Source organism: Bufo bufo, chromosome 4 (assembly GCF_905171765.1).
Source record: "Bufo bufo chromosome 4, aBufBuf1.1, whole genome shotgun sequence".
NCBI classification, from domain to species: Eukaryota; Metazoa; Chordata; class Amphibia; order Anura; family Bufonidae; genus Bufo; species Bufo bufo.
The window spans coordinates 284248020-284506478 of NC_053392.1; the positions used below are offsets into that span (position 1 = coordinate 284248020).

The window sequence follows — 258459 nt, forward strand, 5'->3', positions numbered from 1 at the left end:
ATCTCCACTACAAACAGGAAAAAGAGGCTATAATTTGCACGAGCTCAACAAAACTGGACTGTTGAAGACTGGAAAAATGTTGCCTGGTCGGATGAGTCTCGATTTCTGTTGAGACATTCAAATGGTAGAGTCCGAATTTGGCGTAAACAGAATGAGAACATGTATCCATCCTCTGATGGCTACCTCCAGCAGGATAATGCACCATGTCACAAAGCTCAAATCATTTCAAATTGGTTTCTTGAACATGACAATGAGTTCACTGTACTAAAATGGCCCCCACAGTCACCAGATCTCAACCCAATAGAGCATCTTTGGGATGTGGTGGAACGGGAGCTTCGTGCCCTGGATGTGCATCCCTCAAATCTCCATCAACTGCAAGATGCTATCCTATCAATATGGGCCAACATTTCTAAAGAATGCTATCAGCACCTTGTTTAATCAATGCCACGTAGAATTAAGGCAGTACTGAAGGCAAAAGGGGGTCCAACACCGTATTAGTATGGTGTTCCTAATAATTCTTTAGGTGAGTGTATATTTACCTATTGTCCACTATGTGAGGGCAGCCCGTCTCCAGTCTGTACTGCGCGGTGCTGTACATTTAGAGAGAGCTGCTAAGGGACATTTCTGGGCAGTGTTCTATTATAAATGTACAAGTTCTCTAAATAAAGTATATTAGAAAAATGTTCCCCATTACTGTCCCTACTGAATGGTGGAGCTGACAGCTCCCTGCTTTACCATTGCATTCCACTCTGCATCCTCAGGACATACCTCAGCTATCCAGGGACAGCCACCGAACTCCGGGACGGTTGGGAGGCACGGACATGACTGGCAGGTGCAGAGGGGACTTGGGGACCCTTGTTCTCGCAAATCTGGTGGGGACCAGTGGCTGGACAACCAGCACATGATCCAATATTCATCATCAACCCTGTTGACGGACGTTAAATAATTTTTGAGATAATCCATTTAATGGAGTTTTCCAGTATAAAATTATTTTTTATCAAGTGCCGGCAGCATGCCTTCTTGCAGATTCATACTGGCTGCTCCACGTTGCCCTCGCTGTCTCCATCTTCCAGTCCTCATGCTGTTTACATCCAGCTGGCTATGGGCATAGTCACATGCACAGCTCCAACCAATGACTGGCTCCTGGCATACAGGATGTCACATCTAAGGCTACTTTCACACTGCTGTTTTGGCTTTCCGTTTCTGAGATCCGTTCAGGGCTCTCAAAAGCGCCAAAACAGATCAGATTTGCCCTAATGCATTCTGAATAGAAAAGGATCCGCTCATAATGCATCAGTTTGCCTCCGTTCAGTCTCCATTCCGCTCTGGAGGCGGACACCAAAACGCTGCTTGCAGCCTTTTGCTGTCCGCCATGTGGTGCGGAGCAAGACGGATCCATCCTGACACACAATGTAAGTCAATAGAGACGGACCCGTTTTCTCTTACACAATAGAAAACGGATCCGTCCCCCATTGACTTTCAATGATGTTCATGAAGGATCCGTTATGGCTATAGAAGACATAATACAACCGGATCCGTTCATGACGGATGCATGCGGTTGTTTTATTGTAACAGAAGCGTTTTTGCAGATCCATGACGGATCCGCACAAAACTCTAATGTGAAAGTAGCCTAAGGCCCTAAGCCATTGGATGTGACCATGCTCATAGCCAGATATAAACAGCGGGGATCGGAGGACCAGAGCGGTGTGGAGAAATAAATCTTATGTTTCAGGTGCAGGCTGTGCTGGCACTTGAAAAAAAAAAAAAAAAAAAAAAAAAAAAGGAATTTTATTTTATTTTTTTACTGGAAAACCCCTTTAAAGTGGGCTTAACACAGCATTAGATTGCCCACCCCCTTTTCTACAAGCCCCGCCTCTCTAGTTTCTGACTGGCCTTTACAACGTGTGAAGAGCTCGCCCAGGTCGCCATCTCTGTGTACCTGGTTCATACTTCATACTGACAGGGCCGCTTAGGCGGGAACCGCACACGTGACCACGAGCCCCGCCTCCCTGAGGTCTGATAAGTCGCTGCGTAGTACGCTGCATGACGTCACGGGAGGATAGCGCTCCTACCTGTGTGGACTGGAGGAAAATGTCTGACTGGGAGGAAGAGGACGACGCTGGAGGTGCAGTGAGTGTGCGGAGAGCCCCCGACATCAGGCCATGGGCGCCCCAGTCCCAGTATCCCAGTGAAAGGCGTGAGCCGACATGGAGGAGGCAAGAGGAAGACGGTGGCCAGGCCCAACGATGGAACAGACCGGCGGCCCGGGGGGAAATGGAGTTCAGGAGAAGGGAGAGTGGGCACGACGCTAAACCGATGTGCTTCCGCCTGGACAGCTCGGTGGTCGGGCAGGTGATAGGTAAGGACTGTGCCAGGGAACTGGTGGGTACCACTGTGCAAGCATATGCCAACCTCCACACACTGGAGTGAATGGGCCCTGGTAGTCTCCATGATGGGCTGCGGTCAGGTGTATCATTGGCTTCACCCGCCTGCCATCAGCATTTTTGGGGGATAGTGCACTGATCCATCCATATATGTGGGGCGACCCATGCTTCCATATTGTTTGCAGGTCCTTGTGACCATTCTGCAAATTATAGGGCATTTCCTATTTCACTGTACTGCGGTCGGCAATGATGGGAGTGGGAATAATGCGAACGGAAGGCATCCCTAGTCTACAGACCGATATATGGGCACAGTCATGTGCTGAAGGTCCGTTCTGCAAGATTAGGGGTAGTGTTGAGCGAACTTGTGTTTTAAGTTCGGTGTCGAAAGCAGATCTTTGATAACCCGAACTTTAGACTCCGAACTTAAAACACAAGTTCGCTCAACACTGATTAGGGGGTGTTCTGGGGAATACCCTGACCATCCATGTGTGACGATTGGGGTCTCACCCCCACCAATCACTTGATTCACATGAAGAGCAGCTTTGCCCCTCAATGTCACACGTGTCAGAAAAAGACTCCAAAGATATGGGGCTGATGTACTAAGGCCTCTTTAACACGGGCGTCCCGGATTTGCTCCGGATGCGTTGCGGGAAACCTGTGCGAGTGCGCCTGCAATTTCAGTCAGTTTTGATTGCGTTCAGTTTTTATCGTGCAGATGCAATGCGTTTTGCACGTGCAAGATAAACTGTGGTACCCAAACCTGGACTTCACAGTATTTCGGGTTTGGGTTAGGTGTTCTGTAGATTGTATTATTTTCCCTTATAACATGGTTATAAGGGATAATAGCATTCTTAATACAGAATGCATAGTAAAATGTGGATTGAGGGGTTAAATAATGAACTCCCCTCATCCTGTTTGCGCAGCTGGCATCATCTTCTTTCAGGACCTGCCAAAGTACCGCTGATGATGTAATCGTGCTCACCACGTGGTGACGTCAGAGCAGGTCCTGCTGAATGAAGATAAAAGGATCTTCTATCTTCAGTCAGCAGGACCTGCGCTGACGTGAGCGTGATTACGTCATCAAAGGTCCTTTTGCAGGTCCTGAAAGAAGACTATGCCGGCTGCGCGATCAAGAGGATGAGGTGAGTTAATTATTTATTTTTTTAACCCCTCAATCTACTTTTTACTAAGCATTCTGTATTAAGAATGCTATTATTTTCCCTTATAACCATATGATAAGGGGAAATAATACAGTGAATTTACTTTAATGGGGTCACGGGTTGCTCATCCCTCGTCTCCTAGCAACCATGCGTTAAAATTGCACCGCATCTGCACTTGCTTGCGGATGCTTGTGATTTTCATGCAGCCCCATTCATTTCTATGGGGCCTGCGTTGCGTGAAAAACGCACAATATAGAACATGCTGCGATTTTCACGCAACGCACAAGTGATGCCTGAAAATCACCGCTCATGTGCACAGCCCCATTGAAGTGAATGGGTCCGGATTCAGTGCGGGTGCAATGCGTTCACCTCACGCATTGCACCCGTGCGGAAAACTCGCCTGTGTAAAAGGGGCCTAAGGCTGGCTTTTTACGTTGGTCTTAAATTCCCCCTGTGTAAAACTGGCCTTGTGACTAAATATTGTCTCATGGCCGGTTAAAGGGGTTGTCCATGTTCAGAGCTGAACCCGGACATATCCCCATCTTTCCCACTCGGCCCCCCTGACATTTCATGCTCTGATGCTCTCCCTTGCCCTGCGCTGTATCGGGCAGGGCAAGGGCTTTTTTGTATATATTTTTTACACTGCTAGGCAGAGGCTTCCACTTAGCAGTGTTCCTCGTGACGTCACCGGCACTAATGGGTGGGCTTTATGCTGCCTTAGGCTACTTTCACTCTCGCGTTTGGTGCGGATCCGTCTTGTATCTGCACAGACTGATCCGCACCGATAATGCAAAGGCTTGTATCCGTTCAGAACGGATCCGTTTGCATTATTCATTTAAAAAAAAGTCTACGTCAAAACGGATCAGTCTTGACTTACATTGTAAGTCAGGGCAGATCCGTTTGGCTCCGCATCGCCAGGCGGACACCAAAACGCTGCAAGCTGCGTTTTAGTGACCGTCTAAAAATCGCAATGGAGACCAAACGCAGACAAACTGATGCATTCTGAACGGATCCTTTTCCATTCAGAATGCATTGGGGCTGAACTGATCCGTTTTGGGCCGCTTGTGAGAGCCCTGGAACAGATCTCACAAGCGGACCCAGAAACGCAGGTGTGAAAGTAGCCTTAGCTGTTTTCCAGGCTAGGACAGCACTAAAGGCCGCCCATCAGAGTCGAGAAGCCTCCGCCTAGCAGAGACCCGGTACATCACCTGATCTGATGAAAAAGTCCTTACCCTGTGCGATTTAGCGCAAGGCAAGGGAGAGCTGCTCCGATGCTCATATCAGAGGGGTTTCCTGGGTGAAAAAGGGGATATGTGCGGTTTCAGAGCCAACCTCTTAAAATAATTGCAAGTCCCTTTTTTTTTATTTATTATTTCCGTAAGATTTTGTTAATTAGGCCAATCTAAGTCCTGTTTCACGCTGCCCCCATTAGTTTCGGCAGAGAACAGCCTGCCAGAGCTAGCTGGATCCTCATGGCCGGAGGCTACCAGAATGCCTGCCAACCCCATTGACTAGGATGAGGTCCGGCAGAGGTTCGGCTGCTACAAAGAAAATTTGCTGGGTAGCCTGTGGATCTCCGCTAGACCCCATTATACTCAATGGGGCAGGTGTGCATTCCGGCAAAGCGGGTCCAGATGGCTCTGGCAGGCTGTTCTCTGCTGGAACTAATGCCAACAGTGTGAAACAGGCCTCGTGCTCATGGAGAAATATTGTTGTCTGTTAAAGGGGTTGTCCGGGCTTTTAATATTGATGACCTATCCTCAACAAGGGGTTGTCCCTCAAAAAATATTCGACTGTTTTCAAACCAGCACCTGGATCTGAGTTCTTCTGTAATTGCATGTAATAAAAAATTTGGTATACATAAAATTCAATAAAATGTATATGCATAGCGCCACTGTGATGGGGAGCGCCGAGACACGCCCCCTGAGCTGTGATGGGGAGCGCCGAGACACGCCCCCTGAGCTGTGATGGGGAGCGCTGAGACACGCCCCCTGAGCTGTGATGGGGAGCGCCGAGACACGCCCCCTGAGCTGCCAGCTTGATATAAGGCTACATTGACACGTCCGTGGTGTGTTGCGGACCCGCAAATTGCGGGTCCGCAACACACCAGCCCGGCACCCCCATTGAAATGCCTATTCTTGTCCGCAAGCTGCGGACAAGAATAGGACATGCTCTATCTTTTTGCGGAGCTGCGGACCCAAAATCGGGGCCGCACTCCACAATTGTGGCTGCAGACGGCACACTGTGTGCTGTCCGCATCCATTCCGTCCCCATAGAGAATGAATGGGTCCGCACCCATTCCGCAAAATTGCGGAAAGGATGCAGACCCATTTTGCGGACGTGTGAATGGAGCCTAAATCTAAGTTTACTTAACACTGGCGTTTTGGCTTTCTGTTTGTGAGATCGTTCAGGGCTCTCACAAGCGGTCTAAAACGGATCAGTTTTGTCCTAATGTATTCTGAATGGAAAAGGATCCGCTCAGAATGCATCAGTTCAGTCTCTATTCCCTTTTGGAGGCGGACACCAAAACGCTGCCTGCAGCGTTTTGGTATCAGTCTGACGAAACTGAGCCAAACAGATCCGTTCTGACACACAATGTAAGTCACGGGGGACGGATCAGTTTTCTATGACACAATCTGGCACAATAGAAAACGGATCCGTCCTCCATTGACTTTCAATGGTGTTCAAGACAGATCCGTCTTGGCTATGTTAAAGATAATACAAACTGATCCGTTCTGAACAGATGCAGACGGTTGTATTATCTGAACGGATCTGTCCATGACATATATGCACAAAACGCGAGTGTGAAAGTAGCCTAACAGAGCAATGAATGTGGAGATCTCTGGATCCATGTGAGGTACAGGGATGGTTCTAGCTTTGTTAGAAAGAGGATGTCATGTACTATATCAGAGCTCGACAAATCCCAGGTCGCCATGGCATTCAGGAATTTTGTCCTGGCGCCTGGATATTTGCCCTCACATGGCTGCCCCCCAGTAATCCGGGGCACTCCGCCGCCTCTACGTGGACCTCTCGGACGGTCTGGCAGGGAAGGAGTTACCCGGTGTGACGAGCGGGGTGGAGAGGGTGGCATCGGGGGAGCGGAGGAGGTAGGTAGGATGCAGTGGGTCCGCATCATGTGGGCGTTCCTTCTCCCTGGCTGTAGCGCTGTCCAATGGCAGCGCAGGGAGAAGGAACGCCCAGGAGAGAAGCTGATTTCTCCTCCCCATTGCTCCGATAGTAATTGGCATATGGAGCAGGAGACAGTAATGGGGCATGGCGGGCGAACGGCGCGGCGCCCAGGAATAATAGTAAGTGCTGGGACAACCCCAATACCAATTTTAGTTGTGGCCGGGAAATTGCTTTCATGAGGGGGACATGTCACAACTGAAGCCAGCGAGGGACTTCACACAACCATTATGCCCGGCACTGGAAGTAGCAGTGACAGAAGCCTGGGCCCTTGAACGGAGCTGTAATAAATACCTATTTATGTTAAAAGGACCCGGTTACATTGAACATGGTGTTTGAGCTGCAGGCCTCATGTTATAGAGCAGGAGGAGCTGAGCAGATTGATATATAGTTTTATGGGAAAAGATTTGGTGTCAGTTGGAAATCAGAGTGTTGGTCACATGACACAGCTGAGGATCAGAAGGGAGTGGATAACTGACAAATACAGTTCAGTTTACCTCACGTACCGTTCTAACAGGTCAGAGGATAAACATTTTCGTGCGAGTGCTACTTTAACTTTTATATTGGCCAATTAAGTTTTCAAGAAATTTCTTTTTCAGGGCGTGGAGGTGCAAAGATAAGGGAGCTAGAAGAGGTGTCTAGTTCAAGAATAAAGGTAAGTGAAATCGATATTGTATTTTTACACAGATTTCTGTAGGAATTGTACACGTGATCTCCCACCTGTCTGACCAGGAGCGAGGATGTGTCATACCGACAAACGATCGCTGTGATCAATCATTGCTCTCTGTGGTAATGTCAGTAAGTATGATAGGTGACCACTAATGGTTGGCTGCGGCAGGGGGTTTAACTAATGTTTTTTTCTTCTATGGTATAGTTTTTCTTGTTTTTTGTTCTTCTTTTTCTTCTTGGTCAGTCCATTAGGGTACGGCCACACATAGGGGAATTTCTGCTGTGGTAATTCCACTGTTGCAGTCTGAAGTTTGTCTGGCTCCCACCAATGTATCTTAAATGTTGAAATCTACTATGGATATGTAATTGACATGTTGCAGATTTAAAATTCACAAAACGGGTCAATTTACAATACAGATTTTTTTTTATTCGCTGTATGTAGATGAGGGTTCATCAAATCCCATCCACTTTTCTGGTACTGTAAAACGCTGTGGGTTTGCCACACACAAATCTGGAGCGTATCTGTCCTGTGTGAACACACCATCAAGAATACACTGCCCTTACACTTTTGCACAAAAAGAACTACAAAAGTGTGTGTGAAAAAGCTTGTCACGTGTACTTATGTTTAGATTGTGAAGGAAGAATACGATTCCGTAATAAAAATATTTGGAAACGACGAGCAACAAAGTAAAGCCAAATCATTGATCGATGAAATTGTAGGACGATGTGAGAGACCAGAGAGTGGTGAGTAAATTGTATTCTGCAGGTACGAGGTTAACCAGTTACCAACAGTGGTGATGCAAGTTTTGGTATTTGGATTCATTTTGAAAGATACATTTTTTTTATTAGGTCTCTTTTTTTTTTTCCTATTGATGTAAAATTTAGATTTGATTGTGGGTTCCTTTAAAGTCAATGGGAAGCAAAGAAACCTCACTCAAACTCAGCTGAAACCAGCCTCACATTAGAAATCTGTCATACAAATGACCTATTTTCAACTACTGATTCTACTACTGATCTGCTACAGTTTCTTCAGAGTCTCTATATTACAGCCGGTTCAGACCTGAGCGCTCTGTATGCGCGATTCTCCGGGCATCTCACATACGCGGCTCCGGAAGTATTCGAACGCCCATTGTCGCGCGTTCCCGGAAGTCTATGTACGGGAACGCGTGACACTACGCACTACTGTACTTGGGGCGTAGGGCGTTTTCGTACGCGCTGTAAAACGCTCAGGTGAGAACCATGCCCATAGGGAAGCATTGGTTCTTGCCTGTTGAGCGCAGCCTTTGTACTCTTTTCAGTCTCTGCCTCCCACTCCATTAATCCTGGTACAGACTGCAGGGACTGAGGAGACCCTGCACATGCTGCGCTGATGCAGTGCTTCAGATTAATGCAGGAGCCCAGCACTGATTTTAGCTCAGAACGATGCTCCTTTGTTTAAGGCATCGGGAGTGCAGCGCTCCTGGAAATTTATCATTCAGATGCCATGAGCACAATTGGGGTTTAAATTCCGTGATCGGCATTGTTGCAACAACACTGATCATGGACTCGGATGTCTGTTGTGTAAAACGGCAAACACTCGATGGCTATGGATCCCGCTCTGCTTCTGAGGGAGTGCCACCTTACATCCACAGTTAAGATACAGGAGGGCTTGATTAGGTTGTGCAAATATTAACTGCTCTTTAATTTTAAAGCACAGGACAAAACTGATACATGGCAATTCAGGGCCACGGGTTGTGGTAAATCACAAGCTTGCTTTTGCTGGCCTTTTACCATACGAATAAAAGTGTATAATTTGAATTAGGAGGATCACTTGAATTGTTTTGCCTGCAATTTTTTAAATGGCTTTTTATATCTTCAACATGCATGTTTTGTGTTTACTTTACAAAAATTTCTTATGGATACAGGATGGGGCTGCAAGGACAGTTACACATTCAGCTCCTCTGAAGTTAAGGATCAAGGAAAACAAGTAATAAACTGGACTTTACTCCGGGAAAATAAGGATAAATATGAAGCAATGAAATGGGCAGGTTTGTGACTTTTGGTGTAACTTTGCATTCTTTTTTCTTTTTTTTTAACCTGTGAATGTGTTACAGTGGATCTGTCAATATTCTGTACAACCTTTTTTAGGGTAGCATAGTTTTGGAACAGGTCGCTCTCCTTTTAGCTCAAACATTACAGAAATTGTGCCATTTAACTAATGGGAACTTTCAATAGTTACAGCGGATTCATAATCTTGTATTCATGAGAGGATCTCTCTCCCTCACTCTTCTCAGCAGTGACTGATGGGCTTCTGTATCATTTGAAACTTGCCATTAGCCAAACGGCACAGTATTTTTGGTACTGTTTGGGATGAAAGGAGAGCGGATCTGTTCCTTGCGATGGTGTTCTTTCTCTTGAATACATTGGGGGACATGGCACCATGGGTATATGCCCAGCTACCACTAGGAGGCACTAGATATAAAAAAAAAAAGGTTGGCTCCGCCCAGGTGGGCTGTACCCTCTCCACAGCACTAGGCTATTCAGTTTTTAGTCTAGTGCCGTAGGAGGCAGACATGACCTGCTCTTTTTCCGCAGGTGTTGCTGCTTTTTTTTATTTTTATTCTTTTTTATTTTTTCTCTTTTCTGCAGGTCTCTGACTGCTGCAGGATGGGGCTCCATTGTGGATTTCCACTTTAGTTGCCCCCGTACTCGTGTACCATCGCTGGTCACCCAGTCCCCTATTACTGCAACCGCAGTGGCATGCCGGCATTCCCACGGTCCCCGTGTTGAGTCTGCCGATGGGGTTACCCTGCGGCGCCCGAAGACGTCTGACTGTGAGTATCTTCCCCTGTCCCTTTCCGTGGCCTGGGGGTGGCTTTCCTTAGCTGGGGTTCTGGGTGCCTTCTACCCCCCTGTTTCCCGGGGGGGGGGGTGATGGGAAAAGAGAGCCCCCTGGGGCTCTCCTTCTCCCCGGCCCTCCAGGCTCCCTTCCCAGCTACTTTTAGTCCCCGACTTTTGCTGGGGCTAGGCCGCATTTTCTCCCGGCCTGTCCAAGGGCGCCGGGTGCTTCCTTTGCCTCGTTTCTCCAATCCCCGGTCGTCGTTCCTCTTCCTCTCCCTCCTCACCTTTTATATTTTTTTGCCGGGAGGGCCCCTGGTCGGCCGCGATAAGCCCTGGCTGCCGCATAACTCGAGGCCCCGGCTTCTGGGCCAGCTAGGCTGCGCTTGTCCTGCCCCCTCCTTGGTTTCCCGAGCTTCCTCATTGGCCCCTCCCAGCTTCTGGGAAGGGCTACCCTCTCTTCCTATCATGGCCAGGCACAGGCTTTTCTGTTGGGGGGCGGAGCCTCTTCCTGGAATAGGATGCCTCTATCTTGTTATCTCTCCTGCAACCTCCCTGGTCCCCTCTGCAGCTGCTGCAGCGCCTCTTCGGGAGTCAGCACCTGGGGTTTGGTAAGACAGCCTCTGGCTGGCGTTTTTCTTCCCTTCCCAGCCTCCCCCCTCGGCTTCCCTGAGTCCCCTCCAGTGATTGTGTTTCTCTGGCAGTCGGACAACTCAGTATTATGTTGCATATAAATCTTCCCCCATGAGGTAACTGACCTAGTTATGTCTGCTCTGGGGTGATATCCGTGCATGGGTCATAAAGACACCACTTACGCGATTTTCCTGTCTGTTTGTCGCCCTGACTTAATTCTGTGTCTGTCATGTTGCCCTGACCCACTTCTGTGTCGGTCTCTTCTGACTGGGCCTCTTCCCTGTCCCAGGCCATAGGGAATCCTGTCCAAATCTATGGCAGAGTAGCTGCACCGATTGCCTGCCACCTCTGCCCTCCCAGTGACCCTTCTGCGGATGGGGCGCTCTTTACTAGGTCCCGCAGGCGACCTCTGGTTGTCACAACCATGTCCCGCTCCTCCTCGACATCCTCGGGTCACTCCCAGGACAAGTCTGAGGCTGGTGACAACCCTTCCCTCTCATTCCATCCTCTGCCGCGGGGGACACCTCTGCTCCGATTTTCTCTCGGTAACAGAGCATCAGGCGGTCTTCCACCAGACAGATTCCCTCTGAGTGGTTAATGACAAATGTCTGCTGAGGAACCTCCCCTCTCCAGGGTTGGTATCCCCTCTAGTGGATCTTCGGATGGCGCTCCCCTGGCTGCACAAGGTAAGCAACCCACCACGTGGTTAGCATGCCGGCACACCTACGTAGTGTCCCAGGTACGTACGCCTCCCCCTTAACAGGGGGGTACTTGTACCACTGCCAAATGCTGTACCCAGCACTGCAGCTATTTCTCCGTACCAGGGGCTATATTCTACACACCCTCCTAGTCGGAGACTGTTCCCGCCAGGCGCTGTAGCCAAAACAGCCATTCTGGTGCTAGCGTGCAACACGCAACAATATATACAGAGGGAGCCCTGGTTCACCAGAGTGAGTGCCTGTAGCCTTTACAGTACACTATGCAGCCGTATCCCGGCAGCTACGTTATTCCCTTCATAGGTAGAGTACCTGTACCATCTTCAGATGCTGTAGTTAGTACACCTGTCTGGTTCTCTGGTGCTCCATCTCCAGGGGTGGTAGTTATTACACCTGTCTGGTTCTATGGTGCTCCATCTCCAGGGGCTGTAGCCATTACACTTGTTCTAATGTGCACCAAGCAGCCATATGGCTCCCTTCATAGGTAGAGTATCTGTACCATCTTCAGATGCTGTAGTCAGTACACCTGTCTAGTTCTCTGGTGCTCCATCTCCAGAGGCTGTACAATTATCTTATGCTGGGTAGTGTGCACCAAGCTGCCACATTGCTACCTTTAGAGGTAGAGTACCTGTACCATCTCCAGATTTGCTGTAGCAGTTAATCCTCTAGTGCTTTTATTATTTTTTTTCCCCCACCTTGGGTGGAGCTGGGTGTTCCCTTGGTCCTTCTTGCAGGCCTTGTTTCCCAGACACCTGTCCTTGGGATCTTTACGGTCTCTCTTTTTATTTGGAACCTTTTCATGCTAGGGTCTCTCCTGGTCCTGTTGGGTCACATGGTTCTTCTGCACCTGTGCATCCTTCTTCTTGCATGAGGTTTCTATTCCACCATCGAGGACTGCTTTAGGACGTCCCATGGTGCTGTGTCCCCCCAATGCATTCAAGAGAAAACTGTATTTTTGTACTCTACGTAAAATCATTTTCTTGTAGGATGCATTGGGGGACACAGATCCCACCCTCTGTTTTTACTTACTCTCCCTGTCACCGGGCTGCCTTTTCCCAGTCCAGGATATGTTGGTACTTCGCTTTTGTTTCTCTCTCCTCCTGCTTTTGGTACAAACTGAATAGCCTAGTGCTGTGGAGAGGGTACAGCCCACCTGGGCGGAGCCAATTTTTTTTTTTAGATCTAGTGTCCAGGGCTCCAGACTAAAAAAAAATATCAAGGAGCCATTGGCTCCTAACCTGAAAAATTTAAAAGCCAAATTTTACATTTTTAGTCGCCAAATTTAAAATACATATAATTACGGTATACTAGACCATAATAGAACAGTCCTAACCTAATTTATGTCGGGACAAGGTGACAAAAAAAATGGCAAATTGCAAGTTTTTTTTTTTTTTTTTCTGATATGGCTTTCACCGCATAGGAGATATTTTTTTAAAAAATATTTTAATAGTTTGCACTTTTTCGGGTGTGGCGATATGTCATTTTTTTTTATTGTTTATATATTTTATATGTAAAATTGGCCATGGGGGTGATTTAAACTTAATATTTTGGTGTTTGATTTTTAAACTTTTTATTTAATAACTATTTCCCCCCTTAGGGGCTATTACCTGGGATCTATCAGGGTGAATAGGGACTTGCACTGTCCCTGCTGCTCTGTGCATAGTACACACAGCAGCAGGGAGCGGACTATGGCAGACAGGGCTTCAGTAGCATCCTGGCTGCCATGGTAACCAATCTGAGCCCCAGGATTACACTGCTGGGGCTCCGATCGGAACTGCCACTAATGATTATAATACTTGAGGAAGGGGGGGGGGGGTCTGCAGTGCAGAACCAATGATTCTACTTTATGATACTGGGGTTGGGGGGGGTTGCGGTGCACTGCACAACCAATAAATATAGTTTATGCTGAATACAAATGCAGGCTGTGCTGCGGGTGCCGGACATATCCCATACCCGGCACCGAGCCTCTATGACTGTGCGCTGCGATCCGCCGCTATTAACCCCTCAGGTGCCGCACCTGACTGGTTAATAGCGGCGGATCGCAGCGCAGTCAGAGGCTGGGTGCCGGGTATGGGATATGTCCGGCACCCGCAGCGCAGCCTGCGTTTCTATTAAGGATAAATGATATTCATTGGTGGCACAGTGGCCTTAGCCCCTCCCCTCCTCCCTTCTATCAGCCCATTGGTAGCAGCGGTGCAGGGGGGAGGGACTGCCTCCTTCTCCCCTGTGCTGCTGAGGAGAACATGGCACGCGCTGACAGCAGCGCGTGCCATGTCAGTTTGTTAAAGCGGCAAAACAGCAGAGGGTCTAGGCGCAAATGGCGACAAGACTACAAAGTCTTGTCACCATTTAGCAAGTCGAAGTCGCGACCATTTTGGTCGCCATCTGGAGCCCTGGTGCCTCCTAGTGGTAGTTGGGCATATACCCATGGTGCTGTGTCCCCCAATGCATCCTACAAGAGATTTTACAGTGAGTACAAAAATCCAGTTTTTTGGACTGCATAGAATTCTGACTGATACAATGAACTCTGTACTGTTAATGACTGCCCATACATCTTTTTACAGCGGTGCAGGTCTGGCCCACCACAGGTGTCCTATGCTGGGTGGAGAGGGTGTCTGGTGATGGTTGGGCACCTGCTTTAATGGCTTAGATCCTGGTTGATTAACCACTTAGATGCCGCTATCAATAATGACCAAGACATCTAAGAGGTGACAAAGGGAGCCCCATCTCTCTAAAACCAATTGGCACTCCCTGCGAATGTAGGGTGCCAATGCCTTTACAGGAGAGCTGGGGGTCTGATAAAGCCCCCCCTCATCAGTCTACCTTTTTTAAATGCCCCTGGTAAAGCCTAATTGCCTGTCAGTTTCCTACTAACAGTATAATACTCTGTCTAATACATAATTAGTACAGAGTATTATGTAAGCAATAAGGGGGCTATAACGTATTGGGTTTATAATAAATATTACATTTTTATAAAAGAGATAAGATTCCAAATTAACCACTTAAGGACCACAGGTTTATACCTCCTTAGTGACCAGGCCCTTTTTTTTACAAATCGGCACTTCACAACTTTAACGGTTTATTGCTCGGTCATGCAACTTGGCACCCAAATGAATTTTACCTCCTTTTCTTCTCACAAATACAGCTTTCTTTTGGTGGTATTTGATTGCTACTGAGATTTTTCGTTTTTCTGTTAATTAAAATAGACCGCAATTTTCTCAAAAGTGTATTTTTAACTTTCTCTGCTTAAATTGTTCAAATATAATTACATTTCTTTACAAGTTTGTGTCAGAATTTATTGTGCTACATGTCTTTGATAAAAAAAAATCCAATAAGTGTATATTTATTGGTTTGCGCAAAAGTTATAGCGTTTACAAACTGTGGTACAAAAATGTGAATTTCCGCATTTTTAAACCGCTCTGACTTTCTGAGCACCTGCCATGTTTCTTGAGGTGCTAGAATGCCAGGATAGTATAAATACCCCACAAATAACCCTATTTTAGAAAGAAGACACCCCAAAGTATTCGCGGAGGGGCATGGTGAGTTTATTTATGATTAAATTTTTTTTCACAAGTTAGCGGAAAATGACACTTTCTGAGGGAAAAAAATAAAAATAAAGTTTCCATTTCTGCTAACTTCTGGCAAAAAAAATAAAAAATCTCCCACGGGCTCACTATGCCCCTCAGTGAATACCTTGGGGTGTCTACTTTCTGAAATGGTCATTTGTGGGGTGTGTTTACTATTCTGGCATTTTGGGCAGGGCTAAATTGTGAGCAACCCTGTAAAGCCTAAAGGTACTCGTTGGACTTTCGGCCCCTTTACGCACCTAGGCTGCAAAAGTGTCACACGTGGTATTGCCGTACTCAGGAGAAGTAGGGCAATGTGTTTTGGGGTGTATTTTTACATATACCCATGCTGGGTGAGAGAAATATCTCTGTAAATTGACAACTTTGTATAAAAAAAATTAAAAGGTTGTCATTTACAGAGATATTTCTCACACACCGTATGGGTATATGTAAAAATACACCCCAAAACACATTGCCCTACTTCTCCTGAGTACGGCGATAACACGTGTGACACTTTTTTGCAGCCTAGGTGCACAAAGGGGCCCAAATTCCAATGAGTACCTTTAGGATTTCACAGGGCATTTTTAGGCATTTGGACTTCTTCGCACGCTTTTGGGCCCCTAAAATGCCAGGGCAGTATAAATACCCCACATGTGACCCCATTTTGGAAAGAAGACACCCCAAGGTATTCCGTGAGGGGCATGGCGAGTTCATAGAAGATTTTTCTTTTTGGCACAAGTTAGCGGAAATTCATATTTTTTTTGTTTTTTTCTCACAAAATCTCCCTTTCCGCTAACTTGTGACAAAAAGTTCAATCTTTCATGGACTCAATATGCCCCTCAGCGAATACCTTGGGGTGTCTTCTTTCCAAAATGGGGTCATTTGTGGGGTGTTTGTACTGCCCTCGCATTTGAGGGTCTCCGCAATCATTACATGTATGGTCAGCATTAGGAGTTTCTGCTATTCTCCTTAGGCCTCATGCACACGACCGTTGTTTGGGTCCGCATCCGAGCCGCCGTTTTCAATGGGGCCGCAAAAGATGCGGACAGCACTTTGTGTGCTGTCCGCATCCGTGGCTCCGTTCCACGGCCCCGCTAAAAAAGAAAATATAACATGTCCTATTCTTGTCCGCGCTTTGCAGACAAGAATGGGCATTTATATTGCTGTGCCCGTTCTGCAAATTGCGGAAGTCAACACGGGCGCCTTCCGTTTTTTGAAGGATCCGCGGTTTGCGGACCGCAAAAAAACTGCACGGTCGTGTGCATGAGGCCTTATATTGAGCATACGGGTAATGAGCCTCTGGGCTGAAAAAAAAAAATCAATGGCACAGATTTCTTTATTCGCATCAATCTGGATGAAAACACCTCTGCCAAAAAATGTGCAAAAAAAAAAAAAAGCTGCGATCGCTAATAAAGATCCGAAAAGCTCAAAAGTGATCTTTATAGCGCCGCAGCGATTTTACGGTGTTTTTGCCGGGATCAGAAAAAAAATGTCACTGCGGTGGGGCGGACTGAACGCAAGAGTGCGCACAAGATCAGGCCTGATCGGGCGAACACTGTTTTTTGTAGAGCCTAAGGTGACCCTAATGTACTGATATAGATCTGATTGCGATCAGTCTTGATCACTTACAGATACTATATAGTACTAGTGCTGATTAGCGACAGCGATGACACTAATCAGCGACTGTGGTGGGCTGGGCGCTAACTACCTAACAAGTAGCTAACTGGCGGTGATAAGGGACCCTTAGGCCCCATTCACACATCCGCAATTCTGTTCCGCATTTTGCTTAACGGAATTGCGGACCCATTTATTTCTATGGGGACAGACTTTTGTCCCGCTCGGATCCGGAATTGCGGATCTGCACTTCTGGGTCCGCACTTCCGTTCCGCAAAAATATAGAACATGTCCTATTTTTGTCCACAATTGCGGACAAGAAAAGGCATTTTCTATATAGTTCTGGCAATGTGCGGATCCGCAAAATGCGGAAAGCACATTGCCGGTGTCCGTGTTTTGTGGATCCGCAAAACACACGGACGTCTGAATGGAGCCTTACAGGGGGGGTGATCAGGGGTTAATAAGTGACAGGGGGGGGGGGTGTAGTGTGGTGCTTGGTGCTACTTTCAGAGCTGCCTGTGTCCTCTGGTGGTCGATCCAAGCAAAAGGGACCACCAGAGGACCAGGTAGCAGGTATATCAGATGCTGTTAGCTAAACAGCGTCTAATATACCTTTCTGATGTTAAAAAAATCGCATCTACAGCCTGCCAGCGAATGATCGCCGCTGGCAGGCTGTAGATCAACTTGTTTACTTCGCGATCCTTTGAGCGCGCGTTCACAGGAAATCTCTGCTCACGCGAAATGACGCCAAAAAATGAGCCTGAGACTACCGCCGCCCGGACGCCTATCGGCATTACGTGGGCGCCGAGTGGTTAAAAATGGAAATTCCACCTTTTTTCCCTGAAAGTTTTAAAATGTAAAAAAAAATTAATTCCTGCTACATATTTGGTATCCTCACATCCATAATAAGCTGAACTATATAACCATGTCATTTATCCCACACGGTGAACACCATAAAAAAAGCCTGACTTGCCATTTTTTTTACTGCCACCCAAAACATGGAATGAAAAGCAATCAAAATGTCTTTTGTACCCCAAAATGTGCCTCAGAAATCAAGCCCTCTCAACTCCAAAAAGACCATGGAGCTCATAAGTACCCATAAAAAATATTTTATTACATATACAATATATAACTTAAATCATGGCGTTAAAAAAAGGAGGAAGTGACAGAAAAAAGTACCATCCCGGCTCTACATAGACCGCACTAGTTGTTGAATACAATATAGAGAAGATGCTAAGTAAAACAAGATCACGGTGAATCAGCAGTAACAGGAACAGTAGTTACCATCACAATGACCAATAACACATATGTACACACAGGCCCCAAGATGATAAAGGACACTATCCCAAACAGAACAATGTAATAAAGCCGACTCGCCAAACAACCGGACTGTAAGGACCAGGATGGCGCTACACCAATGCGCGTTACAAAGTGAACATTGTACAATTTAGAATGTAAACAGCCAAAGGTTGAATTGCTATTTATTTCCATCCCTTCCCCCACAGTAAGAGATAATAAAACTCAATAAATGAATTGAGTCGTGTGTACCCCAAAATGGTGGCATAAAAAAAAAATACAACTTGTCCCACAAAAACAAGTCCTCATTCAGCCTCCGCTGAAATGTAAGTTATTGCTAATGGAGCCAAAATGGAACAAAAAATTGTCACCAAGGCCTGAAGCAGGGTTGGTAACAAAGGGGTTAAAGGTATAACAGTTTGCATCAACCAACTTACAAATAAGGGTGCATTCACACGACCGTAAGGTGTCACAGCTCCATTCATTTTCAGCACAGGGTGGAAGAACCTGGCACAGATGTAGAAATGGCAGACAGTCAAACCCACACTGAGGCTCATTTTCTAGCTCTGCTAAATGTTGACTTAATTTTTTCCTTTTAGATATGCCTCCAATTCAGAAGGCTTTCTACAAAGAAGCATCAAGTGTTTCATCAATGTCTGAAGAGGAGGTAACAAGTTGGAGGTAAAAGTACATGTGTGTAGATTGACTTGTTTTTTCATGCCATTTAAGGGAGTAGAGTTATGCCCAATATAAGGTTTTTACTCTTCATCTAGCTTGTACTGAAGTGACATACACCTTAAAGGGGTTATCCAGTGATAGGTCATTATTATCAGATTGGCAGGGGTCTGAGTCCTGGCACCACTACCGATCAGCTGTTATGGGGAGCCGCTGCACTAACTGGAGCTTGGGTGCGTGCACAGCATTGTACATCATATAGCTGCTGTGCTTGATATGGCAGTCGAGCCGCATTCACTTCTATGGGGCTGAGCTGCAACTAGGCCATGTGATCAATGTATGGCGACGTCCATGGCCTAGGAAGAGGCCACTGCGTCGGGGTTCCTGACTGTTGGATCCCCACCTATCTGATATTGATGATCTATACTGGGGATAGGTCATCAGTATTTATTACCGGATAACCCCTTTTAAGTAGTGTAGGCTGTTTAACAAAATAGGCACATCTCAGGTGCTCTGTGTGCCGGAAAGTCAAGTCTTCACCCACTGAGTGCAGGCTGGTTAGCACTTTTCTGTCCCGCTACGTGCCAGAAAGTCTGACGGCTATGAGTTGGTGTAGATTTGAGCTATAATTTATACCAGTTCTAGTAAACTCGTCACATTCCCTTCCACTAAGCCCAGCTCATTCCACGGAAGCATGGCATGAAATACATAAAAAAAAAAAAAAAAAACATTTTCATGCAAGTGGTGTTTGCATGAAAATGTGCAAGTTTTTGAGGCCACTTTTCGGGTGTTCAGTGACCATTCTAAACATATGGGTTCATTACATGACCAAGGCATAAACCACATCAAGCAGGCTTTTTCTGTTGGGCTAAAGTTGCTGGCATTTTCCCCTCCCCTCCATGACTGCACCTTACTTGGAGATTATCCTCCTCCTCCAGCCAGGCAGGGACAGGAAGGTTCAAAAGGGCCCGCCTCCTCACTTATCTTCAGTGTCTTCCTGTCCCTGCCAGGCGGAAGATAGGACACGTTCGTGCTCCGGTCGGGAGCTATCGCGGAGTAGCGGGTGCATTGCGCCAGCCACGGTCTTACCTTGGGCAAGTAAGGCCGTTCCATGGAGCCTGCCGCGGTCCTCTCTATTCAAAACTCGCGCGCGCCAGCGCATAGTGACTATCCGCGGCATCCGGACACTCAAAGGAGTTCTTCCGGTTTGTAGGCTGCCTGCTGCCCGAGATTCTCGGCTCCGGCGGGTGACGTCATCTGGGGGCCTAATTGTTGTAGCCGGAGGTTGCCGGGCCGGATGACGTCGGAGGTCCTGGGGAGACTTCCGGCCTACATAGTGTTTTAAAAACTGGCGCCCTGGTCAAGTCGGATGTCGGCCTCTGACCAGAGAGTTTGCAAGTTTCCTGCAGCCTCAGATATCCGCACTTGTGGATCAGGAGGAAGCCATGGACCAACCTGTAGCTGTGAGTGACATCCAGGTTGTGAGTATGGAATACTGCTTGCACTGTTACTAAGTCTTTCTCATCTTTTTCCCTTTTTCTGGTTGGAAGAGTGACAAAGATAGCGCTGTAAAACCTAAAATATCGCCAAAATCTAAAATTCCCAGATGTCTCGTATGTTCGGCCAAACTCTCCGATAATTACGCTAAAAAACTGTGTGGAAAATGCATTGATAGCATTGTTAGGGAAGAAGTCCCGTCCCTAAAACAGGAATTGCAGTGCCTGATTAACCACCTCAGCCCCCAGTGCTTAAACACCCTGAAAGACCAGGCCACTTTTTACACTTCTGACCTACACTACTTTCACCGTTTATTGCTCGGTCATGCAACTTACCACCCAAATGAATTTTACCTCCTTTTCTTCTCACTAATAGAGCTTTCATTTGGTGGTATTTCATTGCTGCTGACATTTTTACTTTTTTTGTTATTAATCGAAATTTACAGATTTTTTTGCAAAAAAATGACATTTTTCACTTTCAGTTGTAAAATTTTGCAAAAAAAACGACATCCATATATAAATTTTGCTCTAAATTTATTGTTCTACATGTCTTTGATAAAAAAAAATGTTTGGGTAAAAGTTATAGCGTTTACAAACTATGGTACAAAAATGTGAATTTCCGCTTTTTGAAGCAGCTCTGACTTTCTGAGCACCTGTCATGTTTCCTGAGGTTCTACAATGCCCAGACAGTACAAACACCCCACAAATGACCCCATTTCGGAAAGTACACACCCTAAGGTATTCGCTGATGGGCATAGTGAGTTCATAGAACTTTTTATTTTTTGTCACAAGTTAGCGGAAAATGATGATTTTTTTTTTATTTTTTTTTCTTACAAAGTCTCATATTCCACTAACTTGTGACAAAAAATAAAAACTTCTATGAACTCACTATGCCCATCACGAAATACCTTGGGGTCTCTTCTTTCCAAAATGGGGTCACTTGTGGGGTGGTTATACTGCCCTGGCATTCTAGGGGCCCAATTGTGTGGTAAGGAGTTTGAAATCAAATTCTGTAAAAAATGACCTGTGAAATCCGAAAGGTGCTCTTTGGAATATGGGCCCCTTTGCCCACCTAGGCTGCAAAAAAGTGTCACACATCTGGTATCTCTGTATTCAGGAGAAGTTGAGGAATGTGTTTTGGGGTGTCTTTTTACATATACCCATGCTGGGTGAGATAAATATCTTGGTCAAATGCCAACTTTGTATAAAAAAAATGGGAAAAGTTGTCTTTTGCCAAGATATTTCTCACCCAGCATGGGTATATGTAAAATGACACCCCAAAACACATTCCCCAACTTCTCCTGAGTACGGAGATACCAGATGTGTGACACTTTTTTGCAGCCTAGGTGGGCAAAGGGGCCCATATTCCAAAGAGCACCTTTCGGATTTCACAGGTCATTTTTTACAGAATTTGATTTCAAACTCCTTACCACACATTTGGGCCCCTAGAATGCCCGGGCAGTATAACTACCCCACAAGTGACCCCATTTTGGAAAGAAGAGACCCCAAGGTATTCGCTGATGGGCATAGTGAGTTCATGGAAGTTTTTATTTTTTGTCACAAGTTAGTGGAATATGAGACTTTGTATGAAAAAAAAAAAAAAAAAAAAGCATTTTCCACTAACTTGTGACAAAAAATAAAAAATTCTAGGAACTCGCCATGCCCCTCACGGAATACCTTGGGGTGTCTTCTTTCCAAAATGGGGTCACTTGTGGGGTAGTTATACTGCCCTGGCATTTTCCAGGGGCCCTAATGTGTGGTAAGTAGGTAAATGACCTGTGAAATCCTAAAGGTGCTCTTTGGAATATGGGCCCCTTTGCCCACCTAGGCTGCAAAAAAGTGTCACACATGGGGTATCGCCGTATTCAGGAGAAGTTGGGGAATGTGTTTTGGGGTGTCATTTTACATATACCCTTGCTGGGTGAGAGAAATATCTTGGCAAAGGACAACTTTTCCCATTTTTTTATACAAAGTTGGCATTTGACCAAGATATTTCTCTCACCCAGCATGGGTATATGTAAAATGACACCCCAAAACACATTCCCCAACTTCTCCTGAGTACGGCGATACCAGATGTGTGACACTTTTTTGCAGCCTAGATGCGCAAAGGTGCCAAAATTCCTTTTAGGAGGGCATTTTTAGACATTTGGATACCAGACTTCTTCTCACGCTTTGGGGCCCCTAGAATGCCAGGGCAGTATAAATACCCCACATGTGACCCCATTTTGGAAAGAAGACACCCCAAGGTATTCAATGAGGGGCATGGCGAGTTCATCGAAATTTTTTTTTTTTTGGCACAAGTTAGCGGAAATTGATATTTTTTATTTTTTTCTCACAAAGTCTCCCGTTCCGCTAACTTGGGACAAAAATTTCAATCTTTCATGGACTCAATATGCCCCTCACGGAATACCTGGGGGTGTCTTCTTTCCGAAATGGGGTCACATGTGGGGTATTTATACTGCCCTGGCATTCTAGCGGCCCTAAAGCGTGAGAAGAAGTCTGGAATATAAATGTCTAAAAAATTTTACGCATTTGTATTCCGTGAGGGGTATGGGGAGTTCATGTGAGATTTTATTTTTTGACACAAGTTAGTGGAATATGAGACTTTGTAAGAAAAAAAAATAATTCCGCTAACTTGGGCCAAAAAAATGTCTGAATGGAGCCTTACAGAGGGGTGATCAATGACAGGGGGGGTGGATCAATGACAGGGGGGGTGGATCAATGACAGGGGGGGTGGATCAATGACAGGGGGGGTGGATCAATGACAGGGGGGGTGGATCAATGACAGGGGGGTGATCAGGGAGTCTATATGGGGTGATAACCACAGTCATTGATCACGCCCGTGTAAGGCTTTATTCAGACGTCCGTATGCGTTTTGCGGATCCGATCCATCTATCAGTGGATCCGTAAAAATCATGCGGACGTCTGAATGGAGCTTTACAGGGGGGTAATCAATGACAGGGGGGTGATCAGGGAGTCTATATGGGGTGATCACCACAGTCATTGATCACGCCCCTGTAAGGCTTCATTCAGACGTCCGGATGCGTTTTGCGGATCCGATCCATCTATCAGTGCATCCGTAAAAATCATGCGGACATCTGAATGGAGCTTTACAGGGGTGTGATCAATGACAGGGGTGTAATCAATGACAGGGGGGTGATCAGGGAGTCTATATGGGGTGATCACCACAGTCATTGATCATGCCCCTGTAAGGCTTCATTCAGACGTCCGGATGCGTTTTGCGGATCCGATCCATCTATCAGTGGATCCGTAAAAATCATGCGGACGTCTGAATGGAGCTTTACAGGGGGTTGATCAATGACAGGGGGGTAATCAATGACAGGGGGGTGATCAGGGAGTCTATATGGGGTGATCAGGGGCTAATAAGGGGTTAATAAGTGACGGGGGGGGGGGTGTAGTGTAGTGTAGTGGTGCTTGGTTCTACTTTACTGAGCTACCTGTGTCCTCTGGTGGTCGATCCAAACAAAGGGGACCACCAGAGGACCAGGTAGCAGGTATATTAGACGCTGTTATCAAAACAGCGTCTAATATACCTGTTAGGGGATAAAAAAAACACATCTCCAGCCTGCCAGCGAACGATCGCCGCTGGCAGGCTGGAGATCAACTCTCTTACCTTCCGTTCCTGTGAGCGCGCGCGCGTTCACAGGAAATCTCGCGTCTCGCGAGAGGACGCGCCGGCGCGTCCAGGAGGAATGAATCAACCACCTCCAGGACGCGTCTGTGCGTACAGCGGTCCGGAGGTGGTTAAGCAGGAAATAAAAACCGCTTTTTCAGATTTTGCTGCAGTCGCCAGCTTTCCATCAACATCAAAACAGGAGCCCAGGAAAAAATCCCCCATAAAAACCTCTTCATCCTCCTCTGATATTTCTTCAGATAGCGATGAGGATAGTAACAACTCTGACTCCGATGGCGATTTTAAAAATTATCTGTTTTCATCTGACGATATAAACGATCTATTGAAAGCGGTCAGGGATACCATGGAAATTAAGGAAGAAAAAGTACATAGGTCCGCCCAGGATAGAATGTTTTCAGTGTTAGAAACTAAAAAGAAAAGGGTATTTCCTGTACACAAAAATCTGCAGTCTCTTATCCTAAGGGAGTGGAAAAATCCGGACAGGAAGTTTTTTTTACCCCCAACAATTAGGAAAAGGCTTCCTTTTGACGAAGAAGAGTTGTCCCCGTTCTTGAGTTGTCCTAAGATTGATGTTTCACTCTCCAAACTAGCTAAAGGTTCTTCTTTGCCATTCGAAGATACAGGATCATTGCGTGATCCTATGGACAAAAAAGTGGATGCTAATCTTAAAAGAACCTGGGATGCGGTCGCGGCTTTGTTCAAACCCAATATCGCGGCCAGGTCCGTTGCTAGGTCCCTAAAAAGTTGGTTGGAACAACTAGATGTTCTCTTAAAATCCAATACTCCATATGAAAACTTTGCAGACTCCTTCCCTCTCTTATTAAAGGCCGTAGATTTTCTGTCAGACACAACAGCGGATTCTGTCAGGCTGGCCGCAAGAGCTACGGCTTTAGCCAATAACTCTAGAAGGGCACTTTGGCTAAAAGCTTGGTCCGGAGACACAGGTTCCAAAGCAAAACTATGTAACATCCCGTTTTATGGTAATCTTCTCTTTGGTCAGGACTTAGATAAAATTTTAGAAAAAGCTTCTGATTCCAAAAAGAACTTCCCAGAGGATAAAAAGAGGAAAGCTCCCTTTTTTTCGTCCCCAAAAAAAGGTTAGTTTTCAAAATAAAAGGAGTAAAACGGAAAACTGGAGATCAGGAAGACAGAAAGGGAAGGGTTTTATGTTCTCTCCCCGTTCCGAGGAATCTTCCAAAAAATGACGCCAGAGCCCCAGTGGGGGGAAGACTGGGAAAATTTGTGGATTGCTGGGAAAAATACTCATGCAGCCACTGGTTACTAAATACCCTCCACAAAGGATACAGTATTCCCTTTGTCAAAAGTCCCCCCTCTTTATTTGTTCAGACTCCAATTCAGAGCTCGGAACATCTCCAGTTTTGCATGGAACAAGAAATCGAACTGCTAGTTCAGATGAACGTCTTGGTTCCGGTACCAACAAACCAAGTCGGTCTGGGCTGTTATTCCAGAGTGGTGTTAGTAAAAAAAAAACAAACGGGAAAATGCGTCTCATCATAAATATGAAAGCCCTGAACAGGTCCATAAAGTACGAAAAATTCAGGATGGAATCTATAAGAACCACGGTCAAAGTTCTACAAGAAGGGGTGTTTCTAGCATCCATAGATTTAAAAGATGCGTATTTTCACGTACCCATTCATCCAGGGTCACAACCGTTCTTGAGAATAGCGGTATGGGTCCAAGGGCATCTAAAACATTTCCAGTTTCAAGCTCTACCCTTTGGGATAACGACGGCCCCCAGGCTTTTTACAAAAATTATGCTAGAGGCAATAACCCCTCTGAGGAGGGAAAAGATAATGATAGTCCCATACCTGGACAACCTTTTAATAGTGGGGGACTCCCAGAAAGACCTAGAGATCAATCTATCCAAAACGATACAGACTGGAGGAATTGGGTTGGATTTTAAATCGGGAAAAGTCCCACTTAGTTCCCACACAAAGAATAGTTTTTTTGGGAATTCTCATAGACTCGGTGAGCCAAAAATGCTTTTTACCAGCAGAAAAGATCACAAAGATCCAATCCCAAGTAAAACTATTCAGGCAACAAAAATCCCACACCATAAGACAAACGATGGCCCTGATGGGATCCTTTACAGCTTGTATCCCGGCAGTGAAGTGGGCGCAAATACATTCCCGTCCTCTTCAGACGTTCATGCTAAAAATATGGAACCGAAGACAAGATTCTCTAGACAATCTAATAACAATTCCGGATCCCATTCGGTCCTCACTAAAATGGTGGGAATCAAATTTAAATCTACAGAGGGGAGTTCCTTGGATAGTGAGAGATCAGTTGATCCTCACCACGGATGCCAGTCTATGGGGCTGGGGAGCACATCTCCAATCAGTGTCAGCCCAAGGGGAGTGGTCACAATCCCAGAAGAGGTACTCGTCAAACCACCGGGAACTTCTGGGGGTGTGGGAGGCTCTGAGTTACTTCTCAGAAAAATTAAAAAGGTCCAACGTACAAATAAGGTCAGACAACAAGACGGTGGTTGCATATATAAACCACCAGGGAGGAACAAAAAGCAAACAACTTCAAGTCCTAGCCAACAAAATTTTCTTATGGGCGGAGGAGAATCTCCTCCCCCTATCAGCGATTTTTCTAAAAGGGACGCAAAACATCCAAGCGGATTTCCTCAGCCGCAGGAAATTAGATCCGGGGGAGTGGAGTTTAACCCCTTAAGGACTCAGCCCTATTTCACCTTAAGGACTTGGCCATTTTTTGCAAATCTGACCAGTGTCCCTTTAAGTGCTGATAACTTTAAAACGCTTTGACTTATCCAGGCCGTTCTGAGATTGTTTTTTCGTCACATATTGTACTTCATGACACTGGTAAAATGAAGTCAAAAAAACTTTTTTTTTTGCTCAAAATACCTAATTTACCCAAAAATTTGAAAAATTTGAAAATTTCAAAGTTTCAGTTTCTCTACTTCTGTAATACATAGTAATACCCCCAAAAATTGTGATGACTTTACATTCCCCATATGTCTACTTCATGTTTGAATTGTTTTGGGAATGATATTTTATTTTTTGGGGATGTTATAAGGCTTAGAAGTTTAGAAGCAAATCTTGAAATTTTTCAGAAATTTACAAAAACTCAATTTTTAGGGACCAGTTCAGGTCTGAAGTCACTTTGCGAGGCTTACATAATAGAAACCACCCAAAAATGACCTCATCTAAGAAACTACACCCCTCAAGGTATTCAAAACTGATTTTACAAACTTCGTTAACCCTTTAGGTGTTGCACAAGAGTTATTGGCAAATGGGGATGAAATTGGAGAATTTCATTTTTTTGCCTAATTTTCCATTTTAACCCATTTTTTCCACTAACAAAGCAAGGGTTAACAGCCAAACAAGACTGTATCTTTATTGCCCTGACTCTGCCGTTTACAGAAACACCCCATATGTGGCCGTAAACTACTGTACGGCCACACAGCGGGGCGTAGAGTGAAAGGTGCGCCGTTTGGTTTTTGGAAGACAGATTTTGCTGGACTGGTTTTTTGACACCATGTCCCATTTGAAGCCCCCCTGATGCACCCCTAGAGTAGAAACTCCATAAAAGTGACCCCATCTAAGAAACTACACCCCTCAAGGTATTCAAAACTGATTTTACAAACTTTGTTAACCCTTTAGGTGTTGCACAAGATTTAATGGAAAATAGAGATACAATTTCAAAATTTCACTTTTTTGGCAGATTTTCCATTTTAATATTTTTTTTCCAGTTACAAAGCAAGGGTTAACAGCCAAACAAAACTCATTATTTATGGCCCTGATTCTGTAGTTTACAGAAACACCCCATATGTGGTCGTAAACCGCTGTACGGGCACACGGCAGGGCGCAGAAGGAAAGGAATGCCATACGGTTTTTGGAAGGCAGGTTTTGCTGGACTGTTTTTGTCCCATTTGAAGCCCCCCTGATGCACCCCTAGAGTAGAAACTCCAGAAAAGTGACCCCATTTTAGAAACTACGGGATAGGGTGGCAGTATTGTTGGTACTAGTTTAGGGTACATATGATTTTTGGTCGCTCTATATTACACTTTTTGTGCGGCAAGGTAACAAGAATTAGCTTTTTTGGCACCGTTTTTTTTTTTTGTTATTTACAACATTCATCTGACAGGTTAGATCATGTGGTAATTTCATAGAGCAGGTTGTCACGGACGCGGCGATACCTAATATGTATACAATTTTTTTAATTTATGTAAGTTTTACCCAATGATTTCATTTTTAAAACAAAAAAAAAGTTTTTGTGTCTCCATAGTCTAAGAGCCATAATTTTTTCAGTTTTTGGGCGATTATCTTAAGTAGGGTCTCATTTTTTGCGGGATGAGATGATGGTTTGATTGGCACTATTTTGGGGTGCATATGACTTTTTGATCGCTTGCTATTACACTTTTTGTGACGTAAGATGACAAAAAATTGCTTTTTTTACACTGTTTTTATTTTTTTACGGTGGTCACCTGAGGGGTTAGTTCATGTGATATTTTTATAGAGCCGGTCGATACGGACGCGGCGATACCTAATATGTATACTTTTTTTTAATTTATGTAAGTTCTACACAATGATTTCATTTTTGAAACCAAAAAAATCATGTTTTAGTGTTTCCATAGTCTAAGAGCCATAATTTTTTCAGTTTTTGGGCGATTATCTTAAGTAGGGTCTCATTTTTTGCGGGATGAGATGACGATTTGATTGTTACAATTTTGGCGTACATGCGACTTTTTTGATCACTTTTATTACCTTTTTTGGGAAGTAAGGTGGGCAAAATTTCAATTTCATCATAGTTTTTTATTTTTTATTTTTATGGCGTTCACCGTTCGGGTAAAGTAACATGACAGTTTTATAGATCAGGTCGTTACGGACGCGGCGATACCAAACATGTGTAGGGAATTAAATTTTTTTCATTTTTAATCAGTGATAAATGTGTTTTTTGATTTTTACTTTTTTTTTCACTTTTTTTACTTTTTTTTTGACCCAGACCCACTTGGTTCTTGAAGATCCAGTGGGTCTGATGTCTGTATAATACAGTACTGTACTCTATATAGGGTACTGCACTGTATTTTACTTACACTGAACAGATCTATGCCTTCAGCACAGATCTGTTCAGCACCATGGACAGCAGGACGCCTGAGAGGCGTCCTGTTGCCATGGGAACCTTCCCCGTCTGCTCAGAACTTCGCAGACGGGGAAGGGTGAGGAGGGGATCTGTCGGGGGGCTGTCTGGGGGCTCTCTCCCTCTCCATCGGGGGGCTGCAAAGGCACAGCAGCCCCACGATCGGAGAGGGAGGGAGCTCCCTGAGCTGTTAACCTTTTCCATACAGCGGTCCGTACGGACCGCTGTATGGAAAGGGTTAAACGGCTGACATCGCATCACCGATGTCAGCCGTTTATACCAGGGTGCCAGCACTTGCTGGCACCCTGGTATACCCACTCTACACCAACGATTATTCAATAGGAGGCGGGCGGGGGATCGCGATCCCGCCTGCCGCACCTCCCGCACCGCCCCCACCGCCCGCAACCCCCCCCCCCTGCACCTCCCACCGGGCTAAAATCGTTCAGAGGTGCAGGGGGGGTGATAAATATATATTTTTGCCACAGTAAAGTTTCTGATCGCCGCGGTCAGGGACCGCAGCGATCAGAAACTGCAGAAAGCGCAACAAACCGCAGGTCTGAATTGACCTGCGGTTTGTTGCGATCGCCGACATGGGGGGGTCACAGGACCCCCCCGCGCATTTAGCCGAGGTGCCTGCTCAATGATTTGAGCAGGCACCGGGTTCCGATCACTGCCAGCCGCACGGCAGTGATCGGAACAACACATGACGTACCGGTACGTCATGGGTCCTTAAGGACTCGGGAAACATGCCGTACCGGTACGTCATGCGTCCTTAAGGGGTTAAAAGAGGAAATTTTCCAAACCTTAACACAAAGGTGGGGTCTTCCCCAAATAGACCTCTTTGCAAACAAAATAAATGCAAAATTACCAACTTATTTTTCCCTAGATCCATGGGATCCGAGAAGTGCAGGAACAGATGCACTAGCTCTTCCTTGGAATTTCCAACTGGCATACTGTTTCCCACCTCTGCCTCTGATTCCAAGGGTTCTCAGGAAAATAAAAGAAGAGAGGGCCGAGGTAATCCTAATTGTTCCCTACTGGCCAAGGAGATCCTGGTTTCCTCTCCTGGCAAAGATGTCCAAGGAGGATCCATGGATTCTACCCTGGTCGGAAGACCTCCTCTGTCAAGGGCCAGTTTTCCACCCAAAGACGCAAAGTCTGCATCTCTCTGCTTGGATCCTGAAAGGGCAGTCTTAAAATCTAAGGGTTTATCGGACAGAGTAATTAATACCATGCTAGCTGGCAAAAAAGATGTCACTAATAAAATTTACCGCAAAATCTCGAATAGATATGTTTCCTGGTGTTCAGAAAATACTCCTGACTCCGTGGGAAGTATTCTGTCTATTCTAGATTTTCTTCAAGAAGGTTTTAATAAAGGGTTAAAACCTAGTACTCTTAGAGTCCAAATTTCAGCTTTAAGTGTCTATTTAGACGAGAAAAATAGCTCTTAATCCGTGGATCATTCGCTTCATGAAGGGAACCGTCAGACTCGGACCCCGGAGTAGACCTCTGGTCGCTCCATGGGATTTAAACTCTGTCCTCTCCGGTCTCACTAAACCCCCCTTTGAGCCCTTGGAGTCAGCCAATATCCGATATCTGACCCTTAAAACAGTATTTCTAGTGGCCATTACCTCTGCACGTAGGGTTAATGAAATACAAGCTTTCTCGGTTAAAAAACCCTTCATGACGATCCGGGACGACAGAATAATTCTAAGGTTCGACAATTCCTTCCTACCTAAGGTTGTCTCGGGGTTCCATAGGATGGAGGAGGTGGTTCTTCCTTCATTCTGTGAAAGTCCCAGATCTAAAAAAGAAGAGGCTTTTCACACTTTGGACGTCAGAAGGTGTGTTCTAAAGTATATATCTGAAACTAAAAACTGGAGAAAATCTAATAACCTATTTGTCCAATTTTTAGGAGGTAGGAAAGGATTAAAAGCGTCCAAACCATCTATTTCACGCTGGTTAAAATCAGCTATCTCAGAAGCCTACATAGCAATAGGGGAACGACCCCCGGTAAATATCAAGGCTCATTCTACAAGGGCAGTTTCGACCTCATGGGCGGAAGAAGCATCCGCTTCCTTGGATCAGATCTGTAGGGCAGCAACCTGGTCGAATCCTCATACCTTTGTAAAACACTATAGGATAGATATGGATTCTAAAAGAGACCTATCCTACGGTAGGAAAGTTTTACAAGCAGTTGTCCCTCCCTAATTTACTAATCTGGTAGTTCTCCAAGGTGCTGTCATGGAGGGGAGGGGAAAAGTTGAATTAGTCTTACCGGTAATTCCTTTTTCGCGAATCCTCCATGACGGCACCGCTTATATTCCCCCCCCCCCCCCCCCCCCCCCAAAAAAAAAAAAAAAGGGACTAGTTATAAAATTAAATAATTAGTCTAGAGTTATATGTATGAAATTTAATATGTATAACAGAGTGGATAAATAATTGGTGAAGGTCACGAATGAGTGTGTAAGTTTAGGGCCTGTCAAGTCCAGAAGACACTGAAGATAAGTGAGGAGGCGGGCCCTTTTGAACCTTCCTGTCCCTGCCTGGCTGGAGGAGGAGGATAATCTCCAAGTAAGGTGCCGTCATGGAGGATTCGCGAAAAAGGAATTACCGGTAAGACTAATTCAACTTTCCACTGGTGTTTTTTTAACCCCTTATTGACCACCCGCTTTTTTTGGGCGTTGTTTTAGAGGTAGCAGAGTACTACTGTGAGCACTGATCCTCTACAATCGAACTGTAACTAACAGCTCCAATTCTCACAGCAGCCCTTTGCCTTACAGCGGGGATCAGAAGTAGCCGTGACCTCAGCATGATCAAAGGGGATCTGCCGCTGATTTGGGTTCCAGTCATCTAATCTGAGGTTGGGCATGCCCTCTGCAGTCAGCCCTGGGGACCTAGGAAGGAAGTTCAGTAATCTTGCTGTTAGGCCACACTAATGTTCCCCTAATCACAGCCTGTGCCACAGAGACAAAGAGCATGATATGTTAGTACATGTACTGTGTAGCAAACTTAACAACATGTATGACGCTGCAAAAACCAGACAGCCAGCTATCTTAGTTTTAGGACATCTGTCAGCAGATTTGTACCTATGAAACTGGCTGACCTGTTACATGCGCACTTGGCAACTGAAGACATCTCTGCTGGTGCCATGTTCATATGTGCCCACATTGCTGAGATAAATTCAGTTTTATCATATGCAAATGTGGCTCAGCTCTCACTGCAACTGCAGCACCCTCTCCACTTTGACATGACCAGACATTGTTTTTTCGATACACCTCCCCAATGGTACTAAACAGGAGGGTACCCCGCCTCCCAGGGACAGGAAACAACGTGTAGAACAAATGTTTAAAAGTCTCCTCCCCTTTACCGTGTCCAGTTGTTTCCTGTCCCTTGGAATGAAGTGGAGAAGCGGCAGGGGTTCCCTCCTGCTTAAATTACAGCTCAGCCTTTTGGTAGGTTATCCTTGACCTGGGTCGGGAGGGCTGATGCAGAGTTTTTTTATAAGCACCTTTTGGTATTGTGGGTGTTGGGGTTCACCTTTTGTTCATGGTGGATGTTTCCAAGTTTAAAGCAAGCTCCTTTTCTTAGGGCACAGCGACTTAACGGATGCCTACTACCATGTCCTCATACACATAAATCATGAGATATCTGCGATTCGCAGTATTCCTGAAGAATCGCCTGGTGCATCTGCAATTTCAATTTTGGATGACTTTCTCATCGCAGCAGAACCCCCCCCCCCCCCCCCCTTTTGATTTTGATTTGGAAAGCACACTTGACTAGAGCAATGTCGACCTCCTGGGCAGAAGGGGCCTCTGCTTCATTGGCCCAGATATGTCAGGCTGCCCCCTGGTCCAGTCCATCTACATTCCTTAATCCCTTAGTTACTAATGACAGCAGTTCGTCATCGTAACTGACTTGAGTGGGCAAATGCTCACATTCGATGACGTCTGGCACGTTGGAGAGGCGTTCTGTTCACGGATGAGTCCTGGTTTTCACTGTTCAGGGCAGATGGCAGACAGCATGTGTGGCGTCGTATGGGTGAGCAGTTTGCTGACGTCAACGTTGTGGATTGAGTGGCCCATGGTAAGGGCAGGCGTATATTATGGACAACGAACACAGGTGCATTTTATTGATGGCATTTTGAATGCACAGATACTGTGACGAGATCCTGAGGCCCATTGTTGTGCCATTCATCCACGACCGTCACCTCATGTTGCGGTTGTGAGGCTGGTTGGATGTACTGCCAAATTCTCTGAAACGCCTTTGGAGACGGCTTATGGTAGAGAAATGAGCATTCATTGCATGAGCAACAGCTCTGGTGGACATTCCTGCAGTCAGCATGCCAATTGTACGCTCCGTCAAACGTTGTGACATCTGTGGCATTGTGCTGTGTGATCAAACTGCACATTTCAGTGTGGGCAGTCTAAGGCACACCTTTGCAATATTCATGCTGTCTAATCAGCACCTTGATATGCCACACCTGTGAGGTGGGATGGATTATCTCAGCAAAGGAGAAATGCCCAGTAACACAGATTTAGACAGATTTGTGAACAATATTTGAGTAATGGGTCTTTTGTGTATGTAGAAATTGTTTCCGATCTTTGAGTTCAGATCATGCAAAATGGGAGCAAAACCGAAAGTGTTGTGTTTATATTTTTGTTCAATATGAGACAAAGATAAATCATTTCAGAACATTTTCCACCATTAATGTGACCTGTAAGGCTACTTTCACACTAGCGTTCGGAGCGGGTCCGTCTGATGTTTCATCAGACGGATCCGCTCCTATAATGCAGACGTTTGCATCCGTTCAGAACGGATCCGTCTGCATTATAACTTAGAAAAATTTCTAAGTGTGAAAGTAGCCTGAACGGATCCGTCCAGACTTTACATTGAAAGTCAATGGGGGCAGATCCGTTTGAAGATTGAGCCATATAGTGTCATCTTCAAACGGATCCGTCCCCATTGACTTACATTGTAAGTCTGGACGGATCCGCTTGCCTCCGCACGGCCAGGCGGACACCCGAACGCTGCAAGCAGCGTTCAGGTGTCCGCTCGCTGAGCGGAGGCTGAACGCTGGCAGACTGATGCATTCTCAGCGGATCCGCCTCCACTGAGAATGCATTAGGGCTGGACGGCTGCGTTCAGGGCCGCTTGTGAGCCCCTTCAAACGGAGCTCACGAGCGGACACCCGAACGCAGGTGTGAAAGTAGCCTAAACTGTACCACTCAATTGAAAAACAAACATATTTTAGGTGGAGGGAAGAAATAAAAAAAACTAAAATAACGTGGTTGCATAAGTGTGCACACCGTCTTAAAACTGGGGATGTAGCGGTGTTCAGAATTAGGCAATCACATTCAAAATCATGTTAAATAGGCGTCAGCATACACCTGCCATCATTTAAATTGCCTCTGATTAACCCCAAATAAAGTTCAGCTGCTCTAGTTGGTCTTTCCTGAAATTTTCTTAGTCGCATCCCACAGCAAAAGCCATGGTCCACAGAGAGCTTCCAAACCATCAGAGGAATCTCATTGTTAAAAGGTATCAGTCAGGACAAGTGTACAAAAGAGTTTCCAAGGCATTAGATATACCATGGAACACAGTGAAGACAGTCCTCATTAAGTGGAGAAAATATGGCACAACAGTGACCTTACCAAGAACTGGACGTCCCTCTATAATTGATGAAAAGACTAGAAGAAAACTGGTCTGGGAGGCTACCAAGAGGCCTACAGCAACATTAAAGGAGCTGCAGGAATATCTGGCAAATACTGGTTGTGTTGTACATGTGACAACAATCTCCTGTATTCTTCATATGTCTGGGCTATGGGGTAGAGTGGCAAGACGAAAGCCCTTTCTTACGAAGAAAAACATCCAAGCCAGGCTACATTCTGCAAAAACGCATCTGAAGTCTCCCAAAAGCATGTGGAAAAATGGTCTGATGAAACCAAGGTTGAACTTTTTGGCCATCATTCCAAAAGATATGTTTGGCGCAAAAACAACACTGCACATCGCGTCTGCGATCAGGGAAAATCGTGTGAGTAGTTACACAATTGCAGTTTAGTTTTTATCGCGCAGGTGCAATGCTTTTTGCACGCGTGTGATAAAAAACTGACTGTGGTACCCAGACCCGAACCCGGACTTCTTCCCTCAATTTCAGGTTTGGGTTATGTGTTCTGTAGATTTTATTATTTTCCCTTATATGGTTATAAGGGAAAATAATAGCATTCTTAATACAGAATGCTTACTAAAATGTGGCTTTAGGGGTTAAAAATAAAAAATAAATTAACTCATTGCCTCATCCTGTTGTTCGCGCAGCCGGCATCATCAACTTCTTCCAGGACCTGCAAAAGGACCTTTGATGACGTAATCGCGCTCACCACGTGGTGAGCATGGTGATGTCAGCACAGGTCCTGCTGAATAAAGATAGAAATCTTCTATCTTCATTCAGCAGGACTTTCGCCGACGTCTCCGCGTTCACCCCGTGGTGAGCGCCATTACATCATCAAAGATCCTTTTGCAGGTCCTGAAGGAAGAGGAAAGATGATGATGCCGGCTGCGCGAACAACATTTTAGTAAGCATTCTGTATTAAGAATGCTATTATTTCTCGTGCATGGCATTGGGGGACACAGCACCATGGGTATATGCCCAGCTGCCACTAGGAGGCTGACACTAGAAACAAAAAAGTGTTGGCTCCACCCAGGTGGGCTTATACCACTCCTGCAGGGGGCACATGTTTTTTCCTGGGCCTGGCCCTTTAAGACGGCGGTGATCGGAACCTCCCCGCACTGCTTCCGGACGTCACCGCGGGCGTCCTTTTCCAGCCGCATGTTACTAATCGAGGCCCAAACCTTTTTCGGCCGTCTAGGCCGCAGGTCGCGTTGGGCGGAGCTCTGTCTCCGCTTTATCCTTGCTTCCCGGGCTTTTCTCCTTTCACCCTCCCCTCTGTGGGTGGAGCCCTGGGAGGCGCTTGTTTCTCACCCAATCCTGTATCAGTGCAGGCTGCTGGGGGGTGTTCTTTTTCTGACAGGCTCCTTCCTTCCTGCAGTCTCTGCTGTTCGCCATCTTGCACCTTCCCTGCGATCGGTTCTCTGTCTGGACACAGCACCATTGGGTCTGGTAGGCAGCCTTTGGCTGACTTTTTTTTTCTTTGCAGGCTCCACCTTCGCCCTCATGTCTTCCTCTGGTCGGGACCCCACTCCCCCTGCCGCCATTTCCACTCATTATGCCTGTTCCATGTGTAATAGGAAGTTCCCATGCAGCCAGTCTACCTCTCTCTGCGTGCAGTGCCTCAACCCCAGGCCCGCCCAGTCCGCCCCTGCGGCCCCCTCTTTGTCGGTTCTTCCGGAGTGGGCTGCTACCCTGTCCTAAGCCATAGGTAACCTTGCCAGCCTCTCCCAATCCCTGGCGCAGTCCTTGGACCGTCTGCCTGCTCAGATTGCGGCCGCCTCTGGCAGGGACTCCCCCGCTGGGGACGTCCGTTCTCGCACGCAGTCCCGCAAGCTACCTCGTACGGTCTCGGCTGGTTCCTGCTCTTCCTCAGCTTCCTCGGATCATTCCCCGGATAAGTCTGAGACAGGCGATTTCTTCTTCAGCCGCTTCCGCCGCTCCTGGGGACTCCTCCGCTTCTGATTCTGAATAAGAGCGGTGCTCGGCGATGTCTGCGGCCATACAGGATCTCATCAAAGTCGTCCGGGATGCGCTCCATGTGCAGGACGTTCCTTCTTCCTCCTCCCTGGAGTTGGTGTCCTTCCGCCGTTCTAGACGGTCCACTGTGGTCTTCCCGAATCACGAGGTTCTTGACGCACTTCTGGCTAAGAAGTGGCGTCACCCTGATCGGCACCTTCACCTTACCAAGGCCTCTGATGTCCCTTATCCTTTTTCTGAGGAATCCGTCAATCTCTGGACAGTTCCTCCTCAAATAGACCCTCAGGTTGCTCGCCTGGCGAAAGCTACTACCCTTTCCCTGGCTGACGCGGCTTCCTTGTCGGACCCCGCTGACAAACGGGTCGACTCTTTGGCCAAGTCTGTTTTTGTGGCAGCGGGTGCCGCCATCCGTCCTGCGTTTGCCGCCTCCTGGGTAGCTAAGGCCTGCGCTATCTGGGCAAAACAGCTTGTCCGAGCCTTACCTCCAGACTCGGTCCAGGGGGAACTGGCAGTGCTTGCCTCTCAAATTACCAGGCGTCCAAGTTTCTTTGCGATGCCTCTATGGAATCGGCCCGCCGCTCCGGCCGTGCGGCCGCTAACTCTGTGGCCATCCGCCGCACCATCTGGCTTCGTTCTTGGGCGGCGGATTCCGCCTCCAAGAAGGCTCTAATTTCCCTTCCCTTTCTCGGTGGGAAGTGTTTGGAGGAGCTCATCTCTGAGGCCACTGGCGGTTAGTTCTCCTCTTCCCCAGAACCAGTCTCGCCGCCGTCGCTTCCCTGGGTCGGCGTTCCTTTCGGGCCCCTCCCGTCCGATCGGACAAGAAGTCCACCAGGCCTTCCTTTAAGGCCAAGCCCTCCTGGCATGCCAAGCCCAAACCTGCTCACCCCCAGTCCACTAAGCCTCCTTCCGCATGACTCGGTCAAGGTGGGAGGGCGCCTCCTCGCCTTTTAGAATGTCTGGCAGGCAAGTGTGGAAGACGCCTGGGTTCTGCAGGTGGTTTCCGGTCATCCGCCGGGACGGTTCTTCCTGACGTCTCCCGCCGGGGCAGAAGATTTTTTTTTCAGGCCATTCGTTCCCTTCGCTCTCTAGGGGTCATCGTTTTGGTTCCGGAGTCAGAACGCTTTCGGGGTTTCTATTCGAATCTGTTCACGGTTCGCTCTGTCCAATCCTGGACCTGAAGGCGCTAAATCACTTCGTCCGGGTCCGCCATTTTCGCATGGAATCCCTCCGGTCGGTTATCGCCTCCTTGGAGGCGGACGAGTTCCTGTCGTCCATCGACATTCAGGACGCCTATCTGCACGTCCCCATTGCCCTTTCCCATCAAAAGTTCCTTCTCTTCGGGGTGGGTTCTCTTCATTTTCAATTTGTAGCCCTGCCCTTCGGCCTGGCCTCCACTCTGAGGGTCTTCACCAAGGTGCTAGCACCTCTCGTGGCCCTTCTGCGTGCAAGGGGGGTCGCCTTGGTGCCTTACCTGGACGACCTTCTGATTCGGGCCCAGTCATTGGAGGACAACCTGTCCAGCCTGCGCATCACCCTCTCGGCTCTTGCCCAGTTCGGGTGGCTCATCAACCACTCCAAGTCCTCTCTCGTCCCATGCCGGAGGATGCTCTTTCTGGGCATGATCTTCGACACTCTCCTCGGGCGGGTGTTCCTTCCCCCAGAGAAAATTGCCTCTCTTCAGGCGGGGGTGACTCTTCTCCGCGGCCCGTCCTCTCTGACCATCAGGATGTGTATGCGCGTCCTGGGGAGGATGGTGGCCTCATTCGAAGCCATTCCCAATTCCACTCCCGGGACCTTCAGATGTTCATCCTATCCAGGTGGGACAAGTCCCCGGCAGGCCTCGATCGCCGGACTAGTCTCCCTCCCAGCTTCGCCAGGATCTCTCCTGGTGGCTGCTTCCTCGGACGGTGTCTCTGGGCCGGTCCTTCCTTCATTCCCCCCAGTTGGCGGGTGATCACGACGGACGCCAGCTTCTCGGGTTGGGGGGGGGCGGTCTTCGAGACTCTCACTGTCCAGGGTCTTTGGTCTGCTCAGGAGTCCTCCCTGCAGATCAATGTTCTTGAGCTCAGGGCAATTTTCCTGGCACTGTCTCACTGGACCCCACGTCTCCGCGGTCTCCCGATCCGGGTTCAGACAGACAATTCCACCGCCGTGGCTTATCTGAACCACCAAGGGGACACCAGGAGTGTGATGGCCCTGCAGGAAGCCTCCCATATCCTGCGGTGGGTGGAGAAGCACGTTCCCGTCCTCTCCGCTGTACACATTCCCGGGGGTCGACAATTGGGCGGCAGACTTCCTCAGTCGTCAGCTCGTCGACCCGGGCGAATGGTCTCTCCACCCAGAAGTGTTCCTCCTACTTTGTCACCGATGGGGAACTCCGGACGTGGATCTCTTCGCGTCACGCCTCAACCACAGGCTCCCGTGCTATGTCGCGCGGTCCAGGGACCCTCAGGCTCTCGCGGTCGACGCCCTAGTTCTGCTTTGGTCTCAGTTCGACCTTCTGTACCTGTTTCCCCCCATTCCTCTCCTGCCCCGAGTGCTCAAGCGTCTCAAGGCAGCCCTTGTTCCGGCAATCCTGGTGGCTCCGGATTGGCCCCGCAGAGCGTGGTACACAGATCTGGTGTTTCTGCTCGCCGACGTTCCGTGGCGACTTCCTCCGCGCCACGATCTCCTTTCTCAGGGCCCTCTGTTCCACCCCGAATTTACCGCAGCTTCGTTTGACGGCGTGGCTGTTGAGACCGCGGTCCTGAAGTCCCGTGGCCTCTCGGATTCGGTCATCCAGACGATGCTTCACGCTCGCAAACCCGTCGGCCCGCATTTACTACCGGACCTGGAGAGCATTTACTACCGACCTGGTGCGAGTCCGGGCGTTTTCGCTCTGTTTCTCTGTCCCTAACATTCTGGTTTTCCTTCAGGCCGGTTTTGAGAAGGGTCTTCGCCTGGCTTCTCTCAGGGGGCAGATTTTGGCCCTCTCGGTCCTCTTCCAGCGTCCTGTGGCCTCGCGGGCTCAGGTTAGGACTTTTCTACAGGGTGTTGCTCGCCGAGCCCCTCCCTTTCGTTTTCCGGTGGAGCTGTGGGACCTGAATCTCGTCCTCGATACCCTTCAGTCTTCACCCTTTGAGCCCTTGGCAGAGATCTCTCTGTCGTTTCTCGTTTAAGGTGGCCTTCCTCGTGGCCGTCACCTCCATCCGCCGGGTCTCCGAACTGGCGCCGCTTTCTTGCCGTTCGCATTTCCTGGTGTTCCATCAGGACATGGTGGTTTTGCGCCCCGTTCCCTCTTTTCTACCGAAGGTGGTCTCGTTTCATATTGAGGAGATCGTCCTTCCTTCTGCCATAATCCTTCTCTCTAGGGAGAAATCCCTCCATTGCCTTGATGTTGTTCGGGCTCTTCGCCTGTATCTTCGCCTCACGGAACCCTTCCGTCGTTCGAACTCTCTTTTTGTGATCCCGGCGGGCCCTCGTAAGGGTTTGCCAGCCTCCAAGGCCACCATCTCTCGCTGGGTTCGGTCGGCCGTCAAGGAGGCCTATATCGCGAAGGGCCGTGCTCCCCCTTCCAGGTTGACCGCTCATTCGACTAGGGCAGTTGGGGCTTCCTGGGTGGTGCGTCATCAGGCATCAGCTTCCCAGGTCTGCCGGGCTGCCACCTGGGCGTCAGTTCACACTTTCTCTAAGTTTTACCATATTCATTCCCTGGCTTCTGCTGACGCCAGCCTGGGGCGCAAGGTTCTACAAGCAGCTGTGCTTTAGATTGGCGGCATGGCGTTTCTTCTTCCCTCCCTCGGGGACTGCTTTTGGCACAAGAAAAATTGATTTTTTTTTGTACTCGCCGTAAAATCCTTTTCTCGTAGTAGGCATTGGGGGACACAGATCCCTCCCTTCTTGAGTTTCTTCTTGTTTGTGGTCCCGGCGTTTGCCTCAGTGGTCGTCGGGTTTCCCCCAATTGAAGACTTGTTGGCTTTCAGTTTTCTTTTTGGTTCAGGTGTGACGTTCCTACTGCTTTTGTACCGACTGATCTCTCTCGGCTCTGCCAGAGGGGTATAGCCCACCTGGGTGGAGCCAACACTTTTTTTTGTTTCTAGAGTCAGCTGGGCATATACCCATGGTGCGTTGTCCCCCAATGCCTACTACGAGAAAAGGATTTTACGGTGAGTACAAAAAATTAATTTTTTTCCCTTTATAACCAGATAAGGGAAAATAATACAGTAAATTGACTTTTAGCAATTTACTTACAACATCTCCTAGCAACCATGCGTGAAAATCGCACCGCATCCGCACTTGCTTGCGGATGTTTGCGATTTTTCACACAGACCCATTCATTTCTATGGGGCCTGCGTTGCGTGAAAATAGAATATAGAAATGCTGCGATTTTCACGCAGTGCACAAGTGATGAGTGAATATCAATTAAGTGCGGGTGCAATGCGTTCACCTTACGCATTGCACCCGCACGGAATTCTCGCCCGTGTGATAGGGGCCTAACACTGATCTCCGTAGCGGACCGTCTGCTCGCTCTACTTGATGGGAGATAGATCTGAAAAAAAGAGAAAAAGTTAAATCTCAATATATGTATATTGAAACACTATGGGCAAATCTCAAGTGACTATGGAAGCGCAATGATGACATCAAAACTAAGTAGAGATTCTAAAATGTATAAATAGCCACAATAAAAAGATATTAAAAGTAGATGCAAGCGCATCTAATAGTTATAATATAAAGACACGGGTTCTAAAGAAAGCACATAGAATGGTTATGATAATAAAATAAAGTAGAAACACATGAGGTCTGATGTAGTGCACATTATAATCACCATGGGAAAACATTAAGTTTAGACGCAAGCGCACTAAACACTCACAAAGATAAATAGACACCAAGTGCCGACGCAAGCGCACATAATAGTTGTAAAAATAAAAAAACAAATAAGACACTAAGTCCTCACGCAGGCGCACATTATAGTTATAAATCAAAAAGATATAAGTCCTGACGCAAGCGCATTCTATAGCCGAAAATTAAAAAGAAACTAAGTCCTATGCAAGCACATATAACAGTCAAAAAGATTCTAAGTTCCGACGCAAGCGCATATACGAGTTATAATAGAAAAAACACTAAGTCCCGACGCAAGCGCATATAATAGTCAAAAATGATACTAAGTTCCGACGCAAGCGCATATAAGAGTCGGAGTAGAGAAAAAAACACTAAGTTCCGACGCATGCGCACTTAATAGTTTCTAAAAATAAACTAAGTATCGAACGCAAGCGCATCAGCAACAATGTGACTGGCTGACAAACAGACCATTGTGATTAACGAAACCGCATTAGGATTGGTTCATATGCACGACTTTCAACATGAGGTATAACCCCATAGGACAATTTTGAGCGGAAACCCGCCTTTTGGATATATAAGTTCTTACAAACGGAACACTCGTGTTGCTAGTAGCTCCTTACCCCCCTGAAGAAGCCGCATCTCGCGGTGAAACATGTCGGGGGAGCTGCACCAATAATTTTTAAAGATTATGCAGGGCAAAAGAAATCATTAATTGAACGGCGATCTGCAGACGCCGTTACACAAGCACTTTACAGGGGCAGACATAGCGCCATAGGAAGGGTATTTAAACCAAAGAGCGATAGCTTTAAAAGTGTCTGATGTCGGCTGACATTACAGACATGCATCTCTCAAACTGTCGCTAGAGATAATTAACGTCTTGGCTTACATATTAACTAGGCAGTGGACGCTAAGTTCATAAGTCCCCCACTAGTAATTGCCCAGCATATGGTATTTTTTAAATATATGTTTTTGTGACTAATCTGTTTATTAAAAGAGAAATAAAAGTTATATTTTAAAAGGAAAATTTGTGAAAAGACCAGAAACAGGAAATATAGTCTCAGACTATTGAAATCGTATCCTTGACCTCCTGGGTCCAGTGGATCACTTGAAATAATATAGGACCGTCCCCTTAACACTGACCTCCCCAGCAGCCTGCCCCTAGGGGGGCCAGAGGTCTGGTTTTAGTACAGACAGTGGCTTTCAAGCTCCCTGTCCGCTGTCCGGCACAGGGGGAAAGTCACCCTCCCTCCCACCCCTGCAGCTGAGAGAAGTTGATTTTTATCTTCATTTTTTTTTCAATCCCCGTCGGCTGAGGAGTGGGGGTCGAGGCTTAGCAGGATCGGGGGCAGGGTTTTTAAGTCCATCTTTTGAGCGGGGCTGAATGGCCACCCTAAGCTTGCCCCCTTAACTGTGACCTCCGCAGCACTCCACTACCTTAACAGTGTCATCCACAGCGCCCTGCCCCTTTAAAGCTGACCTACAGCAGTGAAGAAAAATGGCTGGGTTGTTATGGAAACCTGGAGTAAACCTTGTGTGTATGTGGAGACTAAGGGCCTGTGAGCTTCTGTTGGCTGATAAGGGTCATGTGACCATATGTATGGCAGTTGGGATATGAGAACGATCTGCAGGCTTCTATTGGCTAATGTAGGTCATGTCATGTGCCATATTTGCATTTTTTAGGAATATTTTATGAACAGTACATCCTAGAGAGCGGAGACCTGGTCTAAAACCTTCCCGGACACCTGATGTACAGACATCTCCACTGCGCCTGTTCCTCGGAGCACTATGATGTCATCGGCGCAGGCGCAGTGGAGATGTCTGAGCAGGGAAGCGGTCAGACATTTACTGCGCATGCGCCAAACAGACGCGCACGGGGAGGATCGCGTTCAGCAGGAGATGGGCGGGCTGGAGGGACGCGCTGGGCGGCGGCAGTTTATGAAGGTAGACGGAGCCTCTAGGTGCTAATGACGCCCCCATAGCACCTAGAGGCTCATTAGCATATAGATATAAGTTCTTATTTTAGCGAAACGGCTGCCCCAAAACCTATCATATTAGGATGGTTTGTTAGAGCAGAAACTAGCGGATCGCTAGTGTCTGACAGCTAAATATGTGATACCAAGTGATAGAAACCCTTTAACCACCTCAGCCCCCAGTGCTTAAACACCCTGAAAGACCAGGCCACTTTTTACACTTCTGACCTACACTACTTTCACCGTTTATTGCTCGGTCATGCAACTTACCACCCAAATGAATTTTACCTCCTTTTCTTCTCACTAATAGAGCTTTCATTTGGTGGTATTTCATTGCTGCTGACATTTTTACTTTTTTTGTTATTAATCGAAATTTAACGATTTTTTTGCAAAAAAATGACATTTTCCACTTTCAGTTGTAAAATTTTGCAAAAAAAACGAGATCCATATATAAATTTTGCTCTAAATTTATTGTTCTACATGTCTTTGATAAAAAAAAAATGTTTTGGTAAAAAAAAAAATGGTTTGGGTAAAAGTTATAGCGTTTACAAACTATGGTACAAAAATGTGAATTTCCGCTTTTTGAAGCAGCTCTGACTTTCTGAGCACCTGTCATGTTTCCTGAGGTTCTACAATGCCCAGACAGTACAAACACCCCACAAATGACCCCATTTCGGAAAGTACACACCCTAAGGTATTCGCTGATGGGCATAGTGAGTTCATAGAACTTTTTATTTTTTGTCACAAGTTAGCGGAACTCAGGAGAAGGTGGGGAATGTGTTTTGGGGTGTCATTTTATATATACCCATGCTGGGTGAGAGAAATATCTTGGCAAAAGACAACTTTTCCCATTTTTTTTTTTATACAAAGTTGGCATTTGACCAAGATATTTATCTCACCCAGCATGGGTATATGTAAAAAGACACCCCAAAACACATTCCTCAACTTCTCCTGAATACAGAGATACCAGATGTGTGACACTTTTTTGCAGCCTAGGTGGGCAAAGGGGCCCAAATTCCTTTTAGGAGGGCATTTTTAGACATTTGGATACCAGACTTCTTCTCACGCTTTGGGGCCCCTAAAATGCCAGGGCAGTATAAATACCCCACATGTGACCCCATTTTGGAAAGAAGACACCCCAAGGTATTCAATGAGGGGCATGGCGAGTTCATAGAAAAAAATTTTTTTTGGCACAAGTTAGCGGAAATTGATTTTTTTTGATTTTGTTCTCCCAAAGTCTCCCTTTCCGCTAACTTGGGACAAAAATTTCAATCTTTCATGGACTCAATATGCCCCTCAGCGAATACCTTGGGGTGTCTTCTTTCCAAAATGGTGTTATTTGTGGGGTGTTTGTACTGCCCTGGCATTTGAGGGTCTCCACAATCATTACATGTATGCCCAGCATTAGGAGTTTCTGCTATTCTCCTTATATTGAGCATACAGGTAATGAGATTTTTTTTTTTCCGTTCAGCCTCTGGGCTGAAAGAAAAAAATGAACGGCACAGATTTCTTCATTCGCATCGATCAATGTGGATGAAAAAATCTCTGCCAAAAAAAGAAAAAGGAGGGGAAAGGCGTCTGCCAGGACATAGGAGCTCCGCCCAACATCCATACCCACTTAGCTCGTATGCCCTGGCAAACCCGATTTCTCCATTCACATCAATCGATGTGGATGAATAAATCATTGCCGGGATTTTTTTTTTTATATATACAAAGTGTTTGCCAAAGTATATGAACACCGCCACCTCCTCAGCTCATATGCCTCGGCAAACGTATCTTTTACTGCAGATGAGAAATCTCGTCTTGCAGCGCCGCATACACCGACTTGCGTGTAATCTGACAGCAGCGCAATGCTTCTGTCCGAATGCACATCAGTGCTGCAGCTAGTCGATCGGTTGGTCCACCTGAAAGGTAAAAAAAAAAAAAAAAAAAAGAAAAAACCAGACCGCAACGCAATAACTTTATTAACTTTAGAACAGAACATATTAACTTTTTTTAAACTTTAAACTTTTTTACTTACCGGTAATTTTTTTTTAAAGTTTTTTTTACCTTTTATAGAACAAACCTCTCCTTCCCCATGGGACAATGTGCAAAGCGCAAATCGCCCAAAGATGTGGCGAAGTACGTTATGCACTTTATCCCAGGTGAAAGGAGAGGTTTGCAGCAGCTGTGAGTAAAAGGGCCCTAATAGCCCTGTGTGCCTGTCCTGTGAGATGCAATCCCTATGCTAAGTGTACCTGTGTGTGGTACTTCCGGAAACACTCTCCATAGCATAGGGCAGGGTGGTCAGGACAGAAATAGCGGGTGTCACGCCTTATTCCACTCCTGCTACAGACACGACATCTTTTTCGGGGTGACGGTTGGGTTGAGGTACCAGGAACGACACTGGGGAAATGTCGCTCGTGTAGATGGCTAACTACACTGGTGGATGGGGCCACGGAACCTCCTGGGTAAAGGAGGTTCTCGATGATCTCTTCCTGGAATTTGAGGAAGGATCGTGTTCTCCCAGCCTTACTGTAGAGAACAAAACTATTATACAGCGCCAATTGAATTAAATATACAGACACCTTCTTATACCAGCGTCTGGTTCTGCGGGAAACTAAATAGGGAGCCAACATCTGGTCATTGAAGTCCACCCCTCCCATGAGCGCATTATAGTCGTGGACTGAGAGGGGCTTTTCAATGACACGGGTTGCCCTTTCAATTTGGATTGTCGTGTCTGCGTGAATGGAGGAGAGCATGTAAACGTCACGCTTGTCTCTCCATTTCACCGCGAGCAGTTCTTCGTTACACAAGGCAGCCCTCTCCCCCTTGCAAGACGGGTGGTTACAAGCCGTTGGGGGAAGCCCACGCGACTAGTTCGCGCGGTGCCACAGGCGCAAATCCGTTCTAGAAACAAATGCCTAAAGAGGGCCACACTTGTGTAGAAATTGTCCACATAAAGATGGTACCCCTTGCCGAATAAGGGTGACACCAAGTCCCAGACTGTCTTCCCACTGCTCCCCAGGTAGTCAGGGCAACCGACCGGCTCCAGGGTCTGATCTTTTCCCTCATAGATCCGAAATTTGTGGGTATAGCCTGTGGCCCTTTCACAGAGCTTATACAATTTGACCCCATACCGGGCGCGCTTGCTTGGGATGTATTGTTTGAAGCCAAGGCGCCCGGTAAAATGTATTCGGGACTCGTCTACGCAGATGTTTTGCTCGGGGGTATACAAATCTGCAAATTTCTGGTTGAAATGGTCTATGAGGGGCCGAATTTTGTGGAGCCGGTCAAAAGCTGGGTGGCCTCTGGGACGGGAGGTGGTGTTGTCGCTAAAATGCAGGAAACGGAGGATGGCCTCAAATCGTGCCCTGGACATAGCAGCAGAGAACATGGGCATGTGATGAATCGGGTGCGTGGACCAATATGACCGCAATTCATGCTTTTTTGTCAGGCCCATGTTGAGGAGAAGGCCCAAAAAATTTTTAATTTCGGAAACTTGGACTGGTTTCCACCGGAAAGGCTGGGCATAAAAGCTTCCCGGGTTGGCGGATATAAATTGTGTGGCATACCGGTTTGTCTCTGCCACGACTAAGTCCAAGAGCTCCGCAGTCAAGAACAGCTCAAAAAATCCCAGGGCCGAACCGATTTGAGCCGTCTCAACCCGAACTCCAGACTGGGCGGTGAAAGGGGGAACTACAGGTGCGGCTGAAGTTGGTGACTGCCAATCAGGGTTTGCCAGCACCTCAGGGATTCTAGGGGCTCTACGGGCCTGTCTGCGCGGTGGCTGCGACGGGGTAACTAGTGCACGTGCCACCGTACCAGCTTCAACTGCCCTTCTGGTGCTCGCTACGTCACCATGTTGTACGGCAGTGCTGGTACTAGGTCCAGGGAGGGCTGCGCTGCTGGTGTATGCCTCACCATGTGATCCGGCAGCGACAGCCCCACTCTGCTGCTCTTGAAGCAGATCCTGCATAACCTGTGGTCTAGCGACATGGGGCCGGGTACGCCTGGTGCTGCCAGGGACCTCAACCTCCTCGTCCGAACTTTGGGTCAGAGAGCCACTGCTTTCTACAGGTTCATATTCTGACCCGCTAGATTCGTCAGATGAGGGTTCCCACTCCTCATCCGACTGGGTCAGAATCCTGTAGGCCTCTTCAGAAGAATACCCCCTGTTTGACATTTTGGACTACTAAATTTAGGGGTATTCCCTGAGACTACCCAAGAAAAAAAGCAAACCTGTCTTACAAAGGGGAGGCTAGCGAAGTACCAGAGGCCGCTGCGGTTGATAAAAAATATCAAAACTGATTTTTTTTTATCGCCGCAGTGCGTGTAAAATGAATGTGCAGTGATCAAAAAATATATATTTTTTGTCACTGCGGTGGGGCGGGCGTGGGTGAACGCACGTGTGGGCGACCGATCAGGCCTGCAAACACTGCGTTTTGGGTGGAGGGCGAACTAAAGTGACACTAATACTATTATAGATCTGACCGTGATCAGTTTTGATCACTTACAGATACTATAAAAGTACAAATGCTGATTAGCGATACGCTAAACAGCGAATAAAAGTGACTGCGGTGGGGTGGGCGCTAACTGACGCTAACTACCTAACCAAGGGGCCTAAACTATCCCTAAAACCTAACAGTCAATACCAGTGAAAAAAAAAAAGTGACAGTTTACACTGATCACTTTTTTTCCTTTCACTAGTGATTGACAGGGGCGATCAAAGGGGTGATCAAAGGGTTAATTGGGGTGCAGGGGGGTGATCTGGGGCTAAGGTGTAGTGTTGGTGTACTCACAGTTCAGTCTGCTCCTCTGCTGGATCCAACCGACGAAAAGGACCAGCACAGGAGCAGACAAGCCATATAACAGATCATATTTACTAATATGATCTGTTATATGACTTTTGGATTTTTGGAAAATCGCCAGCCTGCCAGCCAATGATCGTTGCTGGCAGGCTGGTGACGAACTTGTTCTTTGAATTTTGCCGGCCCGCGATGCGCATGCGCGGGCCGGCTTGGAGCGAAATCTCGCGAGATGACGCGTATATGCGTGACTGTGCGTAGCGCTGCCACCTCCGGAACGCGAATCTGCGTACAGCGGTCCGGAGGTGGTTTAACACCCTTAAAGACCAGGCCACTTTTTACACTTCTGACCTACCCTACTATCACCGTTTATTGCTCGGTCATGCAACTTACCACCCAAATGAATTTTACCTCCTTTTCTTCTCACTAATAGAGCTTTCATTTGGTGGTATTTCATTGCTGCTGACATTTTTACTTTTTTTGTTATTAATCGAAATTTACAGATTTTTTTGCAAAAAAATCACTTTTCACTTTCAGTTGTAAAATTTTGCAAAAAAAACGACATCCATATATAAATTTTTCTCTACATTTATTGTTCTACATGTCTTTGATAAAAAAAAAATGTTTGGGTAAAAAAAAAATGGTTTGGGTAAGTTATAGCGTTTACAAACTATGGTACAAAAATGTGAATTTCCGCTTTTTGAAGCAGCTCTGACTTTCTGAGCACCTGTCATGTTTCCTGAGGTTCTACAATGCCCAGACAGTACAAACACCCCACAAATGACCCCATTTCGGAAAGTAGACACCCTAAGGTATTCGCTGATGGGCATAGTGAGTTCATAAAACTTTTTATTTTTTGTCACAAGTTAGTGGAAAATGATGATTGATTTTTTTTTTTTTTTTTCTTACAAAGTCTCATATTCCACTAACTTGTGACAAAAAATAAAAACTTCTATGAACTCACTATGCCCATCAGCGAATATTTTGGGGTGTCTTCTTTCCAAAATGGGGTCACTTGTGGGGTAGTTATACTGCCCTGGCATTTTCCAGGGGCCCTAATGTGTGGTAAGTAGGTAAATGACCTCTGAAATCCGAAAGGTGCTCTTTGGAATGTGGGCCCCTTTGCCCACCTAGGCTGCAAAAAAGTGTCACACGTGTTATCGCCGTATTCAGGAGAAGTTGGGCAATGTGTTTTGGGGTGTCTTTTTACATATACTCATGCTGGGTGAGAGAAATATCTCGGCAAAAGACAACTTTTCCCATTTTTTTATACAAAGTTGGCATTTGACCAAGATATTTATCTCACCCAGCATGGGTATATGTAAAATGACACCTCAAAACACATTGCCCAACTTCTCCTGAGTACGGCGATACCACATGTGTGACACTTTTTTGCAGCCTAGATGCGCAAAGGGGCCCACATTCATTTTATGAGGGCATTTTTAGACATTTATATTCCAGACTTCTTCTCACGCTTTAGGGCCCCTAGAATGCCAGGGCAGTATAAATACCCCACATGTGACCCCATTTTGGAAAGAAGACACCCCAAGGTATTCAATGAGGGGCATGGCGAGTTCATAGAAATTTTTTTTTTTTTGGCACAAGTTAGCGGAAATTGATATATTATTTATTTTTTTCTCTCAAAGTCTCCCTTTCCGCTAACTTGGGACAAAAATTTCAATCTTTCATGGACTCAATATGCCCCTCACGGAATACCTTGGGGTGTCTTCTTTCCGAAATGGGGTCACATGTGGGGTATTTATACTGCCCTGGCATTCTAGGGGCCCTAAAGCGTGAGAAGAAGTCTGGAATATAAATGTCTAAAAAATTTTACGCATTTGGATTCCGTGAGGGGTATGGTGAGTTCATGTGAGATTTTATTTTTTGACACAAGTTAGTGGAATATGAGACTTTGTAAGAAAAAAATAATAATTTCCGCTAACTTGGGCCAAAAAAATGTCTGAATGGAGCCTTACAGGGGGGTGATCAGGGAGTCTATATGGGGTGATCACCCCCCTGTAAGGCTCCATTCAGATGTCCGTATGTGTTTTGCGGATCCGATCCATGTATCAGTGGATCCGTAAAAATCATACGGATATCTGAATGCAGCCTTACAGGGGGGTGATCAATGACAGGGGGGTGATCAATGACAGGGGGGTGATCAATGACAGGGGGGTGATCAATGACAGGGGGGTGATCAATGACAGGGGGGTGATCAGGGAGTCTATATGGGGTGATCAGGGGTTCATAAGGGGTTAATAAGTGACAGGGGGGGTGTAGTGTAGTGGTGTTTGGTGCTACTTTACTGAGCTACCTGTGTCCTCTGGTGGTCGATCCAAACAAAGGGGACCACCAGAGGACCAGGTAGCAGGTATATTAGACGCTGTTATCCAAACAGCGTCCAATATACCTTTTTAGGCGTTAAAAAAATCACATCTCCCGCCTGCCAGCGAACGATCGCCGCTGGCCAGCTGGAGATCCACTCTCTTACCTTCCGTTCCTGTGAGCGAGAGCGCCTGTGTGCGCGCGTTCACAGGAAATCTTGCGTCTCGCGAGATGACGCGTAGATGCGTGACTCTGCGCAGGGCTGCCGCCTCCGGAACGCGATCCTGCGTTAGGCGGTCCGGAGGCGGTTAATGGATGTGCTCTGATTTTTTTTTTTTTTTTTTTTTTTTCCAGCAAGCGGTTCTATCACTAGGGCAAAAATGATAGGGGATAAGGGGCACCCTGTCTTGTGCCGGAACTGGAATTAGTGATGTGTGAGGAGGACTATGACAGTGGGAATAACTGAGACATGGCTGGATAATAGCTATGACTGGGCAGTTAATGTACAAGGTTACAGTCTCTTTAGAAAGGATCATCAAAACCGGAGAGGGGTAGGGGTTTGACTTTTTATGTAAAGTCTTGTCTAAAGCCCACAGTCCGAGAAGATATAAGTGAGGGACATGAACACGTGGAGTCACTGTGGGTAGAGATACATGGAGCTAAAAACAACAATAAATTACTAATAGGAGTTTACTATAAACCACCTAATATACCAGAGTCCACAGAAAATCTACTACTAAATGAGATAGATGAGGCAGCAAATCATAATGAGGTGGTTATTATGGGGGACTTCAACTACCCAGATATAGACTGGGAAACTGAAACTTGTATATCTCATAAAGGAAACGGGTTCTCCCAACTGGTTCAGGACCCGACTAGAGGGACGGACATACTGGACTTAGTATTAACTAATAGGCCTGACAGAACAACAGACGTGCAGGTTGGGGGACACTTGGGAAATAGTGACCACAAAGTAATAACCTTCCAATTATCATTCAAAAGAGCGTTTCTACAGGGAGGAACAAAAATGCCAAACTTCAAAAAAGCAAAATTTAGCCAACTAAGAGAGGCCATAGGCTTAATTAACTGGGACAAAGTCTCAAAAATTAAAAATACAGCCACAAAATGGGATATCTTTAAAAGCATCCTAAAATCTCAATGTGAGAGGTACGTACCGTATGGGAATAAAAGGTTAATGAACAACAAAAAAAAACTGGATAAACAGAACTGTAAAGAAAGCAATAAATGACAAAAATAAAGCGTATAAATCACTAGAACAGGAGGGTAGCACGGAAGCACTGAAACTAAGGAAAAAAAATAGAACATGTAAAAAAGAAAAGCGGCCAAACTAGAGACCGAGAGATTACCGTATATACTCGAGTATAAGACGAGTTTTTTGGCACATATTTTTGTGCTCAAAAAGCCTCCTCGTCTTATACTCGAGTCTAGGTCTTAGCTCCGGTAATACAGGCAGTGCGGGGGGCGGCGCTCACTCACTGACGCCACGTGCCTGCGCCGCCAAGTGGGAGCAGGCACGTGACGTCAGTGAGTGAGCGCCGCTCCCCGCACTGCCTGTATTACCGGAGCAAAGACAAAGTAAGATATCCACAGTTAAAGGTTACTGATTAGTTTAAATATACTGCTGTGAGCGTCGGGGAGGGGGATCTGTGGATGGCAGTGCCATCCACAGATCCCCCTACAGTGCCATCCACAGATCCCCCCCCTCCCCTAAACAGTGCCATCATGGCACTGTTTAGGGGAGGGGGGATCTGTGGATGGCACGGTTTAGGGGGGAGATCTGTGGATGGCTCCCTGTATTATTATTTTTTTTTAATTCTGTTTATTTGGAGCAGATTCACAAGGGTCATGAACCCGCATATCATACATTATACATGCTTTCCCCCCCCTGGCTTCTGGAGGAAGTCAGGGAGTCACATACAGTAACATAAGGAACATGAGTTTACTATACATGAATCTGACTGCATTTTTTATTTTAATTTAAAAGTAGTAGGAACAGAAATAATAAAGAAAAGGAAGGAAGGAGGGGGAAAGGAGAGAGATATAGGGGGGAGGGGAGGCAGGACTATACTGCCAGGGGTCCCAGAGTATTGCCTAGAGATGCTCTAAGATACCATGAGGTGTACTGAAAGGGTTTAACCAATTCTCTCATTTCTACCATATTAAAGTGTGCAATAACAAAAGTGCGGCACTTATTAAAGAATTTGGAAGCTGAGCCTTCTTTGTGCCTAGATGCTTCAATCCTTTCATATCCCAGGAGAACTTTCAATTCAGAGATCACCGCAGGAATGTCTGGCATGGCATCCGTGAGCCATCTCTGGAGCAAGACCCTTTTGGCTACTAACAAGACCGAGTGTAATAAAATCGGTATTAGTTGGGTTCTCCAGACGGATATAATGGAAAACCAAGGTCTGGGGTTCCATAGGTAACTCCACCAACCAGTTAGTCTTGATATACTCTATCACAGCGGCCCAAAATTTGACTACCTCAGGACATGTCCAAATGCCATGCCAGAAATCCGTAGCAGCCAATTTACAATTAGGGGTGCACCGAAATTCCGGCAGCCGAAAATATCGGCCGAAAATGTACCTAATCCATTTCGGTCGATATTGTTACATATCGGCCGAAAATATGGGGTGTGGGATTTGTCGCTCACCATCTGCGGGCGGGCGGTTTACTTTAAGTCACTGTATCTTTATTTTACCTTACAATCGTGACGCTCCAGTAACAACTCTGCAGACAGAGCAGAGGGCGGCGTAACGTCACTTACTCACGTGACGCGCCTGCTCCGCCTCCTTCATTCATAAAGTGGGCGGAGCAGGTGCGTCACATGAGTAAGTGACGTTACGCCGCCCTGCCTGCACAGTTACTGGAGCGTCACGATTGTAAGGTAAAATAAAGATGCAGAGAGTGATTAGTCTGCTGTGAGCAGCAGGGCCGGCGCTGTTATGGGTAGGGGGATCGGTCTATGGCACTGCTATGGGGAGGGGGGATCTGTGCACTGTTATGCCCATAACAGTGCACATATCCCCCCCTCCATAACAGTGCCACCCACAGATCCCCCCCTCCATAACAGAGCCACCCACAGATCCCCCCCCCCTCCATAACAGAGCCACCCACAGATCCCCCCCTCCATAACAAAGCCACCCACAGATCCCCCTCTCCATAACAGAGCCACCCACAGATCCCCCCCTCTCCATAACAGCGCCACCCACAGATCCCCCTCTCCATAACAGCGCCACCCACAGATCCCCCTCTCCATAACAGCGCCACCCACAGATCCCCCCCCCCCCTCCATAACAGCGCCACCCACAGATCCCCCTCTCCATAACAGCGCCACCCACAGATCCCCCTCTCCATAACAGAGCCACCCACAGATCCCCCTCTCCATAACAGAGCCACCCACAGATCCCCCTCTCCATAACAGAGCCACCCACAGATCCCCCCCTCCATAACAGCGCCACCCACAGATCCCCCCCCTCCATAACAGCGCCACCCACAGATCCCCCTCTCCATAACAGAGCCACCCACAGATCCCCCCCCTCCATAACAGAGCCACCCACAGATCCCCCTCCTCCATAACAGAGCCACCCACAGATCCCCCCCCTCCATAACAGAGCCACCCACAGATCCCCCTCTCCATAACAGCGCCACCCACAGATCCCCCTCTCCATAACAGCGCCACCCACAGATCCCCCTCTCCATAACAGCGCCACCCACAGATCCCCCTCTCCATATATAATATGATTTATTAAATTCATGAAAAAGAATTATTAATAAAATCATAAAAAAAAAAGAATTTTAAAAGTATTTGGGCAAAAAGGCAGTTTCGGTTTTCGGTCAAGGGCATCCAGAATTTTCATTTCGGTGCACCCCTAAGGACAATGTGTGATACGGTCTGGAAACTGGGGAGAGGCTGGAAAGTTAAAACCATAGATTGCCCGATGCATCATTCTAAAAAACGTTTCACGCCAAGTTTCACCTATCACGCACTGACGTACCTTACTCCAACCTTCCAGGATCTTTACCCCAATCTCATCATCCATAGTGATGCGCTCCCACTTCTTAAAAAGAGTGGAAACCTTGGCTTTCGTGAAATTTCCTGAAAAGGCCCTATACAACCTAGAGAGAGACTGTTTGGGGGAGAAGTTAAGGATCTCGTCGAAGGAGTTTTTGGTCACCTCCCTCGATAGATCACGCAATCTATGTGAGCAGAAACCCACAATCTGCATTATTTGCAAGAAATGGGAATCCGGTAGGGCATATTTTTCCTTCAGTTCTTTTGGAGTTAGCCAACGTTTTTCCCCTTGATGCATCAGATGTTCCGCCCTAGTCAAACCCCCTAGATATCCATAGCTCAGAAGGTCTCAAACTAGTTCCTGACGGAAATTCTGGATGACCCCATAGCGGCATCCATTTAGAGATTGCATGAGGCAGATTTACTGTCTTCCTAACCGCCTTCCAAGTTGCTATCGTATCTCTCAATAAAAGCGAGGATTTAATTTCCCCAGGTAATGCGGCCAGGTTAGAGTGGAGGCACGACACCAGATTCCATGGAGCTACCAAGTTTTGCTCCACTTCCCTATTAGAGAAAAGATCAGTATCGTGCACCCAATCCGAAACATGACGCATAAGACATGCCAGATTGTAACCCCGTACATTCGGGAATTTCACTCCTCCTTCTGGTTTCCATAAACTAAGCTTCGAAAGAGAGATACGGGGGCGTCTGCCTGACCACAAGAACGTGGTAAAAGCCTTGTTTAGAGCAGTGACATCGGTATGTTTCAGTAGAATCGGAAGCGTTTGGAGGGGGTATAGCAACTTAGAAAAACTCATCATCTTAATGAGCTGGCACCTTCCCAGCAGAGATAAGGGAAGTGAATGCCATTTCTGTAGTTCAGAAATTATTTTCGCTATGAGGGGAGGATAGTTTAGTGAGTACAATGACCCCGGAAGCTTGACAATTTTAACCCCTAAGTACGTGACATGTTTCTTAACAGCAGCTAAAGAGAGACCTATATCCCGCCAAAACTGCGGTGGGTTAGTGGCGTGTAGCTCTAGAATTTCACTTTTAGACGAATTTATTTTATATCCTGAGAAGGACCCAAAAAAACTCAAACTCCATTAGGGGGCCTAAGTGTCGCTGTGGAGTGTCCATGAAAATCAAAAGATCATCCGCATATAGAGTTAGTTTGACCTCTTTCTTGCCTATGGTAATACCCGTATAGAAGTCAGAATCCTCTAAAAATCTAGCTAAGGGCTCGATGGCTAGGTCAAAGAGGAGGGGGGAAAGCGGACAACCCTGTCTAGTCCCTCTCTGGAAGGGGAACACCCGAGACAGAAAACCTCCCGTATGGATGCGTGCTGCTGGGCTAGAATAGAGACCCTTCAAAAAGGTACGGATATCCCCCAAAATCTTGAATTTATCGAGCACCGTCCCCAGCCAGTCCCAACGCAATGAGTCAAAAGCTTTTTCCGCATCTAAAGCCAGCAAAATAGGGGTCCCGACTGGCTGAGGGCGGCGCCGAACCCAATCCAAGGTTGCCAACACCTTCCTAATATTTGCCACCCCCGACCTTCCTTTAATGAAACCCACCTGGGAGGGCCCTATCAGGGTAGGCATTAATAGGCTCAGTCTGTCAGCCAATATTTTAGTCAATATCTTGAGATCCTGATTAATGAGCGAGATCGGGCGGTACGAACCTGGATCTTGTGGGTCCTTATTTGGTTTAAGTATCAATTTAATGTGGGCAACATTAACATGAGCAGGGAAACTACCTGTGTGTAAAAGGTGGTTAAAATAGTCCGTCAGCGTGGGGGCAAGATTTTCTTGTAGCACTTTGTAAAATTCTCCTGAGAATCCGTCAGGGCCTGGAGCCTTTCCGTTATGTAGGGAACGTATTATATGTAGCACTTCCTCAGCCGTTATTTCCGCATTTATAGATCCCTGCTGTTCCTCCGTCAGGGAAGGTAGTTTGACGTCTGACAGAAATCTCCTGCCCTTTTCAGGGTCTTCTGGGGTGTCGCTGTAGAGACGCTCATAATATTTTCCTAGCAAATCATTTATCAACTTAGGATTTGTTTGGACCAATCCCCCCTCCCCTTTCAGGGCTGTGATGACTGTAGGAGCCCTCCTGCCCCGTGCTAAGTTGGCCAACATTTTGCCTCACTTATTCCCAAATCTGAACAGATCCGTCTGGAATTCTGACCTATACATTGCCTCCCTTTTATCTACCCAAACTTCAAAGGTATTTCTAGCTGCAATCCAGGCCTCCTTGTACTGAGTGGTAGCCACCCGGAGGAATTGAGTATATGCCTGTCTGAGGGCCGAGCTAGCCTCCTGATATTGTTTAGCGACCACCTTTCGTAAATTACTAACATAACTGAGAATTCGACCCCTCAGGACCGCTTTAGCAGCCTCCCAATGGGTCGAAACATCTGATGCATTTCGGGGATTGTCACCCTGAAACTCCCACCACCAACCTTGTAGTGTATCTTTGAAATTGTCGTCCTTGGCAAGAAAAGAAGGAAAGCGCCATATAAAATCAGTTCCTCTAGGGTAGGTATCCTGCAAGGAAATGGAGATAGGTGAGTGATCGTAAATAAGTAAGTAATGAATTTCAGCGGAAACCACCCTAGATGACATATGCAAGGGGAGGAAAAGATAGTCAATACGAGACCATACATTATGTGCGTGCGAAAAATGCGTATACTCCCTGTCATCAGGATGCAGGGAGCGCCAGGTATCATATAAACCTGTAGAGGTTAGTAAGGGAGGTATAACCTTGTCAGAGAGTCTTTGCGATCTGACCATCCCCTCCTCCCTCTTCCGGTCTTCCAGAACAGATGCGACTGAGTTAAAATCACCACCCACAATTCTGTTGTGAGTTCCATCCGCTCCCTGTATTTAATGCAGAGTGTCTGTGTGTATATAATGCACACACTCTGCATTAAATACAGGGAGTCACCCTCTTGCAGATGTGTGTGTATATAATGTAGAGTGTGTGCATTATATACACATACACTCTGCATTATAGCTGCATTTCCCACCCATGTCTTATACTCCCATTTTTTGGGGGTAAAATTAGGGGCTCGGCTTATACTCGGGTCGGCTTATACTCGAGTATATACGGGTAATTGCCAAAGAGTAAAACTAACCCTAAAATGTTCTTCAATTATATAAATTTTAAAAAGTATAAATCTGAAGGTGTCGGCCCTTTTAAAGAGTAATGAGGGGGGAGTCGCAGAGAGCGACGAGGAGAAAGCAAAGCTGTTAAATATTTTTTTTTCTCCAATGTATTCACTGAGGAAAATAAACTGTCAGATGAAATGCTGAATGTAAAAATAAATTCCCCATTAAGTGTCCTGTCTGACCCAGGAAGAAGTACAACAGCGACTTAAAAAGATTAAAATAGACAAATCGCCAGGTCTAGATGGCATACACCCCCGTATCCTAAGGGAATTAAGTAATGTCTCAGCCAGACCCTTATTTCTGATATTTGCAGACTCTATACTGACAGGGAATGTCCCACAGGATTGGCGCATAGCAAATGTGGTGCCAATATTCAAAGAGGGTCCAAAAACAGAGCCTGGAAACTTTAGGCCGGTAAGTTTAACATCTGTTGTGGGTAAACTGTTTGAAGGTTTTCTGAGAGATGCTATCTTAGAGCATCTTAACGGAAATAAGCAAATAACGCCATATCAGCATGCCTTCATGAGGGATCGGTCATGCCAAACTAATTTATTCAGTTTCTATGAGGAGGTAAGTTCTAGACTTGACAGTGGTGAATCAATGGATGTCGTATATCTGGACTTCTCCAAAGCATTTGACACTGTACCACATGAAAGGTTAGTATATAAAATGAGAATGCTCGGACTGGGAGAAAATGTCTGTATGTGGGTAAATAACTGGCTCAATGATAGAAAACAGAGGGTGGTTATTAACGGTACACACTCAGATTGGGTCACTGTCACTAGTGGGGTACCTCAGGGGTCAGTATTGGGCCCTATTCTCCAATATATTTATTAATGATCTTGTAGAAGGCTTGCATAGTAAAGTATAAATTTTCGCAGTTGACACTAAACTGTGTAAATGAATAATGTAAGTCACCAGTACATACTAAATGGTAAAACACTTGGTTACACTGACATGGAAAAGGATCTAGGAATTTTAGTGAACAGCAAACTAAGCTGCAAAAAAGTGTCAGGCAGCTGCTGCCAAGGCCAATAAGATAATGGGTTGCATCAGAAGGGGCATAGATGCCAGTGATAACAACATAGTCCTACCACTTTACAAATCGCTAGTCAGACCACACATGGAGTACTGTGTACAGTTCTGGGCTCCTGTGAACAAGGCAGACATAGCAGAGCTGGAGAGGGTCCAGAGGAGGGCAACTAAAGTAATAACTGGAATGGGGGGGACTACAGTACCCTGACCGATTATCAAAATTAGGGTTATTCACTTTAGAAAAAAAGACAGAGGGGAGATCTAATTACTATGTATAAATATATCAGGGGTCAGTACAGAGATCTATCCCATCATCTATTTATCCCCAGGACTGTGACTGTGACGAGGGGACATCCTCTGCGTCTGGAGGAAAGAAGGTTTGTACACAAACATAGAAAAGGGTTCTTTACGGTACGAGCAGTGAGACTATGGAACTCTCTGCCTGAGGAGGTGGTGATGGTGAGTACAATGAAGGAATTCAAGAGGGGCCTGGATGTATTTCTGGAGTGTAATAATATTACAGGCTATAGCTACTAGAGATGGGTCGTTGATCCAGGGAGTTATTCTGATTGCCTGATTGGAGTCGGGAAGGATTTTTTTTTCCCCCTAAAGTGGGGAAAATTGGCTTCTACCTCACAGGGTTTTTTGTTTTTTTTTTGTTTTGTTTTTTTGCCTTCCTCTGGATCAACTTGCAGGATGACAGGTCGAACTGGATGGACAAATGTCTTTTTTCAGCCTTATGTACTATGTTACTTATTGAGAACCTGTCAGACATCATTCCAGTGATGTATACTGATGCTGAGGGTTGGGAGTACAGAAGCTTGATTGCATCCAGTGTACTCGATCGAATGCCTTCTCCGCATCCAGTGATATCAGCAGAGAAGGCATCCAACTAGTCTCCACCACATGAATAAGATCAATTATTCTCCTGGTTCCGTCTGAAGTTTGACCAGATTTAATGAAGCCGACTTGGTCTTTGTTAATAAGGTTTGCGACAAAGCCAGAGATTCTATTACAGCGGAAAGAAGCCAGCAGCACACCAAGGAGTTAAAAAATATGTGCGGTTTATTCACCCAATGTCGGGTAGCAGCGACGTTTCAACCGCATGTTGCGGTCTTTCTCAAGCTATGTGCACATGTGTTACCATCACACAATTTATAGGTGTCAATTAAACATACAATAAAATCAATCAAACAAAGAAGTGAACAAAATTCATGATATTAACATTTAAAGCATATACAAAATCTCATTGTCAGTGTCCAAAGTACATCGGTAAAATTAATCTGCAGTGTTCTATAATCAATTACATGATATATTGTGAACATACATAGTGCAGTATAATTGCTCATTGCATAATACAGGTTCGCCCAATTACATTGTGTAAATTAAAAACTCACACATCAGCTGATAAACTGCACACATGGAGCATCGCGGTCTCAGCAGCGTCCCCATTCTGCCTCTGCGCGGGAGCACTAAATATCGTGATCCTTCAAGCGCAGAGTAGCAAAACAGAGCCCATGTCAAAGATGGCCCGATCTGATCACGCTCAGATGTGCGCATGTCCATTCCGTAGAGGCCTCCCACTTCTAGTCATGTGATCATTATCACATGACTCCGACGGAACCAGGTAAACAACAGGTTGGAAAAACTGAACAAGTAACTGTGGGTCAGGATCGCATAGGTACCCAAGTTCACCAATAGTGTGCGGGCCTCGCACACATGGGAACCTAGGATCAAACGTCCTGTCAACCCTCTGGTCTTGCCGCAAAACCGCTATATCAGTGCACATTGCGGGAAGGGATGGTGTCCCACAGCTAAGACCAACCGAGCCAACAGTACGGTCATTGCCGTGATCGGGCGGCGTCACCGCGGCGAACCGTCCCCGTCTCCCATAAATCGCCACATCAATTCATCAAGTGCACTTAGTGGTTGAAGCAGACCCTACTTTAATCCTTTATGCAGGGAAAACAACAACCTCTTATTAAAATATCAAAGGTAATCACTATGTGGGTAAACCTATAACTGCCATATATCAAGCGCCACATAAGTAGCAAAATTCAGATCGCGCCATCCTGCTGGTGTGTTGTACAATAGTGCGAAATATGGGTAGCTGGCAGGACCCAGAATGCCTCAGTCATTGTGCAGGATGTCAGTCATGATTGTGATTAATAGCCAAATCTATAAAAAATACAAAGAAAGACTATATTAAAATCACTTCAACTTTATTTTTTTGTACACATGTTCACTATACCCAATATAGGGACTACGGACAACACCGTACACTGGGAGAGACACCACTAGTCCACTCTAAAGTCAACATTCAGGTCATTAGGCCTCAGGGTTTTCAAAGTAAAAATCAGTGGGAGGAAGAAATAGGGATCTATTTCGAAACGCGTCTGGTATCGATGGGATATTCATAGAGTCCGAAATTTTAAGCATGGCCATGCAATATTGAAAGAGACCAAGGAAATTATTCTCTGATATGAACGAAAGCAAACCGACTGGTGGTCGATTTTGTTAACGGCTGGCTACTGATAATCCATGATCACAAGATTGAAGCTTCACTGCGATTTTAGCCGCGATTGACAGTCTGTATTATACGAAAGAGACAGAAAAAGTAACAGCTCATCTCGCGATAATTGAAGCGATCTTACGGCGATCCGATTTTTATGAATTCAGTAAGCAACTACACTCTGCCGTTTGCATTGGATTAAACAGACACCGAGGTAAGCGCTCTTATATGTGGGACTCTACAGAGCTGCGCAATAGTGAGTATTCGACTCATTTCACTAGGACACTGTTTGCTATTGATTTTTCCTATTAGGTATTATTTGCACAAGTACGGGACATTATTAATTCCCTTCAATCACCTGGATTGTATGGACTTTATACATGAGATAATCCACCCATTACCTCATCCATCCCACTATTACGTGTATGTATATGTTTTTATGTATTCTATGTTTTAATAAATTGCACAACTTTACTGTATTGACTCTTTGTGTGAACCCATATGTTTGTCGGTCCAATATTATTTAAATTTTACTGTTTTTGAAGGGGTGATTCAATTTTAGACATTGGCACCAATCCGTGTATTTAGTGAGTGAGCTGTCCCATTACTATTCATTCAGTGTTCATGTTTTAGTTGATGTAATTGATATAGCTCATATCGTAAATCCTGGAGTTATTTATATGTTACGGGCGATAGTTTAATTTTGTGTGAATGTTCCAGGTCTGCTATGGCTTTACTTAGTTTTTCTGTCTGGAGAAGTCTATTTCTTGTTATGAGCAGCAATTTTTATCAGCTGCCCCCTTATAAGCGTGAGACTTCTTCTCACGCTTTAGGGCCCCTAGAATGCCAGGGCAGTATAAATACCCCACATGTGACCCCATTTCGGAAAAAAGACACCCCAAGGTATTCCGTGAGGGGCATATTGAGTCCATGAAAGATTGAAATTTTTGTCCGAAGTTAGCGGAAAGGGAGACCTTGTGAGAAAAAAAATAAATCAATTTCCGCTAACTTGTGCCAAAAAAAAAAGATTCTATGAACTCGCCATGCCCCTCATTGAATACCTTGGGGTGTCTTCTTTCCAAAATGGGGTCACATGTGGGGTAGTTGTACTGCCCTGGCATTTTAGGGGCCCTAAAGCGTGAGAAGAAGTCTGGAATCCAAATGTTTAAAAATGCCTTCATAAAAGGAATGTGGGCCCCTTTGCGCATCTAGGCTGCAAAAAAGTGTCACACATCTGGTATTGCCGTACTCAGGAGAAGTTGGGCAATGTGTTTTGGGGTGTCATTTTACATATATCCATGCTGGGTGAGATAAATATCTTGGTCAAATGCCAACTTTGTATAAAAAATTGGAAAAGTTGTCTTTTGCCGAGATATCTCTCACCCAGCATGGGTATATGTAAAGACACCCCAAAACACATTGCCCAACTTCTCCTGAATACGGCGATACCACATGTGTGACAGTTTTTTGCAGCCTAGGTGGGCAAAGGGGCCCACATTCCAAAGAGCACCTTTAGGATTTCACAGGTCATTTACCTACTTACCACACATTAGGGCCCCTAGAATGCCAGGGCAGTATAACTACCCCACAAGTGACCCCATTTTGGAAAGAAGACACCCCAAGGTATTCCGTGAGGGGCATTGCGAGTTCCTAGAATTTTTTATTTTTTGTCACAAGTTAGCGGAAAATTATGATTTATTTTTATTTTTTTCTTACAAAGTCTCATATTCCACTAACTTGTGACAAAAAATAAAAACTTCCATGAACTCACTATGCCCATCACGAAATACCTTGGGGTGTCTTCTTTCCAAAATGTAGTCACTTGTGGGGTAGTTATACTGCCCTGGCATTTTAGGGGCCCGAATGCGTTGAAGTGGTTTGAAATCAAAATCTGTAAAAAAATGACCTGTGAAATCCTAAAGGTGCTCTTTGGAATGTGGGCCCCTTTGCCCACCTAGGCTGCAAAAAAGGGTCACATCTGGTATCGCCGTACTCAGGAGAAGTTGGGCAATGTGTTTTGGGGTGTCTTTTTACATATACCCATGCTGGGTGAGAGAAATATCTTGGCAAAAGACAACTTTTCCCATTTTTTTTTTTTTTATACAAAGTTGGCATTTGACCGAGATATTTATCTCACCCAGCATGGGTATATGTAAAATGACACCCCAAAACACATTGCCCAACTTCTCCTGAGTACGGCAATACCAGATGTGTGACACTTTTTTGCAGCCTAGGTGGGCAAAGGGGCCCACATTCCAAAGAGCACCTTTCTGATTTCGCCGGCCATTTTTTTACAGATTTTGATTTCAAACTACTTCTCACGCATTCAGGCCCCTAAAATGCCAGGGCAGTATAACTACCCCACAAGTGACCCCATTTTGGAAAGACACCCCAAGGTATTTCGTGATGGGCATAGTGAGTTCATGGAAATTTTTTTATTTTTTGTCACAAGTTAGTGGAATATGAGACTTTTTGTAAGAAAAAAATAAATAATAAAAAAATCATCATTTTCTGCTAACTTGTGACAAAAAATAAAAAGTTCTATGAACTCACTATGCCCATCAGCGAATACCTTAGGGTGTGTACTTTCCGAAATGGGGTCATTTGTGGGGTGTTTGTACTGTCTGGGCATTGTAGAACCTCAGGAAACATGACAGGTGCTCAGAAAGTCAGAGCTGCTTCAAAAAGCGGAAATTCGCATTTTTGTACCATAGTTTGATAAAAAAAAAAAAATGGTTTGGGTAAAAGTTATAGCATTTACAAAGACATGTAGAACAATAAATTTAGAGAAAAATTTATATATGGATGTCTTTTTTTTTTGCAAAACTTTACAACTGAAAGTGAAAAATGTCATTTTTTTTTTGCAAAAAATCGTTAAATTTGGATTAATAACAAAAAAGTTAAAATGTCAGCAGCAATGAAATACCACCAAATGAAAGCTCTATTAGTGAGAAGAAAAGGAGGTAAAATTCATTTGGGTGGTAAGTTGCATGACCGAGCAATAAACGGTGAAAGTAGTGTAGTGCAGAAGTGTAAAAAGTGGCCTGGTCATTAAGGGTGTTTAAGCTAGGGGGGCTGAGGTGGTTAAAGGGCTCTATATTGACAGGGAGTGTTTCACAGGATTGGCGCATAGCAAATGTGCTGCCAATATTCAAAAAGAGGTCAAAACAGAGCCTAGAAACTATAGGACGGGAATTCGCCGTGGGATAACTGTTTAAAGGTTTTCTAAGAAATGCTATCTTGGAGTACCTCATTGATCAGTTTCTATGAGGAGATAAGTTCTAGATTTGACCAGGGCGAGTCAATGGATGTCGTATGTCTTGACTTCACCAAAGCATTTGATACTGTGCCACATAAAAGGTTAGTATCTAAAATGAGAATGCTCGGACTGGGAGAAAATGTATGTGGGTAAGTAACTGGCTGAGTGATAGAAAACAGAGGGTGGTTATTAATGGTACACACTCAGAATTGGGTTACTGTCACTAGTGGGGTACCTCAGGGGTCAGTATTGGGCCCTATTCTCCAATATATTTAATAATCCTCTTGTAGAAGGCTTGCACAGTAAAGAGGACAGTATACTGCTGCAGATGGATTTGGATACATGGTAAAACTGGGTAACACTGACATGGAAAAGGACCTACTGTAGGAATTTTTGTGAACAGAAAACTGTAGAAACCAGTGTCGGGCAGCTGCTGCTGGTAAGGCCAATAAGAAACTGCTGCATCAAAAGGAACATGAATGCATGTGATGAGAACATAGTCCTGCCACTTTACAAATCACTAATCGGACCACACATGGAGTGCTGTGTACAGTTCTGGGCTCCTGTGAACAAGGAAGACATAGCAGTGCTGAAGAGGGTTCAGAGAAGGGCAACTAAAGTAATAACTGGAATGGGTAGACTACAGTACCCAGAAAAAGTATCAACATTAGGGTTATTCACTTTAGAAAAAAACACGACTGAGGGCAGATCTAATTATTTATAAATACACTGAGCAAAGATATAAACACAACACTTTCGGTTTTGCTCCCATTTTGCATGAGCTGAACTCAAAGATCTGAAACATTTTCTACATGCACAAAAGACCCATTACTCTCAAATATTCACCAATCTGCCTAAATATGTGTTCGTGAGCACTTCTCCTTTGCCGAGATAATCCATCCCACCTCACAGGTGTGGCATATCAAGGTGCTGATTAGACAGGATGAATATTGCACAGGTGTGCCTTAGACTCCCCACAATAAAAGGCCACTGAAATATGCAGTTTGATCACACAGTACAATGCCACAGATGTTGCAATGTTTGAGGGAGCGTACAATTGGCATGCTGACTGCAGGAATGTCTACCAGAGCTGTTGCCCATGCAATGAATGTTCATTTCTCTACCATAAGCTGTCTCCAAAGGAGTTTCAGAGAATTTGGCAGTACATCCAACCGGCCTCACAACCGCAGACCACGTGTAACCACACCAGCCCAGGACCTCCACATCCAGCATGTTCACCTCCATGATTGTCTGAGACCAGCCACCCGGATAGCTGCAGCAACAGTCGGTTTGCATAACCAAAGAATTTCTGCACAAACTGTCAGAAACCTTCTCAGGGAAGCTCATCTGCATGCTCGTCTTCCTCATCAGGGTCTGGACCTGATTGCAGTTCGTCGTCGTAACTGACTTGAGTGGGCAAATACTCACATTTGATGGCGTCTGGCACTTTGGAGAGGCATTCTGTTCACAGATGAGTCACGGTTTTCACTGTTCAGGACAGATGGCAGACAGCGTGTGCGGCGTCGTGTGGGTGAGCGGTTTGCTGACGTCAACGTTGTGGATCGAGTGGCCCATGGTGGTGGTGGGGTTATGGTATGGACAGGCGTATGTTATGGACAACGAACACAGATGCATTTTATTGATGGCAATTTGAATGCACAGAGATACCATGAGGAGATCCTGAGGCCCATTATTGTGCCATTCATCCACGACCTTCACCTCATGTTGCAGCATGATAATACACGGCCCCATATTGCAAGGATCTGTACTCAAATTCCTGGAAGCTGAAAACATCCCAGTTCTTGTCCGGTGAGTATGCTGGCCATGCATGTCGCCCATTGAGCATGTTTGGGATGCTCTGGATCGGTGTATACGACAGTGTGTTCCAGTTCCTGCCAATATTCTCCAACTTCGCACAGCTATTAAAGAGGAGTGGACCAGCATTCCACAGGCCACAATCAACAACCTGATAAACTCTATGTGACGGAGATGTGTTGCACCATTTCCCCCCCCCCCCCCCCCCCCCAGTAAGTCAAAACTGCACATTTCAGAGTGGCCTTTTATTGTGAGAATATTCATGCTGTCTAATCGGCACCTTGATATGCCACACCTGTGAGGTGAGATGGATTATCTTGACAAAGGAGAAATGCTCACTAACACAGATTTGTGACCAATATTTGAGTAATGGGTCTTTAGTGTATGTAGTAAATGTTTCAGATCTTTGAGTTCAGCTCATGCAATATGGGAGCAAAACTGAAAGTGTTGCGTTTTATATTTTTGCTCCGTGTATATCAGGGGTCAGTACAGAGATTTCTCCCATCATCTATTTATCCCCAGGGCTGTGAAGAGGGGAAATTCTCTGCATCTGGAGGAAAGAATGTTTGTACACAAACAGAGAAGAGGATTCTTTACGGTAAGAGCAGTGAGACTATGGAACTTTCTGCCTGAGGAGGTGGTTGTGGCGAATTCACTAAAATGGTTCAAGAGGGGCCTGGATGTATTTCTGGAGTGTAATAATATTACAGGCTATAGCTACTACAGATGGGTTGTTAATCCAGGGAGTTATTCTGATTGGAATACTGGCTTCTACGTCATGTTTTTTTCGTTTTTTGCCTGCCTTCTGGATAAACTTGCAGGATAGCAGGCTGAACTGGATGGACTATTTTATTTTTATTTTTTTTATTTTTTTCAGCCTTATAAACTGTTACTATATGAATATATGACCAACACAGATTCCTACAGCTGCCAAGTGCACATGCAGCAGGTCAGCCAGATTCATAGATACAAATCTGCTGATAGAAGCCCTTTGAGGGTAGATACCTCCCCCTGCATTTCTCAGATTCATCTGTCAGTGCTGAAAGGCCAATTGCAACTCCTTCACTGTAAAAGCCAGTGAGGGGGCTGCAGGGAGCTGAAATGGACAGCACCAGTAACCCTTGAGGTTAGACGGCACCAGTATATGGTATCCACTTATAGGTTCTGCATAAGTGGTTTTCTACCAGCCAATCGCAGCACTTAGAAGGGCATGTAATATAGTGGAAATCTCTCTGCATCAGCCATTCTAGTTGGTGACTGTGTGCAAAGAGGTTATATGTTACTCTTCTGTGTGTTGGCTGGCTGGGACTTGTGATGAACCACCACTGCGACTCTTCACTGTTCCTGTAAAGAGAAGAATTTCTGCAACTGCTGCAAGGGAGATTGGCCATCATTGCCTCTGCAACTGATATGGTCAGTGAGGAAGAAGAGGATGCCACATTCTTCTACTTCTCTTCCATCTCACCATCACTCAGTGATGAGGGACCTTCAAGAATGCGCTCCAAGTTGAGGCAGCTCCCCAGAGTGATCTCATACAGACCCCACCCCTTGAGGATTATCTGCCTCAAATCCAGGAGTTTGAGGAGTTTAGGAATCCAGGTGGAAACTGTGGGCTTCATAATTTTGGTAAAATCAAGGTTTGCCCCAGTTGTCTCCACAACTGAGATTGCTCCTCCTCTATTAGGGACAGGAAAAACAAATCCAGGGAAGTTAAATCCAGTTCCCCTCTCCCATCTGTGTTTATCCTGTACCTTAACAGGGCATGATACATCCAGAGAAATTGCAGAATTTTTCAGGAGTATGTAATCACTTCTGGATGATGTGCGGCTGACCTGACACCATTTTTGGCGGACGTTACTGCACTCTACTTCTGGGGTTTGAGTCCTCTGGAGATGCTGGTGGTGTGGACGCAGGAAGGATTTTCATTCCTTGCACCACATCCATGGGAGGAGCTTCTAGTAGCACGTAGAAGACAGTCAGGTAATATAAGCCTATACACAGCCAGTCGGTGTCGGCGTTCCCCTGAAGCATACATGGAGCTAGCTGACATTGGCAATGAATCTGGAGAAGCAAGGGTAGACTTGGGCTCTGTGAGTTAAATGCCTTGGTTATGATCAGGGATGAGCGATCCCGGGCTGTAAAGTTGGGGTTCGTACCAAACATTACGGTGTCCAGGTACCCGAACACGGACAGCCCAGCCATCTGTTCCAAAGCTCCACTCTAAAAGCAGTCATTTTATAGTTACAGAGCGGGCCCAATTTTATAGCCTGACTCTGCCCCAGTGAAAGGCAGGGTTTGGTGTGGAAGAACTTGACTGACTCGCACAGAGCCCTGACCTCAACCCTATTGAACACCTTTGAGATGAGCTAGAATGGAAATGGTCAGGCCTTCTCACCCAACATCAATGTCTAACCTTACAAATCCTCTTCTGGATGAATGGGCAAAAATTCCCAGACACCACTACAAAATCTTGCAGAAAGCCTTCCCAGAAGAGTGGAAGCTGTTTTAGCTACAAATGAGGGATATACATATCTGTTATCTATAATAATGCCTACGAGTTTAGAATGGAATGGCATAAAAGCTCCTGTACATGTAATGTGTAGGTGTTCCAATTCTTTTATCCACAGTGCATGTCATGAGTGCCTTTTTTCACGTGGATTATTGTTCTTGTATCTAGACTGAATCGAGCTCTCGTATATTGCTCTTAGTCAATTCTCCTGTACAATAAATGTTAGGGTTGTCCCGATACCACTTTTTTAGGACCGAGTACAAGTACCGATACTTTTTTTCAAGTAGTCACCGATACCGAATACCGATACTTTTTTAAAATGTCATGTGACCGTTTTGGGGGATCTGTGGATGACGCACTGTCATGTGGGGGATCTGTGGATGGCACTGTTATGGGGGACCTGTGGATGGCACTGTTATGGGGGATCTGTGGATGGCACTGTTATGGGGGATCTGTGGATGGCACTGTTATGGGGGATCTGTGGATGGCACTGTTATGGGGATCTGTGGATGGCACTGTTATGGGGGATCTGTGGATGGCACTGTTATGGGGGATCTGTGGATGGCACTGTTATGGGGGATCTGTGGATGGCACTGTTATGGGGGATCTGTGGATGGCGCTGTTATGGGGATCTGTGGATGGTGCTGTTATGGGGGATCTGTGGATGGCACTGTTATGGGGATCTGTGGATGGCACTGTTATGGGGATCTGTGGATGGCACTGTTATGGGGGATCTGTGGATGGCACTGTTATGGGGGATCTGTGGATGGCGCTGTTATGGGGATCTGTGGATGGTGCTGTTATGGGGGATCTGTGGATGGCACTGTTATGGGGATCTGTGGATGGCACTGTTATGGGGATCTGTGGATGGCACTGTTATGGGGGATCTGTGGATGGCACTGTTATGGGGATCTGTGGATGGTACTGCTATGGGGTGGGATATCTGTGGATGGCATTGTTATGGGGTGGGGGGATCTGAGGATGGCATTGTTATTTGGTGGGGGATCTGTGGATGGTGCTGTTATAGGGGATCTGTGGATGGAACTGTTATGGGGAGGATCTGTGGATGACACTGCTATATGTCATCCACAGATCCCCCTCATAAGTGTCCCCCAATACACCGGGCCCCGCCGCTCACCGAAGTATTTATAAACGTGAATCCTTATCCTGTTATTAAGTTGAACTAACGCTGCCCTCTCCCATGTTCCCCTGTATCCCCCTGTATCCCCACAGCACTTACTTAAGCTTCCATAGCAGGCAGAGCGGACGGCACCAGTAACGTCACTCACTGACGTTGCGCGTCTGCTCCGCCTGCTTCATTGGGCGGAGCAGGCGCTCTACGTCAGTGAGTGACGTTACTGCTGCCGTCTGCTCTGCCTGCTATTGAAGCTCAAGTAAGTGCTGTGGGGATACAGGGTGAGCGGCGGGGCCCGGTGTAAGAGTACAGTGACTGCACCGGGCCCCGCCCATAGTTACGCCCATAGTATTCTATTTATGTATCGGGGCGGGGTATCGGCGGCTGAGTACCGCCGAGAAAACTCGGAATCGGTCCCGATACCGATACTAGTATCGGTATCGGGACAACCCTAATAAATGTGATCATTTTACATTGGTCCCCTTTTATTGTGTTTGACACCTATTAGTTTGTGTTCACTGGTTGTGAAAATGCTGTTCACGCAGTTTTTTTCTTATTAAAAAAAAATATATATGTTCAGTTAAAAGATATGATAGAAGAAAGATTAAAGGGGTTACCCAAGACTATTAAATGCCCCACCCCATATGCTGTGCCCCTCACACTGAATATACTTACCTGGCTCGCCACTCCTGGTCTCCGCACTGCCGCAGCTGCTTCTCCCCGTGCACAGATGAAATCATCCAGTGACTGGGACGAGCCTCCCTAGCTTCACCCGCGATGCTAAGTAGGGTCGTCCCCGTCTGCCATTGGCTGCTTCACCCCCGGCAACGGATGTTTTCATCAGCACACGAGGGAGAAGCAGCAGTACGGGGACCAGGAGCGGCGCGGGAAGCCAGGTAAGTATATTCAGGGTGAGCAGCCCGGGCATATGGGGGACATTTAATAGTCTTGAATAACCCCTTTAATTTATCTGTGAAATTTTGCAGGTATTGCCCTTTGTCTAATTTTATGTAGTTCATTTCTGTTATTACAGGAGGGAAAACAATAACATTATATGCAGTGACATAAAGGAAGGCCAAAAAAGACCAATTCCTAATCCTGTTCGTAGTTTTCATGATGCATTTCAACCATTTCCAGAAGTAATGGATGCACTAGAAAATGCTGGATTTCAAAGACCGACACCTATTCAGGTGAATTAAAATTTAAGCAATATAGAGGGCAGTTATTCCTGGAAGTCAATCCTTTAGGAGCATTGCTCTTTATATTTGGGCCAACTCCCAAATATCCTTTGTTAAAGCCAATAGAATCTGTCACTGAAAAGATGACTTAAAAGGGGTTTGGTGAAAAATTGTCCAAGAGTGTCTCGGTCCTCCTAGCTGGTCTCCTTTTACTTTGCAGCAGCATTCACATGGCCTTCTACGCAGAGGTTTTGTGCCATATACCAGAGACCAGTGATTAGCTACACTGGTTATGTTGGTATAGGGAAAGGTACCACTGCAGCCAAGTAAACTGGTGAGGAGGACTGAAGCTGGAATGTCATGGAAATAGGTAATTGATGCTGCTTCGGTTATTTTATTCCAAAAGGAAACGTCATACACATATAATGGATAGCAGTCACATTTCACATTCTTGCTCTTTGTAGGAATGAAACTAGAAACAGACAAATGTACTTTTGCCTATTTCCAGCATGACTTCGTAACGGGGGTCCCAGATCTGTTAAAAAGCTTTTCTTACCTCTGTTTGTATAGAATTTACAGAGATTTATTTTTTTGTTGTTGATGAATTGTCTACTGTAGTATTCCAATCGGTTACATTTTCTGTTTATCATGTTCTAGTTTTACCAACTTTTTTTTTCCCTGCCCATCTTGTTTTTATTTTGAAGTCTCAGGCATGGCCTATCATCCTTCAAGGATTAGATCTCATTGGGATTGCACAAACAGGCACTGGGAAAACACTGGCATATTTATTGCCAGGATTCATTCACTTAGATCTCCAACCAGTGTAAGTTGCTGTCGTCTTATTAATCATATCAAGATTCTACTTTTATCCATTAACCTGCCAAACCTTCCTTAAAGGGTTTCTGTCATCACAAAATTCGTTATGTAGCTGGCTGACATTAGCTAATGTCAGCAGTACATAACTAACTTTTATCTGCCTACATGCCGCCATTCGCCCAGAAAATTAACTTTCTCGCCCATATTCATTGGGGGACTCAGAAACCATGGGTATAGCTATGTCCTCTAGGAGGCGTTGACACTAGTAAAAGCTGTTAGCTCCTCCCCTGGCAGCTATACCCCCTCCAGCCTGGAGAGAGAACTTCAGTTTTTTCTAGTGTTAATAGGAGGCAAGACCTCCCTGCACTGCAGGGAAGCTCCTGAAGATTTTTTATTTTAGTTTTATTTTTTATATTTTATTTTTTTTCCCCCTTTTTCAGATGGGAAAACAGTGGATGCCTCGCCTCCCTGTTCTCCCGGGGTTGAGTTGCGCCAGTGCCGGTTACCCGCAATGCTGCCTCCCCCACAGAAGACAAGGTGGACCAGGGCAGCCTCGCTCCCCTGCATCCCGCCAGCCAAGGGGGTCACCTAGGTCCGCCAAAGAGAAGACCCTCCCGCCATACCAGACTCCTGCCACTCCGGTGTCAGCTGCTGAGGAGGTGACCCTGCTGGAGAAGGTGACCTTATGGGCCCACTTAGGGAGGGTGAAGAGAAGAGGAGGAAGATGGGGTGAGTAAATAGGACTAGGGGAGTATGTTAACCCTCTCCCTCCCTCGCTATTTGGCAAGCATCGGGCTCCCTGCTTTCCCCTCCCTCCCTCCCCAGGCCAGACACCGGGCTTCATTTATCCTAGCCCTTGACCTTTGGTGGATTCCCTCCCCTCTGTGCCTACACAGTAAGTGCCCAGAATCGCTGGCGCTGGCAGAGCAGCGGCACTGACGTCTCCGCTTACTATGTGGATATTACGGACACGGGCACATAGGGGGTTAATGGCCCTTTCTCCTGCAGGCACTGTTAGGCACAGCGGTCGGCCGAGCGCACCGCTGTGCTCTGAATTTTTTTTTTTTACCTCTCTACAGGAGGGGAGCAGAGGAGGTTCCCACTCCTCAGCGCCATAATCCGCCCTTCCAGGGAGCGTGCGCTAAGCGCACTGCTCCATAAGAGAACCGCCAGCACTCTGTCCGGGCGCCATTAAATTTAGGCCCCGGCTTCACTTTGGGCCTACCCCTTCCTTCATCCTCCGGCCCGCGCGGCGTTGTCTACGGCCGGAGGGCGCATTCAAATGTCACATACATCCCGGGCGGCGCACTTCCCACTTTGTGCCCCGGCTGGCCTGACAGTACAGCGGAGGTGCATTCCGGTCGGCCGTGTCCATAACTTAGGCCCCGGAAATCTTTCATCCCCGGGTATGGGGGGGGGGGGGCGGCTTCGGTCTGGCGCGAATGCTTCCCTCCTTACTTCCCCCCTCCCCCAGTAGCCCGCAGAGCCCTGCCCCCGTTTTTTCAAGGCAGTCAACCCTTTCTGGCCAGACATCTCTTGAGGATGGTGCATGATTATGCCTATCTGCAGGGCAATGGGTTTAATGCCGCTGATATAACCCCTTCCTGCCTCTTGTCACCTAAGGCCGGGCATCCCAGTTTTATTTAAAAATAAAGTGCATAAAAGATTCGGGTCCTGCCCCATCAGGCCTCATCGGCGCAGGACTTCCCTGTCTGTGTCAGACTGGGCCCGTGTCCTAGCATGGACAGAGGAGGTCCTCTCCGTTCCCAATCCACCCTCCGGGGTCGCTTGATTGGTATTCTCCACCTGCGCAATCCTATGGTGGACCTCCGGACCTTCCCAATCACCCTCCGGGCCGTTTGGTTGATAGGCACCACATGCGCAATCCAATGGACCTCCGGACCTTCCCAATCACCCTCTGAGGTCGTTGGGTGATATGGCACTACCTGCGCAATCCAATGGTGGACCTATGGACCTTCCCAATCACCCTCCAGGGTCGTTTGGTTAATATTCTCCACCTGCTCAATCCAATGGTGGACCTTTTGGACCTTCCCAATCACCTTCCGGGGTCGTTTGGTTGATGAGCACTGCCTGCGCACTCCAATGGTGGATCTCCAGACTTCCCAATCTCCCTCCGGGGTCGTTTGGTTCATAAAGCACCGCCTGCGCTATCCGGTGAGTGAACCTCCTAGAAGTTCCCATTCCACCCCCGGGTAGTTTGGTTGATAACTCCCACCGGCGAGCCTGCGACTGCCATGGCAAGATTCTGAGGTAAGACTACACACAGCGGGCCAGAGCAGGATATTTTCCTCCTCCTGTCACCTCCACACCCCCACCCTTCCTCCCTAGCGTCACGCTCAGACGCACCCTCCCTCCCTGGAGAGGTTTGGTCCGAAGGGGGGGTGGGGGATCAGTGGTTCGGTCTATGCCGTGATTCCAGTGCGATCTTCCAAGATGGCGTCCGAGGTAGACAGCAGTACTTGTCGAATGCATTACCCCCTTCGTTAGGCGGGGTATTTGCACTACTACTGGATGCAGTACTCCCTTGGATATTACCTCCCTCCATTGGGTCTACCGCACTAGAACTTTTCAGAGGCGGCAGTAGGCGCTGGGGACAGTACTATGTGGATTAGCCTCTTCCATAGGTGGCGCTATGGCATTTTCCCTGGTTCAGTGTTTACTGTCTGTCTTGCCCCCTTACGTAGGTGGGGTATTGATACGGGACTCTCCATATGCCTTGCCCTTTCCGTAAGAGGCGTATTCTCTCTACTTGGATTCAGTTCCTGCTAGATGCATTACTGCATTGCCACACTTCATGGTGGAGTACTTGCACTACGACTGAGTGCAGTGCTTGCCGTAAGCATTTCCCCCTTTCTTGGTGGGATAATTGCAACATTGCCCCTTCCACAAGTGATCCACTACCGTGGGGAATGAGTACACATCCTGGATGTTGCACTTCAACTACGCCACGGCTATTGGTGCCTTTAGCTTCTTCTACAAGTGGAGCGTAGCGAGTATCGTTACACGCTGGTGCCCTGTATTCTTCCTCTATTGGTATTTCGGTGCCGCCAGTGGATACTGTGGCTGTTTCCACGTTGTGTCCTTTTCCTTCGGTGCCGGTTTGGGGCATAAATATGACAACCTCTCTCCTCAGGGGGTTGCCCTGCGTCACTGTGTCCAAGCGTCCCCCATCTCCATTGGTCCTCCACTGTTCCAATATGTGTCTTCAACAATATGTAGTGCGTACACCATGGCACGTAACATTGTGATTACTTTCCAGTAAGTCGAGTGTTACAATGACTATATTCTCTTTCCACCATTCCTGATGTGGGAAGTGGTTGTGCTGTCACTCTGGTTTAGCTTTGCAGCCTGTTCTCCTCCGCTGGTGCGGATTTTACGCTGGAACTAGCATTCGCAGTCTCTGCAGTGGGGCATTCCCTCAGGTAGGGGTTCTACCCTGACGCTGGCTTGGCTGTTGTTCCTGTTCAACGCCCTTCCCAGGTGGAGTGTTTAATGTTGGCTCTCCTTCCCTGGGGCAGTATGATACCGTGGCTTCTACCGGATTCCTCTACTCTGCCCCTCAGTTTGTGCTGGCGGGGCACACTGCAGCTCCTACGGTATGGGGCTCCTGGAGTAGCCATTACATACTCTCTGGCTCCTTCATCAGGTGATGGGTTACGCCACCGAATTCTTCTAACGCCGAATTCGGTGGCGTACGCTGCATGGCCTCCTCCTTAGGCGGAGTATGGCACCGCCGCTATCATACGGTGGCTACTTCTGTGTACTGCCAGTCTCAGATGGGGAATGGGCTTCGCCCTGCCCCTTTTTCCTTCCGTTTTTTCCTTCTCTGGCTCAGGGTTCACGGCCACTCCGCAAACCTTGGTAGCTCCTACGTTACTACTTCCCCTAATCTACGTTGATGCAGGGTATTGGTTCTGTGTTTTTTTTTTTTTTTTTTTTTTTTTTTTTTTTTTTCTTTCTCCAGTCTTGTTCCGGACCGACTGTTGGGCTGTGACGTTTTCCATATTCCTCCCTCCTTCTACAGGTGAATCCTACCCGTTGGTCCTGGGTGTACTACCCGTATCTACAACTACCTCTCTTGAGACTTGACTAATGCCTGACATGTCAGTCCGATGGTAGTCATGCCTTTTCATTGCACATTCCGTGGCTAGACTACGAGACTCCCCACGCCAGATGGAGCAGGGGTGCTGTCACGACTCACCACCGCTGATGGAGTTTCGTTCTTTGAACGGAATACCCATTCTATTCTTCCTCCGCGAGGCAGGAGTTTTTCTCATATTGGTCTGGTCGAAATTTTCGTCGAGCGACGTTGCTACACTTTCAATACACGGTCGCTGACGGAACTCCACCGCCAGTGATTCTCAGATTGTCTCTACTTCTACCTATCCAATGTATTGATTCCTTGACTTGCGGTTGGACATACCTCATTCAGGGCGTATTTTTTAGTTTTTTTTTCTCAGTAGTTTATCAGCCAGCTTCTCAGTCTCCCCACAAGCCTCTTCGGCTCGGGGGACGTCTGTGGAGCTCTTCCCTTTAGCAGGGGTGGATCCTGCGGTCCTGGGTTTTCGTTTTAGCCCTTGGTTCCTTGATGGGTCAGGTTTGGCGCTTCTATCCTTTTCCAGCGTCCGCTGACTCACCCGGGGCCCATAATAACCTTCCTTCATGGAATGGCACATACGGTTCCTACGTACCGTCCTCCTTTTACCGCCTTGGTCCTTTCAGCGCTCCGGAATTCTCCCCTTGAACCCTTGCGGAGGTGTCACTCCAACTCCTGTCCTGGAAGGTAGTTTTTTTCTTGTGGCTATCACATCCATCAGACGGGTGTCCGGGTTGAGGCACTCTCTTGCAGAGAACCTTCCTGGTTCTTCACAGGGATAAGCGGTTCTCCGGCCCGTTCATTCCTTTCTCCCGATGGTGGTCTCTGATTTTATTTTTCAATGAAGAAATTGTCCTTCCATCACGGTGTCCCTCCCCTTCACACCCTACGGAAAGGGAGTTACACCATTTGGACGTTGTCAGGGCTCTGCCGATTTATTTGCCAGCCTCCAGTTCCTTCCGGCGTACGGACCCCCCCTTTTTTGTCATCCCGGAGGGTCCTCGCAAGGCATTGGCGGCCTCCAGGGTGGCAATTGCATGTCTGCAATTGCTGAAGCATACTGCACCCGAGGCAGGATTCCGCCCTTCGGTGTCACGGCTCACTCCACCAGAGTGGTGGGCGCTCTTGGGCTCGGAGGATTCAAGGTTCGGCCGCGCGGTTGTGCAAGGCGGCTACTGACTTCCTTCCGAACATTCACAAAATTTTGCCAGGTGCATAGTTATGCATCGGCGGACGCTGCCTTAGGCCGCATGGTCCTGCAGGCGGCAATTCTTGCCTGCAGGGGCGCTTGCTCCATGGGTCTGTGGTTTTTCCCTCCCTGTGGACTGCTTTCAGACGTCCCACGGTTTCTGTGTCCCCCAATGAATATGGGCGAGAAAACAAGATTTTTGTAAAACTTACCAGTAAAATCTTTCTTGCTCTTCATTGGGGGACACAGCACCCACCCAGTATTTGTTGTCCGGCCACGGTTGTAGCTGTTGCTGGTAAGAACCCCGTTGGGTCTTTTTGCATGGTTGGTGGTCCATGTTTTTTCTTTGGTTGGCTTGCTGCTCCTACTGCGTGTACACAAACTGAAGCTCTCTCTCCAGGCTGGAGGCGGTATAGCTGCCAGGGGAGGAGCTAACCGCTTTTACTAGTGTCAACGCCTCCTAGAGGACATAGCTATACCCACGGTTTCTGTGTCCCCCAATGAAAAGCGAGAGATTTTACAGGTAAGTTTTACAAAAATCTTGTTTTTCAAATATGCAAATGAGCCTCTAGGTGCTAATGGGGCGTTGCTGCAGAACCTAGAGGCTCTGTCTCCTCACCGTTCAGCACGCCCATTTTGCTTTGATGGACATCTCTGCTCTGCGCTTTGAAAGTAAAATCCCGCGCCTGCACTATCCCGTTTAGTGTTCGGCGAAGGCGCAGTGAGTGAAGGACGCTTGCCTGCTGCCAGCTTCCTCACTGCGCCTGCGTCAAATACATTACAGAGCTCCCCGGAAGGGAAGATAGCCGGCAGCAGACGAGCGTCCTTCACTCACTGCGCTGAACAGTAAACAGGATGGCGCAGGATTTTACTTTTAAAGAGCAGAGCAGACATGTCTATCAAAGACGGAGCCTCTAGGTGCTGCAGCAATGCCCCAATAGCACCTAGAGGCTCATTTGCATCTTTTAAGTTCGTTTTCTGGGTGAACAGCGGCATGTAGGCAGATAAGTTAGTTATGTACTGCTGACATTAGCACATCGCTAATGTCAGCCAGCTACATAACGAATTTTGTGATGACAGAAACACTTTAAAGTGGTTGTTCACCCCTGAAAACTTTTTTTGCAGACCCCCTAATGTGGCTGGACCTGCGGGGGAATACATACTTGATACCTGCCACTAGGTTCCAGTTCCTTTGCCACAGATTCTTGGTCTACCCGTGGTCCACATCCAGTTTAACATGGGTCATGTGGCTGCTGCAGCCAATGATTGGCCACAGCAGTGACGTGTCACCCATGTGTCATGTCATTGGGTCACATGACACATCACCACTGCAGCCAGTCATTGGCTGCAGTGGCCACATGACATGCTTCAAACCAGATGTTAAAATCGGGAAACCTAGGAGTTCTGTGGGAACAAAGGAGCGGGAATGAAGTATTAATTCCTTTGCAAGGCCGGCCACGCAGTAATATCTGTAGAAAAAGTCCTCAGGGGTGAACAACCCATTTAAAGAGGCTCTGTCACCAGGAGATACTCTATTAAACCAGACGTACTGCCTGGTTGTGCTCATCATGCTGATAAAAAAAAAAAAGTATAGTTTTAGTCTGTGTGATAAACGGCTGCAGAGAAATATGCGCGTTGTGTTCATATGCAATGAGCAATTCGAGCACTCAGAGGCGGGGCTGATTTTTCTGAGCACTGCTATGTTACACCCACTGTGCTCTGCACACTCCCCCCTTTCTTTGATTGACAGGGCTAGACATGCAGAGGGTAGAGCTGTGTCCTAGCATCTACATATACTCTATGTACTAACTATAGCTTCATCACACTGAGATCTGGTCAGAAAGCTAATCTACATCTTACGGCTTCTCACAGGCACAATGTATAATTATACAGACACGAGTAATATGCGATAGCTTATTAACCTAAAAACACCATGTATCTCTATAAGGCTACTTTCACACTAGCGTTCGGGGCTCCGCTTGTGAGTTCCGTTTGATCCGTCCAGCCCTAATGCATTCTGAATGGATGCGGATCCGCTCAGAATGCATCAGTCTGGCTCCGTTTGTCCTCCGCTCCGCTCAGCAGGCGGACACCTGAACGCAGCTTGCAGCGTTCAGGTGTCCGCCTGGCCGTGCGGAGGCAAACAGATCCGTCCAGACTTACAATGTAAGTCAATGGGGACGGATCCGTTTGAAGTTGACACAGTATGGCTCAATTTTCAAACGGATCCGTCTCCCTTTGACTTTCAATGTAAAGTCAAAACGGATCCGTTTGCATTATCATGAACAAAAAAAAAAATTTTTTTTTTTTTTTTTTTTTGTTCATGGTAATGCAAACGGATCCGTTCTGAACGGATCTAAACGTTTGCATTATAGGTGCGGATCCGTCTGGGCACATACCAGACGGATCCGACCTAAACGCAGGTGTGAAAGTAGCCTTAGTCATGCTATTGCTTAGTGGTGTAGTGGTTTACCCTGCATATAGACATCCCAGGTTCATTTTCTTTATTTTTTTTTCTTTTATTCAAAGCCGTATTAAAAGGCTATAATAAAATATATAATTATATAATAACCCCTTCCCGACACATGACTTACTATTACGTCATGGAAGCCAGTGCATTCCCGCATCATTACGTAATAGTACGTCATGGTTAACTCCAGTCATCGCGCGGTGACCGGACTGAGATGGCTGCACTAATCAGCAGGCAGCCATCTTAGCTGAGGGCAAGGAGGCGTTTTTTCGCTCCCCTGTACCCCCCCCGATCGCTGCAATTTGCCGGTTAGTGAAGAGCGGACCATCGCAGCGCCGGCAATGTATGTTGCTGCAGGGAGGCTCGGTTAGAGGTGGGAGTGGCTGATGACATCAGAGTATGTCACCTCCTACGTCAGGGAGGGAACACCAGACACAGCAACGCTCCAGCCAATGGCAGCGCTATACTACTATTGCCCTATCTGTGGTGCTGCAAGTGGCCGGAAGGGAGGTGATTGTGGCTGATTACATCAACCCATGTTACGTCCGAGGAAGATTGTGTAGGACTTACTGCACCCACTGCTGGATAGTGGTTATCACCTCTATGTGGATAACTAGTATACCAGCATACCCCTATTCATGTCCGTAAAAGCCAGAGGTACTGTGACTTGCGGCACAGTACACAAAAATCAGAGAGGCCTTCCTAAATCCCTGGTAGGGCAACTACTCGGAAAAGACGACAGTAAGGCTCTCTGCCATGAGAACATCCTGGCGGTTAAGTACAAGGACAAGAGGAATGTTCTTGTACTAACCACCATTCACACCAACACCAGTTCTCCTGCCCAAGTGCGAGGTACCACTACCCCTGTCAACAAGCCAGACTGCATCCTTGATTACAACAGGCACATGGGAGGAGTTGATCTGTCCGATCAAGTTCTGAAGCCCTACAGTGCCATGCGTAAAACTAAGGTGTGGTACAAAAAGCTGGCCATATACATTGTACAGATGGCACTGTACAATGCGTTCATTTTACATCGAGCTACAGGCCACACAGGAACTTTGCTTCAGTTCCAAGAGGTGGTCATCAAGGCCCTAATTTTCCAAAGTCAGGAAGGGGAGGGTCCGAGTACTTCAGGAGGTCATGGTACCCGTGTTGTACCAGGACAAGATTTCCCTGGTAAAGTCACCAAATCGATGTCAGGTTTGTTACAAAAGGGGATACGAAAAGACACCACTCCTGCCCAGATAAACCTGGCCTCTGCATAAAGAATTGTTTCTGAATTTACCACTTATCCTTGGATTTTTTTTCATCCTTTATGCTCCCTGTAATATTTCCACTTTTTATCCCTGATTTAGTCCACCTCGCTTGCATATCCACTTTCCAACAACCACTACATATTCTTTTCTTTTCAGACAACTGTTAGGTCAAAAAAGTGCCCTTTCCACCCCTTAAAATGTTCGTAAGGGGGTGTTCTTTCCGAAATGGGGTCACTTCTTGGGGTTTTTAATTTCTGGGGACCTCAGGAAGTTTATTTAATGTGACATGGCAGCTAAAATCCATGTTGGTTTATTCAGGCCTGCAAAAAACTGTTTTTGCTCTTTGTCTCTAGAGACCTGCTGTGTGCCAATACAGCAGGCTACAAGCGCATATGGGGCGCGGTGTTTGCAAAAAAAAAAGGGGAGCAAATGGGGAACATATACTGGGGTGCATTTTCTCCTTTAACCCCTCTTGAAAGTGAAAAATTGGGGTCTGATAGTAATTTTTCAATTTTACAAATGTGTGATTTTGAAATGCTTTCTCAAGTATTTCTGTATTTTGTGAGACACCGGTTTGCCAAAAAGTACCATTTCTACTACTTAAAGTGTTCGTACGGGGGTGCTTTTTCCAAAATGGGGTCACTTGGGGTTTTTCATTTCTGGGGACCTCAGGAAATTTATTTACTGCGACATGGCACCTAAAATCTATCTCTGCCAATTCAGGCCTGTCAGCAAAATTAATATTTTGCAGTTTGCCTGCTGTGCGCCCATACAGCAGACTACAAGCACATATATGGGGTGTTTCCTGAATGGGGAGAAAATGGGGAACACAACCTGGGGTGCCTTATCTCCTTTAACCCCTTGTGAAAAAATTGGGGTCTGCTAGTAATGTTTTTTTTTCACAAATGTGTGATTTGAAATGCTTTCTCAAGTATTTCCGTCTTTTGTGAGACACCTGTTTGCTGAAAAGTACCCTATCTACCACTTAAAATGTTTGTATGGTGGTGCTTTTTCCGAAATGGGGTCATTTCTTGGGGTTTTTCATTTCTGGGGACCTCAGGAATTTATTTAATGCGACATGGCACTTAAAATCCATGTCTGCCAATTCAGGACAGCAAAATCCATATTTAGCTGTTTGTATCTAGAGCCCTGCCATGCGCTCATACATCATTTTTTGAGCACATATGGGGTGTTGGCGTATTCGGGGGGGAAATAGGGAACAATGTGGGGTGCATTTTGTCCTGTTACCCCTTCACCTTGTGAAACTGAAAAATGTGGGTGTAAAGCAACTTTTTCTGGAAAAAAATTGTAAATTTTTCATTTTCACATCCAAGCGTTTCCTAATTCTGTGAAACGCCAGATGGGTCAAAGTGCTCACTACATACCTTGAAATATTCTTAGAGGGGTGTAGTTTCTGGAATGGGTCACTTTTTGGGGGTTTCTACTGTAGGGCCACCTCGGGGTGTCTTCATATGCGTCATAGCTCCCAATTACCATTCCAGCTAAATCCGCTCTCCAAAAGCCATATGGTGCTCCTTCCACTCTGAAGCCTGCTGTGCGTCCATACATCAGTTTTTGAGCACACATGGGGTGTTTCTGTAAACTCCAGATTCTGGGTAATATATTTTGTGTTTTGTTCGGCTGTTAACCCTTGATGTGTAAGAAAAAAAAAATAGTTTAAAATTTAAAATCTGCAACAAAAAAAATTAAAATTTTTACATTTCATTCCCATTTTCCTTTAATTCTTGTGGGGCTCCTAAAGGGTTAACAAAGTTTGTGAAAATCAGTTTTGAATAGCTTGAGGGGTGTAGTTTCTAAAATTGGGTGGTTTATAATATGTAAGCCCCAGAAAGTGACTTCATAACTGAACTGGTCCTAAAAAAATTGGGTTTTGTAAATGTTGTTAAGAATTTAAAGATTTGCTTCTAAACTTCTGAGCCTAAAATGTCCCAAAAAAATAAAATGTCATCTTCAAAATGATCCAAACGTAAATTAGACAGATGGGGAATGTAAAGTAATTTACTATTTTTGGAGGTATCACTATCTATTATAAAAGAGAAATTGGAAATTTTGCAAATTTTTCAAAATTTCTGGTAAATTTGTTTTTTTTTTTTTTATATAAATAAAAATGAATTATTTTTTTTTACTCATTTTTACCACTGTCAAGAAGTACAATATGTGACGAGTAAACGATCTCAGATTGGCTTGTATAAGTAAAAGCATTTTAAAGTTATTACCACATAAAGTGACACATGTCAGATTTGCAAAAAAAATGGCCTGGGCAGGAAGGTGAATACTGTCCTGGGGTAGAAGGGGATAATAAGGCCTAACTATATTGAGAGAAGTGTTTTTGTTTTTTTGCTAAAACCTATTACTGGTTTATTCAGACATAATACATGATTAGAAAGAAGCCAGTAATATTTATTAGCTTTCTAAAAAAAAAAAAAAATTCTTCTCAATATACAAAGGAAATAGATGTTTCTTATGGGATAAATGGGGAAGAAAAAAAAATTGTCTCTTCCAAGATTCAAACTTGGGATCTCTACATACATAACCAATCACTTAACCACCAAGCTATAACTTCTTCACATAAAGATGTTTGTCTTTTCTATACTTATTAGCTAAGACATATATTACTAGTGTCTTTATAATTATACATTGTGCCTGTAAATACAGTAATATGTAGGTTAACCTTCTGAGCAGATCTCCATATAGTGATGCTATAGCGTATGTGATCTTTCCATTCTAGCACACAGCTCTAAGGCCCCTTTCACACGAGCGAGTATTCCGCGCGGATGCGATGCGGGAGGTGAACGCATTGCACCCGCACTGAATACTGACCCATTCATTTCTATGGGGCTGTTCATATGAGCGGTGATTTTCACGCATCACTTGTGCGTTGCGTGAAAATCGCAGCATGCTCCTCTTTGTGCGTTTTTCACGTAACGCAGGACCCATAGAAATGAATGGGGTTGCGTGAAAATCGCAAGCATCCGCAACCAAGTGCGGATGCGTTGCGATTTTCATGCACGGTTGCTAGGAGACGATCGGGATGGAGACCCGATCATTATTATTTTCCCTTATAACATGGTTATAAGGGAAAATAATAGCATTCTGAATACAGAATGCATAGTAAAACAGCGCTGCAGGGGTTAAATAAATAAATAAATAATTTAACTCGCCTTAGTCCACTTGATCGCGTAGCCCGGCATCTCCTTCTGTCTCCTTTGTTGAATAGGACCTGTGGTGAGCATTAAATACAGTAACAGGACCTTTGACGTCACTCCGGTCATCACATGATCTATCACATGATCTTTTACCATTGTGATGGATCATGTGATGACCGGAGTGACGTCATCAAAGGTCCTTGACCTGTAATGGACGCTCACCACAGGTCCTGTTCAGCAAAGGAGACAGAAGGAGATGCCGGCATCGCGATCAAGTGGACTAAGGTGAGTTAAATTATTATTTATTTATTTTTAACCCCTCCAGCCCTGTTTTACTAAGCATTCTGTATTCAGAATGCTATTATTTTCCCTTATAACCATGTTAAAGGGAAAATAATAGCAATCTACAGGTACCAAACATGCGCGATTTTTCTCACGCGAGTGCAAAACGCATTACAATGTTTTGCACTCGCGCGGAAAAATCGCGGGTGTTCCCGTAATGCCCCTGCACATTTTCCAGCAACGCCCGTGTGAAAGAGGCCTAACACTCAGCTCTTGGACAGGGAACTGCTCTCAGCCTGCTATCTAGCCCTGTCAGTCAATGGGAGGGGGGAGTGTGCAGAGCACATGGGGTGTTATATAGCAGTGTTCAGACCATTCAGCCCCACCTCTTGGTGCTCGAATTGCTCATTTGCATATGAATAAAAACGCTGATTTCTCTGCAGCGGTTTATCATACAGACAAAAGAAAGGTATAGTTTTAATCAGTATCATGAGCCCTACCAGTCAGTATGTATGGTTTAATAGGGTTGACCCTGGTGGCAGCCGCTTTAACATTATCACAAAGGTAGAATGTGTCACTATGTTTCAGTAGTAATAACACTTAGGCCTCGTTCACATTTCCGTGAAAGTGTCACGTCTGTGAAAAAAAGCGTATGTGTTTCATCCGTGAAGATGCCCGTGGTTGATCCGTGTGTCCGTTTTTACTATTCCGTGTGTCACCCTTAATTCACGGAAGATGCTCAGCTGAAAATTCATTTCCAAAGAATCTCATATTAGTCTTTAATGAAAAACGGACGCTACACGGACACATGTGTACCATCCGTGTTGTGTTAGTGATTTTCACAGACCCGTAGACTTCAATGGGCGTGCTTGTTCCGCATCACGGATCAATGTAGTGCATGTCCCTGTGATTTTTTTATTTTTTTTGCTGACCCACAGTCAGTAAAAAAAATACTGAAATGTGAATAGACATATTTAAATCAATGGGTACGTTTGCTGTCCGCAGAAAATGCAGACTGCACACGTCAGTGAAAAACAGAAACCTGAATGAGGCCTTAAAGGGATATTCCAGTAATAGCAACTTATGCCCTATTCAATGGATAGGGGATAACTGCTAGATTGGTTGGGGTCAGACCACTAAAACCCCCACTGATCATGAAAATGGTAGTCCTGACTCCTCTCTCCCCCTCTTTCTTCCTTTTTGACTGAAGTTGTGGTTGGGCATGTGCAACGCACCATTCACTGAGACTGACAGTCTGTCTCCATCTTCTCCATAGACATTGATCCTAGCTGTGGAGCACATCCTTGACTGACACTCCAGCTAAAAAATCTTCCTCATTGTGCTTGTGTAGTAAGGAGGAACAGGGGACTTCCATCCTGGTCAACATGGGAGGGCCCTCAGCTATCACACATTTGGATAGGTGATAAATGTCTACTAGTTTTAAAGGACACCTGTCAGCAGATTTCTATCTATGAAACTGGCTGACCTGTTGCATATTTGCTTGGCAGCTGAAGGCATCTGTTTTTTATGTGCCTGCATTGCTGAGAAAAATTATGTTTTAATATATGCAAATGAACCTCTTGGAGCAATGGGGGAGTTGCCTTACTCCTGGAGGCTCGGCTCTCTTTGCAACTACCATGCCCTCTCCACTTTGACAGGCTTAGACAATGTAAATGTGATCACGCCTGGCCCCTATTGCTCCTAGAGGCCAAATAACACCATCCCCAACCACTGATTACATCTCCCCCGTGTACAGCTATCCATGTATACACAATTACACAAAGAATACTATTAATCACTGATAAACACCCCCCCCTCCCAATGTACAGCTATCAGTGACTGACAGGTACCTATGTATACACATTTACACAGAGAATGGTGACACAGAACAGATTCTCCAGAGTGGGATATGCTTTGTCTGCTGCTTTGTAACAGTTTTTTTTCTAATGTTCCCTTCTAAATTTAGTCCCAGACAGGAACGTGAAGGACCGGGTATGTTGGTTCTTGCGCCAACTCGTGAGTTAGCTCTTCAGGTGAAGGCCGAGTGTTCAAAGTACAGATATAAAGGGTTTGAAAGGTATTCTGTAAATGTATTATAGTAAAATGTTGAATGTATGTAATGGATAAAGCTAGTCTGGTTTGGTGTCAAAGGGGGGGTATATAAAAAATTTAAATTTTTTTTTTTATTATTTATTTTTTTGTAATGGAGAGCTTGCAGTAAATGTTGCCATAAATTGGTCAATAACTTAACAACCTCGGCTCCCCTAGCTTAAACCCCCTTAATGACCAGACTACTTTTTACAATTCTGCACTACACTACTTTCACGGTTTATTGCTCGGTCATACAACTTACCACCCAAATTAATTTTACCTCCTTTTCTTCTCACTAAGGCCTCATGCACACGACTTTTTTTTTTAAGGTCCGCAAAAACGGGGTCTGTGATCAGTGACCGTTTTTTCGTCCGTGGGTCTTCCTTGATTTTTGGAGGATCCACGGACATGAAAAAAAGTCGTTTTGGTGTCCGCCTGGCCGTGCGGAGCCAAACGGATCCATCCTGAATTACAATGCAAGTCAATGGGGACGGATCCGTTTGACGTTGACACAATATGGTGCAATTGCAAACGCATCCGTCCCCCATTGACTTTCAATGTAAAGTCAGGAGTCCCTTTTATACCATCGGATCGGAGTTTTCTCCAATCCGATGGTATATTTTAACTTGAAGCGTCCCCATCACCATGGGAACGCCTCTGTTAGAATATACCATCGGATTTGAGTTAGATCGTGAAACTCAGATCCAACAGTATAGTCTAACACAGAGGCGTTCCCATGGTGATGGGGACGCTTCAGGTTAGAATATACTAAAAGAACTGTGTACATGACTGCTGCATGGCAGGTGCTGCCAGGCAGCAGGGGGCAGACCCCCCAGCCCCCTGTATTTAACTCATTGGTGGCCAGTGCAGCCCCCCTCCCTTGTATTTAACACATTGGTGGCCAGTGCGGCCGGCCCCCCCTCCCTCCCCCCTAATTAAAATGACCGACCCCCCCCTCATTTGTGGCAGCGGAGAGTTCCGATCGGAGTCCCAGTTTAATCGCTGGGGCTCTGATCGGTAACCATGGCAACCAGGACGCTACTGCAATCCTGGTTGCCATGGTTACTTAGCAATTTTTAGAAGCATTATTCCAGGGGAGTTCTGCCCTCCCTGCGGCTCTCAAACAGTTCTCCGCCTGAAGGGGCACCCCCACCGCCTGCGGTGGAGGGGGGGGGGGGGGGGCGTCTGCTCTTCTTTCAGCAGGTCTGGAGAGCTCACGTTTGAGACGCCTGGACCCTGAAAATTGTAACTTCTGGTTACAAGAGAGAATTCGCTTCCAGACCTCCGGAACGTTTCTTCCCTTCTTGGGTTCCGGGTGATCCGGCCCGAGCCTCCGCCCTTTTACAAGTGGTCTCTTCCCTTCTGGTCCGGGGAGTAGTTGCCCCAGTTCCTCTGGAGGAACACTGTACAGGGTTCTACTCAAATCTCTTTGTGGTGCCAAAGAAGGAGGGATCTGTACGTCTGGTCCTAGACCTGAAGCTCTTTAACAAGTCCCTTCGGGTATGGAGGTTCCGGATGGAATCCCTCCGCTTCGTTATTGCTTCTCTTCTTCCAGGGGAGTTCCTCGCGTCAGTGGACACTGGGGACGCAAGAGGTGAAAAGAATCCTCCAGTGAGCGGAAGCTCATGTTCCAATATGGTCTGCAGTGTACATCCCAGGGGACGAAAACTAGACGGCAGACTTTCTCAGCTGCAACAGGGTGGATCCGGGAGAGTGGTCTCTGCATCAGGACGTATTCGAGGACGTCTGTCGCCGTTGGGGCCGCCCGGACGTGGACCTGATGGCGTCCAGGCTCAACAACGAGGTTCCCACGTTCCTGGCCCGAGCTCGGGATCCTGAGGCGTACGGGGTGGACCCTCTGGTGTCTCCGTGGTGAGACTTCACACTCCTCTGTCTTCTCACCACTGCCTCACTCCCAAAGGTTCTTCGCAGGGTCGCGGCGGAAGGGATCCCGACCATAATCATCGCCCCCGATTGGCCTCGCCGCGCCTGGTTCTCGGAAGGCACTCGGGTGCTGGCAGACATTCCCTGGCCTCTTCCTCTCAGGGAGGACCGGCTGTCTCAAGGACCGCTCTTACACCGGATTTTACAGCCGCTTAGTTTAACGGCGTGGCTGTTGTGACCTCCATCTTGAAGTAGAGGGGCTTTTTGGACTCTGTCTTGAAGTCCATGATAAGAGCCAGGAGACCAGCTTCCCCCCGGATATACTATCGTATCTGGAAGGCCTTTCTTGCCTTTTTGCGAGAAGTTAGGTGTTTTTTCACTTCGTTTCTCCGTTCAGGTGATCCTCTCTTCTCTCCAGTCGGGTCTTGAGATGGGAATGTCCCTGAGCTCTCTGAAGGGTCAGGTCTCTGCTCTGGCCATTTTCTTTCAGCGGTCTCTGTCTCTGCTCGGTCCGGTGAGGACCTTCCTACTGGGGGTGGCGCATTCGGTCCTTCCCTTTGTCCCTCTCCTGCCCCCCTGGGATCTGAACCTGGTCCAGTCTTCTCTACAGGCGGCTCCTTTGAGCCCCTGAGGGACATTTCTTCTCACCTGGAAGATGGTCTTTTGATGGTCATCACCTCTTTCTGGAGGGTATCGGAGCTGGGCGCCTTTTCCTCCAAGGGACCCTTTTTGGCCTTCCATAAGGATAGGGTGGTACTGCCCCCAGTCCCTTCTTTTTTTGCCCCGCTCCGGCGAACCCCAAGGAGGGCGCTCTCCATTCTATGGATGTTGTCCGTGCTTTGCGGGTGTACCTGTCGGTTACTGCCCTATTTCGCCGCTCGGACTCCCTTTTTGTGGTTCCCGAGGGGCCTCGTGAGGGTCTGGCGGCCTCCAAGGTCACTGTGGCTCGGTGGATTCGGTCGACTATTACCATGGCCTATCGGTCCCGGGGTAGGGTTTCCCCTAGCAGGGGTTACCGTGCACTCCACTAGGGTGGTGGGGGCCTCCTGGGCTAGGCGCAATCGAGTCTCTACATCACAACTTTGTAAGGCGGCCACCTGGTCGTCCTTACATACCTTTTACCAAGTTCTACCAGCCACACTCTCTGGCGTCGGCTGATGCTGCCATAGGGCGCAAGGTATTGCAGGCTGTGGTTCCTGTTTAACCATTGGACGTTTCCCTCTGGAGGTGTTGGTCTTCCCACCCCATGGACTGCTCTAGGACGTCCCATGGTCTGTGTCCCCCAATGGAATGGGCGAGAAAAGGAGATTTTTTTTGTGAAACACCTGTAAAATCTTTTTCTCGTCTTTTCCATTGGGGGACACAGCTCTCACCCATTCTTGTCTGTTACAGGAGGGGTTGGTTCTATTCTTTTGGGACCTTATGGTTTACGGCCTGATGGCGGTATTCCTCGGTTCTGTTTTCTTTGTTAATATTTGGTTTTTGCACTGCAATGTTTGGCTTTTGCACCCACGGAGGTCCTCCTGTTGGAGCATGGGGGTATAGCCAGTGGAGGAGGAGCTGTTTTTTTTCTTATTTGCATAGAGTCTCCTCCTAGTGGTGGCTTAAGCTATACCCATGGTCTGTGTCCCCCAATGGAAAAGACGAGAAAAAGATTTTACAGGTGAGTTTCACCAAAAAATCTTTTTTTTTTTTTTAGTTTTTTTCTCAGTCTCCCTTTCCGCTAACTTGTGACAAAAAGTTCAATCTTTCATGGACTCAATATGCCCCTCAGCGAATACCTTGGGGTGTCTTCTTTCCAAAATGGGGTCATTTGTGGGGTGTTTGTACTGCCCTGGCATTTGAGGGTCTCCGCAATCATTACATGTATGGCCAGCATTAGGAGTTTCTGCTATTCTCCTTAGGCCTCATGCACACGACCGTTGTTTGGGTCCGCATCCGAGCTGCCGTTTTTGCGGCTCTGATGCGGACCCATTCATTTCAATGGGGTTGCAAAAGATGCGGACAGCACTGCGTGGCTCCGTTCCACGGCCCCGCTAAAAAAATATAACGTCCTATTCTTGTCCGCACTTTGCGGACAAGAATAGGCATTTATATTGCCGGCGCCCGTTCCGTTCCGCAAATTGCGGAAGTCAACACGGGCGCCTTCCGTTTTTTGCGCATTTGCGGTTTGCGGACCGCAAAAAAGGCACGGTCATGTGCATGAGGCCTTATATTGAGCATTCGGGTAATGAGATTTTTTTTTTTTTCGTTCAGCCTCTGGGCTGAAAGAAAAAATGAACGGCACAGATTTCTTAGTTCGCATCGATCAATGTGGATGAAAAAATCTCTGCCAAAAAATTTGCAAAAAAATAAAAAGCTGTGATCGCTAATAAAGATCCAAAAAGCTCAAAAGTGATCTTTATAGCGCCGCAGCGATTTTACGGTGTTTTTGCAGTGAACAGAAAAAAAAACATTTCTGTCACTGCGGTGGGGCGGACTGAACGCAAGTGTGCGCACAAGATCACGCCTGATCGGGCGAACACTGCGTTTTTTGTAGAGCCTAAAGTGACCCTAATGTACTGATATAGATCTGATTGCGATCAGTCTTGATCACTTACAGATACTATATAGTACTAGTGCTGATTAGCGACAGCGATGACTATTCAGCGACTAATCAGTGACTGCGGTGCGGTGGGCGCTAACTACCTAACAAGTGGCTAACTAACTGGCGGTGATAAGGGACCCTTATACTCCATTCACACGTCTGCAATTCTGTTCTGCATTTTGCGGAACGGAATTGCGGACCCATTTCGGATCCGGAATTGCGGATCTGTATTTCCGGGTCCGCACTTCCGTTCCGCAAAAATATATAGTTCTGGCAATGTGCGGATCCGCAAAATGCGGAAAGCACATTGCCGGTGTCCGTGTTTGCGGATCCGCAAAACACATACGGACGTCTGAATGGAGCCTTACCGGGGGGGTGATCAGGGAGTCTATATGGGGTGATCAGGGGTTAATAAGGGGTTAATAAGGGGATAATAAGTGACAGGGGGGGGTGTAGTGTGGTGCTTGGTGCTACTTACAGAGCTGCCTGTGTCCTCTGGTGGTCGATCCAAACAAAAGGGACCACCAGAGGACCAGGTATATCAGACACTGTTAACAAAACGGCGTCTGATATACCTTTCTGGGGTTAAAAAAATCACGAATGATCGCCGCTGGCAGGCTGTAGATCAACTTGTTTACCTTGCGATCCTGTGAACGCGCGCTCCTGTGTGCACGCGTTCACAGGAAATCTCGCGTCTCGCCGATGCATCAAGGAGGAATAAGCCGGCCGCCCACAGGACGCATCCCTGCGTTAGGCGATCGGGAGCTGGTTAAAGGGGTTATATGATACCAAGTACACCCTGAATGCTGGTAAATCCTTGTCCAATACATAAGTTTTGCATTGTATAGTACAAGTGAATAACTAATTGCAGGTTCAGGACTCCTAAGGGGACAAAAATATATATAAAAACATGTATGGTGGATGTCAGCACTTTTAAGATAGCTGCCTGGTTTCTGCTGTTGCGCACAGTGCGCACACACTGTTTAGGTCCCCTAGAGGGTCTGTAAAAAAAAAAAAAAAGGGGGGGGGGGGGGGCTAAATGTCTGATTCGCCACATACACACTCCAAAATGGTATCGCTGAAAACTAGAGATCGTCCCATAGAAAATAAGCCTGTAAATATAACAAAGTTATAGGGGGTTAGAATATGGTGATGAAAAGGAAAAAATACATATTTTTTTTTAAATGTTTTTTGTTTTTTCTGTGTTAACACCTTAAGGACCTTGTCATTTTTCACCTTAAAGGGAACCTGTCACCAAAAAAACGTGTACTAAGCTGTTAATAGTACCTTTTATAGTGCTGCATAGTAGTTTCCTAATGCTTTTTTTCATCGTTTAGCCGCATCTAGCCTCCTTGAGAAATCAATGTTTTATTCAGCCGCTGCCCCCTGCTTAAAGTCAGGTTTGAAGTCAAGGGGGCAGCGGCCTAGGCGTCTCCAATGCTGCTCTCCCCGCCGCCTTTATTGGCGTGCCGGGACCGCGCTCCGAACCCGCATGCGCAGTAAAGGGCTGCTGTAGCGCGATCCCGGCTCGTACACTCAGCCAGCTTCAGTTTCGCTACTGCGCATGTGCCCGGCATCTTCTGTAACTGCGCTAGTATGTAACGCGGGCGCATGCGCAGTAGCGAAACTGAAGCCGGCTGAGTGTACGAGCCGGAGCCGGGATCGCGCTACAGCAGCCCTTTACTGCGCATGCGGGCTCGGAGCGCGGTCCCGTCACTGAGATCCGGCTTGTCAATAAAGGCGGCGGGAGGCGGGGAGAGCAGCATTGGAGACGCCTAGGCCGCTGCCCCCTTGACTTCAAACCTGACTTGAAGCAGGGGGCAGCGGCTGAATAAAACATCGATTTCTCAAAGAGGCTAGATGCGGCTAAACGATGAAAAAGTGCATTAGGAAACTACTATGCAGCACTATAAGGTACTATTGACAGCTTAGTAAGTGTTTTTTCCAGGACGTCCTCCATGACAGCACTACATGGAGGTTGTCTCCCCCGCCCACTATTGGGACAGGAAACAGAGGTTAAAAGCTCCCCCCCCCACCCACCATCACCAGTGTTTTTTCCTGTCCCAATAATGGACAGGGCAGAGAGTGGTCTCTTGTAGACCTGCCTAAACCTTTTTTCTTTTTTTTTTTCTATTTCGCCGGGCTAAAACCCCTATGCTGGGGTCCCTTAGCCTCCCAGCCCTCTCCAGTACCTGTGGGTCACGCGACTCGCGGCTGGAGGCGGGTATACCAGGGGCTGGGATACGGTAGCCGCAACCCCGCCGGGGCTCTGGGCTGCAGGACGCTCCTCCAGGAGGGATCGCGCGGGAACCGGAGCGCTTCTCTTCTCACTTCCGGGTTCGGCGCTGAGCCGGAAGTGATGACTAAGCGCCGGCAGTGGAGTGCGCATGCGCGTGACCTCCGACGCCGGATCCAGTATGGCGGCGCCCTGCGGACGATCCCCAAGCGGCGAGGGACGCTGTAGGCCTAACGAACGGCCTCGCGTCCATCCAGAATCGGTGGGAGGAGCATCCACGTCAGGAGGGGTAAGTGCCAGTGGCATTTAAAAGTCTGGTGGGCTAGGTGTCAGTCCCTCAGTCATGGACTCGTCCGGTGTGAGAGAGCAGTCCCCAGACCCTCCTGCCCAGGGACATGGAGAGAAAGATCCTACCCTAAAGGTGGACATCAAAAAGAAGCCCAGGAGATGCGCTATTTGCAATAAAAGGCTTCAGGAGTCATATACAAAGAAGCTTTGTACCGATTGTATTAACAAAATGATGAAAGAGGAACAGTCGTCCCTTTTAACGGACATTAGAGCCATCATTAAGGAAGAGGTCAAAGCGTCAGTTTCCTCCTTAATAACGCCTAAGGTGGCTGAACAGACCACCGGGATTAAAAGACCTAGGGAAATCTTGGAGTCAGACTCAGAGGTCATAGAGGTGGAATATTCAGCGGAGGAGGAAGAAGAGGAGTCTTTACCTTCCTCATCCCATGAGGAGAGACGCAAGTACTGCTTCTCAACTGAGGATATGGATTCCCTCCTAACTGCAGTTAGACAGACTATGTATATATCAGACGAACCAGCTAAGAGATCCATTCAGGAGGAGATGTTTGCTGGCCTGATTACAAAACAGAGGAAGGTGTTCCCTTTAAATTCTAGCCTAAAACAAATGATCCTGGGTGAATGGGAGGATGTAGAAAAAAGGCTGTTTATTCCTAGAGAATTTAAAAGCCGTTTATCCTTCGACAAAGAGGACACTAAAATTTGGGAAGAAATCCCCAAAATCGACGCCCCGGTCGCAAGGGTAGCTAAAAAAACAGCGATCCCATTCGAAGACTCCTCCCAGCTGAAAGACCCCATGGACCGCAAAGCCGATGGTCTCCTGAGGAAATCTTGGGAAGCTTCTGCGGCCTTAATGTCTACTAACGTGGCAGCTACTTCAGTGGCTAGGTCCCTTTTATTGTGGTTATCTCAGCTGGAGAATCATTTGTCAATGGGAACTCCCAGGGAAGACATTTTGGAGACTATCCCGCTCCTAAAGATGGCGACAGCCTTTACAGCGGACGCCTCAGCAGAGTCAGTCAGGTTCGCAGCTAAAGGCGGGGCCCTTCTGAACACCGCAAGAAGGGCTTTGTGGCTGAAGAACTGGTCTGGTGATCTCACCTCAAAGAATAAGCTATGTGCGATCCCCTTCTCAGGATCATACGTGTTCGGCCCTAGTCTGGACAAAATTTTGGAGAAGGCCTCAGATAAAAAGATAGGTTTTCCTGAGACTAAAAGCAAGAAGACGCAGTTTTTTCGTAAAAAATTCCAGCCAAAAAACCAAACGTATAAGGATAAGGGGAAATCGGGGAGATGGTCCTATCCTAAGGGGGGTAGGGGCAGAGGATTTCTGCTTAACCCCAACACTTCCCAGGACAAACAATGACGCCAGACCAGTCGGGGGGAGACTAAGATCCTTTCTCCCAGCATGGAGCCAGGTAACTCAGAATCCTTGGGTGCTCCAAATTATTCAAGAAGGGTACAAGATAGAACTCATATCTATTCCGCAACACAAATTTGTGCTAACAGGGTACGGAGGAGGTACACAACAGGAAAATCTTTTAAAAGACGTCGCAAAACTAAAAAATCTAGGTGCAGTGACTCGCGTCCCTGCGGGTCAGGAAGGCAAGGGCTTCTATTCAAGGTTATTCCTGGTCAAGAAGCCGGATGGCTCTTTCAGAACTATAATCAACCTAAAACCTCTAAACGTCTTCATAAAGTACCGTCGTTTCAAGATGGAATCAATAAGATCAACAACACCCCTCATTTCTCAGGGAGCGGTAATGTGCACCTTAGACTTAAAAGATGCATATTACCATGTACCAATACATCCAGACCACCAAAAATTCCTAAGATTTGCAGTAAGGGAAGCAGACAGAGTAAACCACTATCAGTTTCAGTGCCTGCCCTTTGGGATATCAACAGCCCCCCGGGTGTTCACAAAATTGATAATAGAGATAGTGGCCTTCCTCAGACTGAAGGGAATAAAGATTGTACCTTATCTAGACGATCTCCTCCTAACCGCAGACTCTGCACCGGTTCTAGCGTCACAAACACAGACAACAATATCCCTCTTACAAGATCTCGGCTGGATCATAAATTGGGAAAAATCGGACCTAGTACCAGAGACCAAGAAGATCTTCCTGGGAACACTACTAGATTCGAACCTACAGAGGTCTTTCCTTCCACCTCAAAAACAACAAAACCTTGTCACGAAATTGAGAGCATTTCAGGGGAAATCAGTGTGCACCATCAGAAATGCCATGAGTATTCTGGGCCTGATGACATCTTGCATATTTACAGTACCGTGGAGTCAACATCACACGAGAGTCCTGTAGAAGATGATTCTATCGGTCTGGGACGGAGACCACCGATCCATAGACCGGAAAATCCTTATAAAGGAGAATGCTCGAAGATCCCTGGATTGGTGGCAGACATCAAGCAACCTATCAAAAGGCGTTTCCTGGAATCTAAATCCGTACGTCATAGTAACTACAGATGCCAGCCAACAGGGTTGGGGGGCAAAGGTTGGAATCTACTACTTCCAGGGAACCTGGAGCCAGACCATAAAAAACAGGTCTTCAAACTTCAGAGAACTTCAGGCCGTTTGGGAAGCTCTCAGACAGAGTCAGGATCTTCTGAGTGGACAGAACATACGAATCCTGTCAGACAACATGACAGCAGTCTCTTTCCTCAGACATCAGGGAGGAACAAGATACCCTCTCCTCCAGAATCTAACAAACAAGATTTTTTCCTGGGCAGAGGAGAATGTGCTGTCAATCTCAGCCGTACACCTACAAGGTTCAAAAAACCAGTCGGCAGATTTCCTCAGCAGACACTTTATAGATCCAAACGAGTGGACATTGAACAGACAGGTGTTTCTAGAGTTGACAGCCTCATGGGGATATCCGGACATCGACCTCTTTGCTTCAAGGGAGAATACTCAAACAACCTCCTTCTTCTCCCGGAATCCTGCCGATCACCCCACGGCCGTAGACGCTCTATCTCAATCCTGGAACATGAAGCTGGCATATGCGTTTCCTCCTTTCCCTCTGATTTCAGTAGCCCTAAAAAAGATCAGCAGGGAATCGGCCAAAGTGATCTTCATAGCTCCCTTTTGGCCAAAACAAGCCTGGTTCCCGGTCCTGTCCTCTCTGAGTCAAGAAGAACCGGTTCCCCTCCCTCTCAGGCCAGACCTGTTGCATCAGGGTCCAATATGGAATCCGGAAATAAACAGGCTGAAACTAACAGCGTGGCTTCTGAAAGGGACTTGTTAAGATTACAGGGGTTCTCAGAAGAAGTAATAGCCACTATTCAGAGAGGCCATAAACAGGTGACCTCGGCGATTTATAATAAAATCTGGAAAAAATTCTGCTCCTGGATGGCGCTGAGAGGGAAGAATCCTCTACTCCCGAGTGTGGGAGATATTCTTGATTTCCTCCAGGAAGGGTTTAACATGGGTCTCAGGCCCAGTACCCTTAAGGTCCAAACTGCAGCCTTAAGTTGGTTTCTAAACTACTCCCTGTCAGAAAATCGATGGGTAAGCAGGTTCTTAAAGGCAACCACACGGATTAGGCCAACACTAAGGTCCCAGGTCCCTCCCTGGGATCTGTCGCTAGTTCTTAATGCCTTAACAAAATCACCTTTTGAACCCCTACATGAGAGTAGCCTAAGAAACCTGACCTTAAAAATGATGTTCTTAGTGGCTATCACATCAGCCCGTAGGCTAGGGGAGATCCAGGCCCTCACCATCCGTGAACCGTACCTTACAATCTGTGAAGACAGAGTCATACTAAGACTAGACCCGTCCTTTATACCGAAGGTAGCTTCTTCCTTTCATCGTAACCAGGAGATAGTACTACCAACCTTCTTCACAGACCCAAAGACCGAAAGGGAGAAGGAGTTCCATCTTCTAGACGTCAGACGTTCTCTCCTTTTCTACTTAGACGTTACCAGTACCTTTAGAGTGGACTCAAATCTGTTTGTTCAATTTTCAGGCCGCAATAAAGGCAAGAAAGCTTCTAAAGCAACCTTAGCTAGATGGATTAAGATAGTCATTAAAGAGGCCTATCAGAGCCAGGAGCTTCCCTGTCCCCAGGAGATTAGGGCTCATTCAACGAGAGCAGTCTGGGCTTCATGGGCCGAACATGCGAATGCTTCTATCGACCAGATATGTAGAGCAGCCACCTGGGCAAGCTCCCAAACCTTTTGTAAGCATTACAGACTAAATGTGTCAGGGAATATTGACCAGTCTTTTGGACGTAAAGTTCTTCAGGCTGCGGTCCCTCCCTAGTTATTGGATTAATTTGGTATTCCTACTCCATGTAGTGCTGTCATGGAGGACGTCCTGGAAAGTAAGAATTAGTCTTACCGGTAATGATGTTTCCAGGAGTCCGACATGACAGCACTGGTAGTTCCCTCCCTAATGATTAGAGTAATCTTCCTTTTACTTTTTTTTTTGCACTATGTTACCCATTATGGTGTGATAATCTATAAAACACTGGTGATGGTGGGTGGGGGGGGAGCTTTTAACCTCTCTGTTTCCTGTCCCAATAGTGGGCGGGGGAGACAACCTCCATGTAGTGCTGTCATGTCGGACTCCTGGAAACATCATTACCGGTAAGACTAATTCTTACTTTTTGGTGATAGGTTCCCTTTAAGGACCAGGCCATTTTTTGGAAATTGGACATGTCACTTTGTGTGGTAATGACTTCGTAATGCTTTTACTTATCCAAGCCATTCTGAGATTGTTTTCTCGCTATACATTGTACTTTGATAGTGAAATTTTTTTGTTATAATTCACCTTTATTTATAAAAAAAATCCCAAATTGACAAAATTTTGATAAATTAGCTATTTTCAAAATTGGAATTTCTCTGCTTTTAAGACAGATAGTGATACATCATAAATCAGTTGTTACTGATTACTGTTACATTTCCCATAAGTCCACTTTCATGTTACATAATTTTGTAAATGTAATTTTATTTTTTATGATCCTATAAGGCTTCGAATTAAAAAGGAAATTTCCGAAACCCACTTTTTTTAACCACTTCATGACCACCCATAGACTATAAACGTCCTATGGGTGGTTGTTCATCTCTGAATGGATGTTTTAGAATGTACATTCAGAGGTGGCAGCTGCACGCTAATCGTGCAGCAGCAGAGCGGGGGGGCCTGCTGTCAGTGCCGGCAGCGCACCCCAGAGATGAGGCAGGGACCGTTACCAGGTGTCCCTGCCTTCTAGATCGCTTTATATACAGTTCAAGAAGCGCTATGCGCTTTCTGTACCGGCCCGATGGTCATGTGACTGCTGGGGCGGGGTGAGTGCAGGAGCTGTCGGGTCTTCCAGAGACCTCGATCAGCCCTGCACTGAGGCTGTACAGCGCTGTATTATGTGATATAAAAAAAAGGTAAAAATAAATAAAATGGACATATTTGGTATTGCTGCGTCCGTGACGGCCGGCTCTATAAATATATCACATAATCCACCCTGTCCAATAAACACTATGAAAACAAAACTGTCAAAAAAAGCTATTTTTGTCACCTTACATCACAAAAAGTGCAACACCAAGTGATCAAAAAGGCATATGTCCCACAAAATGGTATCAATAAGTCACCTCATCCCGCAAAAAATGAGCCCCTACATATGAAAATTGCTCAAAAAATCTAAAAAAAACTATAGCTCTCAGAACATGGAGACATTAAAACATAATTTTTTGGTTTTAAAAATGCTATTATTGTGTAGAACTTAGAGATTCTGTCGCATGGATTTTAGCATCATCACATCAGTCTGCACGTTTTGTATTAAAATATACTAGTATTACTACCCTAAGTGTTGTCCTTTGTCTAGAACAGTGGTGCCCAACCATTTTTCGTCTGAAGGCCGCACGAGACTTGGTATAAATTTTGCGGGCTGGAACCAGGTAGCTTTGCCAGAAAGAAATGCAAACGCTGTGAGGGGGCACATGTGAGCATTACTACTGTGAAGAGGGCACATATCTGGCATAACTACTGTGAGGGGGCATGTGTGAGCATTACGTCTGTGAAGAGGGCACATATCCTGGCATTATTACTGTGAGGGGGCATGTGATGTATACATGTGTGTAATGTATGTACTGCAGTATGTGATGATCACACACTGCACTACATACATTACACACATGTATACATCACATACTGCGCTGTCACCTTCTTCTGCAGGTCTACCTTGATGTCTGGTCTTTAGGCTTCAGTCAGATCCTCCACCACCATGCTTGCGCTGTGTGCCTGACACCACCAGGAGCTGGCCCCTCCTCCTTTCATCTCCCGCCGGCTTCTCCTACAGCAGGGCGCTCTATCGCTCCAGTGCCCGCCCAATCTTGCCAATCAGGGACGTAGCTAGAAATAACTGGGCCCCATAGCAAAAAAATGTATGCCCCTCCTGGACCTCCCACCCCTTCCAGAGCTCCCACCCAAACACCCCTTCAGGACCTCCCACCCCAACATCCCCACACCCCTCCCTAGATCCCCCTTCATTGTCTTCCACAGATTCCCCCCCTTCATTGTCTTCCACAGATCCCCCCCCCCTTCATTGTCGTCCACAGATCCCCCCCCCCTTCAGTGTCATCCACAGATCCCCCCCCCCCCTTTTCAGTGTCGTCCACAGATCCCCCCCCTTCAGTGTCGTCCACAGATCCTTCCCCCCTTCAGTGTCGTCCACAGATCCTTCCCCCCTTCAGTGTCGTCCACAGATCCTTCCCCCCTTCAGTGTCGTCCACAGATCCTTCCCCCCTTCAGTGTCGTCCACAGATCCTTCCCCCCTTCAGTGTCGTCCACAGATCCTTCCCCCCTTCAGTGTCGTCCACAGATCCTTCCCCCCCTTCAGTGTCGTCTACAGATCCTTCCCCCCTTCAGTGTCGTCCACAGATCCTTCCCCCCCCTTCAGTGTCGTCCACAGATCCTTCCCCCCTTCAGTGTCGTCCACAGATCCTTCCCCCCTTCAGTGTCGTCCACAGATCCTTCCCCCCTTCAGTGTCGTCCACAGATCCTTCCCCCCTTCAGTGTCGTCCACAGATCCTTCCCCCCTTCAGTGTCGTCCACAGATCCTTCCCCCCTTCAGTGTCGTCCACAGATCCTTCCCCCCTTCAGTGTCGTCCACAGATCCTTCCCCCCTTCAGTGTCGTCCACAGATCCTTCCCCCCTTCAGTGTCGTCCACAGATCCTTCCCCCCTTCAGTGTCGTCCACAGATCCTTCCCCCCTTCAGTGTCGTCCACAGATCCTTCCCCCCTTCAGTGTCGTCCACAGATCCTTCCCCCCTTCAGTGTCGTCCACAGATCCTTCCCCCCTTCAGTGTCGTCCACAGATCCTTCCCCCCTTCAGTGTCGTCCACAGATCCTTCCCCCCTTCAGTGTCGTCCACAGATCCTTCCCCCCTTCAGTGTCGTCCACAGATCCTTCCCCCCTTCAGTGTCGTCCACAGATCCTTCCCCCCTTCAGTGTCGTCCACAGATCCTTCCCCCCTTCAGTGTCGTCCACAGATCCTTCCCCCCTTCAGTGTCGTCCACAGATCCTTCCCCCCTTCAGTGTCGTCCACAGATCCTTCCCCCCTTCAGTGTCGTCCACAGATCCTTCCCCCCTTCAGTGTCGTCCACAGATCCTTCCCCCCTTCAGTGTCGTCCACAGATCCTTCCCCCCTTCAGTGTCGTCCACAGATCCTTCCCCCCTTCAGTGTCGTCCACAGATCCTTCCCCCCTTCAGTGTCGTCCACAGATCCTTCCCCCCTTCAGTGTCGTCCACAGATCCTTCCCCCCTTCAGTGTCGTCCACAGGTCGTTCCCCCCCCCTTTCAGTGTCGTCCACAGGTCGTCCCCCCCCCCCTTCAGTGTCGTCCACAGGTCGTTCCCCCCCCCTTTCAGTGTCGTCCACAGGTCGTCCCCCCCCCCCCTTCAGTGTCGTCCACAGGTCGTCGTCCCCCCCTTCAGTGTCGTCCACAGGTCGTCCCCCCACTCCCTTCAGTGTCGTCCACAGGTGTCGTCCCCCCACTCCCTTCAGTGTCGTCCACAGGTGTCGTCCCCCCCTTCCCCCGCAATTAAAGTGTCGTCCACAGGTGATAAAGTCCTGTCACTGCGCGGGCCGCATGACACGGCTTCGCAGGCCGCATTTGGCCCGCGGGCCGTAGGTTGGGCATCACTGGTCTAGAAAATCGCTTTTATTATTATGGTAATTACCTGAGTAAGGTGCCCAAGGGGCCGATTCCAGGCGCTGACATGTGTATCCACGGCGCATGCGCAAGCTTATGGCTCAGCGAACGCATTCCGTGAATACACATGTCAGCGCCTGGAATCGGCCTCACAGGACGCACTGCACATGCGCCAGCCGGCAATGAGGAGTGAATAAATTAGCAGTGCTGGGCTCCAGGAGAAAGGGCACGGCTGGGCGCCAACGGCCGGAGGAACAGCCCCTTGGGCACCTTACTAAGGTAATTACCATATTAATAAAAGCAATTTTCTAGACAAAGGACAACACTTAGGGTAGTAATACTAGTATATTTTAATACAAAACGAGCAGACTGATGTGGTGATGTTAAAAGCTCTGTCACTAAAATCCATGTGACAGAATCCCTTTAAAGGGGTTCTGCACTTTGTTTAAACTGATGATCTATCCTCTGGATAGATCATCAGCTTCTGATCGGCGGGGGTCCGACACCCGGGCCCCCGCCGATCAGCTGTTTGAGAAGGCAGCGGCGCTCCAGCAACGCTTCGGCATTCTCACTGTTTACCGCTGGCCGAGTGACGTCACGACTAGTATCAACTGGCCTGGGCGGGGCTAAACTCCATTCAAGCGAACAGAGCTTAGCCCCGCCCAGGCAAGTTAATACTAGTTGTGACGTCACTGGGCCTGCGGTAAACAGTGAGAAGGCTGCGGCGCTGCTGGAGCGCCGTTGCCTTCTCAAATAGCTGATCGGCGGGGGTCTCGGGTGTCGGACCCCCGCCGATCAGAAGCTGATGATCTATCCAGAGGATAGATCATCAGTTTAAACAAAGTGCAGAACCCCTTTAAATGAGAAAAAGTATACATATTAGGTATTGCCACGTCCGTAACGATCTGCTCTATAAAAAAGTCACATGACCCAACTCCTCAGGTGAACGCTGTAAAAATATATATAAACTGTGGTAAAACTAATTTTTTGGGGTCACCTTGTCCCATAGTGTAATAATGAATGATCAAAAAATCATATGTACCCAAAAATGGTACCAATAAAAAGTCAACTCTTCCTGCAAAAAACGAGCCCCTGCACAAGACTATCGGCAGAAAAATATGGCGTTCAGAAAATGGAGACCCAAACATAATTTTTTTTTCAAAAATGCTTTATGTAAAACTGAAACAAAGAAAGTAGACATATTTGTTATTTTGTCTAACAACCTGCTCTATAAAAAATAGCACATGATCTACCCTGTCAGATGAATGTTGTTAAAAATAAAACTGTGCCAAAAGAGCCATTTTTTGGTTACCTTGCCTCACAAAAAACGTAATATAGAACAATTAAAAATAATTTGTACCCCAAAATAGTACCAATAAAACTGGCACCTTATCCCCTAGTTTCCAAAATAGGGTCACTTTTTGGGAGTTTCTACTGTAAGGGTGCATCAGGGGGGCTTCAAATGGGACATGGCATATAAAAACCAGTTCAGCAAAATCTGCCTTCCAAAAACCATATGGCGCTCCTTTTCTTCCCATACATCGTGTGCCCATACATCAGTTTACGACCACATGTGGGGTGTTTCTGTAACCCGCAGAATCTGGGTAATAAATATTGAGTTTTGTTTGGCTGTTAACCCTCGATGTGTTAAAGAAAAAAATGGATTAAAATGGAAAATCTGCCAAAAAAGGGAAATTTTGAAATTTGATCTCTATTTTCCTTTCATTCTTCTGGGACACATGAACAGTTAACAAAGTTTGTTAAATCAGTTTGGAGTAACTTGATAGGTGTAGTTTCTACAATGGGGTCATTTATGGGGGTTTCCACTATGTAAGCCCCACAAAGTGACTTCAGACCCGAACATGTCCTTTAAAAAGTGGGTTTTGAAAATTGCTTCTAAAATTCTAACCTTCTAACGTCCTAAAAAAATAAAATGACATTTACAAAATGAGGTCAACATAAAGTAGACACGTGGGTAATGTTAAGTATTAATAAATATTTCATGAGGTATCTGTTTCTGTTTTAAAAGCAGAGAAATAGAAATTTTGAAAAATGCAAATGTTTACCAAAAATTTAGAAATTTGGGATTTTTTCATGAATAAAGATGAAATATAGACTCATTTATGACTATCATGAAGTACAATCTCAGAATGGCTTGGATAAGTAAGTGTTCCAAAGCCATTATATAAATCACTGCGAAAGGTGCACCACAATCATTTGCAACTAACACTGGCTAATCCCTCAAGCTGTTAAGAACTGAGACTTTAGCCAATGTATTCCTGTCATTTAGGCCACTTTATTTGTTATTTTTCTTGATATGTTTAGAATGTGCCATTGCGTGCTGCTGGTAGCATTCTGTTGCACCTGGTAGCCTGTGTCACATGGCCTGTTATAGGTGGGGCTTACAGCCTTATTTCTCCCACTACATGAGTGATTTCACTATGGAGCTATGTGGGAGCTTGGCTGTGAGTTAGATCTTAGCACCATTCAGACTGTGTTCACACACCGTAGGTAGTCTAGTGGTAGGAACCCATGTCACACTGAGATACCTTGACGGTGGTGCAACCTGCTCCGATGTGTTCCTGAAAGGAATACATTGGCTAAAGTCTCAGTTCTTAACATCAACTTTAGGGATTAGCCAGTGTCAGTTGCATATCATTGTGGTGCACCTTTTACAGTGATTTATGTATTTTTATATTTGCATCCACACATTATCCCATCTTGTGTAGGATGCTATTGTGGTGCATGTGGTCCGCTGCAGACATACTCCATTGTATGCATTTTTGCTAGGGATTGCTGTTAGCAGTGGATCACATGCGGAGGAATTGCTCCCCGGGTTATAAACACGCCACAGTGTTTGGTGTTTTTGAGCATTTCCTCCCATTTAGGCCACATTATTTCAGTTCTTTTTCCAAAGCCGTTACCACATAAAGTGGCACATGTCAGATTTGCTAAATTAGCCCTGGTCAGGAAGGGGGTAAATGGCCCGGTCTGGAAGTGGTTAAGGACCACTTCAGTTATGAAGTCACTTTGTGGGGCTTACATAGTGGAAACCACACCCATAAACTACCCCATTGTACAAACTACACCTCTCACTTTATTCAAAACAGAATTTACAAACTTTGGTAACCCTTTAGGTGTTCCACAAGAATTAAAGAAAAAAGGAGGTGACCTTTTTAAGTTTCACTTTAGCAGATTTTCCATTTTAATTCATTTTTTCCTGTAACACATCAAGGATTAACAGCCAAATAAAACTCTATTACCCCGATTCTACAGTTTACAGAAACACCCCACATGTAGTCATAAACCGCTGTATGGACACACAGCAGGGTGCACAAGTGCCATATGGATTTTGGATGGCAGATTTCACTGGGATAATTTTAAGTTGCCATATGACATTAAAAGACCCCCTTGATGCACCCCTAGAGTAGAAACTCCAAAAAGTGACCCCATTTTGGAAATTATAGGTTAAGGTGACACTTTTATTGGTACTATTTCATGGTGTATATATGACTTTTGATTGCTCTATATATTATGCTTTTTGTAAGGCAAGGTAACCAAAAAATGGCTGTTCTGGCGCAGTTTTTATTTTTAGTTTTTTTACAGTGTTCACCTGACAGGTTAGATCATGTGCTATTTTTATAGAGCATGTTGATATGGAGGCGACTATATCAAATATGTCTACTTTTATTTTTCTTTTGTTTCAGTTTTACATAATAAAGCATTTTTGAAAAGAAATCATGTTTTTGCGTCTCCTTTTTCTGAAAGCCATATTATTTTTATTTTTTGGGCAATTATGTTATGTAAGGGCTCAGTTTTGCGGCATGAGGTGACTGGTACTATTTTGGCGTACATGCTACTTTTTGATCGTTTTGGTATTACACTTTTTGTGATGTAAGGTGACAGTGTTTTTTTTTTTTTACGGTAAATCATGTGATATTTTTATAGAACAGTTTGTTACGGATGCGGCGATACCGAATTTGTCTTTTATTTTTATTTAGGTTCTACACAATATAAGCATTTTTGAAAGAAAAACATTGCTGTTTTTATGTCTCCATTTTCTGAAAGCCATATCTTTATTTTTTTAGGCGATTGTCTTAGGGTCTCCTTTTTTTTTTCAGGATGAAATGATAGTACCATTTTGATGTGCATGTGACTCTTTGATCGCTTGGTATTACACTTTTTGTAATGTAAGGTGATAAAAAAACATCTGCATTGACATGTGTATTAAACAGTGTAAGGCTAGATTCACACGACCGTATGTGTTTTGCGGTCTCCCCCCCCCCCCCCCCCCCAAAAAAGTGACATCCGTATGGGCTGGGCTTCATAGGCCTCCATAGCTGCCGGGCCCCCAGGCCTTTGAAAGGCTTGGAGCTGGCATGGCAACGATCGTGTCACCACAGCTCAAGAGAGGGAGTGCAAACCTCCCCAGCACTGATTGCGGGATATGAAGAGTTAATGCATTGGCGTCATCACCGATGCTGGTGGATGCAGCAGGGGTCCGGCTGTCAGTAACACTGCCGGTGATCACGGGACTGCACATGGGGAGAAGGAAGAACCGCAGGACGCGAATGCTTGTCCTGAGGCACAAAGTACTAGCCATTTAGGACGAGCATTCTCGTCCTGGGTCGTTAAGCTGTTAAAACACAAGAAAAACTATACAAATCGCTGTAATGGTACCCATAGAATGAAGGACACAGGTCCGTTTTAACACATGGGGAACGCCATAAAAATAAAAAAAATCAAACCCATAAAACTGCCTGAATTTTTTTTTTACTTATTTTTTTTTTTTACCATATTCTTCGCTTAATAAGACACACCCGCTGATCAGACGCACCCCAGATTTTAGAGGAGGAAAATAAGAAAAAATATTTTTCATCAGATCTGCAGATTAGACCCCCATAAATATCAGCATATCACATCAGACCACCAACAGACCTCAGATCAGACCTTTTTCTTTCAGACCCCACCATCTGTCACAGTCTCTGACGTGACAGGTGTCAGAAGATCGAAGAGACTGGCTGCACGTGATGTGATCTGACAGCCTCTTTGGTTTCACTTGTTTCTGTGTTGTTGCTGGTAATGACCACACCTCTTGTCTCAGGTGTAGCTTAATGGTCGTTCCAACTCCTCTATTTAGTCTGGCTTCAACCATCATGGTATGTGGTTAAGTTTGATATTGGAAGTGAAGGTGTGTGGTCCTCTTCTGAGTTCCTGCTCGTCCATTTACCTCAGAAGTTAAGTGTTACTTCCCTTTTATATTTTGTTTCCCCTCTGTCTTTTGTTACTAGGACTCGGGAAGACGCAGTTTTTCCATATCATCACCACGACGGCCATACAAGGAGATTGACCCCTGACCTCTGTAGGGGCAGGAAGCAGAGAAAGGTTTAAATGTTCCCCTCCCACCACCAAACACCAGTGTTTCCTGTCCCTACAGAGGACAGGGGCGGAGAAAGGTCTCCGCGGGCAGCCGCCGTGGAGATGAAGGCAGATGTGGTATGGAGTCGCGTACCTGCTTTTGCGGGCCCCCCCTGTCTGCCCGCGGTCTCGTACTAACGCCGGACTGGGGGGGGTAGGGAGAGACTCTCCTCCGGTTGATCTGGGGCCTGCTCCCGGGAGCACGGAGATGCCCGCTGGTTCATCGAAACCATGCCGGCTTGTGCTCCCAGCGCCGTGCGGCGCTATACAAATTCGTCACTTCCGGGTAGCCGGACGTTTCCGGAAGTGACGCGGACGGAGGGGGCCGGCTTCAGAGGGCGGGAAGATTCAAATGGATTCTCCTGCCGGCAGCGTCCTGCGGTGAGTACCTACCTGATTTCGGCTGTACTACAGGATGTCTGCTTCTGAACACACCGAGACCTCTACTCTACCGTCCGTAAGTGCCCCATAGGGGAGAGTTTTTCTTCCTCTCTCACTGGGGCACATTTTAATGGGGTTTTCTCTCTTGGTTTTCCAGACTGCAAATGAACCTCTGAGAAAACCCAAGAAGTCATTGAAGTGTATCTCATGCCTCAAACGACTTCCTGATGATTACCCTAAGAAACTGTGCAGGGTCTGCATTACTAAGATTGTCCGGGAGGAACAACCGTCCCTCATGGACGAGATTAAATCCATGATGCAGGAAGAAATTTAAATCCTCTTTTGCGTTTTTTTCCTCTCTTCAAACAGTGAAGCCTGTGGTTTCGGAGCCCCCCGCTAAACGCCACAAATCGGACGATGATGTCTCATTTGACTCTGAGGTTTATGGGGGTTCAGCTTCCTCCTCTAAACATATGGAGGATGAAGATAAGCTCTCTGAACGTGATTTTTCAGAAAACAGAAGGAAATTTTATTTTTCCTCTGAGGATATGCCCGAGCTGTTAAAAGCCGTCAGAGCTACTATGGGAGTAGAGGAGGTTCCCTCTACGCTGTCAGTACAAGATGAGATGTTTGGAGGTCTCAGGGTAAAGAAATCCAGAGTCTTCCCTATTAACGAGAACATCAAGGGGATGATTTTGGATGAATGGGCAGATCCGGAGAAACGGCTAGGCGTCGCCAGATCCTTCCAAAACCGGCTTCTCTTTGATCAGGAAGAAGCTAGGACATTTAATACCATCCCTAAAATTGACGCCCAGGTAGCTAGGGTCAATAAGAAAACCAGCCTACCATTTGAGGATGCTTCTCAACTCAGAGACCCACTGGATAGAAAGGCTGACGGCCTGCTGAGGAGATCCTGGGAAGCGGCCATGCTCACGCTTAAGTCTAACATAGCAGCCACTTCCGTGGCCAGATCTATGTTCATCTGGCTCTCTGAGTTAGAGAATAGGGCCTCCGACGATTCCTCTACAAATGAAATCATGAGCGCCATTCCCCTGTTAAAATCCGCTACAGCTTTTTTGGCAGACGCTTCCGCGGAGTCAGTGCGTTTTTCAGCAAAAGATGCGGGTCTGTCCAATGCAGCTCGCCGTGCCTTGTGGGTGAAGTGCTGGTCGGGGGACAAAGTATCTAAATCCAGATTATGTGGCATCCCTTTCTCTGGAGAATACGTTTTCGGACCTGAGCTAGAGAAAATCCTAGAGAGGGCCTCCGATAAAAAGAAGGGTTTTCCGGAGGAGAAGGTCTATAAAAGGAAGTATCCCTTTCGTGCCCCTTCCAACCAAGGTAGTCAATACACGGGGAAGGGCAAGTCGGGCCGTTTCAGTTACCCCAAAGGGGGAAGAGTTAGGGCTCCCGCTTCTGCTCCCCAGAAAGGAAATGGAAACCAGTGACATCCGGGTGGGGGGGAGATTGAGGATGTTTTTTCCCCGCTGGGAGGAAATATCCTCAAACTCCTGGGCTCTGAGGATTGTAGGGTCGGGTTACAGAATACAATTCTCGGACCCTCCCCCAAAGAGGTTTTTGGTCACCAAGGTTGCGGTCCCAGACTTCAATCATCCCATTTACGTGGGCATCCGGGAATTACTCGCAAAGGGGGTGGTGGTGAAAGTACCTCTATCCGAACAGGGAGGGGGTTTCTATTCCAACCTCTTCCTAGTGAAGAAGAAGGAGGGATCCTACCGCACAATTATAAACTTAAAGCGCCTGAACAGATACATTACTTATCAAAAATTCAGGATGGAGACCTTAAGATCTATAGTCCCTTTGCTCCAAAGCAATTCAGTAATGTGCTCAGTCGATCTGACCGACGCCTATTATCATGTACCAATACATCCCAGCTCTCAACGGTTCTTAAGGTTCGCGGTCAGAGACCATCACGGCAGAATCGTTCATTACCAATTCACCTCTCTCCCCTTCGGCATATCATCAGCCCCTCGAGTTTTTACAAAGCTAATGATCGAGGTAGTGGCTTATCTAAGAAAAAAAGGTCTGACAGTCTTTCCGTACTTGGACGATTTTCTGATTTCAAACAGTTCCGCTCCTCTCCTGCTGAGAGATCTAGGTTTCTTCCGTCAAACTCTAGAAAGCCTGGGCTGGTTGATCAACATAAAAAAATCTCAGTTAGATCCGACAACGAAGATCCAGTTTCTGGGGGTTATTCTGGATTCTCAGAAACAGATAACCTGCTTACCTCAGAGCAAGATACGGGACATCCAAAGGAAGATCTCCATCTTCAACTCAAAGAATCTCTCTTCCATCAGGGACTCAATGAGTCTACTGGGGATCCTTACATCCTGCATACCATCCATTCAGTGGTGTCAGATCCATTTTCGAACCCTACAGATGTGGATACTCAGGGTTTGGGACAGAAGAGAATCTTCTTTAGACCAAAAGGTGATCATCCCTCAGAGGATAAAGACCTCCCTTCTTTGGTGGAAGGACAGGCTAAAGATCTCCAAGGGGGTGCAGTGGTCAAGAAACCCCTATGCCCAGATCACCACAGATGCAAGCCAGTACGGTTGGGGAGCAAAGGTCGGAGAAGTTTATTATTAGGGAGTCTGGCCCAGATCTGTCGGCCTCCAGTCATCAAACCTTCGAGAACTAAGGGCAGTCTGGAAGACTCTAAGACAAGCAAAAGTTCATCTTCAGGGCCATCACGTAAGAGTCCTGTCAGACAACACGACAGTGATCAGGTATTTAAACCATCAGGGAGGCACAGGTTCGTGCAGCCTGCTGGAATTGTCGGCAAGAATATTCGCCTGGGCCGAAGCGAACGTCCGGTCAGTATCCGCAGTCCACCTGAAGGGGTCCCTAAATGTGGAAGCAGACTACCTAAGCCGGGCAAGAATAGATCACTCGGAATGGTCCTTAAACAAGGAGGTCTTCCTGATGATAGTGGACAGGTGGGGGAGACCTACAATAGATCTCTTTGCCACTCGAGCAAACTCAAAATTACCAGTTTTCTGTTCCCTACATCCCAGAGACAGCCCGAGTTTCCTGGACGCTTTCTCTCTCAGATGGAACCGAGGTCTCCATTACGCTTTCCCTCCTCTTCCATTAATACCGAGGGTGGTACAGAAGATCATACAGGACGGTACTTCAGTCATTCTGGTGACACCCTACTGGCCAAAGAGGAACTGGTTCCCAATCCTGTGGAACCTTGCCAGCGAAGGTCCTTGGATTCTACCAAAAAGACGAGACATCCTTCATCAGGGTCCGATCCTACACCCGGACCCGGACTTCCTCAACTTAGCAGCCTGGATCCTGAGACCCAGATCCTAAAGCGTCAGGGTCTATCAGAGGCGGTAATTTCAACTCTAAAGGCTTCCAAAAAGGTGAAATTTTCAATTTAACTAAAGATCTGGAAGCGTTTCTGCTCATGGTCAGGTTTGCCTTCACCGAATACCTCATCCCCAAACATCCAGATGATTCTGGATTTCCTACAAAGAGGTTTCGAGATGGGATTAAGACCATCCACACTCAGGGTACAAGTATCAGCCCTTAGTTGCTTTTACGACACCGAGCTGGCAGGCCATAGGTGGATAAAACGCTTCATGAAGGCAACAACAAGGCTACGTCCGACCCTAAAGTCTCATGTACCTTCCTGGGATCTAGATATCGTCCTTAGGGGGCTATCGCATCCTCCATTTGAACCTCTGAGTGACTGCTCTTTGAAACACAGATCCTTCAAGACTGCATTCCTGGTTGCCATCACCTCAGCCAGGAGAATAAGTGAACTACAGGCCCTTTCAATTAGAGAGCCTTACCTACAGGTCCTGGATGACAGGATAGTCCTAAAACTTGACCCGTGTTTTCTACCAAAGGTGGTCTCGAAATTTCATAAGGACCAGGAGATCACCCTCCCTTCCTTGTTTAATAACCCATCTAACGATTGGGAATCTACCCTTCATTCACTTGATGTCAGACGGGCAGTACTGGATTATTTAGAGACCACTAAAGACTTTAGGAAGTCAGATTGCCTTTGTTCAGTTTGGAGGAAGAAACAAGGGTCAGAAAGTTTCCAAGTCCTCCATTGCTAGATGGATCAAAGCCACCATCACCTCCTGTTATTCCCTACAGAATCTTTCTTGCCCTGGCGATATCAAAGCCCACTCTACCAGGGCAATGTCTTCTTCTCAGGCAGAAAGAGCGGGTGTCTCCCTAGAGGAGATCTGTAGAGCAGCCACTTGGTCCAGTATCCATACTTTTGCCAAACATTATAGGTTGGATCTTTTTAAAAAGACTGACATGGCCTTCGGACAGGGGGTTCTTCAGTCTGTGTCCCGCCCATAGATTCATATTTGATATACCTCCTTGTATGGCCGTCGTGGTGATGATATGGAAAGCCGGAATTAGTACTTACCGGTAATTCATTTTCCATGAGATCACCACGACGGCCCGTATTTCCCTCCCTATTTGTTACCCGGGAGTTGATATGATGAAATATCTTCTCCTGTTTATTTATTTTTTCACGTGTGTAGCCACCACCCTTTACTCTGATATTTTGGAAGCACTGGTGTTTGGTGGTGGGAGGGGAACATTTAAACCTTTCTCTGCTTCCTGCCCCTACAGAGGTCAGGGGTCAATCTCCTTGTATGGCCGTCGTGGTGATCTCATGGAAAATGAATTACCGGTAAGTACTAATTCCGGCTTTTCCCGTATGCAAGGAACAGGACGTCTCAAGCCCAGACACTCCAGGGCAATTCAGGGTTTCCAGAGTCTTGGGTACCAGTGTATGAACATTCCTACCCTCAAGGTCCGTTCATACGGATAGGAGTCAGGGCTAGGATTAGTGTTTCCATCGGTGGTGTCAGTTTCCCTTTCCCTAGCTTTGAGGCCTAGTTCCTTTTCCCTTCCCTCCTGTTGTCAGTGTGGTGTTCCCACATCACTATGTGACACCATCAGACTAAAATTAAAATCTTCCTTACCTCTCCTGCACCGCTACGGGTCCGGCGTCGCGCTGCACTGTCACCTGACTGCGTGCAGCATCAGGTCATAGTGTGCGTACTATGTCCTGACGCTGTACGGGGTCAGGACAGGAGTGCAGGCCCTAGCAAGACTACCAGGGAGGCTGAGTATCGGAAGCTCTTGCAGCTCTTCTTCCCTGCTCCCGGCATCTAATGCATACTAGTATTAGCTTTATAAGTAAAAAAAAAAGCCCTCCTTTTCCTTATGTATAAAAATAGTTAGAAAAATGCTGAGTATAATGGGTATTGCTGTATTGGAAAAATCTTGTTATTTGAGACCACAGTGAATGCGAAAATAAGATAAATAAACCATTACATCTCGGTCAAAAGAAAAATCTAAGGTTAAGAGTATGGTAATAAAAAGGCTATTTTATTTTTTATATAAAAAAAAAATTGTATTTTAACCCCTTAGTGACCACCCATACGTGTTTTTACGGCGGTCACTAAGGCTGGGTTCAGACCTGAGCGTCTTTGATATGCGCGTTTAACGAGCGTTTTTGACGAGCGTTTTTTGCAATAGTAAACGCGCGTTTGACGCGCGTTTGTGTGATTGACTGCAATGTCCTATGGCCACAAACGCGCGTCAAAACGCCCCAAAGAAGCTCAAGTACTTGTTTGAGCGTAGGGCGTTTTACAGCGCGTTTTTCAGCGCTGTAAAACGCTCAAGTGAGAACCAGGGCCATAGGGAAGCATTGGTTTTCATGTGTTGAGCGTTTTACAGCGCGTTTGAACGCGCTGTAAAACGCTCAAGTGTGAACCCAGCCTAAGGGGCCTTAGGCGCGTTTTTACGGCAGCGGGGAGCGCGGACCTGGCTCTCACATGAGAGCCGGGGCCCTGCTCTAACAGCCCGGACCGACAAGAGTGCCGATCCGGGCTGTTTAACCCTTTACTTGCCGGGCGCAATGGCGCCCGCTGCATGTAAAGTGGTGACAGAGGGAGCGGACTCCCTCTGTCTCCCATCAGCACCCCGAAAATGCGATCGCGGGGTGCTGATGTGTTGGGAAGCTTACCTTGCTTCCGATCAGGGCCCTGAGCCTGTCTTCAATTGTCTCCAGCAGGTTGTGCCTCTCTGGCGCAGCCTGCTGGTCAATGTTTGAATAGCATTGCTATTGAAATGCAATGCATTATAGAGATAATGCATTACATTTTAAAAGCAATCAAAATACTGTATATTATAGTCCCCTTGTGGGACTATTAAGTAGTAAAAAAAAAAATAGAAAAAAAATACACATTTATAAAATTTTAAAAATTCCATAAAATAAAGTTTTTTTTCCGTTGAAAATACGCTTTTCAATGAAAAAAATTGCAAAAAGATGTTTGGTATTGCCGCGTCCGTAACGACCGGGACTACATAAATATTACATAAATTATCCCCTATGGTGAACGCCGTAAAAATAAAAAGACAGAATTTCAAATTTATTCTTAGTTTCCACCGAAAAAAACGTAATAAGTGATCAAAAAGCGGCATTTACTCCAAAATCATACCAATGAAAAATACAAGTAGTCTTTCAAAAAAAAAAAAAAAAGTTATGGGTCTTGTGAAGTGGCAATGCAAAATCATTTTTTTGGTTAATAAAAGGGGTTTTATTGCAAAGAAAGTAGTAAAACGTAAACAAAATTAAGTATTTAGTATCACTGTAATCGTACTGACCCAGAGAATATCGTACTGACCCAGAGAATAAAGATATTATGTTATTTGTACCGAAAAATGAACGCCATAAAATTTATAATGTAAAAACACAGTGGCAGTATTGCTATTTTTCCCCATCTCCCTCCCAGAAAGAGTTAATAAAAGTTAATCAGAAAGTTGTGTACCCCAAAATGGAGCCATTAAAAACGACAACTTGTCCCGTAAAAAATAAGCCCTCATTAAGCTATATAGACGAAAAAATAAAGTTATAGCTCTTGGAACGAGACCATGAAAAAAGGAAAAAAAACGCTTGGTCATAAAGGCCCAAACAGGCTTGGTCACTAAGGGGTTAAAAGTAATTAAGCATAACAAAAACTGTATACGTTTGGTATCTGCATTATAGTACTGACCCACAGAATAAAGTTAAAGGTGTTTACCGATCTTGTCTTTTCATGGCCAAGATGGGAATAACCTACAGTAAGCAGGAGTAACCTGAAAGTTATGGGGAAAAGGGTAGCTTACTTCTTCACTGTTTGCATTGCTTGCATTCACTGCTATGGGAGTTGTGGAGACAGCGGAGCTCTTGCTGTTGGGGAATTTCCATAACTCTTCATCCCCATGCCAGCGCTTACTGTTAGTTATTCCCTTTAACACGTCAGTTGTACTGCACAGTGAATACCATGAAAACGAAACCCTGAAAACAGTGGCAGAATGCTGGTTCTCATACAATCACCCCAACATTTTTTAAGATAATTAAAACTTTTAGATGTACCCGAAAATGGTGGCATTAAAAATAGAATCCGTTCCACCCAAAAACAAGCCCTCATATGACTATTGTGGAGTCGCATAAAACTCCTTTTCAATACTATACAGAGCGAGCGCTCCTCCGTACAGTATTAGTGCATTGGCTCCGATGAGCCGAAGTTATTGCTTGTTGAGACTTTGCGTAATAACTTCACAAATTGATTTCTACTGTAAAAAACCTGTGGTACCTTGGAACCGAACCAGAGTTCGGGAAATGTTTTTTTTTTTTTTTTACAATAGAAATCAATTTATGAAGTTTTTCCGCAAACTCCCACGAGACTTCGCGAAATAATAACTTCGGTTCATCGGAGCCAATACATTCTAATACTGTACGAAGCACTCGCTCCATACAGTATTGAAACAAAGTTTTATACGAATCCATCCGAAGTTGATTCGCTCATCCCTAATGACTATGTTGACAGAAATGCAGAGATGAAAAAAATAAATAAATTAAGCTATGGCCTTAACCCGTAGAGGACCAGCGCGGTACATGTACGGTGCGCTGATCGTGCGGGTTCAGGAGCTGGGTCCGTCTGATTAGCAGCAGCGGTCCGGCAGTCACTGATAGCCAGACCCCTGCTGCATGCGCCAGCATCGGTGAAATCACCGATGCCGGCGCATTAACCCTTGATGTGCCGTGGTCAGCGCTGACCGCGGCACATGCGATGTCCTCACGGGAATTGAAGCTGCCATTGGGTCCCTGTGCTGCTGTGACGGGGACCCGATGGCATGGAAGGCAGCGCGATGCCTTCCTTTGGCACCGGGGCTGCCTTCCGGTAGAGAGCCTGTGAGATCCAGCCCCCTGTAATACACACTATTACACATACAGCCAATGCATTCCAATACAGAAGTATTGGAATGCATTGTAAAGGGGATCAGACCCCCAAATGTTGAAGTCCCAAAGTGGGACAAAAAAATTCAAGTGAAAAGAAAAGTTGAAAAAATAGTTTTCCACCCCAAAAATTAAAAGTTTCTAGAAAGTAATTTCCCCCAAATAAAGTAAAAATTGAAGAAAAAAAAAAGAAAAAGACATATTGGGTATCGCCTCGTCCGTATCAACCGGCTCTATAAACATATCACATGACCTAACCCCTCAGATGAACACCGTCAAAAAATAGAAACTGCTAAATAAATAAAAAAATTGTCACCTTTACATCACTAAAAGTACAACATCAAGCGATCAAAAAGGCGTATGCCCGCCAAAATAGTACCAATCTAACCGTCACCTCAAAAATGAGCCCCTACCTAAGACGATCGCCCAAAAAATAAAAAAAAACTATGGCTCAGAATATGGAGACACTAAAACATTGTTTTTTTTGTTTTTTAAAGGGAATCTGTCACCTGCTGTCACCATTGCCATGTTCACTAAAGTACCTTATTTCCTGCAGTCGTCTTCTTACTTTATTTCGTTTTGTCATTTTGATAAAAAAAAGCCCTTTTTATGATATGCTAATGAAGCTCCAAGGTGCCCAGAGGGATGTTTTTTTTCCTCTCTGGTGCCCAGTGACGCCCCCCTGCAGGGCCCAGCCCGCCTTAATTTGAATCCCAAGAACGCCTCCTGATCCTGAAATAACCTCCCACAGCCCCGGCAAACGTTTCCGCCCCCTCCCCACGTCATCTTCTACCTTCTAGAAATGCCCCGTCCTTCCTGTCGGCGGCCAGAAATCTTGCACAGGCGCAGTACCGTCTGCGGCCTGCGCGATCATCAAGCTCCTGAAGGCAACAGCCTCAAAAGTTTCACTGGGCATGCGCCGAGCCCAGTGACGTAATCTGAGCACGTTGCCCTGAGGAGGTTGATGATCGCGCAGGCCGCAGGCGGTACAGCGCCTTCGCGAGAATTCTGGCCACAGACAGGAAGGAGGACGGGGCATTTCTAGAAGGTAGAAAATGACGTGGGGAGGGGGCGAAACCGTTTGCCGGGGCTGTGGGAGGTTATTTCAGGATCAGGAGGCGTTCTTGGGATTCAAATTAAGGCGGGCTGGGCACTGCAGGGGGGCGTCACTGGGCACCAGAGAGGAAAAAAACGCCCCTCTGGGCACCTTGGAGCTTCATTAGCATATCATAAAAAGGGCTTTTTTATCAAAATGACAAAACGAAATAAAGTAAGAAGATGACTGCAGGAAATAAGGTACTTTAGTGAACATGGCAATGGTGACAGCTTAAAATGCTAAAAGCAGGTGACAGATTCCCTTTAAATGCTATTATTGTGTAAAACTTGAGTAAATAAAAAAAAAAGTATACATATTGGGTATTGCCACGTCCATAAGAACCTGCTCTATAAAAATATCACATGACCTAATACCTCAGGTGAACACCGTAAAAAAATAAATATACAAACTGTATAAAAAAAAGCAATTTTTTATTACCTTACATCACAAAAAGTGTAATGGCAAGCGATCAAAAAGTCATATGCACCCTATAATAGTACCAATCAAACAGTCATCTCATCCTGAAAAAAATGAGCCCCTACAGAAGACAGTCGCCAAAAAAATTAATGAAACCGGCTTTCAGAATGTGGAGACAGTAAAAAAAAAAAAAAATTTTTTTAAAATGCTTTTTCAGTTTTACATAAACAACTAAAGTAGTCATATTTTGGTATTGTCGCGTCCGTAACAACCTGCTCTATAAAAATACCACATGATCTAACCTGTCAGATGAATGTTGTAAATAACAAAAAATAAAAACGGCCAAAACAGCTATTTGTTACCTTGCCTAACAAAAAGTGTAATATAGAGCAAACAAAAATCATATGTACCCTAATATAGTACCAACAAAACTGCCACCTTATCCCGTAGCTTCCAAAATTGGGTCACTTTTGTGGAGTTTCTACTCTAGGGGTGTATCAAGGGGGTCTTCAAATGTGACATGGTAGCTTAAAATTATCCCAGTGAAATCTGCTTTCCAAAAACCATATGGCATTCCTTTCCTTCTGCGCAATACCGAGTGCCCATACAGCAGTGTACGACCACATATGGGGTGTTTCTATAAACTGCAGAATCAGGGCCATAAATATTGAGTTTTATTTGGCTGTTAACCCTTGCTTTGTAACTGGAAAAAATGGATTCAAATAAAATCTGCCCAAAAAGTGAAATTTTGACATTTTACCTCTTATTTCCATTAATTCTTGTGGAACACCTAAAGGGTTAACAAAGTTTGTAAAATCAGTTGTGTAGAGGGGTGTAGTTTCTAAAATGGGGTCATTTTTGGGTGGTTTCTATTATGTAAGCCTCAAAGTGACTTCAGACCTGAACTGGTCCTTAAAGTGGGTTTTGGAAATTTTCAGAAAAATTTAAAGATTTGCTTCTAAACTTCTAAGCCTTGTAACGTCCTCAAAAATAAAATGGCATTCACAAAATGATCCAAACATGAAGTAGACATATGGGGAATGTAAAGTAATAACTATTTTTGGAGGTATTACTATCTATTATAAAAGTAGAGAAATTGAAATTTGGAAATTTGCAAATTTTTCCAAATCTTTGGTAAATTTGTCCTTTTTTTTTTTTTACTCAATTTTACCACTGTCATGAAGTACAATATGTGATGAGAAAACAATCTCCGAATGGCTTGGATAAGTTAAAAGCGGTTTTAAAGTTATCACCACATAAAGTGACATGTCAGATTTGCAAAAAATGGCCTGGTCCTTAAGGTGAAAAATGGCAGGGTCCTGAAGGGGTTAAAGGGGCTTTACCATAATTTAATCTTTACATTTCTCAGTGGTGTGTCCTTTCTGTAGCAGCTCTCTCCCTGTGTCCTACCTTTTGACTATAGATAGGGTTGCAATGGAGGATGAAACTGAGCAAGTGCATACACCTGAGCAATGTTACTAGGGTTGATTTTCAGGCTCTATATCTCACCATTTCACTACAGCTTCGATCCGTTATTTTATAGACAATCATCTTGGCTATCTCATGCATAAATTGGACTAGCAACTATTTAGCATATGATTAGTTATGCAGATTCTTGTCATGTAACTGCATTGTTACTGTTTTGCTCCTAAAATTCTACATTTTTAATTTTCATTATTTTGTTAGTATTTCGTAAATCCACCTTTTTTAGCTTTCAACACTGCCTGAATCCTTCTGGGCATGCTCTCGATCAGATTCACACGTTCCCAATGTTGGTACATACTGGTCGACTAACTTAGGTAACAATACAGCTTTTTCTTCAACTCTACCCACAAGTATTTCTTTGTGTTGAGGTCTGGGGACTGTGGGGGGGCCAATCCAGCACCTTTACTTCATTGTCATTGAACCATTTCTTCGCCAATCTCGACGTGTGCTTCGGATTGTTGTCCTGCTGGAACACTATATGGTCCTCTTCATACCCATAGTACTCGTGTACGAAGTAACTCTTCTTGTAGGATACTCGCATGTAGCTCAGCACTGAGACCACCATAGATATCCTGCTCATGTATCCGACGGCTTTGACTATGAAACAACCCCATATCATCAGGCTTCCTTCCCCGAACTTGATGGTTCATTCAGTTTCTTAATCTGTTAGCTCTTTTTTCCCTTCCAGACCCATTTGAGCCCAGTCTATTGACTTTCATCCCATCTGTCAAAATCACCCATTTCCAATCTTCTACTTGTCCACTGTTCGTACTTTTTGGTGAACTAAAGCCAACGCTTCTTATGACAATATTGAAGTTGAGGCTTCTTCACCTTTTTTCGGGCCACCATTGCAGACTTGTGTAATGCACATCGCTTGCATGGACGTCTGTGATCTCACTATTACGAAGCATACGAGCCACCTCCATCTCGCACCTGAACTGATAGACCTTGTGATGAGCCAACTTGTTGACTCCAATATTTTGCCTGGATGTCCACCTCTTGGCTTTGGAATGGGTGAATGGACTTAATTTCGTATTCTTCCAACTGTCATGGCACTCACATGATGCAGTTTGGCAATTTTCTTGGCTGAAATACCGCTATCGATGGGCTTGATGATGCGGTTTCTCTTTTCTTGGAAAATATTCTTCATGGCTGCTCCTGGATTCAAACCAGTGACCTTTCACTCGGGAATAAAACGGATAACACACTGAGCTATTAGGGAATGTGAGAACAGGTTGTAAGTTGTAGAATACAAGAAGAAAAAGATTGTTCCACCACCAGGAGCAGTAACAATGCAGTTAGATGACAATAGCACACCATTAATTTCTGTGGGACCATCCACACATGTAGCCCTTAGAATATAGAGTAAGTCTTATTCTTGTGCGTTTTTATGGATGGGAATGAGAAAAATAAGGAATTCACACGCAAGCGATCTGTATATTGCAGGTCTGATTTTTACAAACAAAATACAGACAGACGTGTGAAAGTTCTACTTCAGTTTACTTTAGTGTTATTTACAAATCTGTCAAGTTCTTGCATCTTTTCCACTTGGATGTCATCAGTTTTTGATACACCGCATGCTGATGCATGCTGACAGCTGATGCTGTCCATCAGCGGTCAAGGGTTTTGGTTTTTTTGTTTGTTTTTTCTCCTTTTTTTTTGTTTTTTTTCTGACTGACTCGAATGGAAAAATTGCTGCAGATAAAGCATGCTGAGATTTTCCTGAAAGGACACATGGTCAGTGAATAAACCTATCTATGACTTAAAATGTTGGTGTCAGTCGTTTTGCTGTCCTTTGTAAAAATGGACTGCATCTGGATGCAAACATCGTCCGTGTGAAATTAGCCTAAATCAGGGATCAGCAACCTTCAGCTCTCCAGCTGCTGTGAAACTACAACTCCCAGCATGCAAACATGCTCATCTGTTATTCGAACTCACATAGAAGTGAATGAAGTACTGTGGGACATGGTAACATAGTATATAAGGCTACTTTCACACTAGCGTTCGGGGCTCCGCCTGTGAGCTCCGTTTGAAGGGGCTCACAAGCGGCCCCGAACGCATCCGTACTGCCCCAATGCATTCTGAGTGGATGCGGATCCGCTCAGAATGCATCAGTCTAGCAGCGTTCAGCCTCCGCTCCGCTCAGCAAGCGGACACCTGAACACTGCTTGCAGCGTTCGGGTGTCCGCCTGGCCGTGCGGAGGCAAACGGATCCGTCCAGACTTACAATGTAAGTCAATGGGGACGGATCCGTTTGAATTTGACACTATATGGCTCAATTTTCAAACTGATCCGTCCCCCATTGACTTTCAATGTAAAGTCTGGACGGATCCGTCTGAAGCTACTTTTGAATTTTTTCTACAATATAATGCAGACAGATCCGTTCTGAACGGATCCAAAGTCTGTATTATATGAGCGGATCCGTCTGGGCAGACCCCAGACGGATCCGCTCTGAACGCTAGTGTGAAAGTAGCCTAAGGCTGAAAAAAGACATCGGTCCATCCAGTTCAGCCTGTTATCCTGCAAGTTGATCCAGATTAAGGCCTCATGCACACGGTTGTGGAACACAGCCGTGAGCGGTCTGTGGTATCCTGGCCTGGCATCCTGCTGAGAGCAGGAGCACACGCAGTCATTGGTTGCTATGACGCCGTGCGCTTCATGCCGCCACTGCACTACAGTAATACACTGGTATGATCTATACGAGTGTATTACTGTAGTGCAGCGGCGTCATAGCAACCAATGACTCCGTGCGCTCCTGGTCTCAGCAGGATGCCAGGCCGGGATACCATGGACACGGCCGTGTGCATGAGGTCTGAGGCAAAAAAAAGCTGTGAGGTAGAAGCCAATTTTCCCCACTTTGGAGTCGGGAAGGAATTTTTTTCCCCTAATCAGGAAATCAGAATAACTCCCTGGGAGTTGTAGTTTCGGAACAGCTGGGGTGCCTGAGGTTGCTGATTCCTCCCCTAAATGTTTATTTGGGCTATAATGATAAAACTAATTTTTAGACCATTATTGAAAGTTTGTGCTGTGAACCCAGTTTCATTGTTGAATTTACTATGAAATTTTGCATCTGTTTGTGTTTTAGCATTTGCATTTATGGTGGTGGAGATCGTAAAAACCAAATAAATTTGGTTACAAAGGGAGTGGATATTATTATTGCCACTCCAGGGAGGCTAAACGACTTGCAGATGAACAACTTTGTTACTCTAAAAAGTATAACCTACTTGGTGAGTTTTTGGTTTGTTTTTTGTATGAAACTTTAGAAGACATATCTGCAGAAATTGCCTTACTGTAAGGATAAAACATCCGTAATAAGGTATACATCAAGAGCGCCACTATTGGGCCTCCTTCACATACCGTGGATATAAAAAGTCCACACACCCCTGTTTAAAATGTCATGTTTCTGTGATGTAAAAAAATGAGACAGATAAATAATTTCAGATCGTTTTCCACCTTTAATGTGACCTATAAACTGTACAACTCAATTGAAAAACAAACTGAAATCTTTTAGGTAGAGGGAAGAAAAAATATATGGTTGGATAAGTCTGCACACCCTTAAACTAATACTTTGTTGAAGCACCTTTTGATTTTATTACAGCACTCAGTCTTTTTGGGTATGAGTCTATCAGCATGGCACATTTTGACTTGGCAAGATTTGCCCACTTTTCTTTGCAAAAACACTCCAAATCTGTCAGATTGCGAGGGCATCTCCTGTGCACAGCCCTCTTCAGATCACCCCACAGATTTTCAATCGGATTCAGGTCTGGGCTCTGGCTGGGCCATTCCAAAACTTTAATCTTCTTCTGGTGAAGCCATTCCTTTGTTGATTTGGATGTATGCTTTGGGTCGTTGTCATGCTGAAAGATGAAGTTCCTCTTCATGTTCAGCTTTCTAGCAGAAGCCTGAAGGTTTTGTGCCAATATTGACTGCTATTTGGAGCTGTTCATAATTCCCTCTAGCTTAACTAAGGCCCCAGTTCCAGCTGTAGAAAAACAGCCCCCAAGCATGATGCTGCCACCACCATGCTTCGCTGTGGGTATGGTGTTCTTTTGGTGATGTGCAGTGTTGTTTTTGCGCCAAACATATCTTTTGGAATTATGGCCAAAAAGTTCAACCTTGGTTTCATCAGGCCATAACACCTCTTCCCACATGCTTTTGGGAGACTTCAGATGTGTTTTTGAAAAATGTAGCCTGGCTTGGATGTTTTTGTTCATAAGAAAAGGCTTTCGTCTTGCCACTCTACCCCATAGCCCAGACATATGAAGAATACAGGAGATTGTTGTCACATGTACCACACAGACAGTACTTGGCAGATATTCCTTTGACTTGGCAAAATATGTAACGCCCCCCTGCAGTGCCCAGTCTGCCTTTTATTTCAAGCCCAGCACGCCTCCTCATAAATTAATTTACTCCCACATCGGAGTCGAACGGCGCCGCCCCCTCCGCTACGTCATGTAATTTATTCACCCCACGATCCTTGCATCCTCCTTTCTTTCCCCAGAAATCTTGCGCAGCCGCAGTATCGCCGACTGCCTGTGCCTGTACAATACTACGGCTCCTGAGGCAACTGTGCTCTGATTACGTCACTGGGCTCTGCGCATGCCCAGTGACACTATTGAGGCTTTTGCAAGCAGTCGGCGATACTGCGGCTGTGCGAGATTTCTGGGGAAAGTAAGGAGGACACAAGGATCGTGGGGTGAATAAATTACATGACGTAGCGGAGGGGGCGCCGCCGTTCGGCTCCGATGTGGGAGTAAATTCATTTATGAGGAAGCGTGCTGGGCTTGAAATAAAGGCCGGCTGGGCACTGCAGGGGGGCGTTACTGGGCACTAGAGAAGAGGAATAACGCCCCTCTGGGCACCTTGAAGCTTAATTAGCATATTTGAAAAATCGCTTTTTGATCAAAATGAAAATTTGAATAAAAGAAAGACCCTTGCTGGAATGAAGGTACTTTATTGAACATTGCAATGTTAACAGTTTAATATGCTCAAACTAGATGACAGATTCCCTTTAAAGTTTCAGTCTCTGGCAGGGAAATTTTTGTCACACATTGCACCAAATTTATGAAAATAGTGGTTGTAGTATGATACATTTAGCTCAACTTGCTAGACATATTGGACAGTTCTCTCTTCTTACACCAACTTATTGCAGCATATACTGTAAGCAATATTTGCATATCGTTAATAAATTTGGTTCATTTTCCATCTTGGCCACATCCCATTTTCAGGACTTGAACACCTTAAAGGGAGTCTGTCACCACATTTGGGCATATTAGACTGATCAAATAGTGTTATGTGCCACCCAGAACTTAAAAACGGTACCTTTGTTGTAGAAAACGGACCTTTCTTTTAGCCGAAAATGAACTTTTAACATTATGTTAATGAGCCCTCTCAAGTGCCCAGGGCGGCGTCTCAATCCTCCGAGCCCCAGGCAGCACCTCCTCCACGGCTCATAACCCCGCCCTCCGTGTGCCTCTGCCCGCCCGTTTACTCCCCTCCTCTGTCCTTTTCCACTGCAGCTGCGCGGTCAAATTCGTAGCGGGCGCATGCGCAGTAGGTATTGCGATGCCCTGCCAGGAGCGGGCATCGCATTGCGCATGCGCCCGCTACGAATTTGACCGCGCAGCTGCAGTGGAAAAGGAGAGAGGAGGAGGAGAGTAAACGGGCGGGCAGAGGCACACGGAGGGCGGGGTTATGAGCCGTGGAGGAGGTGCTGCCTGGGGCTCGGAGGATTGAGACGCCGCCCTGGGCACTTGAGAGGGCTCATTAACATAATGTTAAAAGTTCATTTTCGGCTAAAAGAAAGGTCCGTTTTCTACAACAAAGGTACAGTTTTTAAGTTCTGGGTGGCACATATAACACTATTTGATCAGTCTAATATGCCCAAATGTGGTGACAGACTCCCTTTAATGACCCATCATATAACCATCATGAGTGGGTGGGGCATGTATGAAGCTGGCTCACGAGGTGGTCCCGCTTCATATGTGGCTGTTGGCGGCTTTATAATACAGCAGATACCCAGCCGCAATGACCGGGATTGAACATAACTCTGACCCCAGTCATTTGACCCCTTCGGATGCCATCCTCAGTAGCTACAGCAGTATCTAAATGGCTAGTCAGAAGGAGGGGGCTCGCTCTGTCCTCTAATTGCAGTCCTTATAGTGAATCGTGGGGCTCTCATGAACGTGAAGGTTCCCAGCGCGGTCATATCTAAATGCCCGTGAAGCTGTGTCACCTTGTCCCTCAAAAAAATGTAATCAAAAAATTATCAAAAACCCACATGTACCCTAAAATGGTACCAATAAAAACTAGAACTCACCCTGCAAAAAAACAAGCCCTAACACAGCTTTGTAGAAAAAAAGATAAAAGTTTTTGCTGTCAGAATATGGTGATTTTAAAAACTTAGTAAATTTGGTTTTGTTGTAATCATTCAGACCCCTGGAATAAGGTCATGTCATTTTTAGTGCACACTGAAAGCCGTAAAAACAATGACAATTATGGTTGTTTTTATTTCACCCCCCTCCCCCAAAGAATGTTTTCCCATTTTCCAATAAAATTTATGGTAAGTTAAATGGTGCCATTAAGAATACACTTTGCCCTGCAACAAAGAAACCCTCATATGATTTTGGAAGTAAGGGAGGAGGAAAACAAAGCTAAGCATTCTTTTGGTTATTAAGGGGTTAAAAATGAGATAGTTGCAATGTATATTGAAACTGCATAAACCGTTCCACACAGGCTTCTCACAGGAGACCAGCTATGTTGTCTGTTATTAATGACCTGTCCCACAGCGATGATGAACAGGATGACTGTGACGCTGTGCTGAGGCATTGTGGGGTTAATAGCATAGAGGAAGAGAAAGCAGATGAAATGCAAACATTAAAGTGCGGTCTGATCATAAGCAGAGCCTGAAATGTATGGGAGTACAATATGTGTAAAAAAAAGTTGAATGCTCGCAGTGTGCACAGCAGAGATTACACTACTGGTACGGCAAGGCTGCCGTTTGCCCGGTGGCCTGCTCTTAACCCATCCGGGCCAAGAAGGGCTTTTGCTTATTGTGCACCAGCTATAATGGAAGTTTGTGACCCTGATCAAGAGGTCCATTAGATTATGTATTTTCTTAATTTACGGGCGCTGTCCTGGTGACAGATTTTCTTTTATGGACGCATAATGTTTGACCTTCCTGCAAGTATGTTGTAGACTCAAGTTATGTCTATAGAAATAGGCTTTGCACGGTGCCACCAATCATCTTTTTCATCCCTGATAGGTTTTAGATGAAGCAGATCGGATGTTGGATATGGGGTTTGAACCACAGATTATGAAAATATTAATTGACATTCGCCCTGACAGGCAAACTGTAATGACTAGGTAAGTGGATTTATCTGATTTATGTCAGAATATAACTTTTTTATTTATTATTATTATTATTTTCACTTTTGCACCTTGTTCGTTAGCTATTTATTAGGGTAAGTACACTACAGTACATACTTCAAATACACTGCTCAAAAAAATAAAGGGAACACTTAAACAACACAATGTAACTCCAAGTCAATCACACTTCTGTGAAATCAAACTGTCCACTTAGGAAGCAACACTGAGTGACAATCAATTTCACATGCTGTTGTGCAAATGGGATAGACAACAGGTGGAAACTATAGGCATTTAGCAAGACAACCCCAATAAAGGAGTGGTTCTGCAGGTGGTGACCACAGACCACTTCTCAGTTCCTATGCTTCCTGGCTGATGTTTTGGTCACTTTTGAATGCTGGCGGTGCTTTCACTCTAGTGGTAGCATGAGACGGAGTCTACAACCCACACAAGTGGCTCAGGTAGTGCAGCTTATCCAGGATGGCACATCAATGCGAGCTGTGGCAAGAAGGTTTGCTGTGTCTGTCAGCGTAGTGTCCATAGCATGGAGGCGCTACCAGGAGACAGGCCAGTACATCAGGAGACGTGGAGGAGGGCAACAACCGAGCAGCAGGACCGCTACCTCCTCCTTGCACAAAGGCGGAACAGGAGGAGCACTGCCAGAGCCCTACAAAATGACCTCTAGCAGGCCACAAATGTGCATGTGTCTGCTCAAACGGTCAGAAACAGACTCCATGAGGGTGATATGAGGGCCCGACGTACACAGGTGGGGGTTGTGCTTACAGCCCAACACCGTGCAGGACGTTTGGCATTTGCCAGAGAACACCAAGATTGGCAAATTCGCCACTGGCGCTCTGTGCTCTTCACAGATGAAAGCAGGTTCACACTGAGCACATGTGACAGAGTCTGGAGACGCCGTGGAGAACGTTCTGCTGCCTGCAACATCCTCCAGCATGACCAGTTTGGCATTGGGTCAGTAATGGTGTGGGGTGGCATTTCTTTGGAGGGCCGCACAGCCCTCCATGTGCTCGCCAGAGGTAGCCTGACTGCCATTAGGTACCGAGATGAGATCCTCAGACCCCTTGTGAGACCATATGCTGGTGCGGTTGGCCCTGGGTTCCTCCTAATGCAAGACAATGCTAGACCTCATGTGGCTGGAGTGTGTCAGCAGTTCCTGCAAGACAAAGGCATTGATGCTATGGACTGGCCCGTCCGTTCCCCAGACCTGAATCCAATTGAGCACATCTGGGACATGATGTCTCGCTCTATCCACCAACGTCACATTGCACCACAGACTGTCCAGGAGTTGGCAGATGCTTTAGTCCAGGTCTGGGAGGAGATCCCTCAGGAGACCGTCCGCCACCTCATCAGGGGCATGCACAGGCGTTGTAGGGAGGTCATACAGGCACGTGGAGGCCACACACACTACTGAGCCTCATTTTGACTTGTTTTAAGGACATTACATCAAAGTTGGATCAGCCTGTAGTGTATTTTTCCACTTTAATTTTGAGGGTGACTTCAAATCCAGACCTCCATGGGTTGAAAAATTTGATTTCCATTTTTTAATTTGTGTGATTTTGTTGTCAGCACATTCAACTATGTAAAGAACAAAGTATTTCAGAAGAATATTTATTTTATTCAGATCTAGGATGTTATTTTTGTGTTCCCTTTATTTTTTTGTGCAGTGTAATATGAGAGAGAATATAGAGTATACTGTCCCATGCTGGCAATTGTAGTTTTGCAACAGCTGGAGAGCCTCAGGTTGGCCCATCCCTGCTCTAGATTTTTGGGCTTTGGGACATGTATCTGAGTTATACATTTGGATGCAGTTGTATATATTAGAAATGCACATGCACTTCTGGGCTGAAGAGTTAGCCATTAGCAGGTTTGTTTTGATACCCCATAGGCGCTACACGTTCCAGAACTAAACAGGGAAGCATGGAAACAAATAGCAACCATATGCTACCGTATAGTTACTCAGTTCTGTACATTTGCTTTACTTTTAGTGTACCTTTTAACTGTATTAATAAATGTGGTGACTGCTGACCAGTGAAATTACTGATGTATTCAGCTGTAAATGTTTTGTAAGGGGTCCAATAAAAGTTGCTAACATTTGCTTATCTCACTGTTGGGACAAAAACTGTCAATCAAGTTAGGCCTCTTTCACACTTGCGTTGTTGGGATCCGGCGTGCACTTCCGTTGCCGGAGGTGCCCGCCGGATCTGGAAAAACGCAAGTGTACTGAAAGCATTTGAAGACGGAACAGTCTTCCAAATGCTTTCAGTGTTACTATGGCACCCAGGACGCTATTAAAGTCCTGGTTGCCATAGTAGGAGCGGGGAGCAGCATACTTAGTCCGTGCGGCTCCCGGGGCGCTCCAGAATGACGTCAGAGCGCCCCATGCGCATGGATGACGTGATCCATGCGATCACATGATCCATGCGCTTGGGGCGCCCTGACGTCACTCTGAAGCGCCCCGGGAGCCGCACGGACTGTAAGTATGCTGCTCCCCTGCTCCCCACTACGCTTTACCATGGCTGCCAGGACTTTAGCGTCCCGGCAGCCATGGTAACCATTCAGAAAAAGCTAAATGTCGGCTCCGGCAATGCGCCGAAACGACGTTTAGTTTAAGGCCGGATCCGGATCAATGCCTTCCAATGGGCATTAATTCCGGATCCGGCCTTGCGGCAAGTGTTCCGGATTTTTGGCCGGAGCAAAAAGCGCAGCATGCTGCGGTATTTTCTCCGGCCAAAAAACGTTCCGTTCCGGAACTGAAGACCTCCTGATGCATCCTTAACGGATTTCTCTCCATTCAGAATGCATTAGGATAATCCTGATCAGGATTCTTCCGGCATAGAGCCCCGACGACGGAACTCTATGCCGGAAGACAAGAACGCAAGTGTGAAAGAGCCCTAAGCCATACTGCCTCTGTGCATTGCCCTAAAAGCTACTAGAAGAATGGATCATATTCAGAAGTATGGGTAATGGCAGCATGCATGTACCATATTTTGTTTTCTTCATTCGTAGTGCAACCTGGCCAGAAGGAGTTCGTCGTTTGTCCAATTCATATTTAAAGGACCCAATGATGGTGTATGTTGGGACTCTGGATTTAGCTGTAAGCTTATTTTTTCATCCCCCTTCCCCCCTCCTTCCTGTTTGTAGTGTTAACAACAAAGCAACCAACTGGAACCTGTTAGATCCCTGCTCCGGTGCTCCCCGGAGGTCTGTTTACTTGGCTTTAACTATGATGTGTGTGTCTAACTACATGGTCTCTGCAACCAATTACTAGCCGTGGTGGTGCAATTGGCTGCAGAGGTGACTCACGGAGGCCATTTATCACCAGTGTACTGGCATAGTTTATAGTATGTTAGAAATACAGGGGGAGATTTATCCCCGGGGTTTTAATCCGGTCTTTGAAATCTCCTGCACTGCTGGGGGATGCAACTAATTTACAACGTCATAAATTAGTCACATTCTCCGGCACTCCATGTGCCAAAGAGAAATCTACAGCAATTCAGAGCTGCCATAGATATCTGTCCTTCATTTGTGCCTGAAAACAAATGCAAATGAAGATAGGCTGGCCCCACTCGTGGCACGACAACTTTTTAAAAGCGGCGCAGAAACACCACTTGTAGCAAAATTTGTCACAAATGGGTGTTTAAGAGGCGCAAGGAGATGATAAATCTTCCCGCAGTCCAGTAGCATTTAGAGATTTCAAGTAGTCAAATGCGATGTATCTTGTATTAGCAAGAGAATTTAAATGGTCTGCAACTTATTTGCTCATTATTTATAAAAGACAGACCGTATCTTCCCGCCGTCGTTATTTGCTCCAGTAATTTATTATTGACGTCTCAGTGATGACACATCCCTCAGCACTTAACAGACAGTCATTACTCACTATCCCCAGTGGGGCTCAGAATCTAAACTTTCTCTAAGGTTTCTTTCGCACGTCCGTTTACGGGACGTTTTTTGCGTTCCGTATACGGTCCATATGCGGAACCATTCATTTCAATGGTTCCGCAAAAAAAAGGAATGTATTCAGTTTCCATTTTTCCGTTCCGTTGAAAGATAGAACGTGTCCTATTATTGCCCGCAAATCATATTCCGTGGCTCCATTCAAGTCAATGGGTCCGCAAAAAAACTGAACACATACGGAAATTCATCTGTATGTCTTCCGTATTGTTCCGTTTTTGCGGAACAGTCTATTGAAAATTTTATGCCCAGCCAAATTTTTTCTATGTTATTACTGTATAGGCCATACGGAAAAACGGAATGGAAACGGAAATACAACGGAAACAAAAAACGGAACAACAGATCCGTGAAAAATGGACCGCAAAACACTGAAAAAGCCATACGGTCGTGTTAAAGAGGCCTAAACCAGTGTACTGGGGATATCCATGCAGACACAGGGGGAGCATACTAACTCCATGCATAGGTTGCCTTAGGTCCTGGGCTTGAATCCAACCAAAGTGCTGCAAGAGATTTGTACTAACCACACTCGAAATATAGAGAATAAGACATGAAGAATGCTTCTCACTATGTGTTGATTCATAATTTTGGTCTGTTGCATATTCTTTTCAGCTTTTTAGTATTCTCGCGTGCATTAATGCTCATTCTATTTCTCTAGGCTGTCAATACAGTTGAGCAGAAAGTTCTAGTTATCGCAGAAGAGGAGAAGAGAGCGTTCATGCTACATTTTATCGATTCCTTAAAACCTGAAAATAAAGTCATCATATTTGTGGGAAAGAAGCTGATGTATGTTTGCTATGCTAAACCCTTGTTTGTTTGAACTTTAAAGAAACCACACTGCTGTGTACACATGCCTGAGTGAAATGCTGATTTTCTGAATGGCAATATGTATGTTGAAGTAACACCTTTTTGGTTAGCTTTGTTACCAGACAAAATACCATGAGTAATCTATAGCTTGCATGGTTCAGTATGTGATTTCTGTGCTAGGGTTGAGTTAGTTTTTTTGTTTAATCATTTAGCACAGGACCATGTTATATGGCTGTTGCTTCTCCTTCTCACCAACTTATACACATTCACACTGTGTAGAGATAATATAGAGTGCTACGTCTCACTACTTATGTGGTTAGCCACAAACATTTTAATGAATTGAAATAGTCATTTAAAAAAAAAAAAATTTTTGTTCAGGCAGTTAACTGGGAAACAGACATAGCTAAAGACACACACACACCACACACACACACCCACCACACACCACCCCCACACCCCACCACCACACCACCACCAACACACACACACACACACCCCACCACCAACACACACACACACACACACCCCACCCACACACACACACACCCCACCCCCACACACACACACACACCACCCCCATACTTTAACCCTCAAGGCAGAAAGGAACAGAGCAGCTCAGCTCCTCTATGACCTGGCCTGCCAGAGTGCTGCCACAACTGTGTGTCAGACGCTCATTGTGTGACCCTTCTGGTACCACGGGTGAGCTAAAACTAAGAGGATGAAGATGGGTGAGATTTCTGGATTTGGACTAGTATCCTTTCAGCTCTTTCCCCCATGCTGTTCCCTTTCTTCCCTCTCATAAAAAATTCTGCAGCAGCGGTGCTTTGTTCCTCTTTTCATTTCAAGGAGATTTTTGTCCAGGTCCTCTGTTGCAGTGCTTTCCTCTAGCATTTAGAGTTGCTAGGTTGTTGAATCCACTATAAAAGTCTCAAGGATTTTCTCACCGTGTGGTGAGGACTTTCCAAAGGCAAGAAACCGTATTTGTCCAAGACCGATTATAGGACTTGGAAGTGCTTCTTCCAGTGGTGTGAGTAGCGTTAACTCCCTCTTTGTTTTTTTTTTTTTTTGTCTGGGATCCTATTCTTTCTTCGTGTTTTGGACTTGGGGCATGGACTTAGTTCACTCAAGGTTCAGGTCTCTGCTCTACTATTCAATCTTTTCTCCTAGAGGTCGCCCACGAGGCTGTTTCCCATCATCCTCTCACCTGGTTTTTGGATCTTAATTTGGTCCTAGGTTCCTTGCAGTTGGCTCCGTTTGAGCCTTTTAGGGAAATTCACATTTGTTTTGTCCCCAGGAAAGTGACAGTCTTGGTTGCTGTCTCCTCCATCAGATAGGCATCTCAAATGGCCTTTTTTTTTTTTTTTTTTTTTTTTTTTTTCTTTTGCAATTGTCCTTTCCTGGTTCTTAACCAGGATAACAGTGTTCCATTTTGTGCCTTTCTTCCCCAAAGTTGTATCATATCTACTTTTGAATTAAGGCATTGTGTACAGGTGTTCTCCTGTAATCTTGTTCTTCTCCCGCTTTAATGTGAATGTTGTCAGGGCTCCTTGAGTCTATTTGTCTCTAACGTCTTCCGTCCATCAATTGGATTCTTTATTTTTTATTCCGGACATCCCTTGCAATGGGCTGGAGGCCTCTGAGGCCATCTTTGGTGAGGCCTCCCACACCAAGGGAAGGGGTCATAGCTTATTTTACCAGTGCAGTTGTTGGACAATGTGTCTTCAGGTGTGCAAGGCTATGTAGTCTTCACTTCACACCTTAACCAAATTTTACAGGGTGCATACTTTTGCATGCTTGGATTTATATATTTTTTAGGTTACTCACCTGTAAAGATTTTCTGAGTTCTTTGGGGGATAAAGCTAGCACAGAGTTATTAGTTGTTTTGTTCCTTTCTATTGAGTGCCCCATTGATATTTCTCTGGTAGGAGGTGCTAACCTTTTTAGCTCTGTGTGTAGGAGCAAAGTGAAAGTGCAGCCTGGATGGAAAAGATTGCTGTGAGGCTGTGATAATGTAGCATGGCGTGCAAACGGTGCTGCTCATCAGCCAAACCCCACCAGTCCATCCTCTGTGCTTTATTCTGTTAACATCTTCAGCTCTGTGTGTGCAAGAGCTATCGGCTGTGTATAGGATCGTCATTTATGGCACCCAGAGTACAGAGGAGATCTGAGACTGCTCTTTAACTACCTGCTTTGAAGTAACCCATCTAGCTGAGAGTTACGCTGGGTTCACACCTGAGCATACTGGATGGAGCGCTCTGTATGCGCGATTCTACGGCCGTCTCACATACGCAGCTCCTGTGCAAGCGAACGCCCATTGTCGCGCGTTCCTGGAAGTCTATGTACGGGAAAGCGCTACACTATGCCCCAAAGAAGCTCCTGTACTTCTTGGGGCGTAGGGCGTTTTACAGCGCGTTCGTACGCGCTATAAAACGCTCCAATGAGGACCATCCTGTGACCCCCCCCCCCCCCCCCCCCCCCCCCATGTCGGCGATCGCAGCAAACCGCAGGTCAATTCAGACCTGCGGTTTGCAAAGTTTCTGATCCCCGCGGTATGTGACCACGGGGATCAGAAACTTCAAATAACCTTTTATTTCTTGTGCATGGCATTGGGGGACACAGCACCATGGGTATATGTCCAACTACCACTAGTAGGCGACACTAGACCTAAAAAGTGTTGGCTCCTCCCCGTTGGGCTATACCCTGTCCACAGGCACTAGGCTAATCATTCTTGTTCTAGTGTCCGTAGGAGGCAGGCCTGACCTGCCCTTTTTGCGCAGGTCATCCTGTTACTTTATTTTATTTTTTCTTCAATCATTTTTTCTTCTCTGCAGGTTCCGGCCTGCTGCAGGGGTGGCTCCATCGTGTTCCACTTTAGTTGCCCCCCCCCCCCCCCCCCCCCCCCCCCCCCCCAGGCCTGGGCACGTTCACCCCTCTCTCTCTCTCCCTTCCCGGATACCTGCATCTGTTAGCTGTATCCTGACCCCAGAAGCCCCCTGGCCTTCCGTTTTATTTATTTTTTCTCTGTTAGTCGCTTCTCCAGTTCTCTCCCCCACCTGGCCCCCGTTAGTTGCGGCAGCTTCGGATCACTTCCGCGATCGTGGCCGTCCGTCTCCGGCCGCGCTCTACTAATTGAGGCCCCGGCTTTTCGGGCCTACTAGGCCGCAACTCCCCGCCCACTCCTGAGCTTCCCAGGCTTGCTCTGTCTCCTCCCCTCCATGGGGGGAGCCTGGGAGGGGCCTCTCCTGCCTGTCGAATCCAGCTCCTGCGCGGGTTCCCTGCTCTGACTCAGAGGGGCGGTTCTTCCTCCGGCTGCCGGCTCCTTCTCTCACCGGGTCGCCATCTTCTGCTCTCCTGCATGGGGCGCGCTGTACAGCTCCTGCGGTCTGGTAGGCAGCCTCTGGCTGATTTGCTTATGCAGGCTCCTCCCCCCCTCCCCCTTCTCTCAATTGTCTCATTCTCCTGCAGCCCTGACCACCTGATCTATAGCTGCTGCAGCACCTCTTGGGAATGTGGCATCCGGGGCTAGATAGGACAGCCCTGCTGCTCTATAAGGGCCTCCTCTCCCAGCCTCCGTATTTCACGTGCGTCCGTTGTCTACGGAGGTTTCCATGTGGTCTGCTTGTTCCCCCCTCCCACCCTTTTGTGTAGGTCCCCCTGAATGGGCTCCCTCCCTGTCGAACCATGGGAACCTTGCCTGACTCTCCCAATCCCTGGTGGAGTCGCTGGACCGCTACCTTTCCTCGCTGGACGTCCTTCCTGATGAGTCAGGGACAGAACCACTGAGCGCCACACACCTGCCTGGTAGGGGAATTTTCTGCTGATTGCTCTGACATCAGACAGGGTTCCGTAGTTCCTTCTGTGTCCGGGTGTTCCCTTATATTCTCTGCTTAGTTGTACTATATGACAGAGGGCAGTTCCCTTGGACCTTGCTATTGTCTGCGCCTGTCAGGTACTTTCTTCCCCGGGGAGTCTTCTGTATGTCGGTAGCAGCTGGTTTCTACATTTCGTGTAGTCACACCCAGTTTCTTTCATAGCGACTTCGCCATTCCTTATGCATATGGGTGTCTGTCGATTTAGTGGTACAACCCAAGCCGCTGTACTTGCCCTCCCCGGGACAATGTATGCAGATTGCTAGCCACTATTCTTGGAATGGCTAGTTGTCCATGACCAATTCCTTCCCATATGGTGGTTCTTTTCATTTTTTCTTGGATATTATGGCTTTTGTTGTCCTCTGCTGGTTCAGTTCCTGGTTCCTTGTGAGCCCATACCGGGTACTCCTTTCTGGATTCCCTGTCCCCGTTCATTTGACCACACAGATTCTGTATGATAATCGTTGTTTGGGGGGGCCTGGGTTGATTGTTCCCCTTGTAGGTTCCAATAGCCTTGTGAACCTCTTGGGATTTGTGTCTATCTTCCCATCCTCCCACGTCAAGTATCTGGTATTGAGTGGTTTAGTGCTACGGTTTGCATTTCCACCTTATGGGATCCTTCGGGAGGGACTTCCTCCTGTTGGTAGAACCTTCCTCCTTAGACTGTTGGGAGTGCTCTCCTTCTCCTCCCATGTCTCTCAGTCCAGTGTATCCCTGCTGAGATTTCCTGGGCCTGCTTCTGGTCCCCCTTTTTTTTCCATGATACTTCGTTTGGCCAGAGTTTCTCCGGTCTTGCGCTTCTCAGCGATATTTTGTTTTCAGAGGCTCGTTCCTCATCTCCTGATTTTGGGATGCAGGTCTTATCTTTTCTCTTTTCCTGGCATTTACTTACAACCCCCTCCCTTTCCAAGGGTTGGCGGTTTCCCTTAGCGTCTCTGGGGTTTTCTCCTTTCAATAGGGCGCTTAACTTCATAATTTGCTTTGCGGTGAGGGGAGACCTGCTCCGTTCACATGTGAGCCTTGCTATGGCTTCCCTCACTCGTTTGGCCTTCAGTGATTCCATGTTTCCTTGCTCCCCTGGCCTGTCAAGGGTTGGCCACAGGGTGTTTGTGCTTTAGCCTGAGACAATTAGAATATTAGGTAGCTCCAATACGCGGTGCTGTCCTACTTTCTCTCCAGCCTTTGGATGAGCTGGGTGTTCCCCTTTGCCGCCTTCTTGCATTTGGGACTTTCTCCCAGGCATTTGTCCTGGGGTGCTGGCAGTCTTCGCTGTTGCTTCCTTGGGGTTTCTCCCTTGTTATGAGGCTTCTTGCCTATTCCGTGCATTTCTCCTGTTGGGTCACATGGTTCTCCTGCACCTGTATGCCCAACTGGTGGCATGGCTGTTTATTTCCCACCCTCGGGGACTGCTTTGGGACGTCCCATGGTGCTGTGTCCCCCAATGCCATGCACGAGAAAATTGGATTTTTTTTGTACTCACCTTAAAATCCTTTTCTCGTAGTAGGCATTGGGGGACACAGATCCCACCCTATGTTTTTTACTTCCACTTCTCCGGGCTGGTCTCTTGATTTTTCCCGGTACGGGAGTTGTTGGTTCCTTGCCTTTCTTCTCTCTCCTACTGCTTTTGGTACAAACTGATTAGCCTGGTGCCTGTGGAGAGGGTATAGCCCAACGGGGAGGAGCCAACACTTTTTTTTATGTCTAGTGTCGCCTCCTAGTGGTAGTTGGACATATACCCATGGGATGCAGGTCTTATCTTTTCTCTTTTCCTGGCATTTACTTACAACCTGTGTCCCCCAATGCCTACTACGAGAAAAGGATTTTACGGTGAGTAAAAAAAATCTAATTTTTGTAGGTATTACTATGTATTATAGAAGTAAAGAAATTGAAACTTGGAAATTTGCAATTTTTTACAAATTTTTGGTAAATTTGGTATTTTTTTTATAAATAAAAATTTATTTTTTTGACTTCATTTTACCAGTGTCATGAAGTACAATATGTGACGAAAAAACAATCTCAGAATGGCCTGGATAAGTCAGTGTTTTAAAGTTATCACCACTTAAAGTGACACTGGTCAGATTTGCAAAAAATGGCCTGGTCCTTAAGGTGAAATAAGGCTGTGTCCTTAAGGGGTTAAAGGGAGTCTTTCACGCCGATTCACTGTATTAACCTAATAACAGACTTATGTCCACGGCATCCCCCCCTATTAAAACTGTGCTTACCGTATGTTGCTTGCTATCATAGTTCTGCCGAAAAACACTTTTAATCCATATGCAAATTAGGCTGTGAAGGTGCCCAGGTTACGCCGCCCCTGGGCACCTTCACAGCCTAATTTGCATATGGATTAAAAGTGTTTTTCGGCAGAACTATGATAGCAAGCAACATACGGTAAGCACAGTTTTAATAGGGGGGATGCCGTGGACATAAGTCTGTTATTAGGTTAATACGGTGAATCGGCGTGAAAGACTCCCTTTAAAGAGACATTTTGGAAAGGTTTTTTTCAATTTTGTTTGGGGGGGGGGGGTGTTAAAGGGTGTCTCACTTCAGTAAGTGCCATTTATCATGTAGAGAAAGTTAATACAAGCCACTCGCTAATATATTGTTATTATCCATATTGCTTTGCTGGCTGAATTCATTTTTCTATCATATTACACTGCTCGTTTCCATGGTTAGAGACCACCCTGCAATCCATCAGTGGTGGTCGTGCTTGCACACTACAGGAAAAAAGCATCAGCCTTTCTGGTGGCTAGGAACTTGGAAGCGCACATAGGCTGGTGTTTTTTCCTATACTGCAGGCATGACCACCACTGAGGGATTGCAGGGTGGTCTGTAACCATGGAAACGAGCAGTGTATAATGTGATGGAAAAATGAATCCAGCCAGCAAAGGAAGCAATATGGATGACTGCTTGTGTAGTGTAATGTATGCATCTGTGTATATGGAATTGCTAGGTACATGAGACCTAAAGCTTAGATCTTCAATATAAAAAGAGAAAAGAGCTATGAGTTCTGTCAGTAGAGACATTTTCCTGTTGGAGCCTCTTTTATATTTTTCAATGATTGCATATTGGATTATCAATATTATCAAGATAGAGTGCTGATAATAATCTTAACTGCAACATTAGAAGTCCACAGATGTCCTTGCAAGAAGAGATCAGAGCCCATGTAGACAAAGGCTGCTGGAGCACTGAATGTATTTCTAACTGGCAACAGGAAATATGGCTTCCACCAATTCAAATGTAAATCTAATGGTGTGTTCTGGTCCTCCATCTCTACCAAATATGTGTATATCTAAAGGGGTTGTGTCACTTCAGCAAATGGCATTTATTGTAGAGAAAGTTAATACAAGGCACTTACTAATGTATTGTGCTTGTCCATATTGCCTCATTTTTTGGCTTGATTCATTTTTCAATTGCATTATATGGTGCCCATTTTCAGGGGATACGGTCACCTCTGCAGTGCAGATAAGAGGTGGCTGGCACAGGAGCTGCTGCGCATGCATGCATACCTATGCACGGATCCACGTTCCCAAACACCGGAGAGGCCGGTGCCTTTTTCCTATAGTGTTCAAGCAGGGCCACCACTGCTTGATTACAGGGTGATCGTTACCCCTGTATACGAGCAGTGTATAATGTGTTGGAAAAATGAATCCAGCCAGCAAAATGCTGATGTGAGACAACAACCCCTTTAAATCCTACAGAACCAGGACAATTTCCATGTTCAGTTTTTTTTTGTTTTGCTTTTACTCCTAGTGCCATACCTTTTTTTTTTTTTTTTTTTTTTTTTTTTTTGTGTGAGACAAGTTGTACTTTGTATGGTACCATTTACTACTGCAAACCATGTAGTGGGAAGCTGGAGAAAAATTCCAAATGGGGTTCAGTTAGAAAACAAACACTTCCACAGTTTTATGGGTTTGTTTTTACAGTGTTTTCCGTGCTGTAAAACTGACCTGTTCCCTTCATTCTCCAGGACTGTACGGTTGCAACAATATCACATTTTATATAATTTTATTGTGTTTTTAATACTGAAAATAAATATTTAAAAAAATATATTTTTTTTCTTTGTATCGCCTTACTAGAATTTAGAAATTAAAAAATTTTTATTTTTTTTTACAGTTTAAAAAAAGATTCCTCCAGGGAACTTTAACATGCGATCATAAGATTGCTTCTCTCAGACTCTCATGCATTAGCGCTATGTTCCTATGCCCCATCACAGTTAGGGTCTTCATAAGAACATAACTTTGCCATCCTCTGATCCTTCAGGAAACAGAGGCTGCCACAGGGAATGAACGTCTCCTGATCGGCGATGGGGGCAGTCGTTCCATCCCGTTGAAGCACTGTGCTCCTTGGTTTTTGGCTCTCAGATGCCGTGGTCACATTTGAAAGGTTTAAATACCTTGGGCGGAAACACCTATGCCAGCAACATTTTGGATGCTAAAGCTTTTATTCATAGGTGGAAAACAAACAAAAACCAAATTAGAACTGCAGTCACATGCAAAGGGGGCAGTATATTTTCCCGATTGGATGAAAAACTGTTATTGGAATACAGCACAGCATAATGATTCTTTTAAGGAAACAATGGGGGAGATTTATCAAAAGTGGATCAAAGGAAAACTGGCTTAGTTGCCTATAGCAACTAATCAGATTGATCATTTCCTTTTCCAAAAGAGCTCTGAATGAAAGGTGGGATCTGATTGGTTGCTATGGGCAACTAGACACTTTTCTACAAATTTAGATCTCAAGAACTTGGGAAGTGACAAGGCTTCAGGCCAACTAGCACCCTTGTGTTGGACCTACTTATGGTGCCCTGTATGGGTCAGAGAGTGTATGCCACTGGTTTACCTCTTACAGACCTTTTCAATCTGAATTAAGTCTGAATCTTTTGAAAGTAGGCCAATATTTTGACTCTTTCCCCTTTTCTAGTGATAAATCTTTTTGGCGCTTACATTTTCCTTTTCTGGTGCACTATTGAATATCACAGCCTAAGACGAGGTTCTGGCGGGATAGTCAGTTGCAGATTCCAACAAGAAAGGCTGATATATGGCAAAATGCCAGTATTCACGGCAGGCACTCGACGGACCCTATTAAAGAAAATGCCCATATGCTGGATTTGTTGGTTCTGGTATTTTGTTCCTATGCTGGAACAGAATACCAGAATCCTTGCACAGATGTTCTTAGCATTTATTCTTTACCCATTGCTACATTCCTAAAAGGCTGAGATGAACTATCTACTTGCAGAACTTAAGCGAGAAATCATAAATCATGATGTCTAAAGGAAACCCATAACCTGGCTATAGGGAGAAGTGGTAGAAAGAATAATTACAGAGATGTATAAAAAGGCTTCCTGCTCCTGTGTGAATTCTCTCTTCATGGTAGTCACATAGAGATTCTATCAAACAATAGAAAGCATTTTTCAGCTTTGTGTGCCGTTTGTATTTGTGACTCTACTTGCAGACAGATGTTTTTTTCATAGTATAGATAATGTATCTTACTTGATGCATTCTTTGTTCTAGTGTTGACGATTTAGCCAGTGACTTCAGCCTTCAAGGAATTCCTGTTCAGTCTTTACATGGTAATAGAGAGCAATGTGATCGAGAACAAGCACTGGATGATTTTAAAACTGGTGAGATACATTGTATGTTATTTACTGATGTTGTACATGTATCCTAAAATGGGAAGAATGCTGCAGTATGTACTGTTATTTTTCTTCTCAAAGCAATGGACACCCCATTTGTCATGTGATAGATGAGCACTTTGTTACGGTGTTTGTTTTAGCTATTTGTTGACGTTATAATTAAATTCAAAAGGAACTACATTATCTTTGAGGAAACCCCATCCTAAGAAGCATAATGGATATATTCCTGTATACAATCACCTTTTGAATGCAACTGATTTTGATGCCTTCCAAGCTCCGATGTGATTTTGACACCAGATCAAGTTAAAGCACTGGTTGCCTTTTAAAGGGTTTGTGTCATCTCACACATTGGAGGCATATCGCTAGGATATGCCATCAATGTCAGATAGGTGTGACTCCCACCTCTATCTGTAGAACAGAGCCCCCACAGTGAACAGGAGTGCATCATACATACGCAGCGTGCTCTCCATTTACTTCTATGGGAGTTCCGAAAATAGCCACGCAAGCGCACTCCGCACTTTTCCAAAGTCCCATATAAATTAATTGAAAGCACACTTCACAAGTGCAACCATCACTCCATTCCCTTCTATTGGACTGCCAACAGTAGCCAAGCCAGAAACAGTCACATAGAAATGAATGTGGAGCACAATGTGCACGCGCAGCTACCACTCCATTCTCTTCTATTGGGCTGCTGAAAATGGCCGAGCCAGAACCAGTCACATAGACATTAATGGATGGCGGCCTCGCATGCACTATGCGCTATAAATAGGTATGGGTGCCAGAGGTGGGAGACTTGCCCATCTGACATTAGTGGCATGTTAGCAATGAGACAACCCCTTTAAGGAAGTTGAAGCTAAAAAATCTGAAAATATTACATCTTGTAATATATCCTGTTTACTTGTGTTGAGTGAATTGAAGCATCCAAAGTTTAGGAAAAATTCAATTTGCCACAAATCCTAATTTCCTCACACTTTGTGGTTACAAATTAGTGTTTTTTTATTTTTTTTCTAAAATGTCAGCTACAAGTGTTACAAAGTGAAAGTAAGAAGCCCAGGAACGCAAGATCACCCATAATGCTGTGCAGCCATCCAATCCGTAGATGGCCATCTCCTGTGATGTCACAGCCCTATAAAACCCTCATCCTGCGCGGTCTCTGGCATTTCACTGTGAGCTGAGCATAGGGAGAGACATGAAAAGCACTTATGCTTTAGGGACCGTGTTGCAGAAAACTGTTTAACAAAGAATATTTGAGAGGGAGAGTGCAGGGAGATCCGTAGTGAGAGTTTTTTGATACTGTAGGGAGAGTATAGGGAGACAGCAGGGATGCTGCAGGTTGAGTGTAATCGCCACGTGCATCTTGTCCAACTGCTGCCACATTCATAGTTAATCTGTTATTTTACGCTGACTTACTTTGTGTCAGACTCGGTATTAAAGGGATGTCTAATATCTTGCTGCGTGCATCTTGTACAATGGCAGCAGCATTTATAGTTAATCAGTTATTTTATACATAGACTTAGGTTACATTCACACGACCATATTTGTTTTGTGTTCTGCAAATTGTGGATCCGCAAAACATGGATGCCAGCCAGCCCTATGAGAGATATGCCTATTCTTGTCTGCAAATGCAGACAAGAATAGGACATGCTCTATCTTTTTTGCGGCCCCATTTTTCTCTTAACTACTTTATTGGCGCTGCCTCCATTTCTTGATTTTATTCCACTAAGGAGCCATTTGGACACAGCTCTTGCAGGGGCACGCACAGGTTTTTGGCTTTACTGAAGGGAGGGTTGGGCAATATACTGGTATAACTGATATACCGCGGTATTAAGAAATGGGCGATATCACCGTTTCTTAATTACTGCTGTTTTTTAGTGACGTCATAGGGGCAGTCGCACTTGAGTGCTGACTGCCTCTAAAAAGTCGGGTGCACATTACAGCAGTCCCTCCCTCCCCACTGTGACGCCACTGGCCACCATTGAGAGTATTAAGGGAAGGGGCTGTGAAGCTGCTGCTGCGCCACCAATGATTAGAATACTGAGGAGGGCTTGGGGACTGTGGCCACTGTGCCACCAATGCATAAAATTAACCCCTAAATACAAATGCCGCACCTGAGGGGTAATTGACTCAGTTCGCTGGGATCCCTGTCATTGAGGCCGGGTGCCGGCTGTGTGATTCAACCGGCACCCGCTGCCTACATTTGTATTTAGGGGTTAATTAAGAACCCCCCCACCCTCCTTAGTATTCTCATTGGTGGCAGCTTCCGATCGTAGCCCCAGCCGTGAAATCGCGAGGCTCAGATTGGTTACCATGGCAGCCAGGACGCTAGTGAAGCCATCCAGAGCTGCCATGGTAAGCTCTCTGATGCTGTGTGCACAGGGCAGCAGGAACAGTGTAAAATCCTATTCACCCTAATAGATCTCTATAATTCCAGATGTTTTTTAATTGTAAAAATTAGAGCTTGCAAAGTATGTCACCTCTTCCCAGCCCTTATGCAACGTATTTTTCGCCTTATAAGATGCACCCGCCCCCCAAAGTGAGGGGAAAACGGTAGTGTCTTATAGGACGAATACAGGGGGAAGGGGAAAACAATGGCCGTTGTTTTGCATGTGGCCAGTATATAGCAGGCTGTACTGCATAAGGACAGCAGCCTGCGATGTACTGGACATCTATCCTGGCGTGTAGGGTACCTCCTGAGGGAAGAGCCAGGCGCTTCTATGTGGCATGGACAAGGGGATAGCCTGGCCGGCAGCGCTCCTGTCCATCTGCAGCATTGAGGATGTAGGCGGTGCGCTGCTCGGCACGCTTCATTTTCACTTCGGCCGCACAGTAAAGGAGGAGCGCCACTGCAATCAATGAATGAGCCAGCAAGATTGGGGTTAATGGGACTCATTAACCGCCTCCCGACCGCCTAACGCAGGGATGCGTCCTGCGGGCGGTCTGTTTGTTCCTCATAGACGCATCGGTGCGTCATCTCGCGAGTCGCGAGATTTCCTGTGAACGCGCGCACACAGGATCGGAAGGTAAACTAGCTGATCTACAGCCTGCCAGCGGCGATCATTCGCTGGCAGTCTGTAGATCCGATTTTTTCCATATCACCATGACGGCCACAAGGAGATTGACCCATGACCTCTGTGGGGGCAGGAAACAGAGAAGAGGTTAAATTGCCCCCTCCCACCACCACACCTCAGTGTTCCTGTCCCCACTGTGGCCAGGGTCAGAGAAGAGTCGTGGCCAGGGTCAGAGAAGAGTCTCCCTGCGGGCTGGCAGGGAGATGAAGATGGGAAATTGAAGTGTTTCCTACACCCTTTTTTATTTTTATTCTTCTCCAGGAGGGTCTGAGGACGGTCTCCTGGTTTACCTGAAGCTCAATCGGAGCTCCCCCAGTCCGCTGGCGGCCGCGTGCTTATGCTGGACTGAGGGGTATCGAGAGGACTCGCTCTGGCTGGTCTGGAGCCTGCTCCCGGGCCGCAACTTCCTCCTCCCCGGTGGGTTGGGCTGTGCAGCGGCCAGCGTGTGCGCACGCCGACGTCACTTCCGGGTTCGGTCATATTACGCAACCCGGAAGCACAAGCGCAGAAGGCAGAGTTGTTTGAATAAAAGGCGGGACGGCCACGGAACACTGATCTGAGGTCTGTAAGTACCATGTATACTGTCCCTACTACCAGAATATGTCAGGTCCCGATCCTCAAACTTCCCAGTTCCCGCGTCTCAAAGAGGCCGGGGGTACTATTCAACCCTATTTTTAGTAAAAAAGGAAGGAGACTTTCGAACTATTATAAACCTGAAACAACTGAACAAGTTTATTCTTTACAGGAAGTTCAAAATGGAGTCTCTGAAATCAATAGTACCTCTGATAAAGCTAGGAGCATTTATGTGCTCGGTCGACCTGAAAGACGCTTACTTGCATGTTCCCATTCACCCAGATCACCAGAGATACCTAAGGTTTGCGATCCCAGACCCTTTCAATCAGATTCTCCATTTTCAATTCATAGCGCTACCCTTCGGGATTTCAGCTGCACCAAGGCTGTTCACCAAACTGGTGATAGAAATGATAGCTCCACTCAGACAAGAAGGGTTAAATATAGTGCCGTACCTGGACGATTTCCTAATTATAGCAGACTCAAAGGAGCTCCTACTGTCAGACTTGGAAATATTTTTATCCCATCTGTCACAGCTAGGATGGATTGTGAACAGACCCAAGTCTATGTTAGTACCATCCACGAGGGTGAAGTTCCTAGGGGTTACACTAGACTCCCTAACACAGTCGACCTTCCTGCCACAGATCAAGATCCAGTCTCTGGTAAGCAAGGTGAGGCACTTTCAACACCGGAAAAAATGCTCAGTGAGAGAAGCGATGAGCCTTCTCGGCCTCCTAACCTCCTGTATGCCTTCAGTCGCGCAGGCTCACTGTCGGGTGATACAGAATTGGCTATTGTCCCAATGGAACAAGAAGGGCTCTCTAGATTTCAAGCTTTCCCAGGGGGTTCCATGGATCAAATCGCCATCAATAACGATCTTCATGGATGCCAGCAAATCTGGATGGGGAGCGAAAGTCGATAAGGCTTACTTCCAGGGAACTTGGAAGCCTCACATATCTGTCCAATCCTCAAATTTTAGGGAGCTGTACGCGGTAAGGGAAGCTCTACTTTCAGCCAGGCAGCTGATAAGAAGGCAGCATGTGAGGGTCCTATCGGACAACACGACCGTGGTCTCCTACCTGAAACACCAGGGAGGTACTTGATCAAGGAGACTCCAGAATATCACAGAGGAAATTTTCTCTTTTGCAGAGAAAGAGCTAAGATCTATCTCAGCAATGCACCTAAAGGGATCCCAAAATCTAGAAGCGGACTTTTTAAGCAGGCAAAAGATAGATCACACAGAATGGGCTCTGAATCAAGAGGTCTTCAACATGCTAACCCAGAGTTGGGGACTTGCTACAATAGACCTTTTTGCAACAAAAAAGAATACGAAATTACAAACATTCTGCTCCCTAAATGCGGGAGACCATCCTTGGAGAATAGATGCCTTCTCTCTGAAATGGTGTTGGGATCTAGCGTATGCATTCCCTCCAATGCCTCTCATCCCGAGGGTCATTCAGAAGATTCTGGAAGGGAGAACCACAGTGATATTGATCACCCCGTTCTGGCCCAAGAGGAGTTTGTTTGCTCTGCTCCTGAGACTGGCAATAGACGACCCGGTGAGACTCCCACTCAGAGGGGACATCCTATACCAGGGTCCTTTACTACATCCTCATCCGGAATTCCTGAAACTCACGGCCTGGATCCTGAGGTCTCCATCTTAAAGTCTCAGGGCCTGTCGGACAAAGTCATAGCCACCTTGAAATGCTCCAGGAAAAAGGTGACATCTACGATGTATTTGAAGATCTGGAAAAGGTTCTGCTCATGGTCAGGTGAAAAGAATCCAAACCTTGAAGGGCCTAACATTCAAAAGATTCTGGAGTTTCTACAAAATGGGCTTGAACTAGGTCTCTCTCGATCTACCTTAAAAGTTCAGATTTCCGCATTAAGCGCTCTCTTTGATACCAACCTGGCAGACCATAGATGGATTAAACGGTTTATAAGAGCTGCCCGTAGACTTAGACCGACCTTGAGATCTCGCACCCCGACCTGGGACTTAAATCTAGTACTCAATAACCTTATGTGTTCCCCGTTTGAGCCGTTGGAGAACTGTTCAATTAAGTTACTTTCATTTTAAGACCGCTTTCCTTATAGCAATTACCTCCGCTAAAAGATTAGGAGAGATTCAGGCTCTCTCTATTCGTGAACCATACCTTTCCATGACTGATAAGATTGTGCTAAAATTAGACCCAGGTTTCCTGCCAAAGGTAGCCTCAGATCGCAACAGAGGCCAAGGGATCTTTCTTCCATCTTTCTTCAACAATCCTAAGGATCAGGAGGAAAAGAAATTTCATTCCCTTGATGTTAGACGTACAGTCCTTAAATATTTAGAGGCCACTAAAGATTTCAGGAAGTCTGACAGCCTGCTGGGAAAAATAAGGGATCCAGGGTCTCAAAATCCTCCATTGCAAGATGGATAAAGGACACCATTACCCTATGCTATAGGAATCAAAATCTGGATCCTCCATCCAATATTCGGGCACATTCTACCAGAGCTGTATCCACTACTTTTGCTGAAAGAGCAGGGGCTTCCCTGGACGATATATGCAGGGCTGCCTCCTGGTCTAGCATTCACACATTTGTGAAACATTACCGCTTAGATTTATCTGGAACCTCTGGCCTCTCATTTGGTCGGAAGGTTCTTCAGCCGTTTCCCCCCCCCCCCCCCCCCCCCCCATAAGAAGTAATTTTATAACTCTCCTTGTGGCCGTCATGGTGATATGGGAAAACCGAAATTAGACTTACCGGTAATTCAGTTTCCATGAAATCACCATGACTGCCCGTATATTCCCTCCCCTTTTTTATGAAGTTTCACCTTTATTTCTCCTGCTATGAAGTAATACAGGGAAATACTAATACATTTCTGGCACTTGATATCTTTGGAACACTGAGGTGTGGTGGTGGGAGGGGGCAATTTAACCTCTTCTCTGTTTCCTGCCCCCACATGGGTCAATCTTGTGGCCGTCATGGTGATTTCATGGAAACTGAATTACCGGTAAGTCTAATTCCGTTTTTTTAACCCCAGAAAGGTATATCAGACGCTGTTTTGTTAACAGCGTCTGATATACCTTCTACCTTGTATTTTTTGTCACAAGTTAGTGGAATATGAGACTTTGTAAGAAAAAATAAATAAATCATTTTCCGCTAACTTGTGACCAAAAATAAAAACTTCCATGAACTCATTATGCCCATCAGCGAATACCTTAGGGTGTCTACTTTCCGAAATGGGGTCATTTGTGGGGTGTTTCTACTGTCTGGGCATTGTAGAACCTCAGGAAACATGACAGGTGCTCAGAAAGTCAAAGTGTGTAAATAAATTTTTTTGCACCATAGTTTGTAAACGCTATAACTTTTACCCAAACCAATAAATATACACTTATTGCATTTTTTTATTTTTTTATCAAAGACAAATGTATATAGAAATGTAGTTTTATTTGAAAAATTTTACAACGGAATGTAAAAAATGTCATTTTATTTGCAAAAATTTCGGTCAATTTTTATTAATATCCAAAAATGTAAAAATGTCAGCAGCAATAAAATACCCCCAAATGAAAGCTCTATTAGTGAGACGAAAAGGAGGTAAAATTCATTTGGGTAGTAAGTTGTATGACCGAGAAATAAACCGTGAAAGTAGTGTAGTGCAGAATTGTAAAAATTGGTCTGGTCATTAAGGGGGTTTAAGCTAGGGGAGCTGAGGTGGTTAACCCCACCTTTTTGTTCAAAATATTTTTTTTCCTATTTTCACCCTGTAAGAGCTCATTTAGATGGCCGTATGCTTTCCGCAAAAATGCGGATCCGTTTATTTATTTTTTTCGGACAGTTCAGCATGTCCGCAAATAAGGATTGCATTCCGTTTTTTTGCTGATCCATAGACTTCAATAGGGCCATGTCCTGATTTTCACTGAGAAGTATAGGACATGTTTCATTTCTTTGCTGAGCCATGCAATGTAAGAAAAAGGCCCCATAGAAGTGAATGGGGCAGCATCTAATCCGAAAAAAAACGGATCCGCGTTTTTGCGGACAGCATACAGCCGTCTGAATGAGCCCTTAAGCCTAGGTGCATCTTATGGGCAGGTGCGTCTTATAGGGCGAAAAATACAGTAGTTTCCCAAAAAATATTTAACGCTTAGGGAGAATATTTATGGTCGTCAAATCCTGCTGCTTTGTATCATGCTTAGGCTGGGTTCACATCATGTTTTCGCCATCTGTTTAATATTTACAAAAAATGTATACGTTAAAAGGATGCCTCAGATGCCATACAGTGGCATCAGTCACCATAGAGTTCCATTCTAAAAAAATTCATAAAAAATACACGTGTTGGTTTTTTTTTGGGGGGGGGGGGGTTTACCCCAGACTCTGCAGGATGGAAAGCGTGTATACTTCAAATTGATGGCAAAACGTGATATGAATCCACCCTTACATTTTTATTTTTATTTTTTTCCAAATCCATCCAGTTATTTATTTATTTATTTTTCAAACAAAGTCTTAAAAACATGAGAAACACAGAATTTTTTATTTTCATTTTTGCAAACGCAAAGGGGGAGATTGATCAAGACTGGGGTTCACCGCCGGAGAATGTGCTTAAAGCGAATCTGTCACCATGCTGCAGGTAGCATGTTATAGAGCAGGAGGAGCTGAGCAGATTGATATGTAGTCTTGTAAGTTACTCATTAATATCTGTGCTCATTCTGAGCTTTGAAGTCCAGGAGGCAGCCCTATCAGTGACTGACGGCTCTCTCTGTATACACATATAGAGGGAAATAAAGTAACATACCTTTTAGAAACCTTGCTTTTTCACAATCTTACATAGGCAACTTTTTTTTCTTCTAGGGAGAGTAAGAATATTAATAGCTACTGATTTAGCGTCTCGTGGATTGGATGTGCATGATATCACCCATGTTTTCAACTTTGATTTTCCACGTAACATTGAAGAATATGTCCACAGAGTTGGTCGAACCGGGCGGGCAGGGTTAGTACATTTGTTATTACAAAATAATAGTATCTGTTAATGACTCCATTTATTTTTTCACCATCAGTAGCAGAGTTGCACAGACCTATATACAGACACACAAAGGTGGATTAACAGTCTTATGAAAATCTGAAATGATTAAAGCTAAAATTGGATTGGTTGCTATAGACTACACTTTTATCATGGACTAGATTGAATAATTATTTTAATAAATGTATTCCTAAAGAACTATGGTCTTCTTGCAACAATAAGGTGATCTTCATGCCACATCCTTTTTGCATACATTCAGATTGTATGTGTTGACATACGGTTTTTGATTATTTTATTCTTTCTTTTTTTTTACTTCTGTATGCAGTACAGTAGTCAGGTTGATCCTGCAAAAAATGTGCGCATGCAAATGTATACTTTACAGTTTACCTATTGTGAGTGTCTGGTGCTTTATAGGCAGGATTGAAAGAGCAGAAACAAGGCGTATGCAGACAAATAGTGCTGTTGGACTCCAGTAATTGTTCAAGGAGGCACAAAACTCGTAAATTACTTTCTAGGAATTGTCCTCTAGAGAGCTTCAGCCACTTGGTTTCCATGTCTGGTCTGGCGCAGCTCAGTTGAATCACACTAAAGGTTAATGGGGTCATTTATCAAACTGATGTAAAGTAGAACTGGGTTAGTTGCCCATAGCAACCATTCCACCTTTCATTTTCCAAAGGATCTGTCAAAAAATGAAGGTGGGATCTGATTGGTTTCTATGGGCAACTAAGCCAGTTCTACTTTACACTAGTTTGATAAATGACCCCATAAGTATTTATAGAACTTTGGTATTTATTGCTTAAAACCACGTGTTTCCTGCGTGGACCGCGCACCTGGTCAGGTCAGTAACTGTTGACCTCACCAAGTGTGTGGTTTGTGCGCAAAACGTTTTGTCCTTAATTAATAAACACTGACTGTGATTAGACAGTGCTGGAATGCAACAATCCAGTTTGTACCATATGTATAAATGGGCAACGTATGCAACTGTTTTGCATATATAGGGGATAATAAATTCACTTATACACACTGGGAGCATTTTTACGTGTGTATGCCGAATCTGGACAAAGAAAGATGTGAACAAAGCTATACGGTCCATTTACGTGGGCGATAAACGGCCTAATGATTTTTCAGATATTCATTTGGCTTTGATCGTTAAAATCATTGTCATAAATGGGCCCTTAGTCTTGACCCAGCATACGGTCTTGAAATCAACCAGTTTGTGATATCACGTTTACCTTTTTAGTCGCTCAGGTGAATCCATAACATTGGTGTCTAGAAAAGATTGGAGAGTTGCAGGAGAACTGATAACCATTTTAGAACGGGCAAGCCAAGTAAGTTTTATATTTTTGAACCAGTTTGTATTTTTTGTGTGTGTATATGTATGTATGTTTTTTGTATGTATGTATATACTGTGCCTTGAAAAAGTATTCATACCCCTTGACCTTTTCTTCATTTTGTTCACGTGATGCCCACAAACTTAGTAGTATGTGTGAGAAGTGAAAAGAAAATGATACATGGTTTTCAAAATATTTAATAGGCAAATATATGAAAAGTGTGGCGTACATTTGTATTCAGTCTCCTGTACTCTAATACCCCTAAATAAAATCCAGTATGATCAATTGCCTTCGGAAGTCACCTAACTGGCAAATAGTCATCCTGTGTGTAATTTATTCTCAGTATAACTACAGTTGTTCTGTGAAAGCCGAAGAGATTTGTTAGAGAACATTAGTGATAAAACAGCATCTTGAAAACCAAGGAACACATGAGACAGATCAGGGATAAAATTGTGGAGAAGTGTAAAGTAGGGTTAGGTTATAAAAAAAAAAAAAATATCCCAAGCTCTGAGCATCTCACAGATCACTGTCCAATTCATTATCTGAAAATGGAAGGAGTATGGCACAACTACCACTCTAGACTGACGTCCACCTAACCTAAACATGGCCGTCCACCTAAACTGAGAAGCAGGTAAGCGGTCCGTGGTCACTCTGGAGACGCTGCAGAGATCCACAGCTCAGGTGGGAGAATCTGTCCACATGACAACTATTAGTCGTGTACTCCAGAAATCTGGCCTTTATGGAATAGTAGCAAGAAGAAAGCGGTTTTTGAAAGCAAGTCATAAGAAGTCCCGTTTGCCACACGCCATGTAGGAGATACAGCAAATATGTGGAAGAAGGTGCTCTGGTCAGATGAGACCAAAGTTAAACTTTTTGGCCTAAATGCAAAATGCTATGTGTAACAGAACAAACCCTGTACATCACACTGAACACACCATCCCCACCGTGGAACGTGGTGGCAGCATCATGTTGTGGGGATGCTTTTCTTAAGTAGGGATGGGGAAGCTGGTCAGAGTTGATGGGAAGATAGATGGAGCTAAATACAGGGTAATCCTGGAGGAAAACATGTTAGAGGCTGCAGAAGACTTGAGACGTAAATGTTGTGCCGATTCACAAGAAAGGTAGTAGGGAGGAATCGGGCAACTATAGGCCAGTAAGCCTGACATCAATAGTGGGGAAATTAATGGAAACCATACTTAAGGAGAGGATTGTGGAACATCTAAAATCCCATGGATTGAAAGATGAAAAACAGCATGGGTTTACTTCAGGGAGATCATGTCAAACTAATCTTATTGATTTTTTTGATTGGGTGACTAAAACAATAGATGGCAGAGGTGCAGTAGAGTAGACATCGCTTATCTAGACTTCAGTAAGGCTTTCGATACTGTCCCACACAGAAGGCTTATCAATAAATTGCAGTCTTTGGGCTTGGACTCCCATATTGTTGAATGGATTAGGCAGTGGCTGAGGGACAGGCAACAGAGGGTTGTAGTCAATGGAGTATATTCAGACCAAGGTCTTGTTACCAGTGGGATACCTCAGGGATCTGTTCTGGGACCCATATTGTTTAATATCTTTATCAGCGAAATTGCAGAAAGCCTCGATGGTAAGGTGTGTCTTTTTGCTGATGACACAAAGATTTGTAACAGGGTTGATGTTCCTGGAGGGATACACCAAATGTAAAAGGACTTAGGAAAACTAGAGGAATGGTCAAAAATCTGGCAACTAAAATTTAATGTTGATAAGTGCAAGATAATGCACCTGGGACGTAAAAACCCAAGAGCAGAATATAAAATCAGTGATACAGTCCTAACTTCAGTATCTGAGGAAAGGGATTTAGGGGTCATTATTTCAGAAGACTTAAAGGTAGGCAGACAATGTCATAGAGCAGCAGGAAATGCTAGCGGAATGCTTGGGTGTATAGGGAGAGGCATTACCAGTAGAAAGAGGGAGGTGCTCATACCGCTCTACAGAGCACTAGTGAGACCTCATTTGGAGTATTGTGCTCAGTACTGGAGACCATATCTCCAGAAGGATATTGATACTTTTGGAGAGAGTTCAGAGAAGAGCTACTAAACTGGTACATGGATTGCAGGATAAAACTTACCAGGAAAGATTAAAGGACCTTAACATGGATAGCTTGGAAGAAAGACGAGACAGAGGGTATATGATAGAAACTTTTAAATACATAAAGGGAATCAACAAGGTAAAAGAGGAGAGAATATTTAAAAGAAGAAAAACTGCTACAAGAGGACAGTTTTAAATTAGAGGGGCAAAGGTTTAAAAGTAATATCAGGAAGTATTACTTTACTGAGAGAGTAGTGGATGCATGGAATAGCCTTCCTGCAGAAGTGGTAGCTGCAAATACAGTGAAGGAGTTTAAGCATGCATGGGATAGGCATAAGGCCATCCTTCAGATAAGATGGGGCCAGGGGCTATCCATAGTACTCAGTATATTGGGCAGACTAGATGGGCCAAATAATTCTTATCTGCCGACACATTCTATGTTTCTATGAGACTGGGCAGAGGTTCCCCTTCCAGCAGGACAGTGACCCTAAACATACAGCCAGAGCTACAATGGAATTGTTTAGAATAGATCAAAGCATATTCATGTGTTTAGAATGGCCCTGTCAAAGTCCAGTCCTAAATCCCATTGAGAATCTGTGGCAAGACTTAAATTGCTAATAGTTGGAAAACACTGCGTCAGTGGCTACACCAAAACTGAAAAAACTTATGGCTAGGTGCTCTACCCAGCGACTCTAGATGTACATTAGATGTATTGTGACGTCCTCCCTGTCACTGATAAGTAAAAAGGAAGATTGTCAAAGCTGGAAGTAAGTTCTGACATATACAGTTGCTGATCTCTTGCGATACTATATCGCTTATCACTGGGATGCCCATTCATGAAACAGTGTGAACAAACTTGGACCATTTAGAACTTTGAAGTAACTGCTCCCCCTACTGGACATTAATGGGATTTACAGTGAATACTTTATATTCACATATACTGTGACTTCACTTCTGTCTTCGGCGCAGTGAGGAATCCGGCACCAGGAGCGCATAATTCACTCACTGCGCCTGCGCCGAATACAGAAGTGAACGGCGCAGGCTCGGGATTTCGTCTGCGATGCAGGGAACAGTGACATTGATCAAGAGGAGCGGGGCGGGCAGAACAAGGGACCTGGCCTGGATAAAGCGTGAGTAGACTAAGCCTCTAGGTGCTGATTTTATGCCCACATAGCACCTAGAGGCTCATTAGCATATTATAAAAGTGCTTATTTTACAAAAACGGCGACAGGGACAAATGTTAGAAACATACTGTTATGTAGTGCTGACATTAGCGCATCGCTAATGTCAGTCAGCTACATAGCAGTATTTCTGGTGGTAGAAACCCTTTAACATTTTTTATATATATAAATTTTATATATAAAAAAAATATTTTAATTTTCCTGTTTTTCCTATTTTTCTTAATTACATTTTTATCCAAGTTGATCAATTTGCGGACTGCTAATCGCTGGCACTTAATAGAAAATGCCTATTCTTGTCCGCAATTGCGGACAAGAATAGGACATGTTCTATATTTTTCGGGATCGGAATTGCGGATCCGCAATTCCGGATCCGGGCAGCACATCGTGCTGCCCCATAGAAATGAATGGGTCCGCAATTCCGTTCCGCAAAATGCTCTCCATCCAATCTGACTGCGCTTGAGCTATTTTGCAAAGAAGAATGGGCAAAAATGTCAGCCTCTAGATGTGTAAAGCTGGTAGATGCATATCTCAAAAGACTTGCAGCTGTAATTGCAACGAAAGGTGGTGCTACAAAGTATTGACTCGGGGCTAAATAGTAATGCACGCCACGCTTTCCAGACTTTTATTTCTAAAAAAAAATTTGAAAACCATGTATCATTTTTGTTTCACATCACACATACTTAAAACTTTGTGTTGGTCTATCACATAAAATCACAAATAAAATACAGTGGGGCAAAAAAGTAACTTAAAAAGATGAGGGGCCTGTAATTTTCATCATGGGTATACCTCAAATATGAGAGACCTAATGAGAAAAAAAAATCCAGAAAATCACATTGTCTGATTTTTAAACAATTTAATTGTTAAATTATGGTGGAAAATACGGTAAGTATTTGGTCAATAACAAAAGTTCATCTCAATACTTTGTTATATACTCTTTGTTGGCAGTGACAGAGGTCAAACGTTTTCTGTAAGGGTACTTTCACACTTGCGGCAGGACGGATCCGACATGCTGTTCACCATGTCGGATCCGTCCTTCCGCTATTTCGCCGGACCGCCACTCCGTCCCCATTGACTATAATGGGGACGGGGGCGGAGCTCCGGCGGTGCACGGCGAAAGCCGTCGGACTAAAAAGTCCTGCATGTCCGACTTTTTAGTCCGGCGGCTTTCACCGTGCTGCGCCGGAGCTCCGCCCGGCGGCACGGCGAAATAGCGGAAGGACGGATCCGACATGGTGAACAGCATGTCGGATCCGTCCTGCCGCAAGTGTGAAAGTACCCTAAGTCTTCACAAGGTTTTCACACACACTTGCTGGTATTTTGGCCCATTCCTCCATGCAGATGTCCTCTAGAGCAGTGATGTTTTGGGGCTGTTGCTGGGCAACACAGACTTTCAACTCCCTCCAAAGGTTTTCTATGGGGTTGAGATCTGGAGACTGGCTAGGCCACTCCAGGACCTTGAAATGCTTCTTACGAAGCCACTCCTTCGTTGCCTTGGCGGTGTTTGGGATCATTGTCATCCTGAAAGACCCAGCCACGTTTCATCTTCAATGTCCTTGCTGATGGAAGGAGGTTTTCACTCAAAATCTCACGATACATGGCCCCATTCATTCTTTCCTTTACACGGATCAGTCGTCCTGGTCCCTTTGCAGAAAAACAGCCACAAAGCATGATGTTTCCACCCCCATGCTTCACAGTAGGTATGGTGTTCTTTTGATGCAACTCTGCATTCTTTCTCCTCCAAACACGAGTTGAGTTTTTACCAAAAGGTTCTACTTTGGTTTCATCTGACCATATGACATTCTCCCACTCCCCTTCTGGATCATACAAATGCTCTCTAGCTACCTTCAGACGGGCCTGGACATATACTGGCTTAAGCAGGGGGACATGTCTGGCACTGCAGGAGTTGAGTCCCTGGCGGCGTAGTGTGTTACTCATGGTAGCCTTTGTTACTTTGGTCCCAGCTCTCTGCAGGTTATTCACTAGGTCCCCCCGTGTGGTTCTGGGATTTTTGCTCACCGTTCTTGTGATCATTTTGACCCCACCGGGTGAGATCTTGTGTGGAGCCCCAGATCGAGGGAGATTATCAGTGGTCTTGTATGTCTTCCGTTTTCTAACAATTGCTCCCACAGTTGATTTCTTCACAACAAGCTGCTTGCCTATTGCAGATTGTCTTCCCAGCCTGGTGCAGGTCTACAATTTTGTTTCCATAATGGAGTTCGGAGTGTGACTGTTTGAGGTTGTGGACAGGTGTCTTTTATACTGATAACAAGTTCAAACAGGTGCCATTAATACAGGTAACGAGTGGAGGACAGAGGAGCCTCATAAAGAAGAAGTTACAGGTCTATGAGAGCCAGAAATCTTGCTTGTTTGTAGGTGACCAAATACTTATTTTACCGAGGAATTTACCAATGAATTAATTAGAAATCCTACAATGTGGTTTCCTGTATTCTTTCCCCCCATTCTGTCATAGTTGAAGTGTACCTATGATGAAAATTACAGGCCTCATCTTTTTAAGTGTGAGAACTTGCACAATTGGTGGCTGACTAAATACTTTTTTGCCCCAATGTATATATAAGCCTGTGGGTGTAATGTGAAAGGGGCATAAATACTTTTTCAAGGCAATATACACACAGTACATTGTGGCCTTGTGCTAAAATGGTAAAAAAAATAATAATCAAATTTTCCTCCATTGATCTGCACTCTATATGCCAAAATGAGAAAGTGAAAACAGAATTTTAGAAATTCGCATGGACATATGAGAACATTATCTTCAGTACATTGGAAGATATCACTGTTAGAAATCGGGATGCAGTGAATGCAGCTGAAAATAAAAGTAAAATCATGTTTTACCCACATTTATTCCCGACTCTATTTCTAACAGTGATATCACCTGCTTATCTTGGGCTAATGCTGTCATTTTGAAAGCCTGGAATACCAGCTTTCAAACAAAACCAGGTGCTTCTAGCTGCCTGTATTGTAATTGGCCTAAGTGTTTATATTATACATGACTATAACCCCTGTCATGCACAGGAATGCACCTGTGTACTTCATCGCATGGGTGTATACTTAAGGATGCAGGGGGAGGGGGGTTATAATCACATTTATTAAACACTTAGGCCAATTACAGTACAGCCTCTGGACAGTATTTTTATTAATGTTACTATAACCCCCCTTTATCACCTATAAGTGTGCACCCATGTAGTACATGGGTGCATACTTATGGATGAAAGGAATTAGTCATATTTATTGTCTAGGTCGGCCCCGGAGCTTCCCTTTATATCCTGGAAGTCGCTCACCCAGGAAGTATGGTATATGGTTGACACAGTCCAGGGAATAGCACTCGGCTCTGCATTCAAGGGCAACTTGAAGACCAGTGACATTCACTCCCTACTTTGTAGCAGCAGCACACATGGCCAGACGGGAGTAAGCTGATTGGTGGAGGCAGCAGTTTCCGCGTTTGCTCACCACCAATCAGTGTATTATTCAGGGCGGCAGAGGAGAAGGAGACTGTCTCCTTCTGTGCCTTGGAGCGGACCTCAGCTATGAAGTGCCAACTTGCGGGCTAGTGGCATTCAGCTTCACTGAATGCTTCACTGCTGCCGCCGACCCCACACTTCAAGGTCCAGGCTCACTTCTTTTTTTTTTTTTAAAGTGTGTCTTATAAATGAAAAATAGGAGTTGTTTATTATAGAAAAATGCTTCTTCCTCCAATTTATCACAATAGTAGAAAATCCACTCTCCAATTTGTGCAAAAAATAGTTTTTGTTTTTTTATTCCATCAGCAACTTACAATGCAACGTTTTGACTTAAACAAGGCAGTTGAAACGAGACACATCTTCCACTGCCTCTGAAATGATCAATGACCCTCAACTCACATTAACATGACAGTAAAAAAAAATAAAAAAATGCCCATATAACGGCCGTTTTCAGAACAATTACAATCTATGGGTGTATTCACATGTCTTTTTAATGGTCCTCAAATACTGGATGTCAAAAAATGACATCCTATCTTGTCTTTCACCAACCAACATCCCCCATATAATTGAAGGGGACCGTTTTTTAATGGCCGTTTTTCAGAAAGTCATCGGTGAAAAAACAGCCATGAAAAAATGACAGTTTAGACATTTCTAATTGCCTTTTTTTACACTGTTATGTAAATGTAGCCTAAAGTAAGTCATCTATTTTGTTTTGCATAGTAGCCGTTTTTTAAGAAGCACATCCAGAAACCCATATCTCCAGAACAAGGCCAAACTCTAAGTTCAGAGAGAAATTTATTCTTATTCACCTTCTTAAAAAAAAACACCCACACACTAATGTATGTTCTGTTCCAAACTTCAAAAAAGCAAAATTTTGCCAATTAAGAGAGGCCATAGGCCTAACTAACTGGGACAAAGTCCTAAAAAATAAAAATACAGCCACTAAATGGGACATTTTTAAAACTATCCTAAAATCTAATTGGGAGAAGTACATACCTTTTATGGGAATAAATGGTTAAGGAACAAGAAAAAGAAAATAACAGTGTGGATAAATAGAATTGTAAAGAAAGCAATAAATGACAAAAAGAAAGCCTTTAAATCACTAAAACAGGAGGGAGGCGCGCAAGCATTGAAGAACTGTAAGGAAAAAAAATATGTAAAAGACAAATAAGAGCAGCCAAACTAGAGACCGAGAGATTAATTGCCAAAGAGAGTAAAACTAACCCTAAATTGTTCTTCAATTATATAAATGGTAAAAAGTATAAATCTGAAGGTGTCTGCCCTTTACAGAGTAATGAGGGGCTTGTTGCAGAGAGTGATAGGGAGAAAGCAAAGCTATTAAATATATTTTTTCTCCACTGTATTCACTAAAGAAAATAAACTGTCAGATGAAATGCAGAATGTAAAAGTAAATCCCCCATTAAAAGTGCCGTCTGACCCAGGAAGAAGTACAGCGGCGTCTTAAAAGGATTTAAATAGACAAATCGCTGGGACCAGATGGCATACACTCATATCCTAAGAGAATTAGGTAACGTCATAGCCAGACCCTTATTTCTGATATTTACAGACTCTATAATGACAGGAAGTGTTCCACAGGATTGGTGCATAGTAAATGTGGTGCCAATATTCAAAAGGGTCCAAAAACAGAGCCCTAAAACTATAGGCCGGTAAGTTTAACATCTGTCTGGTGTTACACAGGAATACGCAAATAGTAGTTGGTATGCAATTGTTTATTATCAAAGATGAAAAATATATTAAAATAAAACAAAATCTAAAATAACATTGATTTTATATTGTTTTATTTTAATATATTTTTCATCTTTGGTAAATAATTGCATACCAACTACTATTTGCGTATTCCTGTGCAACACCAGATAACTGAGTGCCCTCCAACATATACATTTATATAACTATTGATCAGTACGACAGTGGGTGTGTTGAGTGTGCACCTATACCGTAGATCAAGGTTGGTAGAGCCACCACAATCAAATTATTATAAGTTTAACATCTGTTGTGGGTAAACAGTTTGAAGGTTTTCTAAGAGATGCTATCTTGGAGTACCTCACTGTAAATAAGTAAATAACGCCATATCAACATGGCTTCATGAGGGATCGGTCATGTCAAACTAATTTTATCAGTTTCTATGAGGCCCCTTGCAGACCAGCGTTGGTCACGCTGCGAGTCTGCATCGCAGCTCCCGGCCTGAACTCTCAGCGCTGTCGGGGGTAACATAGTATATTATATTGATTTATGATGCTTTGTAACCCTTACAGTTCTGGAATGTATTGGTAACACTGGCATAATGCTGCCAGTGTTGTCCAATACATTCCTGAATTGTAAGGGTTACATAGCATCATAAATCAATATAATGCTATGTGACCCCCGGCAGCGCTGGGAGGTCAGGCCGGGAGCTGCGATGCGAACTCGCTGCGGGAGGAACACTTGTCTGCAAGGGGCCTGAGGAGGTAAGTTCTAGACTTGACAGCGGCGAATCAATGGATGTCTTATATCTGGACTTCTCCAAAGCATTTGACACTGTACCACATAAAAGGTTAGTATATAAAATGAGAATACTTGGACTGGGGGAAAATGTCTGTATGTGGGTAAGTAACTGGCTCAGTGATAGAAAACAGAGGGTGGTTATTAATGGTACACACTCAGATTGGGTCACTGTCACTAGTGGGGTACCACAGGGGTCAGTATTCGGCCCTATTCTCCTCAATATATTTATTAATGATCTTGTAGAAGGCTTGCACAGTAAAGTATTTTTGCAGATGACACTAAGGCTACTTTCACACTCGCGTTTGGTACGGATCCGTCCTGGATCTGTACAAACGCTTCCGTTCAGATAATACAACCGCATGTATCAGTTCAGAGCGGATCCATTTGTATTATCTGTAACATAGCCAAAACGGATCCGTCTTGAACACCATTGAAAGTCAATGGCGGACGGATCCATTTTCTATTGTGTCAGTGAAACTGATCCGTCCTGACACAAAGAAGCGTTTTGGCGTCCGCCTCCAGAGCGGATCGGAGGCAAACTGATGCATTCTGAACGGATCCTTATCTATTCAGAATGCATTAGGGCAAATCTGATTCGTTTTGGACCGCTTGCGAGAGCCCTGAAACTGATCTTACAAACTGAATTCAAAACTCCAGTGGGAAAGTAGCCTGAACTGTGTAAATAATTAACCCAGAAGAGTACAGTATACTGCTACAGATGGATCTGTATAGACTGGAGGCTTGGGCAGAGAAGTGGCATATGAAGTTTAACACTAACAAATGTAAGCTTATGCACATGGGGAGGAATAATGCAAGTCACCAGTACATACATACTAAATGGTAAAACACTGGGTAACACTGACATGGAAAAGGACCTAGGAATTTTGGTGAACTGCAAACTAAGCTGTAGAAACCAGTGTCAGGCAGCTGCTGCCAAGGCCAATAAGATAATGGGTTGCATCAGAAGGGGCATAGATGCCCGTGATAAGAACATATTCCTGCCACTTTACAAATCACTAGTCAGACCACACATGGAGTACTGTGTACAGTTTTGGGCTCCTTTGAACAAGGCAGACATGGCAGAGCTGGAGAGGGTCCAGAGGAGGGCAACTAAAGTAATAACTGGAATGGGTGGACTACGGTACCCTGAAAGATCATCAAAATTAGGGTTATTCACTTTAGAAAAAAGGCGAGATCTAATAACTATGTATAAATATATCAGGGGTCAGTACAGAGATCTATCCCATCATCTATTTATCCTCGTGACTGTGACGAGGGGACATCCTCTGCATCTGGAGGAAAGAAGGTTTGTACACAAACATAGAAGAGGATTCTTTACGGTAAGAGCAGTGAGACTATGGAACTCTCTGCCTGAGGTGATGGTGAGTACAATAAAGGAATTCAAGAGGGGCCTGGATGTATTTCTGGAGTGTAATAATATTACAGGCTATAGCTACTAGAGAGGGGTCGTTGATCCAGGGAGTTATTCTGATTGGAATCGGGAAGGAATTTTCCCCCTAAAGTGAGGAAAATTTGCTTCAACCTCAGTTTTTTTTTGCCTTCCTCTGGATAAACGTGCAGGATAACAGTCTGAACTGGATGGACAGATGTCTTTTTTTCAGCCTTATAAACTATGTTACTGTGTTACTATAGGAAGTCCCGCAGGAACTGATAGAGATGGCTGAGAGGTATGACCAGTTCAAGAAGAAGAAAGACGGCGAGAGAGACATGCTTCCCCGTAAAGGGCGATGGCGTGACAACTAAGTCATGTATGCCATGCCATTTTTGTAGCAATCATCTAAGGTATGCTGCTGTTCTGCTTTTACAGTAATCGCTTTCAGACTAGTATATGTCAAAATACTTCATGTTAAATCAAACCACAAAATTGCATAAAATTTTAAATTGTAATCTGATGTAGCCTTTTATGAACAGCATTTTTTCTCCAGTGTTTGATGAACACCCAGTGCTATAGTTCAAAAATCTAAATAAATATGGGGTCATTTATCAAACTAGTGTATAGTAGTACTGGCTTAGTTGCCCATAGCAGCCAATCAGATTCCACCTTTCATTTTCCAAAGGGGCTGTCGAAAATAAAAGGTGGAATCTGATTGGTTGCTATGGGCAACTAAGCCAGTTATACTTTACACCAGTTTGTTAATGACCTCAATAGTTCACAAATCTAAATACATAGAGAACCGAGAAAAAGAAGTTTGGTAACACACTCGGGGCTGACTTTATTAGGCATAAAAGAAAAAGAGGGTAATAGCCAGCTCACCTCCGATGTCCAATGTAGCGGTGCACGGGGCGGACTCAAGCCAGTCCGTAAGGTGAATTCAGTTAAGAAAGAAAGCTCCAGCACCAGGCGTAGACGTTTAAGAATTCCCAATCTTTATTCAGCTATGTTCCATATATATATATACAGCAATCAGTGGCACCAGCTCCCGCTTATTCCCAGAAAATCAACGCGTTTCGAACAGTAGTGTTCTTAGTCATGATCTGAGGTGTCTGACATGGTCGACATTGAAATAAAGTCCTGCTCCCATCCCTCCGCCTCCCAGGAGGAGTTTTGGAGAGGTGGGTTGGACACAGAAACAATCAGGTCCATGTGAGGCTACTTTCACACTAGCGTTCGGAGCAGATCCGTCTGATGTTTCATCAGACGGATCCGCTCCGATAATGCAGACGTTTGCATCCGTTCAGAACGGATCCGTCTGCATTATTACTTAGAAAATTTTCTAAGTCAAAGTAGCCTGAGCGGATCCGTTCAGACTTTACATTGAAAGTCAATGGGGAACGGATCCGCTCGAAGATTGAGCCATATAGTGTCATCTTCAAGCGGATCCGTCCCCATTGACTTTCATTGTAAGTGTGGACGGATCCGCTCGCCTCCGCACGGCCAGGCGGACACCCGAACGCTGCAAGCAGCGTTCAGGTGTCCGCTCACTGAGCGGAGGCTGAGCGCTGGCAGGCGGATGCATTCTCAGTGGATCCGCCTCCACTGAGAATGCATTAGGGCCAGACGGATGCGTTCGGGGCCGCTCGTGAGCCTCTTCAAACGGAGCGCACGAGCGGACACCCGAACGCTAGTGTGAAAGTAGCTTGAGACACCTGCACAAACATATTCACCCGTGGCATAAAACATACAACCTAGCATTAAACAAACTTACAATTTGACAATTTTAACTCTACCTTCTAGTTTGGTTCTCAAATTACTCTCCTTTTAGCTCTATGTACAGGCTAAATTCTTAATAATAATATGTAGTCTTCACACTGCATATTGACATGATTGTGGATTTTAGATGCTTATGTTCGCCTTCATTTTCATAGCATGATTTTCCAGTTTCACTACACCAGGGATGGCCAACCTGCGACTCTCCAGATGTTGCAAAACTACAACTCCCAGCATGCCCAGACAGCCTACAGCTATCAGCCTACAGCAGGGCATGGTGGGAATTGTAGTTTTACAACAGCTGGAGGGCTGCAGGTTGGCCATCCCTGGTGTAGCTGGCCAGCCCTTTACTACACCCTAAAGTTGCTCTATTGGATTGAAATATGTTGGCCACCAAAGCCATTGCATTCTTGTTAGGTTTGTGAAATGGATGTTACTATTTTGTAGCAGCCGCATCCTCCATTCATAATGACGCCCCCCTCCTCATGTTGATTGACAGGACCAGCCAATGCGCTCGTCCTCTGAGTGGCCCTGTCTTCGTTTTAAATCTCGCGCCGGTCTTCAGTTGGCGCGGGCGCACTGAGTGGAGGACGCTCGCTCGGCCGCTCCATCCTCAGTGCGCCTGCGCCGGGTGTACATGTGACGTCATCGGCGCAGGCGCACTAAGGATGGAGCGGCCGAGCGAGCGTCCTCCACTCAGTGCGCCAACTATAGACCGGCGCGAAATTTAAAACGCAGACAGGGCCAGTCAGAGGACGAGAGCATTGGCTGGTCCTGTCAATCAACATGAGGAGGGGACGTCATTATGAATGGAGGATGCGGCTGCTAGCAGCAGGTAGCCGCCCTACCTGCTGCTAAAGAGGTAATTTGCATATTATAAAAGTCAGTTTTTTTTATATAACTACTGAACCAAACTGAGTAATAGCCCTATATATTGAGAAATCGCAGCATAAGGATTTTAAGGAGACAAAAAAATAATGATGAGTTTAGTGGAGTGACAGAAGCCCTTTAACTTGAGTCTTTCATTCATCTAGAGCTGTGTATGATTAAAATGTCCCCTTAATTTTTTGAGCAGTATATTTAGGAGTTCACATGGTCAACAGCAGTGCCCACATGACACTTGATGGCAAAGAGATGTATACAGTACATTTAAAATTCTGAGCCCACCATAGTTTTAGCAAGCTCTTTCCTAATGGACAATGGAGCCTAACTGTTCTTCATGCTACATGTTCTCCTGGGGATAATCTGAAAATTGTGAACTAGTCTTGCACATTATTGAGCATTCGATTAAAGGAGGTTCTGTTGAGATTAACCCACATTTCTCCATTTTCCTTTTTTCTCTACAGTTTGAAAGATTACGTCTGAAAAGATGACTGCTTTTATTGAGAAAAATTGATAATTGAAACACCCTGGTTAATATAATATATTTTATTTTCATGTAAAATCTAAATGGGTCTCTTGAGTTTAAAAAAAAAAATATATATATATATTTGATATGCCATAGACACATCACAGATTTTGTACGGTGTGGGCCTGAGTACTGAGAACCCCACTGATCGCTAGAATGAGGAGAGAGAAGCACTCCCTTTGCACTTTCCTCGTTGCAGGAGACATGCTCAATAGAAAGCCTATGAGCCCATCTAGATTTCAATCTCTGCAGCAAGGAGAAAGCGCGTGATACTCGAACGCTTCTCTCCCCTTGCGATTGATGGGGGGGCCTCAGCACTCAATCTTGTGACGTATCAAAAGATTTTTGAAAAGTGAGTGACCCTTTAATCTTGATTGCTTTTGAACGGATGCCCTCCAGAAAGTTGTAAGCTGCAGTTTTTTAACATGTCATTGTTGTGGAGCCATCCTGTGTGAATAAAGTTTGTTACATCTCTTTTTTCTTTTTTTTTTCTTTTTTTTTTTATATTTCCTAAACACTGTCGATGGAGAGGGCAAATTCTCTATTAGCATGGGAGTCAGAGGAAGTAGCCCCATTGTGGGCCAAGCGATTGCTGTCTTGTTCTCTATTTTGTGTTGTGTCCACAATATGCCTTTTTTTCAGTTTATTGTGCACTGGCTTGAATGGATGTGGCTGAGCTGCGTCTAGGCCATGTGACTGATGGTCACTACGTCATTGGCTTAGGGTGCATTCACACGATCGGATGTATTTTGTGGTCTGCAAACAATATGGATGTGATATCCGTGTTGCATCTGTCTTTTTTAAGGATCCATTGTAACAATGACTATCATTGTCTGCAAAACAGACAAGAATAGGACATGTTCTATATTTTTTGCGGAGCTTCGGAACGGACATACGGATGCGGACAGCACAGTGTTCTATCTGTGTTTTTTGCGGACCCAGAGAAATTAATGCGGACCAAAATTACGGTCATGTGAATGGGGCCTTAGGGTGAGCCATGAGAAGGCCCAAACAGCTGATCAGAGGGTGTCGTGGGTGTTGGACCCCCATCGATCAGATTCTGATGACCTATCCTGAGTATAGCTCATTAGTATAACAGTTGGATAACCCCTTTAAATGAAAACATAGGTTATGAAAGAAAAATTGGAACCTTTGCACAATTTATATGACAATCAGGAATTGTCTGTGAAATGTGAGGAGAAAAATTTAAAAAAAAAATTTTTTTTCATCGAACCCCCAATGTTAATAAGACCTCAGATCAGACCCCAATGTGCATAGGACCCCTATTCAGATCAGACAGCAATGCAGAAAAAAAAATCGCTTACCTCTCCTGCTTCAGATGCTGCTCCTCACATCCAGCGATCTTCCTGCCACGATGTGCTGTGATCTGAGGTGCACAGCATGAGGCCAGATAGCCCCAATGTCTTCACGCTGTGCACAGTGAGTGACCAAGGAAGACCAAGAAGCAGTGCGTACAGAGCCTGGGGAGCTCTGCATTCACCGCTTGCCGGTCCCCCTGTAATAATGAGTGCTTCCATAATGGAAACGCTCATTAATATTCATCCCATAAAACGCACTGACATTTTGCCCCTTATGGTAAAAAGATTTTTTTTTTAATTAAAGCCTTTAAGATACACTCTGGTGCTCTGAATCAAAGTACCCCCCAGGGGTTAATATCCACGCGTGGCTGAGAGACTAGACGCTAACACATAGGTCTCTTTCCCACGGGCGTTGCGGGAACATGCACGATTTTTCCGCGCGAGTGCAAAACATTGTAATGCGTTTTGCCCTCGCGTGAGAAAAATCGGCGGGTTTGGGTACGGGCTTGGGATCGGTGTTCTGTAGATTGTATTATTTTCCCTTATAACATGGTTATAAGGGAAAATAATAGCATTCTGAATACAGAATGCATAGTAAAATAGCGCTGGAGGGGTTAATTTTTTTTAAATTTAACTCTCCTTAATCCACTTGATCGCGCAGCCGGCATCTCTTCTGACTTTTCTTTGCTGTGTGCAGCAACAGGACCTGTGGTGACGTCACTTCGGTCATCACATGGTCCATCACATGATCCATCACCATGGTAAAAGATCATGTGATGACCGGAGTGACGTCACCACAGGTCCTGTTGCTGCACACAGCAAAGAAAGAAGTCAGAAGAGATGCCGGCTGCGCGATCAAGTGGATTAAGGTGAGTTAAAAAAAAAAAAAATTAACCCCTCCAGCGCTATTTTACTATGCATTCTGTATTCAGAATGCTATTATTTTCCCTTATAACCATGTTATAAGGGAAAATAATAATGATCGGGTCTCCATCCCGATCGTCTCCTAGCAACCGTGCGTGAAAATCTCACCGCATCCGCACTTGCTTGCGATTTTCACGCAACCCCATTCATTTCTATGGGGCCTGCGTTACGTGAAAAACGCACAAAATAGAACATGCTGCGATTTTCACGCAACGCACAAGTGATGCGTGAAAATCACCGTTCATGTGTACAGCCCCATAGAAATTAATGGGTCGGGATTCAGTGCGGGTTCAACTCGCGCATTGTACCCACGCGGAATACTCGCCCGTGTGAAAGGGGCCATAGATGGTCAATGCAATCTCTACTTTATTACAGAAAGTAAGCGGTATATACATCTTCAGAAAAGGGCAGTACTTTCTGAGGCCCAGGCATTATTTCATTGGCTCAAAAGGAAGAAGAGATAACACTCTAGCATCTGCGCACTACTTTGGAATGTGAACTAATGTAAACATCTGGTTATCGTCGCCATGTTGTAATGGCGTCTATCCTAACAATAATACTGCACACGTCATATATGACACTTCAAAGAGGCGTTCTTCTATAGGCAGTGAGTAATATGTGTATCATATTCATCCAGCCAAGGGATTGGATTTAGCATCCTTTCACAGTGCACACATCTTCTTCAAAGCATCTGTGGGGAGATAGAAGACAAACACTGCCCACAGCACAGTTCTCTGCCCCCCCCCCTTCTCCTCATAGCATTGCATAGACAGAGCTTGACTAACAGCAGAACTGGGAGGGGGGAGGCTCCTGAGATAAGAAGTTTGTAACAATTTAAGATTAACCGGTTACAGTCCTAGAGATACAAAAAATATAGAATAAAATTCACACATCTCTAACACTTCCACTATATACACGCAAGCTAGTGGTAATTTTAAAGGGGTAATGTGAGTTATCAAGTCCCCTATAAAAATAAAGAGATAATTATAGGCAAGGTAGAAATGTGGCATTTTTTTATGATTATGAAACACCTCAATAGGCCCCGCTACATTAAACAGTGGCACCATATGCGACACTAATATAGGAATAATTATTCTGAGTATCAAACAAAAAAAAGCACAGGATATATTTCAGATTTCCACAAAAAAAGCTTGGTAGTATTGGTCCTGAAATGTAACATTTTCATCAAGGAATAAAAGTGATACAGTTGGAAAACACCACGCCCAAGGAGACCATTATGCAAAGAAAGGTGAGAGGAATCAATAGGGATTTTTAATCTTAGTACCCATGCACTTTCTCAAGATGAAAAAGAAGTATTAACCAAAGGTTTAAAATGTGCACCAAGTGAGCCCTTGAATAAATTTTAGGTTTTTATATCCGTTTTCAGATGTATATTAGGAAGCTAAATCTCTGTAAATACATGTAAACATGGTATGTTTAATACACTCTTAGGTTTGGTTCAGAAATATGGAACATTTATACATACTAAACTGAAAAATAAATCTAGGGTGTTTTTTTCCCCTCAAAAATGTTGAAAATTAATGCATAGAGGTGGTTAAAAGAGGGACCCTTGAAAATATTACACAGAAAATGGCAGCTAGAAGAAATTTAAGGCCTCCTGCACGCGACCATATCCATTTTGTGGTCCGCAAATATGGATGGGGTCCATGTGCATTGCGCACTTTGAGGGCCCCATTGTAGAATACGACATTGTTATATAATTTGTGGCATGGATGTCATCCGTGTGCTGTCTGCATTTTTTGCAGCCTCGTAGAAATGAATGGATTTGCATTTTATCCGCACTGAAAATATGGTCGTGTGCATGAGGCCTAAAACAGAGAAGCTAGCCCTTTGCAACAAGGAAGGGGGGGGGTTATTTTGTTGAAATTTAAGAAAGAAGAAATATATTGGTAAGGGGAAGAGATTTAGTAATCCTTCAGGCCTCATGCACACGACTGTTGTTTTATTCCGTGTCCGTTGCGCCGTTTTTCCGTTATTTTCTGCGGACCCATAGATTTTCAATGAGTCCGTTGAAAACTCGGCTAATGCACTGTTTGCCATCCGTGGTTCCAGTCAGTCCAAAAAAATATAACCTGTCCTATTATTTTCACGGAAAACGGTTCGCGGACCCATTCAAGTCAATGGGACCGCTAAAAAACGCGGAGACACAAAAGATTGTCATCCGCTTCCGTTTTTTCCTATCATTTGCATGGCAAACCTGTCTTAGACTTTTTTTTACATTCCTTTATTGTCTGGTGGTCCTCCAAAAATAAAGGAAGACACACTGAAACAGATCACGGAACAACGGAAGCCCATTTTGCGGAACGGAACACAACAGCGGTCGTGTGCATGAGGCCTCAGAGTATGATTAATTGAATTTAAAGATGTACCCAAGGGAGTGGGAGAATATATAGACAATATGGTCTATTATCCTCCTGCAATCTAAAATATACACAGCATATTACTGATATTTTGAAGGCGTATAGTAATTTTACGTCCAATATGTTTTTGCTACAGTTTTTCCATCCCTCTATATGGCTATCCTGAAAGAAAAGGGTATAAAGGCATTAACATTTTATTTAATGCAGGACTATTCCTTGCTGCAAAAACAAAAATTGTTTGTTTTGGATTGTTTTGTTTAACCACTTAAGGACCACAGGTTTATACCCCCCTAGTGACCAGGCTCTTTTTTACAAATCGGCACTTCACAACTTTAGCGGTTTATTGCTCGGTCATGCAACTTACCACCCAAATGAATTTTACCTCCTTTTCTTCTCACTAATAGAGCTTTCATTTGGTGGTATTTCATTGCTGCTGACATTTTTACTTTTTTTGTTATTAATCGAAATTTAACGATTTTTTTTCAAAAAAATGACATTTTTCACTTTGTTGCAAAATTTTGCAAAAAAAAACGACATCCATATATAAATTTTTCTCTAAATTTATTGTTCTACATGTCTTTGATAAAAAAAAAATCTTTGCAAACTATGGTACAAAAATGTGAATTTCCGCTTTTTGAAGCAGCTCTGACTTTCTGAGCACCTGTCATGTTTCCTGAGGTTCTACAATGGCCAGACAGTACAAACACCCCACAAATGACCCCATTTCGGAAAGTAGACACCCTAAGGTATTCGCTGATGGGCATAGTGAGTTCATAGAACTTTTTATTTTTTGTCACAAGTTAGTGGAAAATGATGATTTTTTTTTTTTTTTCTTACAAAGTCTCATATTCCACTAACTTGTGACAAAAAATAAAAACTTCTATGAACTCACTATGCCCATCAGCGAATACCTTGGGGTGTCTTCTTTCCAAAATGGGGTCACTTGTGGGGTAGTTATACCCCCCTGGCATTCTAGGGGCCCAAATGTGTGGTAAGTAGTTTGAAATCAAAATGTGTAAAAAATGACCGGTGAAATCCTAAAGGTGCTCTTTGGAATGTGGGCTCCTTTGCCCACCTAGGCTGCAAAAAAGTGCCACACATGTGGTATCGCCGTACTCAGAAGAAGTTGGGGAATGTGTTTTGGGGTGTCATTTTACATATACCCATGCTGGGTGAGATAAATATCTTGGTCAAATGCCAACTTTGTATAAAAAAAATGGGAAAAGTTGTCTTTTGCCAAGATATTTCTTCTTTCTTTCACCCAGCATGGGTATATGTAAAATGACACCCCAAAACACATTGCCCAACTTCTCCTGAGTACGGCGATACCAGATGTGTGACACTTTTTTGCAGCCTAGATGCGCAAAGGGGCCCACATTCCTTTTATGAGGGCATTTTTAGACATTTGGATCCCAGACTTCTTCTCTCGCTTTAGGGCCCCTAAAATGCCAGGGCAGTATAAATACCCCACATGTGACCCCATTTTGGAAAGAAGACACCCCAAGGTATTCAATGAGGGGCATGGCGAGTTCATAGAATTTTTTTTTTTTTGGCACAAGTTAGCGGAAATTGATTTTATTTATTTTTTTCTCACAAAGTCTCCCTTTCCGCTAACTTGGGGTCAAAAATTTCAATCTTTCATGGACTCAATATGCCCCTCACGGAATACCTGGGGGTGTCTTCTTTCCGAAATGGGGTCACATGTGGGGTATTTATACTGCCCTGGCATTCTAGGGGCCCTAAAGTGTGAGAAGAAGTCGAATATAAATGTCTAAAAAAATTTACGCATTTGGATTCCGTGAGGGGTATGGTGAGTTCATGTGAGATTTAATTTTTTGACACAAGTTAGTGGAATATGAGACTTTGTAAGAAAAAAAAAAAAATTTCATACGGACATCTGAATGGAGCCTTACAGAGGGGTGATCAATGACAGGGGGGTGATCAGGGAGTCTATATGGGGTGATCACCCCCCTGTCATTGATCACCCCCCTATAAGGCTCCATTCAGATGTCCGTATGTGTTTTGCGGATCCGATCCATGTATCCGTGGATCCGTAAAAATCATACGGACATGTGAATGCAGCCTGACGGGGGGGGTGATCAATGACAGGGGGGGTGATCAATGACAGGGGGGTGATCAGGGAGTCTATATGGGGTGATCACCCCCCCTGGAAGGCTCCAGGGAGACGCCTGTATGTGTTTTGCGGATCCGATCCATCTATCAGTGGATCCGTAAAAATCATGCGGACGTCTGAATGGAGCTTTACAGGGGGGTGATCAATGACAGGGGGGTGATCAGGGAGTCTATTTGGGGTGATCACCACAGTCATTGATCACGCCCCTGTAAGGCTCCATTCAGACGTCCGTATGCGTTTTGCGGATCCGATCCATCTATCAGTGGATCCGTAAAAATCATGCGGACGTCTGAATGGAGCTTTACAGGGGGGTGATCAATGACAGGGGGGTGATCAGGGAGTCTATTTGGGGTGATCACCACAGTCATTGATCACGCCCCTGTAAGGCTCCATTCAGACGCCTGTATGTGTTTTGCGGATCCGATCCATCTATCAGTGGATCCGTAAAAATCATGCGGACATCTGAATGGAGCTTTACAGGGGGGTGATCAATGACAGGGGGGTGATCAGGGAGTCTATATGGGGTGATCAGGGGTTAATAAGTGACGGGGGGGGGGGGGTGTAGTGTAGTGGTGTTTGGTGCTACTTTACTGAGCTACCTGTGTCCTCTGGTGGTCGATCCAAACAAAGGGGACCACCAGAGGACCAGGTAGCAGGTATATTAGACGCTGTTATCAAAACAGCGTCTAATATACCTGTTAGGGGTTAAAAAAAAATCACATCTCCAGCCTGCCAGCGAACGATCGCCGCTGGCAGGCTGGAGATCCACTCGCTTACCTTCCGATCCTGTGAGCGCGCGTTCACAGGAAATCTCTGCTCACGCGAGATGACGCCAATCGGCGTTAGCGTAGCCTGGGGGAGCCGCCGCAATGACGCCTTTCGGCGTTACACTTGCGGGAAGTGGTTAAATCAGATTTTTTGGGTACAATTATGTACTTTGTTTACAGACTAGTGGAGTTGCAATGGGGCCAAAATTCACCCCCAGTTTTGCAAATATTTATATGAATATTTGGGAAAGATTTTATGACTATTAATTTTAAAGGCTTTTAAAAACAAGACTTTAAGACCTCAAGTACACGAGGCCTATAAACTACTTGAAGATGTACGGATGTAATACTTTATACTATTTCCCTGTAAATGACCACTGTCAGATCTCCTTTGGATATTCAAGTCATTTTATTTTGTTCCTTTGTTTTCTTATATGTATGTACCGAATACCTTTACCATTGGTATCTCATGATACATTACTGATGCTATAAAATTTTAATAAAGCATTTGAAACATAAAAACAAGACTTTAGATTATGGAAACTTTTTAATGATCTGATTATATTTGGAGGGGAGATAAGAAGGATTTAATTGGGTTTATCGGGTACTTGAATACTAAGTGGCCTTTAAAGTTTGCTGTACAAATTAGTCAAAAATACATTTTGTTTTTTTAAATCTGAAATTATATATAGAAGATGGGTCTTTAAAAACTAGAACATGTAAACCAATTGATCTCAACTCTTATATCGACACATCTAGTTGTCGTTATCCTCCTTGGCTGTAGGATGTGCTGAAGGGACAATTTCAGAGAATATATAGGAACTGTACAGAACATGATGTTTTTCTTGAAGTAAAGTGTTAAAAAATAGATGTTTGGAGAAGAACTATGAAGAAGCAAAGCTATATGAATGCATTCAAGCAGTGTTTGAATCAAACTGGAGGAAAGAGTGTTAGGGTCCATTCACACGTCTGCAATTCTGTTCCACGGAACAGAATTGCGGACCCATTAATTTCTATGGGGTTACACTATGTGCTGTCCGGATCCGCAATTCCGTTCCCGAAAAAAAATAAAACGTCCTATTCTTGTCCGCAATTGCGGACAAGATTAGGCATTTTCTATTATAGTGCCGGCGATGTGCAGTCCACAAAATGCGGAACGCACATTGTTGGTGTCTGTGTTTTGCGGATCTGTGGATCCGCAAAACACATAGGATGTGTGAATGGAGCCTTATTGAGGATAAACTGAAGGTAAACAAGCGGAATGATTTTAGGTTTGCTTTTAGGACACAATATAATTAAGATGTGGCTTTACTAATGCCATTCAAAAAAACTGGTCAGTCCTGAGAAATGACCCCATGATGGGGAACTAAATTCCAGAGCAGCCTCTATTTTGTTTTTTTTCAAGGGCAACTACTATTAAGGACATATTGGTTAAGAGCTGCCTAAGGGTACCTTTTACACTAGCGTTTTTCTTTTCCGGTATTGAGTTCCATCCTAGGGGCTCAATATCGGGAAAAAACTGATCAGTTTTATCCTAATGCATTCTGAATGGAGAGCAGGCCGTTCAGGATGCATCAGTTCAGTCCCTCTTGCATTTTTTGGCCGGAGAAAATACCGCAGCATGCTGCAGTTTTCTCTCCGGCCAAAAATCCTGAACACTTGCCGAAATGCTGCATTAATTTCTATTGAAATGTATTAATGGCAGATCCGGTACTAAGTGTTATGGAAAACCGCATCCGGTTTCCTGATCTGCGAATGCGCAGACCTTTTAAAAATGAGAAAAAAATAAATACCGTATCCGTTTTTCCAGATGACAACTGGAAAGACTTATCCGGTATTGCAATGTATTTGTCAGACGGATCCGAGTCACAAATGCATCCGTTTGCGTCTGGATTGCCGGATCCGGCAGACAGTTCCGGCGACGGTACTGCCTGCCGGAATCCTCTGCCGCAAGTGTGTAAGTACCCTTAGGGTACTTTCACACTTGGTTGTTTGATTCCGGCAGGCAGTTCAGTTACCTGAACTGCCTGCCTGATCAGGAAAACTGTATGCAAATGCATGTCATTTGCAGACTGATCAGGATCCTGATCAGTCTGACAAATGCATTGCAATACCGAATCCATTTTACCGGTGTCAAACGGAAAAACGGTTACGGTATTTATTTAATTTTTTTCACATTTTTAAAGGTCTGCACATGGGCAGACCTGAAAACCGGATCCGTTTTACCGGAACACTTGATACTTGATTCGGCATTAATACATTTCAATGGAAATTAATTCCAGATCCGGCATTCAGGCAAGTGTTCCGGATTTTTGGCTGCTGTATTTTCTCCGTCCAAATACCGTAAAAGTGACTGAACTGAGGACATCCTGATGCATATAGAACGAATTGCTTTCTATTCAGAATGCATTGGGACAAAACGATCAGGTTTTTTTTCTGGTATTGAGCCCCTAGGAGAGAACTCAATACTGGAAAACTTTAATGCTAGTGTGAAAGTACCCTTAGGCTCAGTTCACACCTGAGCGTTCTGAAAGGAGCGCTCTGTATGCGCGATTGTACGGGCGTTTACAAGCGCGCATACAGAGACAAGTGTACACACAGTGTCGCGCGTTCCCGAAAGTCTATGTACGGGAACGCGCGACAAGCGCCCAAAAAAACGCTCCTGTACTTGTGTGAGCGTCGGGCGTTTTACAGCGCGATCGTACGCGCTGTAAAACGCCCAGGTGAGAACCATTCCCATAGGGAAGCATTGGTTTCTCCTTGTTGAGCGTTTTACAGCGCGTAGGAACGCGCTGTAAAACGCTCAGGTCTGAACTGAGCCTTAGATCTCTTAATTAGTTAGCACTAAAGACACATTCACATGGTGCGGTTTCTAAAAAGGTTGCAGGAACTGCAATCAAGGGGGAAAAGCATTAAATATTGGGTCTGTTTTGGTCGAGAGTGATAATATTTATTTATCGTATGGCATAGACGCTAAAAGTAGCAACACATAAAAATGCATAAGCGAATCTATAGGCATATTCACATGCATAAACTCAACACTTAGCAAAATAAGGTGACAATGATGAAGCAGAGTGAATATGTAGGTGTGCAGGGTGGAACAAAGCAGGCTTTGTCCGTTTATAGACAAACATCCAATTTGTCTATGTATTCAATCGCTTCAGTGGTTGCCATCAGGAAATCTTCTGGGCTGCCATCATAGGACCTTGTTGGGATGGTCGTTTGTCCCATTTGTGTAGGAGGTATGCGCACCTCCCATGCTCGATTCTGATCCTGTTTAGCATGGACCAGGTTTTGCTTAGTAGGTCGAGGCACGGTGGAGTTTGGGTAATGCATGGATAGGCATGTTGTTGTGATGCATGTTATGTACTTGGATCCATGCATTGGTGTGGTTATACCCTTCCTCCATGATCATTTTTGGTAGGTGGTTTACGGGATCGGAGTCTGCCACAATTGGCATCTTCTATGTCCATGTGTATAGGCAGGTTTCTGTTGTCCATTATCTTTTTATATTCTCTCTTTAGAGCATTTTTTTTTCTCCGCAGGTGTGGTGGAGGGATATGGCTTAATGTTGGCAGCCAGTTTGTGGGGGTTGATTTGACAGTCCCTGATATCATGCGCATAGTGTTGTTCAGTTGGGTGTCTATTTTTTGTATATGTGGGCTGTTAAGCCATACTGGGGTGCTTTATTCAGCAGCAGAGAATACAAGACCCAGAGCCGAGGAGCGCAGAGTGGAGGCCAATGCTCCACACGTTGTTCCACGCAGCTTCTGGATGATATTGTTTCTTGTTTTTTTAGCTGTTTTTGTTAATTGTTCCTTGTAAGACAGGGTTCTATTTAGGGTTACGCCTAGGTATTCGGGTGTTTGGTTGTGCTTTAGAGAGGTGTTTTCAAATTTGTATATTAAGTTCTCTATTAGCTAATTTATTATTAAGGTGGAAACGGGTTACTTCCGTTTTAGTGGCATTTGGTTGGAGTCTTCATTTTTTTTTTATATTCTCCCAACACTTTTAGGTTGGCTGTTAGGATTTCTTCTGTTTCCATTGATGTGCTTCTCTTGTTGCCAGTACCCAGTCGTCTGCGTATCCAAACTTCCTCTATCTAGTTTGAGGTATATCCGCGATGTACAGGCTAAAGAGTAGTGGTGTAAGCACGGGCCCGTGGTAGTCTGTTCTTTAGCTTCATTTTGGAGCTGGTGTTTGTTCCCATGATTACTTGAAATGTGCGATCATTGAGCATGTTGTCTATTAGGCGGGTTAGTGATTTGCAGGGGATTACACGGAGAAATGTAAGTATCGTTCCCTCTCTCCATACTGTATTATAGGCTGCGGACAGGTCTATAAATGCAGCAGAGATTTTCAGTTTTCTTTGCAATCCCACCTCAATATACATAGTGAATGATAGGACTTGGTCTGCGCAGCTTCTTTCTTCTCTTCAAAATCCGGCTTGTTCGATGGGTATTGCTTCGAGTATTTCCGGCCTGATTCGATTATAGATAAGTCTTTCTAGTAATTGTACATAGCAGATAGCAGGGAGATCGGCCTGTAGCTTTTAGGATTATCTGCTGGTTTGCCAGGTTTTAATATGGCTGTTATCTTTGATTGTTTGAATTCCTGAGGAATATTTGCTGTTTGCATTAAGTCTGTAAAGAAATCTGCCATCCATTTTCTTGTGTACTTGCCACTATTTATAAGAAACTCTGGGGCCTTTCCCGATGTCACGTCTTTAAGAGCCTGGGAGATGTCTTCACTTGTAAAGGGAATTGCGTGTGCAGTTTCTGTGGCTTCCGCCTTTATCGATTTCAGGTCGCGCTTTGTTTTTATTGTATGAGCCTTGTCTATTGGTGCTTTGAAGGTCGCGACTATGTGTAAGGCCACTGAGTTCGGGCTTACAACAGTCTTTTCTCTTTGTATGCACGTTCTGCTTCCTAGTTTTCTAAGCAGTGACCATGCTTTTCTGCTTGATGTCTGGAAATTTTGCGCTTTTTTTTTTATGGTTGCAGTCCATTTTTTTTCGGTCTCGCGTTTTTGAGGCTGTGTAGAAGCTTGTCTGCTATATCATGGTTTTCAGTTTTGAGGTAGCTTTGATAAAATTGTTTGCTTTCTTGGGACCACCCCGGGTTATATTTTTTGCGGTATCCTCTGGGTATGCACATTCTTGCAGTGCACTTGACAGCGCTGACAAATCTGTTGTAATTCCCGCTTTTGGGGGGTATCCATCCTAGACATTTGTCCAGTTCTTTAGCGAATTCATGCCATTTAGCCTTTTTGAAATTCCATCTTGGTCGAGGGATACAGCTGATTAGGGGGATTTGGATTCCCACCTGAATTATGACTGGGCGGTGTTGGCTATGTGGAAAATTGGGGAGAACCTTTCTGGAAATTGCCAGGGGTTGTCCTCTTTGGTCAGACGAGGCGAAGCACAGATCGGGGTTGTACTTTCTTCTAAACTGCTGATTTAAATGTATTTCGGTCTCTGGCGTCAAATAGAGTGAGTTTGTTTTCTGCCCATTTCACGAGCATAGATATTCGTTACTGTGATGTTTCCTATCTTTGTAACCACGCTATGGATATCTTCATTTGTAGTACTGGATACAAGAAGTGCGTTTTCAATATTGTGTCTGACATATGTTGCTGCACCGTACGCTCGATTGTATGTTGCTCCTAGTAGATCATAACCCGGTATTCTTCCTCTTTTTTTGTAGTTGCATCTCTGTGTCGCAATGTGTTTCCTGTATGGCAGTCAGATCGATGTTTTCGGTGTCTAACCCCTTATGGACCAGGCTCATTTTCACCTTAAGGACCCGGCCATTTTTTGCAAATCTGACCAGTGTCACTTTGTGTGAATAACTTAAACGCTTTTACTTATCCAGGCCATTCTGAGATTGTTTTTTTGTCACATAATGTACTTCATGACACTGGTAAAAATGGAGTCCAAAAAAAAAATGTTATTTAAAAAAAAATAAAAAAATCCAAATGTACCCAAAATCAGGAACAATTAGCTAATTTCCAAATTTCTATTTCTCTACTTCTATAATACATAGTAATACCTCCAAAAATAGTTATTAATTTACATTCCCCATATGTCTACTTCATGTTTGTATCATTTTGTGAATGCCATTTCATTTTTTGGGGACGTTAGAAGGTTTAGAAGTAAATCTTGAAATTTTTCTAAAAATTTCTGAAACCCACTTTTTCAGGACCAGTTCAGGTCTGAAGTTACTTTGTGAGGCTTACATAATAGAAACCACCCAAAAATGACCCCATTTTACAAACTACACCCCTCGAGGTATTCAAAACTGATATAAACTTTGTTAACCCTTTAGGTGTTCCACAAGAATTAATGGAAAATAGAGAGAAAATTTCACTTTTTTTTGGCAGATTTTCTATTTTAATAATTTTTTTCCAGTTACAAAGCAAGGGTTAACAGCCAAACAAAACTCATTATTTATGGCCCTGATTCTGTAATTTACAGAAACACCCAATATGTGGTCGGAAACTGCTGTACGGGCACACGGCAGGGCGCAGAAGGAAAGGAATGCCATACGGTTTTTGGAAGGCAAATTTTGCTGGACCTGTTTTTTTTTAACACCATGTCCCATTTGAAGCCCCCCTGATGCACCCCTAGAGTAGAAACTCCAAAAAAGTGACCCCATATTGAAAACTACGGGATAGTGTGGCAGTTTTGTTGGTACTATTTTAGGGTACATATGATTTTTCGTTGCTCTATATTACACTTTTTGTGAGGCAAGGTAACAAGAAATAGCTGTTTTGGCACAGTTTTTTTTATTTTTTGTTATTTACAACATTCATCTGACAGGTTAGATCATGGGATATTTTTATAGAGCAGGTTGTCACGTACGTGACAATACCAAATATGACTACTTTTTTGGGTTGTTTTTCTGTTTTACATAACAAAGCATTTAAAAAAAAATTAAAATGATTCTTTAGTGTCTCCACATTCTGAAAGCCATAGTTTTATTTATTTTTTGGGCGATTTGTCTTGTGTAGGGGCTCATTTATGTTCGGGATGAGATGACTGGCACTATTTTGTGGTGCGTATGACATTTTGATCGCTTGCTATTACACTTTTTGTGGTGTAAGGTGACAAAAAATGGCTTTTTTTATACAGTTTTTATTTTAAAAAAAATTTACAGTATTCACCTGAAGGGTTAGGTCATGGGATATTTTAATAGAGCAGGTTATTGCGGACGCGGCGATACCGAATGCTTTTTTTTTTTTGTAAGTTTTTTTACACAATTTCAATTTTTGAAACAAAAAAAAAATCATGTTTTAGTGTCTCCATAGTCTAAGAGCCATAGTTTTTTCTGTTTTTGGGCGATTATCTTGGGTAGGGTAGGATTTTTGTGGGATGAGATGATTGGCACTATTTTGGGGTGCGTATGACTTTTTGATCGCTTGCCATTACACTTTTTTGCCGCACGGCTTGATCTACTGCCTGCCGATCACCGCCTGCTGCAATGGCGTCGCCCTTGCTGCCTCTAATATGTTGACAGCAGCTTGCGGAAATTGAAAACGGGCATCAATGAACATATTTACAATATACTATAGGTCTTATTCAGTGTCGGCACATTTAAAAAAAAAAAAATACCATAATTGTTCTCCAGCTGATCTTAGGTTTCAAGGAGTAGAACTGGTTTAAAAAAAAATGAAGAGGAGGGAATGAGGTTCAAAATGGAGAGAATTTTCAGAGAGAAATTTATTTAAATGGATTTATTTAACCCTTTCTCTACACATGACGTACTACTACGTCATGGAAACCACTGCATTCCTGCAATTTGACGGAATAGTACGTCATGGTGATCGGGCGGGAAGCGGAGCGGTGCGCACGATCACTGCAGGGGTCCGGCAGTCCCTGGTAGCCGGGCCCCTGCTGTATCCGCCGGCATCGCTGTTTACAGCGCTGCTGTGGCGGGGACTCTGTCAGAAGGCAGCCCGATGCCGTGCAGAGGCTGCCTGATGCCGTGCACGGCATTGGGACAAGCCTTCTAAGAGTGTCGAGGAGATCCAGCCTCAGGCTGGGTCTCCTAGGCAACCTGTTTGTGTACTACTTGCTGTAGTACACGAACAGGCAATGCATTACAATGCAGATGTATTGTAATGCATTGCAGAGGGGATCAGACCCCCAAAAGTGAACATCAGAAATAAAGTTAAAAAAGGTGTTTACTAAAATTAATAAAAATAAAAAAGGCCCTTTCCCCTTATTTTATAATAAAAAACAGAAAGGAAAAACATATTAGGTATCGCCGTGTCCGTAATGACCGACTCTATAAATATATCACATGATCCACCCTGTCCAATAAACACCATTAAAAAAAAAGCCATTTTTGTCGCCTTAAATCCCCAAAAGTGCAACACCAAGGCAACATCAAAAAGGCGTATGTCCCACAAAATGTTAGCAATAAAACTCACCTCATCCCACAAAAAAATGAGCCCCTACCTAAGATAATCGCCTAAAAAATAAATATAGCTCTCAGAACATGGAAACACTAAAACCATTTTTTTTTTGTTTCAAAACTGCTATTATTGTGCTAAAGTGAAATACATAAAAAAGAAGCAATTTTTGGCACATTGCATCACAAAAATAGCAAGTGATCAAAAAGGCGTATACCCGCCCAAAATAGTAGCAATGAAACAGTCACCTCATCCCGCAAAAAATGAATTATTACCTTAGACAATTGGTCAAAAAATAAAAAAGCTATGGCTCTCAGACTATGGATACACTAAAATATCATTATTTCGGTTTCAAAAATGCTATTATTGTGTAAAACTTTAATAAATAAGAAGTAGTCATATTAGGTATTGCCACGTCCGTAACTATCTGCTCTATAAAAGTCACATGACCTAATCCCTCAGGTAAACGCTGTAAAAATAAATAAATAAATAAAAACCGCCAAAACAACCAATTTTTTGGTCACCTTGCCCCATAAAGTGTAATAATGAATGATCAAAAAATTCATATGTACCAATAAAAACGTCAACTCTTCCTGCAAAAAAACGAGCCCCTGCACAAGACTATCGGCATAATATAAAATAGGGCGTTCAGAAAATGGAGATACAAAAACCTAATTTTTGTTTTCAAAAATGCTTTTATGTAAAACTGAAACAAACATCATAGAAAGTAGACATACAGGGAGTGCAGAATTATTAGGCAAATGAGTATTTTGACCACATCATCCTCTTTATGCATGTTGTCTTACACCAAGCTGTATAGGCTCGAAAGCCTACTACCAATTAAAGGGGTTATCCGACTTAGGCCTCCTGCACACGAACGTATTTTTTTGCGGTCCGCAAAAACGGGTCCCGTTTTTCCGTGATCCGTGACCGTTTTTTCGTCCGTGGGTCTTCCTTGATTTTTGGAGGATCCACGGACATGAAAAAAAAGTCGTTTTGGTGTCCGCCTGGCCGTGCGGAGCCAAACGGATCCGTCCTGAATTACAATGCAAGTCAATGGGGACAGATCCGTTTGACGTTGACACAATATGGTGCTATTTCAAACGGATCCGTCCCTATTGACTTTCAATGTAAAGTCTGGAGTCCCTTTTATACCATCGGATCGGAGTTTTCTCCAGTCCGATGGTATATTTTAACTTGAAGCGTCCCCATCACCATGGGAACGCCTCTATGTTAGAATATACTGTCGGATATGAGTTAGATCGTGAAACCTCATTTCCGACAGTATATTCTAACACAGAGGCGTTCCCATGGTGATGGGGACGCTTCTAGTTAGAATATACTACAAACTGTGTACATGACTGCCCCCTGCTGCCTAGCAGCATCCGATCTCTTACAGGGGGCCGTGATCAGCACAATTAACCCCTCAGGTGCCGCACCTGAAGGGGTTAATTGTACTATCATATCCCCCTGTAAGAGATCAGGGCTGCCAGGCAGCAGGGGGCAGACCCCCCCCCCCTCCCCAGTTTGAATATCATTGGTGGCCAGTGCGGCCCCCCCCCCTTCCTCCCTCTATTATTACAAATAATTCGTTGGTGGCACAGTGTGCGCCCCCCCCTCCCTCTATAGCATTAACAACATTGGTGGCCAGTGTGCGGCCTCCCATCTCCCCCCCCCCCCCCCCCGATCATTGGTGGCAGCGGGTTACTAGCAATAGTACAATAGTAAAAGATTCATACTTACCTGGGAGCTGCGATGTCTGCGTCCGGCCGGGAGCTCCTCCTACTGGTAAGTGACAGTTCATTTAGCAATGCGCCGCATAGACCTGTCACTTACCAGTAGGTGGAGCTCCCGGCCGGACACGAACATCGCAGCAGCCACCAGCAGGTAAGTATGAATCTTCTACTATTGTACTATTGCTAAGTAACCATGGCAACCAGGACTGTAGTAGCGTCCTGGTTGCCATGGTTACCGATCGGAGCCCCAGCGATTAAACTGGGACTCCGATCGGAACTCCGCTGCCACCAATGATGGGGGGGGGGGAGGTGGGAGGCCGCACACTGGCCACCAATGTTGATAATGCTATAGAGGGATGGGGGGCGCACACTGTGCCACCAACGAATTATTACGAGGGAGGGGGGGCGCGCACACTGTGCCACCAACGAATAATTACAATAGAGGGAGGGGGGGGCCGCACTGGCCACCAACCTATTATTACAATAGAGGGGGGGGGGGGGGCCGCACTGGCCACCAATGATATTCAAACTGGGGAGGGGGGGAGGGTCTGCCCCCTGCTGCCTGGCAGCCCTGATCTCTTACAGGGGGATATGATAGTACAATTAACCCCTTCAGGTGCCGCACCTGAAGGGGTTAATTGTGCTGATCACGGCCCCCTGTAAGAGATCGGGTGCTGCCAGGCAGCAGGGGGCAGTCATGTACACAGTTTGTAGTTCACGAAGTGAAAACTCAGCTATGAAAAAGCTTTTATGCAGACGGATCTTCGGATCCGTCTGTATATAAAGTAACCTACGGATCACGGACACGGATGCCAATCTTGTGTGCATCCGTGTTCTTTCACGGACCCATTGACTTGAATGGGTCCGTGAACCGTTGGCCGTGAAAAAAATAGGACAGGTCATATTTTTTTCACGGCCAGGAAACCCGGATCTCGGATGCGGCTGCAAAACGGTGCATTTTCCGTTTTTTCCACGGACCCATTAAAAGTCAATGGGTCCGTGAAAAAAAACGGCACAACGGCCACGGGTGCACACAACGGTCGTGTGCAGGAGGCCTTAAATAAATCTATTCTAATTGCATTTATTGTAGACCAGTGAAAGATTCTTAAAATCACTTTCATCACCTATCTATCACTGTTTGGCCAGTTAAGTTCAGGGTCATGTTACACCTGACGTCAGTAACCCTGCTCTGCTGGTGACGTTTCGTTTACAAGCTTCTCTCTGCTTGAGGGAGTGTCCAGGTTGTGTAAACGAGACGTCAGAGCCTCTGGTGCCCTCCCCCCTCCAGCTCTTGTCACTGCCTCGGCTCTACTATGCGATCACTCATGTGCAGTACATACCAAGGTGATCTCTTCTCCAGCAGCACAGGGTAAGTTTGTCCCTCCTGCATTCACTGGGGCTAGAGGTGGCAGTTTGTAAACGTTCCCCTCTGCATCTGGGGATCGTTATTACAGCCCTGCCCCCCCTCCCCCACTAGTACACATTCAACACCCCCTGGGAAATATAAATAAATTATTGGCCATCATTATTATGATCATCATCATCATTATTCAGCTATATAAAATCCTTATCTGCCACCAATATATGGATTTATCTAATATCCATATTGAATATATATTTGAATAATATAGATATTGCTTAGATACAGATAATGCTAATGATATTTTCACACTAGCGGCAGGACGTATCCGACAGGCTGTTCACCCTGTCGGATCCGCCCTGCCGCTATTTGATGGTGCCGCTGGACGGATCCGTTATTGCAATTCATTTCTAGACGGATCCGCACCTGGATCCGTCTACAAATGCTGTCACTTGTCACACTGATCGGCGGATCCAGCAGGCACGCAGCTCCGACGATGGAGCTGCCTTGCGGATCCGGCGTTGCAAAACAACTGAAGGACGGATCCGCCCTTCCGGTCTGCGCATGCGCAGAACATGAAAACTGTGAAAAAGACTGACAGAGTGATCCGTCCATCCGCATGACAAGCGGATAGACGGATCCGTTATTGCAATGCATTTCTAGACGGATCCGCACCTGGATCAGTCTACAAATGCTGTCAGTTGTCACACTGATTGGCGGATCCGGCGGGCAGCTCCGACGATGGAACTGCCTGCCGGATCACACTAACGCTAGTGTGAAAGTACCATAAAAAGTCGAAAATCCAGGACTTTTAGTCAAGTGGCCGCTCGCTGTGCACCGCCGTGCTGCGCCATAGCTCCACCACCGTCCCCTTTATAGTCAATGGGGACAGAGCGGCTGTCCAGCGGCACGGCAAAATAGCGGCTGGCCGGATCCGACAGGGTGAACAGCCTGTTGGATCGATCCTGCCTCTAGTGTGAAAGTACCCTTAGGCTCCATTCACACATCCGCAAATGGGTCCACATTTGTTCTGCAATTTTGCGGAACGGGTGCGGACCCATTCATTTTCTATGGTGACGGAATTTGGAATTAGTGCAAATACGTCCTCCTTGATATACTGTAATAACAGAAAGAAAATTTAGACTAGAAACAAAACCAAACATGAAAGAAATGTATGTAAAATAACATAACTTGGGCTACTTTCACACTAGCGTTCGGGTGTCCGCTCGTGAGCTCCGTTTGAAGGGGCTCACGAGCGGCCCCGAACGCATCCGTCTGGCCCTAATGCATCCTCAGTGGAGGTGGATCCGCTGAGAATGCATCCGCCTGCCAGCGCTCAGCCTCCGCTCCGCTCAGTGAGCGGACACCTGAACGCTGCTTGGAAGTCAATGGGGACGGATCCGTTTGAAGATGACACTATATGGCTCAATCTTCAAGCGGATCCGTCCCCAATTGACTTTCAATGTAAAGTCTGAACGGATCCGCTCAGGCTACTTTCACACTTAGAAATTTTTCTAAGTTATAATGCAGACGGATCCGTTCTGAACGGATGCAAACGTCTGCATTATAGGAGCGGATCCGTCTGATGAAACATCAGACGGACCCGCTCCGAACGCTAGTGTGAAAGTAGCCTTACACTGTGCAGCTGCAATGTGACAGGAAGATCTTCTGCCCTGTGTGTGTATTTATTTATTTTTATGCAAAGTGCAGAGCAGGGGGAGGGAAAGGTCAGGTTGTTCACGCCCAGAAATATTCATGAGGCAGAGCTCAGGCTTTGTTGTTACACGCCCCCTCACCTTGTACTTGAGCATGTAAACAAAGCAATGACAGAACCATGAAATGGTGTAAATATGGGTTTTAACTTGATCAAATCAAGCTTAACCAAATTATATGTATATCCTGATGGATTTTAAGTGTTTTTTTTGTTTTTTTTATTAACTCGGATAACCCCTTTAAGCATATTAGGTGATGTGCATCTCTGTAATGAGAAGGGGTGTGGTCTAATGACATCAACACCCTATATTAGGTGTGCATAATTATTAGGCAACTTCCTTTCCTTTGGCAAAATGGGTCAAAAGAAGGACTTGACAGGCTCAGAAAAGTCAAAAACAGTGAGATATCTTGCAGAGAGATGCAGCACTCTTAAAATTGCAAAGCTTCTGAAGCGTGATCATCGAACAATCAAGCGTTTCATTCAAAATAGTCAACAGGGTTGCAAGAAGCGTGTGGAAAAACCAAGGCGCAAAATAACTGCCCATGAACTGAGAAAAGTCAAGCGTGCAGCTGCCAAGATGCCACTTGCCACCAGTTTGGCCATATTTCAGAGCTGCAACATCACTGGAGTGCCCAAAAGCACAAGGTGTGCAATACTCAGAGACATGGCCAAGGTAAGAAAGGCTGAAAGACGACCACCACTGAACAAGACACACAAGCTGAAACGTCAAGACTGGGCCAAGAAATATCTCAAGACCGATTTTTCTAAGGTTTTATGGACTGATGAAATGAGAGTGAGTCTTGATGGGCCAGATGGATGGGTAAAGGGCAGAGAGCTCCAGTCCGACTCAGACGCCAGCAAGGTGGAGGTGGAGTACTGGTTTGGGCTGGTATCATCAAAGATGAGCTTGTGGGGCCTTTTCGGGTTGAGGATGGAGTCAAGCTCAACTCCCAGTCCTACTGCCAGTTTCTGGAAGACACCTTCTTCAAGCAGTGGTACAGGAAGAAGTCTGCATCCTTCAAGAAAAACATGATTTTCATGCAGGACAATGCTCCATCACACGCGTCCAAGTACTCCACAGCGTGGCTGGCAAGAAAGGGTATAAAAGAAGAAAATCTAATGACATGGCCTCCTTGTTCACCTGATCTGAACCCCATTGAGAACCTGTGGTCCATCATCAAATGTGAGATTTACAAGGAGGGAAAACGGTACACCTCTCTGAACAGTGTCTGGGAGGCTGTGGTTGCTGCTGCACGCAATGTTGATGGTGAACAGATCAAAACACTGACAGAATCCATGGATGGCAGGCTTTTGAGTGTCCTTGCAAAGAAAGGTGGCTATATTGGTCACTGATTTGTTTTTGCTTTGTTTTTGAATGTCAGAAATGTATATTTGTGAATGTTGAGATGTTATATTGGTTTCACTGGTAAAAATAAATAATTGAAATGGGTATATATTTGTTTTTTGTTAAGTTGCCTAATAATTATGCACAGTAATAGTCACCTGCACACACAGATATCCCCCTAAAATAGCTCAAACTAAAAACTACTTCCAAAAATATTCAGCTTTGATATTAATGAGTTTTTTGGGTTCATTGAGAACATGGTTGTTCAATAATAAAATTAATCCTCAAAAATACAACTTTCCTAATAATTCTGCACTCCCTGTATTTGATATCATTGCGTCCGTAACCACCTGCTCTATAAAAATAGCGCATGATCTAACCTGTCAGATAAATGTTATTAAAAATAAAAACTGTGCCAAAACACAATTTTTTGGGTTACCGTGCCTCACAAAAAACTTAATATAGAGCAATAAAAAATCATATGTACCCCAAAATAGTACCAATAAAGCTGGCACCTTATCCTGTAGTTTCCAAAATGTTGTAACTTTTTTGAGTTTCTACTGTAGGGGTCCATCACGCGGGCTTCAAATGGGACATGGCATCTAAAAACCAGTTCAGCTAAATCTGCCTTCCTAAAACCATATGGCGTTTCTTTTCTACTGCGCCCTTCCGTGTGCCCGTACAGCAGTTTACAATCACATGTGGGGTGTTTCTGTAAACCGCAGAATCAGGGTAATAAATAATTATTTATTTGGCTGTTAACCCTTGCTTTACTACTGGAAAAAATGGATTAAAATGTAAAATCTGCCAAAAAAGTGAAATTTTGAAATTTCATCCATTAATTCCTGTGGAACACCTAAATGGTTAACAAAGTTTGTAAAATTTAGTTTTGTATACCTTGAGGGGTGTAGTTTCTAAAATTGGGTCATTTTTGGGTGGTTTCTATTATGTAAGCCTCACAAAGTGACTTCAGACCTGAACTGTCCTTAAAAAGTGGGTTTTGCTTCCAAACGTCTAAGCCTTCTAACGTCCCCAAAAAATAAAATGGCATTTTCAAAATGATCCAAACATGAAGTAAACATATGGAAAATGTAACGTAATAACTAATATATGAGGTATCACTGTCTATTATAAAAGTAGAGAGATTTAAACTTGAAAAATTGGGAATTCTTTAAAAATTTTTGTAAATTTGGGATTTTTTCCTCAAATAAAGGTGAAATATATTGACTCAAATTTATGACTATCATGAAGTACACAATGTGTCACGAGAAAACAATCTCTGAATGGCATAGATAAGTAAAAGTGTTCTGAAGCGATTACCACATAAAGTGACGTCCGATTTGCAAAAAATGGCCTGGGCAGGAAGGTGAAAACAGGCCCTGGGTTAAAGGGCATGCTTTCCTCGAAAGGTCTAAACGTTGATTTTGATTTAGAATATTTCTTTAGTATAGTGATGCTAGATATTTAGTTTTTTGTGGTTAAATGTTATGTCATTTGAGGGCTCGGTTCTTAGAAGATGGGAAAGCCAGTCAGATTGGCTTGGTATCAAGCATCACTGATTGCGTAACTAAACAGGTGTATTTCCTCTTTCTATTGGCTATTAGATGTTATGATCAGAATGAATTGCAAAAGGGTTATTTTTAGTATATTAGAGAATAGTGTGATTAATATTGTATTGAATAATAAATAAAAAATCATTGAAAAACTAAAATTTAAAGAGGACCTTTCATGGGTTTATATGTTAGAAACTGATATGCTTACGAGATAGGACAGCCCCTACAGATGCCAGCACTTATTTTATTTTTTTTTCTAAAATAACACTTCCGTTCCGGCACGGTGTATCCCGCTGTTTTTCACGCCCAGTATGTTCATTTAGAGTATTGGTACAGTGAGGAGGAGATGGACGGGTTTCTCAATGGGCGTCTCCTTCTCCCTGTAGTGCGGTCCAGTTGCAGCTGAGAGAGTAACAGCCAGGGAGAAGATGAGCTGTTTTTTTTTTTTTTTTTTTTTTTTTTTTTTTTTTTTTCTGGCTGTGACGCTCTTTGCTGCAATTGGACTGCACAACAGCCATGGAGAAGGAGACGCCCATTGAGAAACCCGTCCATGTCCTCCTCCCTGTACCGATACTCTAACACAGTGTTTCCCAACCAGTGTGCCTCCAGCTGTTGCAAAACTCCAACTCCCAGCATGCCCGCACAGCCAAAGGCTGTCCGGGCATGCTGGGAGTTGTAGTTTTGCAACAGCTGGAGGCACATTGGTTGGGAAACACTGCTCTAACATACTGAGTGTGAGAAACAGTGGGGGACACTAGGGTATTTTAGAAAAAAAAAAAAGTTCTATCATCTGTAGGGGCCGCCCTATCTGGTAAGCATACCAGTATCTAACATATAAACCCATGAAAGGTCCTCAGTAAGTTTATATGTGATTTTATGTACTTTTGTTAACTATGCATGTATAGGTGAATAATAAGGGGATATTTAAAGTTGGTGCAAAAGGTGCACTACAACAATATGCAAATGATAATATATAGCTAAATCCTCACGCTGGTGTTAAAAATTAGATTTTAGCCAATATATTCCGGTTAAGAACATGTGGTCCGTTGCCGGCATCCTCCATTGTATGCATTTTTGCTGGGGATTGCCATTAGCAACAGGCCACATGAGGAGGGTTTGCTCCCCCGGTTATTATTACGCTACAGTATTTGGGGTTCTGAGCACTTCCTCCTATTTAGGCCACTTTATTCAGTGATTTGGTTTTGTTATACAGTCAGGTCCATAAATATTGGGACATCGACACAATTCTAACATTTTTGGCTCTGTACACCACCACAATGGATTTGAAATGAAACTAACAAAATGTGCTTTAACTGCAGACTGTCAGCTTTAATTTGAGGATATTTACATCCAAATCGGGTGAACGGTGTAGGAATTACAACAGTTTGCACTTGTGCCTCCCACTTGTTAAGGGACCAAAAGTAATGGGACAATTGGCTTCCCAGCTGTTCCATGGCCAGGTGTGTGTTATTCCCTCATTATTACAATGAGCAGATAAAAGGTCCAGAGTTAATTTCAAGTGTGCTATTTCCATTTGGAATCTGTTGCTGTCAACTCTCAAGATGAGATCCAAAGAGCTGTCACTGTCAGTGAAGCAAGCCATCGTTAGGCTGAAAAAACACAACAAACCCATCAGAGAGATCGCAAAAACATTAGGCGGGGCCAAAACAACAGTTTGGAACATTCTTAAAAAGAAGGAACGCACCGGTGAGCTCGGCAACACCAAAAGACCCGGAAGACCACGGAAAACAACTGTGGTGGATGACCGAAGAATTATTTCCCTGGTGAAGAAAACACCATTCACAGCAATTGGCCAGATCAAGAATCTTCCAGGAGGTAGGTGTATGTGTGTCAAAGGCAACAATCAAGAGAAGACTTCGCCAGAGTGAATACAGAGGGTTCACCACAAGATGTAAACCATTGGTGAGCCTTAAAAACAGGAAGGCCAGATTAGGGTTTGCCAAATGACATCTAAAAAAGCCTTCACAGTTCTGGAACAACATCCTATGGACAGATGAGACCAAGATCAACTTGTACCAGAGTGATGGGAAGAGAAGAGTATGGAGAAGGAAAGGAACTGCTCATGATCCTAAGCATACCACCTCATCAGTGAAGCATGGTGGTGGTAGTGTCATGGCGTGGGCATGTATGGCTGCCAATGGAACTGGTTCTCTTGTATTAATTGATGATGTGACTTCTGACAAAAGCAGGATGAATTCTGAAGTGTTTCGGGCAATATTATCTGCTTATTTTCAGCCAAATGCTTCAGAACTCATTGGACGGCGCTTCACAGCGCAGATGGACAATGACCCAAAGCATACTGCAAAAGCAACCAAAGAGTTTTTTAAGGGAAAGAAGTGGAATGTTATGCAATGGCCAAGTCAATCACCTGACCTGAATCTGATTGAGCATGCATTTCACTTGCTGAAGACAAAGCTGAAGGGAAAATGCCCCAAGAACAAGCAGGAACTGAAGACAGTTGCAGTAGAGGCCCGGCAGAGCATCACCAGGGATGAAACCCAGCGTCTGGTGATGTCTATGCGTTCCAGACTTCAGGCTGTAATTGACTGCAAAGGATTTGCAACCAAGTATTAAAAAGTGAAAGTTTGATTTATGATTATTATTATGTCCCATTACGTTTGATCCCTTAACAAGTGGGAAGCACATATGCAAACTATTGTAATTCCTACCCTGATTTGGATGTAAATATCTTCAAATTAAAGCTGACAGTCTGCAGTTAAAGAAGATCTTCATTTCAAATCCATTGTGGTGGTGTATAGAGCCAAAAATGTTAGAATTGTGTAGATGTCCCAATATTTATGGACCTGACTATGTATGGAATGTGCTGGTTTTCATCTTTGGTAACATTCTGGTGCACCTAGTAGCCTGCGTCACATGAGCCTGTTATAGGTGGGGCTCACAGCCTCCTCCCATTGTATTTGTGATCCTACTTTGGAGGTTTTTGGGAGCTTTGGCTGCGAGTCTGACTTTTGCACCTATCAGACAGTGTTCACACACTACAGGTAGGTCAGCGTTAGGTCCTGCGCTACACTGAGATACCTTGCCGGGGTGCGCGGGCTCTGATATGTTCTTGACCGGAATATACACTGCGTGCAGAATTATTAGGCAAATGAGTATTTTGACCACATCATCCTCTTTATGCATGTTGTCTTACTCCAAGCTGTATAGGTTCGAAAGCCTACTACCAATTAAGCATATTAGGTGATGTGCGTCTCTGTAATGAGAAGGGGTGTGGTCTAATGACATCAACACCCTATATTAGGTGTGCATAATTATTAGGCAACTTCCTTTCCTTTGGCAAAATGGGTCAAAAGAAGGACTTGACAGGCTCAGAAAAGTCAAAAATAGTGAGATATCTTGCAGAGGGATGCAGCACTCTTAAAATTGCAAAGCTTCTGAAGCGTGATCATCGAACAATCAAGCGTTTCATTCAAAATAGTCAACAGGGTCGCAAGAAGCGTGTGGAAAAACCAAGGCGCAAAATAACTGCCCATGAACTGAGAAAGTCAAGCGTGCAGCTGCCAAGATGCCACTTGCCACCAGTTTGGCCATATTTCAGAGCTGCAACATCACTGGAGTGCCCAAAAGCACAAGGTGTGCAATACTCAGAGACATGGCCAAGGTAAGAAAGGCTGAAAGACTACCACCACTGAACAAGACACACAAGCTGAAACGTCAAGACTGGGCCAAGAAATATCTCAAGACTGATTTTTCTAAGGTTTTATGGACTGATGAAATGAGAGTGAGTCTTTATGGGCCAGATGGATGGGCCCGTGGCTGGATTGGTAAAGGGCAGAGAGCTCCAGTCCGACTCAGACGCCAGCAAGGTGGAGGTGGAGTACTGGTTTGGGCTGGTATCATCAAAGATGAGCTTGTGGGGCCTTTTCGGGTTGAGGATGGAGTCAAGCTCAACTCCCAGTCCTACTGCCAGTTTCTGGAAGACACCTTCTTCAAGCAGTGGTACAGGAAGAAGTCTGCATCCTTCAAGAAAAACATGATTTTCATGCAGGACAATGCTCCATCACACGCGTCCAAGTACTCCACAGCGTGGCTGGCAAGAAAGGGTATAAAAGAAGAAAATCTAATGACATGGCCTCCTTGTTCACCTGATCTGAACCCCATTGAGAACCTATGGTCCATCATCAAATGTGAGATTTACAAGGAGGGAAAACAGTACACCTCTCTGAACAGTGTCTGGGGGGCTGTGGTTGCTGCTGCACGCAATGTTGATGGTGAACAGATCAAAACACTGACAGAATCCATGGATGGCAGGCTTTTGAGTGTCCTTGCAAAGAAAGGTGGCTATATTGGTCACTGATTTGTTTTTGTTTTGTTTTTGAATGTCAGAAATGTATATTTGGGAATGTTGAGATGTTATATTGGTTTCACTGGTAAAAATAAATAATTGAAATGGGTATATATTGTTTTTTGTTAAGTTGCCTAATAATTATGCACAGTAATAGTCACCTGCACACACAGATATCCCCCTAAAATAGCTAAAACTAAAAACAAACTAAAAACTACTTCCAAAAATATTCAGCTTTGATATTAATGAGTTTTTTGGGTTCATTGAGAACATGGTTGTTGTTCAATTATAAAATTAATCCTCAAAAATACAACTTGCCTAATAATTCTGCACTCCCTGTATTGGCTAAAATCTCATTTTTAACACCAGCGTGAGGGTTTAGCTATATAATATAATTTGCATATTGTTGCAAATTGCAACATATTGTATTGCATATTGTAATGCACCTTTAGCAGTGATTTATCTATTCTTATAGTGTCATCCACACATGTATCCATTTTTGTGTAGGATGTTGTGGCACATGTGGTCCGTTGCCGCATCTTCCATTGTTTGCATTTTTGCTGGGGATTGCCATTAGCAACGGACCACATGAGGAGGATTTGCTCCCCCGGTTATAAATACGCTACAGTATTTGGGGTTCTGAGCACTTCCTCCCATTTAGGCCAGTGATTTGGTTTTATATTTAAAGTTGGTCCTGGAAAGGATTGGGAGGCTCCATTAGAAGCTAATATGAAATTTGTGTGTACAGGGTGCTTGCAGCAATGTAGCAGAGCTTTGTGTGTACAGGGTGCTTGCAGCAATGTAGCAGAGCTGTGTGTGTACAGGGTGCTTGCAGCAATGTAGCAGAGCTGTGTGTGTACAGGGTGCTTGCAGCAATGTAGCAGAGCAGGAAGCCTGGCAGGGACTCGGTGACAGGATTATTTTAACTCAAAGAATCAAATGAGTCTCTGACTCATTTGATTCTTTTAACTAATAAACTCTTAGACCATTATCTAAATCCCTGCAATAACTATACCAGCGGTCAGCAACCTTCGGCACTCCAGATGTGTTGAAACTACAACTCCCAGCATGCTCCATTCACTTCTATGGGAGTTCTCAAAATAGCTAAGCAAGTGTGCATGCTGGGAGTCGTAGTTTCACCACAGCTGGAGTGCCGAAGGTTGCTGATCCCTGAACTATACAGTGTAATTACATCAGTCTGCTCCACTGCAGCAGAGCTGTGTTTGTCAGGAGCGAGTCCCTCCAGACCTTCGGTTCACTTGAGAGCCGACTCAGCGAGTGAACCGAAGATTCGATGAACTGAGCATGCGCATTGATCTTCAGTTCACTTGCTTCTGCCGACTCAGCAAGTGAACCGAAGATTCGATTCATGAAAAAAATCCGAACTTCCCATCTCTAAAACTCAGTAGCAGGCCGGGTGGCAGCGCAACTCACTGACGTCACGCGCCTGCTCCTCCTACTTCATTCATAAAGTGGGAGGAGCATGAGCGTGACGTCAGTGAGTTGCGCTGCCGCCCGGCCTGCTACTGAGTTTGTGAGTACAGAGAGCTCAGAGGGAGAGGATCGCAGAGGATTTCAAGTTGTTCACATATGAATATTAGTATTACAGTGAGCGGGGCCCGGTGTAATAGAATACAGTGACTGCACCGGGCCCCGCTGCCATTACAACACCAGATGCCGGTGTTCCGTTTACTTGACAGTATTAGGTCTATATCGTGGGAGATAGTTTTGCATTACGTCTAGCTTGAACTGCTGACTAATATAAAATTTTAAATCTTTATTTCATTTCCTTAAAACTATTTTCCACGATATAGACATAATACTGTCAATTAAACGTCACAGAGGTGCTGAAGAGGTCTAGATATTTGCATTTTGTTAACCTTTATTTTTGTTTGCATTTTGTTAACCTCTACTGCGCCTGCGCCAAGTCGTCTTTTTCGCGCATGCGCAGTGTATTGGGGATCATTCACTCACAGGGACACTGTTATGGGGGATCTGTGGATGACACTGTATATGCTGCTATATATGTGTCATCCACAGAGCCCACCCCCACCCCACAACAGTGTGTCATCCACAGAGCCCCCCCCCCCCCACAACAGTGTGTCATCCACAGAGCCCCCCCCCCACAACAGTGTGTCATCCACAGAGCCCCCCCCCCCACAACAGTGTGTCATCCACAGAGCCCCCCCCCCCCACAACAGTGTGTCATCCACAGAGCCCCCCCCCCACAACAGTGTGTCATCCACAGAGCCCCCCCCCCACAACAGTGTGTCATCCACAGAGCCCCCCCCCCACAACAGTGTGTCATCCACAGAGCCCCCCCCCCCACAACAGTGTGTCATCCACAGAGCCCCCCCCCCACAACAGTGTGTCATCCACAGAGCCCCCCCCACAACAGTGTCATCCACAGAGCCCCCCCCACAACAGTGTGTCATCCACAGAGCCCCCCCCCCACAACAGTGTGTCATCCACAGAGCCCCCCCCCACAACAGTGTCATCCACAGAGCCCCCCCCCCACAACAGTGTCATCCACAGAGCCCCCCCCCCACAACAGTGTCATCCACAGAGCCCCCCCCACAACAGTGTCATCCACAGAGCCCCCATAACAGTGTGTCATCCACAGAGCCCCCATAACAGTGTGTCATCCACAGACCCCCCCCCCACAACAGTGTCATCCACAGAGCCCCCCCCACAACAGTGTCATCCACAGAGCCCCCATAACAGTGTGTCATCCACAGAGCCCCCATAACAGTGTGTCATCCACAGAGCCCCCATAACAGTGTGTCATCCACAGAGCCCCCATAACAGTGTGTCATCCACAGAGCCCCCATAACAGTGTCATCCACAGAGCCCCCATAACAGTGTCATCCACAGAGCCCCCATAACAGTGTGTCATCCACAGAGCCCCCATAACAGTGTGTCATCCACAGAGCCCCCATAACAGTGTGTCATCCACAGAGCCCCCATAACAGTGTGTCATCCACAGAGCCCCCATAACAGTGTGTCATCCACAGAGCCCCCCCCCACAACAGTGTCATCCACAGAGCCCCCATAACAGTGTGTCATCCACAGAGCCCCCATAACAGTGTGTCATCCACAGAGCCCCCATAACAGTGTGTCATCCACAGAGCCCCCATAACAGTGTGTCATCCACAGAGCCCCCATAACAGTGTGTCATCCACAGAGCCCCCATAACAGTGTGTCATCCACAGAGCCCCCCCATAACAGTGTGTCATCCACAGAGCCCCCCCATAACAGTGTGTCATCCACAGAGCCCCCCCATAACAGTGTGTCATCCACAGAGCCCCCCCATAACAGTGTGTCATCCACAGAGCCCCCCCATAACAGTGTGTCATCCACAGAGCCCCCCCATAACAGTGTGTCATCCACAGAGCCCCCCCATAACAGTGTGTCATCCACAGAGCCCCCCCGTAACAGTGTGTCATCCACAGAGCCCCCCCATAACAGTGTGTCATCCACAGAGCCCCCCCATAACAGTGTGTCATCCACAGAGCCCCCCCATAACAGTGTGTCATCCACAGAGCCCCCCCACAACAGTGTGTCATCCACAGAGCCCCCCCACAACAGTGTCATCCACAGAGCCCCCCCACAACAGTGTCATCCACAGAGCCCCCCCACAACAGTGTGTCATCCACAGAGCCCCCCCCACCAGTGTGTCATCCACAGAGCCCCCCCCACCAGTGTGTCATCCACAGATCCCCCCACAACACCTTTTGGTTCAAAATATTTTTTTATTTGGCTATTCCCCACCCCTCTTGTAATTGTTCTGCTACTTGTGGGCTGCGCGGGAATGAGGTGAGTCACTTCGGTGGCCAATCCCGTCCTGCAGCGCGTGATCCCGCAAGACCCGCCGCTGTAGGTCACGGGTCTCGCGGGATCACGCGCCTCAGGATGGGATTGCGCACCGAAGTGACTGAACTCATGCCCATGTAGCCCGCAAGTAGCGGATCAGTGGAACAAGTACAAGGTGGGTGGGGGGATGATCTGTGGGGTTGCCCAGACGGCTAGGCCCTTCACAGTAGTTATTAACCCCTTTCAGCAGTCCCCCATTCACTGAAGGGGAGACTGCTGAAAGGGATTAATAACTACTGTGAAGGGCCTCCCCCCCCCCCCCTTCACAGTAGTTATGCCCAGATATGTGCCCCCTTCACAGTAGTTATGCCCACACTGCTTCTAACAGAGGCTCACTAATGGACGCTGAGATTAGATCACCCCAAATGAAAGCATTGAATCAATGCTTTCCTATGGGGAAAAAATCTGACCCTGGAGGTCATCATGCAGAGTGTGAGGACGTCCAGCGTCAGATACCGGACCAAAGGTCTGTTTTACTCAGGAAGCCCTCAGGTGGCTGCCAGCGACTAGAGGCCGACTTATTGCTGGAACGTAAACAATGCAGTTTCTCTAGAACAGTGGTTCTTAACCTTGTTGGAGGTACTGAACCCCACCAGTTTCATATGCGCATTCACCGAACCCTTCTTAATTGGAAAAATTAAATATGATTTTTTAAAATTCAAAACATAGGTATATATTTATACATAGGTGCACAAAGTGAATAAAACCATTAAAGAACAAAACCATTAAGAACAAAGAACAAAACCATTAAAACATGATTTTCACACAAAAATAAAAACATAATAATGAATATTTACTGCAAATCAGTGTGACTTCTGCTGTTGTCTTTCAGAGACCAGGTCAGAAATGCGCGGCTTTACCTTGGCAAGTGCCACTCTCATGTCATTTTCGCAACAAAGTCTGTTCCTTTTCTTCGTTTTTATGTCCAGCATCCTTGAAAAGGATTGCTCGCAAAGATATGTTGTAACAAACGGTATGAAAAACTCCAGAGCTTTCTTAGCAATAACAGGGTACGTTACCATTTGTTGACACCAAAACGTTGAGAGCGTTGTTGTTCTGAAGAGTTGCTGTTGAACCTGGCTCTGCTGAAGTTCAATGATTTCATCAAGGTATTCATCATTGACATCTGTTGTCTCAACACTAAATGTGAACGGCTGTCTCACCCATGCTGGATATGACTCTCTTGTAGGGAAGTATCCATCAAGAGACGTTGCAAGCTCATCTAAGTGCGTGGCAATTGCTTGCTTCAGTTCCGTGGGTACAGAAATGTCTCCGATTCCAGATACATCTTCGATCTTACTTACACAGTCGTCTAGCGGGGAAAGTTTGCGAAGTTATTGTTCTCTATTCGTCGTTTCCATAACGGTAGCTTTTTTTTTGAAAAGCCTTCAGGTTTTCTTCCGCTTCGATGATGTTGACTCCACCGCCCTGCATCTGTTGATTGAGATGATTTAGAGCTGCAAAGATATGTCATGTACGCTAAAATGAGAATGAACTCAGAATCTTTGAAGCAATCTGCATGACAATGTTGGTGCTCTTGCAAAAACAGGGCTAATTCCACACGCACTGCAAAAACACGATTTAACACCTGTCCCCGGGATAACCACTGAACGTTGGAATGGTACAGAAGTACCTCAAAATCAGATCCCATTTCTTTACACAGCTCCCTGAAGATGCGGTGCCTCAGAGCACTATTTTGTACATAGTTCACACATTCCACTACAATTTTTAATACTTCTGCCAGTTTTGGAGGCAAGGTTTTTGTTGCCAATGCATGCCTATGCAGAATACAATGCGTAACAATGATGTGTGGTGCATCGGCTTTCACTAGCACACCAAAACCAGACTTTCTTCCCAGCATGGCTGGAGCTCCATCCGAACAAACTGCAGAAACCATATCCCACGAAAGATTGTTGTCTTTCAAGAAGTCATCCACAAGTTTCTTCACATCGGCTGCCTTAGTTGTTGTTGTAAGAGGCTTACAAAATAAAAACTCTTCCTTTATCACGTCGTCTTTCACATAGCGCACGAATACTGCAAGCTGGCTTAGATTGGAGACGTCTGTGGTCTCGTCGAGTTGAAGGATGAATTTTGCCGGGCTTGAAATCAGATCTGCAACTATTTGAGCCAAGATGTCTTTGCTCATGTCCTCTATTCTGTCGCTGATGGTGTCATTTGAAAGAGGAATTTGGGATAACTTAACTTCAGCCGCTTTTCCCAGCATGATATTCGCCATCTTCAACACAGCTGGTTTTATGAGTGTTTCACCAATGGTGTGGGGTTTGCCCTGCTTTGCGATCAGGTAAGCAACTTCATACTATGCTATGAGGATCGGTTTGTTGATTGGTACAAAGCCGAGAACAGGCAGACTAGCCTTTTCATCGAATCTGGCTCTCCTCACCTCGAATTCAGCGAGTGTTGTGTTCTTGTATTTTCCATCTCTCCATGCAGCTTAAGGAAGTGTTCTCTTAGTTTTGCCGGTGCTAGACTAGAATTGCTCAACTTGGCATTGCAAATCATACAGTTAGGACGCTGACTCCCATCACGTTCCGTTATACATGTGAATCCATATTGTACATATTCGTCCGACCACTTTCTTTTTTTGCTCGACATAGTATGAAGGGATAGGCCAAGCGATGTTGCGTGATCACCTGCAGCCAATGATGGACAAGCGGGGCGAGTCGGGTGTGTGTCTTGACCTCCAGGGCCGGACTGGGGATACAAAGCAGCCCTGGAAAAAAAAAATCTATGTCAGCCCCATAAGTCACTGCGCCTAATATACTACTGCCCCCCCCCCTCTCCACTATCTAATACACTGCTGCCCCCTCCCCACCACCCCAATACACTGCTGAACACCCTCCCACCCCCCTAATACACTGCTTATCCCCTCCCACCCCCAATAAACTGCTGACCCCCCTCCCAACCTCCTAATACACTACTGACTCCCAGCCACCCCAATACACTGCTGACCCCCCAGTCCCTCAATACACTGCTGACCCCCTCCCAAAACAATCCCAGCCCCCCTAATACAATGATGACCCCCTTCCCAGCCCCCCTAATTCACTGCTGACCCCCCCCTCCTAGCCACCCCAATACACTGCTGACCCCCCATCCTTGCCACCCCAATACACTGCTGACCGCCACCCTCCCAGCCCCCCCAATACACTGCTGGCCCCTCCAATACAATGCTGACCCCTTAAATACAATACACAATAGGTCCTCCAAGCCCCTTTACTCTTACCTGTAGTACAACAGGTCAGCTTAGCTCAGTGATGCCGGTGTATGTGTGCAGGAGGGACAGGATGCCGCCACCATGCTGTGCAGTCACTAGATCCGCCGCGCAGCCGCTGGATATGACGTCATATGCCGCTCACATCCGGCGGCTGGCGGAAGCAAAATCATTGCGCTCGCTCGGCTCTTCTGATCATGGGCGCAAAAGGAGTCTGAGTAACAGGAAATAAATATTTTCCTGTCTTGTGGCAGCCACCTATCAAAGCAGCCCCTCGATCGAACCCAGGTTAAGAACCACTGCTCTAGAACATTGCAGCTCGATTTGCAAAAGGGACACTGTACCCAGACCACTTCAATGAGCTGAAGTGGTCTGGGTGCCTTTTGTGTCACTTTAACTTTGAAATCTTATTAAAGATTGTGTAGGGTGTGGCTGGAGGCGGGACAAGGGTGGGGCTTGCAGCAGAACATGGGTGGGGCCTGTAAGGGGGCCCTTGATTTATTTTGCCCGGGGGCCCTGAGGGTTCTCAGTCCGCCCCTGGTTAGGCCTCTTTCACACGGGCGAGTATTCCGCGCGGATGCGATGCGTGAGGTGAACTCATTGCACCCGCACTGAATACCGACCCATTCATTTCTATGGGGCTGTGCACATGAGCGGTGATTTTATTTCAAGCCACGGAGGCTCCTATTGCTATATCTTCCTTTACTACAAAACCACAGCAGCAAAGAAAAAACTTAAGAGATTAGCATATCTCCATGGTAACAAACCCCTCCCACATGGTCCCCTATATATAGTCTCTGTCACAGGAAACCCTCCTCTTTCTTTGCTGCTGCCACAGCTAAGTACTTCACTGTGTCATTTTTTCTAATGTTATGCATAGTAGATATATATATTTCTTTCCATTACAGGGTGCACTCTTCTTTATTAACTAACTTAATTTCTGTCAGTTTATTGTTTCTCTCTGGTTTATTTGCCCAGGTAGTTTAAAATTTTTTGTCTACATTGCGCCCATTAGGTTTTTCTTCATACTGCTTCCCTATTGTCTTACTCTTCTATCGGCTCTCAGATATTACCCCGCAACCGCACTTCCACTTTCGCCGTACCTGACAGGGTTTCCGTCTTCCGTTTGGTTCACTTCTCGGCGGCCATTTTATCACCTGTCACTTATCTTTCCTTTGAGCGTGCGTTTCCACTAAGCCACGCCCCCTCTTTTTTCTGAGGTGAATTTATTCCCTGCATCGCTTCAGATAGAACTGCTCTGCGTCTTGTGGGGTAACTCACCCCGTTTATTTGTGTGCCTTTTCTTTCAGCTACCCCATACTTTATAATAGTGACATTTATCACTAAACCCAGGTCCATTAATTATTCATTTATACTGTATCCTACATAGGCTATTATGGCTCATACCCCATCTAAACAGTCTATGGCAGAGGATTCTGAGGTAGAATTTCACTCCCCTGCTACAGCTCCTACATTTAGTGGAGCCCCTTTAATGTTAGAACCTTCCCATGTGGATATCCTACAACGCTCTGTGTCAGAGGCTATTATGGCGGCAATGGGATCCATGTCCCATTCCCTATCCAGGTCAATTGCTGATGCACTCATAGTTCAACCCCCCCCCCCCCCCCCCCCACCCAGGGTTGACACCCAATCAGGTACTGCTTCCCATCCAACCTCCAGAACCGAATTGATTGGTGTGTCCAAAGCCACCCATGATAGCGCGCCAGAATCGCGCAAAAGAGCCTTTTCCCGCCAGGCAGAAAAGGCGAGGAGCTGGAAATGTGCCAGAGCACAACTAGAGTCAGATTCAGGATCCGAAATTGGTTCCGACTACGAGGAGGTTAGGTTCGAGGATGAGGAATTCCCAGATGCAGACCTGTCTGACTCCCCATCTGCTCGGCCCATTAATAGTTCCGCTACTGCGGCAGGACCGTTTACTTCTCAAGCTGCATCAGGTTCATCGGGCCCTTTGACCGACCCCTCTGGGGAGCCATTATTTGACCCCGACTCACTACACCATCCAAGATCGGCTGAATGGCTACCGCTGAATCATGTAGCCCAATATCTGGAATCCAGAGTCCGCTGCCCTCTCAGTAAGGAGGCACGTAAAAAGCTCAAAGCCGAATGCCCGCGGCCTTTAATAGCAAACAAAGTTTGCGATACACCAGCAGTAAACCCTAAGATGGTCCAATTTCTTTCCAAAACTGGCTGGAATCCTAGGAGAGGCCTAGATTCTGCTCTTCGGGCGTGCCAGGACAAGCTCCTGGACGTCTTTGGGCCCCTAGCCAAGATTTTCGAATTGGCCGAGACCGCTAGAGCGGCTAATGAATTTGTGGACCCTGAGGTCCTCCATGGTTGGACACAACGTGCCATTTGTATAGCTGGGAATGTTAACACTTCCCTTTCAATGGAGAGACGTAAGGCGATCTTATTTAAGATAGAGCCAAAATGATCTAATCTGGCCCTATCCGAAGCAGGTAGTGAGGCACAAGGTCTCCTTTTTGGCGACTCATTTATAAAAGATATGAGCAAATATGTTGGAACATTTACGGCCCTTGACAAGGCCCAATCCTCTATGAGGAGGGTTTTCCATCCTCGTTTTTCACACAGGGCCGGCAGTTCCAGGGGCCGTCTGTCCGGCCGCTCCTCATTCCAGACCCGGGTCGAGGTTCCTACAACCACCGCTCCTTCTCTGAAAGATTCTCATTCCAGGATTGCAAACAACCATCGGGTTTCTTCCCATCACGAGGTGCTCCCAATCATAGAGGCTTCCGTGGAGGCTCCAGCTCCCGTCGTCCTTTCGGTAAGTGTACCTCCATTTCTTTCTTCTCTAATTTGTGTAGGGGGCAGACTCCGACATTTTTCTCGTCTTTGGTCCACCATCACCTCGGACACTTGGGTGCTCTCCACAATTCTTGGTTTCCAAATAGAGTTGGTAAGTCTTCCGAGTCTCCCCTTCCCTCCCCATCCTATGATCACCCCATCAGACACCCTATTTCATATAGACAGGGAGCTGATGGACCTGCTCAGAAAGGAAGCGATCGAACGTGCACCAAATTTCCCTGAGGGTGTCCTGAGCACTATCTTTCTGGTACACAAGAAGGGCGGCCAAATGCGTCCCGTCATCAACCTGCGCCCCCTAAACAGTTTTGTACGGTATCGACACTTCAAGATGGAGGGCATCCATCTTCTCAGGGATCTTCTACTAAAAGGGGATTGGATGGTAAAACTCGACCTAAAGGACGCATACCTCACTGTCCCAGTAGAAGAATCCTCCAGAGACCTACTTCGGTTTCTGTGGAAGGGAGAAACTTGGTGCTTCACTTGCCTCCCCTTCGGCCTCTCGTCGGCTCCATGGTGTTTCACCAAACTCATGCGGCCGGTAGTAGCATGGCTTCGCAGTCGAGGAATTCGACTAATTATCTACCTGGACGACATCCTTTTATTGGCCCAGGACAGACATACCCTTCTATCACATTTGGAACTCACTTCGAACCTGTTGACCGGGTTAGGATTCCTCATCAATTACGACAAGTCCGTTTTGACCCCAGCACGGACAATGGAATTCCTAGGGTTTTCTGTGAATTCGGTAGCAGAAACCCTCAGTCTTCCGACAACAAAGATCAAGGAGATTCGCAAGGAATTACGCAGAACACTGGAAATACCACAAATTTCCCTTCGACATCTGGCTCGGATCATCGGCCTCCTATCCTCCTCCATCCAGGCCATTTTTCCAGCCCCTTTACATTACCGGGCCCTTCAACGCCTGAAAACGGCCCATTTACACAGGGGAGCCACCTACGCGGATCTTATTTGTCTAGACGACGAAACTCGGGATGAAATCCGTTGGTGGATTTGCAATCTCCAAGCCTGGAATGGGAAGGCAATTTGCGGTCCTCGTCCGGATTTTACAGTGGATTCCGATGCCAGCCTCATCGGCTGGGGGGCCCACTGCGAAGGCATTTCTACCGGAGGTCCTTGGTCGATGGAGGAATCTCCGTGCACATCAATGCTTTGGAGCTCCTGGCGGGCTCATTCGCCATTCGCAGTTTTGCGAAAGACATGATCAGAACTTGCATTCGACTACGCATGGACAACGTCTCCGCTGTCCGTTATGTCAATGCCATGGGCGGTACACACTCTCCCATGCTTTCTCATTTGGCCAGGGAATTCTGGTCTTTCTGTCTGAGCCGGGAACTTACAGTGGTGGCGGAATATATTCCAGGATTACACAACGTTCAGGCGGACTGGAGCTCACGCTATCTCAGGGATGCCAGCGATTGGAGATTAAACTCGCAGGTGTTCTCTGCCATCTCCTCAGTCTGGGGTCCTGTTTACATCGACCTCTTTGCTTCCCGTTTGAACAAACAACTACCGAGATTCTTCAGTTTGCGCCCGGACCCGGAAGCGGAAGCTGTGGACGCATTCCTTCAGGACTGGTCCGAAGACCTCCACTACGCGTTTCCGCCGTTCTCAATGATCCCGAGAACCCTGAGTCAAGTTTGTTTCCAATCAGCAGAGATCATCTTGATTGTTCCGTTCTGGACCACTCAGTCGTGGTTTCCCAACCTTTTGGAGCTTCTCATCCTTCCTCCTTTTCTCTTGCCAGATTGTCCAGATCTTCTCTTAGGTCCGGGAGACGTTCAACACCCTCTTCTTCTGGAGGGTTCTCTTCGACTACTAGCTTGCAGAGTATCAGGCGTTCCCACGAAGGTCGCGACCTTTCGGAAGCAACTTGGAGATTACTGGAGGAGTCTTGGGCTCCCAGCACCAGACGGGTTTATAAAGCAGCCTGAAGATCTTGGTCTTGTTGGTGCGTGGACCGGAGTCTGGATCCCGTTTCGGCCCCTGTAGTGGACATCTTGAGTTTTCTTACTTCCCTATTCGAGGATGGTAAGGCCTATCGGACTATAAATCTTTTCAGATCCGCCATTTCCTCTTTTCATCAGGGTTTCGAAGGCCGTCCAGCTGGACAACACCCATTGGTCTGTCGCTTACTCAAGGGTTCCAGGATGTCCCGTCCTCCCAGACCACGTTTTTCTGCCACATGGGACGTTTCTTTGGTTTTAAATTTCTTCTCTTCCTGGCCTTCCAACTCCGAACTTTCATTACGTCAATTGTCGGCTAAGCTAGTCACTTTGTTCTGTCTTATCTCTTGCAAGAGAGTTTCTGACGTGAGACCTTTAGATTATGACGCCAGATTTTTCTCTCCTGAAGGAGTCACTTTTGACATTTCTCGTCGAACTAAGACCCAGATTCGCTCCGTTTCTTTTCCTTGTTTTCCGGTGGTTCCCGCTCTGTCCGCTATCTTGTTTACGGGAATATGAGTCTCGAACCTTATCTCATCGTTCCAACGAGGTCCCTCAATTGTTCCTTTCTTATCGCCATCCGTTCGCCCCGGTCTCCACCACGACTTTGGCCAGGTGGGTGAAATGGCTCATGTCTTTGGCAGGCGTTGACACTTCCGTATTCACTGCTCATTCTACTCGGAGCGCGTCTTCCACTTCTATGATGGCAGCAGGTGCTCGTCTGGAAGACGTTATGAAAATTGCAGACTGGTCCAGGGTATCAACTTTCAGAGAATTTTACTTTCGCCCTACTCAACATGTATTTTCTTCTGTTATTGGACAGCTTTAAACTCGCAATAGGAGCCTCCGTGGCTTGAAATAAAATTGGATGATTTTACTAATTTATGACGTAAAGTCATGATTTTATTAAAGACACGGAGGCGAGTATTGCCCCCCCCCCCCTTATTTCCCTCCCTTGTCACATTAATTAATATATTTATCTTACTATTTTGCTTTTGTATTGATTACTTTATGCTTACTATTTATCATGTTGTTTACTGCTTTGCATACATATTTTATTTTAAAGGAGACTAGTATCCCCTCTATGTGATTTCCTGTTTCTGTTCTTTCTTCCAGTGTGACTTAATCATCTTTATTGGCTGGATTACATATGATCTACGTTCCTAGTTTCCAGTTACAGCATCGCAGTTCCAGCTCCTCCGGTTTCTCGAATTCTGTTTTCCAAGGTTCATGAAGAGTTGGAGTGGCATCCGCCAAGAAAGAGGAGGGTTTCCTGTGACAGAGACCATATATAGGGGACCATGTGGGAGGGGTTTGTTACCATGGAGATATGCTAATCTCTTAAGTTTTTTCTTTGCTGCTGTGGTTTTGTAGTAAAGGAAGATATAGCAATACTCGCCTCCGTGTCTTTAATAAAATTTTCACGCATGGTTGCTAGGTGACAGTGTATTCACTGTATTATTTTCCCTTATAACATGGTTATAAGGGAAAATAATAGCATTCTGAATACAGAATGCTTAGTAGGTGATCAATTGAGGGTTAAAAAAAAATAATAATAATTTACTCACCTTCTCCTCTTGTTCGCGTAGCTCCCGGTCTCTTCTTTACTTCTCAAAAGATGAAAATACCGGCTAGGACCTGTGGTGACGTCAGATCACATGCTCCAATCACATGGTCCATCACCACGGTGATGTACCATGTGATTGGAGCATGTGATCGGACGTCACCAAAGGTCCTTTAGCCCATAGGTCATTAAAGAAGTAAAGAAGAGACCGGGAACTACGCGAACAAGAGGAGAAGGTGAGTTAATTTTTATTTATTTTTTTAACCCTCAATTGATCACCTACTAAGCATTCTGTATTCAGAATGCTATTATTTTCCCTTATAACCATGTTATAAGGGAAAATAATACAATCTACAGAACACCTAACCCAAGCCCGAACTTCTGTGAAGAAGTTCGGGTTTGGGTACCAAACATGCGTGATTTTTCTCACGCGAGTGCAAAACGCATTACAATGTTTTGCACTCGCGTGGAAAAATCGCGGGTGTTCCCGCAACGCACCCGCACATTTTCCCGCAACGCCCGTGTGAAAGAGGCCTTATAAGCGGCTTTGGAAGACGTGACTGATTATTAAGGGCATTGATGGTGTTTAAAAAAAATGGAACGAAAAAGTGGAAGGATAAGTGACTCTCCATCTGTTAAGCAGCACACACCTCATATTACTACTTAATCATTATTTGAGAACTGACCTTACTCATCTGGAGTGTTGCAGTGCTCAACGTGGACTGTCCATAAGACTAGTTTTTCTTTAAAAAAAATGTTTGATTTGAGTTTGACATTAAAATAAGTTGGGGAAAGTACCATATGTTTATTTATTTTTTTGTTTGTTTTTTGGGCAAGTCAGATGACCACTTCCTTTGTCCCAGTAACCAGTTAATAGGTTATGCCAATTTTACACTGGAAAGTTTGTGGACACTAGTTCCTAATAATCAGCCCAGGTAAAAGTGCCATAAATAAGCCAATGAACGAGAAAAACACTTCATTTTCAGTGCCTGCTGCTGCGTATTATATAGTGTACCATACCCCTCATGAACTGTGCCAGCTGCTGCTTATATAGTGTGCCATACCCCCCAATTAACTGTGCCTGCTGCTTTATATACTATGCCAGCCCAGAAACCAGCAGAGAGACAATAGACAGTGAGCTTTCACATGGACCTCAGGTACTACTGAAGTGCTGGTTAAAGGGGCCTGGGGGGAACAAAGCACAGCACAAAGGAGGCAGTGACTTGGGACAGGTCTGGAGCCTGAATGAAGTGTAATTAGGTGGTGGGGCCTTTTATCCACTGCTGGGCCCCCTTCCACAATGGGCTCCATAGCAGCTGCACAGTCTGCCTTTTTATGAGATACGCCACTGTGCAGCACATTAAACAACTATCTGCTGCCTAGAAACAATCTGTATGAGGATGAGCAGTAGCCATGGCATGTCTCCATACAGTGGAGTCAATTGCTGCATGTGAATGTAGCTCTGACCTCTACTGACAAGCAGGCAGTTATAAGAAAGGAACAGTTCCTTCCCAATAATTGCTTGATCAGGCGGTGTGTGTAAATGCGCCTTTAGTTATTTTCTCTTAAGATTACCAAGCATTTTTTTTGTCCAGAAAATAACAGGGTTAGGGTACTTTTACACTAGCCTTAAAGTTTTCCGGTATTGAGTTCCGTCATACGCGCTTAATACCGGAAAAAACGCATCAGTTTTATCCTAATGCATTCTGAATGGAAAGCAATCCGTTCAATATGCATCAGGATGTCTTCCGTTCCGTCCCTTTTATGGTACACTTGCCGGATCCAGCATTTAATTTCCATTTAAATGTATTAATGCCGGATCCGGTACCAAGTGTTCATGAAATTGCCGCATTGACCCGGTTTTCCGGTCTGCGCATGCGCAGACCTTTTAAAAATGTAAAAAAAATAAATAAATACCGGATCTATTTTTCCAGATGACACCGGGGAGACGGATCTGGTATTTCAATGTATTTGTCAGACTGATCCGGAAACAAATAATATTCGTTTGCATACGGATTTCCGGGGACGGCCGGATTCTACCTACACTAGTGTGAAAGTACCCTTAGTGCTACCCGGCAATCCCATTCTCTGGATTGTGTGATGATGGAACTGGGCTGTGTCATGCATGTTTGTAGACTGATAAAAATTCTTAGGACCACACATTGATGTGCCTCCTTATCCTGTTAACCAGTTTTTCTGTAGTCTTAGGAAATAATAAATGTTCCTTCATGTATCCAAAGCAGAAGCTTCTTCTAGAAGTTCTGAATCAAGTCTCAAAATACTAAAAATAAATAATTGAATACCAAATAAACCAAACAAGTTATTACTTAACCCTTTCAGGACCCTGCCATATTTCACCAGGTAATTTTTTGGAAATTTGACACTTTGTGGTAATAACTTTGGAATGCTTTTATTTATCCAAGCCATTCTAAGATTGTTTTCTCGTGACACATTGTACTTCACGATGGTGATAAATTTGAATCAATATATTTCATTTTTATTTATAAAAAAAAAAAAATCCCTAATTTACCCAAAATTTGTAAAAATTCACAACTTTACAAATTCCAATTTCTCTGCTTTTAAAACGGATGATACCTAATAAAATAGGTATTACTTTACATTTCCCATATGTCTACTTTGCATAATTTAGCAAATATAATTCAATTTTTTTTAGGACATTTGAAGGCTTAGAATTTTAGAGGCAAATCTTAATTTTTTTAAGAATTTCCAAAACCCACTTTTTTTAAGGACTAGTTCAGTTACGAAGTCACTTTGTGGGGCTTACATAATAGAAACCATCCATAAATGGCCCCATTTTAGAAACCCCTCAAGGTATTCAAAACCTATTTTACAAACTTTAACTCTTGAGATGTTCCTACTATTTTGTGGTACATATAAATTTTTATTGCTATAGATTTACGCTTTTTGTGAGGTAAGGTAAAAAAAAAATGGTCTGGCGCAGTTTTTGTTTTTTACAATGTTCACCTAACAGGTTAGATCTTGTGCAATTTTTATAGAGCAGATAGATACGGATGCAATACCAAATAGGACTGTTTTTTTGTTTTTTGTTTTCCTTTTACATAATAAAGCATTTTTTGGAAAAAATTGTTTTTATGTCTCCATTTTCTAAAAGCCATATTTTTTTTCTGCTGATCGTCTTGTGAAAGGACTCGTTTTTTGCGGGAAGAGTTGATGTTTTATTGGTACCATTTTTGGGTACATATGATTTTTTGATCATTCAATATTATACTTTGTGCGGTAAGGTGACAAAATTTTTTGCTTTGGCACAGTTTTTTTTTTTTTTTTTACGCCATTTACCTCAGAGGGTAGATCATGTGATATTTTTATACAGCAATTGCTTTGATACAGCAATACTTAATATGTCTATTTTTCTTTATTTAAATCATTTTTGAAAGAAATATCATGTTTTTGTGTCTTCATATTCTGAAAGCAATGTTATTTTTTATTTTTCTGGCGATTCTTATGTAAGGGCTAATTTTTTGCAGGATGAGATGACTGTTTGATTAGTACTATTTTGGGGTACATATGACTGATCACTTGGTATTTCACTTTTTGTTATGTAAGGTGACAAAAAAATGTTTGTTTTTTTGTTTGTTTTTACAGCGTTCAGGTGAGGGGTGGATCATGTGATATTTTTAGAGCCGGTCATTACAGACGGGCAATATCCAAAGGAGCTTTTTTTTTATTTTATTTTTACAATTTTTGTTTTAGTTTCAATAAATATTTATTAAGGTATTCGTAGAGACCTTATAGAACAGAAGTTCAGAGTGCTCCGAACTTGAAAAAAATTAAATAACAGATTAAAAACATCTTACTGGCATGTAGATACAACATATGAGGTAGGCCATATTGGACCCAGTTATAATAGCTGGACTTAGCTTATCTATTTTAAGGTGTACATAAATCTGAGAGCAATAGAATAAGATAGACAAGGAGAGGAGGGTAAGGATATGGGAAAGAATTTGGGGATTAAAGGATAGAGGGGTTGGGAGATGGAGGCACTTATAAAATAGCATCTGGAATAGGTATGGCATGAGAACTTGAGAGCCAATGCATCTATTGGTTAATGACTTCAGTCCTGGATTGCAGAGTCAGTGAGTACACTATCTCGTGTTGCATGTGTTGAGTTACCAATTGCTGGACCTCAGTAATTAAGGGAGTAATTCCTTGTTTTCAGTGTCGAGCTATAACTTTACGTGTAGCTGTAAGAATATGAGCAACTACCCATCTCAAGTTGTGAGGGATATAAACAAAAATAACTATACATAGTATAGCAAGTTCTGGTGATAAATTAAGGGAAGTCTTTGTTTTTTTCTGAAATGAGGTCAGCTGATTTTTGCCATAAAGGTGATATTCTAGGGCAAAACCACCACATGTGGGTTGGAGTGCCCCTATACCCGCAACCAAGCCAACATGAAGATGGGTAGTCTCCTTATATATGCGATAATCTGTCTGGTGTGAGGTACCAACGTAGTTGGATCTTTCTTTTTTGTTCTGCATGATTGATGCATTTAGATGGTTTGATCGCCCAGAACAGTACTTCATGCCAGTCTGCAATTGGAAATGTGGTTTTAAGTTCCTCCTCCCACTTAGTCATGAAAGGTAATTTATCAGAGGGATGAGATGGAGAGGGACTGGTAAATTATGGACAAATCTTTTTTGGCTCCAGAAGTGAGGTTAAGGAATTTGGAAAGTTTTGTGATCGGTGTGGGGGGGGGGGGGGCTATTCCGAGTTAAAGAGTTTAATAGGTGCCGGATTTGAAGGTATTAATAGAAGAGTGCGTTAGGCAGGGCATATTTGGAATGTAGTGATTCAAATTGTATGGATGCTTCCTTAGGCTACTTTCACACTAGCGTTCGGGGCTCCGCTTGTGAGCTTCGTTTGAAGGGGCTCTCAAGCGGCCCCGAACGCATCCGTACTGCCCCAATGCATTCTGAGTGGATGCGGATCCGCTCAGAATGCATCAGTCTGGCAGCGTTCAGCCTCCGCTCAGCAAGCGGACACCAGCGTTCGGGTGTCCGCCTGGCCGTGCGGAGGCAAACTGATCCGTCCAGACTTACAATGTAAGTCAATGGGGACGGATCCGTTTGAAGATGACACACAATATGGCTCAATTTTCAAACTGATCCGTCCCCATTGACTTTCAATGTAAAGTCTGGACGGATCCGTCTGAACTACTTTCACACTTAGAATTTTTTCTAAACTATAATGCAGACGGATCCGTTCTGAACGGATCCAAATGTCTGCATTATAGGAGAGGATCCGTCTGTGCAGACACCAGACGGATCCTCTCTGAACGCAAGTGTGAAAGTAGCCTTATAGAGTTTCCCAATAGTAGCTACTCATTTTGAAGACCAAGAGGTCAGGGATAGATTAGGGATATGGTACTCCAGCGATTTCAAAGGGAATTGATTCCTGTCCATTTTCAGCAGGGCATTTGGAGAGGAGAGTAAGTGTTTCCAAGCATCTGAAGTTGCTGTCATGGAACCTATTGGTAAAACATTGGAATTGCCTTTGTGCTGCTTAATAGCATCTGAGGGAGGATCCTCTAATAAGTGCTTCTTCAAGCTGTAACCACCTTTGTGGGCTGGAAGGTTGCCACCATTCTTTAGCATGTGATAGTAGGGATGCCCAATAATATTTTTTCACATCTGGTACTACCAGACCCCCTCTCCTCATAGCAGGATATAATGCAGATTCTAGATCTGGTAGAGCCCCAGATGAATTTTAGCATATCTTTCTGGTGTTGGGCAATAATACTCGGGGGTATTTTTAAGGGAAGGCAACAAAATATGTACAATATCTTTGGTAAGACCAGCATTTTGGCAATTTTGATTCCCGCAATCCAGGACAAGTCATGTTTAGTCAAGGCAACATAATCCTCTTTCAGCTCTGTGCTTAAGGCTCTGATATTCACATTTACAAGCTGTTTGGATGAGGGGGTCACTAGTATACCTAGATATATAAGTCATTGAAACTGAAACACATCTTGGATTTTTTTTTTTACATCAGTAATATACAGGGGTAAAACATTGGATTTAGTTACATTTAGTTCGTAATTAGAGACCTCAGAGAACCTCTCTAAAACATCCCACACAACCTTTAAAGACCTCTCGGGGTTGGTCATAGTTAAGATCACGTCATCTGCATATAGTGTTAACGTGTGGTGCTGCGCTCTAGCAGTTATACCCGATATATCTGGGTTTGTCCTGATAGTTTCAGCTAGAGGCTCCATAATTAGTGCGAAAATTGGGGAGAAGGGGCAACCCTGCCTCGTGCCATTGGTTATGTGGAATGATCTAGAGACAAACCCCGATGCCAGAACTCTGGCAGAAGGTTTTGAGTATAGGCCCATAATGCGGGCCAGAGAATCCAAATGTGTATACCACCTTTTCAAGATACCCCCAATGCACTCTATCAAAGGCTTTCTCTGCATCGAATGACAGAAACAGAATAGGGGATCTAGAGAGTTCCGCCACATGTAGGAGATCTATGATACGCCTTGTTCCGTCCCTGCATTGCCTATTTGCCACAAATCCCACCTGATTTATGTCCACAAGGGAAGGAAGAACTTTATGGAGCCTTGTAGCCAAAATCTTTGAGAACAACTTAATCCGTGTTCAACAGATATGGGCCTAAAGTTTGCAGGGGTATCTGCCGTTTTCCCTGGCTTGGGTAAGGTAACTATTGTCGCATTCAGCATTTCTGAAGGTATGTGGCCTGAGTTCAGGATGGTATTGAACAGACGCTGCAAGTACGGACCCAGAGTTACCCAAAACACTTTATAATATTCATTTATGTAACCATCAGGGCCTGGGGCAGAGTATAATTTGGCAGATCTTATTGCCTGTTCTATTTCACTAATAGCAATGGGAGCATTTGGTATTTCTAGATTCATAGTGGACAGCTGAGATAAAGATAAGGGGCCCAGAAAAAATGTTATATCTTCAGGATGGGGTTAGGAGGTGGAGGCATGATTCCTCAAATTATACAGGGATTCATAGAAGTCTGCAAAGGCGTCTGCTATTTTTTGGGGGGTGAGTTACTAACTGGGAGTTGACCGTTTTGAGATGAGCGATTTTACTTGCTGCTATTCTACGCTTTACCCTTCTAGCTAGAAGAGACCCTGTCTTGTCCCCTATATTATAGTAAGTAACTGTAGTAAAAAGAAAAGTTCAGCAGCTCTCACCTGCCCCTCCTTCACCTGTGAGCACGGAAAACCCGTGTCAGGCCCGGGTAACACAAATGCAAAAAGGTTCAAGGAATCCAGCTCCACTTCGATAAAGGAATCTTTATTTTGCTTGCGGTAAAATCACATCCAATTGTAGTTGCAAAAAGTCTTGTCTACGTGTTTCGGGCTACCAGAGACAATTCCAGCCCATACTCATGACACAGTAAGACATTAAAAGTGGCACTATTTATAAGAGAGACTGCACCTGTCTTCACTAATTGTGATCACATGACTGCAAATACCCTCAAAAGAGTGCCACGCCTTTGAACAACTCTTCTCATGAGAAAAAGAAAAAAACATGCAATACACAAAAGAACCTATGCAAAAATACATGAGATATATACTGGCTGAGGAGATAATAGAATATAATAAAATGAAAGAAAATATATATATTTTTCCCCTAAATCTGGAAGCTGCGGGGACTCTGAAGGTGTGGATTATTGCTGCAGAATTAAATCTAGACGTTTGTTCAGACCATCTGGTTGGCGCGTATTTAATGCAAAAATTCAGAAGGACTCTCTATTTAGTAATTTTCTTCTGTGGTCTCCTCCTCTTTTGGGCAATAAAACCCTTTCTATGCCCTGTACCACCATATCCGATGTGTCCCCACCATGGCAAACAGCAAAGTGCAGACTAGCTGCAGATATATTGCGGTTGCCATGGTGGGGCACATCAGAAATGTGTTTGCGTATTCTGGCTTTAATGGCATTAATGGTACATCCCACATATTGCAGCTTACATTTTTTGCATGTAATTAAATAAACTGCATGAGTTGTGTTACAATTGAGGTATGATTTCATTTGAAATGCCCTGCCATTTGATGCTGAAACAAAAGTCTTGGAGATCGACATATGGGTGCAACAGATGCATCTGTGATGTCCGCACCTGTAGCTCCCTTTAGTCGTAAGCCAGACTGGCTGCGATTTTTATTTTTTTTATTTTCCTGGTATAGACTGGGGTTGACATAGTTTGCGGTGGTGGGCGCTCTTCTAGCTGCACATTTGACCCCATCTGCAACTATGTCAGTCCATTCCTTGTCATATGCCAAAATGTTTTTTTATGATGTAACATATTTGTTTAAACTCTGTACTATATTGTGTAACAAACAGATTACTGTTTCTGTTACTATTACTTTGAGTTTTTATTATAATTTTAATTTTTGTTCGTAACTGTACTGCGGGGTTCATCCCCCCTTCAACATATTTTCCTGTCTTGGATAAACCAGGGACCCTCTTTCAATGTTTGACACCTGCCGTATTGCATCCTCAACCTGTTTTGTGGCATAAGCTCTTTTATATAATCTGTGGGCGATATTTTCATCCTCAGTCATGAAGCTTTTTTCATCCGTGCAGTTTCTTCTTGCACGTATTATCTCACCCCTTGGTATATTTGCTATAACATGTTTGGGATGACACAATGTAGCATGTAAAGTAGTGTTCCCTGCCAGGGGCTTTCTATAAGTACATGTGGAAACTTGTTTGGTGGAGGGACCTCCCCCACCCGGGCGCAAATCCAAAAATGAAACCTCCCGTATGTCATGGTGGACACTAAAGGAAATAGGAGTTAATATAGCCACAAAAGGCTGGTATGGCCGCCACATCACCCGTCCAGACCAGTATAGTCCATCAATGTAACTGCCATACCACCTGATGTAATGCCAGAAAGGGTGGGTGTCGATGAGGAGAAAGCTCCTCTCCCACCATGCCATGAAAATATTGGCTATGGAGGGAGAGAACTTGGCCCCCATAGACACCCGCGATATCTGAAGATAAAACTTGTTGTTGAACATAAAAAAGTTGCGCCTGAGGAGAAAGACCACCACCAAAAGCACATATTCCTGCAAGCCTGCAGTAATATTCCCATAGGTCTTAAAGAACCAGGCTAGAGATTGTATGGCCAGTTCATGCGGAATATTGGTGTATAAAGACACAACGTCCGCTGTAATCCATGTGTAATTTGTGGTATAAGCGGTTGGAGTATAGAATCAACCCACTGGGAGATTCTTTCAGAGAATGATCCAATGCCTGCTACAATAGAAACATACACTGCTCAAAAAAATAAAGGGAACACAAAAATAACACATCCTAGATCTGAATTAATTAAATATTCTTCTGAAATACTTTGTTCTTTACATATTGAATGTGCTGACAACAAAATCACACAAAAATAAAAAAATGGAAATCCAATTTTTTAACCCATGGAGGTCTGGATTTGGAGTCACACTCAAAATTAAAGTGAAAAAAACACACTACAGGCTGATCCAACTTTGATGTAATGTCCTTAAAACAAGTCAAAATGAGGCTCAGTAGTGTGTGTGGCCTCCACGTGCCTGTATGACCTCCCTACAACGCCTGTGCATGCTCCTGATAAGGTGGCAGACGGTCTCATGAGGGATCTCCTCCCAGACCTGGACTAAAGCATCTGCCAACTCCTGGACAGTCTGGGGTGCAACGTGACGTTAGTGGATAGAGCGAGACATGATGTCCCAGATGTGCTCAATTGGATTTAGGTCTGGGGAACAGGCGGGCCAGTCCATAGCATCAATGCCTTCGTCTTGCAGGAACTGCTGACACACTCCATCCACATGAGGTCTAGCATTGTCTTGCATTAGGAGGAACCCAGGGCCAACCGCACCAGCATATGGTCTCACAAGGGGTCTGAGGATCTCATCTCGGTACCTAATGGCAGTCAGGCTACCTCTGGCGAGCACATGGAGGGCTGTGCGGTCCTCCAAAGAAATGCCACCCCAAACCATTACTGACCCAATGCCAAACCGGTCATGCTGGAGGATGTTGCAGGCAGCAGAACGTTCTCCACGGCGTCTCCAGACTCTGTCACGTCTGTCACATGTGCTCAGTGTGAACCTGCTTTCATCTGTGAAGAGCACAGGGCGCCAGTGGCGAATTTGCCAATCTTGGTGTTCTCTGGCAAATGCCAAACGTCCTGCACGGTGTTGGGCTGTAAGCACAACCCCCACCTGTGGACGTCGGGCCCTCATATCTCCCTCATGGAGTCTGTTTCTGACCTTTTGAGCAGACACATACACATTTGTGGCCTGCTGGAGGTCATTTTGCAGGGCTCTGGCAGTGCTCCTCCTGTTCCTCCTTGCACAAAGGTGGAGGTAGCGGTCCTGCTGCTGGGTTGTTGCCCTCCTACGGCCTCCTCCACATCTTCTGATGTACTGGCCTGTCTCCTGGTAGCGCCTCCATGCTCTGGACACTACGCTGACAGACACAGCAAACCTTCTTGCCACAGCTCGCATTGATGTGCCATCCTGGATAAGCTGCACTACCTGAGCCACTTGTGTAGGTTGTAGACTCCGTCTCATGCTACCACTAGAGTGAAAGCACCGCCAGCATTCAAAAGCGACCAAAACATCAGCCAGGAAGCATAGGAGCTGAGAAGTGGTCTGTGGTTACCACCTGCCGAACCACTCCTTTATTGGGGGTGTCTTGCTAATTGCCTATAATTTCCACCTGTTGTCTATCCCATTTGCACAACAGCATGTGAAATTGATTGTCACTCAGTGTTGCTTCCTAAGTGGACAGTTTGATTTCACAGAAGTGTGATTGACTTGGAGTTACATTGTGTTGTTTAAGTGTTCCCTTTATTTTAAAAGTTTCTATCATATCCCCTCTGTCTCGTCTTTCTTCCAAGCTATACATGTTAAGGTCCTTTAATCTTTCCTGGTAAGTTTTATCCTGCAATCCATGTACCAGTTTAGTAGCCCTTCTCTGAACTCTCTCCAAAGTATTGATATCCTTCTGGAGATATGGTCTCTAGTACTGAGCACAATACTCCAAATGAGGTCTCGCTAGTGCTCTGTAGAGCGGTATGAGCACCTCCCTCTTTCTACTGGTAATTCCTCGCCCTATACACCCAAGCATTCTGCTAGCATTTCCTGCTGCTCTATGACATTGTCTGCCTACCTTTAAGTCTTCTGAAATAATGACCCCTAAATCCCTTTCCTCAAATACTGAGGTTAGGATTGTATCACTGATTTTATATTCTGCTCTTGGGTTTTTACGCCCCAGGTGCATTATCTTGCACTTATCAACATTAAATTTTAGTTGCCAGATTTTTGACCATTCCTCTAGTTTTCCTAAGTCCTTTTCCATTTGGTGTATCCCTCCAGGAACATCAACCCTGTTACAAATCTTTGTGTCATCAGCAAAAAGACACACCTTACCATCGAGGCCTTCTGCAATTTCGCTGATAAAGATATTAAACAATATGGGTCCCAGAACAGATCCCTGAGGTACCCCACTGGTAACAAGACCATGGTCTGAATATACTCCATTGACTACAACCCTCTGTTGCCTGTCCCTCAGCCACTGCCTAATCCATTCAACAAAATGGGAGTCCAAGCCCAAAGACTGCACTTTATTGATAAGCCTTCTATGTGGGACAGTATCAAAAGCCTTACTAAAGTCTAGATAAGCGATGTCTACTGCACCTCCTCCATCTATTATTTTAGTCACCCAATCAAAAAAAATCAATAAGGGGGCGTGGCTTCGGCATGGCGGCGTGAGGACGCATGTTAGGAGAGCTCCGTGACCTGCTTCAGGGAATCAAGCGAGACCACCTTCCTACTCACCTCCTTCTGGCCATGACTAAAGGTAGAAGGTCGAGAAGCCAACCCGTGGTCCCTCCCGAGCACTCCATCGGCCGTTTTCTCCGATCCACCCAGCAAGGAGGCTCAGAGTCGCCCATAATGGCCGCCGCTTCCTCCTCATTGCGGCCTGTGGCACAGCCGTTTCTGCCAGCGCCAGCTTCAGAGATCCCTCTTTCAAGTGAGCAGCACCCGGGTGATCTTTATCCATGTCACTCAGCCCCGGCCTCCTTGAGCGAGATGGACACCCGACCTGGTCCCCCGCTACGCCACACAGCTCCAAATCAGCCGGAGCTTCCAAGTACCGCCACTCAGGCGAGATCGGGGCCTATTGAAGGCGAAGGCCTGCAAGCCTTCACCTCACTCGGCAATAAATGGCACACAGCAAACTCCCGGGAGGGATAAAACTCAGAGCCACTCTCATACTGCTAGCCCCTCAAGGGGTTTTGCTGGAGGGACGCCGCAGGCCCTGCAGAACCCTGCTCCTACTCAGGGTCGCATACTGCCTGCCCCTGACACTCATTCTCTCAGTCAAGGCATACCTGCCATTTTCTCCTCGCTGTCGCAGCAATCTGAGGAATCTCAAGGGCTCCCCCCACCCCAATCTACCATTGATCGCACACTGGCAGAACTCTGGGAAATGGTGAGAGCATTACCCACAAAATCTGATTTAGAGGCACAAGTGGCCCGCATTGAGACCAAACAGGCCCAGGCTCTCCAGACAGTTCGTGATGATGTACAGTTGTGGCCAAAAGTTTTGAGAATGACACAAATATTAGTTTTCACAAAGTTTGCTGCTAAACTTCTTTTAGATCTTTGTTTCAGTTTTTTCTGTGATGTAGTAAAATATAATTACACGCACTTCATACGTTTCAAAGGCTTTTATCGACAGTTACATGACATTTATGCAAAGAGTCAGTATTTGCAGTGTTGGCCCTTCTTTTTCAGGACCTCTGCAATTCGACTGGGCATGCTCTCAATCAACTTCTGGGCCAATTCCTGACTGATAGCAACCCATTCTTTCATAATCACTTCTTGGAGTTTGTCAGAATTAGTGGGTTTTTGTTTATCCACCCGCCTCTTGAGGATTGACCACAAGTTCTCAATGGGATTAAGATCTGGGGAGTTTCCAGGCCATGGACCCAAAATGTTAACGTTTTGGTCCCCGAGCCACTTAGTTATCACTTTTGCCTTATGGCACGGTGCTCCATCGTGCTGGAAAATGCATTGTTCTTCACCAAACTGTTGTTGGATTGTTGGAAGAAGTTGCTGTTGGAGGGTGTTTTGGTACCATTCTTTATTCATGGCTGTGTTTTTGGGCAAAATTGTGAGTGAGACCACTCCCTTGGATGAGAAGCAACCCCACACATGAATGGTCTCAGGATGCTTTACTGTTGGCATGACACAGGACTGATGGTAGCGCTCACCTATTCTTCTCCGACAAGCCTTTTTCCAGATGCCCCAAACAATCGGAAAGAGGCTTCATCAGAGAACATGACTTTGCCCCAGTCCTCAGCAGTCCATTCACCAAACTTTCTGCAGAAGATCAATCTGTCCCTGATTTTTTTTGGAGAGAAGTGGCTTCTTTGCTGCCCTTCTTGACATCAGGCCATCTTCCAAAAGCCTTCGCCTCACTGTGCGTGCAGATGCGCTCACACCTGCCTGCTGCCATTCCTGAGCAAGCTCTGCACTAGTGGCACTCCGATCCCGCAGCTGAATCCTCTTTAGGAGACGATCCTGGCGCTTGCTGGACTTTCTTGGACGCCCTGAAGCCTTCTTAACAAGAATTGAACCTCTTTCCTTGAAGTTCTTGATGATCCTATAAATTGTTGATTGAGGTGCAATCTTAGTAGCCACAATATCCTTGCCTGTGAAGCCATTTTTATGCAACACAATGATGGCTGTACGCGTTTCTTTGCAGGTCACCATGGTTAACAATGGAACAACAATGATTTCAAGCATCACCCTCCTTTTAACATGTCAAGTCTGCCATTTTAACCCAATCAGCCTGACATAATGATCTCCAGCCTTGTTTTCGTCAACATTCTCACCTGAGTTAACAAGACGATTACTGAAATGATCTCAGCAGGTCCTTTAATGACAGCAATGAAATGCAGTGGAAAGGTTTTTTGGGGATTAAGTTAATTTTCATGGCAAAGAAGGACTATGCAATTCATCTGATCACTCTTCATAACATTCTGGAGTATATGCAAATTGCTATTATAAAAACTTAAGCAGCAACTTTTCCAATTTCCAATATTTATGTAATTCTCAAAACTTTTGGCCACGACTGTACATCAGCTAGACATCCGGCTTTCATCACTAGAACACCGTTATGCGGCCACAGCATTTACGGTCCACTCTCATTCCGCGACCCTGTCTGCACATACCTCTCAATTGCAGGACTTCTCTTTACATCTTGACGACGTGGAGAATAGAGGCCGCCGGAACAACCTTAAGCTCCGTAATATACCGGAGTCTGTCCCCAGCGACCAGTTACATTCCATTGTGGTCGACATATTCAACTCGGTCCTTGATAATCCACCTTTGACCAAAATTGAGCTAGACAGAGTTCACAGGACCCCTGGACCCAGAAATCGTGACTTGGAGAGGCCACGTGATGTCATCTGCCGAGTCCATTTTTTACACGGTGAAAGAGCGAATTCTACGCAAAGCCTGGGAAAAGAAGGAACTTTTTTTTGAGGACACTCCGATTACTATCTTGCCAGATGTGTCCCGCCTAACCCTATCTATGCGGAGAATGGTTAGGCCTCTGCTAGAGGCAATTAAAGAAGCAGGAGCATCTTACAGCTGGGGTCATCCGTTCCACATCATTGTCCGGTACTCTAACGGTCAGTCAATGCTAGTCCACTCTCCTGCCGATCTCTCGGATCTTTTCAAGTTCCTGGATATCCATCCATTTGCAGTTCCTGACTGGACATTGCCTCCACTCCTGCAAGAGTCACCACAAAGGCCGGATTTCCCTCGACGATCAGCATCTCCTTCCTCGAGACGCACATCTCCTGGCCGTTCCAGCTTCTCCCGCGGCCGTTCATCCAGGCCTCACTACCAGCCTTCAAGACGACTTCCACTGTCTCCCCGTTGATTTGCCATCCTCGTCTCTGTTGATGCGACTCTTCACCTGCATTCCTGAAGGGGACTTTGCTGAGATACTCTCCACGTCCCTTCAACCTCCGAGGACGTTAATGGTCTTATGACTCTGTTCTTATTTTATCCTCTGTGTTTCCTGTTAACTTCCTGTGCTACCTCCATTTCCTCTGTCTTGTAGGTATATACTCCTACACCTATCCTTACCTCTCTCCGCTGTCAATGTTGCTTTACATTCTAGGAAGGGGTCTCCCGGATGTAAAATTGTTCTGTCTCACTTTCAGGTCACTAGGCGTTCTCCCTGAGATTAGGTTCCATCTTCTCTTCTACACGCTATCCGTTCTACCTCCCCTACTAGGGCACTGTGAGTCCTTTCCTTAATACCCTTCTGGACAGGTTACTCAGTTACTTTTATTTTTGCAGCGTTTTCCTGCTTATAGCTAGAACTTTCCCCCCTCTCTCCTTTTTTCTCTCCTTTCCGCCTTCTCCTACCCTAGTCCCTTTCTCCCCCCTCCCCTATTGACAACACACTTCTCTCTCACAAAGGTACTTTGTACGCTCTTGCTTTTTATCTCTTGCTGTTCAATATGTCTGACGTTTTATTGGTCTCCCTTAATGTACAAGGTTTGAACTTGCCTGAAAAGAGATCTTCTCTCCTGCGTCTTCTCTGGAAAAAATGAGCACACGTGGCATTTATCCAGGAAACACATTTCCGCTCCTCTTCTACTCCGAGGCTCTCTGATAGACGTTTTCCTCATGTCTACCACAGTTCTGACCCTGATTCTAAGACGAAAGGTGTCTCAATCCTTATCTCCAACGCAATCCCCTGGGACCCGATTTATTCTTGCACTGATGGAGCTGGCAGGTACCTGTTTGTAAAAGGAAAGATAGCAGGTACTTTAGTTACATTGGCGTCTGTTTATGCCCCTAACACGGGACAGATTAGTTTCTTGACCAAGACCCTTAGAGCCTTGGAGGACTTCACCGAGGGCCTCCTGATTCTTGGAGGTGACTTTAACATTGTTCTAAACCCTCGCTTGGACTCCTCCAGGGGTCAGGTTTCTTATCCCCACTCAACCATTTCCAAGCTCAAAGAGCTCCTTCTCTCCCAGCAACTCGCAGACACATGGCGCATCTTATACCCGACATCCCGAGACTATACGTTCTTCTCTCACCCACACAACTCCTACTCCAGGTTGGATTATTTCCTCCTAAATCATGCTAGACTAGACCTTCTTACTAGGGCGGAGATTGATCCAATAGCCTTCTCTGACCACGCCCTAATCTCTATCGCTTTCTTTCCCGACCCACCAAACCAGGGCCTGGCATTGGCAATTAAATGACTCACTCCGGAAAGACCTGACTGAATACTTTGTGACTAATGTGGCACCAGAGAGTGATCCCCTTACTATTTGGGAAGCCCATAAATGCTTTATTCGAGGCTCCTTTATAAAATTAGGTTCCCAGTTGAAAAAAGAGACAGCAGCAAAGATAACTTCCCTTCTGTCGCGCATTCACACGTTAGAACAGCAACACGAACAGACCCTGGACGCGCAGCTGGGAGCAGAACTCATCCAGCTCAGAGATCAGATTCGTTCACTTTCTCTCTCTAAAGCGAAGGCGACCTTAACCAAATGCCGTAGACACTACTATGAACATGGGAATAAACCAGGCAGAACCCTTGCCCGGGCTTTACGGAGAACTAGGCTACGCTCTTATGTTCCACACGTGTCTACCCTCTCCGGTTCAAAGGTCTCCCTTCCACGGGAAATAACAGAAGCGTTCAGATCCTACTATCACACACTGTATAACTTAGAGGACTCCCATCAGTCCACTGCCCATGGATCAATGCCCTCAATGAGGACTTATCTCGAGTCTGCGGGCCTTCCATCTCTCCCTCCAGAAGCGGTTTCAGTATTAGAGACGCCCATATCACTATCTGAGTTACAGGCTGCTTTTAAAGATTCTCAAACTGGGAAGGCTCCTGGTCCAGATGGACTCACGCTACCCTACTGTAAACAATTTGGGGACATTTTATCTACTCATTTTTTAGCTGCCTTTAACTCATTTGATATGTCCTGTACTCTCCCCAATGATACCCTTAGAGCACACATTACGGTCGTCCCCAAGGAAGGGAAGGACCTTTCACAATGCCAAAGTCACCGTCCCATCTCACTGATTAATGTGGACCTCAAATTGTTCTCTAAAATACTTGCTACACGCCTCCTACCTCATCTCCAAAAATTTATCCATTTAGACCAAACTGGGTTCTTACCCTTGAGAGAAGCCCGAGATAACAAGATTAATTATACCACCGCTATTGGTATATATGCAGTGGTATGTGATTACACCCAAATATAACAGATACATTTTGTAAACTGGGACTAATTAAAACGTAACCTTTACTAGGTCATTTAAAATATTGTTTCACACTTAGTGGGAGACGACAGTAACAGTGAATTAGCTCCACTATATCACATTATATATGGTCATAGAAAAAATGCAAAAAGGGTGGATCTCACCTCGTCTGAGCAGGATCCACATCCGTGGAGGTAGGTCCTGGCAGTTGATGGTGCCTATGACCGGTGTGACCAGGGTGCTTGTGTTGTATTGGCATTACATCCACTCCTACGCCACCCTATAATGGCTTTCCTGCCTGTCTAGGGGTAGGGGGCTGTAAAATGGACCTGCCTACCACACATGGAGCACCCGCCCCGACAGGGGCGACCCCACACCGAACCTTTCCCTGGGGTATGGGTCTAGTGTTCTATAAAGCCCTAATTACATTGCCCTACATGCCATGTTTCTGTCTTTCTTGACATCATCAGGGGCTTCACATATGTATTCAAGGACAAACTACCAAAAAAATTTACAGACATACACTCAATATAGGTCACAAATGGTACAGAGTACCGCAAACGAAAAAACTTGTAAGCAGACTCAATGTACTTACTAGAGATCAAGGTGGTTTTAGCCTCGTATCATCACATGGGATAGTGGGTAATTCTTATCCTCTCTGTATCATGGGAAGTGTCCCATGTCAGTCTGTGTCTCACCACAAATAACAATGATTTGGGTGAGCACTGCATACTTGTCAGCCGCCTCCTCATATACCTCTCCTACCGGTGAGTGTACGCCCCCCTTAGTAACTTGCCTCACCTGTCCGGATCCATCCGAATGCATGTTACTCCATGTGGAACGCACGCCGCTCGCGTGCGTTCCACCGGACCGGAAGTTCAAGTCACATGGTGCGGGCTAACCGGAAGTGAGGTCATGGCCTGCGTCGGAGCGTTGCCAGTTGCATAGCAACCTCCAAGCTCATGACGCACGGCCAGATCACAAAGCAAATGATGACTTGCCTCCTTCTTTGAATATGCACAATCGCATTACGGATTTAAAACTGACAGGACAACCAAGCACCTACCGTAACACTAAAGGTGCCAGTTAATAGGGGAACCAAAGGCACAAGTATATGTATGCTTAAGTGTGATAGCATGGTACATTCAATACATTTGCCTCCATTAGCATTATACTTCCATCAAAAGGTCCCACGGGTATCAGCACATGGGATCCGAGGGAGCCTAAATTATGTTGTATTGAATACAGTCACCCCCATATGACATTTAACCAGAGTCCACCGTCGGGTCCCATACACTCACATTTTAAACGGGAGCACATGAGACACAAGGGAGGGACTCCAGCAGTCACCGTCCTTTTATTGCACCTGAGATCATATAATGCAGCAATTTTTTTCTATGCCACAGTGCATGAGATTCTAGGTAGCCTGGACCAACCTCATATTGGCTAACAGCGCCCCCGTCTCTGGACTGGTCAGATTCTACCATCAGGTCCCATATGCTCACATTAAGAACGGGAGCACATGAGATCCAAGGGAAGGAATTCCCCAGACACCCTCCTGACGTTACAGCTTAAATTAAATAAAGCAGCAGTAGTTTTGTTGTTCATTTAAACCAGATGGGTAGACCGTTCTAAGATAAAAGATCCATTTCGCCTCGCATTGCAGGATCCTCTTATCAAAGTCACCCCGTCTAGTTCCTGGCTTAATTTGTTCAATTCCCATAAAGGAAAGGCAGTTCATTCTGCCATCATGTTCGGTGTTCACATGCCGAGCTACCGCTGTGTCTCTCCCATTTCTTATATCACTCAGATGCTCTCCTATTCTTCTCCTCAATTCTCTACTCGTCTTCCCGATGTATTCTTTTCCGCATTCACATGTGATTTTGTAGACTAATCCGACACTCCTACAGTTAATGAAATCCTTCACTGTGTAGGTTTTGCCGGTATTGTTGCTCCTGAATGACCCCGCTTTGGTCATAAAGGGGCACGCCACACATCGACCGCATTTGAAATTACCACTGATGCCTCTCTCTAGCCATGTCTTTTTCTGAGGTGTTGGTGTATAGTGGCTATGTACCATCATATCACGGATGCTTCTGCCCCGTCTGTATGTAATGCTGGGGCGCCCCTTTATGACCCTACGAATGTCAGGGTCCATCAGGAGCACATGCCAATGGGTAGATATGATGTCTCTGATAGCAGAGGAACATCCGTTGTATGTACTGATAAGGCGGATCTCCCTATTCTCACCGGAGCCACTCTGCCTAGGGGTATCCACCTGTGGGGTCAGTAGAGACACTCTATCTTTATTCAAGGCCATTTGGTATGCTGGTGTGAGTACACCTGATGGGTATCCACGTTCTACAAATTGAGTTTTCAATTCTCTCGCTTGTTTGATGAACTCTGATCGCCTGGAGCAATTCCTCCTCAGTCGCAAGTATTGGCCTCTCGGTATTCCCTTCCTGAGTGGGTACGGATGGCTACTTTCCCATCTCAGGAGGGAATTTGTCGAGGTGGGCTTGCAATATATGGATGTCTCCAAATGACCTGTATGGTTTATGCTCACTCTGATGTCAAGGAAGGGAAGTTTGGATGGATCACATTCAGATGTGAAATGGAGACCTATCTCGTTTTGGTTTAGTTGTTGAACCAAACCCGAGAAGGACTCCATACTTCCCTTCCAAATGACAAAAACATCGTTGATAAAGCGCGCCCATTTTTGGACGCACTGTAGCTCGATTGTGGACTCATCCTTGAATACTAGAGTATTTTCCCACCAGCCCAGGAACAGATTTGCATACGATGGGGCGCAGGGGCTCCCCATCGCAGTGCCCCTGAGCTGGTGGAAGAAACGCCCATTGAATAGAAAATAATTTCTCTTCAATGAAAATTCCAGCAATTCTAGAACGAACGCACTATGTGCTTGGAAGTGTCTCCCTCTTGAGGACAGGAAGTATGACACTGCATGTAGACCCCATTTGTGTGGGATAGATGAGTATAATGCTTCGACATCTACACTCCCAAGTATGCAGTCTTGATCTAATTGGATACCCTCTAACTGTCTAAGGAGGTCCCCGGTGTCTTTCACATGGGATGATAAGGAAAGGACAAATGGTGCCAGGATCTTGTCTATATAGATTCCTAAGTTTTGGCTCAGGCTATCAATGCCCGAAACGATCGGGCGCCCTTTCAAGGGCTTGTAGCCCTTGTGTACTTTTGGAAGACTATAAAAGGTAGCAATCTGAGGATGTTCTGGGTACATGAAATCAAATTCTTCCTGACTAATGAGCTTGGCAAGTTTAGCCCTATCTAATATATTTTTAAGTTCTTTTTTATAGACGGAGGTCGGATCGCTCTGTAGGATTTCGTAGCAATCTCGTGGGGCTAGCAAGTTCTCACATATCTCTTCATAGTGCTTTGTATTTAGGATGATTGTATTCCCGCCTTTATTCGAAGGCTTAATAACAATACTTTTATTTTTGGACAAATTGTCCAATGCATTCAGTTCATCCTGAGTACAATTTTGGGGTGCTGCGTACAGGTGTGTGGTCTCCAGATCTTTACTGACCAGTTTAAGAAATACGTCCACGCAGTTTGTTTCGCCTATTGGGGGTGCCCTCCTACTCTTCTTTTTAAAAGGAGTGAAGGGTCCTTCACCCAAAATGGGTTCGTTAGCTGCTGTTAAGCTTTCTAGCAGTTTTACATCAGGTATCATTTCTCTAGGGATACCCATTTCTGCACTCAGTTTTTTCTCAATGTTGCAGAAGTGCTTGTACCAGCGCAGTTTACGCGCAAAGAGATTCAAGTCTACGACAGTTTTGAATGGATTGTATTTGGGTGTTGGGACAAAGGAGAGACCCTTCTCAAGGACCTTAGTTTCTGTACTCGACAGGGGATAATCTGACAAATTAATTATTTTGGGGCCGGCCCTATTGCTGCTCCCTGATGCTGTTGTGGTGCTCGATTTCGTAAGGGGTATGTCGGGCCCTGATCTAAAAAACTTTGTCCAGCCTTATTATAATATCCACCTCGGTTGTTTTTCTTACCACGACCTCTACCCTTAGTTAGGTTTTTCCGGCTACCTATGTATTGTTCTTTCTCTGATCCTGACAGGTCAGTCTCAGTTGATGAGATATCCGTATCTCTTTCAGTTAATCTCCTTCTGTCAATTATCTGTACATATACTTTATTTTCCTTAAAGTCTGCTAGGTCTCGAGTAAACTGTTTGTGTTTACGCTCCTTGAGGTGGTATTGAAATTTATCTAGGGAGGTCTGAAGTTGTTTCTCCTTTGTCCCAAAATCCGTTTCCTGTGCGAAAGACTGTGTAATTGCTATCTGGTCTCGTAGCTTAATCTCAAGGCCTGCTAAGGTCAATCGTTCCTGTTCAATTAATAGTTTCATAAACCTTAATGAGCTACTAGTGGCCTCAGACTCCCATTTGCTCATCAGAGAGGTGTTTCTGCAGCGAATCGCAGGAGTAAGATTGATGCGTAGGCCGCGTGGAACAATATTATGTTCTAAATAATGTTCAAGACTTTGAACTTCCCACCAGGAAACTATCTGTTCCCTGTACACTTTTTCCAATTCCTTGAATGCAGCACCATAAGAAGGAACATATTTTTTCTGACAGAATGCCCTATCAGAAAAAACTTCCTTGGCCTCGGTCAACCAGCTATCAGAGTCAAAGCCTGTGCTCAGAAATCCTGCCATATCCGATATATGTAACACTTGAAATAATAAGATTAATTATACCACCGCTATTGGTATATATGCAGTGGTATGTGATTACACCCAAATATAACAGATAAATTTTGTAAACTGGGACTAATTAAAACGTAACCTTTACTAGGTCATTTAAAATATTGTTTCACACTTAGTGGGAGACGACAGTAACAGTGAATTAGCTCCACTATATCACATTATATATGGTCATAGAAAAAATGCAAAAAGGGTGGATCTCACCTCGTCTGAGCAGGATCCACATCCGTGGAGGTAGGTCCTGGCAGTTGATGGTGCCTATGACCGGTGTGACCAGGGTGCTTGTGTTGTATTGGCATTACATCCACTCCTACGCCACCCTATAATGGCTTTCCTGCCTGTCTAGGGGTAGGGGGCTGTAAAATGGACCTGCCTACCACACATGGAGCACCCGCCCCGACAGGGGCGACCCCACACCGAACCTTTCCCTGGGGTATGGGTCTAGTGTTCTATAAAGCCCTAATTACATTGCCCTACATGCCATGTTTCTGTCTTTCTTGACATCATCAGGGGCTTCACATATGTATTCAAGGACAAACTACAAAAAAAATTTACAGACATACACTCAATATAGGTCACAAATGGTACAGAGTACCGCAAACGTTATCCTGCAATGCGAGGCGAAATGGATCTTTTATCTTAGAACGGTCTACCCATCTGGTTTAAATGAACAACAAAACTACTGCTGCTTTATTTAATTTAAGCTGTAACGTCAGGAAGGTGTCTGGGGGATTCCTTCCCTTGGATCTCATGTGCTCCCGTTCTTAATGTGAGCATATGGGACCTGATGGTAGAATCTGACCAGTCCAGAGACGGGGGCGCTGTTAGCCAATATGAGGTTGGTCCAGGCTACCTAGAATCTCATGCACTGTGGCATAGAAAAAAATTGCTGCATTATATGATCTCAGGTGCAATAAAAGGACGGTGACTGCTGGAGTCCCTCCCTTGTGTCTCATGTGCTCCCGTTTAAAATGTGAGTGTATGGGACCCGACGGTGGACTCTGGTTAAATGTCATATGGGGGTGACTGTATTCAATACAACATAATTTAGGCTCCCTCGGATCCCATGTGCTGATACCCGTGGGACCTTTTGATGGAAGTATAATGCTAATGGAGGCAAATGTATTGAATGTACCATGCTATCACACTTAAGCATACATATACTTGTGCCTTTGGTTCCCCTATTAACTGGCACCTTTAGTGTTACGGTAGGTGCTTGGTTGTCCTGTCAGTTTTAAATCCGTAATGCGATTGTGCATATTCAAAGAGGAGGCAAGTCATCATTTGCTTTGTGATCTGGCCGTGCGTCATGAGCTTGGAGGTTGCTATGCAACTGGCAACGCTCCGACGCAGGCCATGACCTCACTTCCGGTTAGCCCGCACCATGTGACTTGAACTTCCGGTCCGGTGGAACGCACGCGAGCGGCGTGCGTTCCACATGGAGTAACATGCATTCGGATGGATCCGGACAGGTGAGGCAAGTTACTAAGGGGGGCGTACACTCACCGGTAGGAGAGGTATATGAGGAGGCGGCTGACAAGTATGCAGTGCTCACCCAAATCATTGTTATTTGTGGTGAGACACAGACTGACATGGGACACTTCCCATGATACAGAGAGGATAAGAATTACCCACTATCCCGTGTGATGATACGAGGCTAAAACCACCTTGATCTCTAGTAAGTACATTGAGTCTGCTTACAAGTTTTTTCGTTTGCGGTACTCTGTACCATTTGTGACCTATATTGAGTGTATGTCTGTAATTTTTTTTTGTAGTTTGTCCTTGAATACATATGTGAAGCCCCTGATGATGTCAAGAAAGACAGAAACATGGCATGTAGGGCAATGTAATTAGGGCTTTATAGAACACTAGACCCATACCCCAGGGAAAGGTTCGTGTGGGGTCGCCCCTGTCGGGGCGGGTGCTCCATGTGTGGTAGGCAGGTCCATTTTACAGCCCCCTACCCCTAGACAGGCAGGAAAGCCATTATAGGGTGGCGTAGGAGTGGATGTAATGCCAATACAACACAAGCACCCTGGTCACACCGGTCATAGGCACCATCAACTGCCAGGACCTACCTCCACGGATGTGGATCCTGCTCAGACGAGGTGAGATCCACCCTTTTTGCATTTTTTCTATGACCATATATAATGTGATATAGTGGAGCTAATTCACTGTTACTGTCGTCTCCCACTAAGTGTGAAACAATATTTTAAATGACCTAGTAAAGGTTACGTTTTAATTAGTCCCAGTTTACAAAATTTATCTCCAAGCCCGAGATAACACAACAAGAGCAATAAACATGATTTACCAAGCTGTTACCTCTAAGATCCCGACATTACTCCTATCAACTGACGCCGAAAAGGCATTTGATAGGGTCAATTGGAAATTCATGTTTGAGACCCTACGTCACATAGGACTAGGTGAGAAGATGATGTCTAGAATTATTAATCTTTATTCCAACCCTACGGCAGTTGTCAAAGTGAATGGCCAATTTTCCTCGCCGCTATCCATCCGCAATGGAACGAGACAGGGGTGCCCCCTTTACCCTCTAATATTTGTGATCTGTCTGGAACCGCTTCTGTGTCACATAAGGGGGAACCCCGATATTACTGGGTTACAGATACATGGGACCTCACACAGTCGCAGCCTACGCTGATGATCTCCTATTTTTCCTTACCAACCCAAGGGTTACCCTCCCAAACCTGTTGCGGGAACTTAAAGTACATGCCCACCTTTCGAACTTTAAGATTAATTATCAGAAATCTGAAGCCTTAAACATTACTCTCCCGTCCGCCACGGTCACGTCAATTTCAGAGAACTTCCCCTTTAAATGGGCACGCTCGTCTTTAAAGTACCTTGGAATATTTCTGACCCCTACACTCTCTGACCTATACCAGGTTAACTACCCGCCTCTTCTTCGGTCCATAAAATCAGACTTAGACAGGTGGCATAAAAGCAAGTTTTCATGGTTTGGTAGGATTTCTATTTTTAAAATGAACGTATTGCCAAAAATCCTTTTCTTCTTTCAAGCCCTTCCGGTTCATATTCCTAGACTCTTTTTTCACAATCTTTTGAAAATGTTGACTCATTTTATTTGGGTCGGCAAACCGTCCAGAATAGCCAGGTCGATACTTTTTCGCCCCAAACTGGAAGGAGGACTAGGGCTGCCAGACTTCCTTTCCTACCACAATGCATCACATCTCCTTAGAATTGTAGACTGGTGCCGTCACAAACCCTATAAACAATGGATCTCGGTCGAACAGTCTTTTCTGTCTACTCCACTGCCTGCTACTCCTTGGTTGGCCGCTCACATACCATTGGAGGCTCGCTTACATCCGACCATAGGCCCTTCCCTGAAGGTCTTCTCTACTATTCAAAATCACCCCTGTATGTTTCCTCTCCTGGGTAATCCACAATTTCCCCCTGGGATGGAACACGGACCTTTTCGTGTTCTGGTGAATTGCAACAAATTCAGGGCCCATCATCTGATCGCCTCGAATTTGTGGCTCACCCCCCAACAAATCTCAGAGATGTCTGGAACCCCTAACATTAACCCCTGGCAGTCTCGTCAACTTAAACATTTCATGGCCACTCTTCCTCCAGCAGCGTCTTATGTCCGTGACAAGACAGACTTTGAGTTTCTATGCGACCAATCAGGTGTGTCAAGACGTACCCTTTCTCGAATGTACAACTTACTACTCAATCCACCCAACCAATCTCCTCCCAACTATACCACTCAATGGGAAGCTGATCTAGATATTGCGCTTTCATCGGAACAAAGATTAAGATTGTATACATACATTCACAAAACATCTATTGCTAGCAATGTCCAGGAAGCTGGATTCAAACTTATGTCCCGTTGGTATAGGGTCCCTACTAGACTTAACTCAATTTTTCCGCAAATCTCGCCTTTATGTTGGCGTTGTTGCTCCGAGAGAGGCACTATCCTACACACATTCTGGAGCTGTCCTCATCTTTTGTTTTTTTGGGATTCGGTGTGGTTGATTACATCTAAATTCACCTCATATACCCTCCCTAAGACGCCTGCTTTCTTCCTGCTCCATCAGTGCGAGATTCCTCTCTCCACCTATAAAAGATCTGTGGTAAGACATCTGGTAAACGCTGCAAGAGCTTGTATCCCATGTCTTTGGAGGCAACCATCTGTTCCTTCTGTAACCATGTGGATCAACAAAGTCCAGGAGACCATGAGAATGGAAGATCTCACCTCGTCAGTAAGACACACTGAGAAGAGGTTTACTAAAACTTGGAGTCATTGGTTGGAATTCTACGACTCTGCAGAATTATCACGGTCGGCGTGGCTATCACATACGTGACACAGAGGGAGGGAACGAGGAAGGCCCTGCCCAAGTGAGAGGGAAGATGGTGACCCCTGACTCACCTGGTGGCTGGCACCTGGCTGCCCTAACGTCCCTAGACGGGTTCCTCACCCGTACGCCGACCACGTGCCTAAAGCCCTGGCTTTCCCTGAGCTGAGCCCTAGGTAGTGAACAGGGCGATGGGAACACTAGTCCGCACCACTAACTCTAAGGGAAAACACCAAGGGGAGGACAGACAACACAGACTCAACATATATTCCCAGGTGGGCGACAACAGGAGACAACAATAAGCCAAACAGGGATCCGGAGGGTAGCACACAGGAACAACAACCAGGATTAACCACTCCAGTGGGTCAGTATAGATGTCCAGGCAGGAAGCTCTATAACTGGCAACTAGAGAAGTGTGAGGGGAGAATATAAGGAGGTAGGGAGTGGCAGACACGAAACAGCTGAGGAGGAGAAGCTACGGATCCCTGAGAGAGACAAAAAGGATAGCAAGGCAAACACAGAAAACAATAACTAAGAAACACCATGATCTTTAGATATAGAGCGCGCAGCCACCCGCTGCGACTTCCTGACCCCGGGTATAACGGAGTCAGACGTGGCTCTTGATACCCTCGTGACAGTACCCCCCCTTTCACGAGGGGCCTCTGGACACTCAGGACCATGTCTCTCCGGATGAGAGGCATGGAAAGTCTGAATTAACCTGTTGGCGTTTACCTCTGACGCTGGAACCCACATTCTTTCCTCGGGACCGTAACCCCTCCAATGCACAAGATACTGAAGAGAGCGGCGGACCCGACGAGAATCAACAATTCTGGCTATTTGAAACTCCAGATTACCATCCACAATAACAGGAGGAGGTGGCAGCGGCGATGGTTCTAGAGGTGGAACATACTTCTTGAGTAACGATTTATGGAAGACGTTATGGATCTTAAAAGTCTGAGGTAGCTCCAGGCGAAAAGCCACAGGGTTAATGACGGCTACTATTTTATAGGGACCAATGAACCTAGGACCCAGTTTCCAAGAAGGAACCTTCAACTTAATATTCCTAGTAGACAACCACACATAGTCATTCACTCCTAGGTCCGGACCTGGCGACCGTTTCTTATCGGCCATGCATTTATATTTACCACTCATCTTTTTCAAGTTAACTTGCACCTTCTGCCATACCGATGAAAGAGATGAAGAAAACCTTTCCTCTTCGGGAACCCCAGAAGACCCCCCCTCTTTGAAAGTACAAAATTGGGGATGAAAACCGTATGCACCAAGGAATGGTGACTTGCCAGTGGACTCCTGATAATGATTATTTATGGCAAACTCAACTAACGGTAAGTATGATGACCACAACTCTTGGTTTTCAGACACAAAACACCTTAAATATGTTTCTAGGTTTTGGTTGGTACGCTCAGTCTGTCCATTCGACTGGGGATGGAAAGCTGAGGAAAAGGACAAGTGAACCCCCAAACGGGAACAAAAAGCTTTCCAAAACATAGAAATAAACTGGGTTCCCCGATCCGAAACCACATCGGAAGGGACCCCGTGAAGCTTCACGATTTCACTGATAAACACCTGAGCGAGAGTTTTAGCATTAGGAAGTGCGGGTAGCGCAATAAAGTGTACCATTTTGCTAAACCTGTCTACTACTACCAAGATAACTGTTTTACCCGCCGACAACGGTAAGTCAGTGATGAAATCCATAGACAGATGTGTCCATAGCCTATTGGGAATGAAAAGTGGCAATAAAGACCCTGCTGGACGTGTATGAGAGACTTTCGCGCGTGCACAAGTAGAACAAGTAGACACGAAATCCATTACATCCTGACGCAACCTTGGCCACCAAAAACGACGAGATAAAAGCTCCAAGGTTGCTTTACTACCCGGGTGTCCAGCAAGTGCCGAATTATGATGTTCTTTTAATAATTCAAGACGCAGGTTTAACGGTACAAACAATTTCTCTGAGGGGCAAGAGGCCGGGGCGTCCCCCTGAGCCTCTAACACCTTTCCCTCTAGAACAGAGTGTACAGCAGAGACAACCACTCCTCTTTGTAAAATAGGTACCGGATCACAAACATTACCCCCTCCAGGGAAACTACGAGATAATGCGTCTGCCTTGGTATTTTTTGCCCCAGGACGATAGGTGATTACAAAGTTAAATCTGGTAAAGAATAACGACCACATAGCTTGTCTAGGGGTGAGACGTTTAGCCGATTCTAGGTACAGAAGGTTCTTGTGATCCGTAATCACCGTGACGGGGTGGATTGCTCCCTCTAAGAAGTGACGCAACTCTTCAAGCGCCAGTTTAATCGCCAACAGTTCCCTATTTCCGATATCATAATTCTTCTCTGCAGAAGATAATTTTTTGGAAAAGAAAGCGCAAGGACGCCATTTGCCAGGAGACGGACCCTGAGACAATACAGCTCCCACTCCCACCTCTGACGCATCTACCTCGACAATAAAAGGCTGGGAGACATCAGGTTGAATTAGAACAGGTGCCGAGGTAAACCTCTCCTTTAGAGAGGAAAATGCATCTTTAGCGGCGTCAGACCATTTGGAAAAATCCGTCCCCTTCCTAGTCATGTCGGTAAGGGGTTTAACGATCACTGAATAATTTTTAATGAACTTTCTATAGAAATTAGCGAAACCCAAAAACCGTTGTAGGGCTTTAAGGTTCTCAGGAAGATCCCAATCTAAAATTGCCTGGACCTTCCCAGGATCCATGCGGAAACCTGAAGCAGATAATAGATATCCCAGGAACTGTAATTCCTGAACAGCGAAGACACATTTTTCAATTTTCGCATATAATTTATTCGTCCGTAGGACCTGCAGTACTTGCCTGACATGCACCTCATGTGTTTTCAGATCAGCCGAATAAATTAAGATATCATCTAGGTATATGACTACAAACCTGCCGATGAGATGACTAAAAATATCATTAACGAAATGTTGGAAGACAGCAGGGGCATTGGTCAGACCGAAAGGCATAACAAGATTTTCATAATGCCCCTCAGGGGTGTTAAAAGCTGTCTTCCACTCATCCCCTTCCCTGATACGAATCAGATTGTAGGCCCCCCTAAGATCAAGTTTGGAGAACCACTTAGCACCCGCAATCTGATTAAAAAGGTCAGGAATGAGAGGAAGAGGGTATGGGTCACGGATGGTTATCTGGTTTAACTCACGGAAATCTAAGCAAGGACGCAGGCCCCCATCTTTCTTTTTAACAAAGAAAAACCCTGCAGCCACGGGTGAAGAAGAGGGTCTGATGTGTCCCTTAGCCAGACTCTCGGAGATATAATCTTTCATGGCTTGTCTCTCGGGACCCGAAAGATTATACAACCTGGACTTGGGTAATTTTGCTCCGGGAATCAGGTTAACCGGGCAATCATAAGGACGATGAGGTGGTAGTTTCTGACAACCCTTTTCAGAAAAAACGTCCTCAAAGTCCGAAATAAATGTAGGTAGGGAAGCTATGGAGGCGATTAAGCAATTGTTATTTAAGCAATTCTCTCTGCAATGCTCACTCCACTCCAATATCTCCCTGGCCTGCCAATCCACCACTGGATTGTGCGCTACCAACCAGGGAAGACCCAATACCACCGGAGAGGGAAGGCCCTCCAGAACGTAACATAAAAGACACTCATTATGGTGGTCCCCTACCCGAAGGTGTAAATTACGAACAATGTGGGTGAGGTTTCTCTGAGACAGAGGAGCAGAATCTATAGCGAATACGGGAATAGGTCTCTGCAGCGTACAGAGAGACAAACCCATAGTGCGGGCAAAATGGGCATCAATCAAGTTTACCCCTGCTCCACTGTCTAGAAAAACAGAAATAGACTCCGTCTTAACACCAAAAACAATGACCGCTGGTAACACAATTTGAGATGTTCGTATGGAGGAAACGTATACCCCCCGGCTGACATCCTCCGCACAGCCCGGGGTTAGTAGTTTTCCGACGGTCTTTTGTTTTTGAGAAAGGAGGGACAGACATTAATGAAATGACCCCTCCCCCCACAGAAAAAACAAGCCCCCCCCCCTACGGCGAATCTCGGGAGGACGGACCTGACGAGAAGTTCCGCCTAGCTGTATAGGCTCATCTAAGTCAGTACAGGCTGACTGTTGCTTGGGAGAGGTAACCAATTGCTCCGGAATTTTCGATCTCTCCCTAAGACGTCTATCTATTCTGATAGAGAGGGACATAACAGCATCAAGGGAAAGGGGAGTCTCATACAGCGCAAGCGCATCCTTAACCCTTTCAGATAACCCAGAGCAGAACTGACTCCTGAGAGCCGGGTCGTTCCACTGAGTATCCGTAGCCCACCTACGGAACTCTGAGCAATATTCCTCTGCTGACCGATCTCCCTGTAGGAGTCTCCGTAACTTCGACTCAGCCAGGGCGACTCGGTCAGGGTCATCATATATGAGACCCAAAGCCCCAAAAAATCCCTCCACTGACCGAAGAGCCTGAGAACCAGGGGGGTAACGAGAACGCCCAGGATTGCGGATCCCCCTGAAGCAGGGAAATGACAATCCCAACCCGCTGTTCTTCATGACCTGAGGAGTAAGGGGTGAATTTGCAGGCCTCACGGAACGTTGCAAATTTGTCCCTTCCCCCAGAAAATCTGTCGGGAAGAGCAACCTTGGGTTCAGTGACAACCTGGTTACCTATAGCAACCGCTGGGGGTGCGGTCTGCTGCATTTGCTGCTGTTGTTGGAGAACAGACGCCTTCAATCCTGCCACCTCCAAAGACAGGCTTTGAAGCTGTTCTGCCAAGGCATCAATAGGATCCATATTGGATTCTAAGTAGAGAGAGAAAAAAAAACAACAAACAAAAAATTTAAAAAAAAAAAAAAATTTTATTTTTTTTCTCAAAAAGTAAAGGCCAGTTATAATATCACGGTCGGCGTGGCTATAACATACGTGACACAGAGGGAGGGAACGAGGAAGGCCCTGCCCAAGTGAGAGGGAAGATGGTGACCCCTGACTCACCTGGCGGCTGGCACCTGGCTGCCCTAACGTCCCTAGACGGGTTCCTCACCCGTACGCCGATCACGTGCCTAAAGCCCTGGCTTTCCCTGAGCTGAGCCCTAGGTAGTGAACAGGGCGATGGGAACACTAGTCCGCACCACTAACTCTAAGGGAAAACACCAAGGGGAGGACAGACAACACAGACTCAACATATATTCCCAGGTGGGCGACAACAGGAGACAACAATAAGCCAAACAGGGATCCGGAGGGTAGCACACAGGAACAACAACCAGGATTAACCACTCCAGTGGGTCAGTATAGATGTCCAGGCAGGAAGCTCTATAACTGGCAACTAGAGAAGTGTGAGGGGAGAATATAAGGAGGTAGGGAGTGGCAGACACGAAACAGCTGAGGAGGAGAAGCTACGGATCCCTGAGAGAGACAAAAAGGATAGCAAGGCAAACACAGAAAACAATAACTAAGAAACACCATGATCTTTAGATATAGAGCGCGCAGCCACCCGCTGCGACTTCCTGACCCCGGGTATAACGGAGTCAGACGTGGCTCTTGATACCCTCGTGACAAGAATGTAGATCACTTTTATCCCATACGTGAGAGCGAGGTTTGTTGCTATCTTTCCTCTCGCTCCTTCCCCTCTCCCCCCCTCCCCCTTCCCTTTCTCTTTAATATTTCATCCCTTCCCTTTCTTTCTTTTCCTTTATACGTCTGTCTGTAATCCAGTTGCTTCAAATTGTTCCACATATGACTGCGTGGTATCCCATTGGATATATTTGCCTAAACAATTGTCATTTGTTATATTTTCGCTTTACTCAGTGAACTCTGTTCAATATCTGATTCATGGCTTGTCTTTGTTTTTGATAATTGAAAATTGAAAATCCTAAATAAAGAATTTACAAAGAAATAAAAATCAATAAGATTAGTTTGACATGATCTCCCTGAAGTAAACCCATGCTGTTTTTCATCTTTCAATCCATGGGATTTTAGATGTTCCACAATCCTCTCCTTAAGTATGGTTTCCATTAATTTCCCCACTATTGATGTCAGGCTTACTGGTCTATAGTTGCCCGATTCCTCCCTACTACCTTTCTTGTGAATGGGCACAACATTTGCTAATTTCCAATCTTCTGGGACGACTCCTGTTGCCAGTGATTGGTTAAATAAATCTGTTAATGGTTTTGCTAGTTCACCGCTGAGCTCTTTTAATAGCTTTGGGTGTGTCCCATCAGGCCCCTGTGACTTATTTGTATTATTTTAGACAGCTGACTTAGAACCTCTTCCTCTGTAAAGACACATGCATCAAAAGATTCATTAGTCTTCTTTCCTAACTGAGCTCCTTCTCTTTCATTTTCCTTTGTAAAAACTGAACAGAAGTATTCATTGAGGCAGTCAGCTAGTTCTTTATCTTCTTCCATATACCTTCCTTATTTTGTTTTTAATCTGGTAATTCCTTGTTTTAGTTTCCTTTTTTCATTTATGTATCTGAAGAATGCCTTCTTGCCTTTTTTTCCTGACTGAGCTAATTTCTCTTCTGCCTGTGCTTTAGAAGCTCTTATAACTTGTTTGGCCTCTCTCTGCCTAATCTTATAAATTTGTCTGTCGTCCTCGTTTTTTTTAAAATTATAATTCCTAAATGCTATCTTTTTGTTTTTAATGATTTTGGCCACTTCTGCTGAGTACCACAGTGGTCTCTTCCTTTTTTTGCTTTTACTGACAAGCCTAATGCAATTTTCTGTTGCCTTCAATAGTGCCACTTTTAAGTAGTCCCATTTCTCCTGGACTCCAATGAAACTGTTCCAGTCTGATAGGGACTCGTATACCACTAATCTAATTTTAGAAAAGTCAGTTTTTCTAAAACTTTTGTTTTTGTGTGGTGTGACTCAGTCACTGTACTTATAGTAAACCACACTGACTGGTGATCACTAGATCCCAAGCTTTCCCCTACAGTAATATCAGATACCAAATTCCCATTTGTGAATACTAAATCTAAAATGGCCTCCTTCCGGGTTGGCTCCTCCACTACTTGCTGTAGAGATAATCCCAGTATGGAATTTAGAATATCTGTACTCCTGGCAGAACTAGCTATTTTGGTTTTCCAGTTTACATCTGGAAGATTGAAGTCTCCCATAATGATAACTTCCCCCTTCAATGTCATTTTAGCTATTTCCTCAACTAGTAGATCATCTAATTCTTTGACTTGGCTAGGTGGTCTATATATCACACCTACACGAGTTACCTTATGATTATCAAGCTGCACGGTAACCCAAACTGACTCTAAATTGTTCTTGCTAACTTGTATCAAATTAGATTTTATGCTATCTTTCACATACAGGGCCACCCCTCCCCCCTTCTTGCCTTCTCTGTCTTTTCTGTATAGAGAGAACCCTGGTATTGATATATCCCAGTCATTACTCCCCTTGAACCACGTCTCAGTAACAGCCACTACATCTATATTCTCAGATGCCATTATAGCCTCAAGTTCATTGATCTTATTCCCTAGACTGCGAGCATTTGTAGACAAGACTCTGAGCTTGTCATTTCTTAACCTTTGTGTACTGGCCTCTTCTGGCATTGTTCCGGGGGGCAGTTGGACTGCTGGATTATCACTCTTTTGCCCCCCTTTCCTAGTTTAAATGCTTCTTAGCAAATACCTGGAACTGTTCACCGAGGACATTCGTTCCTTTGAGAGAAAGATGCAAACCATCTTTCTTGTACAGTTCTTTTCCATTCCAACAAGAGCTAACATGAGACACAAAGCCAAACCCTTGGTTCAGACACCATTCACCAAGCCATACATTGAATTCCTTAATGCACATCTTCCTGTCATGCTGAAGGTTATGCACAGGCAAAACTGCAGAGAATGAAACAGTTGATGCAACCTCCCGTATATCCTTTCCAAGTGTGTGAAAAGCTTCTTTCACCTTTGAAACCTCATTGCAAGCAAGATCGTTTGTCCCAAGATGGAGAATAACATCCACTTCCCTGCTTTGCTTGCCTAACAATATTAAGGATCCGTCGTCTATCCCTGCTAGCACCAGGGAGACATCTCACAACACCATTCTCCTCAAACTTCACACCTCTTATGATGGAATCGCCCACCAACAGCTGCTTACTATCAATCCTCACCTTCTCCTTTTTGTCTTTGGCTGCAGTCTTACATACTTTAGGCATGGGAGATGATTGTTTCTCACCCACTGTGCTTGAGCCATCCTCCATGTTGCTCTTGCACTCTGAAAGTGCTGCAAATGAATTATGGAGAGCCACAGACTGTGGGACATGCCTTCTATCCACAGCTCTCAGTCTACCAGAACCTACAGTAACCCATCTTCCAATTCTAGGGGGCCTCTGTGGCAGTAGCATTGCAATGTTCTCAGCCTGAGTATGTTTAGTGGTTAATTTAAAAATCTCATATTTCAAAAAGGTAATTTCCTGCTGCATTATGGAGAGCTGTCTACAGATCAGACAGTATCCAAACCTCTGAAGAGTGGAACCTGAAATAAAAGCACAACAATTCCTGCACAGAACCAGGTCTGCCATTGTAAAGAGGGGAAAGATTTTAAACAAACTAATCTTACTTGTTTAGATTGTATCCACCTCCAGATTACCTCCTGAGTATCTCCTGAATATCTCCAATGCTCTTGTAGATCAGCTCTTGGTAAAGCAGTCTTGGAAAAGCATCAAGCTATAATAGTGGAAATGTAAATAGGTGGTTGGCTCACAATTGGTGGCTATGACGGGTGCTGCTAACTCAACTTGGGTGCCCAGCCCAAAAACAAATGGATACAGAAAAAAGGGGAGTGAGCACTCTCAACACCCGGACCACAGGATATTGGGATCAATATGGTATTTATTTGTCAGATCCAATCACATACATATAAATAAAATCACTAAAATTGAAGAAAGTAAAAATAACAATAATTGGTACCAATAAATCTACTGACAGGGGATAAATATCACAATTCAGCAAACAATTAAGACATTGAAGTTGCTAAAATACACTCCTGGTACGAGTAGTACCACGAACTGTGTCAAAGAGTGTCCAGAGTAAAGGTCACCTGCAGACCTTGTATTACCGCAGACCGCTTCTCAGAAAAGTAGTTGTCACGGGCAGTTTCAGACAGTCTGTGCCAATATAATGGATTCAATGTCCCATATAGTGCTCCGTAATTGTTGGTAAATGATATTAAACTCCTTCCCGGTTCATAAATGAAAATGCAGCCGCTCGGGGTAGTATCTTGTAACTACTTCACTCGGAGATAAAGGTTCCTACCTGGTTCCTGATGTCCGCTCCCGCTACCGCGTCTCAGAGTCCTCCACGAGAGGCGAGCTGCGCCGGCTGCTTCGGCGTCTAGCGTCAGCCGTCCCGTACTGATGACGTCACACTATCGCGGGATTCAACAGGCAGTGATGGTACCTTGATACTATCCGTAGTTTGTAAAGTAGAGCGGCCTTTATGAAGATGTTTCTCCTTTATAACTTCTTATCGCATGGCCATGCAATGGAGATCCAAGAGATTAGGTGGACGCTTCTCTCCTTAACACCAGACGCGTTTCGGGGCGTCTGCACCCCTTCCTCAGTGGTTGAAGCGCCACTCATACCTCTCCACCTTTTATAGTCCATTAGGAAATCCAAAAACTCCGGATCCTGGATTCATTTTAGCAAAATTCCATCATTGCGGTTATCATGCGGTTCAGTTGCGGTTTTTCAACTTAGATGCGTTTTTTCTCATAATACATCCAGCACATTGCAGGGTTGTGCCATATTACATTTTAAAGTACATTTTAAAGTACAATTGGTTAAAAAATTTCATTTTAATCCATAAAATCACAATTACATTAAAAATGTTTAAAAAATTTATAAGAATATAAATATATATAAATCATCATTGTGATTAAAAAATTCCATAGTGATCCCTCCCTTAAATTGATAGGGAGAATCTCATTATCTGTCCCGATTCTCCCTATCAATTTACAGTTACACATTTGCTAAATAAGATTTTTCAGCCAAGGGATCACTATGGAATTTTTTAATCACAATGATGATTTATATATATTTATATTCTTATAAATTTTTTAAACATTTTTAATGTAATTGTGATTTTATGGATTAAAATGAAATTTTTTAACCAATTGTACTTTAAAATGTACTTTAAAATGTAATATGGCACAACCCTGCAATGTGCTGGATGTATTATGAGAAAAAACGCATCTAAGTTGAAAAACCGCAACTGAACCGCATGATAACCGCAATGATGGAATTTTGCTAAAATGAATCCAGGATCCGGAGTTTTTGGATTTCCTAATGGACTATAAAAGGTGGAGAGGTATGAGTGGCGCTTCAACCACTGAGGAAGGGGTGCAGACGCCACGAAACGCGTCTGGTGTTAAGGAGAGAAGCGTCCACCTAATCTCTTGGATCTCCATTGCATGGCCATGCGATAAGAAGTTATAAAGGAGAAACATCTTCATAAAGGCCGCTCTACTATACAAACTACGGATAGTATCAAGGTACCACCACTGCCTGTTGAATCCCGCGATAGTGTGACGTCATCAGTACGGGACGGCTGACGCTAGACGCCGAAGCAGCCGGCGCAGCTCGCCTCTCGTGGAGGACTCTGAGACGCGGTAGCGGGAGCGGACATCAGGAACCAGGTAGGAACCTTTATCTCCGAGTGAAGTAGTTACAAGATACTACCCCGAGCGGCTGCATTTTCATTTATGAACCGGGAAGGAGTTTAATATCATTTACCAACAATTACGGAGCACTATATGGGACATTGAATCCATTATATTGGCACAGACTGTCTGAAACTGCCCGTGACAACTACTTTTCTGAGAAGCGGTCTGCGGTAATACAAGGTCTGCAGGTGACCTTTACTCTGGACACTCTTTGACACAGTTCGTGGTACTACTAGTACCAGGAGTGTATTTTAGCAACTTCAATGTCTTAATTGTTTGCTGAATTGTGATATTTATCCCCTGTCAGTAGATTTATTGGTACCAATTATTGTTATTTTTACTTTCTTCAATTTTAGTGATTTTATTTATATGTATGTGATTGGATCTGACAAATAAATACCATATTGATCCCAATATCCTGTGGTCCGGGTGTTGAGAGTGCTCACTCCCCTTTTTTCTGTATCAAGCTATAATAGGCCTGAGGGGAGGTGGAAAAACATTTTCATGTGTCTTGGGGAGTGCATGAAATACCGGAATAACGGGAGATGTAATATATATGTATTCAGATTCCCTATATCCAGAATATCTTTCAATTCCCTCTGAAAGGAGGGGAGGGGGTTGTCGCTAAGGGTAACATACACTGTACATGGCGTGCAGAATTATTAGGCAAATGAGTATTTTGACCACATCATCCTCTTTATGCATGCTGTCTTACTCCAAGCTGTATAGGCTCGAAAGCCTACTACCAATTAAGCATATTAGGTGATGTGCATCTCTGTAATGAGAAGGGGTGTGGTCTAATGACATCAACACCCTATATTAGGTGTGCATAATTATTAGGCAACTTCCTTTCCTTTGGCAAAATGGGTCAAAAGAAGGACTTGACAGGCTCAGAAAAGTAAAAAATAGTGAGATATCTTGCAGAGGGATGCAGCACTCTTAAAATTGCAAAGCTTCTGAAGCGTGATCATCGAACAATCAAGCGTTTCATTCAAAATAGTCAACAGGGTCGCAAGAAGCGTGTGGAAAAACCAAGGCGCAAAATAACTGCCCATGAACTGAGAAAAGTCAAGCGAGACATCAGGAACCAGGTAGGAACCTTTATCTCCGAGTGAAGTAGTTACAAGATACTACCCCGAGCGGCTGCATTTTCATTTATGAACCGGGAAGGAGTTTAATATCATTTACCAACAATTACGGAGCACTATATGGGACATTGAATCCATTATATTGGCACAGACTGTCTGAAACTGCCCGTGACAACTACTTTTCTGAGAAGCGGTCTGCGGTAATACAAGGTCTGCAGGTGACCTTTACTCTGGACACTCTTTGACACAGTTCGTGGTACTACTAGTACCAGGAGTGTATTTTAGCAACTTCAATGTCTTAATTGTTTGCTGAATTGTGATATTTATCCCCTGTCAGTAGATTTATTGGTACCAATTATTGTTATTTTTACTTTCTTCAATTTTAGTGATTTTATTTATATGTATGTGATTGGATCTGACAAATAAATACCATATTGATCCCAATATCCTGTGGTCCGGGTGTTGAGAGTGCTCACTCCCCTTTTTTCTGTATCCATTTGTTTTTGGGCTGGGCACCCAAGTTGAGTTAGCAGCACCCGTCATAGCCACCAATTGTGAGCCAACCACCTATTTACATTTCCACTTTGTTACGGCCCGTAATTGTGGTTGGGCTCCCTTTGGTGAACTATGGACATCTGGAACCACATGGATAACAAACGGCTGAATGCTGAAAGCTATAGGTTTGATGATCGTAATTTTAATGAAGTCGCAGAGAATAATACCATGACAGAGAGTTTTAGAAACCTTGAACAATTGTTGCATAAACAGCTGAGGCAACACTGGGAGATTCGCTCGCTACGGTATTATATAGAGGAAACCAAGATCCCAAAAGGTTTACTAATTGTTAAGAGTCCAGCCCAGGATCTCATTAATGACGAGTTCTCTAGGGAATGGAGTGACTTATTGACTAGTCAGTCGATTGCCCTGATGGGACTGATCATTAAGAGAAGAACTGAAATACTGGGGGACTTGAATATAAAAATTGGGAAGTTAAGGGAACATATAGACAAGTACCCAAAGAACACAGAATTTAATATGTGGCAGGACAGATTGTGCAAAAGCATAGATAGGTTAGAGGTAGATATTATCAATAGAAAGAGTAAGAAATATATTGAGGTTTACAAGAACAAACAACAGGTGAGACCAGTGGGTAGTCAGGAAGAGGTAAATAGTTCTCACCAGGGACTGCCAGACATGGAGCTGGCTAGAGAGGAAAGGAATAACACCTATAATGTACCAGTTAGCAATAGGTACGAAGAATTGGCAGGACAACCTTTTTTAGACCTTACCCCGGCACATCACAGGACACGCACGAGACACAGAGAACAGACACCACCACGACACAGATCACCTTACAATTTACGGCACATGAATACCAGGCACCAACAATCAACAGGGAAATATTCTCAGTCCAATTATCCAACACGGAATCAGCACATGCACTATCACAACAACACAAATCACCAACAGCACTATCATATAGGAAAAGAAAGACAAGAAGAAGCAAAAGAAAGGGAACCACGGCACTGGAGATACTCACAAACCCAGAGATGGGATCGATAATTAATTTGAGTTCTAAGACCCTCACTATTTCACAAATTAATTTATTAAATAAAGGGCTAAAATTTGCCCCGTCCAATACTATGGATAAATTTTCAACCTATATAGGTGTTCAAAAATTCATAAGGAACCTTTGCCTTAAAAAATACTATATAAAAAATCCCCAGATTAGGGATTGTCCCGATAAGAGACCTATAGAGACCATTAAATATACTTCCCTAAAAAAGAAATCTAAAATGTTCCCGCGGAACGAGATCAGCAGGGAAATCGCCACATTCCAAAAGTGTGTAGAAGATGACCTTAGAAAGATTATAATTAGACCTCCCAATAATAACAATCTAACAAAACGTGAGATCCAGGCCATCAAAACACTCCAGAAAGATAACAGTGTTACTATACGCCCGGCCGACAAGGGCGGTGCGACAGTAGTTTTAAACACTGAGCAATATAATAAAGAGTGTTTGAGGCAATTGGCGGATCAGAAAACATATATGAAGCTCAAGGGTGACCCAGTGTTGAAATTTAACCAGGGTTTAGAAGATTTATGTAAGAAAGGGTTGGAACAGGGGATCCTCTTGAAACAGGAATCAGAATTTATTTTGGGGACAGAAAGAAGATTACCCACCTTCTACTGTCTACCAAAGGTCCATAAAAGCTTGATAGATCCTCCAGGACGCCCTATAGTGTCTGGAATAGGCTCGATTACATCGAACCTATCTAGATATATAGACACACAATTGCAACCCTTGGTCAAAAATATTAAGTCCTATTTGAGGGATACTACTCAGATTATCCAGATCCTGGAAGGTCTAGTGATAGAACCAGATTGGATTATAGGGACTTTAGATATCCAATCCCTGTATACAGTTATAGACCATCAACAGGGTTTGGAGGCAGTCAAACAACAACTGATAAAAAGTGGCGCGTTTGAAGACCCGCAGATCCAATTGATACTGGAAGGGATCCAATATATCTTGCGACATAATTATTTTTATTTTGAGGGGGAATACTTTCTTCAGCAATGTGGCACTGCCATGGGGACCAGGTTCGCTCCGAGTTATGCCAATTTATTTTTGGCAGAATGGGAATCTAATGTCATCGAGCCCAGACTTGGGGCGGACCTGGTCCTGTGGCGGCGCTACATTGACGACGTAATATTTATTTGGAGGAAGGGAGAGATAGAATTATCTGAATTCCTGGAAGGGATTAATAAGAACGATTTGAATCTAGTTTTTACATCCAATATAAAGGAGGAAACAGAATTTTTGGATATATTGATTAAAAGAGAGGAGGACCGTTATGTATGCAGTACATACCAAAAACCGTCTGCGAAGAACGGTTTCATTCTCTTTAATAGCTGCCATCTTCCCAGGTGGTTACTAAATGTCCCTCTGGGTCAATTCCGGAGGATTAAAAGGAATTGTACGAACTTGGATAGATTTGAGGAAGAGGCAGCCAAGATGAAACTCCAATTTTTGGACAAACAATATCCAGCCAGTGTTTTGGATGAGTCCCTAAATAGAGTGAGGGAACTAGAAAGAAAATCCTTTTTTGAAGATAAAGGGGCTAGTGGATTATCTGAAGACCCCAAGATAGATATTAAGATGATCCTTCCTTTTAATAGCAATTATAGAAAGATTAAGAATATTATTAGCAAACACTGGTACCATATATTAAGTGACAAAGTAATAGGTCCACAATTACCTAACTTTCCCAAAATAGTATACACCAAGGCCCCAAGTTTGAAACTTAGAGTAGCCCCGTCGGTAAAAGAAAAAAGAGCCACAACAAACCTAGGCTCTTTTCTGAATCTGAAAGGGTTCTACAAATGTGGGAGGTGTATGGGTTGCAAGATGAGTTTACAAGAAAGAAAAATAGACACAATACAATCAGCACACAATTCTTTTACTTGGGAGATCAGTGATTGTCTCACGTGCAACTCATCTGGGGTTATTTACTTGATACAGTGCCCTTGCAAGCGCCAGTATATTGGCAGAACAAAAAGATTGCTAAAAACTAGGATCAGCGAACACATTTCGAATATCAAAAAGGGGTATGTGAAACATTCACTCTCTAAGCACTATGATGAGGTACATGGCAGGGACCCGTCTAAATTATTTTTTGTAGCGCTAGAAAAAATTAACAAACATTGGAGAGGGGGTGATTTTATTAAGAGGATGTCCAGAGCTGAATCGAAACATATATATGAATTTGGCTGCTTACTGCCAGCAGGCCTGAATTCAGATCTGGAGATCTTTGGTTTTCTATAGGGTGGTGTTCCCGTCTCTGATGGAGGATCCCATGTTTTGCCGTTTCCTGGCACTGGGATCCCCCCTCGGAGTAGGGATCACCGCCCGTTACATCTGAACCTCATTATCTGTCCCGATTCTCCCTATCAATTTACAGTTACACATTTGCTAAATAAGATTTTTCAGCCAAGGGATCACTATGGAATTTTTTAATCACAATGATGATTTATATATATTTATATTCTTATAAATTGTTTTAAACATTTTTAATGTAATTGTGATTTTATGGATTAAAATGAAATTTTTTAACCAATTGTACTTTAAAATGTACTTTAAAATGTAATATGGCACAACCCTGCAATGTGCTGGATGTATTATGAGAAAAAACGCATCTAAGTTGAAAAACCGCAACTGAACCGCATGATAACCGCAATGATGGAATTTTGCTAAAATGAATCCAGGATCCGGAGTTTTTGGATTTCCTAATGGACTATAAAAGGTGGAGAGGTATGAGTGGCGCTTCAACCACTGAGGAAGGGGTGCAGACGCCCCGAAACGCGTCTGGTGTTAAGGAGAGAAGCGTCCACCTAATCTCTTGGATCTCCATTGCATGGCCATGCGATAAGAAGTTATAAAGGAGAAACATCTTCATAAAGGCCGCTCTACTATACAAACTACGGATAGTATCAAGGTACCACCACTGCCTGTTGAATCCCGCGATAGTGTGACGTCATCAGTACGGGACGGCTGACGCTAGACGCCGAAGCAGCCGGCGCAGCTCGCCTCTCGTGGAGGACTCTGAGACGCGGTAGCGGGAGCGGACATCAGGAACCAGGTAGGAACCTTTATCTCCGAGTGAAGTAGTTACAAGATACTACCCCGAGCGGCTGCATTTTCATTTATGAACCGGGAAGGAGTTTAATATCATTTACCAACAATTACGGAGCACTATATGGGACATTGAATCCATTATATTGGCACAGACTGTCTGAAACTGCCCGTGACAACTACTTTTCTGAGAAGCGGTCTGCGGTAATACAAGGTCTGCAGGTGACCTTTACTCTGGACACTCTTTGACACAGTTCGTGGTACTACTAGTACCAGGAGTGTATTTTAGCAACTTCAATGTCTTAATTGTTTGCTGAATTGTGATATTTATCCCCTGTCAGTAGATTTATTGGTACCAATTATTGTTATTTTTACTTTCTTCAATTTTAGTGATTTTATTTATATGTATGTGATTGGATCTGACAAATAAATACCATATTGATCCCAATATCCTGTGGTCCGGGTGTTGAGAGTGCTCACTCCCCTTTTTTCTGTATCAAGCTATAATAGGCCTGAGGGGAGGTGGAAAAACATTTTCATGTGTCTTGGGGAGTGCATGAAATACCGGAATAACGGGAGATGTAATATATATGTATTCAGATTCCCTATATCCAGAATATCTTTCAATTCCCTCTGAAAGGAGGGGAGGGGGTTGTCGCTAAGGGTAACATACACTGTACATGGCGTGCAGAATTATTAGGCAAATGAGTATTTTGACCACATCATCCTCTTTATGCATGCTGTCTTACTCCAAGCTGTATAGGCTCGAAAGCCTACTACCAATTAAGCATATTAGGTGATGTGCATCTCTGTAATGAGAAGGGGTGTGGTCTAATGACATCAACACCCTATATTAGGTGTGCATAATTATTAGGCAACTTCCTTTCCTTTGGCAAAATGGGTCAAAAGAAGGACTTGACAGGCTCAGAAAAGTCAAAAATAGTGAGATATCTTGCAGAGGGATGCAGCACTCTTAAAATTGCAAAGCTTCTGAAGCGTGATCATCGAACAATCAAGCGTTTCATTCAAAATAGTCAACAGGGTCGCAAGAAGCGTGTGGAAAAACCAAGGCGCAAAATAACTGCCCATGAACTGAGAAAAGTCAAGCGTGCAGCTGCCAAGATGCCACTTGCCACCAGTTTGGCCATATTTCAGAGCTGCAACATCACTGGAGTGCCCAAAAGCACAAGGTGTGCAATACTCAGAGACATGGCCAAGGTAAGAAAGGCTGAAAGACGACCACCACTGAACAAGACACACAAGCTGAAACGTCAAGACTGGGCCAAGAAATATCTCAAGACTTTTTTAAGGTTTTATGGACTGATGAAATGAGAGTGAGTCTTGATGGGCCAGATGGATGGGCCCGTGGCTGGATTGGTAAAGGGCAGAGAGCTCCAGTCCGACTCAGACGCCAGCAAGGTGGAGGTGGAGTACTGGTTTGGGCTGGTATCATCAAAGATGAGCTTGTGGGGCCTTTTCGGGTTGAGGATGGAGTCAAGCTCAACTCCCAGTCCTACTGCCAGTTTCTGGAAGACACCTTCTTCAAGCAGTGGTACAGGAAGAAGTCTGCATCCTTCAAGAAAAACATGATTTTCATGCAGGACAATGCTCCATCACACGCGTCCAAGTACTCCACAGCGTGGCTGGCAAGAAAGGGTATAAAAGAAGAAAATCTAATGACATGGCCTCCTTGTTCACCTGATCTGAACCCCATTGAGAACCTGTGGTCCATCATCAAATGTGAGATTTACAAGGAGGGAAAACAGTACACCTCTCTGAACAGTGTCTGGGAGGCTGTGGTTGCTGCTGCACGCAATGTTGATGGTGAACAGATCAAAACACTGACAGAATCCATGGATGGCAGGCTTTTGAGTGTCCTTGCAAATAAAGGTGGCTATATTGGTCACTGATTTGTTTTTGTTTTGTTTTTGAATGTCAGAAATGTATATTTGTGTATGTTGAGATGTTATATTGGTTTCACTGGTAAAAATAAATAATTGAAATGGGTATATATTTGTTTTTTGTTAAGTTGCCTAATAATTATGCACAGTAATAGTCACCTGCACACACAGATATCCCCCTAAAATAGCTAAAACTAAAAACAAACTAAAAACTACTTCCAAAAATATTCAGCTTTGATATTAATGAGTTTTTTCGGTTCATTGAGAACATGGTTGTTGTTCAATAATAAAATGAATCCTCAAAAATACAACTTGCCTAATAATTCTGCACTCCCTGTATAGATTGCTATCTAATACGACAACCCCACCCCCTTTATCGGATTGTTTTATCACAATATCCTCCCTCGTTTTCATATCTTGTAAAGCCTTCATTTCATTTTTAGTTACATTATTAGTATACAAACTAAGAAGACAGGTTGGCATTCGCAGGAGGTGCTCAAACCCACATGCAGTTGTGCATATATATAGGGGAGCAAATCCTGCACTTGTGGCCCGTTGCTAATGGCAATCCCTAGCAAAATGCATACGGTGGAGGATGCCCGCGGCGAACCACAAGTACCACAATAGACATCCTACACAAGGTAACAAGTGCGGATGTGATAATTAATATAACAATATAACAAAATAACAAAGATAGGTGCACTCTGCAGTCTCACTAAACCCTCAAACTGATTTTAAAATTGAGAGATTAGTCAACATGTCCTACGGTGTAGAGCATGTCTAAGCCCGGGCACCACGCCAAGGTTTCTCAAGTAGCCCAGGACCTAACACTCTCCTACCTGAGCCGATGGAGGAGTCTGCAAGTCCCACTCAAGACTGGCTGATATGTCCCAGGCTTTACAGGTGCACCTAGATGTGGCCTGTAAATGGAAAACAGGCACATTTAAATTGGAGTTTATACACCTCCAGGATTCTATATATACAAACTAAGAAGACAGGTTGGCATTCGCAGGAGGTGCTCAAACCCACATGCTCAGGTAGGAGAGTGTTAGGTCCCGGGCTACTTGAGAAACCTTGGCGTGGTGCCCGGGCTTAGACATGCTCTACACCGTAGGACATGTTGACTAATCTCTCAATTTTAAAATCAGTTTGAAGGTTTAGTGAGACTGCAGAGTGCACCTTGTAACGGACCGTTTCATCAGACAAGGGGTTAAAATCCGTTTAGGCGATATGCCCTTTTCTGAGAGACAGTCACAGCTACTGCAGAACACCAAACTCCCGAACTGGATACAAAATAGCACTCCAAACTGGGACCTCACGAATAGCTGCTAGCAGACGAACAGGAATCAGCTTACACTCCTGGCAATCAGTCTCTAACAGCATACAGTGGATCCCCCCAATAACGAGACAAGGCTCCGTGTTGAGGGTCAAGCAGTGGTCTGAGGTGCTGGCACACCCAGCCTGGTTTTTATTACAGTTGTTGCAAATACAGGTCCGCCCACAGGGAGGTATAAAACAACCAAGCCCATCTGGTGTACACGCCCCTAGGGGACCAGAAGGAAGACTGGGACACAGGACAGATATGCAGCACTGCAGGATACACAGAGACAATACATCCCCACAATGCATCATGGTTCCAATTATCTCTCAAGACAAAGGGAAATCACCAATACACATGTGGGGACAACAGAACAGAAATCACCATTTAAACATACAATGTCACAACCCTTTTCAATACACAGACATTTAACATCCCACAATGCCACGAATTAGACCAGGAGTTTAAGTTAGTTCAAGTCCTTTGTGAACAAATGAGGCCTGGCTGATGAGAGGGCCCATAATCCTGGGGCAAGAGGCCAGCAGCCAGGCCCCTCCAAAACCCAGTGGCGAGGTTGGTTTCGCCACACATCTCCCCCTCCCAGGGAAGACTAACCAGGTACCTGACCTCACGGTCAGTACCTGAGTTAGTCTGGCAGTCCACCCACAACCCAATACTGGACCTGTTTAATTTGGTAGCCTGTCTCTGTCCAGTGAGTCCACCAAGGTTATGTTGGTAGCTGGTACTCCCGGTCTCTGTGTTGCTCCCTGGCTTGGAGTGGAGGTTGCTTTGTGGGCAGGTATCAGCGGTACTCTGCCCTGGTGCCAACGTTACCATGGAAGAAGCCTGGTTGGAGCCTGGTTGTTGGAGGGGGAGACCGACTGTCTCTACCCCCTGTGCTGTAAGTGCAGAGACCACGGTCCCATCTGCACTGTTGTGGTGCTTACTGTCTCCCCCTGGTGCGTTAAGCTGCCGCTGGGGAGAGGGGGTAACGAGCTCCTCTCCCATACATACTTCCAGCCGCTGGGGAGGGCGACCGACCGTCTCCGCTCCCAATACAGTGTCCTGCTGCTGGGGAAAGGAGACTGGGCTCTCTATTCCCTGCTGGACACTCTGCCGCTGGGGAACAGGACCGACTGTCTCTGCCCCCTATAACTCCGCCTGCCGCTGGGGAATGGAGACTGGGCTCCCAATTCCCAATAAATCACACGGCCGCTGGGGAATGGAGACTGGGCTCCCAATTCCCCAAAAATCATGCTGCTGCTGGGGGGCAGGAACAACTACCACTGCCCCCTGTAACTCAGCCTGCCGCTGGGGAGGGAGGACGCTGCTCTCCTCTCCCTGCATTTCACACTGCCTTCCCGGCATATCACCCTGCTGCTGGGGGGCAGGAACAACTACCTCTGCCCCCTGTAACTCAGCCTGCCGCTGGGGAGGGAGGACGCTGCTCTCCTCTCCCTGCACTTCACACTGCCTTCCCGGCATATCACTCTGCTGCTGGTGGGCAGGAACAACTACCTCTGCCCCCTGTAACTCAGTCTGCCGCTGGGGAATGGAGACTGGGCTCCCAATTCCCTGCAATTCACACTGCCGCTGGGGAATGGAGACTGGGCTCCCAATTCCCTGCTGGAAACTCTTCCGCTGGGGAGAGGAGACTGAGCTCTCTCTGTCCCGCAACTGTAACTTCCGGTGGAGGTCCACCCAACGTGTCAGCTGACCGTCACCTTCTGCCCGGTATAGTAGGGTCTTGAACACTAGACTCCTCACGAACTTCACGGATTTCTCAGCTGGATTGGGTCCGAAGAAGTTCAGCCGCAACCACATCATACGGTCAAATTCCTCAACAGAGTATCTGTACTCCACTGCTGGTTCCATCCTGGTGCTTTTAGGGTCGCTGTACTGAGACATGCGTTGCCCTTAAGTTGTAAAATCCAAAGAAATGGTGTCTCCTGTAGCTGTCCTTCTGGCTGTAGGAACGATCCCGCTGCTTGCCACCAATGTAACGGACCGTTTCAGCAGACAAGGGGTTAAAATCCGTTTAGGCGATATGTCCTTTTCTGAGAGACAGGCACAGGTACTGCAGAACACCAAACTCCCTAACTGGATACAAAATAGCACTCCAAACTGGGACCTCACGAATAGCTGCTAGCAGACGAACAGGAATCAGCTTACACTCCTGGCAATCAGTCTCTAACAGCATACAGTGGATCCCCCCAATAACGAGACAAGGCTCCGTGTTGAGGGTCAAGCAGTGGTCTGAGGTGCTGGCACACCCAGCCTGGTTTTTATTACAGTTGTTGCAAATACAGGTCCGCCCACAGGGAGGTATAAAACAACCAAGCCCATCTGGTGTACACACCCCTAGGGGACCAGAAGGAAGACTGGGAAACAGGACAGATATGCAGCACTGCAGGATACACAGAGACAATACATCCCCACAATGCATCATGGTTTCCTCCTCTCTGCCCTGGAGACACCCGAGGAGTAATCCAATTATCTCTCAAGACAAAGGGAAATCACCAATACACATGTGGGGACAACAGAACAGAAATCACCATTTAAACATACAATGTCACAACCCTTTTCAATACACAGACATTTAACATCCCACAATGCCACGAATTAGACCAGGAGTTCAAGTTAGTTCAAGTCCTTTGTGAACAAATGAGGCCTGGCCCCTCCAAAACCCAGTGGCGAGGTTGGTTAGGCCCCTCCAAAACCCAGTGGCGAGGTTGGTTTCGCCACAACCTATCTTTGTTATTTTGTTATATTGTTATATTAATTATCACATCCGCACTTGTTACCTTGTGTAGGATGTCTATTGTGGTACTTGTGGTTCGCCGCGGGCATCCTCCACCGTATGCATTTTGCTGGGGATTGCCATTAGCAATGGGCCACAAGTGCAGGATTTGCTCCCCTATATATATGCACAACTGCATGTGGGTTTGAGCACCTCCTGCGAATGCCAACCTGTCTTCTTAGTTTGTATATATAGAATCCTGGAGGTGTATAAACTCCAATTTAAATGTGCCTGTTTTCCATTTACAGGCCACATCTAGGTGCACCTGTAAAGCCTGGGACATATCAGCCAGTCTTGAGTGGGACTTGCAGACTCCTCCCTCCTCCCATTGCAAGCATGGCTTCATGCTGGAGGTAACTAGGTGAGCTGTATGTGAGTCGGCCTGATGCTCCTGTAATTTGCCCACTGGCTCCTGGTATTGCCCAAATGGCTCAGGTAGGAGAGTGTTAGGTCCCGGGCTACTTGAGAAACCTTGGCGTGGTGCCCGGGCTTAGACATGCTCTACACCGTAGGACATGTTGACTAATCTCTCAATTTTAAAATCAGTTTGAGGGTTTAGTGAGACTGCAGAGTGCACCTATCTTTGTTATTTTGTTATATTGTCACATTATTAGTACCAGCAGTGTTCAAGTTAATTTGATCATGCAATAAGACCAAATCTCGCTCCACCAATTCTTGGTATCGGTCCAGTGCTGGGGATCTGGATTGAATCGGATAAAAATCCCGTATTTTGGTGTGGAAATACAATGACCTATTATTCAATTCCAGATCGCCCAGGACTGTATTTGATTCCTGTAGTTCACATGCATGCATCATTTCATGGAAACTCATTCCCTGTATTGTGGGAACTTATTTTATCATAGACAGACGACTCTCTTATAAATAGTGCCACTTTTAATGTCTTACTGTGTCATGAGTAAGGGCTGGAATTGTCTCTTGTAGCCCGAAACGTGTAGACAAGACTTTTTGTAACTCCAATTGGATGTGATTTTACCGCAAGCAAAATAAAGATTCCTTTATCGAAGTGGAGCTGGATTCCTTGAACCTTTTTGCATTTATAGTAAGTAACTGTTATACGTCTCATGGAGCATTCGTGGTCATAGAGGAGGAGAGTTCTGAGGTGGGCTTCAAATAGCTGCTTATGGAGAATGGGAGATGGTTGCGATTTCTAAGTTATATCTAATTTTGATAATGTGTCTAATGCTTCTGTCATTAGTTTGGCTCTCTGCCTTTTAAAGCTTGCTGCTAATTGAAGATGCAGACCTCTCTTGTACGCTTTGAGTTCTCCAAAGGGTAGTGGCTGATATGTCTGAGCTGTCGTTTAGTTAAAAAAAAAAAAAAACTCCTTTAGATCTTTACATAGCTTATCGACTCTTTCTGTGTGTTTCAGGAGGTAGGAATTTAGTCTCCATTGTGGATGGGAGGGGCTAGGCACATCTGTTCGAATCTCCAAAGTTATAGGCGCATGATCTGACCATGTTGTGAGACCTATTTCAGTCTTGGTAGCTTTATGTAATAGGTCTAGGGAGATGAGGAAATTGTCTATTCTAGACTGTGATAAATGAGACTGCAAAAGAAATGTGTAGCCCTGCTCTCCTCCATGATGGTACCGCCATAAGTCATGGAGTTGGGTCTCCGCTAAAAGGGGTTTTAATTCTATCCTGTGCATAGAAGATTTCCTATTGCAATCTAATTCAACACTGACCGGGGTATTAAAATCTCCTAGTATGATCAGGCCAGGTGAGACCAATTGAAGTTTCTTAAAGAAGCGCCGGAGAAAGCATATTTGTTTTGTATTGGGTGCATATACAGTGGCCAAAGTAATTGGTATGTTATCCAGCAAGCCAGTCAGAATAGCGCCCCTTAGTGTCTGTGACCACCGAGTATAATGTAAACGCTACATCTCTCTTAATAGCCAACAGGACTCCTGCTTTTTTTTTTTTTTAAATGCAGGGGAATAGAAAATGTGGGGGAAATCAGGGTGATGACCTCTATGTGAGTCTGCCAGCAATAAGTGGGTTTCTTGAGCCATAAGTACATTTACAGTGTGAACTAAAAGCATCTGACCATAATTACCTCCATTTTGTAAGGGGAGTTTAGCCCTTTCACATTTAACGAGTATACCTTAAAACCCATCAAGATAATAAACCGTCCATTCTTTGTTCAACTCCAGAAGGTCTTTGAGTGGGAATTGCTCACAGATGATGCGGGTATTGCTGCATGCCTGAAAAGCAAATATAACAGAAAAAAAAAGAGCATAGAGAAAAAACTGAAAATTAACTGAATCAAACCAAAAACAGTTCCAGTATGCTTCATGTAGGCGAAGCTGTAGACAGGGCGTTCGCCCCTATGGAGATAGGATGCGAAGGAGCAAGTCATTCCGTTACCTTACAGCACCATGTACCGGTAATTTCAATTCAGTCCAGCTCAAGCCGGGGTCCAATCTAGAGGAATCTTGTCCTGTCTGCAATGTGCTTCTCCAGCCAGTGATGCATCTTCGGACAGCAGGCCCAAGGTTTTCATCTTCTGTGCGGCTGCCTTCGGTGAGCTGCACATGTGCAGGACGCCATTTTGTGAGAGTATAAGCTTGACCGGGAATCCCCACCTGTATCGGATTTGTTTCTCTCGCAGTATCCTGAGGGGAGCAAATTCTTTCCTTTTAGAAAAGGTTGCCGCTGACTAATCTGGGAACACCGCGATGCCAGTGAATAAATCTGAAGGTTGGAGGTTTAGGGCTTTTAGAAAAGCTTTAACATGAAAGAAATGAATTCTTGCAAGAATGTCCCGTGGAATAGTGGGGTCAAGGCCTGCTGGCTTGAGGATCCTGTGAATCCGGTCTATATTCAGATCAACCACAGAAAGGCCTGGAATGGCGTCTCTAAGCAGGTTCTGTAATAAGGAGCCAAGTTCCCCAGACCCCACAGATTCAGGCACCCCTCTGAAGCGTACATTGTTTCGCCGATTACAATCCCCCATATCGTGTATTTTTGCTGCCAGCTTTCCAGCCTCTTCCTCGAGGACTTAATTAGCGTTGATGGGTCTGCTGCCTTACCTACGCAATTATCTGTGGGCCCTCATATGCTCAAAGAAGAACTACTTCAAAGCATGCTAGACTCTTTACGCACATCTTTAAAAGAGGACATTCATAATATACTTAGAGAAGTACAAACGGAAGTTTCGCAACTTGGAGAGCGCACCTCCTACCTAGAAGGCAAGATGGGAGGTGGGCTCTCCAAGTTGCGAAACTTCCGTTTGTACTTCTCTAAGTATGAGAAGTACAAACAGAAGTTTCGCAACTTGGAGAGCCCACCTCCCGTCTTGCCTTTTAGGTAGGAGGTGCGCTCTCCAAGTTGCGAAACTTCCGTTTTTGTACTTCTCTAAGTATATTATGAATGTCCTCTTTTAGAGATGTGCGTAAAGAGTCTAGCATGCTTTGAAGTAGTTCTTCTGTGAGCATATGAGGGCCCACAGAAAATTGCGTAGGTAAGGCAGCAGACCCACCTGGGGAGGTGGTGGGCGAGCAAGATGGCGAAGATGTCAGCTTCGGGCTTCCGCTTTGCGATGGCGGCTTGTGAAAGAACTCGTGAGTTTTGACGGAGCTTGACGTTTCTTTACTCGTTCCCCTCATGAAATAGGTTAGCCGATTTCCAGTGCGTAGTTCCCAGATTAGGCAGCCAGCGCCATCAGCTGGAAGGCCACGCCCCCTTTTGTTATGTGTTTTATCATAGGAAAGTAGTTTTTTTAACCTTTTTATGTTTGTCCCACTGTGGGACTTCAACTTCTGGGGGTGTGATCCCTTCTTCATCTGTATTGTAATGCATTGCCTGTCAGCTTTTACACTGACAGAGCCTATGAGACCCAGTCAGCATCACCAGCAGTAAAGAAAACAGACCTTTGCCCTGTGCGATGCAGGGCAAGGGGGAGCAT

At 45.1% G+C, this 258459-nt stretch overlaps 1 protein-coding gene across 1 annotated transcript; it reads left to right on the forward strand.

Moving 5' to 3' along the window:
• The first annotated feature begins 2043 nt into the window (after positions 1-2043).
• DDX43 (DEAD-box helicase 43) lies at positions 2044-164250 on the forward strand. The gene is made up of 17 exons (XM_040430038.1): positions 2044-2359; positions 7330-7385; positions 8029-8143; positions 9304-9426; positions 18641-18722; positions 71048-71204; positions 71897-72015; positions 86456-86566; positions 121921-122062; positions 126100-126200; positions 129228-129315; positions 130828-130955; positions 140356-140465; positions 148946-149084; positions 150355-150442; positions 161325-161474; positions 164187-164250. Exons 1-16 carry the CDS (start codon positions 2044-2046, stop codon positions 161433-161435), a joined length of 1986 nt encoding a protein of 661 aa, XP_040285972.1. The 3' UTR covers positions 161436-161474; positions 164187-164250.
• Positions 164251-258459: the final 94209 nt, after the last annotated feature.

What these genes read in the sequence shown, in the direction of transcription:
- DDX43 (XM_040430038.1), top strand. Translation starts at nt 2,044, where the DNA reads ATGACGTCACGGGAGGATAGCGCTCCTACCTGTGTGGACTGGAGGAAA. An exon ending in ATGTGAGAGACCAGAGAGTG is followed by an intron (nt 8,144 to 9,303) that starts GTGAGTAAATTG and finishes TTATGGATACAG; the next exon opens with GATGGGGCTGCAAGGACAGT. An exon ending in TTGGGACTCTGGATTTAGCT is followed by an intron (nt 129,316 to 130,827) that starts GTAAGCTTATTT and finishes CTATTTCTCTAG; the next exon opens with GCTGTCAATACAGTTGAGCA.